Source organism: Prunus avium, chromosome 5 (assembly GCF_965620075.1).
Source record: "Prunus avium chromosome 5, drPruAviu1.hap1.1, whole genome shotgun sequence".
Classification (NCBI taxonomy): domain Eukaryota; kingdom Viridiplantae; phylum Streptophyta; class Magnoliopsida; order Rosales; family Rosaceae; genus Prunus; species Prunus avium.
In genome coordinates this window covers 26,021,930-26,267,855 of record NC_142288.1, presented here as the reverse complement: position 1 = coordinate 26,267,855, position 245,926 = coordinate 26,021,930, and the positions used below count along the sequence as shown (strand labels likewise).

The 245,926-nt window shown below is 38.2% G+C and overlaps 42 protein-coding genes, 3 long non-coding RNA genes and 4 pseudogenes across 66 annotated transcripts; 20 read left to right on the top strand and 29 right to left on the bottom strand.

The window, feature by feature from the left end:
* Nucleotides 1-11,942: 11,942 nt before the first annotated feature.
* LOC110745903 (F-box protein At4g35733-like) lies at nucleotides 11,943-13,205 on the top strand. Its single transcript, XM_021946061.2, has one exon. The coding sequence runs from the start codon at nucleotides 12,108-12,110 to the stop codon at nucleotides 13,203-13,205; it is 1,098 nt and encodes a 365-aa protein (XP_021801753.2). The 5' UTR covers nucleotides 11,943-12,107.
* A 901-nt stretch (nucleotides 13,206-14,106) lies between these two features.
* On the top strand, nucleotides 14,107-16,938 carry LOC110745898 (uncharacterized). Its single transcript, XM_021946057.2, has 3 exons — nucleotides 14,107-14,427; nucleotides 14,794-15,072; nucleotides 15,618-16,938. The coding sequence occupies exons 1-3, from the start codon at nucleotides 14,236-14,238 to the stop codon at nucleotides 16,731-16,733; spliced, it is 1,587 nt and encodes a 528-aa protein (XP_021801749.2). The 5' UTR covers nucleotides 14,107-14,235; the 3' UTR covers nucleotides 16,734-16,938.
* A 5,100-nt stretch (nucleotides 16,939-22,038) lies between these two features.
* On the top strand, nucleotides 22,039-26,330 carry TAR2 (tryptophan aminotransferase related 2). The gene is made up of 5 exons (XM_021946010.2): nucleotides 22,039-22,957; nucleotides 24,255-24,558; nucleotides 25,181-25,461; nucleotides 25,552-25,856; nucleotides 25,967-26,330. Exons 1-5 carry the CDS (start codon nucleotides 22,722-22,724, stop codon nucleotides 26,152-26,154), a joined length of 1,314 nt encoding a protein of 437 aa, XP_021801702.1. The 5' UTR covers nucleotides 22,039-22,721; the 3' UTR covers nucleotides 26,155-26,330.
* Nucleotides 26,331-28,361: 2,031 nt separating this feature from the next.
* Nucleotides 28,362-30,623, top strand: LOC110745891 (uncharacterized; annotated as a pseudogene). The gene is made up of 2 exons (XR_015835970.1): nucleotides 28,362-29,354; nucleotides 30,389-30,623. The product of XR_015835970.1 is annotated as an uncharacterized LOC110745891 (transcript).
* Nucleotides 30,624-30,745: 122 nt separating this feature from the next.
* Nucleotides 30,746-34,064, bottom strand: LOC110745890 (AP-1 complex subunit mu-2). Its single transcript, XM_021946046.2, has 11 exons — nucleotides 33,712-34,064; nucleotides 33,372-33,518; nucleotides 33,174-33,236; nucleotides 32,910-33,086; nucleotides 32,722-32,825; nucleotides 32,219-32,326; nucleotides 32,035-32,131; nucleotides 31,790-31,887; nucleotides 31,496-31,637; nucleotides 31,287-31,409; nucleotides 30,746-31,191 (listed from the first exon to the last, which is right to left on the bottom strand). Exons 1-11 carry the CDS (start codon nucleotides 33,838-33,840, stop codon nucleotides 31,093-31,095), a joined length of 1,287 nt encoding a protein of 428 aa, XP_021801738.1. The 5' UTR covers nucleotides 33,841-34,064; the 3' UTR covers nucleotides 30,746-31,092.
* Nucleotides 34,065-34,293: 229 nt separating this feature from the next.
* Nucleotides 34,294-37,469, bottom strand: LOC110745902 (lysM domain receptor-like kinase 3). Of its 2 annotated transcripts, none has more exons than XM_088253550.1 (10): nucleotides 36,720-37,469; nucleotides 36,424-36,621; nucleotides 36,184-36,317; nucleotides 35,987-36,076; nucleotides 35,792-35,897; nucleotides 35,523-35,674; nucleotides 35,327-35,424; nucleotides 35,059-35,197; nucleotides 34,869-34,967; nucleotides 34,294-34,777 (listed from the first exon to the last, which is right to left on the bottom strand). In XM_088253550.1, exons 1-10 carry the CDS (start codon nucleotides 37,423-37,425, stop codon nucleotides 34,610-34,612), a joined length of 1,890 nt encoding a protein of 629 aa, XP_088109676.1. In that variant the 5' UTR covers nucleotides 37,426-37,469; the 3' UTR covers nucleotides 34,294-34,609. The 2 variants fall into 2 exon arrangements, with proteins under 2 accessions (XP_088109676.1, XP_088109677.1); XM_088253551.1 differs by having other exon boundaries at nucleotides 34,620-34,787.
* A 650-nt stretch (nucleotides 37,470-38,119) lies between these two features.
* LOC110745906 (uncharacterized) lies at nucleotides 38,120-39,155 on the bottom strand (annotated as a pseudogene).
* Nucleotides 39,156-44,459: 5,304 nt separating this feature from the next.
* Nucleotides 44,460-46,839, bottom strand: LOB (Lateral organ boundaries (LOB) domain family protein). 3 transcript variants are annotated; one of them, XM_021946025.2, is made up of 2 exons: nucleotides 46,451-46,839; nucleotides 44,460-45,382 (listed from the first exon to the last, which is right to left on the bottom strand). In XM_021946025.2, exon 2 carries the CDS (start codon nucleotides 45,368-45,370, stop codon nucleotides 44,762-44,764), a length of 609 nt encoding a protein of 202 aa, XP_021801717.1. In that variant the 5' UTR covers nucleotides 45,371-45,382; nucleotides 46,451-46,839; the 3' UTR covers nucleotides 44,460-44,761. The 3 variants fall into 3 exon arrangements, with proteins under 3 accessions (XP_021801717.1, XP_021801715.1, XP_021801714.1); XM_021946023.2 differs by having other exon boundaries at nucleotides 44,460-45,395; nucleotides 46,500-46,839; XM_021946022.2 differs by having other exon boundaries at nucleotides 46,500-46,837.
* A 3,296-nt stretch (nucleotides 46,840-50,135) lies between these two features.
* On the top strand, nucleotides 50,136-51,985 carry LOC110745901 (putative disease resistance protein At1g58400). The gene has a single exon (XM_021946059.2). The coding sequence runs from the start codon at nucleotides 50,166-50,168 to the stop codon at nucleotides 51,747-51,749; it is 1,584 nt and encodes a 527-aa protein (XP_021801751.1). The 5' UTR covers nucleotides 50,136-50,165; the 3' UTR covers nucleotides 51,750-51,985.
* A 485-nt stretch (nucleotides 51,986-52,470) lies between these two features.
* On the bottom strand, nucleotides 52,471-57,030 carry LOC110745866 (Tetratricopeptide repeat (TPR)-like superfamily protein). Of its 2 annotated transcripts, XR_015835695.1 has the most exons (3): nucleotides 54,642-57,030; nucleotides 53,610-54,198; nucleotides 52,471-53,526 (listed from the first exon to the last, which is right to left on the bottom strand). XR_015835695.1 is itself a non-coding variant. In XM_021946014.2 (2 exons), the coding sequence occupies exons 1-2, from the start codon at nucleotides 56,290-56,292 to the stop codon at nucleotides 54,179-54,181; spliced, it is 1,671 nt and encodes a 556-aa protein (XP_021801706.1). In that variant the 5' UTR covers nucleotides 56,293-57,030; the 3' UTR covers nucleotides 52,471-54,178. The 2 variants fall into 2 exon arrangements, 1 of the variants encoding a protein (XP_021801706.1); XM_021946014.2 differs by having other exon boundaries at nucleotides 52,471-54,198.
* LOC110745867 (putative disease resistance protein At1g59780) lies at nucleotides 52,947-53,807 on the top strand. The gene has a single exon (XM_021946015.2). The coding sequence runs from the start codon at nucleotides 52,947-52,949 to the stop codon at nucleotides 53,805-53,807; it is 861 nt and encodes a 286-aa protein (XP_021801707.1).
* Nucleotides 57,031-65,615: 8,585 nt separating the features above from the next.
* On the bottom strand, nucleotides 65,616-67,299 carry LOC110745909 (uncharacterized). 2 transcript variants are annotated; one of them, XR_002524897.2, is made up of 3 exons: nucleotides 67,086-67,299; nucleotides 66,063-66,993; nucleotides 65,616-65,929 (listed from the first exon to the last, which is right to left on the bottom strand). It is a non-coding gene; the product is annotated as an uncharacterized LOC110745909 (long non-coding RNA). The 2 variants fall into 2 exon arrangements; XR_002524896.2 differs by having other exon boundaries at nucleotides 67,101-67,298.
* Nucleotides 67,300-68,680: 1,381 nt separating this feature from the next.
* Nucleotides 68,681-71,375, bottom strand: LOC110745889 (S-adenosyl-L-methionine-dependent methyltransferases superfamily protein). 4 transcript variants are annotated; one of them, XR_002524890.2, is made up of 4 exons: nucleotides 70,716-71,375; nucleotides 70,296-70,628; nucleotides 69,310-69,430; nucleotides 68,681-69,082 (listed from the first exon to the last, which is right to left on the bottom strand). XR_002524890.2 is itself a non-coding variant. In XM_021946045.2 (2 exons), the coding sequence occupies exon 1, from the start codon at nucleotides 71,296-71,298 to the stop codon at nucleotides 70,300-70,302; it is 999 nt and encodes a 332-aa protein (XP_021801737.1). In that variant the 5' UTR covers nucleotides 71,299-71,374; the 3' UTR covers nucleotides 68,681-69,082; nucleotides 70,296-70,299. The 4 variants fall into 4 exon arrangements, 1 of the variants encoding a protein (XP_021801737.1); XR_002524888.2 differs by having other exon boundaries at nucleotides 70,296-71,375; XR_002524889.2 differs by having other exon boundaries at nucleotides 69,310-69,420; nucleotides 70,296-71,375.
* A 159-nt stretch (nucleotides 71,376-71,534) lies between these two features.
* HDA6 (histone deacetylase 6) lies at nucleotides 71,535-74,842 on the bottom strand. The gene is made up of 6 exons (XM_021946043.2): nucleotides 74,181-74,842; nucleotides 73,266-73,706; nucleotides 72,984-73,126; nucleotides 72,432-72,522; nucleotides 72,193-72,329; nucleotides 71,535-72,020 (listed from the first exon to the last, which is right to left on the bottom strand). Exons 1-6 carry the CDS (start codon nucleotides 74,715-74,717, stop codon nucleotides 71,966-71,968), a joined length of 1,404 nt encoding a protein of 467 aa, XP_021801735.1. The 5' UTR covers nucleotides 74,718-74,842; the 3' UTR covers nucleotides 71,535-71,965.
* A 10,146-nt stretch (nucleotides 74,843-84,988) lies between these two features.
* On the top strand, nucleotides 84,989-87,073 carry LOC110745887 (uncharacterized). The gene is made up of 3 exons (XM_021946042.2): nucleotides 84,989-85,511; nucleotides 85,617-85,746; nucleotides 85,883-87,073. Exons 1-3 carry the CDS (start codon nucleotides 85,379-85,381, stop codon nucleotides 86,763-86,765), a joined length of 1,146 nt encoding a protein of 381 aa, XP_021801734.2. The 5' UTR covers nucleotides 84,989-85,378; the 3' UTR covers nucleotides 86,766-87,073.
* A 4,066-nt stretch (nucleotides 87,074-91,139) lies between these two features.
* Nucleotides 91,140-93,418, bottom strand: LOC110745886 (uncharacterized). Its single transcript, XM_021946041.2, has one exon. It carries the CDS (start codon nucleotides 93,197-93,199, stop codon nucleotides 91,364-91,366), a length of 1,836 nt encoding a protein of 611 aa, XP_021801733.1. The 5' UTR covers nucleotides 93,200-93,418; the 3' UTR covers nucleotides 91,140-91,363.
* A 2,884-nt stretch (nucleotides 93,419-96,302) lies between these two features.
* LOC110745884 (spermidine copper dependent amine oxidase 2-like) lies at nucleotides 96,303-101,926 on the bottom strand. Its single transcript, XM_021946040.2, has 12 exons — nucleotides 101,291-101,926; nucleotides 100,343-100,452; nucleotides 99,931-100,236; nucleotides 99,505-99,617; nucleotides 99,085-99,415; nucleotides 98,789-99,004; nucleotides 98,443-98,679; nucleotides 98,039-98,224; nucleotides 97,398-97,538; nucleotides 96,997-97,265; nucleotides 96,800-96,881; nucleotides 96,303-96,687 (listed from the first exon to the last, which is right to left on the bottom strand). The coding sequence occupies exons 1-12, from the start codon at nucleotides 101,514-101,516 to the stop codon at nucleotides 96,550-96,552; spliced, it is 2,355 nt and encodes a 784-aa protein (XP_021801732.1). The 5' UTR covers nucleotides 101,517-101,926; the 3' UTR covers nucleotides 96,303-96,549.
* Nucleotides 101,927-105,003: 3,077 nt separating this feature from the next.
* On the bottom strand, nucleotides 105,004-106,760 carry LOC148294579 (zinc finger BED domain-containing protein RICESLEEPER 2-like; annotated as a pseudogene).
* A 6,764-nt stretch (nucleotides 106,761-113,524) lies between these two features.
* Nucleotides 113,525-117,659, bottom strand: LOC110745883 (P-loop containing nucleoside triphosphate hydrolases superfamily protein). Of its 4 annotated transcripts, none has more exons than XM_021946037.2 (10): nucleotides 117,351-117,659; nucleotides 116,626-117,239; nucleotides 116,341-116,520; nucleotides 116,086-116,247; nucleotides 115,846-116,000; nucleotides 115,411-115,503; nucleotides 115,221-115,306; nucleotides 114,906-115,132; nucleotides 113,840-114,070; nucleotides 113,525-113,751 (listed from the first exon to the last, which is right to left on the bottom strand). In XM_021946037.2, the coding sequence occupies exons 1-10, from the start codon at nucleotides 117,404-117,406 to the stop codon at nucleotides 113,648-113,650; spliced, it is 1,908 nt and encodes a 635-aa protein (XP_021801729.1). In that variant the 5' UTR covers nucleotides 117,407-117,659; the 3' UTR covers nucleotides 113,525-113,647. The 4 variants fall into 4 exon arrangements, 2 of the variants coding, with proteins under 2 accessions (XP_021801729.1, XP_021801730.1); XM_021946038.2 differs by having other exon boundaries at nucleotides 113,525-113,748; nucleotides 117,351-117,658; XR_002524887.2 differs by lacking the exon at nucleotides 113,525-113,751 and having other exon boundaries at nucleotides 113,931-114,070; nucleotides 114,213-115,132.
* A 2,220-nt stretch (nucleotides 117,660-119,879) lies between these two features.
* On the bottom strand, nucleotides 119,880-122,239 carry LOC110745869 (U-box domain-containing protein 33). 2 transcript variants are annotated; one of them, XM_088252926.1, is made up of 5 exons: nucleotides 121,562-122,239; nucleotides 121,089-121,207; nucleotides 120,856-120,974; nucleotides 120,473-120,652; nucleotides 119,880-120,353 (listed from the first exon to the last, which is right to left on the bottom strand). In XM_088252926.1, the coding sequence occupies exons 1-5, from the start codon at nucleotides 122,007-122,009 to the stop codon at nucleotides 120,197-120,199; spliced, it is 1,023 nt and encodes a 340-aa protein (XP_088109052.1). In that variant the 5' UTR covers nucleotides 122,010-122,239; the 3' UTR covers nucleotides 119,880-120,196. The 2 variants fall into 2 exon arrangements, with proteins under 2 accessions (XP_088109052.1, XP_021801709.1); XM_021946017.2 differs by having other exon boundaries at nucleotides 120,477-120,652; nucleotides 121,562-122,234.
* A 3,266-nt stretch (nucleotides 122,240-125,505) lies between these two features.
* Nucleotides 125,506-130,941, top strand: FRO8 (ferric reduction oxidase 8). Of its 2 annotated transcripts, none has more exons than XM_021946030.2 (8): nucleotides 125,506-125,827; nucleotides 125,918-126,011; nucleotides 126,097-126,282; nucleotides 126,367-126,604; nucleotides 126,741-127,068; nucleotides 127,154-127,412; nucleotides 127,522-128,198; nucleotides 128,314-130,941. In XM_021946030.2, the coding sequence occupies exons 1-8, from the start codon at nucleotides 125,671-125,673 to the stop codon at nucleotides 128,478-128,480; spliced, it is 2,106 nt and encodes a 701-aa protein (XP_021801722.2). In that variant the 5' UTR covers nucleotides 125,506-125,670; the 3' UTR covers nucleotides 128,481-130,941. The 2 variants fall into 2 exon arrangements, with proteins under 2 accessions (XP_021801722.2, XP_021801721.2); XM_021946029.2 differs by having other exon boundaries at nucleotides 126,094-126,282.
* Nucleotides 129,877-132,017, bottom strand: LOC110745878 (Concanavalin A-like lectin protein kinase family protein). Its single transcript, XM_021946031.2, has one exon. The coding sequence runs from the start codon at nucleotides 132,015-132,017 to the stop codon at nucleotides 129,996-129,998; it is 2,022 nt and encodes a 673-aa protein (XP_021801723.2). The 3' UTR covers nucleotides 129,877-129,995.
* Nucleotides 132,018-136,701: 4,684 nt separating this feature from the next.
* LOC110745896 (Octicosapeptide/Phox/Bem1p family protein) lies at nucleotides 136,702-137,799 on the top strand. Its single transcript, XM_021946055.2, has 2 exons — nucleotides 136,702-136,953; nucleotides 137,079-137,799. Exons 1-2 carry the CDS (start codon nucleotides 136,809-136,811, stop codon nucleotides 137,591-137,593), a joined length of 660 nt encoding a protein of 219 aa, XP_021801747.2. The 5' UTR covers nucleotides 136,702-136,808; the 3' UTR covers nucleotides 137,594-137,799.
* A 953-nt stretch (nucleotides 137,800-138,752) lies between these two features.
* On the bottom strand, nucleotides 138,753-140,870 carry LOC110745897 (transcription termination factor). Its single transcript, XM_021946056.2, has 2 exons — nucleotides 140,590-140,870; nucleotides 138,753-139,102 (listed from the first exon to the last, which is right to left on the bottom strand). The coding sequence occupies exons 1-2, from the start codon at nucleotides 140,731-140,733 to the stop codon at nucleotides 138,947-138,949; spliced, it is 300 nt and encodes a 99-aa protein (XP_021801748.1). The 5' UTR covers nucleotides 140,734-140,870; the 3' UTR covers nucleotides 138,753-138,946.
* A 338-nt stretch (nucleotides 140,871-141,208) lies between these two features.
* Nucleotides 141,209-147,176, top strand: LOC110745864 (C2 calcium/lipid-binding and GRAM domain containing protein). 2 transcript variants are annotated; one of them, XM_088253196.1, is made up of 10 exons: nucleotides 141,953-142,075; nucleotides 142,397-142,588; nucleotides 142,928-144,124; nucleotides 144,251-144,433; nucleotides 144,509-144,792; nucleotides 145,000-145,116; nucleotides 145,449-145,711; nucleotides 145,833-146,007; nucleotides 146,431-146,706; nucleotides 146,794-147,176. In XM_088253196.1, the coding sequence occupies exons 2-10, from the start codon at nucleotides 142,516-142,518 to the stop codon at nucleotides 147,007-147,009; spliced, it is 2,784 nt and encodes a 927-aa protein (XP_088109322.1). In that variant the 5' UTR covers nucleotides 141,953-142,075; nucleotides 142,397-142,515; the 3' UTR covers nucleotides 147,010-147,176. The 2 variants fall into 2 exon arrangements, with proteins under 2 accessions (XP_021801704.2, XP_088109322.1); XM_021946012.2 differs by lacking the exon at nucleotides 142,397-142,588 and having other exon boundaries at nucleotides 141,209-142,075.
* Nucleotides 147,177-147,520: 344 nt separating this feature from the next.
* Nucleotides 147,521-149,350, top strand: LOC110745871 (protein NBR1 homolog). Of its 2 annotated transcripts, none has more exons than XM_021946020.2 (3): nucleotides 147,521-147,730; nucleotides 148,211-148,818; nucleotides 148,947-149,350. In XM_021946020.2, the coding sequence occupies exons 1-3, from the start codon at nucleotides 147,683-147,685 to the stop codon at nucleotides 149,047-149,049; spliced, it is 759 nt and encodes a 252-aa protein (XP_021801712.1). In that variant the 5' UTR covers nucleotides 147,521-147,682; the 3' UTR covers nucleotides 149,050-149,350. The 2 variants fall into 2 exon arrangements, with proteins under 2 accessions (XP_021801712.1, XP_021801713.1); XM_021946021.2 differs by having other exon boundaries at nucleotides 148,211-148,838.
* A 794-nt stretch (nucleotides 149,351-150,144) lies between these two features.
* Nucleotides 150,145-154,274, top strand: NBR1 (ubiquitin-associated (UBA)/TS-N domain-containing protein / octicosapeptide/Phox/Bemp1 (PB1) domain-containing protein). Its single transcript, XM_021946034.2, has 7 exons — nucleotides 150,145-150,426; nucleotides 151,137-152,263; nucleotides 152,362-152,485; nucleotides 152,578-152,829; nucleotides 152,993-153,142; nucleotides 153,292-153,852; nucleotides 153,970-154,274. The coding sequence occupies exons 1-7, from the start codon at nucleotides 150,403-150,405 to the stop codon at nucleotides 154,066-154,068; spliced, it is 2,337 nt and encodes a 778-aa protein (XP_021801726.1). The 5' UTR covers nucleotides 150,145-150,402; the 3' UTR covers nucleotides 154,069-154,274.
* An 878-nt stretch (nucleotides 154,275-155,152) lies between these two features.
* LOC110745882 (serine/threonine-protein kinase STY13) lies at nucleotides 155,153-158,865 on the top strand. Of its 2 annotated transcripts, XM_021946036.2 has the most exons (7): nucleotides 155,153-155,631; nucleotides 155,909-156,049; nucleotides 156,527-156,659; nucleotides 156,813-157,008; nucleotides 157,821-157,945; nucleotides 158,033-158,191; nucleotides 158,293-158,865. In XM_021946036.2, the coding sequence occupies exons 2-7, from the start codon at nucleotides 155,913-155,915 to the stop codon at nucleotides 158,605-158,607; spliced, it is 1,065 nt and encodes a 354-aa protein (XP_021801728.2). In that variant the 5' UTR covers nucleotides 155,153-155,631; nucleotides 155,909-155,912; the 3' UTR covers nucleotides 158,608-158,865. The 2 variants fall into 2 exon arrangements, with proteins under 2 accessions (XP_021801728.2, XP_088110028.1); XM_088253902.1 differs by lacking the exon at nucleotides 155,153-155,631 and having other exon boundaries at nucleotides 155,913-156,049; nucleotides 156,484-156,659.
* A 236-nt stretch (nucleotides 158,866-159,101) lies between these two features.
* Nucleotides 159,102-161,356, bottom strand: LOC110745881 (pentatricopeptide repeat-containing protein At1g08070, chloroplastic). Its single transcript, XM_021946035.2, has one exon. It carries the CDS (start codon nucleotides 161,222-161,224, stop codon nucleotides 159,125-159,127), a length of 2,100 nt encoding a protein of 699 aa, XP_021801727.2. The 5' UTR covers nucleotides 161,225-161,356; the 3' UTR covers nucleotides 159,102-159,124.
* A 1,742-nt stretch (nucleotides 161,357-163,098) lies between these two features.
* On the bottom strand, nucleotides 163,099-164,037 carry LOC110745904 (uncharacterized). The gene has a single exon (XM_021946062.2). It carries the CDS (start codon nucleotides 163,914-163,916, stop codon nucleotides 163,479-163,481), a length of 438 nt encoding a protein of 145 aa, XP_021801754.2. The 5' UTR covers nucleotides 163,917-164,037; the 3' UTR covers nucleotides 163,099-163,478.
* A 458-nt stretch (nucleotides 164,038-164,495) lies between these two features.
* LOC110745900 (pachytene checkpoint-like protein) lies at nucleotides 164,496-168,169 on the top strand. The gene is made up of 14 exons (XM_021946058.2): nucleotides 164,496-164,771; nucleotides 164,887-164,950; nucleotides 165,070-165,176; nucleotides 165,438-165,505; nucleotides 165,739-165,842; nucleotides 165,926-166,030; nucleotides 166,138-166,227; nucleotides 166,319-166,394; nucleotides 166,498-166,567; nucleotides 166,656-166,726; nucleotides 166,872-166,962; nucleotides 167,437-167,564; nucleotides 167,694-167,819; nucleotides 167,917-168,169. Exons 1-14 carry the CDS (start codon nucleotides 164,639-164,641, stop codon nucleotides 168,055-168,057), a joined length of 1,374 nt encoding a protein of 457 aa, XP_021801750.2. The 5' UTR covers nucleotides 164,496-164,638; the 3' UTR covers nucleotides 168,058-168,169.
* Nucleotides 168,170-168,348: 179 nt separating this feature from the next.
* BIR6 (Pentatricopeptide repeat (PPR) superfamily protein) lies at nucleotides 168,349-170,379 on the bottom strand. Its single transcript, XM_021946065.2, has one exon. The coding sequence runs from the start codon at nucleotides 170,342-170,344 to the stop codon at nucleotides 168,452-168,454; it is 1,893 nt and encodes a 630-aa protein (XP_021801757.1). The 5' UTR covers nucleotides 170,345-170,379; the 3' UTR covers nucleotides 168,349-168,451.
* Nucleotides 170,380-175,174: 4,795 nt separating this feature from the next.
* On the top strand, nucleotides 175,175-179,429 carry LOC110745874 (protein DEHYDRATION-INDUCED 19 homolog 5). 2 transcript variants are annotated; one of them, XM_021946027.2, is made up of 5 exons: nucleotides 175,175-175,393; nucleotides 176,894-177,036; nucleotides 177,364-177,441; nucleotides 177,545-177,759; nucleotides 179,040-179,429. In XM_021946027.2, exons 1-5 carry the CDS (start codon nucleotides 175,315-175,317, stop codon nucleotides 179,149-179,151), a joined length of 627 nt encoding a protein of 208 aa, XP_021801719.1. In that variant the 5' UTR covers nucleotides 175,175-175,314; the 3' UTR covers nucleotides 179,152-179,429. The 2 variants fall into 2 exon arrangements, with proteins under 2 accessions (XP_021801719.1, XP_088108986.1); XM_088252860.1 differs by lacking the exon at nucleotides 175,175-175,393 and adding an exon at nucleotides 175,499-176,441.
* Nucleotides 179,430-180,145: 716 nt separating this feature from the next.
* On the bottom strand, nucleotides 180,146-181,949 carry LOC110745873 (elongation factor Tu, chloroplastic). The gene has a single exon (XM_021946026.2). The coding sequence runs from the start codon at nucleotides 181,803-181,805 to the stop codon at nucleotides 180,351-180,353; it is 1,455 nt and encodes a 484-aa protein (XP_021801718.1). The 5' UTR covers nucleotides 181,806-181,949; the 3' UTR covers nucleotides 180,146-180,350.
* Nucleotides 181,950-183,049: 1,100 nt separating this feature from the next.
* Nucleotides 183,050-187,293, bottom strand: WNK3 (WNK family serine/threonine-protein kinase 3). Of its 2 annotated transcripts, none has more exons than XM_021946048.2 (8): nucleotides 186,870-187,293; nucleotides 186,597-186,634; nucleotides 186,203-186,430; nucleotides 185,888-186,111; nucleotides 185,623-185,780; nucleotides 184,723-184,906; nucleotides 184,514-184,654; nucleotides 183,050-184,409 (listed from the first exon to the last, which is right to left on the bottom strand). In XM_021946048.2, exons 1-8 carry the CDS (start codon nucleotides 186,954-186,956, stop codon nucleotides 183,568-183,570), a joined length of 1,902 nt encoding a protein of 633 aa, XP_021801740.2. In that variant the 5' UTR covers nucleotides 186,957-187,293; the 3' UTR covers nucleotides 183,050-183,567. The 2 variants fall into 2 exon arrangements, with proteins under 2 accessions (XP_021801740.2, XP_021801741.2); XM_021946049.2 differs by having other exon boundaries at nucleotides 184,514-184,648; nucleotides 186,870-187,292.
* Nucleotides 187,294-189,309: 2,016 nt separating this feature from the next.
* LOC110745860 (uncharacterized) lies at nucleotides 189,310-191,771 on the bottom strand. The gene is made up of 5 exons (XM_021946007.2): nucleotides 191,347-191,771; nucleotides 190,605-190,844; nucleotides 190,432-190,518; nucleotides 190,185-190,318; nucleotides 189,310-189,741 (listed from the first exon to the last, which is right to left on the bottom strand). The coding sequence occupies exons 1-5, from the start codon at nucleotides 191,584-191,586 to the stop codon at nucleotides 189,639-189,641; spliced, it is 804 nt and encodes a 267-aa protein (XP_021801699.2). The 5' UTR covers nucleotides 191,587-191,771; the 3' UTR covers nucleotides 189,310-189,638.
* An 885-nt stretch (nucleotides 191,772-192,656) lies between these two features.
* Nucleotides 192,657-194,672, top strand: LOC110745865 (uncharacterized). Its single transcript, XM_021946013.2, has one exon. It carries the CDS (start codon nucleotides 193,095-193,097, stop codon nucleotides 194,067-194,069), a length of 975 nt encoding a protein of 324 aa, XP_021801705.1. The 5' UTR covers nucleotides 192,657-193,094; the 3' UTR covers nucleotides 194,070-194,672.
* A 566-nt stretch (nucleotides 194,673-195,238) lies between these two features.
* Nucleotides 195,239-198,565, bottom strand: LOC110745879 (uncharacterized). The gene is made up of 9 exons (XM_021946033.2): nucleotides 197,982-198,565; nucleotides 197,311-197,909; nucleotides 196,895-197,106; nucleotides 196,659-196,739; nucleotides 196,462-196,548; nucleotides 196,230-196,362; nucleotides 196,058-196,129; nucleotides 195,746-195,889; nucleotides 195,239-195,625 (listed from the first exon to the last, which is right to left on the bottom strand). The coding sequence occupies exons 1-9, from the start codon at nucleotides 198,434-198,436 to the stop codon at nucleotides 195,531-195,533; spliced, it is 1,878 nt and encodes a 625-aa protein (XP_021801725.2). The 5' UTR covers nucleotides 198,437-198,565; the 3' UTR covers nucleotides 195,239-195,530.
* A 619-nt stretch (nucleotides 198,566-199,184) lies between these two features.
* LOC148294578 (uncharacterized) lies at nucleotides 199,185-199,722 on the bottom strand. Of its 2 annotated transcripts, XR_015835859.1 has the most exons (3): nucleotides 199,590-199,722; nucleotides 199,383-199,494; nucleotides 199,185-199,293 (listed from the first exon to the last, which is right to left on the bottom strand). It is a non-coding gene; the product is annotated as an uncharacterized LOC148294578 (long non-coding RNA). The 2 variants fall into 2 exon arrangements; XR_015835858.1 differs by having other exon boundaries at nucleotides 199,185-199,494.
* LOC110745895 (high-affinity nitrate transporter 3.1) lies at nucleotides 199,693-201,011 on the top strand. The gene is made up of 2 exons (XM_021946054.2): nucleotides 199,693-200,000; nucleotides 200,216-201,011. The coding sequence occupies exons 1-2, from the start codon at nucleotides 199,871-199,873 to the stop codon at nucleotides 200,698-200,700; spliced, it is 615 nt and encodes a 204-aa protein (XP_021801746.2). The 5' UTR covers nucleotides 199,693-199,870; the 3' UTR covers nucleotides 200,701-201,011.
* Nucleotides 201,012-201,240: 229 nt separating this feature from the next.
* Nucleotides 201,241-203,500, bottom strand: LOC110745894 (manganese-dependent ADP-ribose/CDP-alcohol diphosphatase-like protein). The gene is made up of 2 exons (XM_021946053.2): nucleotides 203,292-203,500; nucleotides 201,241-202,448 (listed from the first exon to the last, which is right to left on the bottom strand). The coding sequence occupies exon 2, from the start codon at nucleotides 202,422-202,424 to the stop codon at nucleotides 201,420-201,422; it is 1,005 nt and encodes a 334-aa protein (XP_021801745.1). The 5' UTR covers nucleotides 202,425-202,448; nucleotides 203,292-203,500; the 3' UTR covers nucleotides 201,241-201,419.
* Nucleotides 203,501-204,039: 539 nt separating this feature from the next.
* QS (quinolinate synthase) lies at nucleotides 204,040-208,032 on the bottom strand. The gene is made up of 7 exons (XM_021946052.2): nucleotides 207,021-208,032; nucleotides 206,639-206,923; nucleotides 206,166-206,384; nucleotides 205,863-206,042; nucleotides 205,198-205,701; nucleotides 204,470-204,634; nucleotides 204,040-204,382 (listed from the first exon to the last, which is right to left on the bottom strand). The coding sequence occupies exons 1-7, from the start codon at nucleotides 207,819-207,821 to the stop codon at nucleotides 204,302-204,304; spliced, it is 2,235 nt and encodes a 744-aa protein (XP_021801744.2). The 5' UTR covers nucleotides 207,822-208,032; the 3' UTR covers nucleotides 204,040-204,301.
* Nucleotides 208,033-212,568: 4,536 nt separating this feature from the next.
* LOC148294577 (protein FAR1-RELATED SEQUENCE 5-like) lies at nucleotides 212,569-213,844 on the top strand. Its single transcript, XM_088253807.1, has 2 exons — nucleotides 212,569-213,778; nucleotides 213,831-213,844. The coding sequence occupies exons 1-2, from the start codon at nucleotides 212,569-212,571 to the stop codon at nucleotides 213,842-213,844; spliced, it is 1,224 nt and encodes a 407-aa protein (XP_088109933.1).
* Nucleotides 213,784-215,018, top strand: LOC148294576 (protein FAR1-RELATED SEQUENCE 5-like). Its single transcript, XM_088253905.1, has 2 exons — nucleotides 213,784-214,682; nucleotides 214,773-215,018. The coding sequence occupies exons 1-2, from the start codon at nucleotides 213,844-213,846 to the stop codon at nucleotides 214,918-214,920; spliced, it is 987 nt and encodes a 328-aa protein (XP_088110031.1). The 5' UTR covers nucleotides 213,784-213,843; the 3' UTR covers nucleotides 214,921-215,018.
* Nucleotides 215,019-219,400: 4,382 nt separating this feature from the next.
* Nucleotides 219,401-222,067, bottom strand: LOC110759355 (uncharacterized). 2 transcript variants are annotated; one of them, XR_002527089.2, is made up of 4 exons: nucleotides 221,451-222,067; nucleotides 221,051-221,109; nucleotides 219,868-219,998; nucleotides 219,401-219,737 (listed from the first exon to the last, which is right to left on the bottom strand). It is a non-coding gene; the product is annotated as an uncharacterized LOC110759355 (long non-coding RNA). The 2 variants fall into 2 exon arrangements; XR_002527090.2 differs by lacking the exon at nucleotides 221,051-221,109 and having other exon boundaries at nucleotides 219,404-219,737; nucleotides 221,451-222,054.
* A 155-nt stretch (nucleotides 222,068-222,222) lies between these two features.
* On the bottom strand, nucleotides 222,223-223,772 carry LOC148294575 (phenylacetaldehyde oxime monooxygenase CYP71AN24 pseudogene; annotated as a pseudogene).
* A 1,593-nt stretch (nucleotides 223,773-225,365) lies between these two features.
* On the bottom strand, nucleotides 225,366-227,486 carry LOC110745870 (phenylacetaldehyde oxime monooxygenase CYP71AN24). Its single transcript, XM_021946018.2, has 2 exons — nucleotides 226,470-227,486; nucleotides 225,366-226,149 (listed from the first exon to the last, which is right to left on the bottom strand). Exons 1-2 carry the CDS (start codon nucleotides 227,430-227,432, stop codon nucleotides 225,532-225,534), a joined length of 1,581 nt encoding a protein of 526 aa, XP_021801710.2. The 5' UTR covers nucleotides 227,433-227,486; the 3' UTR covers nucleotides 225,366-225,531.
* Nucleotides 227,487-228,757: 1,271 nt separating this feature from the next.
* LOC110745863 (phenylacetaldehyde oxime monooxygenase CYP71AN24-like) lies at nucleotides 228,758-230,844 on the bottom strand. Its single transcript, XM_021946011.2, has 2 exons — nucleotides 229,714-230,844; nucleotides 228,758-229,579 (listed from the first exon to the last, which is right to left on the bottom strand). Exons 1-2 carry the CDS (start codon nucleotides 230,632-230,634, stop codon nucleotides 228,959-228,961), a joined length of 1,542 nt encoding a protein of 513 aa, XP_021801703.2. The 5' UTR covers nucleotides 230,635-230,844; the 3' UTR covers nucleotides 228,758-228,958.
* Nucleotides 230,845-243,458: 12,614 nt separating this feature from the next.
* Nucleotides 243,459-245,362, top strand: LOC110745861 (phenylacetaldehyde oxime monooxygenase CYP71AN24-like). The gene is made up of 2 exons (XM_021946009.2): nucleotides 243,459-244,483; nucleotides 244,576-245,362. The coding sequence occupies exons 1-2, from the start codon at nucleotides 243,551-243,553 to the stop codon at nucleotides 245,188-245,190; spliced, it is 1,548 nt and encodes a 515-aa protein (XP_021801701.2). The 5' UTR covers nucleotides 243,459-243,550; the 3' UTR covers nucleotides 245,191-245,362.
* The last annotated feature ends 564 nt before the right edge of the window (nucleotides 245,363-245,926 follow it).

Below are 245,926 nucleotides of genomic sequence, written 5' to 3'. Positions count from 1 at the left end.
TTGTTGATAAATAATTTGGGTAATCGGTACATTTTGATTTTACATATTAGATGTTTTCAAATCCCTAAATGGATAATGATTGATCGAGGATGTCACATGGTGTTGGATGTGCCACTGTCCCATGATGATATGAAGACAGAACATGTTGTAGTTTTGATTAAGCAGAAGCAGAATAGGCAGGAAGATGTGACAAAAGCAGAGCAAGAACTTGGAAAAAGGAAAGTAGTCGAATCTACTGGTTTGAATTCCGATGAGTCCTCTTGGTAATTCTTTTTTATTTCATTAATAATATATTAAGTCAGTTAATTTCAATCACTTTCATAGTGAACAATTTACTCTTAGGTAGGTCAATTTCTTTTTACAAATTCAGAAATGTATATCACTAATCTTTTTTACCCTATTTACCGATGGAAACAGAAGAGTAAGAGGAGAAGAAGAAGAAGAAGGAGGAGGAGGAAGAAGAAGAGGCAACCGAAGGAGAAAGAGAAGGAAGAAGAAGAGGCACCTAATGAGAAAGAGAAGAAATAAGAAGAGGCACCGAAGTAGAAAGAGAATGAAGAAGAGACATAATAGATATAGAGCCGAAATTGTTAGTAGTTGTTAATAAATAAGACATGTTCTCCAGGGGTTCAATTCTGATTTCTTTGAGACCACTGAGCAGCAAAGAATTTTGCAAAGAGGAATGGATGTAATGACTTTGCAAATATTTGCCCGAGTGTACATAAGCTACATATGATGGATGAGTACGAATGTCACATGACTTTGTGCATGCCACTAACCGAAGAAGCTATTAGCAAACTACTCATTGCTTCTCAATATAGATAATATAGAGCGAGAAATTTTACTTTGAAATTTTTAGTAGTTGTTGATAAATAATTTGGGTAATCGGTACATTTTAATTTTACATATTAGATGTTTCCAAATCCCTCAATGGATAATGATTGATCGAGGATGTCACATGGTGTTGGATGTGCCACTGTCCCATGATGATATGAAGACAACATATTTTGTAGTTTTGATTAAGTAGAGCAAGAACTTGGAAAAAGGAAAGTAGTCGAATCTACTGGTTAGAATTCCAATTAGTCCTCTTAGTAATTCTTTTTTATTTCATTAATAATATGTTAAGTCAGTCAATTTCAATCACTTTCATAGTGAACAATTTACTCTTAGGTAGGTCAATTTCTTTTTACAAATTCAGTAATGTATATCACTAATCTTTTTTACCCTATTTACCGGTGGAAACAGAAGAGTAAGAGGAGAAGAAGAAGAAGGAGGAGGAGGAAGAAGAAGAGGCAACCGAAGGAGAAAGAGAAGGAAGAAGAAGAGGCACCGAATGAGAAAGAGAAGAAATAAGAAGAGGCACCGAAGTAGAAAGAGAATTAAGAAGAGACATAATATATATAGAGCCGAAATTGTTAGTAGTTGTTAATAAATAAGACATGTTCTCCAGGGGTTCAATTTTGATTTCTTTGAGACCACTGAGCAGCAAAGAATTTTGCAAAGAGGAATGGATGCAATGACTTTACAAATATTTGCCCGAGTGTACATAAGCTACATATGATGGATGAGTATGGATGTCACATGACTTTGGGCATGCCACTAACCGAAGAAGCTATTAGCAAACTACTAATTGCTTCTCAATATAGATAATATAGAGAGCGAGAAATTTTACTTTGAAATTTTTAGTAGTTGTTGATAAATAATTTGGATAATCAGTACATTTTGATTTTACATATTAGATGTTTCCAAATCCCTCAATGGATAATGATTGATCGAGGATGTCACATGGTGTTGGATGTGCCACTGTCCCATGATGATATGAAGACAGCATATGTTGTAGTTTTGATTAAGCAGAGCAAGAACTTGGAAAAAGGAAAGTAGTCGAATCTACTGGTTAGAATTCCGATGAGTCCTCATAGTAATTCTTTTTTATTTCATTAATAATATGTTAAGTCAGTTAATTTCAATCACTTTCATAGTGAACAATTTACTCTTATGTAGGTAAATTTCTTTTTACAAATTCAGTAATGTATATCACTAATCTTTTTTACCCTATTTACCGGTGGAAACAGAAGAGTAAGAGGAGAAGAAGAAGGAGGAGGAGGAAGAAGAAGAAGAGGCACCGAATGAGAAAGAGAAGAAATAAGAAGAGGCACCGAAGTAGAAAGAGAATGAAGAAGAGACATAATATAGATATAGAGCCGAAATTGTTAGTAGTTGTTAATAAATAAAACATGTTCTCCAGGGGTTCAATTCTGATTTCTTTGAGACCACTGAGCAGCAAAGAATTTTGCAAAGAGGAATGTATATAATGACTTTGCAAATATTTGCCCGAGTGTACATAAGCTACATATGATGGATGAGTACGGATGTCACATGACTTTGGGCATGCCACTAACCGAAGAAGCTATTAGCAAACTACTCATTGCTTCTCAATATAGATAATATAGAGAGCGAGAAATTTTACTTTGAAATTTTTAGTGGTTGTTGATAAATAATTTGGGTAATCGGTACATTTTGATTTTACATATTAGATGTTTTCAAATCCCTCAATGGATAATGATTGATTGAGGATGTCACATGGTGTTGGATGTGCCACTGTCCCATGATGATATGAAGACAGCTTATGTTGTAGTTTTGATTAAGCAGAGCAAGAACTTGGAAAAAGGAAAGTAGTCGAATCTACCGGTTAGAATTCTGATGAGTCCTCTTAGTAATTTTTTTTTATTTCATTAATAATATGTTAAGTCAGTTAATTTCAATCACTTTCATAGTGAACAATTTACTCTTAGGTAGGTCAATTTCTTTTTACAAATTCAGTAATGTATATCACTAATCTTTTTTACCCTATTTACCGGTGGAAACAGAAGAGTAAGAGGAGAAGAAGAATGAGGAGGAGGAGGAAGAAGAAGAGGCAACCGAAGGAGAAAGAGAAGGAAGAAGAAGAGGCACCGAATGAGAAAGAGAAGAAAGAAGAAGAGGCACCGAAGTGGAAAGAGAATGAAGAAGAGACATAATATAGATATAGAGCCGAAATTGTTAGTAGTTGTTAATAAATAAGACATGTTCTCCAGGGGTTCAATTCTGATTTCTTTGAGATCACTGAGCAGCAAAGAATTTTGCAAAGAGGAATGGATGTAACGTGTTGAGAGATGTTGGCGAGGACGCCCTACGTCCGGGTGTGCTGGTGGGCACTCTCACCGACCCTTTCAAGTTTATTTGGCAACTCAGTAACTCTGCGGGTAAGAGAAGAAAAGAAAGATTTCTTTTGTAAATTTATTAACATATTATTATTATTTAATTGGCTTTTTCTGTCTTTTCTTCTTTTACTTTATTGGTGGTCTAGAGATAAATAAATATGGTTTTCTTTGCTTCCAGGGTTTTGAGATTGTAGTTATAGGTGGCGAAGCAGAAATGTTCGAAGTATTCGAAGAATTCACTGGGACTCCATTTGTTTTTCCCGAAGTCAAAACATAAATTTTATAAGCGGTTTGGCAAAGGACGCCGGAAAGACTTGGTTTGAACTAGGGCGATTGGATATAGGGTTTTCACTATGAGAGTATTTATTAGGTTCAGAACTTATTACCTTTGCCTAGAGATAGGTGAGGGGTATTTATAGGGGGAGAATGAGAGACCAAGATATTTATGGGAGATATCTTCTCTCCTGTCCCCCTGGCCTAAGTCACATTTAATGTTCCATTTTCAATCACCCTACTTCTTGACAGGGGTCAGGTGGTGAGGTGATAGGCAAGCAAGGATGGGAGGTGTATTAAATGATCTCTCTCTATCACCAACCTGTTCACCCAGAGAATGAAGGATAAGGCAACATCTGGCCAAGGACGGGACGAGCATACACCGACCTTTCCCTCTTGCCTCCAGGGTATTGAGATTGTAGTTATAGGTGGCGATGAAGAAATGTTCGAAGTATTCGAAGAATTCACTAAGACTCCGTTTGTTTTTCCCGAAGATATATCAAGACATGAATTTTATAAGCGGTTTGGCAAAGGATGCCGGGAAGACGTGGTTGTAGTAGTGGCCTATGAGTTGAGCAAGGTAAACATTGATTACAAATATTGTGGTGTCAATTTAATTTATTAATTGATTAAGAAATTGAAGAAGGAAATAAAAAACTTTTTTTTTATTTATTTTGTTTTGTTTTTGCGCTGCAGGAAATTGCCTCATATCTCAGGGACAAAGGGAAAGAGAAGACGGCGGAACAATTCAGACCCAGAGAAGGAAGAGCCAAAGAGAAAGAGAAGACGGTGGAACAAATTAAGGAACATGCCGAAGAGACACAGGCACTTATGTAGAAAGAAGAGGCTAAGAAGGACAAAGAGGCACAGACACATACAAACCGGAGGAACAAAAGCTGAGCAAGCCATTTAGTCTTTTTCATTATAATTTGCTAGACAGAATTGCGTTTTGGCTTTTGGATGAAGCAAACCATTTAGTCTTGTTCTCATAAAAAAATGAATATTGTTAACTTTTTTATGGTCCATCCGATTCCTAAGTTCCCAAAAATTTAATCTTAGATTTTTTTTTTAGCGTCGTAGGGAATAGGCAGCATTTGGTCGCCTCGTTCGTACCGCGTCCCTCCATGGCGTAGCGAAAGTTGTCCAGATGGTCGTACAGGTCGGTCATCCCATCATATAAGGGGATCTCTGGAGCCTTCGAATCTCCAACTACTCGAGCATCCAGTAGGTCTTGAGTATATGGTAGGGGAATTTCCTCCTCGGTGAATTTCGGTCCTCTGGGCATCTTGAATTTCTCTACTTGTCCGAGTCGATCCCAGACACTTCTCAACTCACCAGTAGCCAGATTTCTAAGTTTGGAGGTGATGCCATCATCTTCTTCCTCGGTGTCCTCGGGGTTGGCCTGAGTTTTTCCTTTACGGAGATTCCCTACCAGGCGCTCATTGTGTTCTCGCCAAGCCTTCTTCTCCTTCAGTATGTTCCTTGCGTCGATCGCTTTCCACCTTGGTATCTCAACCTCCGTTGATGTAGAGGAGGCTCTAGCAGTATCCATAGTGCCAGTTAGTTTTGGCAATTGTTGTGCATGCATCATGTTTGCCAGCTCGGCATGGTTTTTCTGCAATATCTCGTTTTGCGTGCGAAGGTTGTTGCTGAGATTTTGAACGTCCTTTACGCCTTTTAGAATCCGGCTAATCTTTTCTTCCAGGTTCCTCAGACGACCTGACCTCGGTCTTTCTTTCTTTCACCTCTCAACACCTCTTCCAACCGCGCTCGTGGAGGCCTTCTTTTTGAGGTGGTGATTTTTCAACATGGCTTGATTTCGCTCGCGTCCGTGCTCGGATGGATGAGGGGATGTAGCTTCTGTTCGTAAAGAAGTTATTCCCACATATGGCGCCAAATGTGTATCCTTCCTGTATAAGTGACGTGGATTTTAGGCATGGACCTAGGCTCATATCTGACCCCGTGGTTGAGCTATCTCCGAGGGTTAGATATGCACACTTAGAACAGTATCAGAACAAGTGCAAACTGGGTTTGATCCCAGTTGAGCCCTCTCCGATGGTTAAGTCAGAAACTTGTTTGAACTAGGGAGAATGGATATAGGGTTTTCACTATGAGAGTATTTATTAGGTTCAGAACTTATTACCTTTGTCTAGAGATAGGTGAGAGGTATTTATAATGGGAGAATGAGATACCAAGATATTTATGGGAGATATCTTCTCTCCTATCCCCTGGCCTGAGTCACATTTAATGTTCCACTTCCAATCACCCTACTTCTTGACAAGGGTCAGGTGGCGAAGTGACAGGCAAGCAAGAATGAGAGATGTATGAAATAATCCATCTCCATCACCAGCCTGTTCACCCAGAGAATGAAGAATAAGACAACATCTGGCCAAAGACGGGACACGCATCCACCGACCTTTCCCTTTTTCCAGGCTGTTTCATTAATGCTCATCTGGTTTGGGACATGGTGCACAGTGGTCGAGTCGATGACTAAAGACATCCGATCACTGGCCCAACCCCTGTTCTGTCCTAGTCTGCCTGAGGAGCCTACTGCCGAGGGTATCATATGTGGTCGGGTCGATATATAGGTGACCTGGTCCATTGGCCACGTGGTCTCCCCTGGTGGGCTCGGCTTACAGTGATTGTATGAGCCATTAACAGGATATAACGTGTTGAGAGATGTTGGCCATGACCCCCTGGGTCCGGGTGTGCTGGTGGCCATTGTCACCGACCCTTTCAAGTTTGTTTGGTAACTCAGTAACTCCGCAGGTAAGAGAAGAAAAGAAAGATTTCTTCTGTAAATTTATTAACATATTATTATTATTTAATTGACTTTTTCTATCTTTTCTTCTTTTTCTTTATAGGTGGTCTAGGGATAAATAAAGATGGTTTTATTTGCTTCTAGGGTATTGAGATTGTAGTTATAGGTGGCGATGCAGAAATGTTCGAAGTATTCAAAGAATTCACCAGGACTCCGTTTGTTTTTCCCGAAGATATATCAAGACATGAATTTTATAAGTGGTTGGCAAATGATGCCGGGAAGACGTGGTTGTAGTAGCGGCCTATGAGTTTAGCAAGGTAAACATTGATTCCAAATATTGTGGTGTCAATTTAATTTATTAATTGATTAAGAAAATGAAGAAGGAAATAAAAAACTTTTTGTTTTTGGTTTATTTTGTTTTTGCGTTGCAGGAAATTGCCTCATATCTCAGGGACAATATTGGATTTCGAGGTATGATTGCTGGGTTAGTCAGTGGCTTTGTAGACATTCACCAGAAGAAACAGATGATGTTGATGTATCAGTATGGATGTGACACAAGTTTGGGCATACCATTGACTCAAAAAGCAATTAGCAATCTCCTTATTGCTTATCTAGAGAAGGAGGAGAAAGCATAGGCTGCTGCTGGTTCTTCAAAATCATAAGGTGGAAAGCATTGATAGGGCAAGTGCCAAAAGATTGCTAAGAGAGCTGAGAACTGAGAAGCAAGAGCAAGAGCCGGAAGAGGAAGAGCCAGAGCCGAAGCCGGAGGAGGAAGAACCAGACCCAGAGAAGGAAGAGCCAAAGAGAAAGAGAAGACGGTGGAACAAATTAAGGAATAGGCCAAAGAGGCACAGACACTTATGGAGAAAGAAGAGGCTGAGAAGAAGGACAAAGAGGCACAGACACATACAAACCGGAGGAACAAAAGCTGAGCAAGGCTCCAAATTTCACAACAATAAATAAATAAGCTTTCATGCGAGACAAACTATCAACTCTTTTCCATTATAATCTGCTAGACAAAATTGCGTTTTGGATTTTGGATGATGCAAACCATTTAGTCTTGTTCTTATAAAAAAATGAATATTGTCAACTCTTTTTGTGGTCCATCCGATTCCCAAGTTCCCAAAAATTTAATCTCAGATTTTTTTGTTTTGGTTTTCGTTGTTTGCTATCTTTTTACACTTGCTTTGATAAAGAAAATTTGGATTTGTATAGTGGTGGATAAAGCCTTTGTGATTCTTGAGCCACCACCACTTGCCGTGTATGTGGCTTTGTACAAGGGAATTTTGTGTGCATGCGTTTTTTGTTTTCTTTGCATGAGTATATGCTCTTCTCATTCCAAAATTTTAGATTTTTGTGGTTCTAGAAAGAAAAGAATTTCTACAGCATCTGCTCTCTAAAATTTTATATTTATGCAGCAGAGTCAGGCAGATAGACAAAAAATCTTACATATTAAGTACATGCTACTTGCTAAAACAATAGTTGATATCTAACCTCAATAACTAGAAGCAAACATAGTGGCAAACCTTCATCAAAAACATTTGTACCTAATTTAACTGCAGCATCATGGTCACCCGAAACCAATTCTCCTTCATTGAGCTCACGACTATCATTGTTCCCTGCAAATCCACCAAACAAACCCATTTAAATCCTGCTCCAATCCAACCATACCAATCTTTTATCTAAAAATGCATATGAGAATCCAGAACATACCATCAGCTCCAAACTCAACACGTGTGTTTGGAAAACCCCTGTCATATGAATATCATCAGCATTGGCTTCTAAGTTGGAATAACCAAACAAATAAATATCAATAAGCATTGGCTTCTAAGGGAAAGCAATGTGAGAACGAGAAAACCATTTTGGGGTGGGAGGGGGATTTTCAGGCACATTATTGTTGCTGCAGCACTCCGTGTTGCCGGTTTACAAAAGAACCAGTTCACTGCTTTGAACTAAAGTACAAAACTAAGTGTCTAAAACTTTGAAATATCATCAATTTTGTAGTTCCAATCCAGAAGATGAGGATAATGGGCAGAACACTTGAAATGAAAGTGAGTTGCAGTTATATGCACACATAAAAATAATAATAGGAATTGCAATGTCACAGCTGAAACTGCAATGGGTTTCTGAGGAACGTCTTCTATTCTTTAGACTATCCATTCATTTTCATGTGCAAAAAGCTCTTCTTGAATGGGATTCTGAGAAGCACTCACTTGGGTTTCATATGTTTCCAAATTATCAGCCTGAAAATAATTTTTCCAACCAAACTTGAAATTACTCCACCCAATATCAAAGAGATAATAGATTTCAAAACACCAATTGTTAGCGAGATCCTAGTGTAATTAGGAGATTTACTTCCTAGTATATTAGGATTCTATTTATTTCCCTTTTGTATAGATTTTATGTAATTATGACTTTATCTTATTTCTTAGTATAACCCTGCTAGGGTTTGTAATCTTGTATTATAAATACCTCCTTTCGGAGAATGAAATACAACCTGAAAATATTCTACCCATATTGTTTGACTTGGCATCAGAGTCAACTTTTTTGGTGACCTGTGTTTTGTGCCCACCCGTGTTCTAGCCCTAAATATATGTATATTCCTACATGTGCCGTGTGTGCCCTCTTGGGTTTGTGTGTTGTGTTGTTGTGTTCGTGCCTGTCTTCGTGCATCTGCCGTAGTTGTGCCTTTGCTATGTTCCGATGTGTACTCTGTCGTGTTAGTGCCTCTACCCCCACGAACCACTCGTGGGAAACCTAAAGTACAATATTCTCTTGATATACATGCCAAGTCTAAATATCTCATTAGCCATTATGTGTCAACTCATCGTTTGTCTAAGTCATATGCATCATATTTGTGTCAATTATCTAGTGTATGTGTGCCAACCAAGTTGCAGGATGCTTTATCTAACCCCAAATGGATGGATGCCATGAATGTTGAAATGAATGCCTTGAACAAGAATAAAACATGAGATTTAGTTCCTTTGCCACGAGGGAAGAAAGCTATTGGATGCATATGGGTGTTTACTTTGAAGCATAAGGCTGATGGTTCCATTGACCGTTACAAGGCTAGATTGGTAGCAAAGGGTTATACTCAAAACTATGGAGTGGATTATTTGGAGACCTCTGCTCCAGTGGCAAAGCTCAATACTGTGCGTGTACTATTGTCCCTGGCTGCTAATTGTGACTAGTCCTTATTGCAATTTGATGTCAAAAATGTGTTTCTACATGGTGACCTCAAGGAGGAGATTTACATGGATCTCCCTCCTAGTATTCCTGTAACCTCTAAGGAGGGTGGTGTGTGTAAATTGCGGAAGTCCTTATATGGATTGAAGCAGTCTCCAAGAGTGTGGTTTGGGAGATTTGCAGCATCTATGAAGAAATTTGGGTATGTGCAGAGTAATTTAGACCATACTTTGTTTCTAAAGAGTCATAAATGTAAATTGAAAGCTTTAATTATTTATGTTGATGATATGATTATGACTGGAGATGATCAGGCAAAAATGCAAAATCTTCAGAAGTATCTGGCTTCCAAGTTTGAGATGAAGTCATTGAGTGATTTGAAGTACTTTCTTGGGATTGAAGTTGCTAGATCTAAACATGGTATCTTTCTGTCACAAAGAAAATATATTTTGGATTTATTTGCAGAGACTAGAATGTTGGATTGTAAACCAATTGATACTCCTAGTTAACAGAATCATAAGTTGGGGTTGTATCTTGATCAAGTCCCTACAAATAAAAAGCGTTATCAACGACTTGTGCGGAAATTGATTTATTTAGCTCATACACATCCTGATATTGCATATGGAGTGAGTGTAGTGAGTCAGTTTATGCATTCTCCTAGTGAAGATCATATGGGTGCTGTGATGCGCATTTTGAGATATCTGAAAGGGGTTAATGTTTTGCAAGTATGGTCATACAGATGTGGAAGGGTATACAGATGCTGATTGGGCTAGTTCAGCCACTCATAGACGTTCTACGTTTGGGTATTTCATGTTTGTAGGTGGTAATCTTGTTACTTGGAGAAGTAAGAAATAAAAGGTGGTGTCTCGATCTAGTGCTAAAGCCGAGTATCGTGGGATAGCTCAAGGCGTATGTGAGTTACTATGGTTGAGGACATTGTTGAGAGATCTTGGTTTTGGGCCACAGAAACCTATGGATTTATATTGTGATAATAAGGCTGCAATTGCAATTGCCCATAACCCGGTGCAACATGATCGTACAAAGCATGTGGAGGTTGATCGAAATTTCATTAAAGAGAAGTTTGATGCAAAGATTGTTTCCTTCCCGTTCGTCAGTTCTGAGTATCAATTAGCCGATGTCCTTACAAAAGTTGTTTCTTCCAGTATCTTTCTCAACTCGCTTGACAAGTTGGGTATGCGCGACATCTTTGCTTCAACTTGAGGGGGAGTGTTAGCGAGATCCTAGTGTAATTAGGAGATTTACTTCCTAGTATATTAGGATTCTATTTATTTCCCTTTTGTATAGATTTTATGTAATTAGGACTTTATCTTATTTCCTAGTATAACCCTGCTAGGGTTTGTAACCTTGTATTATAAATACCTCCTTTCGAAGAATGAAATACAACCTGAAAATATTCTACCCATATTGTTTGACTCCAATAACCACAACAATTTTAAATTTAATCAGCCCAAGACACAGACTAGAATGAAGAGAATGAAAGAGGTACCGGTGAGAGGGAAGAAAACCATCTCACGTGCTATAGTACCAACCAGCATTCAGGTCCTGGTAAAATCCACTACCGGCATGGAAATAAAGCTGAGAGCTTTCGTCCCAAACAAAAGCGTCGTGGGAGTTTAGGGCTCTGTGTCACTCAGACTTGAACTCGAACCGGGTTTTATTTAATTGGAGATTGCTCGAAAGAATAGAATTCAGGACCGTCTGCATAACGCGAGTATGAAGATAGACTTGGGCTTAATTTTGTGCCTTGTATTGGTGGGGCCATTCTTAAGCCCATTAAAATTATAGAAACTTTGACATGCACTTTTGAAAGGGTAATGCTAGGCTTACCACATTTTTCACACCACATTTATACCACCTCTCTAATAGAGGTGGAGCCCACCAATACAATGGGGCCCACCTCTATTAGAGAGGTGGTATGAATGTGGTATGAAAAAAGTGGTAGGTCTAGCATTTTCCCTTTTGAAAATCAAATTATATGGGCCATCCAATACTTGACCCAAAAATCAAATTATGAAATTCAAACTTTAACATGCACTTTTGAATATCAAATTATATCAAATCACCACAATTTAACGAGAATATAATATTTTATCACTTAATATTTGCCTTCCAAATAAAGCCAATATTTACCGTACTTGATTCTCTTGCCATTGAACGAGGAAATAAACAAACAGTATATTATAATAACAAGTAGGAAAAGAAAACGAAAATATTGCAATATTATATTATTATTGCCTAATTACTTACAATTTTGAGTTCTATACATACAAGAGGACTTGTGCTAATGTGTTATCTCTTCTCTATCCGCTTCATATATTTTATAAATAGCCAGGAATATCTTAGGGTTGGTTTCTTGGTACGTACAATATTTTGTTTCTTCTTCTTCTTAATTTGGAGTGCTTGTTCGTTTTGGTGTCATGTACCCTAATAATAAGAAGCGTCGTTGTGGGAACATGGCCGCTGGTGTTGCCTTCAAATACAGTTGCAGTAGGTACATATCATCATCAGAATGGGCAAGTCTTCCTCTGCTGCCCGTGTTTTTGATTCTAGATAATTTGTTTGAGCCCATTGACCATGTTTCTTTTGCTGCCGTCTGCAAGCAATGGCGTTCTCTTGCAAAAGACTATAATCAAGCAACACAGCGGTGGCGGCAAAACAACCTACTTCCCATGCTCTTGATCCCTAATGAATATGAACGCCAAGGCAGCGGCAGCGGCAGCAAGAATAGCCGCCACATAACGAAAACGAACCACCGAAAAGCATTATACAGCATTGCTGAAGGCAAAATCTACAACAATATTGGATTGGAAGTGCCTTTTAAAAAGAGGTCTTGTGGCTCTAGCCACGGTTGTTTTGCCACAATAGAATCCGTCACAGACCAAGGTCCGATTATAGCACTCCGGGACCCTTTCAGAAATCCGGCATCGCCCATTCTTCTCCCTCTCTTGGAAGTCCGACCCAGAAGACACGGCACATGTTTCTTCGAATTTTATATCAGAAAGGTTATACTCTCTGCTGACCCTGTTTTGAATCCAGATAACTATGCGGTTGTAGCAATGTTCCGTAAATCTAATCTTTTGGCTTTCATCCATATGAAAAGAGGTCAGGGCCAAAAAGATTGGACTTTGATTAGGACCCCATTTCCGGTCACTGATGTTATATCTTACAAAAACCAAGTCTACCTAGTTGGATATCAGGGAGATATTATGTCATTAGATGTTGATAACCAAGCTTGTTCACGAATACGAATAAAGCCACTTACACCTCTGTTCGAAAACTTCCGAACTCATAGATCTACAAGATATCTTGTAGAATCAACCAAGGGAGACTTAATGCATATCGAAAGAGTTTGTAAACAAACACAAGGGGCCTACAGGAATGTTATGACTGAAAGCTTTAGGGTTTATAAGGCGGTGTTCGACGACAAAGACGGATCTATTTTACAACAAGTTGAGGTGAAAAACATTGGAGATGATGCCTTTTTCATAGGTGATAATCATTCCGTCTCTGTTTTGGCTTCCAACTTTCATGGATGCCAGTCAAATTCCATATATTACACCCATGATTTCTCATCGTCGTATTTTGTTTACGGAGACTATATCCAATATGATGCGCTATACGACGATATGCCATGTCGCGATATGGGTATCTTTAATTTAGAGAGCGGAACCATCACACAACATTTCTCCTTAGATCCTTATTCTGATTTGCAGGGGTATATACCGCCTGCAGTCTGGGTTGTACACCAGTTTAATGGACTCTGCTAGCTAGCTTCTTACAATTAAATTAAATTTTCATGTGATTTCATCCACGTAATGCACTGCACCCTTTTTTTTTTCTTTTTCTTTGGGTTGATATGATTTACGAATTATTTTCAACTATATGTTTTTATAGTTGAAAATAATTCACAAAAAGAAAGTAGAAAACAGGAACTTACTTTCTATGACTGAATTGTAAGTCAAGGAACCTCAACTATATTGTTCTGCATGTTGAACGTGATCAGAGGCTTTACTACTTCTTCCAAATTTTCCGCTTCTTCTCCGATTACTTGTTCTCCTTCTCCACTCGCACTTTCTTTTTGCTTCTTATTCTTACCATTGATGGTCATCACTCTCTCAGCTTTTACATATGGCTGCAGATGGCACGAATGCTCAGTTTAAGTTATTCTTTTGCACCTCATCCGTGATTTACGAGTTTATATCAAAACGATCAATATTTTCAATTCTAATATAAACTCGTAAAACATGAATGGCGTGCAAGATAATAACCCAAACTTAAAACCATATGATTTAAACGGGTCAATGAACTCATCAAGAAAAACTTGATTCATTAATTTGTGTTTGTGCTGGCGGTAGTGACCAAAATCAATTAGGAAAGGACACAAAAGTAAAGTTCACAACAATGAAGCCAACAATAGAGAAAGTTAACAACTAATTAAGCATGCACGTGGGGGTGAGACCACAATATAATATTCTCTCTTCCTTCCCCTATCTAGAAGCGAATGGTGAAAAAAAATTAATTAAGCATTATATTTTTCCTTATTGGGCTTCAAAGGTGCATTTCCAATCTCATTTCCTTAATGACCTTTCCATTGTTCCAGCCCACATCTTTTGGGCCTGCTAACCCGTAAAGAAAAAGGAAAGGATATTATCAAGCAGCCTCTGGGGCTCTTCTTTAACAGCTGGTCAATTTTCCGTTGACAGTTCCGTCGGGCCAAACACAGCACAATCGTCTGCTTGGAATCTCAGAAAATATGAGCGAAAGTGCAGGAAAGGGGCAAAGGAAACTCCGAGCACCATGACGTCGTCGGAGTTCATGGATAAGCAGATCATGGAACTTTCTCGGTCCCACTCCGACGATTTCTCTCAACTTTCATATCCTCGTGACCTCCGAGACGATGAGGACAAGGACGACGACTCAGTTTCCAGCTTTCACTTCCGCCCCACGCGACATGTCTTCTCGCAGCAGTCACGCGTTTCCACTTTCGAGGTATGCATTTCAAGCTTCAACTAAATTTTCGAATTGATGGATTATTTATCTAAAGTTTGAATCTTTTTGTGTTTAGTAGAATAGAATTTGGGCACTAACTGGAATTGGTATAATGGTAGCATCAAAAGTTTCTGATGAGTTTTGTTTTAACTCTTCTTAATTTATGTCTATGTGGGTGTGCATAGAGATGCTTAAGCTTTTTTTTCCTTTATTTATTGTTAAATGAAATTGAATTAAGTTTGATGGTATAAGTGAGGAAGATAGAGAACTCAATCTACTGAATATCGGCTTGGGTGTACTATGTTGATTCCTGCTCATGACAGTTGTAGATTTTCAAGTGATTGCTTCTGTTATTATGACTCACAGAATTGCAGTTCTATGGACCACATTGACCTTGCAAAATCGGGTTGCAAGTATGCCGGGGCTTTTGATGACTCGGCATTGATCTCGGTGATTGGTCAGAAGATGAGCCATCATTTTGACAATCTGCTGCATGCGGTGGAGGGTCTCAGTGCGCGACTTTCCCAACTGGAGACTCGCTTACGCCGACTAGAGAACTCAGTTGACGACTTGAAGGATTCTACTGAAATTAACCATGGCAGGAATGATGGGAAACTTAGACAACTTGAGAATATTCTAAGAGAGGTATTGTAAACCATACATTTCTCGTTTAACCAGTCAATTAGGTTGCATTATTGTAAGTGCTAAACTTAGAGGATGGATAATTTTGATTGTACAAATTAGGTGCTAGAGGCAGATAAGTTGATAGAAAATTTGTTGGCTCGAAGCTCATATTTAACAGGTTTATAGTCAAATAGGCGTTTCACAGGAATTTATCTGATTTGATGTTGCATGCCATAACTTCTACTAGCATAACACAATAACATTCACAATATTGTAAGTGACCGTGATCATATTTGCTGAGCACTGAAGTTGAACCTAGTGTCTAACTAGTCTTCTGATTTTTAATTTGAGCAATGTCCCTTTTGAACTATGGGAGAAATGTTGAAGATGTCCTGTTAGCACAATGTGTTAAATAATACAATCATGTTGAAGCAGGTGAAAACTAGGTTTAAGCGTTGTTGTAAGCTGGAGAAAAAAAAAACAAGTAATAGTGGTGTACAGGAGATTCTGCGATTCCTGCCAACAGCTTCTTGATATGGTTCATGTTGTTTGTAAATAAATTGCAGGTTGAAGGTGGTATGCAGGATTTGAGAGATAAACAAGAGATATCAGAGGCTAAGCTGCAGCTTGCAACTCTTCAAATATTAAAGGGTCACCAGCAATTGGAAAACCAAGGGAGCAATGTACAAACAATTTCAACTCAGGGAGTATTGTCATCTGCCCCTCAACAAAGCCACCAACCACATTCAACTCCTGTTGCTTGTCTACAACTTTCTTCTTTTCCTCCTAATGTTCCCCCAACCCAACCCCATCAGAATTTGCCACCAGCACCTGCAGCACAAGTTCATACTCACTCACCTCAGAATCAAATCCCTTCTGTCCAACAGACAGGTTCTAACTACTTGCCACCTGTGTTGAATCCACAACCCGCACCTCAGATATACTATATGCCTCAAGTTCAACAGTCACAACCACCACCCACAGCACCATATCAATATTATCCACCAGCACCACATCTTTCACCAACTGCACAATTACAACGGCTACCTCAATTGCACCCGCCTCTCAATGCAGTTGATCCACAAGCCCAGTCTTCTTCGGTTCATAATCCTGGCGAAACCCCCTACATGTTATCTCAAAGATATCCTCCAAGCATGCACAAACCCTCTAATGCAACTGGCATGGCTCTCCCAACCCAACAACAGTACATGGGTTCTTTCCAGTATACGCATGATCAATCCACAAGAAATCATTGTTCAGATTTATCTGCAGGGCATATGCAACCAGTTCAACATTCAACTTTTGATGATTTTTATTCCCATGAAGGATCTCCATCTCACAACAGCGGTTCAAAAACAAAACACTCACAAATCTTGCCAGCCTCTTTAGACCGTTCTGGTGGAAGCAGCATTTCAAGACTGCCAACTGCCCAGGTGTTGCCATATGCAATACCTATGGCCTCGAGTATGGATAAGGAGTCAAGTTCTGGTGTGACTGGAAACAGAATACCAATCGATAATGTCATTGATGAGGTTGTAGCAATGGGATTCCGAAGGGACATAGTCAGAGCAACAGTGAAGAAAATGACCGAGAATGGGCAATCAGTGGACATTAATGTTGTGCTGGATAAGCTGATGAACAATGGAGAAGTTCAACCGAAAAGTGGTGGATTTGGCCGGTAATATGCTGATGTTGTTGATATGATTTATGAAGTATATTTATTTATATGTTTTTATTTTAATTCTTCTTTTTCTTTTTTACTCAGTTGTTTTGCAATGTGCTTCTAGATCTGGATCAATGTATAATTACCTCCATGTCTTTGCTTTCCTTTTCTTTATTTATTGATGTAAATAGTGTGTAAATATAAAGTGACTGGTGACTTCAAAATTTGTTGTGTGTTTCATGTGAATGTAAATTACTAGCTTTCACCAAACGGATCAATACTTGTTTAAATTTTCTGTGCCCTTGAACGAAATATTATAAGACCCGTTGCCATATCTAGATATTATTCATAAGGCAAAAAGTTACTTTTGGTCCATGTAGTTTGTCACTTTTATCATTTTGGTCCCTGTTGTTTCAATTTTGTCAATTTTGTCCCAGTAGTTTCAATTTGAAGCAATTCAAGGACAATTCTCAATTTCTGTCAATCTTTTAAAACTTTCTGTTAGTTGCTGGAGGGGCAATTTGGTAAAAAAAAATCATTTTAAAAATAATAATCTTTAAATTGAAAAAAAAAAAAAAAAAAAGAGTTCTCACCACACACACACTCTCTCTCTCTAGACTTGGTGGGGATGGATCTGTGGGTTGCGGCAATCGAAGAACTTGGCGACGAAGACTATGTTGTGGCCTTGGCGAAGATGGTGGTGTGGACTTGGCAACGAAGACGAAGATGACGATGACGAGAAGGAGGCATGGGTGCCTTGATAAAAAATTTGGAAGCGAGATGAGGGAATTTTCCCTCTTGTTTGGTCGGAGAAGAAAGTTTATGGATGGTGGGCGATGGCTAGGTGGTGGTCGGCAGACGATGGTTTTTGGGGATGGCTAGGTTGGGGTGGGGCTAGGAGGGGAGTGTGGTTAGCTTTTATTTTTAATTTTTTTAAAATTATTTTTAAAGAGAATAATAATTTGTGGACTGAATTGCCCTTATACAACTAACAGAAGTTTAAAAAAAGATGACATTAATTGAGGATTATCCTTGAATTACATTAGATGGAAACCACATGGACAAAATTGACCAAATTGAAACGATAGGGACCAAAATAATAAAAGTGACAAACTGTAGGGACTAAAAGTGACATTTTGCCTATTTATAATAATTGGTTTTGCTAAGGACACTCCGTGTTTGAATTTTCTATGCTGGGCTAGATGTAGCTTGGGGACAAAACTAATGGACCTCAACTGGAAAGGAACACTTTGAAGCATTGAAACAAGTGACAGCTTCAGCTTTTTACTTCACAGAGCTGTGCAGACTTTAGGGGCGTGATAGTTGGTTTGCAGTGACAGATATGCCCTGCCCTCCCTTAAACTTTGCTTTTGAGTTTTGGCCATCAGTTTTTACAGTTTGCTGCTAGGAGATATGCAATGTTCTTTTTTCTTATCGACCGAAATGATTACGGCTTTGGTTCCCCTACTAATTTTTTCAAGTCAATGCTCTTCTAACTCTTTTTTTAGTGTCAAATTGGTCTCACAAAAGAGAGAGTTGAAGGACCATTTGCGTGAAAAAAATAGTTAAAAGACTAAAATGAAACTCGGACATAAGTTCAAGGACGATTTCGGTTAGAAATTATGTATATTTCTGTCTTTAAGGACCATCTCCTTAATGAGTGCAGCTTTGAGAATGGAGAGGTTTTGATTGCTAGATGGACCACTTTTGGTAGGGGTAGAAAGTGACCAGACTTGAATTGCATCAGGCTGAGGAGAGGACAGGAGGGAGAGTTTTGTTTCCAATCTTTCATTCCTTGCTTTGGGTGGAGATTAGATTACCATGACTGAGCTCTCAATAACATTAACATTATGGTCCCAGGGCTTCAAGGTCCCCAAGTCCTCCTTATTTATTAATTCATTATTCACATTGCTGATTTTGTGGACCCTATAAATAATAAGCAGCGAAGAGAGAGAGAGAGGTCCAGCCCTTTTGAGCTCTAGGAGTATATGTGTCTCATCCCTTTCATCTCTATTTCATCTACTTTGTCCAAAACCAACATAAAAAATTTCTACAACCAGCCTTGTAACCAAGTTCAGTTAGCTTTATTTTCAAATACCAAAACCCTTCATCGGCCAAAGTGGTAAGGATATCACTTCGTTTGAGTGCATTTCAACTGAGAGAAACACCCACGAAAGCTTAGCTTTCTTAAACTTTGTTAATGCAAGTGGTGCCATGCCATGCCATGCCAGTGCCTTAGTGCCTTAGTGGAGACCTTAAACACTAATAAGAGTGTGCGCATGTGCTCACAGTACTTTACTAATACGACATCGTATTCATGGGGGCAATCATATCATCAGTGGGTTAGGTCTTGTGCATGCCTTGCAAGTTCATGATAAGCCTTTTTATTTTTATTTTTTTGGCTTCTTCTTCTAAGCTATTTTCTTCAAGTGAGTTCATGTCATTTCCTTATTGAGTTTCTCTTGCCATAATAATCATGATTCATGTGTGACGCCATTGCGCAAAGTTTGGTCAACCAACTTTCAGGTGAGTTTGTGTCATTTTCTTGCTTCTTTTTTTCAGTTTGGTATTATTTTTCTTCTAAGCTTGTTTATCCAATCTTTCTTCTTATAAACTTGTTTATGCTTTTTTCTTCCAATCTATTTTTCAGATGAGTTTGTGTTATTTTCTTGCAAACTTTTGTTAGTTTGGTACTATTCTTCTTTCTTCTTATAAGCTTGTTTATGCATTTTTCTTCCAATCTATTTTTCAGATGAGTTTGTGTCAATTTCTTGCAAACTTTGTCAGGTTGGTACTATTCTTCTTATGAGCTTGTTTATGCATTTTTCTTCTAATCTATTTTCAGGTGGGTTTGTGTATTGTTTAGTTTTTCTTAGTCAATTGTCTGCCATCATAATAACTTCCAATTTCTATTGCAACGTTATATTCCATGAAATCTGACAAAAACAAATATTTAATAATTTAACAAGATTGTTTGATTTCAATTCGTGTTCATTTTGAATTTGACTAGTAAGCATGTCATAAGGTTTTGCGGATACTTTTGACGCACAAACAAACATCTAAAAATCAGTTATGATTCATTACCCAAAAATATATATATATATATTTAGTCATATACCCGTTCTTAGAACTAATAATATAAATAAACCATACACTATTTAATTTCTATAAACAAACCCAAAAAATGACAGCTGGTCATATTGAATTTAATTTTGATTATTAAATTACTTTGATGCCCTATTGAGTGTTTTGAACTTTTTTATGAGGTTTTGGGGTTGGGTTTGTTTTAAGAAATCAATGGTAGTTTTATAATTTAAAAGCAGTTAAAAGTCTTTCGTTATGTTGTAAATGAGCTTTGGGTGTGTTTCTAAAGTTTATTTCATATATGGTTTTTTTATAATGTGGGCTCCTATATTGGGTATAATAGTGAATCTCCACCAAAAAAAAAAGAAGCCAAATACATTATATTGTAAATTTTATTTATATAATTTGGTTGTAGAGACAAAAAGAAAACCGTTAGGATTTGCTATAGTCCTTTATAGATAATGTCGTGACCAAACTTGAAACCATTAACGCTAATGACTGCGTTATATTGTTGTCCTTTATAAATTACGTATAGACAAATAAACGGTTAAAAATCATTATTAGCCGCCACACAAATACATCATCATTGATGAATAATTATTTTTTGTTATATTTAGAATACATCGATGATTAGAAAACATAATATGACCGAACAAACATCTATAAATCGGTTATGATTCATTACAAAAAGGCCAAATACATTAAGTTGTAATTTTTATTTATATAATTTGGTTGTAGACAAAGATAAAATAGTTAGGATTTGCTATAGTCCTTTATAGATAATGTCATGACCAAACTTGAAACCGTTAACGCTAATGACTGCGTTATATTGTTGTCGTTTATAAATTAGGTATAGACAAATAAACGGTTAAAAATCGTTATAAGCCGCCACACAAAGACATCATCATTGACGAATAATTATTTTTTTGTTAGATTTAGAATACATCAATGATTAGAAAACATAATATGACCGAACGAACATCTATAAATCGGTTATGATTCATTACAAAAAAGGCCAAATACATTAAGTTGTAATTTTTATTTATATAATTTGGTTGTAGACAATGAGAAAACCGTTAGGATTTACTATAGTCCTTTATAGATAATGTCATGACCGAACTTGAAACCATTAACGCTAATGATTGCGTTGTATTGTTGTCGTTTATAAATTAGGTATAGACAAATAACGGTTAAAAATCGTTATTAGCCGCCACACAAATACATCATCATTGACGAATAATAAATTTTGTTAGATTTAGAATACATCAATGATTAGAAAACATAATATGACCGAACAAACATCTATAAATCGGTTATGATTCATTACAAAAAAGGCCAAATACATTATTATGTTGTTATTTTTATTTATATAATTTGGTTGTAGACAAAGACAAAAAAGGCCAAATACATTATTTAGTCTGTTATAGATAATGTCGTGACCAAATCTGAATACAATCGTTAACGCTAAGGATTACGTTATATTCTTGTTGTTTATAAATTAGGTATAGACAAATAAAAGGTTAAAAATCGTTATTAGCCGCCACACAAATACATCATCATTGACGAATAAAATTTTTTAGTTAGATTTAGAATACATCAATGATTAGAAAACATAATACGACTATAAGATAACTTTTTCTTTTCATGTTTCGTAAAAAACGATGGACATGTGCATAGAAAATTCTCTTTATACTATAAATTTTGGGAGTACAATAATGTTTTAGTAAGGGTATGCTATATAATATACTAATAAAAGAGTTTTAACAGATAACTAATAATAGTTTATGCAGTCTGTTCATTGAGACATAGAGCTACCAAATTTTAATTAAAGCCTAAACTTTTTTTTTTAATGAAACATGGGGTTAGAGAAACAAGATCAATAGATACAAACATAACACCACACTTAAAAAGATAAAACCAAACCAAAAAAAAAAAAAACAAGAAAAAGAAGCAACCAAACAGAAAGTTTCACTTTCAAATGGGGATTAGCCAAAAACCCAAATGGACAAAAGTGTTACCAAATTTCCTCTGTCTCTAAGCAGTCACTATCTCTTCCTTCTCTCGTTCCCAGGCCAAGTCAAAACTCCAAATTGTTTACAACTCAAAAACACAATTTTTATTAACTAGAATAGATTCCAAAGCATCAAATTTTAAAATATATAAATAAAAATAGGAAATAGAAAACAGGGGCAAAAAAGCAAACAGAGGATGGAGACAGAGCATGTAGTAATCCGTGCATCTATATACCTGCCATATATTTATACTACTCTTATTAGGTTTTTATTCTTTTCGAGATCTAGCCATCGGAAAGCCGCGATTTTCTTGGAAAATCGTATTGGGATTTTTTTGTTTCCTGAGAAAATCTCCGGGCGGAAGTATTTTCAAGTGTGCTCACTTCATCAATTTTGCTTCATTTTCATTTTGGCGTTCCTCTCAATCCCAAAACAGAGGTTTGAAATTTCATAACAGAGCTCTAGGAACCCCGGGAATCTGAGAGTTCTCAGAGTCCTTCCAAATCTTCGAAACCGTCTCATTTGTTTTATCTATCTGCCAACCAACAGTTTCACAGCGTTTTGTCAGGATTGAATTTCCGTTTCAGTCAATTTGAACCGTAAGCCTTGCAATCCGGGATTGTATGCGTTAAACTCGCCTCTTTGCCGTCCATCTGTCGCATGAACTTTGTTTTCATCTTCTGGGTTTTGCTATAAAACCGGCCTCGAGTGTTTGAGTTCCTCACATTCACTCACTGAAGCAAAAGCACTAAGCACACTTGAGCTCACTCTCTTCTCTTCAGCACTCTGTTTTCAATACTCTCTTCTCTTCAGCGCTCTGTTTTCAATACTCTCTTCTCTTCAGCACTCTGTTTTCAATACTCTGTTTCCTTTTCGTTCTTGTTTTCAAACCAACAAAAAGAAAGAAAAGAATGGCCAACTTTCTGAGCATTTTCACAATGAGAAACTTGTTTGTTCTGTCTCTGGCTCTTAATCTGAGCTTAATTATGAGGGGATTTTATGAGGGCGAGAAGCATGCCCCTCATGGGTTCTCTGCGCAGAAGGCTGACAGTGGGCTTGAGAAGGAAGCTCACGCAACTCAGAGGACCCTTGTGTCGTTGTCTTCTTATGGTCAAGATGACGGGGAGAAGCTCATCAACCTCGACCAGTAAGTGTGCAAAGACTTGTTCTCTTCTTTTGGTCCTTTTCAATTATAATCATCCAACACTTCCACTGAGATTGCTTCAAGTTTCACTAACCTCCATTGAGTTGTCAGATTTCAGGCTGTTTTATTTGGGTTATAATGTTGAGCCATTAAAATTTTCTTTGAGCACATTCCAAGTTTTGGTCAAAGTGAATAGTTCAAAATCAGGGGTAAAATTGTCCTTTTAGAAATGCAAAAAAAAAAGGGGCATGGCGTGGGGAAGTGTCAGGCAATTAGTGCTGGCATATCAAATCTAAAGCGTCAGAAACCTACTTGACGTCAGTGATATTTGTTAAAAAAGACCTCTAAAGAGGAGAAGAGTTTTTTTTTCTTTTTTTTCTGTTTTTTTCTTTCACTAAAACATTTCTTGCTTTTCTTTCTGCATTTTCAGCTTAATTTGTTCACTGTTTACTGTGCTGGCTATGGCGGTAGCTACTAGCTAGGACAGAGAAAGGCAGGCCCCAAAGGCAGAGGAGGCCATCTTGTTTTTGGTTGAGATTTTCCATGGTGCATGTTAGAGTTGGGCAACCCATTTGTACTTGATGACTGTTTTTTGGTTTGGTTCCTGTTCTCAAGCAAGTCAGTCTAACGTGCACCGTGGGTGGTGCTATTTGACATTTGACCAACATCATTATGTCACACAAATTTGTGGACCTCAAACTGCTAAAAAAGAAAATTAAATTAAATTAAATTAGATTTACAGTAAAGTTGCTAAAGTTGGAGACCCCTATGTGCATGTTTTTTTCTTCTTTTTTGGCCTTTGGGGAAGTGTAAAAAGACTAAAGTGCGCCGTGGGTTGTCCCAGATCTTTTAACCTTTTGGCCGCCCAAGTTGTAAATTAGCTTTTTATGGCCTTTTTTTATCAGGGTCCCATGTCGAGATTGTCTGGATCTACTACTCTTGTGGGGTCCTCTGAAGGGTTAACCCATCTCACATTCTTAGGTTTCTTTCTACCAATTGACACATACTCAGGCAACTGATCTGATGTTAGATATGTGTCCATCTAATCATTGATCTGTTGATGGATGAGGCCCCACCCCCACCCCCCACCATTTTCTTCCTTCTCCATACCTACCTCCATGGCTCCATGCATTTTAGAATCTCCTTGCTGTGACAGTTTTCATTTTTTTTCATTTCACCTTCACTTTTTTCTCAGAATTGCTTTAGTATTTTTTTTACCCTTTTGAAAGCTTTCAAAGAATCATACATCTTCTTTCAACCATGTGTTTAACATGTAATTTGTTTGTTTTTTTCAATGCAGTGGAGACCCAACTATGTATGAAAGTTACTGGCAGCAGATGGGTGAAAAGACCACACTTGTGATCCCTGGATGGCAGTCAATGAGCTATTTCTCAGATGTGAAAAACCCTTGCTGGTTTTTGGAGCCAGAGTTTGCCAAGCAGGTTGTGAGGCTGCACAATCTGGTGGGCAATGCTGTCACAGAAGGTCGTCAAATTGTGGTTGGCACAGGCTCATCACAGCTCTTCTTAGCTGCCCTCTATGCTCTGGCTCCAAAAGATGCATCTGAGCCCATAAGTGTGATTTCTGCAGCTCCATTCTACTCTGTGAGTTTTATTTTATTTTAAAAAAATTTGTGTTTGATTCTGTTTCAAGTTTGATTTGTTTATTTGTTCAAGAATGTCACTAATGTACTTGTTACTTGCCAGCAAATCCAAACAAAGTCAAATGCATCAGTGTTTTTATTATTATTATAATTAACTTTTTTTAATGTGATCACTTTGCATGGTGCACTTGCTTTTTGTTAATGGCGCCCACTTCAATTAAAAAATTCGCTTGCCATAAGTAAAGATATTTGTGTGAAACAGTATCCTTTTCCCCAGAAGAACAAGGGTAAAATCATTTAATAATATGTCATTTAATTCGCCTGCCTTGACTCTGAAACTTTAATTTGGAATCTCAATTATTTTTTTCTCCCACTTCATCTTTTGCCCCTTCCCTGTTCATGCATGTGCCCTAATTGGACTAGAAAAATTTATATCAAACTGGAATAGCATTGTTTTGCTATTCCGATTAATTACAGAAATGTTATGTGAAAAAGTTATCACGCGTATGTCACAGATCAAATAAGTAAAAAATACATTGAATTTTCATTTGCTGCTAGCTTTGTAAACTTTTCTGAGATACTTTGATTAACAGTGGGTTTTTGTTTCGATGATCTCTTTGCAGTCTTACCCCTCTATGACTGACTACCTCAAGTCGGGCTTGTACAAATGGGCAGGGGATGCCCGGAGCTTCGACAAAGAGGGGCCGTACATAGAGCTAGTGACCTCCCCCAACAACCCTGATGGATTTGTCAGGCACTCCATGGTCAACCGAACTGGAGGTATATTGGTTCATGACTTGGCCTACTACTGGCCACAGTATACCCCCATTTCGTCGGCAGCTGACCATGATCTGACTCTGTTCACCGTCTCGAAAGCCACCGGGCATGCCGGGACACGCATTGGGTGAGCTCTCCAAGCTTTGATAATTTCTTTTACATGTTCTGGTCTTTTGTTTTGAGCACTCATTTGATACTTTCTCCTTCCGTGTTGCAGCTGGGCTCTTGTCAAAGATCCAGAAGTTGCCAAAAAGATGATTAAGTTCATAGAGCTCAGCACCATTGGCGTGTCCCGGGATTCGCAGCTCCGAGCTGCAAGGATTTTGGAGGTGATGACCAACTCCTCCCAAAACCCTGGCAGGCCGGAGTCCAGTGAATCCTTCTTTAAGATCAGCTATCACCTCATGGCAGAGAGGTGGCAACTTCTTAGAGAGGCGGTGAACGGGGGCAGATTTTTTAGTCTGCCTGACTTCCAGCAAGGGTTCTGCCAGTTCCTCAACCAGGTCTCGCAGCCTCAACCTGGTAAGCAAAAATTCACCGAACCATTAATTAAGAGTTGCCATTTATATAACTATCTAATGTAACGCATTTGAAGCAGTTGAAATTGACATTGCTGTTTACCTCTGTTGCAGCTTTCGCATGGCTCAAATGTGAAGACGATAGTGTGGAAGATTGCGAAAGCTTACTGAGAGGTCATAAGATTTTAACCCGAGGAGGGAGGAGCTTTGGAGTTGGTCCAAAGTACGTCCGTGTGAGCATGTTGGATCGGGACCATAACTTCAACTTGTTTTTGAAGCGACTGGCCTCGATCCAGACATGACACAGCGGATCGATCCTTCCTTCTCGGATTAAATCTTAGGGCCCGAGCTGGCTGTGGACCTGCAGCTGAGGAAGGAGAGGGGGAGTGTCATGTAGTGGTTCATATGTAGGAGTAGTAATGGAAAGTAGCGTAGTTTGTATTCATCTTCTTTATATGATATAAATTTTTCAATGAAATTTACGAGACTCCAAATCCAACCATCCCACTTTCTTTCTCACTGCACAACGAAAACTCATGAGGATGTGCTTATTTCTCTAGCAAACTAAAAAGACCAACTTGCATTTCATCAGAAAAATACACATCTAAGAAGGAAATAAATGTTTACCTTGCGTCCAATGGAGGAGGTCACAGCTCCTTATATGCTCTGCAATGGCAGAGCATTCCCCTTCCCCCCATTTCTCCCATGCCACACATTTCTACAACCGAATAAGTTTCTTCGGCTGACTCTCTCAAATTTTCCTTTCTCTTTTTGTTTTCCCCTCATCTTCCTCCCACTAAAACCCCAAAACTGACTCTCAAGTGCTGAAGTGGTAACCATGCCCAAAGGAAGAAAATATGATCAGTATACGAGTCACTTCATGTATTTGAACATGAGGTTAGAGAGGTATTTATAGAAAACTTGGCCCATAGAAACAATGGTGGAATCAAAGTTTGTTCAACTAAAGACAAATCCTTCCCCCGTTTTTATGTGAAATTGCAGAAATTGTTGATGTATAGACAAATCGATCGTCAGTTACATCTGAAATCACACAGGAGATGGCGCAATAAATTTAGAAAAATTAAAAGCTAATCGAAACGGCTTTGCAACGTGTATTTCTTTTCATGACATTTCACGTGACCGAATATTTCAACCTAATTTAAATATAAAAATGATAAATATAAAAGTACGGTGAAATTAAAGTTGAGGAATACAACCGATGAGAATATTAAAATTTGTTGAACTGAAGAAGAATCATTCCGTAATTTTATGTAAATGTGTCAAGAAAATGCATATATTAATTAAAAAAATTAAAAGATAATTGGACGGTATATGACACAGGTCTTATGATTTTATGGAATTTTATCCGAGATTCAAACTTATAAGTACATTTTTGAAAACAAAAAACAATAGTAAGAAACTTGGAGGGTAAAGTTAGATCATAAATAAAACGTATAACATAGTTAAAGTGTAGCGAAGAAACCAATGAGAAGTTAAAATTGGGCACCAAAATTGATGGTCGAATTAAACATTTGTTCAACTACAAACAAATGGTTCAATGGTTTATATGTGGAATTGTAGAAACCACAGGTGTATAGATAATTTGTTCATCGATTACTCCTGAAATTAGGAAGAGTAAACGTTACAGAAATTAAAAGCTAATTGAAACGGCTTATGAAACATGTATTTCTTTTCATGCCATTTCATGTGACTGAATATTCTAGCTAATTTAAGAAATGGATAAATAGATAATAATAATTAAATTAAAGTTGAGCGATAAAACCAATAAGGAGATTGAAATTTGTTAACGAAAGAAATATCCTAATTTTATGAAAATATACCAAGAAAATGCATGTATTAATTACAAATTTGAAAGATAATTGAATAGTAGATGACACAAGTGTTATGGTTTTATGGAATTTATGCCATTGAAACTTATAAATATAATTATTTACAGAAAAAACAATAGTAAGAAACTTGGATGGTAAAGTTAGATCATAAAACGTATAACATAGTTAAAGTTTGACGAAGATGAGAGGCTAAAGTAGAGCGACAAATTTGATGGTCGAATCAAAGTTTGTTCAACTACAGACAAATCGTTCACCAGTCTTCATTTGAAATTGCATAAATCACAGATATATAGACAATTCGTTCATCAGTTACCCCTAAAATTACAGAGATCACACAGTAAAAGTTAATTTATAGAAATGAGCTAATCGAAACGGCTTATGAAACGTATGTCATTTTGTGGGGCTTAATATTGTAGATAATTTCAAAGAGTGATAAATAGCAAAAGAAAAACCGGACTTGTTTATATACCATTTTAGCCATAAAACTCATGTAGAAAAACGGCTTTTCACTTGTTTCACGTTATATTCCCAAATCATCCCCCAAACTCATATTGGGCCCACAAAGCGTCATCTAGCCCAAATCATTCTCGAGCCCAATATAATATACGCACATCTATTTAGTTTTAGTTTTATTTTTTATATATTTTTATTTTTATGTGAAAAAATAGAACAGAGTTTACACAATCCCGAATTTGATTTGCGTCAATCCAAAACCCTAGGGTTTTCCATCGTCTCTTCTTCAGTGTCCAAAAACCCCCAAGCCTTGGGCGCGGAGGACTGCAGAGCCCATCACAATGTCGATGTCGAAGAGCTCCAAGATGCTGCAATTCATAAACTACCGAATGCGAGTGACGATCCAAGACGGTCGGCAGCTCGTCGGCAAGTTCATGGCCTTCGATCGCCACATGAACCTCGTCCTCGGCGACTGCGAGGAGTTTCGCAAGCTCCCGCCATTGAAGGGCAAGAAGAGCAACGAGGAACGCGACGACCGTCGAACCCTAGGCCTCGTCCTCCTCCGCGGCGAAGAGGTGATCTCCATGACCGTCGAGGGCCCACCTCCTCAGGAAGAGTCACGTGCCAAGGCCGCCAGCGCCGCCGCTTTGGCTGGCCCCGGTTTGGGCCGGGCCGCCGGTCGAGGTATCCCCACTGCTCCACTGGCCCAGGCACAGCCCGGTCTCTCCGGCCCGGTTCGAGGCGTGGGTGGGCCTGCCCCCGGCATGATGCAGCCGCAGATTTCACGCCCTCCTGTTCCGAACCTCTCTGCGCCGCCTATGTCGTACCCGGCTGCTCCGGTGATTCGTCCGCCTGGGCAGATGCCTGGATATCCCGGTCAGGGCCCACCACAGATGGCGCGGGGTCCACCGCCTGGTGTGCCGCCTCCACAGTTTCCGAGGCCTGGTGGCCCACCTCCGCAATTCCAGGGCCCACCTCAGATGCAGTTTGGGCAGAGGCCAATGGGTCCTCCGCCGCCTGGGCAGATGATGAGGGGCCCACCTCCTCCGCCTCGACCCGGCATGCCTGGTCCACCGCATCGTCCTGGGATGCCTCCTCCACCTGGTGGTCAAGTTCCTGTGTTTGGACCCCCTCGTCCTGGAATGCCACCTCCACCCAACCCTCAGAACCAGCAACAAAATCAGCAGCAGCAGTGATTGGTATGTTTTTCTTTACCGTATTTGTTTGAGTAAATTCTGAATGCTTTGCCTAGTCATATGTTTGCGGCAATGGTGCTTATAATTCAATGGTGTTTTGCCATTTCTCTAATTGAAATAGAATCTGTATATCCTTGGTTTTGTTGGAGATCTCTTCCTCTACAACCCCAATCATTAAAACTTAAAATTTTAAACCAAAAGCTCGTTGTAGATATGCAGGAAGGTATCTTGTATGAAAACCTCCTTCTTTACCATGTTTCTAACATTATTGAGTGAAACTGGTAGATTTTATTGTTTTTCAATGTTCTGATGGTTGACACTGAAATGGCGCTTTTGGCAAGAACTATATCATAAAGGGGTTGACAAGTGAACAATATCTGAACTTCAATTTTTTTGGTTTACTGAAAAAATTATCCTATCTGAGTTCAATGTTAGACCAGCAGTTCTATATTTAGTTTAAGGCTGCTTGATAAGTGATGTTTCCGAGGTTTTTGATTGAAATATTTGGGCTAACTTTTTCAGTAGGACTAATCATATTTGGGGTATGTCTATTAGTCTTCCATCTCGGTAGTGTGTCACAAGCCTTCCCATAGGCAGCCTTATGAATTCTTTCTATGATGAAGCTATACAATTCCAAAATTATGTCATTATCGAATTGCAGTTGCATCAGTCATTCAAACACAACAATTTTGGGATTCGCTTCGTTAGTCATTTAATCTTTGGGTTCTTGGAAAATTCTTGTTAAGCTTTATGGTTACATAGGAGTTGGAAGTTGGGGCGTTTTGCTTGTTTAGCTCTACAGTTTTTCCCGACATTTTATTTCTCAATCCAATTGGAAAAATTGATTGACATATATGCTTGTATTACTATCGATCTTGTTGTAAGATTATCTCGCAGTTTCTAGTATCAACTTTAAAGAATTTAAGTTGTTATCACTTCGATTCACCAAAATTACACCTTTTCTTTTTGCATTTTGATTGGTCATTCTCTTCTTCCTTGGAAGCTAACCTAATATTTTTCTTTCTATTTTTGAGCAGGCATGTCACAGGGTGTGCTCTTAATGTTTTCTTAGGGCTGGTGGTTGCATAGAGTATCAGTTTTCTGAACGGGTTTGAGCCTGCGCGAGATTTCCTCTTGTACCTTGGGAGTTCTGTAGCTGTTACTGTTATGATGTGCTAAAGCATTGACCTGGATATTTGTACAATCTGACTGCTACAATTCTATCAATTCGGTTTTGTCAATTACTAATTTACTATTGAAATTTGAAACGCAGACTCTCTCACTCAACTTAAAAACTTGGCTTATAAACTACGATGCACGTTTGTGCGATGGTGAAATTTCAGCAAATGCATATCCAACAGTACTAGTCATACGAAGATGCATACAGCTTCACATGAAAGTAAATAAAAAGATTTTCATTTATAATTAGAAAAGTGTTTATCATGTATAATTCAAGCATGACAACAATAAAGTACTGAGCCATACACTTGGTATTCACCATTACCTATAACCTACTTTCACAAACCAAGTTTGGGCCTGAAATAAAATCTCCTGCTGTTGATTATAACCAAAAAGAAAAAGTAAAACACACACAAAAATTGATTGAATAAACTTGTGTGGCAGCCATTGCAAAAGATCCCTGGAGACGAGTTTACTCGTAATGGCAGCAGTATAGAAAGAAAATTCCCCGAGCATGTATTCTATTTACTTGATTGAAAGCTGCAAGACATGTGAGTTGCCTTTACATTAGTCTCAGTTCATATTCGCCCGCCATTGTTATGTATCTCACCCATGGAAGAGCCTGGTATCCACTTTTCTCAATGATTTTTAGGTATCGGACCTACAAAATCCAAATACCCGATAGCCACATTAGTTTGAAGTTGAACCAATCACAGCATGAGCCCAATTGAGAAAATAATGATGCATGTAGCGTACCTGAATCCCGGAGACGGTAAAATACGGGATTTCAAACTTCACACGAATTGGAGCTTTTCTTTCAGGAACTGCTTCTTCAGAAGTTATACTAGGAAGCCTAAACTCAGCCCTCAACATGTACTCCTGTGCAATTTAATACAAGGTCAAAAATATCTTTGCGAGGTCTTTGCAATTGATAATATACTTAATGGCAAGAGAAAACTTCCTACCTTATTACCAGGAAAAGATTTAATTTTCCAGACTAAAGCATCACTCTCTGGAGCATATGCAGCAGATCCCATTGATGTCCGGACATTAGGATTTGTAGCATCGGCAGGCACAGGCAAATGAATTTCGACATTTGTAGCCGTGCTGTACCAAGTAACCGGAGCTTACAGTAAGAAATTCTGATAATGGAACTCACGAGTGACAAGTTGTAAACTGTTGCAGTAGGCAACTGTTGCAAGCTCTAGAAATCATTAAACTGACTTTTTACACTACAGAACATGCATCACTGCTATTACCTGCGCTCCTTATACTGGCTCCTTGCTTTTACCGTGATTTCAATACGACTTCTAGAATGCTTTTCAACCTGTGCTTCCACCCAGATAAGAGGCTTTACCTGAAACGATTGAGAAGACAAATTTAAATGCGAATCAAGGTTGGAGCTCACTTATGCTTCCGTTGGTTACCAAAGAATAAACAAAACAAGAATATATAAACATGGGTGACATAAGTAACTATTTACGGTGCATAAAACAAAATGAACCTGAGTACTGAGTCTGTATGTCATCAGATCAAATGCTCCATCAGGGGGTATGAAGGATATAGTTCGGTCATTCTCGAATCGAGCCAAACGTACACACCTACAGGGTGGGGAAAAATTAAAGTAAATCAAAAGGGTTATTAGCATATGAAGCATAGATTTGAATTAGCTATATGAGGCAACATACTGATGGAACTTGATATCATCCAGATCAATGGCTTTCCCTTTTGTCGTTCGACCTTGCGCCTCCAGCAGCACTCGATCATTCAGTCCAAGCTTACACTCGGGCATACCACTACAACAAATGAAGCAAGTTTACCAGGCCAGTGTCTAACATGAAGTTACTTATATCAATAAAAGAGTAAACTTCAAACCATCCAAGGGTGAAATCCAATTATATTTACAAATTTTAGGATACTCTTAATTTGTATTCATTTTCCAAAGCTCAAGTTATCATCACTAAAGCCTTATAATCAGGTGGGATGTAGGTTGATCAGTGTCAGGTGTGACTAACTCAAAGATGAACATGCTAATAATCATGCCGGAGTTGAATTTTCAAAATCCTAATCATTAACCGGCCAAACAAATTTTAATTTGGCGGGTAGTTTGGCTTCGTAACAAATGCAGTTGCTACTTTCTAAATTTTTTTTTGCCATAATACTAAACTAAAGAAGAAGAGAAGTTATGCACCTCAAATACGTTCTCATCTTTAGGGCCCCCACAACATCTGACCGTATTATTTGTCCATTGCTGTTGACAAGTATATTGACACTTTCCACCACATCCAAAAAGACCTGATATAAAATGAACAGAGTCAATAATGGTTCACACGTAGTTTAATTCATCCCCGATTAAACATGAAGACAGGATCAACCTACTTCATTCTTCTTGTATCGTATCCCTTCGCTGCGCCAAGACACTGCATTCGTGACAGCCATGGGAGGACGCTGTGTCACCTCCATCCTGTAGGCATCAGTCTTGATGAACTCACTAAGAATCTTTGCTTCAGTGAATTGCGGAAAACCAAAGTCCATAATTTCATCGAGTAACTCGTACTGCCGAAATCACAAAGCATTGTCAGTACAACCCCATCAAAACTTGGTTTCTAGTTCTATCTACAAAGGACCTTACAAGTCAATTACCACTACGACAAAGTTGTCTCTTAGTGATTCCTCTTCTAGCTCTTCAAAATAGTGCTTAAATACCTGAACACATAAACAAAACGTATTGAAATGTATGAAAACCTCACATGAGTAACAATGGATGATGAATGGCAATGCCATTATGCCATTTAAGACAAATACAAGTGGAAAAAATGGCCAGAGTTGATGAGTTCGTACATCAATTACACGATGCAGAAAGAGCAGCAAGCTAGCAGCATTGCAGTTCTGCCTCGAGGCAATCATCAAGTAGACATTGTTGTGCTGTATGAACATGTAGCTGACTCCATTGTCGTAAACCACTGGATCTTGGGAGTAAGGATCGACCTGAAGAAGAAGATCAAATTCCCACAAATGCAAAGCTTAAATTTTACCCAGAAATTTCCAAACTTGATCGTTCTCATTGAGAAATTGATGCAAGCTTCATTGTGATCAAAGCTGAATATATATATATATATTATCATATACTTTACGGTCTTCCTGTTGAGGCTGGCAAGCAAAAATTAGAAAGAAAGATTACCTCTTTTTCAATGAACTTGGTGAAGAAGCGCTCGGCCTGAGCAGCAGAGACATCGCCACGGTAGTCGCGCCAAATCAACACTCGCCCTTTGATGTCTAACAAAAAGAGCGCCGAGGCGGCGCCGGCCATCGGGATTGAAGATCGATAGATGTGGATCCGACCCAGCAGTCACCTCCCCACAAAGATCAAACCTTTTTCTCGCTCTGCTTTTGAATTTTATGTCATACTTTTATATCTTAAACCATATGAAATGGGCAAAAATGTTCAGGCAAATTTGTGCTGTTTTTGATGATGATGAAATTCAATGAATTGGAGGTGAAATTGATTTTGTCCTGGAGGAGGCAAGTGTCGTCAAATAATGGGTTGCTAAACTTGCCCAGTACTCATATTTTAGATTTCAGTCCTGTTAAACGACCACGTTTAGAGCCCAATAAAACTTGGGTTGGTTTCTCTTACCCAATTTAGCATTTTATGGGCTCCTTTAAGTGGGGCTTATATAGAACTTGTGAAATTCTGCGCATTTTTTATTTTTATAAGAATAAGTAACACCATTATAAAAAATAAATAAAAAGCCATGTCTATTGTTTAAATTATAACTGAAGTGGTTTGGAGTAATTGCTCCCCGAGACAAGGTTCTGAATTCGAGTCCTAACATTCATATTGTGTGTGTGAATTTAGTATATTATCGCTCATCTCAATAAAGGTTAGCATTTGAGTGGGTGGCAATAACACACCACTCTCTAACAAAAATTCTCTATGCTTGTTGGCGAATGTACATTTCTCGTTTTTTGACCCAAAAAAAAAGATAATTGCATACATCAGTACAAAGATATTGGGGATATTGAGCATGAGGGATTTTCACACATCTTGTTTGTTCTTCAATTTTTTTTCTTCTTTTTTATCTTCCACTCATAATTAACCCACTGAAGACTTGGCTCTTCCCTCCAAGTGATGCTTCCCATTCTATTGAGCACACCAATATTTGGGAGAGCGTTTGGACAATGTCTCTCATCTCTGGTCTATCTACTGGATCTTCACTCAAACACCGCCTTGCTATTTCTGCCATCTGCCAAGTGCTAAATAATTATTAACCATATATCATAATAATACTAATATACATAATGCCATGCCAAAACTAAAATTTGAGTTGAGCAAACCTTGTACACTTCTTCGATAGGGTAGCTTCCTTTCATGTTACCATCTACTTTAGCTTCCAATGCAGCTTCTGGATCTTTTTCTTGGAACACTGCATATAGCTGTATAACAACAATTCAGAGAAATAATGTTGCTTACTTTAGTCGCTTGCAACATAGCCAGGTTTGTTATTTAATTGAGAATTGGACTTACAACTGAGCTGAGTGACTTCATTCTTTTTGGTTCTCTGTTGTCACGAACAATCGCACGCTGACCGGTTATTAGCTCTGCTACCACCACTCCGAATGCATAAACATCAGTTTTCGATGTCATTTGTAGCTCACGAACAGATCTTGCAGAAGAAAACAAAAAGTAGTGGATTATGGTAAGTTCATAAGCTTAATCAAAACTAATCCAACTTTTATGTTGCTTGACAAGTACTCAAGAAAACTAATAATGCAATGCATAATGTTTTACTTACTCTGGAGGAATGTAACCGGGTGTTCCAACCACGCGTGTCGCTACCATATCTTCTTCACTTGACCGTTCTACTAACCTTGCTAGGCCAAAATCTGCAACCTGTGTGTGTAAACAGCAATCACCTAAGAAATATGAATGGTTTATTTGATTGACCACAGCAAAAATGCAAAATATGCATTGCAATTGTGAAAGTGTACCTTTGCTCTGAGTCCTTGATCAAGTAGAATGTTACTGGTTTTTATATCCCGGTGCACATAGCGCACCTTCGTGTGGTCATGAATGTATTCAATTCCTCTTGCTGTATCCAGTGCTATTTGTGCTCTGGCTGTCCATGAAAGAGGTTGGTTTCCTGCAGGCAACCACTAGTGTGTGAGAACCTAAAAGAAAAACAAACAAACCCAATTGTCTAAATGTTCAAATAAAGAGGGATGTGGATGTGGTATCCATGGCATGAGGAGGTACGTACCTCTCAGCAATGGGTCATGAAGATGGTCATTGAGGGAGCCATTCTGTAGAAACTCATAAACCAAACATAGATGGTCACTTCCACTAGCATATCCCAGCAGCTCCACCTGAGGATAAGAGTTGGTCACATACTTTTTCTTTTTATAAGATTTGGTCATTGAGAGTGATGCATTCTTGTAAACTTTTTTCTTCTTACCACATTGTTGTGATGTATCTTGCATAAAACCTTGAGCTCAGCAAAGAACTCCTTTGTTCTGCTAGATCTCATCTTCTTAATTGCAACTTCCTGCTTTTCAAAGAAGGCATCCATGGTTCTAGATTAAATTAAATATAAACCTTTTTGGGTATTTTATTGACATAAAAAAAATGAAAGGATGGTTTTGTGTATGATACCAGTTCTCCTAATATTCCGAAGTAAACGCTGCCATATCCACCCTCCCCAATCTTCCTGGTTTCATCAAAGTTACTTGTAGCCATTTCGATTTGCTCCATGCTATATATAACTGGTCTTTCATTCTCAAAATTTTCTGCATCAAGCAGAGTTGCATCACATTTCTGAGATGGTAAGGATTTCTAGAAACTGATATAAGCGCATTGAAATGGTTTAAGATCAAAGTTGAGATTTTATCTGACCTTCCATTTGCTTTTTGAAGAACTGTTGCTTCAGTGAGAAACCTTTCTTGGCACTTGGGTTTACAACAGATTTTTGATCTTCTTCTCTGTTCTTTCCTTTTCTGTATCTGATGAGAAGGAATATGATGAATGCGGCCACAAATAGAAAACCAACGGCTGACACTATGCCTATAATTGTAGGCAAACTGAGTCTCTTTCCTGGTTTGAACAAGAAATTTGGTTAGCTATATACTGCTTCAACTTCAGAAAATTTGCATTGATGATTTGAATTGCAAATAGTACAATAAAATCTCTACCTTTCCTTTTTGGTTGAAGTCCATTCAGCTCCATTGGCACAAACAAAACCCAACCAACATCTATAAAATTTGGGGTTTGAGTGAAGTTTATGTTCAGATTCTGAATTTCACTCTCATATGCAGATAGAAGTTGTTCAATTCCTATCAAAGTGTCATGGTCTTGAACTGTGTATGTCACAACCTCCTGTGAAGATTTCTCCACACACCCACAAACAAGGTGCATGGTTGTCATATTGCCAACACCAGCAAATGGCTTCTCCTCTGCTCCAACTATCATTGCCTGCCCACTGTAAAACTCACTAACAACATTCTCAAGGGTGTCTCCTTGTTTAACCAGGTAACTGGTGTCATAGAGGTAAGTTTTGGTGCCTTTGATGTCTTTGCAAGTGCAAGGCACGGATACAAGATAGTCTTGTTGGTGTTGGGTGCCATGAACAATAGGCTTGATGCTGGATGAATTGACAGAGTAAAAGGTGGCTATTTCCTCTATTTGATGGCCTTTTGAGATGTGATATAGGTAGGAATTGCAGCTCTGGATTTGATCAGAATCAGAGCAAGCAAAAGGGTACAGACGGGTTGAGTTTATGCCAACACTGTCTGAGAGAACATGAGTGGAGGAGACAGTGGTGAAGAGAACCAAGAAGAGGAGATGGTGTTTTTGGTTTAAACAAGCCATTTCCACGGTGAAATGATGATCATTTGGCATAGGAAATAAGATGGGCGAGAATGGCTTCTGCTTTTGGCATTATGTGTTTGTCGGTTTTGCTTTTGAAAAAATTGAAAAACAGAAATCATAATGTTGTTGGATTTTTGTAATTGGGCAAGAGGGGTCAAAGATTATAATGACATTATGGATCCAAGTGTATTTAAGTTAGGATTGGCAATGTCTTGTTGTCTGTTCGATATGTACATGTAGCTAAATTTTATTCACAAAAATATAACAGATATATGAAATCTGCAAGTAGTTGAAGAGTGAGAAAGTCTGAACACATGAGGTTTGTATAATCCGTTTTTAAAAACCGAAGGGTCATTATTCTTTGTGCTTTGTTTAATCCGTCTGAAAAGAACGAAACTGGCTGGTCCCAGATGGAGTTTTATTGGCGGATCATGTGCTGGCTCTCTTATGATTGTGAACATCCGTTGTCTCTTTCATTTTCTCTCCTTGTTTAGCCTCAAATTTCTTAATTTTGTGAGGGGTTGATGTTGAAACCTGATGATGAAGACTGAAGCTGCCTCTGTTGTGTTGTGTTTCTTAACCTAAACTATGAGTTACAAGGTCTTTATCTTAAGTCGGGGGGAAATTGAACGAAGACCTCAAATGCATTGCTAAATGCCAAAATTTGTGTGAATTTTTGGAAATTGAAAGGAAAAAGAAAAAGAAAAAAAAACAAACACAGAACAAAAAAAAATAGCACAACATTTTATTACATCATATACAAACGTAGAACTACCATTGACCAAACAGTAACATCTACTTTTTCTTTTGCTCAAAACGTTTATAAAGGTAACACAGAAGAAAGCAGAGAGAGAAACAAAGAGACCCCGAGAGAGAGAGAGAGACATTACTAGCCACCAAGGCCTACATATCATATATATCTATGAACCAGTTCATCTTCATGTCTTAACAGTAACACCAACACCAACACCTTAACGTCCCCTGCCACCTGCTTTGGTCTTACCACCCTCTTGGTCCCTACCAGCTTCCAGTGTCCTACCAGCATCCTGGGCCTTATCTTGGATATCTTTCCCCATTTCTCTAGTCTTCTGGCCCACCTGACCTCCAGTCTCCTGCAACAAGTGGCCCACCTGGCCTCCGCTCTCCTGCATCTTTTGGCCCAAATAGTCCGCCATCTCCTGCACCTTGAGGCCCAAATACCCCGTTGTCTCCTGCACCTTCTTGCCTATCTGCTCCGGCAGCCGACTCCGACTCAGAAAATGGGCCAACCAAGAGAAAGACGAGAGGGCCGTGATCCCAAAAGCCCCCGAGGTTAAGATCCCGACCACGGACAGGCCTATGACCAAAGCAGCCGGGACCAAAATGGGGCTGAAGATAACAAAAAGCGGGGTAGAAACAGCGAGCCCAAGGATCGTCCCAGCGAGCGTGAGCCCAGCAAGGAAGAGCAGAGTGCCGCCGATTGGAACAAGAGCGAGCATTGCTACAATATGCTTGGCAGAGGGACCATTTTGAGGAAGGAAGCCTTTTGGTTGCTGTTGGTCGTCGTACTGGAAACCTTGGTGCTGCTGTTGTTGGTCGTACTGGGGCTGAGTCTGGTAGCCTTGTTGTGGGCGGGGGTGTTGCTCAGCCATTGATGAAGAGGTTAATAGGGTTTTGCTTGGTTTGGTTTGATCGGTGAGGTTGAGGATGTGTGTGTGTGTGTGTGTGTGTGTGTGAGAGAGAGAGAGAGAGAGAGAGAGAGAGAGAGAGAGAGAGAGAGTTGGGGGAGAGAGGGGAAGAGGAGGGGGTGAGGGGTTTAAAGGAGAGGGTGGAGGGGACAAGTGGAGGGACGGGGACACTTGTTGGATGCATGGAGAGTGAGGGTTTGCGTGAGTGTTCAAGTGTTATCATCAAATTTGTGTTGGTTTTTGTGTCTTATTTTGGATTTGTGAACTGGGGATGGATTGTTTGGTGCAAATGCAAATGGCAGTGTGCGTTTCAGAATTTGCGTGTTCGTTTTTTGTTTTTCTGCTTAATCGGTGTGAAAATATTGCAATGAATATCCAGTATGATAAACCGACAAAAGAAAACAATGGTGAAGCCTAGTAACCAAGGTACAACGTTGTCATATTATATAACGTTTTATTAATTTATTCAGTAAACAATTTCATAAAAAGAATGGCATGAAGGCTTCATCCCGTTTGCAAACTCGATCGAGCCATTGTTATGACAGAGTTATTTGTGTTCATCATATAACCACTAGACCCAGAAGGCTCGCCGACTGAAAAACATGTATTATTTGGATCGCTTCCTTCCTAAAGCTTAGCCAGCCCATTATAGTAAAGGATTGACTGAGCCTATGTTTGGCAATATGCAAGCCCAACTTCAGCTGAAACCCAAACAGATATGGATTGAGCCTATGTTTTGCTTTTCTTTTCATATATGATGGAATGAACTATTATGTTCTCCTGACGATCACTCATTTTGTCAGTGGGTTTTAGTTTAATTGGTTGAGTTCTTTCACCTTCGGCCATGTGAGTAGATGTTCGAAAGTTCAAGACACTCAATGAATATTTCTGTAAGTCCCTCTACCTCAATCGCTTGTACTAAAAATCGATCACTTCCTTTTACTTCAAATCAATGTATAGCTGAGTAGGTGTTGGTAAGGATATTGTGTGTACATTTGGAAAACTTGTAGCACAAGGGGTATCTTCAGATTCTTGAAAATCTACACAAAATCTTTGCTTGAAGGAACCCAAATGGGTAAGTAACCAAAATCCTAACATAGTAAAGAACTCAAATTCTAACTAAGTAAGGACTCACCAACACGAACCACTATAGTGAAAATTGAACATTGTATTTGTCGTCATGCTTTTAACCCATTGAAATTTGAAGCTATAAATTCTCTATGCATTGAATATTATTAGAACCGTGCAACTTGATAGGCTCATCTCATTTCCCTCAAGTCAAAAATTGGGCCATATATATATTCGAAAGCAACACTTTGTGCACATATGGTTTAGAGATCGTATTCCTAATTCCCCCTCAAATAATAATATGTGAAAGGGGTCAGCACTACACAATATGTTATACTTTGGAAAAACGAAATATACTTATTCTTCTCAAAGTTTATATCGGCTAGGATTCTTGTGTAATATATACCTTGGTATAAGATATACAATTTGACTTGACAAATGATTGCTTAAAGGCAGAATGTAATTCTTTAACCCATAATCTTTTGTTTGTTTATAATCGCTGTAATGGCCACCATCATGGCTACCATCATTGGTAATCTGAAACAAGAACCACTTTTCATCATATAATATAAATATATCAAGGCCAAGCATTGTGGGGAATAATATAAAGATGTCGATCTAATTTATATACATATACGTTATTCAGTGGTTGTTAGCCACATACCACACCTTTTTTAGAATTCGTGCACGTGCCGTACGTCAAGTGATGACATATATTTATTCGCTCATTCGAATATCGGATGCTATTGTAAATAGAGAAGAAAGTATGGAGGGATAATATAACATACATCACGTTCGTAGGATAATAACGCCTCTGCATAGGAGAAAGTTAGCAACTTACTTTGATACTACTAATTATACATAGCCAATCTTAAAATTAGTGTTTCGTTAGATTCAGATCATGATGCACTAGCGGCGCTAAATCTGCCGAATGCATTATCATTGCCAATCAATTTGTGATATATATTCCATGTTCTTTGGATCTGACGTTTTCTCTTTCTCTAATTTTTATTTTTGGGTTTCTTTTTGTAATTTAAAACCATTTGATGCAGCCCCTGTCAGATATGTTGCGTTATCTTCAAAAGCAAAATTGGATATGGTTCTGACAGAAGCATTCAATAATTGCATTAGTGGAGAATTTAGAGAAAGCGATTCAACCAAGTTTGAATTTTGCTCATAAAAGTCTGCATAATTAGGTAAGACCATACAAGTTAATTTATTGTTTGGGGTCGAATGCTTTACTGAAAAGGGGATGAAAGGGAAGGAATGCAAATACAGTGGCATTGGGAAACAAAGAGAGATTTGTTTTCAGCTTCCACCATTTTCATAGACAGCCTGGTACACTGTTCTAGCTCAGATGATTGAGTGTTTATCAACTCCATGGGCCACTCTTTTTTAGATGTCCAAAACTATTCGACATCAAGTTTTTATAACAACTGCAATAGGGTACGTTGCACAAGTTGTAGCTGGAGTTTCTTTTGGGTGGTAATTTATACTGCTTACTTCCTTTCTATAAATAACAGTTTGACACGGTTGGACCGAGAAATAGGAGATAAAGAATGAAAACTTACCATTTTTGTGTAGAGGTCCAATACTTTTGTGTAGAATGTACAAGTTCAATTAATTCTCAGTAAATAAAATGTTTAATAATAAGAATTAATAGTTCATATATATTGATCAAAAGGTAATAACATTTTGTTTTGGAACCCTAGAAATATATATTATTGACAAACATTCAAGAAAGACGACCTTGGGTAAAACACTTGCAACTTGCTAAAAGATATATATGTACATATATGTTGTGTGTATATATATATATATATATATATATATATATATATATATATATAGCACTGTACTTTGGTAAGCCCCATGAATGAATTTAAGGTGGGAACATAAAGACTTTGAGGTGGGGGCAGAAAATAGGAGCCCCACGTCATGTTGTCTTTCTTGTCCTTTGAAATAGTAATAAACCTCTCCTGCCATATTTCACCAGCTCCAATTGCTTCTTTTCCACGTCTTTGCAGAGAAGAAGATTGATGGGTTGATGGATTCTGAATGAATAATTATTGCAAACCAAAACAAAAATAAACAAGAAAAACAACAACTGCAGAAAGCCATACTTGTTCCCCACCACAGCAGAGGCCCCCCTCAACCCACAGTTGACACAGTATCATACTTTTCCCTACACATATATATTTAACATTTGGAAGAGTATTTAAAAGGATAAAGATTGATTGACATTGAATATATCAATTGCTAGAACCTAGTATGTATTTGATTTAAGAGATATTGTAATATCATGATAGTGCGTTATAAGCGTTATAATATAAGTGGATTGATAATACTCATGTAGTGCCCGTGTACATATGTTAATATATATTAACATTTCTTGTAACGTAGATTTAACTGATTTGGTATCTGCATCAAGTAAAGTTGAAAATATAAGTTTTTTTGTTGTTGTTGGGTGGAGTGGGGAAGACTATAAGATATGATGTGGAATTGAGATGAGAAGATTGGATTTGGTTCCCCCCATCTTTCCAAGGAAGAAAAAGGTGAGGCTTTTGGGCTTTTTGCGATCTCGAGGAGGGTTTGGCTGAGAGGAGAGGAGAGGAGAGGACAGGAGAGGAGGCAACGATAGTAATAATTGGAGGACAATGGACTTGACTCTCACTAGAACCACTGCCTGACCCAGATCCAGATACGATTCTTTCAGACTCTGTACATATGTGTGTGTGTGAATTGTGTGTATGAGAGAGAAATAGAAGACAGGTTTAACTTTTATTGATTTGTATGAGTGTAATATCTTTCTGTGTGAGAGAGAGAAGAGAGAGAGAGGACTGACAAAAGTGAAGAGAGAAACAGAAAAGATGGTGTGCGTGTTTTTGAATGATGAAAGTTTGGTGCCGCTACAGTTCACGAAAAAAGAAGGAAAAAAACATATCAATGGAATGAATAGAATTAGACAGGGAAGTCGAAGAATATAAGGAAATTCAAATCAAGGTCACCCTCTCTCTCCCTCAGACACAATCTCACACAATGTTTTGTCTAATCTCAAACGCTTAATCTGCACAAGTTCAAGTCACCCCTTCTGACCTTGGGAAGCATATTACTGAAACCCTAACCCTAATTGCTTTGCTGGGTTTCATTACTTGTCTGGAATTAACCCTAATTACACATTTTTATAGCGTAACCTGACCTGAGCATCATAAAAAAGTTATATATTTATATCCAAGGTTTCACTGTGTTGTCCGGTAAGTTTTGGGTGCAGTACAAATACTTGGCTGTAGCTGGAGATGGAGCAACTACAGTTCTTTATGTATCGGATCCAATGAGGAAGGGACTGTAGATTGTACTGTTTCAGATATCTCTGTAACTATACTCCCACAAACATACATACATATATATATATATGAAATAATATTTATTAGGAGAAACAGATTCACACAATCAAGTACATGATAAACACTAGAATTCAAACAAGTTAGAATATATGCACGCACAAAAGGTTGAAACACGCACTGTTTCTCCTTCTACATACCTCTTCTTCTTTTTTTTCTTTTTCTTTTTTAAATTTTAAATATATTTATTTGAATGGGTTATTAATTTTTTGTTTTTCCAATATAAAGTAAAAAGGCTAATTGATGTTTAAGAGAAGTTTGAAGCTAGCTTCGCCACAGATACCATTAATGAAACTTGTAATCAAAAGATGAATAGGAGCATGATTAGCTAGCTAGGTTAACTTATTTTTATTTTATTTTATTAATTAATATTGCAAACCAGCGGCTATCAATGAGCTTCTGGAATTATTTAAATTGAATATATATATGTAAAGTGGTCCTCATCACAACATGCAATTAAAGCAGCAGAAGCAAAGGGTGAGAATATATAGGGTGAAAAGAGGACTAAGCCCCTATATATACTTAGCCACACCACAAAGAAAAAGAATCATCTTTAGTGTTTATGATCAAGTAATATTGTATGTTTTTATATAATTAAGATACAGATAAAGAATGTCAACTTCCGCATGGCGCATGCGCATGCCTTCATATATACTTCATATGTACAGTTGCATTATGACAAAATATTAAGAGAGATCTACTCCATCTCGATATGAGGAAAGGAAAGCCTTATTTAGGAGAAACACTTGCATGAAACAAGAATAACACTATTTTGCAATCCTCGACTAATAACGCTATGATACAAGTGATAATTTTCCACGTAACATAACGTTATTGGCCGAAAATAGTAAAATAGTGTTATTCCCGTTGCAACCTCTGCTTATTTAGGTTAACATAATTTAGGTATATTCATACATATAGCTAGCAATGAACCCACCAAATTATATACTTGGAAACAATGAGATTGCTAAAGCCATCTGGCTATATATAGACATATAAATACAGCTCGCACGAAATTATATAAAGAAGAGTAGTGTAACTACTACACGTGAGGCTAGAGACCCTGCTGACTGAGTACTTCTACAACTTAATAAGCATATATATATAACACCACATGACTTGCCTGACACCACCAATAGAGTGCTATCAGAAACCAAACCCTAGCTAAATTGGGTTTTATTTACCTTTGTCAATTATTGTGATGAGCTAGCTAGGGTCTCAAATCTCACTTCACATTCTGCCATCTCCTTCTCCTCCTCCTCCTCCTTCGTTAATGTCCCCGGACCGGTTATGAATATCATTCCATGGAAGATAGGGAACTGAGAAAGCTCCTCCAGTAGTACTAGTATTGTTTATTTGTTGGTAAAACTGGTGATGAGGATGATGATCAAACGACCTTCTCCGAGGAGCCATATTCGGCTGAATCACAGAATTTAGCCCTGTTGGTAAAGAAACAGGCGGAGGCAACACCGTTGCTGTTGTGATTTCGTTGCAGGCATAGCGGATGAGGTCAGCATTGGCAGAGTCCAGCTCCTTCTGGAGCCTCTGGACCTGCCTTTGGAGGAAAGAAATGGCTCCAACACACCCATACACCGGGTCCCTGACGCGTGCCTCCGCCTCATAGGCCAGGGAGTTCACGGCGTCCTCGCGCTGATGAGGCAGAAGCTCGTTGAGAAGCTTGGTCACATTGCTGGCCCCAAAGATCTTGTGCACATTGGCGAATTTCTGGGGCTCCTCCGGCGGGAAGTAAGGTGCGAAAATGCAGCCCGGCATGCATTTTCTCCTCAAAAACTTGCAGGCAGCGCAGGGAGAGTTATAGGAGGAGCTGGAAGATGCCATTTTGATTTTTCACTGCACACCAAAGCTAATCACTGAACAATTTAACACACTAGCACCACATCAAACATTTTTTGTAAGTCAATCCTTAATTTGTGTGTATTATAAAAATAGTGTACAATATATTTTACTGAAAATTTTCTTTTCTTTTCTTTTTTGAACATGTTGTCCAGAAAACTAGACTGCAAACAAAATTTAGTTGCAATTTTTTTCTTAGTTTGCAACTCTCTTTGTGTGTGTGTGTGTGTGTGTGTATTGTTGAAGGTATCAAGATAATTTTGATTAGTGCAGGAAGATCAGAACCACACACACACATATACTTAGCTACTGGAGTTTAATCAGACACTAATTTGGAAAAAAAATTACCACCACCCTCGTCACTGTACTCTCTCTCTCTCTCTCTCTCTCTCTCACACACACACACACACACACATATGTATGTATAAAACTCATAATTAACTCATGCATATCATGCTAGCTCTTGAATCTAAAAATTCTTCTCTTGATTGTTTTCTGGCTCTCATCATCTTGTCCTTTTCCATCTTTTTATATACAAAAGAAATTTAAATGAATTCTCACATGTGATGCTCTCATCACAGCTGCTATGCCTCGATCGCTCTCCCCTGCAGGGCCATCTGCATGTTTCCTTAATTTTGGTTTCCAATTTTGTCTTTTCTAATTATATAATTTTTCCACTCTATCTCTCTCTCTCTCTCTCTCTCTCTCTCTCTCTCTCTCTCCTCCCACAGCATCCCCAGCCACTTTGAAGAATTGATGCGTGAGCAAAATTATAGCAATTTTATGTATAAAAAGGTCATCATAGGCATCATATATACATCCTTCTCAAATAAATCAGTTAAACTTGGATCTGACTAGCTAGTGCAAGTCACCCATTATAGGTGTGTTTACACTATAAAGGTCCAAGAACATGGAAATTAAAGTCTAAGTCAAGCTAAGCTCAAGGATCTTGTTATATATCTTTTTCAGCCTTGTGCCCCTCCTCAAAAGAAAAAAGAAAGCAGCAGAGAGAATGGAATTAAGGAATAATTAACATAGAAAGGACAAGCTACATCACATGTTTACCTGGGATCTATGTCTCTCTGATGAAAGCTATGAAAAAAGGGAATTTTACCTTTTTCCCTTTGTGGAGGAGCTCTTGCGAGAAATTAAGAGCTGTAGCCTGTAGTTGTTCTTTGTTCCTTCCAAGATATATATAGATATATATATATCTATTAGCTAGCCTCTTGGCCAGTTCGCTAGCCTTAGCCAATTGAAGGAGTAACACAGATTTGTCTCTGGAAGGGAGATATGATGATCTCTCTCAAAGTGGAAACCCTAATTGGAGGGAGGAGGGAGAGAGAGAAGAGAGAAGTAGCTATATAGCAGCTGAAAGTTCTGTGACAAAAGGTTATGGTAGAGAGTAAGTGGCAAAGAGTAGAGTATTTAGTGGATGGGAGAAAGAATGAAGGCAAAAGACAAAGTAATAAATGGGAGAGGTACACTAAAAAGAATGACTATGACTCTGCATCTAACAATAATATCAAGGACGTGACCATGTCTCCCTTTTTTCATTCCACCCCCATCTTTTTTATCTCATGCATATTCAGGTAACATCTACATATATAGCTACACATTCAAAATTAAACATTGATGAATTATTTAATAAAGATACACTAAAATAGACCTTCTTGCTGCAACATGCATTTTCTCAAACTAATTAAGGAGGTATATTAGCAGACAGAGCTTAGCCAAATTAGCTAGAGCGGTTGTGCTCCCTACCATGCACCTGAGTTTGAATCCCTCCCTCCCCATGGTTTAGATTAAATTAAAGTAGAACATCGTTTGTATAAATAAAAAGGAGGTACATTCAATCTGAAATTATAATATCCCTAATCCTCACTCCACATTGAATTTCATAAACTAAAACGAAATGTAGTGTATGTGGGCAATTAAAAGAAGCCAAAGCAAGGTAACAAATAAAAATTCTTCATCAATCTCTCTTGATCTTCAAAATATCATCTGCTGATACTTAATTTGGAGATTAATTTTGGCTTAAAAGGGCATATATAGTCCACTACTGCAACTTGCGTTTTTGTTTGAAAATCCGATGTACCGAGCATCACAAAGCAAACAGTACAATAATGGAGCCCGACAAAATGGTTTTTACTCGCACTGCAATTTGTAAATATTGGTTGAATATCACATCTCCCACAATCCTATCAGAGTCATATCACAGCTGCCTCTCCATGATAATTCGATGCTTCAGTTGAGTTACTGTTATCAACTCACCAGAAAAAAGGAAGAAGAAGAAGAAGATCTATGAAACTAGGGTATTTTTTATATTCTCTATACCTTACTTGCTGCTCCTTTTGGCTGAAAGTGGATGAATGGCCTTACTTGTTTCAAATTCCTGTCGCATGAGATAGAACATATTTCATCAATTTCTTCTGCATGCTGAATTTTTTATTTATTTGATATGAACAAAAAGAAAAGGAAAACAGAAAAACAAAAAACTTGTCAACACCCAATGGACTAATTAGCGCCCTGTAATTTGATCTGGTACAGTCGACTCCATCACCACGCATGTCATGACTGATGATCATGAGTTAATGATATACAGCTCTAAGTGAAATAGGCTGGTCCAAGGTTTGCAGGGTTGCTTTCAGCCAATAGATCCTTCCAGATTTTTGTGACAAATGGACTTGACAACATGATTGTGACCAGCACAACCCAATTTGCTAATTAATCCGTAGGCTATATGTATACATATATCTATAATGCATGTATAGTTCAGCAATTAAGATCATTAAGAAATTAATGGTTCAAACTCTTACTAAATAAAAACATATTTGAAATACTTAAGCAATTACCATAAAAAGGAGGTATGCTATAAAGAAAACCTACATGTATAGCCTCCCCAAGTTGGCGGGGCCTTGAGAGTGAAATGTTTTCTTGGACTATTTTGTTGTTAGTCCCAATCCCTCCCAACCATTCCTCCTTGTAAGATAAGGTTCCAATTAATTTCCCGTTTCTGGTTATATATACATACAAATTTCCATATTCTTTTTTTCTTTTCAATTAATAAGCTCGTTTACGACTGCTTCTTTAGAAAACACTTCCGCTCATAAGTGCTTCTAGTAAAAGCACTTTTATTATAAATTTAGATGTTGAAATTTTCATAAGAAATCCAAGTGCTTCATGGGCAAACACTTGGGAATGCTCTCGGAAGAAGCACAAAGCAGATGCTTCTCTTGAAATCGCTTCTATGACCTAGAAGCACTTCTAAACTTTTCTACCAAACAATGTAAGAAATGCTTTTGATTGTCAAAAACACTTTTAGCCATTTCAGAAGCACTCACTTATCTTAACTTTTCTCGAGCTTCTTTTCTAAGGGAGACTAACGTTTTTGAAACCCTGCCGGGCTTCTCCACATACAAACCATGTGGCTTATGGGGCCAATGGAGGAGGTGCAATACCTAACTTGAATATATTTATATTTAGTTATGGAGCCATAATCATTAGAGCATTTCTTATTGGCCGATACTTAATTCGTTTTATCATTCATTGGATTATTCAATTAGGTTGAAATACTATGCATGCTTTTTAGGATGGGAAAACACTATTTTGGATGAGTGTCCATGAACCTTTTTCAAGTTTTTTAAGGGAGACGATGTTTTTGTTATATCATCAAAATCCATTTGGTCAAATGGGTAAAGTAGCTATCAGCCGAAAAATAAAAAGAACACACAAAGTTGTAGGGCTTGCTTGCATTCTGTTGACAAAGATAGAAGGATGGGATGGGTGTAATTTGAATGAAACATAATTTTAGTTAGGGTAATCAGGTGCGTGAACATGATCCTAATAATGGGCTTCAGTTGATAGAGCTGAAAAATGATGAACTTGAATCCTAAAGATCATCAATCAAATGAGCGATAAAACCTAAAGCAAATATGTTGGACTTTCTACTCAACCCTTTCTAATCAATCATTTTCCCGACAAATAGTTATGTTTGACTTTCTATCCAACCCTTATATAAATATATATATATATATGTTCATCCCTATACTCAGTTGTATGAGTTTTTTTTTTTTACAAACAATTTGGGGAGGGGAGTTTTATACAAATAGTCATTAGGTGTCTGATGTTTCGAACCTCTGCCCACTTGAGTGAAGATGAAAGAATTCAACAAACTGAGCTATACCCAACTTGCAAACTCAAATCAAAATAGTAGAATAAGGCCAGTTTTTACTCTCAAATGCAAGGGCCATACAGGCCCATGGCTGGAGCTTTCCTGAGTCTGGGTGTTGTGGCCTTTAAGAAGAACCGCCAGCTGGGCCTTGTGTTGCATGACAAGAAGGCAGGCCGGCAGGGAAGCCATTGAATGAAATAAAATGTTCATTCATCTTCTCTGTATTATTACATGGAAGTTCTTTATTAAATCTAATTTTACATATTATAACGAGTCTCTTGGCATTTTCTGGAGTGACAAGAGCTTGGCTGTCGTAGCAAGATGTGGGGATTTGTTTGTATATGTAGGCAAGAAAAGCAGGCTGCTTTCCAATTGGCATACAAAGCTCAACCATCACGAAGTCACAACACGCATCATTTGTTAAAACTCTTCATCGTTAAACAAGTTTGGAAATATATGCTTTGTGTTGTCCGCCACCTCTTGTTGCTGTCCTCGCAAACGGCAAAGCATATTAACTTGTATTCTTTAACTTAACCATACCCTATAACATTATATATTTCTGTCTTTCTCTTCTATGTATGCAGTGCAAAACACAGTGTGTAGAACTCTATGGCTAGTTCAAATGCCATAGAAGGAGAGATGGAAGAAACCGAAAATTCCCAAGAGAATGAAGAAGGGGAAACATCGGCTTGTTCTTCATCTCTTCCATTGCAATTATGCTACAGAGATTTGCCTGATTACCTTCAAAACTGCTTAATGTATTGTTGCATCCTCCCAGATGGCATTTCCAAAGGGAAACTTATTCGGTTGCTTGTGGCCCAAGGACTGATACAAGAAAAAGCAGGGCATGTTATGGAGGATGTAGCAGAAGAAAATATATCTGAATTGATCAGCCAGGGAATGCTTCAACTCAAGGAGCAACTTTCTAGTGTAAGGACTATATTGCAGGTCCCCTCTCCTGTTCGAAAATTCTGTGTTCAACAAATGGAGGAAGGAGATGTTGCAACCTTTCGGGCTTTCGTTTGTTCAGACATCACAGAACAGTTGGCCCACTTGAATAATCATCAACCTACTTCTTTATTCCTGCTCAGGAAAAATCTTTCTCAAGACGATGGTAACTGGCTCAAGTTTAATGGTGCAAACTCTTTAAGAGTGCTAGATCTTGAGCGTACCAAAATCAAAAGGTTACCAGATGAAGTGGGAGATCTGATAAGCCTCATCTATCTTGGCTTGAACCACACTGATATAGAAGAACTTCCAGAGGGACTTGGCAGATTAAAAGCCCTACAGACTTTCGATATCAGATGGTGTGGGCATTTAACAGCCTTGCCGGACCAGATACTCAATCTTGTCAGGTTGAGGCATCTCAAAATGTACAAGAACTGGTTCCAAAATGTTCAGGGGGTGAAGCTACCTGCAGGAATAGGAGGAAGCTTCACAAATCTTCTGACCCTTACAGGGGTACATGCTGGTGGTGGAATTGCAGAAGAATTAGGTAACCTGATACAGCTCAGAAGACTTGGAGTGATGGATGTGGCTGAAGAGAACATCAGTGAGCTACTTGCCTCCATAACTAAGATGCCTGGACTTCTTTCCTTGTCTCTAGAATCAATTCACACCTTCAACGAGGGAAAACTTGTCCTCCTGGATTCATTCTCACCCCCACCATTTCTTCAAAAGCTTCGCCTGGAAGGCGTCCTAGAAAAGCTACCTTCTTGGTTTGGTTCCTTGGAAAGGCTAACAAAATTGAGATTAGGATTCTCTCACATGCCCGAGAACCAGTTTTCGGTACTTCAACTGCTACCCAACTTGAAAAATCTATGCCTTTGGCATGCTTATGATGGAAAACAAATAGGAAAAGAGTTCTGTAGCGCTGGTGGGTTTGCCAAGCTCGAGGAACTCACCATTGCTTCTCGTGTTCTTGAGGAGTGGACGGAGCTTGAAGAGGGAGCACTACCTAGCTTGAAATACCTCTACGTGCGCAATTGTCTGAGGCTGAGGATGTTACCTGAAGGCTTGCAGTTCCTCACAACACTGCAGCGTATGGATTTGCTGCCTTTGCTGCATGATCATGCAGAGCGTCTGAAACCTGATGGTGGGGAGGAAAACTACAAAATTAGCCACATTCCAATGATTAGATTGATGACCACGTCTATGGTGGAAGAAGTCGTTAAAGCTCAGAGAGAGGTATGACAACGTCTATGGTGGAAGAAGTCGTTAAAGCTCAGGGAGAGGGATGCCCATGTGGGTGAAACGATAAAAGTTACAAGCTTTCTAAAATAATGTGTTTCTCCACACAATTTATCAAGCCATAAAAGGAGTTGGTATTTTCTATTATGTATGCAATTTTAAAACTTTTTTTCGTTTGCAATCATCAGTTAGATAAATGTTGAGGAAAACAGATTGATGTTTGTTAGCTGATTTGTTTTGTTAAACTTATGGAGTGATTACAATTTACAAGTTAGCTATCTCTGGGCTTCTTTATGCATCACCACAGAGCTGCTTACAAAACCAGAAGGTAGAACAAGCACTCAACAATCCAATATTGCAAAGCATTTCAATTATCTAAAAAACGAAGAAGATTTTGACCTTACAAGAGAAAATGAATCCTCAAATTTGTGGGTTTGAACGTGGGCTCCAATAATGGAATTCCAAAGGTAGAAGCTTTGGCGGGGACTTTACTCAAACAACTTACAAGCTGAGTGAGGGTCATCATTGACTGCATAAAATCCAACGATTCGTAAAACTGATAATTTCATAAATTTATGCACTCATCTTCTTCGATTTTTAATCACATGGAAAAGTTCATATTAAATCTAGTTTACAAGATCAGTGTGGAGGATTTTGTTCGTATAGCAAGAAAAGCAGACTGCTTGCCATACAAAGCTCAACCATCGCAAATTACAAGCATCTGTTACCATCACAAAGTCACATCATGTAGCATCGTTAGACTCTACATCGTAATTTTAGTTTGGATATATATGCTATGTTTTGTAGTATATGTCACCTTGTTTGCTCTCCTTGAAGCTTTCTTAGAAATTATTCTACAACACTACAACATGCTGGACTTTAACATACCCTATAACATAAGGTCCAACGACTCTAACCATTATAAATGCAAAACACAGTTTTTAGAACTCTATGGCTAGTTTAAATACGATTGAAGGAGGGGTGGAAGAAAACAAAGACTCTCAAGAGAGTAAAGAAGGTGAGACATCAGCTTCTTCTTCATCTGTTCCATTGCAATTATGCTACAGAGATTTACCCGATTATCTTCTCCAATGCTTAATGTAATGTTCCATCTACCCTGAGAACCACTGGATTCCGAAAGGGAAACTTATTCGGTTACTAGTGCCCCAAGGACTGGTACAAGCAATCGCAGGGCAGATCATGGAGGATGTAGCAGAAGAAAACATATATGAATTGATCAGCCGGGGAATGCTTCAATTTAAGGACGACCGCCCTTGCAGAGGGACTAGATTGCAGCTCCCATCTCCTCTTCGAGAATTCTGTCTTCACCAAATGGAAGAAGGAACCTTTCCAACTGTTCGGGCTTTAATTTGTTCGGAGTCTTCGGACATCACAAAACTCTCATCCCACTTGAACAATCTCCAACTTCAACCTACTTCTTTGTTCCTGCTTGGAAATCATAATCTTTTTCGCTATGGTGGTAATTGGTTACAGTTTAATGGTACAAACTATTTAAGGGTGCTAGATCTAGAAGGCACCAAAATTAAAAGGTTACCAGATGAAGTGCAAGACCTGATAAACCTCATGTATCTTGGCTTGATCCACACAGATATTATTGAGCTTCCAGAGGGAATCTGTAGATTAAAAGCACTACAAACTTTCAATATCAGATGGTGTGGGTGTTTAACAGCCTTGTCGGACGAGATACTCAATCTTGTAAGGTTGAGGCACCTCAAAATGTTCAAGAGCATGTTCCAAGATGTTCATGGGATGAAGCTACCTGCAGGAATAGGAAGCTTAAAAAATCTTCTGACCCTCACAGCTATACATGCTGGTGGTGGAATTGCTGAAGAATTAGGTAACCTGATACAGCTTAGAAGACTTGGAGTGATGGATGTGGCTGAAGAGAATATCAGTGAGCTATTTGCCTCCATAACGAAGATGCCAGGCCTTCTTTCCTTGTCTCTAGAAGCTAAACACGCCTTCGACAAGGGATTATCCTCCTGGATTCATTCTCACCGCCACCATTTCTTCAAAAGCTTCGCCTGGAAGGTGTCCTAGAAAAGCTACCTACTTCATTTGGTTCCTTGGAAAGGCTTACAACTTTAAGATTAGGCAACTCTCATATGTCTGAGAACTCGTAACTGGTAATTCATCTGCTGCCCAACTTGAAAAATCTGACCCTTTGGAACGCTTATGATGCAAAATGAATGGGGAAAGAGTTCTGTAGTGCTGGTGGGTTTCCCAAGCTCGAGGTTCTCAGCTTTGCTTCTCATATTCTTGAGGACTGGACGCAACTTGAAGAGGGAGCACTACCTAGCTTGAAATTCCTCCACTTGCACAGTTGTCTGCGTGTGGCCGAGGATCTTACCTGAAGGTTTGCAGTTTGTCACCACACTGCAGCAGTTAGACTTGTTGCCTTTACTGGATGATCATGCGGAACGGCTAAAACCTGATGGTGGAGAGGAGAATTACAAATTCAGGCACATGCCAAATATATCATTTATTACCATATCTATGGTGCAACAATTGGCTACAGGTAAAGAAATATAAAGATATGATAAAGTTTGGAGAAGCTCGGATGGAGGGGTGAGCCAATGCAGGTGAAAGGATAAAGTTATAAGCTTTCTGGTATATTTGTGTTTCTTCACACAATGGAGTCCGTATATGAAGCCATAAGAGGAGTTGATGTTATAGATGATAAAACATGAAGTTAAAACAAACAAAACCAATTCAAGATTCCAAACCATTTTGCTTATCTCAAAAAGTAAGGGCCTTTTCAAATTTCAGTACTTTAAAAAAAATCTATCATTCGTATTCGTAGCAAAGATAGCTTGTGAATTGATGTTTATAGCCCAATACAAGGAAGATTTTGATCAAACAATAATTCACTACCTTTAATCCAGCTAAGCCCCGTTATCTTCCTCAGTTTGCCTTCTGTTATGTGATCTCTCAACTTCTTTGCATCATCCCACCTCCCATCGCCAGCATATATATTAGAAAGCATGACTCTATAAGCACCTTTCTCAGAACTACTCTCAAAGAGCCTCTGGGCTACAATTTCTGCCAGCTCAGAATTTCCACAGACATCGCAGCACAATAACAGGGCTCCCCAAATGCCGCAGTCCACTGGTTCTGGCAAGGACAAGATTAGATTGTAAGCCTCTTCCAACCCTCCTTCCATCCCAAGAAGTTTTACCATATGAACATAATGCTCTGTTCTAGGTTGAATGCAAAACTCATCCTTCATTCTTCTGAAAATTTCACGGCCATCTTTGACAAGGCCAGCATGGCAGCATGCACCAAGGAGAGCAGTAAAAGTATATTCATCAGGTTTTAACCCGTTTCTCAGTATCTCATCAAACATTCTAAAGGCCTCAGAAGCAAGACCATGCAAACCAAGACCCAATATTAATGAATTGTAGGAAATAATATTCTTTTCTGGCATGATCTCAAACACACGAGTCCCCATGCCCAAGAAACCGCACTTTGAATACATGACTATGAGAGCAGAGGAAATCATGACATGAGATTCAAGTCCATGTCGAAGAACATAAGCGTGTATCTCACAGCCAGGCCCTACATTTGCTATCTGAGCAGCAGCAGCCAACACACTGGCAATCAAAATGGAATCAGCCTTCTTACCTTCCATGTTCAAATTCTTGAAGAAGAACAATGCCTTGCCATAATCCCCAGACTGTGAATACCCAGTTATCAAAGCAGACCATGTAACTAAATCTGGCTGGAACAAACCACTAAAAACTCTATGTGCAGAGTTCATACACATGCATCTTGAATACATGCTCACAAGTACACTGCTTACATGAGCATTAGAATCTAAATTACATTTCAAACAAAGACCATGTAGTCCTTGGCCAATAGTTATCAAGCTGGAATCCGATAAACCCGAAAGCAACCCAACAATTGTGTATCCATCCGGCATCATCTCTATGCTTCTCATCTCACTAAATAGTTGCAACCCTTTGTCCCAACGCCCACAGTTTCCATAACCTGAAATTATAGAATTCCACAAAACCAAATCCTGCTGTGGTGTCCCATAAAACACCCTACTTGCTTCATCAACAAGGCCGAGTTTTGAATAAGCTGTAACAAGTGCACTGCTACAGATAGAGTCCAATCCTAACCCTGAAACTGTTACTCCACAATGGACAAGCTTCAGTCCTTCCAAATAAAAGCTCTCAGAGCATGCACGTATAATGCAAGCATAAGTGAAGTTATCAGGTTTGATTTCGGTTCTAAGCATCTTAGTAAACAGAGAAAATGCTTCCTCAAATTTGTGGGCTTGAGCGTGGGCTCGAATAATGGAGTTCCAAAGGTAGACGCTTTGGCTGGGACTTTCATCGAACAGCTTACAAGCAGAGTGAAGGTCACCATTGACTGCATAGAATCTAACGATTCTAGTTGCATAAAATGGGTCGTGGGAGAGATGGGTCTTGAGAATCAAAGCATGCAACTGCTTGGTTCTTGATAAAGATAAATAAACCTTGGAGAGGTCCAAGTGAAGCAAATGGAAATGAAAGAACATAACTTTTAAGTTAGGACATCAATTTTGACACATGAGTTCTGATAGTTTTGTTGAAAATATAATTTGCCTACCCAGCTTTGTTTGGGCACGTCTTCTTTGGGAGACTCAACGTGGCCTATATATATATATATATAAATAAAAAATTTCTAATACAAGCGATAGTTTATGAGGATGGAGATTCGAACTTGGGTGGAATAGCAGGCTCACTGACTGGAACTTGCCCTGATGATGATTATGCCAGTTTGGTGAAACACCCTGATGATGATGCCAGTTTGGTGTTTGAGGTGAATGTACCTAATATGATAGCTTATATGGGAAGAACTCATATGTTCTTAACAGAAGAAGAGGAAGAGGCATTGACACTGGAACTTGCCCAGAATTCTCAAATGAGTAGTGATACTCACATTACCAGTTAGATTGCAGGTTTCAGAGCTAAGGCTTCAGCCCAAGCAGAAAAGAGATGAAAACAATCTAGGAGGAGACGAACAAAATACTTATGGACTGGGAAACAAAACTCAAGGGGGTGGTTACACAACTCGAGGAGATCAACAGAAAACACTCAATGAGAAAGTAACAAAACTTGAGGAGATATATGGATATACAGAACTCGAGAAGATGGATGCCCTGTTGCCATCTGCATGCTAATAGAAATTTGAGGAAACACAAAAGGGGAGGAGGGGAATGAGAACTGAACAAGTGTTTGAAGCACCAAATGAAGTGGAAATCAAGAGGATTTATTTAGAGGCTTTATTGGAGCAGTTGTTAAACGTGTGCTGAAGGAAATAACATATTCAGACGCAATAGAGCCGAGCGGCGTGTCAAAAACAGTATAGCCGGGCGGCTATACTATTTTTTAAAATAAAAACTCTTGTATAGCCGGGCGGCTATACTAGTTTTCATTTTTAAAAAGGGACCCACTGGGGTCTGCTCCGCTTCGCCACGTGTCAAAACAGTACAGCCGCGCGGCTATACTATTTTTATAAAAACCCAGCGTATAGCATGCTGTCTTTATAAATAAAGCCCCGGGTATAGCCGCCCGGGTATACTATTTTTAGAAAAGAACCCTCCTAGGGATTCGGAGCCGCGTGTCAAAGAGGTATAGCCGGTCGGCTATACTATTTTTTATTAAAAAAAAGGGCCTAGCGATCGGCGCCATATGTAAAAACAGTATACCCGCTCGGCTATACTATTTTTTATAATAAAAACTATAGTATAGCCGTGCGGCGATACTCTTCAAGTGAAGCAAATGGAACTGAAAGAACATAATTTGATACATGGGTTCTGATAATTTTATTTAAAAAATGGGATTTTCTTGCGTAGATTGATTTTTCAAATGAAAAAAGAAGCATGGCTAATCATGCAATTAGTGATGGAGGAGGAGCGGGGGGAGCAGCAGAGCCGGCCCTAGCCTAGGGCTACCAGGGCCAAAGCCCGGGGCACAAATTTTTCTTTGTCTATATATATATATATATATAGCTGTGTGACTTGGTGGATTGGTCATATAGCTGTGTGAGAAAGAGCCAACTGAATTGCAGTGGAGACACCTTTAAGAAGTACTATGGGGTGAAATTGCCAAGTACAGAACAATCCTGGTATAACACAAGTATGAACCTCAAGGAATGTGAGATGTTGTGCATGAACAACTGCTCCTGCACCGCTTTTTCAAATTTGGATATCCGAGATGGAGGAAGGGGGTGCTTGCTGTGGTTCAGCGATCTGATTGATATAAGATATTCCAATATAAATGGGCAAGATATTTACATAAGAATGGCTTCATCAGAACGAGGTATGGAATCATCTTGCTGTTTAAAACAAAGTTTGAATGAAAAATAAAAGCCACCAAGGAAAAAAGAAGAAAGAAATCTTCCAACAGTGACATGATTAGAAACATGATAGAGCCAGAAAACTTTTGACATTATTAGAAAAATATTTCTTTAGAATTTTCTCAGAAACTATCATTAATTGTTAGTTGGATGATAAAAAGTAAAGATTTTCTTCTTTACAAATTTCTGACTCCTCAATCTTCTGCTTTCAAATACTTCATTCCTAGATCGAGGACACAATACAAAGATCATAGTAACCAGTACTGTGTTGTCTACTGGACTGCTGATCCTGGGCCTAACCCTGCCTATTATATGTGAGGAAGAACCAGCAACAAAAATATGGTAAGCTATTTGATTTTGTACTCTTCTGCCCCTCCATTTTCTAAGATAGGTAGGTTCAGTTCTATAGAAATTTTTTGCTGTTTCCCCTCCATTTTCAGTCCACTGACTCAGATGAGCATCCTTAGCACAACCATTTTGTAAGATGGTTTTGTGTTCCTATGCAACAGGAGGAGGAGACAAATCTTTTTTTTTTTTTTAATATCAGCAAACAAGAGGGCATGATCAAATGTCAAAATCTATAACAGAAATGCAATATCCAAAAGAATGAAAAGCAGTCCAACCAAGAAGAACCATCAATGGATGAATATTGAATGCATAAAGATTTATCAAGTTTCAAGCAAGAAGTACCAAACCAATCAATCTATTGCTTAACCGAACCAGAAATAAATAGTCAGAATTTGAGATTGGGGCCTAAAAACCGAACCTTGTTATTGGCATGACCATAGAAACTCCATGAGAAGAGAATAAGGCAGGAAACAGGGAGAGGAATGGAATTAGATGAATTAAGAGTCTCATGATCTCTTCTTCTATGGACCTGACTTGTGCTTCACTGCTTCCGCTTCTCAATCTCAAGCTCAAATTTGCAGCTAAACTTTTTCAATTTCGGGTTTCAGACTTTCAGTCAATCGCAGTGTTCCAAAAATCGGCCTAGGCGGGCGGCTAGGCGGCTAGGCGGGTGCTAGGCGGCTGGGCGGGCCTCCTAGGCGGTTTGGGTCTTTTCTCGGTCCTGAAACCGAAGAAAACAAATCGAAGCTTGAGTTGATAGAGAAGCGACATGGCTGTCACTGCGTCTGTGAGCTCCGTCCTCTGCGAGTGCAAGCTTCGTGTTCGTCTTGAATATATTTCAAGAGTATAGCCGAACGGCTATACTCTTAAAATATTCGAATATATTAATAGTTAAAGAGTATAGCCAAACGGCTATACTTTTAAATTATTCGAATGTATTTAGAAAGTACAGCCGATCGGCTATACTGTTTAAATATAAAATTTTGTCATATCATTTTAGGGTTTAGGGCAAAAATACCACTTTAGCCCATTGGGCTAGAGTTATTTCTTCAATTATTTTATTTATACAAGCGATATTGGGGAATGAGAATTTAAATTCTTTCTGATACCTCCCATTCTAAAAACAAATACTAAAATGTACTAGTGGAAGTTGTTGCATTTTTATTTAACTCTGTGGTATATCCAACATATCGGTGTATTGTTTTATCAAGAAATTGTTAAATTTAAAAACAAAATAGATTATGATTCTTTTATTCATACTAGAAACCCAAAAATAGGAAATTAAACAAGGAGCTGCCGACCCTTTCTTGTCCCCGAGTTGAAGTTAATATAAACCTTCATAAAATTCAAGTGAACAGAATAATAATTTAAGAATTGATAACCTGTTGGGCAAAATCAATGTGATTGATTCATCAATATGTGGGTTCAACCAGCAGTCAAAGCCAAAGTAAAAAAATAATTTTAAAAAGGAACTGGTATTTCTTCTATCTCTTTTTTGGTCGAAATGGTATTTCTTATATGGGTCTTGGCCATCTTGAAGAGAGCACAATTGAATGAAGGGTGGTACTACTTGAAATTTTGCAATTTGGATTTTTGAAGAGGTTTCAAAACTTTCATTTGTTTTTTTTTCTCATTCTTTTCCTTTTTAGTTGGTTTGGTTGAGTGCCTTTTGTTTTTGGCTCAACAATTTTACTCACTCGCTATCTTCTTCATATTAATAAATTAACCACCATATTCTGTCAATATGTTTTGTTAGTTTTCTCAGCTTTTTTATATTTTAAGTTGATTTGAATGTTTTTTAAATTTTACACGAGCATTGAATGTTTAGAGGATGAGAATTGAATGTTTAGTTTAGTTTTATGTGATTATATTTGAAGGGAAAAATATGCTCAAAACCCAAATGTTATATTGTTCTCTGTTTATTAGTTAAATTATTAGAGTTGAACATTTCATGCTTGAGTGTGATTGATCATATTTTTAGTTTCTTTATTGCTATTGCCTCTAACTTGTTGTGGTGATTGTTTAGATTTTTATTGTCATTAGTTCTATTTAATATAAAATTTAAAACTCTGGAAATCTTAAAAAGACAAAAAAGAAAAATAAGACATAGCTCAAAGTCTAAAAAAGATCTTTAGAAAAATATTTTCTTTAAAAAAAATCAATGCTTAGTTTATTTTTTAAAAATAGAAAATTTGGCATAAGTCCAATTATGAGTCGAGATTTTGGGTGCAATCCATACAGAAATTGTTGTTGATCCAAGTCCTTTGACTTTTGCGACACATAAGATTACATGCCTATTTCAATTTATTGATATTTACTTTTTTATATTTTATATTTTTTGTTCCAATTATGCACCTAAAACATAAATAAGGTAAATTATGAATTCCTAAAACTGGTAAGTTATTGATTTGTAGGATATTAATTATCATATTTGATTTGAATTTAATTGCAAATTTATTTATTGAATTCTGAAATTTTCCCAAGATATACCGACATCAAAATTTGTAATAAGAGTTCATAAAAACTTCATACCTTAACAATAGGTAAGATACCTATGCATACACCTCGTATCCAGTATGCAAGTAATTAAACTCCTCGTATGCAGTATGCAGGTAATTAAACTCATAAATTACCTCTGGTCCAGGTAATTAAATCCATAAATTACCTCTAGTTTAGGTAGTTATACCCTCTAGCCCAGCTAATTGAACTCATATAATATCTTGGTATGGATCTTTAAATTCAACTGAGATAAAAATCCATACAAAATTTCTTTGGAAAAAAAAAAAACACTATTACATGGAAGACATGTACATATGTATATGAATATGAACCTCCAGAAAAAACTACTTAAGAAAACTCAAGAAAAAAACACTTACCTGTAAGGCAGGTACATATATACATGTATGTATTAACATTATTTACCTGTATGTCAGGTACATAATTTAATGTGGATGCTTGTCTGATCGATTGGTATAATATGTGAGTCTTTACTTTTTATTGATTAAATTGTATTTTATCTATATATTAGGAATATTATCAAGGAAAAAAATTCAAAATTCAAAATTTGGAATTCAATTTCAAGGAAATAATGCATTAAATTTAGATTTTCAATGTGTTTTCCTTATTTACCTTAAAGGGTAAAATCGCCACAACAAAAAAGTAATAAATGTCGAAGGACCTACATCTAAAACCAAAAACTCGAGGACTAGACCCAATGACAGCTAATCGTTTTGGACCTAGATCTAAGAACCCCTACAGTTTCAGTTATTAATGTGTGTACATGGGCACACTTTAGATTTTCGCCCTAGGCCCTTGAGAGCTCAGGACCAGCTCTGGGGAGCAGACCATATCCCAAAGGAATTTCTGATCGGTGGGGGTGGTGGCCTTGTAAATCTTCTTGTTTGTTGCAGCTTCCTCAATCTCAGCAGCGCTTGCCTGCCTTTGTTAAGGTTCATACTTTGACATCCAAAGCAACCTTCTCTCCTCGAAAATGTTCTTCTTCAGACATCTTTACTGTCGGCCACAAATGCTGAAGTGCTCTGCTTACCACCTTATTTCATGCCAAAAAAATATCAATTCATGCATACATCATACATGAACGCTAATATACGGATGAAATTCTCAAGCACAATAACTACTAACATGAAAAACCATTACCAACTGGAATCAAGGCAGAAGTTGCTGCAAAATCCCCCAAAACAAGCAACACAGCGGCTGCAAGTACCATAAATTTTGCTGGAAAACCATTCATTTTCTGAAACAGAACCAACAACTTATAGTTGTTGCGAACTGTAAATTATGTGACATGAAGAAGGCACGAGGAAGCAAGATTTATTGACTATACTTTTTATTACATGCTTTGGTTTAGATTTTCAAAAGGTTGACTTCAGTCTTAGACTTTTTTAGTCCCACAGCTTTCCTTCTCTTCCCCTCAATAACTGCGTTCATATTGAAATCTGCCTGCAGCTGCACACCAGGACTTAGCTTAATGCGAGTGGATAAGTGGAAACTGCACAAGTTAATGGAAGCAAAGTATCTTTCGTGCCATAATCACCTTATTTTAGTCCTTATTAGAATTTTCTTATTGTATTTTCCTTTCTTAGATTACAGATACTTGTATAAATTTGGTGCTAAATTAATGGACTTGCAGATGAGGCAACAAGTTAAAAGACAAATTACTTGCCTTGGGAATTATTGAAATCCATAGATTAATTAAGTACATATGATGAGTAATGCTAAACGCACTAAATTTATTCATCAAATTTTGTATACCAAATGATGTGGTACTGTGTAACATTACTTAGAATTTCTTGCAACTTCAATGAAGAACAAATGTTGGAGGAGATGGAAAGAAAAAATATCGAAACACTGTTGGAGGAGATGGAAAGAAAAAATGTGGAAACAATGGTGGAGAAGGTTGAAACAGAGTTGAAGGAAACAACACACTTAGAGTTTCTTGCAACTTCAATGAAGGAGTTAGATACAAAACTCAAGCAGTTGGAAAGGAAACAAATGGAACAGAACAAGTTAAGAGTGTGCGTAATTGGATTTCCAAGAGTGAACTTACCAAATATGGCAAATATGGGATTTCAAACCCATTCCCAAGTTCCTAAACCTTCAACTTAGCGGCTTTATTAGAGTGCAGTCTGTTGAAGGCATTACATCATTATCAGAATAAATGATCTTATGTGTTTCTATGTGTTCTATGGCATTATTCAGATTCTGTGTTTTTCTTATTATTTTGAGGCTGTTTCAATCCTCATGGAACATTGGAATAAAACAATGCAACTACCAAAAATTATTTTTGGAGACTGATTACCTTCCCAATGTGCTTAACACCTACAGAAACATGAATGAAGCCAAGAAGAGGGTCTCTATAAATTGCCATCTCAGAAACAAGTTGTCAAAAAGGAAAAAGAAAAAGACTCGGAACAAAAAAGGATGTCAAGAGCTAACAATGAACGAAATGGTCCCTGATGATGATGCCAGTTTGGTGTTTGAGGTGAATGAACCCAATATGATAGCTTATATGGGAAGAACTCATATGTTCTTAACAGAAGAAGAGGAAGGCATTGACACTGGAACTTGCCCAGAATTCTCAAATGAGTGATACTCACATTGCTATTTGGATTGCAGGTTTCAGAGCTAAGGCTTCAGCCCAAGCAGAAGAGATGAAACCAATCTTGGAGGAGATGATTACAAAAGTCATGGACTGGGAAACAAAACTCACGGAGTTCGTTACACAACTTGAGGAGATCAACAGAAAACTCAATGAGAAAGTGACAAAACTTGAGGAGATATATGGATATACAGAACTCGAGAAGATGGATGCCCTGTTGCCATATGCATGCTAATAGAACTTTGAGGAAACACAAAAGAGAAGGAGGGAATGAGAACTGAACAAGTTTTTGAAGCACAAAATGAAGTGGAAATCAAGAGGAGGATTTATTTAGAGGCTTAATTGGAGCAGTTTGTTAAAGGCCTGCCTATGTCACACATGTGGTGAAGAAAATGACATATTCAGACACAATTACATACTTTTAACTCAAGTGGCTTGTAGAAAGACCCCACAGCCAAATGGAAGGCAACAAGTTAAAGAACTAACTTCCTTAGGGAATGAATAGCATCCATAGAGCAAGTGAATATAGGCCAACTTCTATCAGTGATGACAGAACATATTTTCTAATTCAATTGAGATATGGTCTATCCATGCTACATTACTTAGGATCCCGGAGAATAAGAATCATTTGATGATGGGGGAGGTGGCGGATGTGGCGGGAGTGGCCGGCGTGGTGAAAGTGGTGGAAGGAACTGTTGCTTTCGTCCATTTTTAGTGGGTGAAGATGGCTTCTGCCCAGTAATTGGTCTTAGGCTGCGCCGGATGGGCATTATTTTCTTGCTAAAATTCTCACCTTGACAATGACATCCAAAGCTACCTTGTTTTCTTCCAATATGTATCTCTGCCAAGCCATCTCTACAGTCAACATGCCATAAACTACTCTTCCCACGACCTTCAGCCATACAAGAAAATCAAAGCAAGCAAGAAATTAATTATCAGATGATCAAGTTATCAATGTAATTAGCTAATCACAGGGAGATGTTATCAATTACCATGAGGAAGTAATGTTTCACAAGTTGCTTGGAAATCCCCCAAAAGAAGCAACACTAGTGCTGCAATTACCACCAACTTTGCTGGAAAGTCATCCATCTTCATCAGAAGCAGAAACAATAACTTAAGAAAACCTTATGGCCTCAACGATGAGAAGAAGGCAAGGAAAGCAAGATTTATAGACTTTGCCAGATTGTCAAAAGTTTGACTTCAACCTTGGACTGCTACCCTACCCCTCAAAATAACTGCTTTCACATTGAAATATGGAACTTTCAACAGAATCTGCTTACGGTTGCACCAGACCTTAAGCTTAATGGCAGTGGAACTGGAAACTGTAAAGTTTTTGGAAGCACCAAAACAAGTGGAGATGAAGAGGACTCAGAGCATATAAAAGACCCTTAATTACCTCCTCCATCATCCTTAATTTTAGTCCTTCAAATTTTATTCTTGTATTTTCCTTTCTCAGCTACTTATGCTTGTATAAATTTGGTCCTTGTAAAATGCATACAACAATCATTATAAAAATCTGTGAATTAACACCCAAAACTAAATGGACTTGCAAATGAGGCAACAAGTTAAAACTATAACTTGCCTAAGGAATTATTGACATCCATAGATTAAGTACATAAGAGAAATGTCAAACGCACCAAATTTATTCATCAATTTTTGTTCACCAAACGCACCAAATACTAACCACTACTTGTCCCATATACAGTAACCAACAACAAACACATCCTAAACCCCTTCACAATCTAGTTTGTAGCAAGGAATATGTGATCTGATGGAAGCTTATGCGATAAGAACCCAACTGTGGATCTTCTGTGAAAACTGATGAACAAGTTCAAGTGAAAAGACTGAGTTTATTTGTTTATTGGTATCTATCACATTTTTAGTGTAACCTTTCCAATTCTAGTAAGTGGGATTTAGCCTCTGTTTCCATCAATACTCAGATTGAGTTCCTTGTGTGAGAAATTGCTGAGATAAATGGATTTATGCTCAAAACATAGTCAGACACATTTACATTATGCTTTGACTCTAAGAGCTTGTAGAAAGAAAGACCTCAAAGCCAAATGGACTTGCAAATGAGGCATCAACATATTCATACACAAAGTAAACATACATATTCATCATAAAATAAGTGGAGGAGGTGCATAACCACCCTGTGATTTTGGTAAATTTTTAATGGGTGAAGGAGGCGACGACGTAAGAGTTATTCTTAGGCTACGGATGGGCACTATTTTCTTGCTAACAAAGTCACTTTGACATCCAAAGATACCTTCTTTTCTTCCAATTATCTTCCTCAAGCCATCTCTGCAGTCAACTTGAGATAAAGTACTACTCTTCTCACCACCTTCAGCTAAAATTAAAAAACACAGCAAGAAAGAAATGTTAATCGCAAGAAAGTTTCGATCCTCGAAAACTTTGATACGTAAATGCAGAATTGAATTCAATAGGTGAATACAGATCTCATCACAGGAAGATATTATTACCTTGAGGAAGTAATGTAGAAGTTGCAGGAAAAACACCAAGAAGAAGATATACTGCTACTAGAGCTAAAACCAACTTTGCCAGAAAATTTCTCATAATGGAAAGCTGGAACCAAGAACTTGTAGAGGCCTTTCAGTGTGAATGATTTGTCAAGATCCTAGGATATTGAAAACCCTGGACAGCAAGACTTTATAGTCTCTCTACTTGAGCTAAATTGTCTTTGAAATACATTATTATAAATAAAGTTTTTTGTTTTATTTAATGAGGATTTGGTAAAAGAAGTTCAGAAATTATGGAGTTGACTTCTATTTCACACGTTTGCTCCCCTTGCTTTCATGGAAGCCACTGTCCCCTTATTAAAACACAATTTAACGGGAGCTGATTTTCCCACTCCAAAACGACAAAAACCAGCTCATTGTGTGACAATTCTCTATACTGTAGGCTATATAGCTTTTGACTAAAAAGCCGCTAGTGGTTTTTCTTCTTGGAAGCTTCCTTGTTCAGTGCCTTTGGCATTTCACGTTTCTTTTGCATTCAATTATTGGCAAACCTTGGAGAGGTCCAATCCAAGTGAAGCAAATGGAACTGAAAGAACATAATTTGACACAAGGGTTCTGATAATTTTATTAAAAAAATATAATTTTCTTGCGTAGATTGATTTTCCAAATGAAAAAAGAAGCATGGCTAATCATGCAGTGAGTGGTGGAGGAGGAGCGGAGGGAGCAGAACATATCCCAAATGAACTTCTGATTGGTGGGGGTGGTGGCCTTGTAAATCTTCTTGTTTGTTGCAGCCTCCTCAATCTCAGCAGCACTTGCCTGCCTTTGTTAATGTTCATACTTTGACATCCAAAGCAACCGTCTCTCCTTGAAAATGTGTATCTTGAGCCATCTTTACTGTCAGACACAAATGCTGAAGTGCTCTGCTTACCACCTTATTTCATGCCAAAAATAATATCAATTCATGCATACATGAACGCTAATACATAGCGGATGAAATTCTCAGCAGACACAATAAATACTAACATGAAAAACCATTACCAACTGGAATCAAGGCAGAAGTTGCTGCAAAATCCCCCAAAACAAACAACACAGCGGCTGCAAGTACCGTAAATTTTGCTGGAAAACCATTCATTTTCTGAAACAGAACCAACAACTTATAGTTGTTGCGAACTGTAAATTCTGTGACATGAAGAAGGCTTGAGGAAGCGAGATTTATAGACGATACTTTTTATTACATGATTTGGTTTAGATTTTCAAAAGGTTGACTTCAACCTTAGACTTTTTTAGTCCCATAGCTTTCCTTCTCTTCACCTCAGTAAGTGCGTTCATATTGAAATCTGCCTGCAGCTGCACACCAGGCCTTAGCTTAATGCGAGTGGATAAGTGGAAACTGCACAAGTTAATGGAAGCAAGTAGCTTTCGTGCCATAATCACCTTATTTTAGTGCTTATTAGAATTTTATTATTGTATTTTCCTTTCTTAGATTACAGATGCTTGTATAAATTTGGTGCTAAATCAATGGACTTGCAGATGAGGCAACAAGTTAAAAGACAATTACTTGCCTAGGGAATAGATTAATTAAGTACATATGATGAGTAATGCTAAACGCACTAAATTTATTCATCAAATTTTGTATACCAAATGATGCGGTACTGTGTAACATTACTTTGGATTCCGGAGAGTAAGTATCATTGAATGATGGCGGAGGTGGTGACGGCCAATCCGGTCGTCTGTAGTGCGGAGGGAAGTTATGGGTGGGAGAAGGTGGCTTGGGCCCTGTCAATGGTTGTCTTAGGTTGCGTCGGATGGGCACTATTTTCTTGCTAAAAATGTGAGTTTGACATGATCCAAAGCTAGCTTCTTTTCTTCCAGTATTTATCTTTCTCAAGCCATCTCTTGTACAGTCAACATGCGACAAAGTACTCTTCACAATACCTTGATCAGCTTCAGCTAGCCATATAAAGAAAATCACAGCAAGCAAGCAAGAAATTAATTAATTTAATTACCAGATAAAGCATAAAGTCATTAATATGTAACTAGCTAATTACCTACCGTGACGAAGAAAAGCACATGTTGCTTGGAACTCCCCCATAAGAAGCAACACTAGTGCTGCAATAACCAGCATAAACTTTGCTGGAAAACCATTCATCGTCGGAGGTAGAAAGCAGAACCTCGCCTAGCAGCTTCAGGATATTGCCGTGTCCAATGAATGCTAGAAATATCCTAATAGTTGAATTTTGTGTAAACAAGTGCACAGCCAAGTCCTATACCCAGCTCTCATGCAGCCCAGCCGGTGTGGGGCTTAGCAATCGCGTCAACGTTGACTCTTTACGATGAAGACAAGAATTATAGGCATTGTGTAACTTGACTTTAACCTTAGAATTTTGATACAGCCCATTGTATGACAATTCTCCCAACTCTAGGCGGCTTTTGACCAAGAAGCCGTAGTTGGTTTTTCTTCCTGGAGGCTTCCCTGTCCAGTGCTTTTGGCATTTCACGTTTCTTTTGCACTCAATTAAATTGCTTTGTAATCTTAGATCAGAGCAACGACACATTAGGTTACTAAATATGTAGGTTAGAACTCGATGTTGTTGCTCAGGAAAACTTGATACGCGGTCTTTTGAGTTCCTTGTGAAAATTGAAGATATAATTATGGATTTGTATACTTGCAAACATATTCAAACACATATACATACTTTGACTCAAGTCGCTTGTACAAAGACCAAAAGGACTTGCAAATGAAGCAACAAGAATTTTCACTAGGAAACAATGGGAAAAGAAATAAACATAGGTGTCCGGCCATCATATAATAAGCGGAGGAGGTGCAGGAGCGCCCTGAGACTTTCGTGGATTTTTAGTCGGTGAAGGCGGAGAGGTTGTAACAATTATTCTTAGGCTGCGGATGGGCACTGTATTCTTGCTAACAATGTGACTTTGACATCCAAAGCTACCTCCTTTTCTTCCAATAATCTTTCTCATGCCATCTCTGCAGTCAATGTGCGACAAACTCTTCTCGCCACCTTCAGCCATAGAAGACCACAAGAAGCAAGAAATGTTAATAGTCACAAAGTTTGATATATTAAAGGGAAAATAGTACAACCTCATGATTCTCTACAACATACGTAAATGCAGAATGAAATGTTGATAAGTGGTAAATCATAAAACTAGATCAAGTCATGAGTGGGTCTTAGTCAACATGGTCAACTTCAATGGAACTGATACACAGATACAGGAAAGATATTATTACCATGACGAAGTAATGTAGAAGTTGCAGAAGAAACACCCACAAGAAGATATACTGCCACAACAGCTAAAACAAACTTTTCCATAAAACTGCTCATCTTGGAAGAACAAGAACCTGCAGAAGGCTTTCAATTTGAAACCAAGATTTATACTCTACTTGAGCTAATTGTCTTTATGAGAGACTATAGTGTGTTAATGAGGATTTGGTAGAAGAAGGATCGACTATGGTTAAATAGGCTAAGATATGACGGAGTTGACCTCGACGTTACATGTTACTTCCCTTGCTTTCATAGGAAGCACAGTCACCATATAGCGACACAGTTGACTTCGATTTACAAAGGCTAGGATATGATATATAATGCTTAAAAAACATGCTGACTGATAGTCTATAAACATCCTCAGTTTTGTAAATGTTAGTGGCACAATTTCAATGAAATTTATAGTATTGAATAAAAGCCAGAATATTTATATTGGATGGTATAGCATACAGCTGGCTTCTGTCACTGATATGAATTCAACCCTTCCAACAAGCTGCTCGAAAAACCCAAAAGTCACAAAAAAGAAAACCAAGTTGGGAATCTGGCTTAAAATGAAGGGTTTTTAGCAAGTGGGGGTGGGCAGAAATTGTAGTCTAAAGCCTTCTGATGAATAGAACAGCCGATTATGACAATTTTACTTCTCTCTGTTACTGTTTTAAGCACAAGTTGGGGACAAAACTATTGTTTAGTACAAGTTATATATTGAGCTGTATCCTTCAACTTGATTTATGAGGATGCACCAGGACTCAACCAAGAAGCTCAAAGAAAACTCAAATATTGACACATGCCAACAATACAATGTAATAATTAAATTTTTATCTATGCTGATTCAAACAGGAAAATTAATGCACAATTACATGGATTAGCATCAATAGATTGCCTAATGTCTAACGAATGCTTCAGTAATCAAAGTAATAGCTATCCTTAATCGAAGGAAGTAAAGAACGCCTACCCATTTAACCGCTAAATGGCTTCCACTTATCAACATAACGAGCTAAGGAACGGTGCAGCATCTTCTTCCAAGCTTCAAGATCAGGCAAATCACCAGTAAGAGCAAGGGAGCTATCTTCCTGTCGATTCCCAAGGCCCAATACGAAAAGCTTGTTGCCGAAAACCCGATGCATAGCCTTCAATGTGTCTTCCATAACTACTTTCCCATCTCTCGTTGAGTCCTCAGCCTCCACACAACTACCTCCTACATTGACCATTATTCTCCCGCCTTTTCTCAAACACTTTCTGAGCATCTCCCAAGTATTTGGGTCTTGCAGCTCAGGAACCAAACTGCCTTTACAAAACAAATCCACCAAAATCCCTGAAAACCCATCTCTAGTGCTAGCTTTGAATGCATCTCCAACATGAATTATAAGCCTACCTGGGTACTGTCTTTCCAGCTTTGAGAGACCAAAGTACTCTCTGCCCACAGCAATCACAGACGGGTCAAGCTCCCACCCATGAACCGCAACTTCTGGGTACAGCTCAAGAATGGACCTTGCGGCAGAACCCGCCCCGAACCCAAGAATTCCGACTGGTCCAGGAGGCAAAATCGGCGGCAAAGTGGCGAAGACGTCAAAGTAAGTGCTGGTGAGGGACTTGAAAATGAAGGAGATGCTGTGGATGTTTCCAGGGTTGTCAAGAAGGAGAAGCCTTGACCCAGCAAAGGGGTGGTCGGCTCTTCGAGAAACTTCGAGGACACGAATGTAATTGTACCTGGACTTGAATTTGGCGAGGATTTTGACATCCTCGGCGGGGATGCCGTCCTCTTGGGTTCTGGTTTGGGGGGCCGGATGGTGGGCGGGTTGGGATTTTGGCGTCAATGGGTGGAAGTGGATTGGCTTTGGAGGTGTTTTGGTGGAGAAATGGAGGGTTGGAGATGAGGTTTGGAAAGAGCTTGGGAAATTTTGAATTGGGTAGGAAATCAACGGTCGAATTTGGTGGGGGTTTTGCTGAAGCGACATTGCTTATTGTTCTCTGTAGTCTGTTTCACTTCACATATAGAAACCAGAGAAGAAGAAAAGGGAGCGTAATTCTCCATAATAGCGCCCATAAAATTTATATTATATTTAAGAAAATTGTTAAAATTTCTTTGAATTCTAGAACTGGATTGTGATAGGATTTACTTTTCTACTGTGCCGTTCAGCTTCACGGGTCACCTGGCAATGCTTCACGCAATGTAGATAGAATACCCTCCAAATTACAGAAAATTTTCCTTTTTTTCTTTTCTTCTTTTGAGAATAAGAGAATTTTCAAACGAACAAAATAACATATAATTGGTACATTCTGCATTCTGAGAGGCTACATAAACAATAAACTAGAAACACAGTAATCCTTTAGAACTAATCTTAGAAGCTTTCTATGCACAGTGTATTGATATTCGCCTGCTTTCAATGTAAGTTCGGTTTTACAAAGGGTGATTCTAAAACAAATGGCTTCCAATTAGCAAGGGCATCACCGACTTGACAATTAGGATGGTGCCTAGTAGCCTGCTCTAATTCCTCGCTAATTAATAGGATGCCTTTTCTAGAAATTATGCGGCTTGAACAAAGCTCTCTCTGCTTCAGTAAACATCTCATAGACAGGTGATACAGGGACATTACGACCAGAAGCTACAAAATTCCATCTGTGTCAGCAGCACGGAGGATGATTTGGTTTCTCGTCTTCCATCCCATCTGCATCATCCCTATATTAACAACCACAACTCTGAACATTAGAAGAGGGACAATAACTAAAATGCTCATTATCCAACAATTGAATCGCATTTTTATCAAGAGAAATATCCTTAATACACTTTGGATACAAGTCTCATTGATATATGATTATTTTACTATGATATAAAATATAAAAAGCCTTACCGCATCTCAGTTTTAACTGCATGCTGACTAACAGGGTTGGAGAATTTAGTCCAATGCTTGTCTTCTTCAGGATCAGAATCATAATCCGCGCCATCCCAAATGCGAGGCTTTGGCCTTTCTTCCATGTTCTCTTCCGCCTGCATCCATTGAAGCAAACAGTAAAGTTATAAGAATCAAGGAAAATGCTGAAACCATAAAACCCTGGAAAATCATCGAATCAATTCGTCACTAACACGAACCTCCTCTGGAACTTGTGTTGTTGGTGGTGTTGTCTGGAAAGGAACGCTGGGTGTATGAGGTATTCTAGAAAGTTGGTCTAGTAGTGTATTCCTGGGAAAGTAAACAAAAATCAAAACATGTATGAAGAGAGAGAGAGAGAGAGTGTGTGTGTGTGTTTACTGCAAATTAAACAAAACAGTCCAGCATTCTAACAAATGTTTCCTAGCTAGAGATTTTACTGCACCATGCAAAAAGTTCCAAAGATAAGCTTGACAATGTTCCATTATATTTGCAAAGATAAGCAAATTAAAGATGAGCTATTTCCTCTTTACATCATGATATGAGTTCTCTTAAGTTCAGAACCACTTCCTTTTACCAAAATTATACTAAAGCAATGCATATGGTTAGTAGATTTTTAAGTATTTTTCATAGTTCTAATCAATAGTTCAAGAATGCTTGGGGTAAGGTATAATAAATTTCACCTTATTGGTGTCAGTAATAATCACCAATTAAAAATTCAACTTAAAAGTAAACTGAATGATAATACAATCCACTAGCAGCAACTAACACACCTTATTGCCTCCATCTCTTTAGGTGAGTTTAGGTTCTCCATGTTGGATGGGGGAATATGAAGAGTATAATCTGGACCAAAATACTCATAGTATTCATTGTAAGGCAACTTATTATCAGGTTCCACCCCAACTGCCACTGCTGTCTGTGCAAAGTAATAGATGCAATAACAAGGACGTTACATTGCATAAGAGTTGTTGAAAAAAAGTTCAAAGAAATAGGAGACACAAGTAAAAGATGTTAATGTGATTGCCAAAAATGGGGAGAGAAGGCGAGAACGAAACCTCATAACACCAGCAACGGGCAACATTCCGGATCGTATAACCTCCCCCGCCCAAGACCATCAGAGGAACATTAAAAGATCTAAGGAAGCGAAGACAATCTGCATGGCCTTTGACAGACAAGTTGAAACACCCCAACCTATCACCAGACAACGAATCTGCACCACACTGTAGAACAACTGCATCAGGCTGATACATCTCCATGACTTTTTGGAGGATGGGCCGAAACAGACCACGAAAACTCTCGTCATCCATTCCATCGTTTAGCGGGACATTCAGCGCATAATTCTTCCCAGTCCCTGCCCCAACATCCTTAATGTGCCCAGTCCCAGGAAAGAAATCCCCAAATTTATGGAAGGACACAGTCATGACCCTGTCAGTGGTGTAAAATGCCTCCTCAACTCCATCTCCATGGTGCACATCAATATCTACATAAAGCACACGCTGCCCAGCGACAATGACCAGATTACATATGCAAATTATCAAACAATGAAAAGGTAATGATGGCATACAACAAATGAGCAGAACAAAGATTTGACACTTAAACCGCATGTATAATCAGAAAAATAAAAATGGATACTTTCACAGATAAATATCACCCTTAAATTTTTATCAGATTCAACTTTCCTAACCCCCAAACTACTTGTTACCAGTTAAGTGCAAGCAAGAATACAGCAAAACAAATATATCTCAGTAACTAAAAATCACTAAATATAACGTAGAGCACAAAACATATATAGCTCAGTTACTAAAAATAGCTCTAGTGTAAGTTAACAATGCCTCACAGAAACACCAATATCCTCAATGAGTAGCTAAGCTCGTTGAAATTAGAACCCAAAAAATCACAATTTCAATTTATAATAAAATAATTTAATAATTTAATAATCAAAAACAAACAAAAGTGTGGTTTATTATTACCTTGTGAACCTTGAGCAGCTCAAGAATGCCGAGGACGATATCATTGACATAACAGAAGCCGGAGGCCTCGGACTTCTTGGCGTGGTGGAGGCCGCCGGCCCAGTTGAGGGCGATATCGGCGTCCTGGCGGTTGAGCTTGACAGCAGCGCCGATGGAGCCGCCGGCGGAGGCCTGGCAGAAGCCGAAGAGGCCGTCGAAGACGGGGCAGTCCTCGCCGACGTTGAAGCGCTTGAGGTGGCGGGAGTAGGAGGACTCGGCGAGAGTCTCGGGGCTGACGGAGGCGAGGAAGTCGACATAGTCGTCGGAGTGAAAGCGGCGGATGTCGTTGGGGCCGGCGGGGAAGGGGCGGTTGATCTCCATCCGACGATGGAGGCCGTAGTGGACGATTAGGTTGTGGGCCATGCGGATGCGGTGGGGCTTCATCGGGTGGCCTTGGCCGTAGTAGTAGTCGCCGACGGTGGGCTCGTAGAAGTATGTCACTCGCCGCTTCTTCGCGTCTGGTCCTGACGGCAGTGACGCCCCGCCTTCCGACTCCATCTGATTCTCTCTCTCTCTCTCTGTCTTTCGCTCTCTCTCTCTCTCTCTCTCTCAGTCTTTCGCTCTTTCTATTTTTTTTGCTGTGAAAGTAAAATGGTTGCTGGGGGGGTGACCAGCTACGAAAGACGGGTCGTTTTATTCACAATAGAAAGCAAAGAAGAAGAATAATAAATAAAAAATTCGGGTAGCGAAGAGCCCAGCGAGGCCTGCAACCCAACTAACTCTGGGACCTGTCGTTTTGGTCGGCTTGCATTGGCAAAGCCTCTTACGTGGCTGGTTTTGGGCCAATATTGATACAACTCAAACCCATGAATTGTTTTTTGGGGTCGAAACTCAAACCCAAGAAATAAATAAGCAAAATGCAAATCTTATTGAAGCCCATAAATAAATTGCTATATGCTCATGCTATACAATGATGAATTTACTTTTTAAAAAAATATATAATCAATTATTTTCTTTTGAAAGAAAGTAACTGGAAGTATTGATTACCCCAAGGTTATCCATAATACAATTCATTAACCACTACGGGCCTTCTTCTAACCAATAATTAGGATCTTGTTCGTATAAAGCAAAGCAGACAAAAGCATGAGTCTGATGAATTAACATATTTGCATAATATTTTTGTAATAAGAAGTAAAATGTTTTCTCATTATAAATGTAATTTTATATAGTTATAAGGAGTTTTTAAAAGTTAAAATATTAATAAAACGAGGAGTGCCATTTTCTTGTATTTGTAAATAATTTGCAAGTGAATCAAAACCCCGAAAAGGAAAAAGATTTGATATGTCTTCCACTTGTGTGTGTTCGATTACATGACACGAATGATAAGGCAAATGTGGATCCTATGTAATAAGGGATGAATGAATGATCTTATATATAAGACGCCAAATTATGTCACATAAGAGTTGAAGTAAACCAAATGAAAGCCAACCCTATCGTGTTTTTGTACTAACAAAAATTAAAGTTTGATATTGAGATAGTTGAGGTACATCTATCCCCGAATTCTTTTAATCAATAGAAGAGCCGAGATTCGAATTTGAAACAACTGCCGACATTGAAAACAAGACAATCACCTCATGCGTAAAGGGGTTTTTGGCAAGCAATCAGTCATCTAATAAGAACGTAATTGATCTCAATGAGAGAAACTTCTATGCAAACAAAGCATTGTTAAAAGCATTGTCCTCGTCCATTGACCTTAAAATTAATTATAGATCACACTTTATATATGATTCTAAGTTCTAAACCATGAAAACTTAGTCCTATTTCGAATTATTATTATTACAGCTATAGCTAAAAAAAGATTTTTAGTTAGAGGGCAGAAGCATGTGGACACACAGACTAAAGGTGTTAATTAGAATATTTATTGGTGTCAAATCAAAAAATTTGGTTATCAATTGGGGACACGAAATTTTAATCAGAGGGTTATCTCCTCAGCTTGGTGATTAGACATGGATGGCTTTTCTTCTCAAGGCACCCTAATTACAACTTTTGACTTGATTTCTAGTGGATTGGGTGCATGGGTGGGACTGGCTCAAGCGGGACCAAGGAATCTTAAAACTAAACCCCTCATTAATAGAGGAGTTGAAACCACATTATTAACCCCAAATTGAAGTTAACTAGGGCAATTATTATTTATAAACCACTAAAACAACCTCGCTGGCACAAGAGGAAAGGACCATCATATCACTAAACTACCTCAATTATCTTTTTCTTTATTTTTTTTAAAAACAAAAACAAAAATCTCCCATTTTAACCCCAATTCTTCATGATCATGTTCATGAGTGTCGAAACTTCACAATCAGCCATCTATAAAGATGTGGAGATTCCTCACCAATCTTTTGTAAGGGGTGTGTTTTTGAGAGCTAGTGTTCTATAAAGAATTACATAGAGAAACAAGAATCATTAAAAATGCAAGTGCTTCATGCATACTTTAAAAAAAGCAAAATTAAGAAAATACATAAAAAGTGTGGCATGAAAGATTGATGCACTCGAAGGAGAGAGGAGTGATTCCTTGACGACAAGAAAATATTGTATAAATATTTTCTATGGGGACAAGAAAAAGTATGAGAGCCAGGCAAAGAACCTAATCATTTGGGGGAAGGATGAAGGGAAAGAAATGGGTTTCCATGGCTTTACTTTCACTATCATTTTGTGATCATCATCTCTTGAAAAGGAAGCTTTCTTGTTGGTCGATGAAGACTGTTTGAAAAGGACTCTACCTTTATAGCAAAATACAAGTAGTTTCCATGAAGCAGCTGATGATATGAGAGTGCTACAATTGCAATATTATTTCATATTATCTATTTTATACAATTATTATCTCATCTGGATATCCGCACGTTATTAATGTGCGAATATTATTGTAAATAAGAAGGAAAGCAATGAGGGGTAGTAAAAAATATATGACATTCTCATAATAAAAACGTGAATTTCTGCTATTTTATATAATTATCTATTTGTACCCCATTGCCAATGAGCCTTGTGGTCCTTATTTTGGTTGGGCTACTACCTATAACTAAGTGTACCCATCATCACGGGTTCATGGTTAATGCAAATGAAGTCCGCATCACAGATGTATATATACATAAACCATATAGACACGTGTGATACGCACAGTGCATAATGAATTAAGTATTCTAATAAATATGATTAATGCTCTAATTTATTGAAGACTTGAAGTGTTTTATTTTGGTAGTTAGATAGATGATGTCCAATTCAATTATTTTGAAGTGTATTAATGCTCTAATTCATCCAATTCAATTATTCAATTTTCTAATAATTTATTTAATTGATGAATCAACCCAATATATATAGAAAATAGGAATGAAACCTAAAGTATAAGGTAAGGCCAAAGTGATAGAGTAGTTAAATACACTAGAAAGAAGATCATGAGATAGAGATTGTAATAGTTGATGATTTGATGTGATTTCTTCATTTTATAGAGATGACATGTCGTCATTATTATAAGTATATATTTAATTTCAGGGCCCTATTTTTGACAATATAATTTCATTTCCAATGTAATATATAACGTGAAAGCATCATATAGTTGGTGTTACACGTGTACATGAGTTGGATTAGTCGGGCAGGGCAATGCTCTTTACACTCAAATTTAATTACATTAAAGTAGTTTAGACGATTATATCATAAATAAATAAAAATTGTTTAAAAAAATCATATGGATTGTATTTATTCATCCTAGCAAATTACGCTGTATATTATTAAGCTAGTTGTTCTTATATCAATATTAATTTGGCATATGAATAGAATATGTTGTCTTTAAAAAATGGGAGCATTTTTGCTCACCGCTTTAACCCAATGTGTATCTTCATCACCATTCTCAACATTTGACAGGTGTCTATTGACATAACCATGGTTCCATAAATACAAAGTAAAGAGTTAATTATGATTATGTCAATGAACACGTGTCAAGTGTTGGAATAATAGTAAAAGTACACCTTGAATTAAAATGGTGAGTAAAGATATTCCCTTAAAAAAACTATGTTCTACATCAAATGATTTTTATTTTCATTTCATCCTATTCAGAAATCATGGATGCACTTTTTCACCTCGATCATTGTCACCTATAAACTTTTATAGGCAAAAAAGCAGTCAACTAATTGAAGTTAATATACCATATACAACATTTATTTTCCTCGGCATTACTTACATTATTCTTAAGATCTGCTCACTTTAACTGTAATCGTTTGGGCAGCAACTAACTTATTACTTTATGATTGCATGACCATACATCCTCTCGGGCAGTAAATTAATGAAACAAAATGAAAACAAGACCACCACCCAAATTCTCTCAAAAAGAGCCATAGCGTCATACCGGTTAAATCCATAATGCCGTATTAGCTGAAATTTTTCCTTAGATTTTTCTCAGAAAGCGTATTGCTTGTGAAGGATATTAAATTCCCATATATTCTCTTATAATTTGATGTGATTTCTTCGTTTTTATAGAGATAACATGTTGTCATTATTATAAATATATATTTAATTTCTAGGCCCTAATTTTGACAATAAAAAATTCATTTCCAATCTAATAAATAATGTGAAAGAATCGGATTACGTGTTGAAAAACTCCAATAGCTACAGACCATTTTATGGTTAACCATAATTGATGCTTAACCAGAATTTTCCTCTCTTTCATAATTTCCTTCCAATTTTGAGCCACTTAATTTTAATTAATATTTCCCACCATAAATGATCTATATCTTGTCATACATCAACATAAGTTAGATCAGTTGGGTAAGACAATGCTCTTTAAACTCAAATTCGATTACATTGTTATATAAAGAAATTCTTTTAAAATCATATGGATTGTATTTATTCATCCTAGCAAATTACACTGTTTATTATAATTGTTGTTGTTATTAAGCTAACTATTCTTATCAATATAAAAAATAGATATTTATAAAAATACCCAATCCTAGACATGTATTTATAAAAATACCCAAGCACTATTTAAACATAGAAACATACCCAAAAGGGGTTTTGGGTATGTGTGTAATGATGGGTTTTGAGTATGTTTATAAGTGGGTTTTGAGTGTGTGTAATGATGAGTTTTGGGTATGTTTATAAAGTGTTTTGGGTGTTGGGTATTTTTATAATTTCAGCCCCCATTTTGGGTATTTAGTGAAACTCCCTATAAAAAAGCTATGTTCTACATGATTTTCATTCCATCATATTCAGTGTTGAGAATGTTTATCCCATATTGAAAAGTTAAGGGACCTAGCCTGAGTTTATATGGAGTTTGGCTACTCCCATTATTGCCAATTGATTTTGGGGTGAAACCTCAACTTTTTTCATGATATCAGAGCAAGGCTTCACCTGTTGAGCCCAACAGCCACACATTCTCCCACGTCACCCAATACATGTTGTCCACGTATTAGGCTTGAAAGTTCGCCATTATTATCTCCTATAAACTTTTTTAGGCAAAAATGTTGTTAGCTAGTATTTAAGTCAAGATTCTTTTGGTCCCGTTTGGTTCATGGGAAAGGAAACTTGGGGGTGGGAAATCAATTGCTTTTCCATGTTTGGTAAGTCAAGCATGGGAAATCGTTGCCTTGCACATGGGAAAATAGTGAGGAAAGTGAAGCTATCCTCCCTCCTTGAGTTTTACTTTCCCTTATCATGGGAAAGTAAGACTAGCATTAAATGCACCTTTTTATGACTAATTTGTCCTTACTAATAATTTATAATTATAGTTTTATCCAACAACTATTGGTATTCCTTTTTTATTTTTTAATTCATAACATATTTTTAATATGGGTAAAATTGGGGAACTAAACAAAATTAGTTTTCCATTCCTACTCAAAACAAACATGTGAAAGGAAATAAAGTAATATTTCCGGGTTACTTTCCCGGCATTACCAAACATGGAAAATGAATCACTATTTCCTATCCATTGGGAAATGACATGAGAAATGATTTCCCATCAAATCAATTCCGTAAACCAAACGGGGCCTTAAGGTAATATACCGTATACAACATTTTCTTTTCCTCGGCATTACTTACACAATTGTTAACCTCTGCTTACCTTAAGTGTAATTTCTTGAAAATAACATAATAATTTATGATTGCATGATCATATATGAAAATAATTCATTCTGTCTTAAGCATATAATAGAAATACCATACTCTCCCACATCCCGACTTAATAATTAGCTCAAATTTAAACGTCGTTTCTAGTCCACAGTATGGGGAAGAGAGAGAGAGAATAAGTTGCTTGTTTCGGATAGTACACATTATTTCTATCTTTCTCTCCGCGTGATAGTACGGAGAGTGAACCCATGATAGAGAAGTTTTTCTCCCAGAGAGAGAGAGAGAGAGAGAGAGAGAGGACGTGAAGTGGACCGGGAATATGAGGTGGAAGATCATGATGACGTAGCCACACGAGGAGCTGCCGACTTTTGTATAAGGTCAAGATGGTACAGTCTCTCCTCCTCTTCCAAATTCCAATACCGGCCAGCCGCCAAGAGAGAGAGAGAGAGCGCCACAAACCGCAAGAGATAGATATCATGTCGGTCGGAAGTATCAACATGACGAGGACTTGTGTGAATGACTATTTACACGCTTACATTATCTATGGCGTCCAACTGTCCATGAGAACATGACCATATATATATATATATGGCCAATTTATATAATTTATAAAAGTCGCTTGTATGTAGCACTACGTATTCACAAGTCCCTTTCTTCTCCTCTGAGTCTGACCAATGTATATAATTTCTAAGTCTTGTCATACATATGATTCCACAATCTATTATTGCCATGGCGGTGTTTGTTTCTTTCTTCTCATAACAATCGACATAATATCATCACTAATTACCTATTTATTTATTTTCTTATAACTCGTAAAGGATAAAACGTATGAGGTAAATTCAAGTATTTACTATCTCTCGAGGTGTTCATATAATTTCTTGGTTTTTAACATCTGAGTTTACATCTCATCTACTAATCTCGATCATCTCAAGCATAATAACATGGTTAGGCCATTACTCTGATGAATTCGACTGATTTTGACAAGTTAAGAGGGCCCTTCTCACAAAATGATTATCGCCGGCCCACCCCCATAATATCTTATTAATGTTGGTTTATTAGTTAGTTTGATGGATCAGCTTATAAGCTACACCATGTGCTTTGGATCACTAACTAATCTTTTGTCCCCTCTCTCTCGGGACTGATACTGGCCAGATTAAGTGATGAATTGGAACAACTTCAATTTAATTAAAATATTCCTTATCTATTTTATTTTATTTATTTTAAAAAAACACATTTAGTTAATAGCTAAGCTAATACTCTGATCAAAGTTACTAGATAATGAACCTGATTATATATGGGGAACAAGAGATGAATCTGACCCATCAAGAGGTTTTTCAAACAAGCTATCTATCGTTGTCCTCTTTAAAAATCTATCTGGGGCCCAAAACCTAGTGAGAAAGGGTTCATATATGGTATGGTATTTTCTAAATAGATTTTAAAGGAATGGCCTAATTAGAAAGTACTTGTCAATTAATATAGTGTTCCAATTTCCTCTTTTTGACTCTTCCATCGAACTTATGTGTTACTTTAATTAAACCACTAATTCGGTGCCTAGCCATTATTGTCTTGAAATGAAGGGCTCGTTTGAGGAGAAGCACTGAAAGTGATTTTAAGTGATTTTGGGGAGAAGCATCATAAAATCATTTAAAACAACTGAAAGTGATTATATGGAGAAGTACTTCTCCATAGAAGTTATTATTGATTTATCCAAAATTACTCCCAAACGAACTCTAAATATAGAATCAAAATCAAAACTTTTGCCGCCCCATAAAAGCAAAATTCCAATCAGTCTTGCACTCAAAATACAAGCATAATAGACCACTTTTTTCTTACACCTATATAAGAGTAATTTTCTTTCTTCCTTTCTTTTTTTTTTTTTAAAAAAAAAAATTAAAAATTAAACTCTTCCTTTTTTTTTGTGTGTGTGTGCATAATTAGGTACACATTTTTGATATAATAATTGCAGGATTCATGTTTGCTGTATGGTCATAATGATTCATCGACAGTGGAGAAAAAATAAAATAAAAAAGAATTGCATAACATTACAATATATATTTGTGTCTATGCATGCACCATAGGTGATAGGGCGACAACTTTTTCACCATGGATTTCGTTTTTCCAGATTTAGATTTTCCAAATGAATAGGATTGAAAAGAAAAGGGAAACTAAGGAGAAGTCAAACCCAAAAGCTACATTCACATCATTGGTGTCTCAAAAGCTATTTCACACGCGGGTTGCTACTAATTAATTAAATCATCTAAACTTGACTTAATCATGTATTTGTTTATGTTTAGTCTTTAAATAATTTAGTCAATAATCATGCACTCTTTTTTATAATCAGAAAGTTTAATTAATTAGTGTTTAACAATTAACCAAACCAATTATATGCTAACGTGATCGGCTAATTTATTTAGCGACGATACGATGTTTGCTTTCAAATCCCAACAAATTATTTTTCACGTGTGACCCATGCATAATTTTTCACTACTCTAACAAGCAATTTGCTCTTATTTTAAATCACATTATGCTCTTAATCTTGATTTGTTTAGGAGATTAAGAATAAGCATCCCGGATTGGAATTCAACGCAGTGTCGTACTGTAGAATGATGAGAGAGACCGACAAAACGACAAAGGATGGTAGGGCAATTAAGTGTACATATTGGTCGTATTTGGGCCTGTCGAGCTGGCTGCGTATTTTCCAAGACTTATATGGCATTTATATTATCATACGTGTAACTGTCGGTCATAGAAACGTCTTTCAGAGCCTCCAATCATTGATGGCTTCATCCCAGTTGGAGATTTAATACGGTGTGGTCACTCGGACGCTAATTGATTATGTGTTAATACATGGCTGCCATGTGGAGGATCGGGCCCCACCATTAGTTGATCATAAGCTTTCATTATGTTAATCCATGTTTTAGATCTTTGATTGTTCATTTTTTTTAAATATATTTTATTTTATTTTAAGCTAAGTTGGTACTAGGGTGGGGGCATTCTCTTCTTTCCAATTCATGAAAGCAAGGGGTGTTTATTTCTTGGGGGTTTCCCTTTTTGTTTGATTTTATTTACAAAAACATTGGTTATGCAAATTGATAAATACTTTTTTTATCCCCCACAAAAGCAAAATTATTAAAGCTTAGGAGGCAAGGAACTAAGAAACTAAGAAATAAAATAAAATAAAATGCGTTAACCTCTTACAAAAAGGAAAATACTTCCTTCATTCCCTTATAAGTAGGAACTCCTCCATTCATGCTAATAACAGTATGACATATGTATAGAAGTTTTTCTTTTCGTGTTTTTTATGAAATTATTTTTGCATATGTGTCAAACCGTGATTTGCATAAATGAGGAGTATCTTCTTCTAGGGTAGCTTATACAACATCATTACAAAAATAACAGGATAGCTCAAGCAGTATCATTACAAAAATAACAGGATAGCTCAAGCAGTATCATTACAAAAATAATGGACGTACAAATATGAGCGATGCTCACACCTCACTATGTCAAAACTACATTGATTTTTAAGAACAAGATATATAGGGTAAATTAATCTCATCCAATTTAAGTATGTTAGTATATTAATACATATTAAATTAATAAATTAGTTTGTTAATGGCGGCAGGCCAAAAGGGAGGGGAAACTATAAAGAAGAAGAAGAAAGTGTAAAGGGGAAAAAGGGGAAAAAGGGGAGTTGTCTGTTCTTTTGTTTTTTCTTTTATGTTTTGTTATGTAGTTTCTCATGGAATCTTTGGGTTTTTATTTTATTTATTATTTATGGTGTGTAGGAAAATACATAGGTACCGTCAAGATTTTTCTAGCATGACTTTTGTAATAATTTTCTCTTTTTTGTATAGTCACATATACAAATGGAACCCACACTTGATGCTCTGCTACTGTCGGCTGATGGCTTTATATTTATCCTGTAAATATTTATACAAAGTAATATATATATATATATATATAATTTTTGAGTGTATAATGCTACATGTTGGTAGTTCGATAAGATTAATTATTTTGATTTATAATTTAATTCTTTTGTCCTCAAACGCAGTGTTCTGTGTACAGTAGCTGGCAAAGCATGGCTGAAATACTATTTTATACAAATTCATCAATATGTGTTATGTTCCAACTTGAGCAACAACTGAAAGAGCCAACGGGATGTAGTCTAGTCCAGTGGAAAAAGGGTCTTGATTTACATATCAGAGGTCTCAAGTTTAAACCCTCGTGACGTCTTAATTGTGTAGTTTAGACTATCGTTTGTATTTAAAGCAACAAGTGTAAGAAGAAAGTAAACTAATTTCGTTCCGTATATTTCTTTATAAAACTATACAAAATATTATTCTTTTGATTGAAATGGTTCAAAGTCACAACAAATACACAATAGTAGGTGAGGCTAATTAAGTGCAAATATTATGGATGGTTAATTATGGTGAACACATGCTCAATTAAATCAAAGCTCTCTATTTGTGCAAGCAACACAAAATTAAAATCAAGGGACACCCCTGCTTTTGGATTGATGAGGTTTTAAACATAAGCAGCTTTTCTTTTATGATAATTAATTTCCCAAGTCCCCTCAACCGATTAAATATTTTTATGAACCCTAAACATATACTGTATTTTTCACTAATAAGTTAAACTAAAGTACACGTTTATAGAGCTGTTCTCATTTATATCACCTTTTTTTTTTCTTCCCACAATTTCTAGAGATGGAGAGATATCTTAAAAACCAATCCAGTCCAATGCAAAAAGCAGCCAGCAGCACCAGATTTGCGTAAAACCCACTTGATTGCTTCAACTCTCTCTCTCTCTCTCTCTCTCCCTCTTTCCTTCTCTCTCTATCTCTCTCTATGACTTGAATTCTAAGTATGATTTATGCCAGTTTTCTTTAAATCATAACAAATTATTCTTAATATTTTCCACTCTTACAACATATGAAGAGATAGATAGAGAGAGAGAGAGAGAGAGAGAGAGAGAGAGAGAGTCATAGAAACAGACATAAATTCTCAACCCCCATGTCCGGATTTTTGCTGTGATCAGCAACAGCTACCTGCTAGCGGCTACTATATCATTTTCCATTTCTCATCAGCACACAGAAAAAGAAACGAAAAGAAATGGGACGCCATTCGTGTTGTTTGAAGCAGAAGTTAAGGAAAGGTCTGTGGTCACCAGAAGAAGATGAGAAGCTCTTCAATTACATCACTAGGTTTGGTGTTGGTTGCTGGAGTTCAGTCCCAAAGCTTGCTGGTACTTAATTGCATAACTTATTCAACTTTGCATTATTCAAATTTGGTGTTTGAAACATTTTATCAAATGTTTAATATTTTTGTTTCTGGTTTTGTTTGTCATCAGGTTTGCAGAGGTGTGGAAAGAGTTGCAGGTTGAGATGGATAAACTATTTGAGGCCTGATTTGAAGAGAGGGATGTTCTCACAACAAGAAGAGGATCTCATTATCAGTCTCCATGAAGTTCTTGGCAACAGGTAATTAATTTAAAACCAATTAACCAAAAGATTCTTTTGCAATAACAGGCTTGAACTTATCAACTCTGATATGAAAACAGAAATGGGCAATCCTTGTTTTGGCATTTGAATGTATCTGTTTTTGAAATTTCATCAGGTGGGCTCAAATTGCAGCACAATTACCAGGCAGAACAGACAATGAGATAAAGAACTTCTGGAATTCATGCTTGAAGAAGAAGCTAATGAAGCAAGGAATTGACCCAACTACCCACAAGCCACTAAGTGAAGAAGAAATGAAAGAGAAGAAGAGTATGGATTGTTCAGAATTAAAAGAGTGTTTGCCAATGCCAGAGCATGAACAAGGGCTTCTAACTATACCAGCCATGTCTTCCTCCCAAGGTCCAACATTTCTTGTCAATGATTCAAATTACTTTGATGGAGCTGGAGTTTTAACACAAGCCTCAAGAGCCTTTGATTCTCTCCCTTACTTTGAGTTCCAAACAGGTATTGAGCCATCTGGCTACAATTCAGATCTTGTTTCCAATCAATACCACCCTACCAATGTTAGACCCCATTTCAATCAACCCCACAATACTACTTATGAGACAAGCTCAAATTTTGGGTTCACTTCAATGCCAAGCTTAGCGAATTCGGACCACGGGAGCATGTCAGGGACAGATTTTTCTGATAATTCAGCTTCAAGACTGAGCTCATTTTTCATGAATGAGGTGAAGGAATGTTCAAGCAATAGCTCCAATGTGAGCAGCTATGCAGCAGGGTTCCATATGAACAACAGCAACAACAACAACAACGTAGTCGAAAATGCAGCTTTTTCATGGGACACAGATAACAAATTAGACTCCTTGTTTCAATTCCATGCCAATGGGATAAAATCAGAGGAGCTTATCAAACCCGATTCATGGCAACAAGGGCAGCAGCTTCTTCATGCTCAAAATTCTGTAGATTTCAATAGCTATCCGTTAACGTCGCTGTCAGAAGATCTAACAGGTGCAAATTTTGATGTCTTCCAGCATATCTGAGATTGTAAATTCAATTTTTAATTTTTAATTTTTTGGTTTCTTCTTGGGTTTTTAAACAAATACACATAGATGTTGATAGTAACAGGGGAATTCCTACTGATGCAAAAAAAAAAAAAAAAAGGTTTGGGATATTGGGGATTTTCTTTTTCCACTTTTTTTTTTTGACCAGGTGTAATAAATATTTTAGTTGATTTTACCAAGTTGTTAAACTGTAATTTGCAGCATATTCTGTATTCTGTTCTTTTCAGAAGAAAAAAAAAAGGTTGAAATAATATGATGGGTGTAATTAGTTGTTTTTGTGGTCCTAATCTTGCGGTGTTGGTAAACTAATTATCATTATAACATTGCTGTTTTCATGTCTGTCATTTTCCTGCTTAAGTGCTTTTGCAGAGGCCAAAGCTGCTCTGCACCAAACAGCTAGCAGCTACAAACTAATTCTTGATTTGCATTATTAACCCCATGACCAAACAAAACTCATTATTGATGTTTAATCTGTATTAACAAGTATGCATTGAACGTATACATACATACATATACATTAAATTATATGGAAATTCATAATTATGTGTATGTTTGTAAATTAATTACAATATAGTTAGGGCCCTGTGTGGGGTTGGGTTGAGATTGTGATATTTCTTGAACCGCTGGCAGAGTTTTGAGAAGATTATTCTGGGGCCTCTCTCTCTCTCTCTCTCATACATATATATATATATATATATATATGTGAGAGAGAGAGAGAGAGAGAGTACGTCAGAGATGCTGATTTTCTAGCAAATATATATGGCGGGCTCCAGACCCTTCATGTATTCAGTCGCATCCCTCCAAAAGGCTAATCTTGGCTGGCCTCTCTTGCATTATTGGAGAGACATCTAGAGAAAGAGAGTTAGGGGTCTTCCAAAGTAAACAAAAAAAACTCAAAATTGCTCGTAGCAATGCTATTCTCACACCCAGAGTTTGTCATTCCGCGCTCTCTTTCTTTGCGTGGTTTCGAATAATAGAGTATTGACGTTGAATTGCAGAACGACAAACTGCGAGTGCAATTAACATGTAGTGTCGGATGTACTAGTGGGAGGCTCTCACAAAGGGAACTATGTCACTTTAGGAAGATGCTAGTCAGCGCCGGCCATGGCTTCAAGGTCGTGCATATGCATGGAGCCCATGCATGGGCTAATTTTGACTTTGAAACATATATGCCTGCAGGTACATTATACTTTAAGGCAGTCGCCAAAACAATGTAGAGCTCAAGAGCCCTTCTCACATAATTATATGTAGTCTTTTTTCCTATCATTTTTGTGGGTACGAAAGATACCTTGACCCTAAAATTCTTATCCATACACCACACCGAATGACTAGTACTCAATCATATACCCTTTGGTGGGTCACTGAAAATGATCACCATATAGATTGAGTACAAATAGCTTAGTGATCGATTCACCAAATCGGAACTAAATTTAGTGTTTAATTACTTAAAATGCATGTTAATTAAGCTCATTTTCATTTCGCTTTATAGAGAGGTAAGATCGTTTTATAGGAAATGAAACCCACTTTGAGAGTACCTATTTATAGCATACCGTGTTCAAAGTCTTCACGCCAACAGACTCTGGACCTTCCCTTAATTCAAAACGTGGAAAAAAAGAAATAAAGATCACCCTCATACTCATTGGTGACAGTTAATAAATTTGATACAAACTAAACATCAGTTATCATAAAAAATTCATGGCTTTGAGTTGCTTGCTTCAGACTTCTGATTTCAACATCTGTGATTAATGAATTTTTACGTCTGTGATTAACTAATCAAAGCAAATGACTTAAGAGAAGAAGTCAATTAAATTAAATTACAATTAACCTCTGCCTGGTTTTTATTACAATTATATGTATCTGCATGCAAAAAACACAAAGCTCAAGTGAACCGACAAGAGGGGGGGTCAAAAGCAAATACATTTGAATGCATGAACCAAAAATTTAAAAAAAAAGATGGTCTTCCCAAGTAAAGATGAAAAGGGTTTATTTTGGTCAAACAAAACAAGGGTGTTGGAAAAGTTGGACTGGTCTTGGTAAGCCTTTTAGCTAATGAGCTCTTTGAGACAGAACAAAAATACAAAGCGGCACCGACAACGGAGCTTTTCTTTCAACAAGTTTTGTTTTTGAGTCAATATCACATGGAACATGTTAACATTCAGATGGTTTGATTTCTGCAGAGCAAAAACAAAAAAATAAAGGCAGAGAGCAAAGTGTGCACCAGCCATCTCTTTTGAGCTTCTACTACTTGATTGGCCTGTTTTGGCACAAATTATGGCGCCTAGCTAGCCACTTAAGATTTTGAAGGACCAATATTTGAATTTTGATGCACAAAATATTTTAAAAGTTTGAAAATGTAGTCTGCTGACCAAGCCAGTCTGGCCAGTTTTGCATACAGCAATACATTACTAATTGGACATTGATTGATCTTTAAAATGAAGTTACAAATTAACCCAGCAGACGTCATGTCCCTCCTTGCTTTCCTCCCTATTACGTCCCGTTTATGTATGTATGTAATACATATACTGCATAATTTGTAGTTTGGCTCTAAGTACTAATAATGACATTTAAACATTGACAGCAAACAGAGCTAAGAAACTTAGAGAAGATAATAAAGTGTTTTTGGTTGCTTAATTTGAAAGCTTCATGAATGATACATAGCTTGTGATCAAAGATAATTAAGCTGCAATTATTTATATATCTGACTGAGGCTGAGAAAGTGGTCTCATGTCTCTATTGGTTGCCTCTTTCGTGGTTTGAATCAAAGGAGCAACTGAGGTCATGCTTGATGATTGTTTGCTCTTGCATTAGAGGTTGGTTAGAATAGCTGTCCCTCTCAGTTAGAATTTGGGTTTTGTGGAATTGGCATGGCTTAGTTTAGACTTTAGACAAAGTCGGTAGGTACAAGTCTGGAACAGCTGCAACTAGAATTCATGTCCTTTTCGTTATTTTTAATTAAACTGCTGCCTGCTAGATAGCCATTGCTGGGGGAAGAGTTCTGAAACGATGCGTCGTTGAGATGCAGTTTTGAGCAATCTTATGGACATTATATGCTGTTATACTAATGTTGTTGATTAAAAACGACATGTCTTGTTTATAATGGTAGGCTAATGGCTTTGACACTCATTGTTTTACCTTCCTGCTCTCCTGCAAGTGTAGAAAGTTGAAAAAAATTCAGTTTGAAGCGTGCATGGCTTTTCTCATACCGCGGAACTGACATGTCGCTTGGTCAGGAAGTAACAGGAGACAATTGATCTAATCTTGTTCCGTTTCCTTTTATCAAGCCTTATGGATTATGGATCTTAGAAAGCAAGCCAATTGGCCAAAAAAAAAAAACAGTTCTATACACTCATGACGAAGTTCTAAGATCATTCACTCGATTCATGACATATTCGAGCATAGAAGAATTATGCAGATTCCTCACTGGGAGATATACAATCTACAAATAGAACATTGAAAAACGTTAAAAGTTGAGGAGCAGCACAATTTGTAAATGAAATATGCAGATTCTTGACAAGAGTATTGATGTTCTCTCCCATCCTTGAAAACCCAATATCCTCCACTCTTGTGACTTACAGAAACATCCTTTGATTCATTCAAGTTAAAGCTCCACATTGATATGTGTGTGGTTGTGTTTTCAGTTTGCAGCATCAAACCAATTGTAATCAACAGTCTGCTCTGCCTGCCTGAAAAAAGCCAGCTGCCGGCCTCAGATGGAAGACAATACTAGCATCGAAACTAACTGCAGACATGAAGTCCAGACATGAAGCCCAGACAATACCATCATCTCTTCCTATTCTTAAAGTTCCCTACTAGCCCTTGACAAAGGAGGCACCTTTAGTTATCTCAAACAAGTTGTCCCTTAGGCAGTTAAATCAGGTTCCTTCCAAGGATGATCAGAAAGAGGAGGTCCTATTGGATGAAAAATCCAATAATTGAAAATAACAAATCAAGGCAGAAAAATTTGACAAATACTCGTGAAAACTGAGATATGACGCAACAAAATGAAACAAAAAATTAGTGATTTCAGAGCAAGAAAATAGGACGGTCCTCACCCTAAGTGAAATCCAATGAAAGCAATACATTATACACCAATAACTAAAGCAAACATAGATGATGTCTGGAATATAGATTAACATAGCACAATGGTATAGGAAAATTGCACGGACAACAGAGCATAAAACATGTTGAACATAAACGAGGGCCTACCTATGTATATGACTTACTGAGAAGCTCCACATAAACGAGGGCCTACCTGAGTATATCAGATTATGTTACTGCAAGGGGATTTTCTATTGTGCTGAATGTTAGAGATATCAGAAATGAACATGCATTCAAAGGGCTAGAAGACAGGGAGAGACAAAAATTCACTGCTTTATTAAAACATGAAGATACCTTTAACATCCACTCATCTAGTCAAAGACAACAGCTGACACAGTGCAATGACGATCAATCTATATTACAAAACAACTATTTCCGACACCATTGAATTTTGGGTTTCATTAGTTGGCAAGGAACCAATTTGTTGTTCTCTATGTTACAAATACAGGATAAACTCACATGACTAAAACTACGGCAATCTAGGGTATGTAGGTTTGCCTGTGGGGATGAGCTCCAGCCTGATAAAGAGTGAGATTGTGCATGGATTTGGCAAACAAATCCCTCAAATCAGGATTCTGAGCTACAACTGAACGAGCTCCCCCCTCAAGTGTATTCAATGCTCGTGCTTGTTCAAGAGCCTTGCTATTGCCAACATGCAATGCTAGATAACATAGTAGTACTAAGCAGTTGACGTGACCCCGTTCGTTGATTCGATCAGTGGTCCGCAACAATCTCATCAAAGAAGGAACCCCATCAAACTCAATAATCGTCTTCGAATGCTCCACACAATTGAAATTGTCCGTACTCACAAACTTCCCTAATGCAATAGCAGCCTCAGTTGCCACATCCACATCCCCATTGCCAAGCCGGGCAACCAAGGGACCAACGATTCGGGTTTCCCTAGCAGGAAATGTTCTTGCCAATGATCCAATTGCCTTAATGGCAGGAATTTGCAATTCTTGACTACTCTCTTCTTGAATCACTCTCAAAAGCTGATCCAAAACCGCCTTTGCAGCCGGAGAGGTAGGCTTAAAGGCCGCTCTTCTAAGGTCGGGATTGGACTCAGCCACTGCGGCTATTTCCATCACAGTCATCAAGCAGTTCAGCTGCAACTCCCCTACTTCCGTCTCAATAATCTTTGCCAAACAAATCAACCCTTTAGTCTCAGTAACTTTTCTACTATTCAACAAGCACTCTTTACACAATTTCCACAAAGCCTCGGCACAACCAACCTTGAGCTCAAGCTTCACCTCAGGGGACTCAGCCTCTCTGTCCCTCTCTTTCCTATAATGCGCCCCTCTACTACTACCATCTGAGTGATAATGACTCGAAAATGACGACGAACGACTATTGGGATTTGAACCCTTTACAGCTAACTCTTTGTTAATCTGCACAAGATTATGAATGCTAGGCTTACCCGTTTGCACCTTCGGATCATCCAGAACCGTATCCATGGACAACAAAGACACCAAAGGCCTCGTCACATTCTCCCTACCAAACTCCTCCTGCGCAACCGGGTCAAGCCCCGCCATTTCCGACACCAATTTCACCACGGAAGCCTGAACCCGCATCGGCGAATCACCCAAAACCGAAACAACAACCGAAATTCCCATTAAATCGATGATAATCCGGACCCTTTCTAGATCAGTAGCGATATGAAACAGAGCATTGGCCGCCGCAACTTGGGCGTCAGGGGAAGACCCTTCTTTCAAAAGCTTTAGCAGCGGCGTCAGGCCACCTTCATCGACGATTATCTTCTTGTTTCGGTCGTTGTCCCGAGCCAGGGAAGCGAGCGAGTTAGCCGCGTCGACTCGGTCTCTGAGTTGACCCATTTGGATAGTAGCTATGTAAGACCAGACCCAGCTGAGAATTGGGTCGTTGCTGGCAATCGGAGGCAGGGAGAGGTTGGCGCCGTCGGACTCGAACACGGAGAGAAGCCACTTCATGTCTCCAATGGAAGATTCCAGAAGGTTCGAAACTTTCCTGAAATCCGCGGTGGTGGTTATGGAGAAGACTTGTCTGAGGACCCCACTGTGCTTGCATTTCCGGACCAGAGTCAAAGCCCGGTCGAGGTTCTTCGCCACGTCAGCGACAATTCGGCGGACGGGTCGCTCGTAGAGGGACTGAGTGGTGGCGGCGATTCGGACGGTGGATCGGAGCATCTGGGAGAGGCGGTCGACTTGCTTAGCGAGGTCGGCGCAGTCCAGCTTGGAGGACTCGGCCTCTTGGGCCGATTTGATGACCCGATCGGCGAGTAGGATGGGAAGCGAGAGCTCCTGGTGGAGGCTCTTTTCGTCATTTTCCGAGGCAGCCATGAAAGTGGAAGACTGACTTGTTTTTGCAGACGGAGGAGACACGACGACGACCAGAAGAAAAGCAGAAAATCTAGGATGACAAGAAACTGCAGTCTTTGCTGGGTCTCAGGATCTGTGCCGGCCACGCCCACGCGGCTACAATTTCAGAAAAAGAATAATCGACGAGACCCCATGCCGCCATGGATGCTTGCGAATGTGAATCTATTTTTGCCTTTTAAAATTGGGGTAAAATTTCCTCTTTCTTTAAAAAAAATTTAAAAAAAATCTTTTATTTTATTTATTATTTATGGGAGAATATAATATGTTGATGTGGATAAGGAATCGAAATTGAATGAAAGAAATAATAATTTTTGGGGTTTTTGATTATTTATTGGTCGTTTGTTTGATGACTCATATTTCCACATTTCTAGCCACAAAATGTAGTGTGGCATGTGATTGTGCAGCATTTCGGCTTAGTTTGGTATTGCTGTGCTTTTTAAAAAAACTGCTTCTGCTGTGCTGCGAGAATAAACAGCTGTGAAGTGAAGCAGCTAGGTGTTTGGTAATTCGTATTTGTAAAAGTGCTGTGAGTAAAAAAAGCAGTGTCATAGCGTTTGGTAAAGTTTTTTTTAGAAGTGCTGTGAGAGTGTATAATGACCAAAAAGGGCATAATACAAAAGTGTTATTTATTTATTTATTTATGTTTTAAAACACAAGGAAGTTCAATACACTTACAATTTTTTTTTAAAGAATCTTAATTATAATTTACACTTTTCCCACACAAAAACAAAAACAAATTATTAAAAATAATAAATAAAAAAAAATTAAAAACTCAAAACCAGCCGACACCTTTCTTTTTGCCTTTTTCTCATTTTTATTTGTTTCTTCCTCTTCACTTCCTTTCTTTATTCTTCTTCCCTTCCTGTTTTCTTTTCTTCCTCTTTTCCTCTTCCTTCCCAGGCCCCCCCCCCTCTCGCCCTTTTTTCCTTTCCTCTTCTCCTCCTTTCTCTTTTCTTCTTCCTTCCAAGACTTCTTCCCTTCCCATGTTTTTTTTTTAATTCTTCCTCTTTTCTTCTACCTTCCCAGGCCTCTTTTCTTCCTCTCTGGTTCTTTCTTCCCAGCCTCCCCCGCCACTCCATCGCCATCTATCTTCACTCTTTTTTTCCCCTTTCTTTCTTCCTCTTCCTCTTCTTCTTCTCTCCCTCCCCATCCGCCACTGCCAGGCCCCCTCCCCCCCCCCCCCCTTTTTTTTTTCCTCTGTTTCTTCCTTTCTTCTTCCTTTCCAGGCTCCATTCCCCTTTTTTTTCTTCTTTCTCCCTCCTCTGCTTTCTCTTTTCTTCTTCCTTCACGGGCCCCAATTTTTTTTTCCTCTGTTTCTTCCTTTCTTCTTCCTTTCCAGGCTCCATTCCCCTTTTTTTAGCTTTGAGGGATTGAGGAAGGGAAAAAGTTGCAGAGAGAGGATGAGGTGAGCAAGTTGCAGAGAGAAAACAAAACAACTACAAAAAATCCAAGAGGAACAACTACTGGGAGGCTCGAACCGGGATAACGAGGATAAAAGTCTGTAATTGTTTGAAACAAATAAGGGCAATATGGGTAATATGAAAATTTCATTAAACCTTCCGCATGCTTCTCCTCGCAGCAGTTTTCAGAAGCAGCTCCCCACCTGCTTCTGTTTTTCAGCTTTGAATGACAGCAACTTATTAAATAAGCAGCTTATTTTTGTTTTACCAAACACCCAAATCTTCAAAACTTTTTTTTAAAGCTGCTTATTTTTTAAGTTAAGCAACCCCAAACCAGCCCTTCGTTTGTTCAAAATAAGTAAGGTTTGGAATGGGAGTTATTATTCATAATTTAAAAGTAGTTATATAGTGCAAATAACAATTTCATTTAAATTGACATTAGAAAACATCAATAACCTCTTTTTTTTTTTTTTTTAATTTTAACAAAACGATATCGATATTTGAAACTACTCTATTACACGGAAATGAGAATCCAATTTGGACGCAAAGAGACAGACATACGGCCTTTACCCAGCTATCCTAACCCACATCTAACAAACTCATTTGATCGCACCTCTTCAAAGCTTTGGTAACAACCCGCTCTGAGTTGGCTTGGCATTCAATGATTCACAAGGACTAGGTGGAACATCCACCGCAGTTAGAGCATAGGCGGAAGCTTCTGGAATAATAATAAAAACACCATATATAGTGTTAACTAATAACGTGTTAAGGAGAGAGTTGGGAGAGGGAGTGTTGTATATAAGTAGCCATCACATAGTAGGGAAGGGATCAACATGAGAGAGGATCGAGATCGAAATTCAAACTTGAAATCTCTTCCACGTTTGGGAAATGAAATATACATATCATATATATTTCGACATTTCGTGAGAGAAGGCCAGACAAAATTTGCACGTAACGTTATAGGAATGAGGAGTTTTCACGACTTTGGCTTAGACTGTTACGAGTGCCAAAAATAAGAAGGTCATCCCTTTTTGAGTGTTTCTATTGGCAACAATGCAAAAATATTGCGCAGGCCAAAATCAATTTGCAGGACAACATTGCATAAAAACAGAAAACAAAGATAAATCTCTTAGAGCTGTGGCCAGCCATTTAAAATCTGGCACAGCTGCACATTGAATGACATGACAGTAACAAGGCTATATCCATCATCGGAGAAAAACTTGTATGCAATGGGGAGCACTATTTTACTATCTCTGGTCAATCACGCTATATAGTGATTGGCCGGGATCCCAAAACAGTGTTATCCCCATTTTTCACTTCAATCATTTTGACTCATGGGCAAAATCTCATACTTTTGATTCTTTAGGTTTTATTGTTTTTGTTTTGGGCTATTAGGAAATTTACTTATTTTTCTTTTCATATTCCTTGATAACATATGCATCTTTCAGAACCATGACGAGACCCAGGTCTCGTGGTCAGACTTCTCCCAAAAACAGAACAGAATAAAATGAGAAGAAGAGTTGTCATGAACGATGGAGAAGAGTTGTCAGGGGCAGCCATGAATCTCATGAGTTTGATCAATGATTGTGAATGTGAAGTGGAATTGTCGTATATGAAGAAGATGGAGCCTTCTTTCTTTTATGTTTCGTGTTAGAAGCTTAATGTGAGTTGCCGCGAAACCGTTGCAAAGCATAAAGGAGGGGTCTCATTAAAAAGTATGAAATCGAAAAACAATTTTAAAAATGAACAAAAAAAACAAGAAGAAATCTAGCTCGATTCACAGAAAGCGTGTCTGAATAGCAAAAAAAGACCAAACAAAGGCTACGTGTTTTCTGCGCGCCCAGTTGAAATTGGAAGTGGGAATATTGAAATGTATTGGAAGAGACAGATGACAGTATTTTTTTTTTGGCTTCAAAGCTTTGCTGCTAGCAAGCCATTCGGAATTGGCTTGGCTACCCCATTGTCTTTTACATCATTGTCTTTGGCCTCCAATTCACATGCACTAGGTGGAACATCCACCGCTGGAGAGCAGTTGAAGAATCCATGAGGCTGCAACCACAAACATCAAACAAACCAAAAATCACAAACTGATGGCCAGCTTCAAATCATACGCTAAAATTGAACTGCTTAGCAAGGGTTAATAGGTTAACCCGATGAATACCATGAGCATAAACCCAATGCGCTCCACCGGCATGACAGGCCAGTCTTCCAATCGTGGTACATGTGTTATTCCAAAAACATACCTGCGATCATCATCACGGTTACTTGTTATCCTCTACCATATTAAACCGTTACATATACAAAGGCAAACTATTGATATCGACATGGGAAAACCAAGAGAGAAGGAATTACACCGACCAAAGAACAATATCAGTTTCTTCCAGAGATCGGTTCTTCTTAACCCATGTGGCCAATCCTTCACCAACACGTGGATTTTGGTTTGGAAACTCTCCTCCAGGAAACATCTCATCTTGGGCATATGGTGTAACCCAAAGGTTATGTTTCAAGAATGCTGCTCTTCGCAAAAACTTGGCCTCAGAACCGGCTAATGGCAAACAGTTTGAACCAGGTACGAGCTTGTAGCCTGTTAACTGTCCAGTCCTGTTAACAGTTCGCGTGTTCCTTACCTGGACCACAAACAAATTTCAATCAGCATGAGCATGACTGGACACAAGAATCACACCACACATTCATGTCTTAAACAAGGAAGAAAATCATTAAGCAGGACCAGTTGCAAAATCATGGTAAGGATGCCTTACAATCCAATGGCGAGCAGTCAAAGGATTACAGTCACGCATTGCTTGCAATTCAGTCCTGAGAAGTGTCTCTTCAGCATAAAATGCATTGCTGTGGACATTATTCTCCCCAGGTTTCTCAACCTTTACGTCCAGCTCCACAACCTACAATAAATAATAAGGAAAAAGAAGTTATATGGAAGAAAAAACATGTTGGTTCTATCAGTAATGATTAAGTCTACATATAATAATAACTTAACTTGGGTTGAGTAAGAAAATGTTATGACCAGGAGCCAAAACGAGGAAAGAAGTTCTTATTCATTCTCCATTCCTATAAATAAGAATCTCCAAATGTTCTTGAGAGTAGTTCTAGACATTAAGCAGTCAATAAGAGCAGGAGATGGATCATATCTTCCTACTTCACATCCTAGACTTTCAGGTTTGGAGGAGGGATACAGAGTTTCGACAGAATAAGATGCTTTACAATAAAACATAAATTCAAACATCCATGTGTTGGACTGAAAATCAGAGTTGTAATGTGCTTTTCCATGCACTTGGCCAAAGCGCATTTGCCAAAGAAAACAAAAGACCAAAAAATAATAAATTAAAAAAAGACTAAAGCCTAAAGCAGAAAACTTGATTGTAAGACTTTTTAAGTAGCATACCTGATTGTAAGTTTCCCCAGGTTTGCAATCAACAGCCATATCCATACGAGCAACAAAAAAATGTTGATGAACTGGTGCGTATAACCCTGGTGCAATAACAGTACCATATTTTCGAACTTCTCCAGGTTGCAGTGCTCCTAAACTGAGTATTCCTGTAAGTTTAACTTCAGCTTCAATCTTCCCATCCTGTGAACAGCATGATATTGGCATCCAGTTGACAAAGATTCATAAAATAAGTAAAGGGAATCTAATTAATTATTCAATAGAGATTTTCTTCAGTCTTCCAGTTGAAAATGGATATTTGGCAAGTTCAATGAAACTCAAAAGGACAAGACACTAACTTGATCTTATCCAAAAGGACAAGAAAGGTATTATTCGAACAAATAATATGGTGTGAAACTTGCCTGATAAAAGTGCCAGAAGAATCCATACTCATAATTAGCCACAGTACATATAAATGACACTGTTAGCCGCCTTGACCTGCGCACTTCTGCTAAGCCTGTTCTCCAGTCCTGATGCTTCCACAGAATTCCATGATCTTCTTCGTGCAAGCATACACAATTTTCAATAGTTTCAATACCTCCGGTGAAATTTGTAAAATGTGCATCAAAGTATTTGATATACCCCAAACAATCACACCCCTGCAATGGAGTTCAATTTCAGCCAGCAAGGAGTATTAAATACAGGAAAATGGAAGACACTAAGAAAACATTTATATAGCAAAACTGAGCCAAGAATTAGTCCTCAAACCTTCTTGAGAGAATGTGCGTTTTTACCCAGGCCATCTTCCCCAGCATCAAAAGCATTTTTTCTGTAATGCGGATCATTTGGATCGCCATATGGCACCACCATTTCCACAAAACTCAACCTATGGGCTACAGGCCTTCGTCCTCTACTGCCATCAACATATGCCACCGAATATATAACCAATCCCTCCCTAGGAGTGAATCCGATACGAAAATTCCACTGCCAACCAGAATATTTAGTTGACATTCTGAATTTAATAAAAAAAAATAAAGAGTTAAGAAAAACAACTTAAAATTTACCTTCTGCCACTCCACAAAGTACCCATTAACACGAAAGCTTGGACCTTCAGGCTGAAGAATTTGTAAAGGCTTCACATCACTTCGATCAACACCACCTCTTGTTTCACCAGGAGTATAGTTCCTCAATGGATCAGCTGGAGGTAGAGGAACAAGCTTACGGTCTTCAAACTCTACCACCACCATGTTTTGCATATCAACAAGTACATAGATGCCCTCAACTGGGCGTGCATAACCATTTTCCATTGGGCAGTCACTCTCAGTTCTACAGAATATAAGTGGTTTAGCAAGTCTTTGACTGGGAGCATCAGCATCACTATGGTAACCAACGCACCTGCAGCATATATGTACACCAAATTATAACTCACTGATTAACCAGATGACTTTCTACCTGTACTGGAGCACTAAATGTATATTACATACCAGGCATCAACCATCACGAGGTCCATATCTTCAATACCCCTCTTCTTCATAGCCTCTCTAAATGGAGGAAAGTCTTTCACAACAGCTTCACATTCAGCATACTCCACAGCATCCTGAAGTTCCAGAAAACAAGATATTACTTAATGCCAAAACATCATAGAACTATTCAACTACATGAAATTTAGCATACATGTGAGTCTTTTAGCAAATTCCAGTTACCGAAACTCAAACAATGCTTGTATCAATAATAAAAAAAATCTACAAATTTGACATCTATTCTTTCATTCCCGGTATTTTTCTATAGCTGAGAATCCAAAAAATCAAATTAAAAAACATCAAGTAGTAATCTTTAATTAACAAAAGAACTCAGGTCATACAAAGGTACAAACAAGTTTATATATAAAAAGAAACACAGAAAAGGCATACCATGGGAGGCTGAACATCTGGAACAACTTGTGAGGATATTACTTTTCCTCTGTGATGTCCACCTCGAGTGGCTGCATGCACTTCTGACAGCTCAACAACCCATGTGCTTGTCTCATTAGACTTTTTGTTGTACACAACAAGTCTAGCTCGCCTTGGGGGAAGCTTAGTCGGGATTATAGGTCCACCTTTGGTTCTGGGAAGCAATGATGGTTGGAAAGGGGGGAAGAAGTACGCATCTGCTAAACCTACAACGTGTTTATCTGGTTCCAGTAGAACAACTTCAACAAAACGCATACTATCTCTAACCTGGCATGCCGAAAATATTACTTAGCCAACCACTTCAACCAAATAAGAATTTTATTTATCTTTTTAAAAATGCAAAAAGAAACAAGTCAACAGTGAAAATAACAACCTCAGGTGTGGCTCCAGCAGCCCTGACAGTTGCCACAGCCACAGAGATTTCGGCAGCAGATAAAGGGTCCAGTGGATGCCTTGTTTGAGGCCTAAGCATGATCGGGATGCCTACACCACATTAGTTGACCAACCAAGTGAAACAGAAACTGTCAGTATAAAAAAGAACTTCAAAAAACCAGGCAGCATACGATTTATTCTTTGAAGAGGAAAATTATTGCAATAAGATGCTACAGTCCTCAGGTTTACATTAGAAATTCTATGAAGTTATATCTGTGTGTGAAAAGTGTGTAGGAAAATTTTATTTTAGTAAATAAAAGTTAAGGCTGTGCTTAGAGATTATAGAAAAACAAAGGAGCTCATCAAAATCAAACATTTTCTATCACATCCAGATATTCTTGTGGTCTGATTTATTTTCCTTCTTTTCCCAATTGATTATGGTCTGCAATTTAAATAAAGATATCCAGCATTCAAGAAATTAACGATCTTGAAACAAGTTCCTACTTTACTGATTTATTTTCTGTAAAGAGTACTCAAATTTAGACTACTTCGTATTAATCTACTAAAACTTTAAAAAGAAATTAGATTGTTCTCCACTTTAGATTCGGTTGTCTTACTCTATCTTTCTCTAGCATTGATTCCCTGTATTTTCATATAAATTTCACTTTTTCTCTTGTAGTTTTATTTCCAGCATTCTTAGCTCCAAGCAGCACACGACAAATTAATAAAAAGGATACCACAAAGACGAGTCTCACCAAATTTAGAAACGAAAAGGACATATCAACAGCCTTGCAAACATTAAAGAAAAAAATAAATAAAACAGAAAACCACTTATATAAGCGAATATCAATCACACTGATCACTAGAAATTCAAAATTTTCAAATATCATGGGTATGTTAAGCAATTAGCTAAAGAATCATTACTACGAAATAAGAAATGTAAACATACCAGTGGTGGATGCATTGGCGGAAGATTCGGGAATCAAGGACGCCATCGCGATCTTCTTGGGGCGCTGATCATCGCGCCTATCCTCGGAACCCGCGATGGCGGTCCAATCTTGAACCACGGAGGCCGAAACAACGGCGTTCGGAGCCGGCGCCGCCTCGCGTGGAATGGGAGCCGAATCGGAGTGGAAGCAACAAGAAGACGACGTTTTTTTCGAAGCTGAGGCCATTGCAAGGGGTTCGCGAGCTCACCAATTCCACCACAGTAAGTCTCTACACAGTCTACTGACATACAGCACAAGTCTCTACGGTGCTGAAATGCTCGACGCCTCTCCCCTCTCTCTCGCGCGCTCTGTAACCGCACACCGCGAGAAGCTCGGAGAAAGTTCGAGAAACCCGGAGAAAGTACGAGAAACAGAGAGAAAACGATCGAGCGCGGCGCGAGAGTGAGAAGAAATGAATTAGACTATTTTTTTTCTTTTTTTCTATAATTCAAATCTTATATTTCTTCACACTTGCTGGAAACTAGGGTTTAAATGCGAGCTTTTGACCATGGATTTTCAGGGAGCGAGAGAGACACAGGAAGAGAGAGGGAGTGTGATCTGAGCGAAACAAGAAACAGAGCCAGCTCACGAAGGAGTGAGGGGGGTAGAGGAAGGGTATATATAGGAAGCCACCACGTGCTTTGTTTTCTCTCTCTCTCTCTCTTTCGTTTATTTCTTTTTATTTTCCAATTTTATGTATTTCCGTAATTAATTTTATTTATTTATTTTTATGGATAAGATATGAGTAAATGGCAGTAAAGTTGAACGGCTTATCAAAAGCGAAAGGGCCAATCAGATAAGTAGTCGGTGCGGTTGATAGGGGGATCTGCTGTTAAAGCACAATTGGACAATCGATTAGGGGCCAACAGTATATTTTGATATTTAGCATGATAAGGCCAAAAGGATTAGTATCTTTTAGGATAAGGACTTCTACTTTTAGAATATTTCCAAGTCGACCCCACTAACTTTTTTTTTTTTTTTTTTTTTTTTTTTGGGTGTGGTCTGAGAGCCCACTAACTTTTCATACATTGCTCTAAAGAGTATTATGATGGGGGTCATACTTATTTTTGGAGGGTTTTTTTGACACCTACCTATATCCTTAGGGCTGTCAATGGGTCGTGTCGTGTCGGGTTCGTGTCGTGTCAAACTTTTAAACGTGTCAAGAAACCCCAACCCAAACACGACCCATTTATTAATCGTGTTAGGAAATGCAAACCCAAACCCAACCTATTTATAAACGGGTTGACACGACACGACCTGTTTATGACCTGTTTACTAAACAGGTTGGGTTAGGTCATAAACAGGTAACCTACCTGTTTAATAACCTGTTTACTAACTTGCTTGGGTTAGGTCATAAACAGGTAACCTACCTGTTTAATGACCTGTTTAATAACCTGTTTGCTTCAAATTTAAATTCTAACAACCATCTCAAATATTCTGCCAAATCAAACATTCCAAAATGACAATAAAATTAAAAACTTCAAAATCCCTCTAAAATCCAAATCAAACATAAACAAAAAAAACTTTGATTAAATTACAACATCACATTCCCAACTCAAATATTCAGCCACCATTGTTAATGATGGTACTAGAGCACTCGCCAGATTGTGAGGGATTTATGTCCAACCGACTAATATCCTCAGTCAGTTCTTCCAAGTTGGGTTCTAAAGTGGAATTTTCTGCAATTCAAACCATAAGACTTTAGATGATGATAAAAAGAAACAAATACAATGAATAAGATTATGGGAAATATACCTTGGTCACCAAATAACCAATCTCGTGTACAAATTAGTGCCTCAACATTTTCAGGTTTGAGAGCACTACGATACTGATCAAGCACTCTACCACCAACACTAAATGATGCCTCGGATGCGACTGTAGATATTGGAATAGATAGTACATCACGAGCCAAAATAGATAGTTCAGGATATCGGAATTGGTTTGCTTTCCAAAAATCTAGAACATTCAAATTTATCTTCCTGTCTACTTTAGGCTCATTGTTGCGTAGATACAGCTGCACCAAAATGGATTAAGCTGCATCCTCAACTTGTGATACTCGCAAGTGCACGAGCCGTTCGGTAGTATAGCGTATGTAAGTGCGAGGTCGATCCCACGAGGATTGGTGATTGAATGATCCCATTCATTTCTCCTACACAAAACAAAAATGAAAAAAGGAAATAAATAAAACAAGAAAAAGGAAATACCTCAAGCAAATAAGTTCCCAAGTTCAATTAGATTAATGGATTGATTCTAGCTAAAGTATGATTAAGCCATGGTGTGTGGTCATAACCTTGTGTTCCTAATTCCCTAATTTGATCATTTGTTGTCTAACCTAAAATTAAGCATTAGGAACCCATTAAGCATAGAAGAACAATTTAAACAACCAAGCATGTATCTAATCCCTGTTGTCGAATGTCCATACATACTCTTCCTATTCATAGTTCAATTCGAATTAAAGCATGGTGTCTACTCTTAATTCAAACCAAGATAGCTAACATGCAAGCCTAAATGGTGATCAATCATTCAAACTAGCATATTAACTTATAAGCATAATGAATAAGAACAAAAATCATAATTGAAACTTGGAAACTAATTAAACTTGAAAACTTAAGAAAAGAATTTACATTACAAAGAAAAATAAATTACAACTAAGAAGCAAAAGGAAAGCTAGAATTGAGAACTAGAAAGCAAAACTAAGAGAATTTGAGGGAGAGAAGGGAAGGGAGCTCTAGAGAAGTGTTTGAGAGCTCCCCCCCTTGGGGTGTGTTTACAAGCTTAGAGAACTTCCCTATTTATAGGCCTAGGGGAAGTGAAAATCTGAATTCAATATGGCTAATGCATACAACACTTGTTTTATAAAATCTGAAATGGTTGATGCACTTGTATTAGAAAATCTAAATTGGGTGATGCACTTGTATTAGAAAATCTTGAATTGGTTGATGCACTTCACCAATAGATCCCACCAGCAGCCCTAGCTCATCTTCATGTCACCATGACCAAGCTTCCAACCAGAAATGATAGCTCATACCTAGCTCACCATGACCAAGCATCCAACCAGCACATGCTGAGGTCAGCATGACCAGCAACTTCAAGGGCTTACAACTTGGGTTTCTCTTAATCAAATTAGGACTTTAAGCACTCTAAATTGAAGTTCAGAATGTCTTCTTTCCAGCCATATGTTATTTGGGCCAATCCAAGGTCGGAGGAAGAAGTTAAGGCCAAAACAAATTGCTAACTCATTTTCCGCGCTGATAAGATCCATCCTGAGCATGGTTCTGTGTTTGCTAGGTAACGGACTCCAGATTTATCCAATGGGGCTGAATTTTGGATATGTTATAGTACACACCAATTTGAACAACTTTCATGAAGAATGTGGCCTCATTCGAGCTATGTAGGTTGTTGAAACAAAGCTTGCAATATGACCTACGAAACTGGGCTGGCAGGGGACTGTAGCCAAAATTGAGTTTGTCTTTAAGCTCTTCATCCATTCATCCAAATTAGGCCTTAACATGCTTGAATTGCATGAATTATGCTCTCTAAAGCCATCATTATTACCTAAAGCTCAATGAACTGAAAGATAAACACAAAAAGGATTAAAAGCACAAGTTTAACTCAAAAACATAACCAAATCATAAGCTAGAAGGGTACAAAATGATATACAATTATGAACCGATCACTCATCCAAATACAATTGCAACTGTGACTTTTGGGAAGAAATGGTAAACTCCTCACTTTCAAATGTATCAAATTCCTAACAATATGGCAACATTATCAATATCAGCCCATAGTGAAATGTAAACTGAAATTTTATGTATTATGAACAAAATAAATAGCTTTTTTACCTTCATAACATCCATGCATTCCTTAGAAATCATGTCATCAACATGAGAAGGAACACCATTTGAGGTATTTGATGTACCAGCAACTGATTCAGACGTAGAATGTGTTTGCATGTATAAATCAAAGAGTGTATACAACATATCACGAACTTTGGCCATTTCTTGGGAATTTGAACCATACAACCTTTTATAACAAAATTCCACAAATTGCATTTTATATCTAGGATCCAATATTACAGCAATTGCAAGGATCAAACTATACTCTTTCCAATACTTATCAAACTTTTCCATCATTTGAGTTGCCATAGATCTCATGAAATTATCTGAATCAATCTTAGCCTTTCTCAAAGTATCTTCCACCACAAACACTTGAGGAAAATACAAATTTGCAGTAGTGTATTTAGTCCCAGAAAACAAGCAAGTCACATCATAAAACACCTTAAGAAACTTGTTAAGTTTTTCTAATTTTTGCCACTCATCTTCAGAGAGAGAATGCTTGTAATTAGAATCACTTAATTGCAAATGCAGAAATGCCCGTTGATAGTAAAGTGCACTATCAATCATAAGAAATGTGGAGTTCCATCTAGTGGGTACATCTTGACTACATCTTGACACAAGCCTTTTTTACAATCTAAAGAAACTTGGGCAGCACAATCTAAGAATTTCGTTTTCCTCCCTTGTGAACCTCTAACATACTTGATACTTTCCCTAATTTTCCCCACAGAATCATGAATGTGTTTCAAGCCATCTTGCACTATCAAATTCAGGATGTGAGCACAACATCGAACATGAAAAAATATACCATTCATTAATAGTGCATTCTTCAAGTTAAGCTGCCCCTTTAACAACATAACAAAACTATCATTTGAAGATGCATTGTCCAAAGTCATAGAAAAAAGTTTCTTTTCCACCCCCAATAAGTCAACAACGTATAGATTTTCTCACACAATGCAACACCACTATGAGGAGGAGGCATAAACCTTATTATTTGGATCGATAGGAAGAATTTCAAACTTAGTCCATACATGTGATGTGAGTTTACGCCTCTTACCAAACTGATTTATTTCGCTGGCACTGTTATTGTTAGCTGGATCTGATTCTTGCACATCACTTGTAGCTGCTCCATCGTTAACACTGTCACTCCCATCTTCAAAAATATTCATCTGTATAAAACATAATAAGTTTATGTTAATCAAAACAAAAACAAAAAAATATAGTTTATGTATAAATCATGTTTCCATCTTTTGTATTGTGATATACAATTTTGTCGTTGAAGATGTATCATCACATACATCCTAATAATTAATCAGATACATTGAGTGCAAGAAAAACTTTTAGTAAATTTTACACTTCAGAAATTACACCAAGTTTACTGCCTAAGAGATAATTAAGGCTCCAGCTGAACCTCTGATTCAACCTGAATCTGGGAAGGTTCTGGCGCAGAGCTTTCTAGTAACTAAGTGATGGCCCAGAATTCTACCTTCTGCACCGGAGTTGGGTTCTTACCTACTTGGAGGAGTATTGATGAAGCTGCAGCAACAGAGATGAGTGCAAGCCCAGCAGCGATGGTGGTGAGGGATGCAGACAGAGGGAGAGAGAAAAGAAGGAGATGACGGCAAATGGGTTTAATCAAAGTGATAGAGTCTTTGTCCTTTTACTTTAATTTATTTTTATATTACTCCATTTACTTAAGTTTACAATGTAAATAAGGAAGTACCCCCCATTTGGATTCAAATAAAAATACTAGAAAATCAAATTCCCACCAAATCAAAATATGAAAAATCAGTTTTAGTGCAAAATACGATTTAGGCTAAAAATGATGGCTCATTAAGTCAATATATACTTCATACTAAAATCCCATTAAATCAAGTTTTCTTATTTGATATCTAAGGAATAAAAACCGCCAAAAATTATCTTGAGAAAATGATTATTCCGAAAAACCATTTTGCATACTTAGTCAATATTGCACATCCGCTAAAAAAGTGACATGATACAAATTTTATAAGTTATACGAAATTTCTTTTGGGATTAGAGTTTAGGGTTTAGGGATTAGAGTTTAGGGATTATGGTTTAGAGTTTAGGGGTTAGAGTTTAGGGTTTAGAGTTTAGGGTTTAGAGTTTAGGGTTTAGGTTTAGGGATTATAGTTTAGTGTTTAGTGTTTAGAGTTTAGGGTTTAGGGTTTAGGGATTAGAGTTTAGGGATTAGGGTTTAGAGTTTAGGGATTAGGGTTTAGGGTTTAGAGTTTAGGGATTAGGGATTAAAACGTTAAACCATAAACCCTAGATACATAATTAACTCAAATAATAAGGAATAATTACTAACAAATATAATTTAGGGAAAAAAATATAATAATTAAGTGCTCATCAGTTTATAAAGACATTATAAATATCAAATGTTGTAACATATAATCACAAAGTTATCAACACCAAGATGGATAAGGAGCAAGGAGAGGGGTGAAATTGGCTGGGTGAAAAACCCATTGGGTGTGCTGAAGGTTTAATTTCTTTAATTTTTTTCGCGGGTTGGCAGGTATTAAACGGGTTGACACGACCCATGACACGACCCGTTTAATAAACGGGTTAAATAGGTAATTAAATGGGTTGGCGGGTTGACCCGAAACCCACCCGTTTATAAATGGGTCAGTGGTGGGTTGACCCGAAAATTACCCGTTTATAATCGTGCCGTGTTCGGGTCGTGTTTTTCCCGTGCGGGTTTCGAGTCGTGTAACGGGTCGAGTCGGATGACCATGATCCAACTCGGCAAGTTACCTAATCAATCACAAAATCGAATTTATTGTACTTTTTTTAATTCCTAAAATACCCCCAACTAAACCATTATTGCATTTTGTATATTAATGTAGGAACCAATATAGAAACATTTTTAATTGGATTGTAACTAATGACATGCATTGAATTTAGAAAGATCTTCAAATGAATGTAGGAATTAATTTAGTTTTTTTTATAAAAAAAAATTAACAATAAAGTCAGACTTAACATACATAATTGGTTTATTTAATAATAAAAAATGTTTTTATTTATTTATTTATGAAGTATACGTGATTAATTATCTATTATATTATTGTTTTATAAATATAATGGTGTACAAATAATTTTATGTTGAAAAAATGACGTAACTATTATTTCTTTTATGAAAAATAATGTTAACCGGTATGATTTTACTAATTATTCAAATAATATACCCAGCTTTTATAAATTCATTTTGGATATAATTTACCTAATAATTTCCTATTATGCAATAATATAATTTGTAATTTACCTATTGTAGGTATATTAAAGCTGTCACATTTTATAGGTATATTGTGAAAATAATTTACCTACCCATATTGGATATATACAAGATATATAAGTAAATTTGTAGGTACATTATATTGTATTGATAAAAATTTACCTATTATATTTTATTTGGACGAAGGTTGAGGGATTTTTTATTATTTGAAAATTTAAGAATTTTCTTTATTGGTCGAAATTTTAGGGATTAGAGGGAATGCCCAAAAAAAATGGGAGTTATTGATATGCTATAAATGAGGAAGTATTAATTTGAATTTGGGTGGACTTATATGAAGTTTGGTGGCAAACAATATAAATATATAGAAGTACTATGACCTTTTATATCTTACGAGGCATTTTAATTTGAATTTCGATTTTATACATGGATTTCAAAATTAATAGATTGATGTCTGAAAAATAGAAATTGTAGGGACCTATATTAGACCAGCCATTTATACTCTTATATCAACTAAAAGGCACATTGAATTATATAAATCCTTTGAGTTGGTGACAAACCCTTTTGGATTTGCACGTAGTATATATATACCTCACTCCTCCTCTCTCTAAGATTAGTGGTTTTTATTTTCATAACTATCAAAAATATAATAACCAGTATTGATTGTTCGGTGAACCGACTATGATTAGTAAATGAATGTGACAGATTGTTCGGTGAACCGAAATTATTACTAGCGATTTAATCAGCTCCGTAAGCAAACTATACTTAGACCAAACAATAGGAAATAGGGTCAATTTCTAGAAAACTAATGATAAAAATGTTGAACAATAAAGTTTGTCTTTGTCACGGGGAGGACAACTAAAACTCGTGACTTAATCAGTGCACGTGCTTCATGTGTGCACTGCGCACCTGGCAATTTTGCCTTCTATGAACTTTATTTTTTATTTTTTCAGGATCTCAACCAGATAATTTTAAACTAATCTTCAACCCTTTTTTCATGGAGAAGAAAACAGATAAAGAGAAAAAAGGGTTGAAGATTAGTTTACAACTTGAAACTTCGATTCATATGAAAATCAAAAGTTATTTATGTCCACGGCAATGTATCTTTTTCTTGATCGAATCGTTGGTTTACAAAATGTTGAATACCAAAATTGGAATTGGTAGAGTTGGATCAGAATCTACTAACTTAAGAAGACCTAATCAAAACATAAATTAAAATTTTACACATTATTAGTTTTGTTGAAGTATTCATGTAATTGTAAAGTAATGTCGTGACATTTAATGACATCGAGTGTAGAGGTTAACTCAAACGACAATCCTTACCATACAATTATTTTCACAATATACCTATAAAATGTGTTAACTCGAACCACAAGTCCTTTGCTATACGATTGTTTTGAATCAATGGTGAGGGATGGAAGGCCAGACAGCCGTCCAATTTTCTTGTTTTGTATAAGTGCTTCCCTTTAAGGCTGCACATCGTGTTATATATATATGGTACAAAGTGAAAGAAGGACATGATTCATGAGTTGATGATATATGGGATTTTGAGTGAGTTGAGAATGGCCCAAGTTCTACTCTGGACGGAGGAGAGGAGGGAGAGGACCCAGTTACCCGTCCTAAATTATTATTATTTTCCTTTAGTTTTTGGCCAATATTTATCTTCCTTTTTGTTGACTGACTCAAAAATCCAAAAACTAAATTATTCTTTTTACGAAAATACTTCATTTTTTCCTCATAAGTAAGAACTTCTACATTTCTGCTCATTAATTATTTTTGCATTTGTGTCAAACTAGTTTACAAGAAGAAGATATGTTCTTTAGGTTTTACGACAATCGATCCAAGAAGAAGATGATCCTATTTATTATTTTATATTATAAATTAGTGCTGGTCTTGTGGAATGCATGCATGAAATGAAAGTGAAGGTGAGAAAGATTGTCAAACGTATCTAATCATCCGTTTACTTGTCTAATCAAATACTAATTAATTCAATAATATGGTCAACTTTATTAATTTAGGACGTATATTCTTGATTAGGTGGTGCTTAGTAGACATCCACTTGAGATATATGCTCACCTGAGTCAGCTTCCCCACCTACCTCCACCTCCACCTCCACCTCCACCCCCACAAAGTACAAACACCCATATTACATATATTATTCAATAACTAAATGCTATTATTATACATGTTTTAATTATTTATTTTAACTTTTTATAGATCTTCCCGAAGCAAAATTTGTTTTAAGCCCCTGATATTGCAGTCACACGTATTTTCAATTCTATTATTTGAACCACTAATCAAAGATCGATGATGTTTGTGAGTTGAGTCTCGTGCATTATATTAATTTATTGTTTTAATTTTGTATTTGGTTTTCGTTGTTTATCAAATTGATATAGGGGAAAAACCAGAGTCGTATAACAAAGAAGTGGAGAACGAGAATCGAACACACTTATAAAAGAAAGCTCGGATATCATATTAAGCAAATCCTTGCACATGCATCCGTGTTCAAGATTAACAATAAGTTATGAAGAAATTAAATTACCCCAACATTTGTCCTAAACCCATGTGTTTGGGAGCATCACATCACCTCCCTTGACAGAAAGAAGAGGTAGATGCGTTCCAGATAAAGACATTACTTTTCGTTTTCAAATATAGGAAGGAATAGGAGGGGAAAGAGGGTAGCACTCCAGAGTGGAATTGTGGAAACAAACAAAATGAAGACTGAAACTGGGGTCTCTCCCACTTTCCTTTTACAGTGTTTTTTTGCTTCCACTCTCCACTAAAGATGGTCATGTCATGTTTTCTTTTTTTGCTTTTTATTTAATTTATGATTAGATGGTCACAGTTTGATGATGCGATGGACAAAATTACATTGCCGCTGGTTTCTTCTGCAACCAAATGACTCCAAAATGAGCAACTTGGCTTATCAGGGCAATGATCCAAAGGAGCAGAAAACCACCTTTCCATCTATTTTTCTGATTTTATTATTGAATAATAATAATAATCTCACCACCACACACTGGTAATATGAAAAGTTGTCCAGCTCATAATTATCCATGGTGGACCCTACCAATACCATTATACCATTAGGGTTTGAGTTGGAAAAAGAAACCCACTATAGATGATGGATAGATATATGGAGATGTATATATGTATATATGGCTTTCCACTTATATTGCATTGCATGAGCATATATACCATGGATGGACCTTTCCACCTACCACTGAGAGGAAAAACACAGAATCTATATAAGCAAGCACTTGGGAGACAGGGGCCCTCAGCATTAGGAAGGAACTAGCAGCAGCTGCGTGGACTCTACAAAAGCATAATAAGTTGACGTGCGAGCAGCAACCCAGCATAGGCATATACAAATTAGTTTTCCTCTTTTACTCTAAAAATTAGCCATTAATTCACTCTTATCTTACACAATTTTTCTTTAATACAAACCCTATATTAAGAAGACGAAATCGCTTAATGCGATATTTGAATCGCGAAGATTATAGCTATAAAGTGAAGCTACTGTTTGGTACTCTGGCTGGGGAAATGCTTTATTAAATATTTTATGTTAATGATTTATTACGGATTTCTAATCTCAGTCGTTGGATTGCATGTAACACATTTAATCAATGGTTGAGATTAGAAATCCTTAACCAATCGTTGACTTCAAATTCTAAATGAAGAAGCTCCCTGATTTATAGGGTATATATATGACATACGTATAAATTTGAGGTGCAATTTGTGAAGAAAACAAGGAATTATTAGAAATATTTGGAAGGCTTTTTATCACAAATGGTCTTTGATGTTTACGAAATTATCACGAATGGTCCTTGAGGTTTTTTTGTGACACTAATAATCCTTAACGTTTGGACTTTTTATCACAAATGGTCTTTGCCGTCAAAAATTCTATTAAGTGTATGATGTGGAAGATAAGTGGAGCCCACATGTACAATCACATCGTGACATGTGGATTAAATAAATATATATATATTTTTAATGAAAATCCATTAAAAAACCATTTAGCCTCTCTCTCTCTCTCTCTCTCTCTCTCTCTCTCTACTCTCTAAATGGTTTTTTAATGGATTTTCATAAAAAAAAAAAAATTATTTATTTATTTAATCCACATGTCACGATGTGATTGTACATGTGGGCTCCACTTATCTTCCACATCATACACTTAACAGAATTTTTGACGGCAAATACTATTTGTGATAAAAAGTCCAAACGTTAAGGACTATTAGTGTCACAAAAAAACCTCAAGGACCATTCGTGATAATTTCGTAAACATCAAGGATCATTTGTGATAAAAAGCCTATTTGGAATACAAACACAAAACCTACCTACCTACCTACCTATCTCTTTCTGAACTCTCAAGGAAGTGGCACCATGTTTGGATGGAGACATATTGGTCCAGCCAGTGCCAGGCTCTAAAGTCCACAGGAGAGTTGGTGTGCTCTTTTATTTTCTGCCACAAAGCTTAAGCCAAAAGGCATTGTTGTCGTTGTCATTGCTTTTTAACCATTTCCAAACGTTGAAAATTCAAATAGACCAGACCCCATCCCACCATATCCATCTACTATTAGAGGACAATGCGCTAGTAATATCCAATTAAAGTCATTGTTCTCCTTTCAACTTCAATAATTGAACACAAAGCTCCATTCATATTCATTCACTCAGTCACTCGCCCACGTACGTGAACAATGCTACATCAGTCACTCGCCCACGTACGTGATACACAAGAACAATGTTACTTCAGCCACTCGGCCACGTCCGTGTGATACACGTATTGGGAGTGCATGAGCTACTGACGCTAGCAAAATTCTCAAATTCAAACCCTAAATGCCTTTTCCAGGCCTGAGTATTGTTCAGAAATTTGGGTTTTAGGGGATATTATCAGGGAGCTGAATTGGGCTGGCTGTTATAGTTTAAAGAGTTTGCTCATAACAACGGAGAACCTTTTCGTTTTGGGCTATGAAGGCCCATTGGACAAAAATACAACTTAATTGTGAACTTTAATTCTTTGCTGACATGATTGAGTTTGCTCATAACTCGTCTCATGTTATCTTAGAAGAACTGACAAGAAAACTAATTGGTATAGCGAAACAAATTTCCAATGTATAAAATTAAATCATATCATTAGGATAACTCTAAAAATAGCATGTTTCCAATACACTCTTGTCTTTCTTGTTTCAAACCGAAGTAAATACGTTAGCCAGCTGAGCTGCAATACAGAGACTCTACCAAGGTCTCTTGTAACCAATAGGAACAGTATTTGAACCCGAAATCCGGTTCCCAAATCCTCCTCCTCGCCCTCTATTCCGGAAGTTCCCTCCAGAGCCTGCTTGAAAACAAAAAACAAAAAACAAAATTATTCACCAACACAACAAATTGGCACATATATGCCACCATATCCAGAAGAGTGGAACTACCTCCGAAACTACCACTTGACCGGGACATTGCAGCCAATGCGGGGCTCACCACCTGACCTGCTTCTTGCAGGATCTTGATTAGTTCCCTAGCAAATTTCGCATTTGCGTGTGTGAAAAAGGTTAAAGCAGTTCCTGTTGCCCCTGCACGACCAGTTCGTCCAATTCTGTGGACATAATCCTCTAGGCTTGATGGAAAATCATAATTGATCACACATTTTATGTCCTTCACATCTACAACAAACAAAACAGAAGTTAGGCCAAATGATGTGCAAGGGAAAAAACATGGAGAAAACTGCAAACAACCTTATCCCTGCACCCCTGAGATCTGAAGATCAAATTAAAGACAACACATTCATCACGTAAATGTGCCCACCTTAACCTAGCAGGGATAAGGAGCAGCTTCACTACCATCACTTCCCATATCCAATCAAATGAACAAGCATGTGTGAGTCAACCGGGCTGCGAGGATAACCAGCTCCATAACTGTGGATGGGGGCCAATAAACTTCAACCATGTTACTTAGACACTTGAAAGGAGGAGCCAAGCCATTTTAGGAACCTCTAGTGCAAACAATTGACAACTATCCTTTTAGAGATAGCCATACGAATATCAACTGCCCCATGTATACAAAACAATATGCACGACTTTCCGGACCAATAAAAACAGAATGGCTTGCATACAATAATATGGCATACCACCCAAACAATATTAGGAAGTTACCCGAGCCATTCCAGTGAAACCTAGCTCCTGGTGTCCATGTAACATGAGCTTTCAGAATAAGGTAGTATCCAAAGAGTTTTCTATCACAGGGGACATTGTACAAGTAGGAGATACCAATATTGCCCCTCAATCCAACTTCCCTTGGTGAAGCAGAAAGTATGATGCTTAGAGAAGGATAGGAAAAGATAAACAGTCCCAATCATCACAAATGATGGCACCTGCCTTCATACCCAAACCACAAATTATATTCTCAGGAACTGGACAGCAGCCGGCCGACTCGCCATCTTTGAAATTCAAGACCTAAATTTATATGACACCTAAGAATCCTAGCACACAGTTATCCTACCAAGACCCCGCGCAGCCACATCAGTGGCAGTCATTATAGGATTCCTTCCACTTTTAAACTCAGCCAAGACCCAGTCCCTTTCGGCCTGGTTTTTATCACCGTGAATGGATAGAGCTGGCCATCCATCCATCCTCAATTGCTTAGTAACTTGGTCACATCCTTTTTTCGTCTCGACAAATATCAGAATTCGGCTCCCAACGATTGCTTCTTTGAGCAGTTTGATCAGCCTGCCAACAAAACAATTTGAAGCATTTAACCACAAATCAAAAACATCAACCTTTTCCTGTATTCAGAAGTCGAGCTCAAGAGACAGACCTATTATATTTCTCCCCATCTGACACAACTTCAATAACTTGTTTTATAGATTGATTTGCTTTAAGACTTGCTGATCCAATGATTACCTAAAAATAAAACAATTCATATCAGATCGTTATGTCTCAATTCAAATAGACGTATATCTGCACAAGCAAGCTAAAATATCATATTAATATGGGGTAAAAGAAACCTTATATGGGTTACGTAAAAACTGCCTTGCTAAAGTTTCAACCTCCCTTGGCCACGTGGCACTCCAATACAATGTCTGCCGATCTGGTCGGGTCTGTAAGAAAATTAACCTTGATTAAATACACTTCCTAAGCTATACTTTAGAACACTGAAATGTGTCAACATTGGCGGCCTAATTTGTATTTACATCAAAAACTTGTTAGCAGAGAGATACACATCAAATGAAGAACAGATGTATAAAGTCTCTCAAGTAACAACAATCACTGGTCAAGCACATCAGGTAAGTCCATCATATAATATTTATAAAATTCCATACAAACCATTCTGAAGCAGTTAACGGTTGTATTTATTATTTTGTTAGATCTTTGAACAAAAAGAAAATATCATTTTTAGCAGTTATCAGCGAAGCAGAATAAATGATGTAAAAGTAACGTACTTGTGATACAATTTTCCTTATCTGAGGCTCAAATCCCATGTCCAACATCCTGTCAGCCTCATCCAAAACTAGGTAGGTCACTCTTCGCAAATTTGTGTGCTGTGCTTCCAACATATCTATCAGTCGGCCAGGTGTAGCTATGACAATCTCAACCCCTGCCACATGGTAGAAGTTAGGCCGTTACCATATCTAGGCTGCCATTTATTAACTGACAAAAGGAACTGAATAATTAACAAGTACCTCTTTTAAGATCCCGTATCTGGGGTCCTTTTGGAGCACCACCATAAATGCAAGTACTCCTAATATTAGAACGTGAGCCAAATTTTGAAGATTCTTCTTGAATTTGAACTGCCAATTCTCGAGTAGGTGCTAATACTAGCACAATAGGACCTTCACCTGGCACTGAATGTTTTTAACAAAAGAATAACCAAACTCAGTGTCGATTGCAGGGAGACAGAGAGTGGGACCTGAACAGAAAGGGTAAGTAATACTGACCTAACCGAGGCTGTGCGCTAATATGCACCAAAGCTGGCAGCAGATAGGACAAAGTCTTACCAGAACCAGTCTCGGCAATTCCAACTAAATCTCTACCCTTTAATGCCATTGGCCATCCTTGGGCCTGAATTGGTGTTGGTTCAACAAAACCCAATTTTGCAATAGCATCAAGGCAGTAATCTAGCACATCAAATTACACCAAAATTAGCTACTAGCACAAACAAAAAAATACCTCTACATTAGCAACAACAAAATACTCAACAGCATTTATCAGCAAGGCAATACCAGGGAAATTCGCATCCTCAAACATCTGAATCGGCTTTGGGATATCATGCCCTTCGACAGTAATCTCCCGCCTGTTGCGATACACCATAACCTCCTGCTCTGACATTGCCCTCACCGAAGAGCTCTCAACATAGAAATTCTTCTCAAAAGGTACCAATCTCCCAAAATCTTGCTTGGGAAGCACAATGTTATCCAAGTCTCCTCTTGATGACCCACCATGTCTACCTCCTCCTCTTCCACCAAATCCACGCCCACCGCTAAAACCCGCACTTCCACCGCGGCTAAAACCAGAGCTCCTACCGCCACCGCCACCGCCACGGCCTCGATCAAAATCCCTACCACCGCCACGGCCCCTTCCACCACCAATATGACCATTGGAGGCTCTGCCACCAAAACTCCCATTACCACCACCTCGCCCAATATTGAACCGACCCGAAGGGGGCTGGAACGGCGGGTACCCATTAAAATCTCCTGGACCGGTTACCGGTCCAGCTACTTGTCCCGAATACGGGGCGACCGGAGGCGTTGGGCCCGCATACGGGGCTGCCCCACCGCCGCGGCCATAGGCGGGGCCCGCTGGCGGAGCCACCGCAGGCGCTGGACCCATTAGGTCACTGCAAAATAGACAATTACATAATCGAACATAAATTACGAAAATTCTAAAAGAAAAAGAAATGAACCAAAACAGGGATATGAAAAACAATGGAATTGAGTTAGGGTAGTACCTTCGGCGCTCACGGTAGGAGTTGACGTCGGTGTATCTGTTGTCGTAGGCGTACATCAATGATGGAATTACAATGGTTCTGCTACTGTTCTAGGGTTTGCGATCTGTTAGGGTTTCGAAGAAGAAAACCAAACGAAGAAGAAAAAGAAAACCCTAAAAAGGGATCAAATTGGAATTTGATTAGATTTGAGTTTCGGTTTGCGTTTGCAGTGGTGTTTTTTTGTTTTGCCGGAGATCTAGTTTTTGTTTAAGTATGGAAAAAACGCGGTCTGGGAGGATGGAAGTATTCCCATCTCATCTATTTATGGGTTGTTGTTTTGACGGAGGGAAATTATACTTTGTGAAGATATTTTTTCAAGTGTCGGTCTAAAAATTGATACTTTCTTAGAGTTGGAGATGTCAAATACCAAACATCAAATTTAAATTTGATGGTTGATGTGGCAATTTCACATCTTAGAGCATCTCCAACCGATATGTCAAAAGTGCCACATAGATATGTAACGGCTAGAAATAACATCTCACATCACTCCAACCGAATTGTCAAAGCTGATGTGGAATGAAGGCTGGAGGTTCAGCTGTTATTTTTGACAGCCCAAAAGCAAGATGTCAAATAAATATTTTATTATTTTTTAAAGACAACTGGCTGTAACTTTCATTTATTATTTTCCTTTTTTATTTTTTTTCTTTTTCCTCTTTCCAGTTTATTTCCTACCGTTGAACAATTGTTTTTAAAAGCACAACCATTTCCTCCTATCGTACATGTAATTTTTGTTTATCACCTCTTTCATTTAATTTTCGTCAAAAAGCTATATATATATATATATATATATATAAGAACTTGTGCTCAAACACAGTTCTTCTTTTATACCAAAAAAAATTCTTTTCCTTTACAGTGAATTGAGCTACCAACCAAAGTGGTTACAAACGCAAGAATCAGTGAGTAAGAAGCGTGAAAACCAATCTAACTTCACTAGTTTCTCATCATCTTCTACTCAAAGAACTCCCATAGATATTATTCTCAACTTAGAATGAAAATTCTTCGAGGTGGTGAATTGTGAATTATATTTCAATGAATTGATTTTCTTGTAGTATTTTCTTTTTCAATTAATTGATTGTCTTTTAGTATTTTCTTTTCTTTTTAATTAAAAATATAAAAATTATATTCTAAGAAGTAGTAAATAAATCAACACTGAAATGTAATAAAATAATAATTTAATTTGACATATCGGGTGGAGTGTAAAACTGTGTAAGATGTCAAATTTCCACATCAGCCATCAAATTTAAATTTGATGTTTGGTATTTGACATCTCCCTTGGAGATGCTCTTATACAGCTTTACACTCCACCGATATGTCAAATTAAATTATTATTTTATTATATTTTAGTGTCGATTTATTTTTAATTAAAAAGAAAAGAAAAGAAAAAATAATAAAATATTTATTTGAAATCTTGATTTTGGGATGTCAAAAATAACATCTCAACCTCCAGCCTTCATTCCACATAAGCTTTGACACATCGGTTGGAGTCATGTGAGATGTTATTTCTAGCCGTTAAATGTCTATGTGGCACTTTTGACACATCTAGAGCTATGTCAAAAGTGCCACATAGACATTTAACGACTAGAAATAACATCTCACACTCTCCAACCGATGTGTCAAAGCTAATGTGGAATGAAGACTGGAGGTTGAGATGTTATTTTTGACATCCCAAAAGCAAGATGTCAAATGAATATTTTATTATTTTTTCTTTTCTATTCTTTTTAATTAAAAATAAATTAACACTAAAATGTAATAAAATAATAATTTAATTTGACATATCGGGTTGAGTGTAAAGTTGTGTAAGATGTCAAATTGCCACATCAGCCATCAAATTTAAATTTGATGTTTGGTATTTGACATCTCCCTTAGCGCATCTTCAAGAGATGTCAAATGGAAAATGTTAAAAATGCCAAATGCCAAATGCCAAATATCATATTATTTTATTATATTTTAAAAAATAAATAGGTCTTATACGATGCATAAAGTTTTAAAAGAGAGTAAATGATAGTGGGGTTCATGAATAAAAAAATATTAACATAATATTTGACATCAAGCTTTTTGATATGTTATTTTTGACATATCTCTTCCAGCCTTCAAATCCATATAGGATTTAACTACTCGTTTGGAGATGCTCTTAGGTGAATATCTCAATTTTATTCAAGGACTCGTGGCATTTTGGGAACCGTAGACTTGAGGCGCACATCTCTCAGGATTTCTAGGGTTCACATGCAATTCATATGATTTAGCCATTAATATTGGCTATATTCCTCTACTCATTCTGCAATTCCCAATTGATAAAAGGTATTCAACTATAGTTGATCGTTTCTGAGAATTTCACCCTTCTAGAGAATTCATCCCCTTCAACCTCATTTGTATGTATTTAATTTAATTTCAATTTCAAAAATTATTTACAGAAATACATACAAGTGAGGATGAAGGTGAAGAATTTTCTAGAATTGTGAATTTCTTAAAACCAATCGATTATATATATACTTAGGAGAAGATAGAAATGATTGTCTCATAATAAATATCCAACATGAAAAAAAATATGAACTCATTTCATTCCTACATAATTTCTTTTATGTTTGTTATAATTAGACCCTCTTCGACTCTTTCCCCATAAAAATACTGTCCCCCCCACATTGAGTTGTTGGGACTTGGGATTGTTTCATAAACTTGAAACCCTCCCTTGCTTTTCCTTCCATCTTCAATCTTCCGTCTTCTGCATTATTAATTCTAATTCTTCATCTAATTAACAACCAAATATGGGGTTATAATTATTGTTAACTAACAGGTCCTGTTCTGCATCTTCAGCTTGCCAGTCTTCTACCTTCCCATTTCATCTCTGTCATAAACTTGAGTCTTTGGCCCTCCCATTTTACACAGTGCATAACTGAGTTAGTTTGATCATCTCTGTCACCGCTTTTGCTGTTGCTGCTGCTTAAGAAATCTTGGTCTTCCAGCGCACTGTCTATCAAAATGTTTCTGAGTAATGTACGTAATCTGTATATATAAATCCCTTTAAAAGAAAAAAGAACTGCATATTAAAAAAAAAAGTAGAGAGTGTTTATGCATCTGAATTGAACTTGCCTGGAAAGCATGCGAAGAAGCTTCTTTCAGGGTGGCGAGTATTTGCCGGCGTGATCTGGCCATTTACATGCTGATCGGCCTCCACCTTCTTGCCTTCATGAACAATGCTAACCTCACAAAAGTCCGGCGCATTCTTCCTAACAAACTCTCCTAATGACAATTTTTTCCGCACTAGCCTGAACAACATGAATTTGACCATGTTAGTTAAATGCCAAGTTCACTGCTGTGCATGTAACAGACTTATCGAACACATTGTGAATCGCATCTCTTGTGAAACGTGAGATCTACTTAATGTGATTAACAATGTATGTCGTCAGTAAATGTGGTACAAATGGCCGAATTTCATGTTGGTGGAACAAAAGAAAACAGGCAAACATACCTTGAGTGAGGTGGTCTTTTGGTTCCTATGACAAGGTGGATGATGCAAAGAACAGGTATGAGATCAAGAATTGCTTTTGCTGTGTCCTTGCTATCAAGGAGCATTGTCTCCACTGTTACCTGCAGTCACATGAAAACCACAAGTTTTCATTCATCATTAGACAAATTGAAATTATATATTGGTTTTTGGCAACATATGCTCTGGTGGGTGGGGGGGAAGAGTAAAATGCACACCTTAGCATCATTGCACAAGCTCACATATTTCTGCAACAGGTTCCTCCTCTTGTTACTCTCTTCATTAATGTATAATCTCACTTGATCGTCAGTCAATTGGCTCTTTGCTAATCTCCCAACTACTCAGCATTTCACAAAGAGAAAAAAGAAAAGAAAATTGCTTAGGATTTGATACTTCAACATACAAAAGTTGCAAAATATTAAAGTAAACCCCTTTCATATCTTTGTGATACCAATTCAATTCTTATAAGCTTATAACAGAGCACATGTGAAGCAAACACAACCATCCAGTCTGATACAGATTAGACTAGACTGCAGAAACAAGAACTTGGTCAAAAAAACAATTTGTAAACATGATGTGTTTGATCACTGATCAAAACCCTCAAAATCAATTTGATGTGTCTGACTCTGATCTGATCAGAATCCCATATATATAACACACAAAGAAACATGAACAAGTACATTGGTGTTACCAGGTGTAGGGATGTAGGTGATTGGAGGGAAGACATGGACTAGAAAAACCCGAGTGCCAGGGGAAACAGCATTATCAAGCGTCCATTTCAGAACATCTGTGTCATCTTTACCAACAGCAACATATACATCCTTGAAAACTCTATCTATGCTAGTGCCGCCCGCAGCGGTACTACAACTCTTGCTCTCCTCTTCTATCTCCTCTTCTATCTCCCCTTCTATCTCCTCTTCTTTGCTCTCCTCCTCTATCTCCTCTTCTATCTCCTCTTCTTTGCTCTCCTCTTTTACCTCCTCTTCTATCTCCCCTTCTATCTCCTCTTCTTTGCTCTCCTCTTCTATCTCCTCTTCTATCTCCTCTTTTACCTCCACAATCTCTGGTGACAACGCTCGTGCACTATATCGCTTATAAAAATCCTTGGCTTCCACCGGAACATACTCATCGTCTTCCATAGAGGCGTAACGAATCAGAAGTAGGGTGACAAAAAGAAAATTGACAGAAAGAGATGACAGGAAGCGAAGGTAACAAGACTGGATGCTAGTCACTTGGCAGTTTTATAGTGAACGAGTCGTTGCTCTCAAAGCCACCAAGAGAAAAGAGAAGAGAGAAAAAAAAGAAGGGGAGAGATTCTCTTTTGCCAATGCGTAGGCTCTTTCATATGTCATGTAGCCCCATCTCTTCTGCATAGGTGCCTTTTGGTCTAAAAGAAATTCAACTTTCATGGTTTTTTTCTCCTCCATAGATTCTAGTTTCGCTAGGCCTTAGGAATTGACCTTGCATTTTGGGAATAGATGTATGGATGGTGTTTAAAAACAAGATGGGTTGAATTCGATGACCCTACAAAGTTAGGCAAAACACATGAGCGCTTGTAGAATGTGGTCTTTATTACTAGAACAACACAAAGAAAAGCAGGCCATATATTCCGTTCCATGCATAGTGCCAAAGTGGTAGGAATTTCTTGCAGAGAACTCAAAGCCTATGTTTTACCGACGCCTTGTCGTGTCACAAGACTTTTCACATATATTTGGCATGCATACAAACAGGTTTCCAAATTACATGTGACACATATATTGTCCACACAAAAAAAAAAAAAAAAAAAAAAAGCCAAAGTGTGCACCTTTCCAACAATATATACTTTTTTCTTACCCTCAACTGTCCAACGTTATTGACATTGTGGTGCCATCTTAATCATAGAATGATCCACAAGCAATCAAATTTAAGCTCTTGTTTTTTCTTTGGGCTTGATCCCCTTGTTTGTTCGGGCTTGGGCACCCGTTTCGGGCCTATTTTAACTCCATGCTCACTCTTTTCAAAAAGGGCAAAAAAATATATATAAATATGACCCGTGTAACACTACTTTCTTAGCTCTAAAAGTTTTTACTCAATTAAAAGTTAACTGTTCATCCATTTGAACTTGGTATTTCTAATCCTGGCGTCAAAACAGGCTAGCTTAAAGCAAAGAAAATGATATCGTTTTCACTTCATTAATTAAGCGAGATTAAACAATATGGTCGGTTACCATTAGCTGCATTACAAAATGAAGTTGAAAAAAAAACATAATGAATTACACTTTTCCTAGTCATAGGATGCCACCAAGGAGTTTAGATACGGACCAGACAAGAGACAGCTGCAGCAACAAATGGATTCTGTTCTTTTGCTGCTCCGCTATGAAGGATTTAAATAAAGCTTACATTGGGATTTCCTAAGTAGACAAATCTTTTATTCAAAAAGTTCAAAACCATGGACTTTAGATGAAGGTAATTTGTGGCTCTTTTAAAATAAATAGAATAAGTAAATATAAATATTATTTACTTTTTCTTGGGCCCAGATTGGGCATAGTTTCATCTTTTAGGCATTACATCTTAATTAAGGTTACTCTTTAATTATTAATGTTGTCTAGTCTAATAGAAAAGGGCTGTGATTTACAAATTAGTGCTTTTAGGTTCGAATTCTAACATCACTATTGTAGTGCGTGTGTGAGAAATCCCCCTTGTCATAAAGTTCGCATTTACTAAGAGTCTTAACCCTATTAAATTGTTATGGTTCATCCTTATTAGTAGACTCTCATTGACCTGCATCAACGTCCACTTTGTTATATTTTAAAGTCTACTTTGATCAAGGTATTTGTAGTTTAAGTAGTTATAAGAGTATTTACCCTGTGACTTGAGGTCATAAGTTCGATCCCATCTCCCCCAATATACCTAGTATCAAAAAGGTCTACTTTGATATGCCATAAAGTTTATGTTCACTTATTATCCCCGCCATGGACGTGATCTCTAAAACTTTCTAATAAAATTGTTGCTAATAATGAAGGTATACAAGTAGAATGGAATAGATAGGAAAACAGTTCCAAACTCTTAGACATGGGTTAATTAAAGTTCGTCTTAGAATTCTCGTCGACATGTCTTAAGCTCTGCTACTTTTTATGAACTGATCATTACATCAACTTAGTTGATATAACTCTTACGGCCAAACCATTCTCCACATGTCAAATTGATACGAACATATGGTGCAAATGCTGTGCTCTGTCATGATTTCATTTTGTGCACTGTTTGGTAAGCCTGCACTGATCATGGCCATACGTATCTACTGGAGGATTTGCTATGTATATCATATAAAAATATCATATAAAGTCTGAATAAGAGTAGTTCCATCGGGAGGCCCAGTTCGGGCAAGAAGCTTCTTATTTACATGAATAGTACTTGCCCTAGCAATTTTTTGGTGGTTTTCCACCTATTGTCATGGCAACCCAAAGGCAACCACTATTCACATAAGACATGAGGAGAGAAATTTGTATAGAGTTTTGGTATGAGAAGTGAAGAATATGGCTAGGTATTTATTTTAAAAAAAATTCTGAAAATTCTAGTTTTTTCCCCCTTTTTTTTCAATTTTTTTTGTTATTTAAATTAGCTACTAACGTCACAATGACGTTAGCATTAGGCTAGCTTGCCCAAGCAAGTCTTGCCTTTGGGTTTGCCCAGGTTGGTGAAACCCACTGGAACCTCCCGCTGGAAGTGCTCTTATATACCATATTGTGTGGTGGGAGAATTAGATAATGACCACAAACAGTGATGCTATATGGAAATTGTGTTTGTGTCAAACAAATCAAAGTGTCCACAGTGGGAGCTTGTATATATATATATATGAAGAAATAATTATGTGCCAAATTAGTTAGAAATTATGCAGAATAAGAAGCTAAACTGCTTAATGCAAAATCATCCTATTTTAGCCTTTGGGAGATTTGGAACTCGGTGACTTCTCACACAACTAGTTGGCTAGTTGGCATGTTTTTCATTCAATGCAGAAACTTTCACCTTCCAAGTTCCTTTCATCAAATTTGACATTGGCCTCAGCAAAATGAACCGAATCTTATCAACCAAGAGTAATAAGACAGAGAACTTGGTGGATCAAAATTCCAATATATAATAAAGGGGACCAAGAGTAATAAGACAAAGAGAACTGGGTGGATCAAAATTCCAATATATAATAAAGGGGACCATTTTCGTAAACGAGTCCAGTGAAAAAAGAGTCTCAATTTACAGACTAGTGGTCTCAAGTTTAATTACCTATGAGTCATGACACCGTGGTAATGTGTGTGTAAGAAACCCCCCTGTAGTTTAGACTATCATTTGTACCAAAAAAAAGGATATTTTCAGAAAAAAAGATGATCATAACAGAAAACCAAAAGCTCCAATTAATAAAAAAAAACAGATTGTGGCCCTTTAATGTCATATGCATGACATATAAGATGTCTCATTTTCAATTCACAAAGCCATCGTGTCACACCTTCTTATTGTGGTCAAAGGAGAAAAAATACCAAAATTTTTGTTATAATTAATTCGAAAATTTATTAATTATAATGCATGTCTTTTTCATATCTTGCAGCTCAAATTACGGAGAGGTCATATATTCATTGGGATTTCCAACTATAAGTACCTCTATTGTGATATGTAAGTGACAGGCACTCCTGGGAGGTGGTGCCATGGAGGGCTACTTTTGAAGCTCCTATTGGCTAGTGGAGACAAGCTTTTTCTTAGCGCTTTACATAGAAGTCCTTTTAGTGCTTGTTGTGGTGAATTCAAAAACTTGTTCTGCCTCTGGAAAGAAACTGACATGGCAAATTCTACTCTTCTGGTTACTCTTAAGATACTTTTGATTTTAATATTTGCTGCTTGGGTTTCTCTTTGGCTTCTGAAGCCAACACAGCTATGGACAAGAAAATGGAAGGCAGCTGAAGATAAAGCAAGGGCTACAGTGTTTGGATATTATGGTACATAATTCAGATTTCTTTTGAATTAACTGGTTTTGCTTTCTGCTATCCAATGGGGGAAAGATAAACACTATACTGAATATTTTGCAGGTCTTAATTTTGCTGTGTATACATTTCCTCCTATTGCTTTGGCTATTATTGGATCATTCTACTTGAATTTGAAGCCAAGGGAGTCAATAAGAAGGTAGTGCATGTTATTATGTCATTGGGTTATGATCACTCAAGATGCCAATTTAACTTTTAGTTGTGTGCTTTAATTTTGATAGCAGAAAAGGGAGGAAATTGACTGCTGGCTTCTCAAATCCATTGGTAGTGAACACCCTTCTGGGTGTTTTGTCCACTCTAGAAATACTAGCAGTCTTCCTCTTTATCCTCTTCTTAGCTTGGAATTTTTATGCACGCATCTCAAATGATTTCAAGAACTTGAAGCCTGCTAAATCACTAATGCTGAATTCGTGAGTTCTAAATCCGAAAATTTTCTATTTCGAACACTTAGAAACAAGAACTTCATTATGATTGATGCTTAAACTGTATCTCAGATGGCAACTCAAGTACCTAAAGGTGGCAACTCGGTTTGGTTTGTTAGCAGAAGTCTGCCTGGCTTTTCTTCTTTTCCCTATATTAAGAGGACTTGCCTTATTTCGGTTGCTTGGCATCCAGTTTGAAGCTTCTGTAAGATACCATATATGGCTTGGGACTGCAATGATATTTTTTGCCACTTTCCATGGTGCAAGCACTTTGTTCGTTTGGGGGGTCAGCCACTATATCCAGGAGGAGGTAAATCCTAGTCCTTTTTTCATTTGGAACATTTCCATCATTTGGTTTTCTGTTCAGTGTAAACTCTGCTGTATTATTTTGGTATTGGCATTATTTAGTTTTGCTGATCTTTTTGGTGCAATTCATTCAATCACAGATATGGGAATGGCAGAAAACCGGGCGGATATACCTTGCTGGGGAGATCTGTCTGGTCACAGGGTTAGTGATTTGGATCACATCACTTCCTCAACTAAGGAGAAAACAGTTTGAAATATTTTACTACACACACCATCTCTACATGGTTTTTCTGGTATTCTTCTTGTTTCATGCTGGAGACCGTCACTTCTACATGGTTTTCCCTGGAATTTTTCTGTTTGGCCTTGACAAGCTCCTTCGGATCATACAATCTAGACCCGAAACATGCATTCTTTCAGCACGAATCTTCCCCTCCAAAGCTATAGAGCTTATTCTACCAAAAGATCCAGGTAATTTTTCTAGACCTTGTTTTCTAACCAGAAGTTTTCTAAAATTGGAGAAATCATATGAAACATCACTTTCCACAAATTGCAGGGCTCAAGTATACACCAACAAGCATTATATTTGTGAAGGTACCAAGTATATCCAAATATGAGTGGCACTCATTTAGCATTACTTCCAGCTCTAGGGTAGATGAGAACACAATGTCTATAATGATCAAAACCGAAGGATCGTGGACAAGTTCTCTCTCCCATATGATCCAAACTAGGCCAGAGTCGGATGGCGATCAGATGAAGTACATACCTATTGCAGTAGAAGGCCCTTATGGACCTGTCTCTATGGACTTCCTAAGGTGGATAAAAAATTAACTTTTCATTATAGAATATATATTGTTAAACTGCTCAGTGATCATCATTTAGCATCTCAAAATCTGGTGAACACGAATTTGAAATCTTGTGCAGATATGACAGTCTACTTCTTGTTTCTGGAGGAATTGGAATAACCCCATTTCTGAGCATCATACAGGAACTTGCTTCGTCCCAAAACAGCGGCATAAACAAATTCCTACCAAGAATGCAGCTTATATATGTTGTGAAGAAGTCCCAAGACATTTGTCTGTTGAACTCAATCTCACCTCTAATATTTGGCCAGCCAGCAGAAAAATGCCTTCTGAAAGTTAAAGTCTTTGTGACCCAAGAAGAGCAGTCTGATGCAACAGTAAGAGAACTACTAAACGAGTTTTCTCAAGTGCAAACAGTGAACTTTGGTACAAAGTTCTTGAATTTTTCAATCAGTGGACTCGAAAACTCGCTTTGGATGGCTGCCATAGCTGGAATTTCCTCTATCCTGTTTCTCATCTTTCTCATTATGTTCAACCACATTTTTGTTCCCTCCCAGAAAAATCCCGCCAAAGAAAAGACCCCATCTTGGGTTGCAGATCTTCTTATCATATCTTCCTTTGTTCTGGCATTAATATGCAGCATCTTTGTAGCACTTGTTATAAGATGGAGAAGGCTAAAGAAACAGATTCCTCCTACCCTCCAAAATCAAAGCCAAGCTTTAGAAAAAGGGTCAACACAAGCTAGTGATGCTCTTGAGGAACATGAAATCCATTTTGGAGGCAGGCCTAACTTTGAAGGTACCTCGATTCTTTTTTTATCCATGAAATCTTTTCCAAGTTCCAAACCTTTTAAAATTCCTTGTTCTGGCATACAAGACTAGGATATGTTTCTAACATTTGTTGAATTGAGCAGATATCATTGCAAAGTTTCCAGATGAGAAAGGTGGATCTGATATTGGAGTGTTGGTCTGTGGACCTGAGACTATGAAAGAATCAGTGGCATCAATTTGCCAGAAAAAATGTGGAGCTAAGAAGCAGAAACCCAATTTCAGCTTCCACTCCCTCAATTTCACACTCTAGTCTCACACCAGAAACCATAATAAAAAGTGAAGTTAATAACAGTTAGATTTCCATCCAAAATAGTATGCAAATCAATCAACTCTAGATATTTGGTATTTTAATCAACAGGTTTGTGTCTATCTAGATTGATCAGTTGTTGTAATTGTTTCTTAGGCTTCCAAGATAATGAATTTGAGCAATGTATACACATATATATATATATATATAAATGTCTCTTCGCAGTTTAAATATGAACTTTACTGATTGGAACTTTGCTTTTTCTCAGTTGCTCTTCCACTGCAGATAGTTTACTTTTTTATGGTGTGGAATAATGGGGAGCACTCACCCAGATTGGGAAAATGTGGTAATGTCTATCTAGATTAAAATTCAAGTTGTCAAAAGGCAATCAAATAATTATATCATAATCTAGTTGGTTAATGGTTACAGGAAGATCCATGAGGAGTCAAATCTTTCATTCAAAAAAAGAAAAGATAAAGGAGGAGCCAAGTCTAATTTAATTGATTTTACTTCTTCTTCTTTTTTGGCAAAAAAAAGGATAATTCATTCATACCCAGAACAGTTTACAGAGAACTAAAGAACAATACAGCTCCAAATCCAGCAGGATCCTAGCCTAACTAAAGATTACATAGTAAGCACAAAGGTCATACATCAGCGAGCCAAAAAACACACGAACATTTTACAAATATTTTGAGTGGTTGGACCACGTATATCTTAATTTTTTCTATTGAGAGAGGCGATAACATACTAAACTCACACACACTATACGAATATTAGGACTCAAACTCATAATATTCCCTTGAGTACATGACTATCTTAAAAGTGGCAAGAAAAATACATAAATATTGCTCACTCTGACCCTTTGGATATAGCTTCTATCCAGTCCAAATAAGAAATAGTTTCTTTTATTGTTTATTATTTTTTTCTTGCTAATTTATTTGCTAAGATCAAATAAAAGTAGTTTTTTTTTTGGTCTGAACCATGAGGTGGTCCTGGATGGGCCCCAACTATGGGTGGCACCTTTAAGCCTTAACCACAACCCAGACTAATCCCCACTCACACCGGGTCGGCCCGTAAGGGGTAAAGTGTTGGCCAAAGTGGTGACTCCGTACGAGAGCAGGGATCGAACCCCTAACCTCTCTTAAGGAATGAGAGTGCTGAACCACTCACACCAACCACCTTGGTTAAAAAGAAGATTTTGTGTCATTAAAGGGACTCGAACCTTGACCCTCAAAGGAAGAGGGCTCACTCACAAACCACTACACCAAATAAAAGTAGTTGACATAAAAGAAAAAGAACATCAGAAAAGACGGTAGCCAGCCATAGACCACCACCCACCCACCCACTCACCCACCAGCCTTTTGTCACCTTGAAAATCTTATGATTTTGTCAGCCATACTTATATCATCACTATCAAAATTTAATACATTTGAAAAATCAAATGTCAATTAATTACACTGTATAATTCACAAATTTTTTATTTTACAGAAAAAATATTAAAAACAAAAACAACTCTATTCACACTGACGGCGGCTGGGGTTGGAGCGGCGCCACCTCCTCAGACTCTTCCTCGCTGCCGCCGCCTCCGCCGCTAAAAACATTACTATCACCCCTTGCCAATTCAGACAACAATGCGGCAGGGGCGGCGGCAGCCGCTGCCTCGCCAACCAAAACCGCCACAATTTCCTTCATGCTAGGCCTTCTCTGGGGATCAGGATGGCAACAAGCCAATCCAAGCTTCAAAGCAACCTCCATCTCCTCTTGCTCATACTGTCCTTCTAATCTACGGTCCGCAGCCTCCCCCACCCTCCCTCTTGCATACAATTCTCTCACCCATTCAATCAGCACCACCTCATCCTCCGCAGCCTCCATCTCAATAGGCTTCCTTCCGCAAGCCACCTCCAACAGCACCACACCAAAACTGTACACGTCGCTCGCCGCCGTCGGCGACGCCATAGTCGCCAGCTCCGGCGCCAAGTAACCCAACGTGCCGACCACACGTGTCGTGTTGGGCACTTCTCCGTGCTGGTACAGCTTGGCCAGCCCGAAATCACCGAGCCTCCCTCTCATCTCCGCGTCCAGCAAAATGTTGCTCGACTTGATGTCTCTGTGAACCACCATCTGGTCCCAGCCATGGTGGAGATAGGTCAGGCCCTCCGCCACGTCGGCCAGCACACGACATCGTTGCTCCCACCCCAGAACCGTCTTGGGCTTGTCGAAGATCCACCTGTTAAGGCTTCCGTTGGGCATGTAATCGTACACGAGCATGAGCTCGTTCCTCTTTCTGCACCATCCTCGCATTTGGACCAAGTTCTTGTGTTGCAGCCTGCCCATGCTTGCGATCTCCGCCATGAACTCTCTCAGTCCTTGCTTCGAATCGTGGTTGACGCATTTGACTGCAATTTCTGTGGCGTTTGATAAAGTCCCTTTGTAAACTTTTCCGAACCCACCAAAACCCAGAAGCTGATCTTTTGAAAAACCATCGGTGGCCTGGCTGAGCTCTTCGTTTGAAAATCTATGCGGCCAATACTCGAGCTCCCAATCTTCAATTTCATCCTTCTCTTCACGTTCCAGCTTGTTCTTTCGCCAATACAAGTAAAACCCAGATGGTATTACCAACACCACAACCACACAACCGATTGCGATCCCTGCAATTGCCCCACTAGACAACGAAGACGAAGAAGAAGAACTCAGCTGAAACACAGGCAAATTGGTGGTGTTAATCTCTCTAGCAACCCCGGTGTCGCTAAAACTCCAAGCTAAAACTCTCTGCGCCTCAATCCATTGCGTTTTGGAAGCCGAAAACCCAACAAACATCTCGGCCGAAACGTAATTCGCTATCTTGGGGTCTCTGTAAGTAAGCGTGGGCAGAGAAGGGCGTGAAACATTAGCAGGAGCAACAGTGACATTGAATTCGAAATTAGTCCCGTTGAATTCAATCCAAGCCCGAACGTTCTGGCCGGTACGCATCTGAACCGGGACGAGGCCTCCACTTGAATCGTAGTATCTGGCCGGCGTTGTGATAGCAGACTCGATGTTGTTGAGGTCAATGCCGATGTGGTTTCCATCTGGGTCGTTGAACTCTGGGTTTTGCCCGGTATCGAACTCGACGGCGAGCAGCGGAGCGACGAAGGGGGCAGTGGCGTTGGTGAAGAGGCCGAAGTATTGGCTGGCGAGGGCGTCAGGGGGCGAGGTGGAGTTGGAGAGGACGAAGCAGAGGCCGAAGCCTGGGCTGGAAGCGATCTCGGGGAGGACAGAGAAGACGAAGGAGGTGGAGAAGGAGGTGAGGGAGGAGGAATTGGAAGTAGGTCTCATGGCGAGCTTTGTTGGGTAGAACACGCGGCCGACGGAGTACTGAACGGTGTCGTTTGTGAGGCGGATGACGGTGGCGTCGAGCATAGCGTCGTCGATGAGAGTGAGGTCGGTGGCATTGGTGATGTTGGAGAAGGAGTTGAAGAGAAATTCGAGAGCCGAAGTGGGAGAGAAGAAGATGGGGTGGAGAAGGAGGAGGAGGGGGAGGAGAAGTGAGAAGGGTCTCATCCGTACAGATTCCAGTGACCGCCGGCGATACTGAAATTAGTGAAAAAAAAATTTGAAGGCTGGTGGGATTAAAATAGGTGGTTATGTTACTTTCTTTAGTGAAGATTACTCAGTATTGTACGTGTGGACAGCTCAGTCAGTCCTAAACCCTAATCATTCATTATTTCATATTGAAGAAGAACCTCATGCAAGAAATGAAATATTATTATTACAAATCTAGTTGTTGCTTTTATATATACTGAATAGGAGAAAGCATTCGATTATTTTTCGTCTGTTCACTGTCACGTAATGTTATCAATTTATTTATATTATATCATATGTAAATACTGACGGAGAAAATACATGTATAGGTATAAGTTGGTGATGGGTAAATGTATTTTATAGCTTCTATCAAGTGTGGGGAGAATGAAAGCGAAAATAATTTCGTCCTTGCATTCACATAATTCAATTTCCAAAGCACAAGGTTTAAGATAAGGCATTCACACACCCGACTTTCGGTACCAATATATTAGTCAATTCAAGCTTTCGAGGTTTTGAATGTAAACAGGTCAATGGGTTGTTTGGTATATTTCCACAAGCTTCTAGATTACATCAAAGACCTAGAAAAGTTATCACGCGTACTATACTGCAATCGATCGGGATAACAAAATAGTGCTATCTCCATTTCATGCAAGTGTTTCTTCCAAAAAACACCAAGCAACAAATTACCACCCACACTAAAAAAAACGAAAATAAAAAAATAAAAAATCTAAGCAGCAATAAGTCCTGCTCAGGTCCAATGCCAAAAATAAGGCCTAAATTAAATTCAAGAAGGCCCTTCCCCAATTTTGATCCTTAAGTTTGGACTAGGATTTGGGCCTTCTAAATGCACCCAAGCATTTGATCAGCGCACCTAGTACCCAAATACGTTCCAAAACTTAAAATTTCTGAATTTCACTCAGAGATGCATTGATGGAATGATTCAAAAACAATTCACAAGAGAAAAACTTAAAAATATAATAGAAAACCCACTCATTGTAGGGTTCTAGAGACGGCATCGATGCCCCGATCCCATAATCTCGACACTAATTAGAGTCTAATCAGTCATGATTGGTTCCTTAATAATTTTTTTTTAAAGTATCATCTGATTATTCATTTAGGAATATTTCTCTTTATTTTGTTGAAATATATTTCAAATTTGAAACTTATTCTCTTCAAATAATTATGTAAATAAATCATTGTAAGGGGTTGAGATGGCATTGCTCCTTGTATGATTCATGAACCATTTATGTGGGCCATGACCATCACCTTATTGGCCATACACAAAGAATCTTGCCTGCCTGTGGCCTTTTTATTTGGCCACCACAATAATCAAGTGGATGATGCTTGCTAGCTCCTCTCCACAAACGCCAGCTGCTATGGATGCCACGTGCCCTCGTATTAGGTATTTCCTTCCGCGTGTCTACATCTCTGTAAACATAACTTAACGAGTTAACTACCGCCCCAGTATACGTTCTTGTCGGGAATGGTCCGTCCTTGATTTTCTTTCTGAATTAGACAAGGACCTCGATTTGTGAATTAGTTTTCTTTTTGAATTTCGATGACATTTGGTAGTGTATTTGAGAAAATCCCAAATTAATCAAACTGAAAAATTACATGACGAACCACAAGAAGAAGTAACAAATATTGAATTTTTGTGCATCGCCAGCGATTAAATATTTGGCTGAAATTAGAGAAGATAACATCTTTGGTCGTGCCATAACTGAAATGATGTTGGCGCCCATGCTTATCCTTTTTCTCATTCTTGTTACCAAATTCATGTACCAACATGTCATGTCTCTAAGGCAATGGACAATGATGTTCAATGGAACTTTTTTCTTTTGGCCTCATTCGGACTTCTCCAATCGTCTTATACACTCTTATATCATAGTTCGAATAGCACAAAAAAGTCCTTGTTTTTTTTTTATAAGCGATATTAGAGGAGGAGATTTTTTCATGCACTGCCGAAGTGTCTAGAGGTTCAAATATGAAACTATTAGTCTACAAGTGAATATCCTTTTCCACTAGCTAAACCCCATTGGCACAAAAAAAAAATCTTTGGGGGCCGTTTGGTTCAAGATTTCGGAGCTTGGAAATTAGTATGAAATTGCATTCTTATATTTGGTAAATGCATCCTTAGGAATGCAATACTCATGGGAAGTCCTTCCATGTAAGAGGAATTTCATACCTATAGCTTGTCTCTGGAAACTAACCACTTTTGACATTTCAAACTATTTGTATTAAAAACTTTTAATAATAAAAAATCAAGGATATTGTTGGAGAATTAAACAACTTTTCATTCCTTATACTACATAGACCAAATATGAGAATGAGATAAAATGACATTTTCTAGTCCTTATTTCCGAAACATGAGAATGAACATCATCCACTCTCATCTCATAGAATTAAACGTGGAAGTTTAATTCAAGAACCAAACATACTATTAATATACTAATCGATATATCACGTGACGAGAAAGATACACAACTATCACCATAAATTTTCGATAGAAATACACGATGGTTAGTAAGACGTTTGATATTTTGAACTGAAATGATCTCTTTTAGTTTGCAGATGTTATAATTGCAAACTCCAAATAATTGTACAGTCAAAAGAAAAGTTATTTGGACATTTCACCTAAATTTCTATGCATGTATGGAAAGCGAATCCAAATAAAAACATCTGTGTCCATAAATGGGACCTTTCGTGGAGTATTCAAAGATCACCGGCTGCATTTTGCAATTATTGGAACAAATTCTTTAAGTTTATAATTAATTAATTAATTATTATATATGGTATGACAATTTTTGTATGCATATTTGGAAGGAAAACTAATGGAATCTTAGAGTTTGTATGCATGGAACAAAATCAATTTACAGGAGTCGTTGGAATTCTTGTGAGGTTGAGCCGTGAAATTGTGGTCTAGAACCGACCAAAATAAATAAATTTGAGGTCTAGAACCTTAACTTGGCAATTTGGTTTCCCAAATAGATGAGGATTCCCTAAAAAAGTTTTAAATATTTTGTTATCGACATTTGTTCCCTTAAGGGAGATGTCAAATACCAAACATCAAACTTAAATTTGATGGTTGATGTGGCAATTTGACATCTTACACAGCTTTACACTTCACCCAATATGTCAAATTAAATTATTATTTTATTACATTTTAGTGTTGATTTATTTTTAATTAAAAAGAAAAGAAAAGAAAAAATAATAAAATATTAATTTAACATCTTGCTTTTGAGATGTCAAAAATAACATCTCAACCTCCAGCCTTCATTTCATATAAGTTTTGACACATCGGTTGGAGTGATGTGATATGTTATTTCTAGCCGTTAAATGTCTATGTGACATTTTTGACACATCGGTTGGAGATGCTCTAAGACAGCTTAAAAACAAGGGTAGATCATAGATGACATGTTATTTCTAGCCATTAAATGTCTATGTGTATTGCTAAAAATTATTCACTAAGATTCATTATTGTCACGTGTGAAGATACTCTCAAATATTCTTAAAATACGTTATAATTTAGCAAAATTAGGTTGGATATGAGCTGTAATGATAATGAAAAATAAAACTTTTTTTTTAGGACCTTTGTTATTGAAAGGGGTGTTATTAGACCGCTCCGTTATTGTAATCGCCCTTTGTGGCTAGTTTGTTTTGGCCCCTTGTGGCTAATGGCTTTTTTGGCTGAATTATAAATGCAATCCTAAAATTTCTTTAAAAATAAAAAAAACTCATACACACTACATGAATGTTGGGACTCAAACCTAGGACCTTTCATAGAGGAGCAATTACTCCAAACCACACTAATAGATCATTTGCTGAAACAAAACATTTGAATTTAACTATTTACATAAATACCAACCCACAAAATTACAATTAAGATATTTTTAATCCCATTATGATTCGATTCATAATAACTTTTTCGGGTTACAAAGATGGGATTTATGAGATGCTTTTTTGGTGTAAATTCTCATTTGATCATAACATAACTCAATGTGTTGTGATTAACCGATTTATCGGCTATAAACACAATAAACACAAATTCCCATCATCAAGAAGTCTAGGCAGCCTAGAATTGTACTCCTAATCTAAGTCAACATCGAAAGTGAAAAAGGTAAAAAAAAATTCCCTAGAATTTAGACACAAAGTCCATAATTCTCTAAATTAGTGGGAGTCTTTCACTAGAAAAGAGTGAAACCCAACCCGCCTAAACACACCAGCTGTAAGCAGGTGAACCAAAGTTACCCAATTGATTATGATTCCATTTCGACTTTGGATTGGAGTGACCTCGTGAATAAATTCAGTTTCAATGAGAAAAAGAAAAGGAAAATTAAAAAAAAAAGTAAATAGTTTTGTGTTTTTTATTTACAAAAATGATGACTCGCCACCTAAATATGGGGCCCACTTCGTTGCGTTGAGTATTTTCAGGCACTCTTTTGTTTACAACGAGAAAAGAAAAAGGAATATCCGAATAAAATTAACGAATGGTTTTCAAATTATTATTCAACAATAATACTAATTCCTATTAGGAATAGTAATTAGAGGAAGCAACCCCGTAATTAGTCATTCTTTCCTTTGCGTGTGGGTCTCTCGCTGACGTCACCCCCACTCCTCCCTCTCCTCCTCCCCCTCCTATAAATATTCGACAAAACCACTCCCTGAGGTTTGAAGCCTCAAGCCCCTCTCCTCCTTCAAACCCTCTTCTTCTCTCTTTTCTCTCTTCTTCTTCCCTCTCTCTGCCTTGAAAGTAAAAAAAGTCTCAGAGCCATGGACCAACACAAGACCAAAGAAACTTTAAAACTCCTCTGTAGCTATGGCGGGAAAATCCTCCCACGTCACACCGACGGTAATCTCCGTTACGTCGGTGGCCTCACTCGTGTTCTCGCCGTAGATGCCTCCATTTCCTTTGCAGGTTTGTTCAATCTGCTTCAATTCGTTATTTTCCTTTTGATTTTGGCTTAATTTACTTGAATTTCGACTCGATTTCAGTTGCTTCGTTGAATTTGGTGCTAATTTCCATTTTTTCGATATGTACAGAGCTAATGGTGAAGCTCGCGGAGTTCTGTGGCTACTCTGTGGATTTGAGGTGTCAATTGCCGGGTGGAGACTTGGAGACCTTGATTTCGGTCAAGTCCGAAGAGGAGTTAGCTAATATCATCGAAGAGTACGATCGAGCTTCTTCTTCGTCTCGTCCTCTAAAGATCAGAGCCATTCTCTCGCCGTCGAAATCGCTGAAGCAAATCTCGCCTCCTATGTCTATGGCTACGAGCGGCGGCGATTCGTCCCCTTCGAAATCGCTCTTATCGTTCACCGATTCGCCTCCGAAACGGTATGTTTCGCCTCTGAAAGGGTATGTTTCGCCTCCGAAACGGTACGCTTCGCCGCCGATTGTACATCCCGGGCCAGTCAGGTTTCAGAAAGGGTCCGGACGTGTTTGCTACTATCCTTGCCATGTCCAGAGCAACCCCAGCGACATGTCGTATCTTCCTCCTCATCATCATCAACATCACCATCGTCATCAACACGTTCCTCACTGCAATGACTGGCGTTGAGATTCGAAGCCCTAACTTCTAGGAGCTTCACACAAAGAATATCGCTGATGACGGAAAAAATTTAATCAAAAACTTAAAAAACAAAATAGAAAACAAATATAAGGGTGAAATTTTGTGATTGGTTGTGAAATGAAGGATTTTCCTTTTTTCCTTTTATTTTTTCATTTTTTTCGAGGTGGTATAATGACAAAAATTCATTGCTTGAATTTGTGTCGCCGTGAATTCTGGTACAACTTTTATCGTTCGGGATTCCGTTAGTCGCCGTTAAGCCAGCGCTGTACACTGTCCAGCATGCGTGCCACGTAGCGTAAATAGGTCTGTCACTGCTCACTATTGGACAAAATATTCCAACTGCAGTCGGTTCGTCGTTGACACGTACCGTTTCTGTTACACCTGTGTCATTAACTATTGTTGGTCGTATTATTATTAGTAATTTTGTGCTAATGATTTTTTTAATTTTCTTATGTTTGGCAGGTGGTGGTTGCATTTGGCATCAGAATTAGATGCCGTTTCGGATGGGGCCCGCGAGGAATATTATAAAATAAAACGCTTATGCGTTGAACTTTTGGACCTTCTCCCGTAAGACTAAAAAAAAGTCTTAAAAGGCCGCCAGCTTGGTCTGAAATTAAGTAAAAAAAAATTAAAGACGAATTATTATGGCCTTAAAAATAGAATTAATAATTAATTATGAGATGTGACCTTCCTAGTGGCTACCTACTAGGCCACTGGTAAACAAAGAATAGACCAGAAGAAGGACGAATATTTTCTAACTTGCCTTACCCTCAGGGTTGGCCAGTTGGTGCCTGATGGATCATCCTAGGAAGTAAGGAGGAATGACTTTTATAAAGGGCAAACTTTGAATGCTTCTTAGACAAGTCTCGAGTCTAAACCAATAAATTTATTATTTGAATTGAAGCAACCTTTGGAGGGCTTCTAGAGCCGAAGCTTACTTAGCTTCTTAATCACTAAATTAAGACAAGTTGATCTTTTTTAACTTGATACAACGTTTAAGAAGTAATTTATTATTTTCTAATAAAATTCTACTTATTATATTGCAAACTGAATATGAATGCAACATATCAAACTTTATCCCACAAGGATGACCGAAATCGAATTTTCCGGCGTGACAAATCTACCTATTGCAAGTACGTGAAGACGCATAAAATCAACATCTTTTGTACATATCTCCAACAGAAGGATATATAGAAACAAAAAGGCACAAGCTCTATCCATAACGAAGTGAGGCAATTCAACAGAACTGTCTAGGATAATATGAGAAGCATACAAGGTTCAACACTTAATGCAGGTTTATTTGACCGTCCAAACACAAACAGAACTGAAGTGTCAGCAATTTCAGCCAGTTTCCTGCTCAAACTCTTCGCCCTCTGAGTCCTCTGCATTGTCAATGTCATCGTCATCTGGATCATGCTCGTAGTCGTCTTTATCATTGTCGACGGTGGTTTTACCAATCACAATTAGGCTGCTACTGCTCTTTCTGATTTCATTACACTGTTAAAAATGGTCACAACAACAAGCCGACTTAAATAGGAGAAGGAAAATGAAATGCTAAAACATAACAGTATAATCCCCTACAATTGTAATTTCAAGACACTTAAAAACAGACACACACAGATCCAACAATATTGCAAAAATGTGTCTAAATATATCATCTTTTCGAAGCAACTTAAGGGACATCATCCCGGCCTTAATCCTGCTCTGAAAAGAAGAACTAGGCTGTCCTAGTGAGACATGTGCCTTCACTCATTTAGCTATCTTGAGATTTAAGCAAAATCTTTCTTCAAATATATCTTGATAAGGAGCAATGCTTTTGTCATTTACAATTATGTTTTCATATGACTTTTGAGGCACCACCTCTATCCAAAAGGAACAAAGCTATCCGTTTAATATATATTTGTAACTTTTCTATTGGCAACCAGGGTGAGTATACCCCACCTGGCCTTGTGGAACTGATAGCCTAAGCCATCAAGGTGTCCTGTCCTACAGGGTACACACTTGAAACTATTTGACTAATAGAGTCTTTCTCCTTGAGGTTTTGGTTCTCTCATAGGCCTCTACATACGTGATAAGACCAAATGCTAAACTTGGATGAACTCAAAAATGTCGATAGCATAACTCCATCCTTTAGCTTGTTACACTCTTCAAACCCCAATCATTGAGGCTCTAACTCACAAGAAATCCGAAAACAGCACCTCATGACGAAAAACCACCCGTATATGAATGAACCTAAATTATCTGTGAATTCCTAAGATCAGACATGCATGTAACTCATGATATGCGCATGTGTTAAACAAAATCCAATTCCCATTACTGGATATCCTGAAACCATGATCTCTTTCTTACCATCTAAGATATTGGTCCCTATATCCAAGAATTTAAATTTGAATGACCTAGAACTTTGACTCCCTTTCAGAGTGAGTGCAACGATCATGGACCTTTTTGGTTCTTTCCAAAAGGAGTTATGCAATTACCATTAATATATGAGGTTTCAGAATCAAAATGAAGAACTATTCACTCCTAAAGAGATTCACAGAGCAATCAAAATTTAAATCCAGTACACTGGTGTTAAACCAACACATAGAAACAAATATGGCTGAATAAGTATTTCATGATACAAATTTGAGCATCAGAAGAGCTCTCAAGCTTATAGGATCAAGGAGAATAAGAAGAAGGAACTCCAACAAGATGCAGGCCTACAGAGAACAAAGCTTTAAAAGTTTCACTAGCATATTCTTACCCTACAGAGAACAAAAATTCCTACTTTATTAACAACGCTACAGATACCAAACCACATGCAAGAATTAGATCTAATTAGGCTTCAAATTAGGTTCCTTTTTTCAACAACACTTTCAGCCATTGGCTCATTTCACTTTCGTTCTTTGGATTGAAACCTCAATTAGCTACAAAAACTGGGGCCTTCCGTATAATTGTAGATGAGTTGATGAGAAATTGGGGCAAAGTGAAATATCTAAAAGTACCTTCTCTTCGAAATCGGACTCCTCCATAGCGAGGAGGAGCTCTTCGCTGTGGGGTTGGGGCCATTGGGTTGGCAGCAAAAACGACGACGGAATGGTCCTTGTTGACCATGGGTACTGTTTCATGAACCCCGGGAACTGTAACATTGCTCTCTCTCTCTCTCTCTCTCTCTCTCTCGCTGAACAGAGTCCGTACAAAGCTCTAAGGCCCGTGGCTAGACCTGGTCGACTGGGTCTGTTTGCCGAGTGAGAGCGAGTCACTGTATTCCAATCGTCGGTTAATTAATATACAAGGAAACGAATAGAATAAAGTAGAATTATTATGTGGAATCCACGTCACACCTAGCTTTTGTGGACTCAAAATTATATTTCATTCTTCATTCAATTGTAAAAAATTTAAGAATTAGATTATATATTTTTGATGAGTTGGATGGCCAATTATATATGGTATATTGTGTCCAAAAAAAAAAAATTATGATTAGAATTGGATTACTAGAAGGATCAAGATGCAGAAAACCAAAGCTTCGATACTAAACTACATGTTGACAGTGACCATAAGCAAGTAATAAAAGGCATTTGATTCCTCAAGAAAATTGGTCTCCTGCACTGTCCTTTTTCTATTTAGTTATACAATCGATCTTGAGGGAAGGAGAATCGAACTTAAGATCTCGTAAACAGATACCCTTAATCACTTGAGTTACAAGCCTCTCTCACCTTTCTTTAGTAATTCTTAGTGTGATCCTAATATTTCAAAAGCCTCAAAAACAGCATCAATGTATTATGGGGAAGCATAGTCTCACTAAACACAAGGAGAGTACGGAGAATACAAAAGTCACAAAAGCTGATAAGGCAAACCGTTTTGAAGAAAGAAAAATTTAATGAGGCTCCCTCCATTTCATTGACCTGAAAACCGACTCACCCCATTTCCCATTTTCTTCTCACATCCTTCGTGTCCATTTTCTGTTGCCTCCACGTTTTCTAATGGCCTCTTACTCACACGTCCTTTTGGTTAGACATCAACAACACCAACCCTTTTCTCCAACTTTCAAACGCACCCAAACCCACCTCTGCTTAAGCCCCTTCTCTGTCCTTTTGCTCACAAATTGTACAAGAGAAGTTCTCTAAAGCTGTTGTTGCACCATGAGGCTTTACGGGTATGTAATGGAAGCTCAAGACTTGCATGTGAAGGAGTCTTATGTGAAGCTTCAGGTTCGGAGGCACAAGTCCAAGACCAGGATTTTGAGAAATACCACCAACCCAGTTTGGAATGAAGAGTTTGTTTTCAGGGTTCATGACATGAATGAGGAGGAGCTTCTTGTGTCTGTGTTTCACCATGACGACGAGTCTGGCTTGTTCAATGGCGATGACTTAGTGGGTCGGGTTCGGATTCCGGTCTGCTCTGTTGCTGCTGAGACTAATTGCACCCTGCCGCCAGCTTGGTATTCTCTTGAAAGTCCCAAGACTGGGAAATTTATCAATAAAGACTGTGGTTAGTATACTTCTATGTCTGTTTGCCTTGTTTTCTTTCAATGGTGGCTTTCAAGATTGTGTTTTTGTAGATTAGTACTGCATATGGTTGGTGATTCTTAAAAAGTTCAGACTTTCAAGTAGAACTTGGATTTACATTGATCTTACCGCATTCTATCTACTTTCTCATACGATAAAGATATTGTATATCCAATGAGGAGGAGTTGCTATGAAGATGATGAGAAATGCTGGTTCGCTTGCCAATAACTGTTTTGATTGTTGTAGTGGATAATGGATTCGGAAAATTTAAGCACAATGAGTTATGGTGAATTCATTTGTGCAGGTGCATTTGAAATCGAATGAAAATAGCGCGTGTTTGACCCTTTTAATGGGTTGTTGTCTTGTCATAGCTTTTAAACAAGATTATTGATGTCCTGATGTATATTAGTTTCGTCAAGGGTGATGATGATTGTTCATTCTCCACGTGAATTTCTTGCCTCACATCTTAAGGAAATAAAAATATGCAATGTTCAAGGTACGAGTTATCTATTTAAAAGACAAAAGTTAGGGTGTGTTTTTCTCAGTAGCCCTAGTAGTCAGTAGTTCTGCAGTAAGTATATTTTTCTTCCTCTTAAATGTTGGGAGCAGTTTGCAGTTTATCACCTTGTTATGTGATCATGGGAAATATTCGGGTAAGAAGTAATCTTTGTTTACTAAATTGACTAGATTGTCTTCCTGTTAGGCCTAACGTTTAGTTTGTCAAATGAAGTTGCTGACTCGGGCATTGATGTGGTGCATTATTGTCCTACTAGCATTTTCGCATCAACCGAGATCTCTATATTAATTGTGTAGAATTTTTGTACTACAAATGCAGGGAAAATTCTTCTTACTCTTTCTCTGCATGAAAAAGGCCATGATAACCTCCTTTGTGCGCAGTCAAATATAAGCATTGAGGAACCTAAAGAGTTGGACTGTCCATTTATGTCATCTCACGGTGTATTTGGTTCCAAATCTCCATGTGCGAAGATACTAGGAGGGAAACAGTTAATGAAGGCTATTATAAGACATGCGGACAAGCTTTTGCATAAGAACGATGAAGCTTTGAAAACAGATGATTCTTCAGAGTTTTCTAGTTCAGTATCTGACTATGAAGATTGTGTGGAGGAACATCATACTATTTGTAGCTTTGAAGAGTCTCTTGAGCTGATGCAGTCGAGAGTAAGCAAACAACAAATGCCAGAGAATCTGCAGGGGGGAATTCTTAATGATCAGGCATACTTTGTCTCACAACATGATCTTAATGCATCTCTTTTCACCCCAAATTCACAGTTCAGGAGAGAGCTGGCGGAACTTCAGAGGACAACAGATGTACATGAGGGGCCTTGGACATGGACATCCGGAGAGATCCCATGTTTGACACGATTTGTTACCTACACAAAAGCTGCCTCAAAGTTAGTTAAGGCTGTTAAAGCCACAGAGGAGCAAACATACATGACAGCCGATGGAAAGGAATTTGCTGTATTGGTCGGTGTGAGTACACCTGATGTTCCATATGGAAATTCATTCAAGGTTGAGTTGCTTTACAAGATAATGCCTGGACCAGAGCTACCTTCAGGAGAAGAATCCTCCCGTCTTGTGGTATCCTGGGGCGTTAACTTTCTCCAGAACACATTGATGAGAGGCATGATTGAAGGAGGAGTTAAGCAGGGACTTGAGGAGAGTTTTGATCAGTTTTCCAGCTTGCTGGCTCAGAATTTTAAAACGCTGGATTCCACAGACTTGTCTGACAAGGATCATATCTTGGCAAGTACGCAGGCAGGACATCAATCAGATTGGGAGTTGGCAAGAAAATACTTCTGGAATCTCACTCTAGTTACCACTACTTTTATGGTTCTGTATGTCCTGGTTCATATTCTGCTTTGTGAGCCCAGTAAACTCCAAGGATTGGAATTTAATGGACTTGATTTGCCAGACACTGTCGGAGAGCTCATCACATGTGGAATTCTAGTCCTTCAATTGGAGCGCGTCTATAACACGGTTTTACACTTTGTACAAGCTAAGTTGGAGAAAGGTAAGCACATTATCTTGCATGACATGAATTTTACTAAAATATTCGAGCCTACAGCACCTTCGCATTTGAGGTTGCATCTTTAACATTGTCCTGGGATTTACACAAGCTGGCCATCTATTACAACAGGAAGTGATAATGGAGTCAAAGCCCATGGTGATGGATGGGTTCTTACCGTTGCTTTGATTGAAGGGAACAACTTAGCATCCTTGGATTCATCAGGGTTCTCTGATCCCTATGTGGTTTTCACCTGCAATGGTAAAACAAGAACAAGTTCTGTCAAGCTTCAAACTAATGATCCTCAATGGAATGGTGAGGACTTTTTTATTCTTTTTCAATTTCTTTTCACCCATATATTGACTTATGGCTCATGGAAAAATGATGCAGAGATACTCGAGTTTGATGCTATGGAAGAACCTCCATCAGTTTTGGACGTTGAAGTTTTTGATTTTGATGGTCCTTTTGACCAAGCTATGTCACTTGGGCATGCTGAGATCAATTTTCTTAAACACTCAGCTACGGAACTCGCAGACATGTGGGTCTCCCTTGAGGGAAAGCTTGCTCAGTCTTCTCAGTCAAAGTTGCACTTAAGAATCTTTTTGGACAATAACAAAGGAGTTGAAACAATCAGGGAGTATATGACCAAAATGGAGAAGGAAGTTGGAAAGAAGGTGAGGACTTTGTATCATAATTTCTTCTTTCTTGAGTTTCCCACTTAGCATCACAAATTCTACATGATAGTACAGAACTCTCCTGTACCTGAGTTTCCCACTCATAGGTTATATTTTTGTATGTTTAAAATGCTTCTGTTAAACCTACAATTGAGCCTCGTTTCTACTGTAGAAGTTGATCTAACTCCTTCCTTGGTTTTTTGACAGTTGAATCTACGATCGCCTCATAGAAATTCAACATTTCAGAAATTGTTTGGGTTGCCGCCAGAAGAATTTCTTATCAGTGATTTTACATGCTCCCTGAAGAGGAAAATGCCTTTACAGGTGCCAGCTTTAGTTTCTAGGATGCTATTCTACTACTTGAAAAGAATAAATTACAGTCAGAATTCATAGTTCTTGACTCTCAACTAAAGATTTTCTAGATCTTCTAGCAACTCTATTAAATCTGGTATTTTTTGACCTCAATTTTACATTATAAGAATGATATGATTGCTTCTATGTGTGAGAGTTTGTCAGTTGCTTGAGGAATGAAAATGTATTGTACTCAGCTTTATAAGTGATCAGTGGCTTAAGACGAAACCTGTGTGCGTGGCGTGTGTGTGTGTGCATATCTGCTTTATACTTTTAGTGTCTCTTATGATGACTTTTTGTTGCAGGGCCGACTCTATCTTTCTGCGAGGATAGTTGGGTTTTACGCAAACTTGTTCGGACACAAAACAAAATTTTTCTTTCTTTGGGAGGATATTGAAGATATCCAAGAGCTTCCCCCATCCTTATCATCTGTAGGTAGCCCTTTGCTGGTCATTGTTCTGAAAAAGGATCGAGGTCTTGATGCAAGGCATGGTGCGAAGTGTCAAGATGAAGAAGGCAGGCTTAGATTTCATTTTCAATCATTTGTGTCATTCAATTCAGTCATCAGGTAGTGGTGTTGGGAAACTACATAGTCAAGCAATCACATTCAAGACAAAGATGATTTCCTTTTGTCCAAAGTATTTGTACATATAGAAGGCTTTCGATGACTGATTAAGTTTTCCTGGCAGGACAATAATGGTTTTGTGGAGAACAAGAACACTGAGTCCTGATCAGAAAGCACAAATTTCTGAAGAACATAATAATCAAGAAGACAGGTCCACAATGCTTGAAGACACTGAATCCATACTTAATCTTGAGGATGTAAAGATGTCCAAAGTTTATACTGCAGAACTACCTATTAACGTAAGTCGTCAGTTCGTTCTTTACCCCTTGTTTATTGCTTTGTTAAGTGTTAGTGTAGGCTTCTGCACGATTTGTTATTCAGCTTTGAACTTTGTTTCATTAGTAAAAACAAGGGATTAGACTCAAAGAATAATGCTCTTTTGGTCAATCAAGACTGTTGCTCAAAACATGTGAGACTAACAATATCAAAACTATATATAAGCATTCATTGAAGATAAGCATTCTTGAATGAATGGTTCAGTGATTGGAGTTGTTTTTCTTAACAATTATATGTTAGAAGAGGCCTTTTGAACTTGTAGTTGGATCTGAACTATAAGTTAAGCAAATATCTGAAAATTACAGATTGATCTAGACGTCATAAACTTACATATACCCATTAGATTTGTTGTACTAGTACTGAGACTCTGCTGGACAATGGTGCAGACAAGATCTCTGATGGAAATGTTCGAAGGAGGAATGTTGGAGCACAAAATCAGGGAGAAATCGGGTTGTCTTAACTACACAACTACTGCATGGGAACCTACAAAAAAGCCGGATGTGTTTGAGCGTCATCTGTCATACAGATTCAACCGCCAAGTTTCGATCTTTGGAGGAGAGGTCACATGCAGACAACAAAAAACTCCCATTGAAGATGGTCAAGGATGGGTTGTGGACGAAGTTATGGCCCTGCACGGCGTTCCATTTGAGGATCACTTTCGTGTATGTGACATGAAATTCAAAATTGCTAGCTTTTTGTATCACTTATCATCTCTTGAAAATTAAGATAGATTTTCTTTCTTCATGCAGGTTCAGTTTAGGTACCAGATTGAGAATTCTACCCTAGCTCATAATGCATGTAAATGCAATGTTCATGTCAGGGTCACCTGGCTTAAAAGTACAAAGTTTCAGGAGAGGATCACACACAACATTACAGGGAAGTTTGCCCATCGACTGAAGGAAATATTCGAATTCGTAGAGAGGGAGATTCTCTTGGCACCAAGACAAGAAGACACTTCCCTTTGACATATACTTTATCATTCACATTCGGATAGAACATAAATTCTTTTTGTGCTCAAGTCCTGAAGCTGATAGCACATTAGCAATGTAGTTGAAAACAGGACATTCTCTTTAAAAGAAACTTTTCTTTTCCTACTTTCTTCACTTTCATTATAGTTATTTTGGGACTCAATTGTTAATATATTTTTTTTATTGAACAAAAGTTTAGGGGGAGGGGAGGCTATTCCATCCAAGGGCCGGGCATACCAAGGCCTCTTTGAAGACTTACAAAGGGGGTCTTTGCCCCTTTTTGAGTTTTTATGAGACTCGAACTTAGGCTTGGATAGTGAATAAAACGATCCTTACCAATTCAATCAACCCTCATCGGAGACCCAATTGTTAATTTAGATTCAGTAATTAAAGGTAAAATAATAGAAAGTGTTACCAATAATCCATGGTATGTTACATCTTTTTTGCCGCCAATTGTATACAAAAAGAGAAAAGGTTGACGCCAATGATGTCCCATATATTTTCTCATAATATTCTTTTGCCGCCCTATGTGAACAATCCACGAAAGGTAAAGTTTTTAAAAGTCAAGGGCTCAAGGACTTGGAAATCTTTATAGTCTCTGATTTATTTTCTCCAACTTCAATGTTTTCGTTTCTTCATTATCCATCTGTTACCTTGTTTTGGTGGAGCTATGGCGTCCACCACAGTTATCAAGGTGCGATATTTTGGAACTTCCAAGGTAAGAATTTAATTTAATTTATTTAGTTTCAAGTAGGGTTTGTTATGCTCTATCTGATTGTTGAGAAAAGTTTGGGGAAGAGATGAGAATTTGTAAAATTCCACATAGAATTGAGTTTATAGATTGATAAATTGGAATATGGAATTTTGATCCTTGGCATCCCAGATTGATAATTTTGATAATATCTGGGAAAGACTTCATCTTTTTGAAAGTTTGATCGTTACTGGCCTTACATGAGGTTCAATGGTGAAAAGGGTTGATCTGACTAAATCTGATTAGTTTTTGGTTAGAGGTGGGTGAAATTTGGAAAAGAAATTGTTTGCACTTATAGAATTTGGGGACAGATTTGATTTTGTTTTCCATTTGTACAAGTTTTGTTGGTCATATTGAATCAGTCAGAAGTTTTGATCTTTCAAATTGTGTTATGTATTTATTTGGTTGCTTTTGAATGTTTCTAACAAGTTGCTGGTTGTGCTAAAGGTTAAACTTGGGGACAAACTGAGGTATTTCAAAGCTTGTGTTGATAAGAATGGTGAACTTGATCTTAACATGGCTGGATTGAGGGAAAAAATTTGCGGTCTTTTTCACCTCCCACCTGGTGCTGACATTACTCTAACATATATCGATGAAGACAAGGATGTAGTAACTCTCGTGGACGATGATGATCTGCGAGATGCAATGAGGCAGCATCTTAAGTCATTTAGAATTGATGTACTGATGAATGATGACAAAGATGTTGGTAAATATTCAAGCTCCAAAAGAAGTAAAAGTCAAGGGAAGGATGCTGCTAATGTGACAAGTGATATGGAGATGGTGGTTCAACCTTACCCTGATTATTTTGATGATCTTGATTTCCTCGCTGATTCTGGGGAGACCAACAAGGCTTCTAGCACAAGTTCTGCTTCTCCTCCATGTCATAATGAAGATATGAGCAGAAGCAATGCTCCTCCACATTATAATCACCCTGTTTTTCCAACTGTGGCATGTCTTGAATCTGGAGCCGTAGGTGGTATGATGTGTCACACGGGTTTTCGGTGCAGCATCTGTGGTTGCAATCCAATACTTGGATCCCGGTTCAAGTCGATAGTGTAAGGAAGGAACTTATTGTGTATGTCTCTGATCAAATTGTCAATAAGCTGCTGATGGAACATGGTTACATGGTTGAACTCTTTTACTGATGCCTTTTATTTTTATTTCTCTGGTTTGTTTTCTGCAGGATTGAAGATTATAGCCTCTGTCGAATCTGTGTTACGAGTTGGGGTAATGTGACTGATTACATTAGGATTGACCTCCCTGTGTCTCCAAAAGGGGATGTTTGAGCAAATTGACCACATTGTGCTTGGTCAGGGTTGTGCTCATAGAAAGAGGCCTTGTTGCTTTGGCTAGTGCAGCAATTTTGAGTCTGATGGCCAAAGGTTCACAAGGTTTCAAGGAAGCTGATTGGTTGGAATATGATAGCTTTTTTTCTTTTCTTTCTCTCTGATATGAGTTGATTTTCTTTTTCTCTGTGGAGTTGCCCTTGCAAATTTTTGTGCATTGTGTGGCTTTGAAATTACATGCTGGCTTCCAATTAGATGTTCTGTAACCATTGGAATAAATTTGTGGTCGAGGTTTGTTACAGTTTTGTAAAATACAAAAAAGAAGTGTGCTCAAATCAAACTTTGATGAGGATTTACCCTACCACTTTTACATCAAACTCCCAAATTATCCAAAAAGGAGAAATATATACAAAGTCAACATCATTATTCTCTCATCCCATTTTCATTAGCTCGTGCTTGATAATTCTATATTTATGTGTGGAACATCTGATCGTTATATGGTGTTACAGTTCACTTACATTATAACACGTATTTTATATATCAATATTATACCTTGATATGAGATATATAAATACATTATCAACCCATATTTATCACTTAAATTAGTAACACTACACAACAATTAAACCTCACACCCAAGAATTTTCCCGACAATAGAATTACACGCATGGGTGAAATTTAAGGAGAAAAAGAAAAGCTATATTCCAAGTCCAACAAAGAAGAAAAAAGAAAAGAACCATAAGGTGTGGTGCGGTTGGTAAACTATTACCTCAAGTTGGCGAGCTACCCGGTGCCTCAATAACATGGGTTTAAAATCTGTTGGAAGCACTTTGTGACTAGGGGCAAGCCGAACATCGAGCGGAGATTAATCCTACCCTTCGGGTGTGGGGACACCTTCTGTTATTTACCAAAAAAAAAAAGAAAAAGAAAAAAGAAAGCCACATCAATAGCGTACATGTGGCGTCTGTAAAAACAAATTAAACAGCAACTAGTGCTATAAATCCACGTATGAGATTCCAAATATTTACGATGGTCTCTAAACCAGCAGAGTATTTCCACGCCTTAATAAATCCGCAACTATCTTTGGCGAGAAGAAAGCCAAAAGTCGGTCTAATTTTCTTATTCGCTAAGCTAAAGTGATTTATAAATACACAGCGTATCAATGCTTTCGTTTTGCAGAGGAGGTAGAGAGAGAAAGAGAGGCGATAATAGCGGCTGACGGGTACGCTTGGGCTCCGATATAACCTACGATTTTCTCGTTCTGAACGGTACTGTATCATCTAGGGTTAGGGCTAGGGTTTTACTTTTAGATTGGATTTGTAGAACACTTGTTCTCTGCTTGTTTCTGGAGCCATGGCGTCAACCATGGTTATCAAGGTACAATTTTTAGTAACTTTTATGATAGAATTTGATTTTTTGCCTATTGGGTTTATTTATGCTCTTTTTCGTTGACATGAAATGTCTGGGGGAAGACGGGAATTTAAATTTGACATGGAACTGAACTAGGGGATGGAACGGGGCTATAGATTGAAGAATCTATGTTTGTTTTTCCTAATTGGAGAGGGTGGATGAAATTATGATTTCGAATATTGAGTTTTCTGAATCTTGGTAGCTTTATTAGATTGACTGTTTTCTTCATTTCTGGGAAAATTGTACGTTCTCTGAATGATCGGACCGCTAACTGGCCAACCATAGATGGGGCTCTATGGTGGCAGTTTTTGTTAAGCTTACCTCGATTGGTTTGATTGTAGATGGTTTGAATTTGGGAAAGTTTGTTTGGGTTTTCACTTCAGAGTCTATGGTCAATTTTGATTTCTTTTTGTGTCATCATGGAAATAGCTAAGCATCGAGTCTTTTTCCACGCCAGATGATGACATCATGTTATACAATTACCAAACGCCCTTAATGGGTGATTAATGTTTTGTTTTCAAATTGTTTTAAATGTTCTAGCCTAATATCGGGATGTTGTATAGCTAACTGTTTGTTACTGTCGTAAATGAGTTGAAAGCATATGATGCCATCAAATTACATTTTGTGGTTATTTGGTTACTTTTGAATGTACTAACATGTCACTGGATGTTTTGAAGGTTAAGTATGGGGATACACTGAGGCGTTTCAATGCTCTAGTCGATGAGAAAGATCAACTGGATCTTGACATGAGTGGACTGCGAGCGAAAATCTTCAGTCTTTTCAATTTCCATCCTGATGCTGACATCGCTATGACGTACATTGATGAAGATGGAGATACAGTAACTCTTGTTGATGATGATGATCTGCGTGATGCAATGAGGCAGCAGTTGAAGTTCTTGAGAATTGATGTACATATGAACAATGACAAAGCTGGCAAGTCATATGCCAAATCAAGTGGAAGTTCTACTCCATTAAGGTCTCCCAAAGGCACATCTCCAATCCTAAACTTCAAAACTGGCGCTGCTGAAGTTTTGAAGTCCTTGCCAGAGCCGCTTCGTGAATTTGTTTCTAAGTTGCACCTTGAGTTGGCTTCAAAGGCTGAATCCTCTAGTCCAGTGCTTGCAGACCTTGTTGACCTTTTTTCAAACATGGGGATATCCTACTTGATTCCAGATTCCCAGGTTCCGGTCGGTGGAGATTCAGCCACACAGAGTGGTTTCTCGAAGATCCCTATGGCTCCATCAGCTGCCGCTAATTTAAATGATGCGAAGGATGATGGCAAGTCAGGACCCATCCCGAAGTCAGCATTTGAGGAATCAAGCTCCAAAAAAGGTCAGGCAATGGGCGCTGTGAATGTCACTATGGATGTGGGGTTGTCGGTTCCACCTTGCCATGCTACTGTTGATCTCAATTCACTTCCTACTGATTTTAATCCATCCGGACCCGCACCAGTGAATTGTGCACCAGTGGGATCAAGTCTTCACACTAGTGATGAGAGGAAGGAGACTAAGGAGTTTAACAGTCCTTTTTATCTTCCACAGAAAAATTTCGAGAAGTCTCTTGGTTGTGGAGCGTCTACAAGTTCTGCTATCCCTGTGATTAATGATATGAGCAGTAATCATTTCAACGAATGTCCATTTTCAGGGACTGCAATTGCAAACCCGTCAGCCACTCCTGTTGCATGTCGACGAATTCCTTTTAAAAGGAATCACTCTGAAGCAATGGGTGGCATGTTCCACACAGGAGTTCGCTGTGATGGCTGTGGTTGTCATCCAATAATTGGTCCTCGGTTCAAGTCCGTAGTGTAAGGATGAAAAACTAATTATATCTCTGATGCTAAGATGGTAACGAAACATTATTGATTTATCATAGTTGATGTTATTTGTGGTTTGCTTTCTGCAGGAAAGAAGATTATGACCTCTGCCGTATCTGTTATTCAAGTATGGGTAATGCGAGTGATTACATTAGAATTGACCACCCTGTGTCGTATCGGCATCCACGGCCCTTCAAGGGGATGTATGAGCAAGTGTGTACATTCCTAAGATGTTATCTTCTGCTTTTTATACCATTGTTATTTTTATCATGAATTTGACCTTTTCTTTTTATCTTCAATGACAGCCTCCATGGGTTGGTCCTCCAGTATTGCCAAAAATCTTGAGAGGTTGTAGTATGAAATCAGGCCGTCCTAAGCTTGACAGCCGCTTCGTATTGGATGTCAATGTGATGGATGGTACCTTAATAGCCCCATCTACTCCATTTACCAAAATATGGCGGATGCGCAACACTGGTGGTTTGATCTGGCCTCAAGGAACACAACTCATGTGGATTGGAGGAGACAGATTTAGCAAATCAGATTCAGTTGAGATAGAGGTAGCATAACTTTGACAGTTTTCTGGAATTCCTCGAGTAATGTTTATTAGTTTCTTATTTATTTCCTTTCCATATTTCTTGAGTTTTACATGCCAATTTTCGTCCACTTCCATTTCAATTCTTTTATTTGTGTTTTTTGTAAAAATATCTTGATTCTTTTCAGATTCCTTCTCATGGTGTGTCTGCTGACTATGAACTTGACGTTGCTGTTGATTTTACTGCACCTGAGTCACCTGGTAGATACATCTCGTATTGGAGGATGGCATCTCCATCTGGACAAAAGTTTGGGCAACGTGTTTGGGTTCTTATCCAGGTATTTTCCTCATTACAAGTCAGATATGATTGTGATCCTTTTGATGACTTTCACTTTAATTATCCTTTCTGGCGGATGCTTCCCAGAGTAACTTTACGTCTGAGGCCCGTAGTTAGACAAATTTACTTATCTTTTGGCCTCCTGTGCAGGTTGATGCTTCCTTGAAGGATTCATTCTTTGGGAGCTTTCAAGGTTTAAACCTGAATCTTCCCCCTGAGATTTGTGGTTCTAAAGAACCTGAAAAAATAGATGTCAACCTTGAACCAGCTGCTGGAAATGACTTTATCGAGCCCTCTGGCTCCAGCTCAGTTAAGGAGCCAGTGAAGCTCATGCCTCATGAACAGCCAGAAAATGACCAGGAGCTCCACTTCCCTATAAATGATAACTTGCTGGTTGGCCACCGTGGTTCAGCACCTACTGAGCCGCAGAATTCTTCAACTGTGTCGTATCCAACTGTTGATATCTTTGAATCAGCACCACCCTCCCCCAAATCGGCACCTGTTGTCAATGCACCAACATCAGCTAAAGGGACCAGTTCAAATAATGGCGTGGAAGACACCCTCCTTAAGGAGCTTGAGGAGATGGGGTTTAAGCAGGTCAATTTGAACAAGGAGATTCTGCGTAGGAATGAGTACAACCTGGAGCAGTCTGTGGATGACCTCTGTGACGTTGCTGACTGGGATCCTATCCTTGAAGAGCTGCAGGAAATGGTAAGTTGTCCAAGCCAAGCATGATGAAGTATTGGACGTTTTGTCTCTCTTTATAGTTTTTGGTATATGTGAGACTTTCAGAGCCATAAGTTCTGAATAGTGATCGCTTTTGTGCAGGGCTTTTGTGATGCGGAAATGAACAAGAAGCTGCTTGTGAAGAACAATGGGAGCATCAAGCGTGTGGTTATGGATCTCATCAATGGGGAGAAGCTTTAGATGAAAGACAACTACTACTAATAATAATAAGTCTTGTTATTATAAATGGTACATATATATATATATATATATATCAGAAATAATGGACTGGCATTTGCCATGCGATGTGATGCTTTGCTTTGGACCATGTGCACCTTTTGCTTAGTATGTAATTATGTATTTAGTATTTATACTGATATCTAAGTTATGGATTTAAATTTACTATATTTATGGATTTGCCTATCATTTTTATTTATTTATTTATAGTTTGGTTGGGCAATTAAGGGGTCTCGTCACTGAGCCATCTCGTGTGCATTTGGAACTTACCAGTCTTGCACGGCAATTTGAAAGGTTGAAGCAACATTTCTCTTTTTATAGTCGATGTTTCAACATGTCTCTCTCCTCTTCTTTACCACCGATTGCCTCTCATCTTTTTAACTGCCCCCACCCCTCAGCAGCATTAGCTGCCACAGTTTCCCTCCTTTGTGAGGTGGAAGACATATGATTTGTCCAATAGTGAAATGCATCAACACTGAAATGCCTGCCAACGGTCTAGCATAGTGAAAAGTGAAAAAGGGCAGGGCATTAGCTTATAAATAAGAGGTCTCATATTGTAATTCCCATGGCATTTTAGTCATGTGTGTGAAATCCTCCCTTCTTGTAGTTCAGACTATTGCTTGTAGTAAAAAAACATTGAAATGCCTTTGCCAATCAGGTCTAGTCCAATGGAAAAGGGCCCTGGCTTGCAGATTAGTGGTCTCAAATTCAAACTTACATGACACTTTGATAGTTTGAAAAATCCCCTCTCTTTTGTAGTTTAAACTCTCACTTGTATTAAAAAACACTGAAATGCCTTCAATCTTCTGAGTAACAGTTGATGGTGGATTTTGGGTTTGATGTGCCAAACTTGTAAATGCATCATAATTAGACCATGTTCAAAGTTAAAGGCATATGCAACTCCCAATTATGGTTTTGTTCTTCTTAGATTTCCATCACAATTTGGTACCAAAATAGTTGGTGTCAAAGCCTAATGAATTCCTATATCATCTTTGTTTCAGTCAAAGCCTAGCTTCCATTGAAGTGAAGTACACGTAGACCAAAGGTAGTCCAGTCCAGGCTCTTATAGTCTTCTTATTCAGTGGCTTTACTAGTTTACCCCCCATGTTGGCAAGATCAGTTTCCATGTGCTCTTGATTTGTTTATTGGATGATTCCCAGAGGCTTAAACTACAATATTCATTACTCTCTCTCTCTCTCTCTCCCTCTCTCTCTCACCAAATTCTTAAAAGTTGAAACATAGACTCAATCCCCTTCCATGATTCCGTCTGCAGATCAAACCCATTTAATTAATCTCAATGGTGGCCATGGAATTTTAATGAAACTACTCTAGTTCTTCTCACTGGGAAGAGCTTGCTTATTGGTTCCCTTTCCTGGTTTGCCTTTCTGAGGGATCTTTCTCTTTTCCCCATAAAAGTTTTCAAGAAAAATCTCTTTGGGCATTGAGCTTTTGTTTTGGGGTCTGCTGTCACAATCTCTCTCTGGTAGAACATGTGGGGTTCCATGCTTTTGCCTCCTCTAAGGGCATGTAAGTTTATCCAGTACCTCCTGTGAGTTTTAAGCTCTGGGCCTTTTATTCTTGAGATGTGTTTAGCAGGCACAACACACACTGCAACCCGCTCTGCTGCACAACATGTCTTGTTTAGTTTCTCTTTCATGTCAGCTTATCCATCCACAGCTTTAATCAATGATCTTTTCAAAGCTTTCCCTTTTGGGTTCTGAACATATATGATTTTGCTATGACATGGATGATGGGTGCTAGAGTTCATTCCTAGATTTTGATGTTGAATTATTTCCTTGTATAGAAAGATGGAATCTGGGAGTAGGTTTTACTCAGCTGATGGTGATGAGTTCAGATTGGATGCAAAATGGCTGATTGATCCTAAGCATCTGTTCGTTGGGCCAAGAATTGGAGAGGGAGCTCATGCCAAAGTGTATGAGGGCAAGTAAGTTATGTAGCTTTACTCAAGTTTCAATTTTTCTCACTTCAATAGTTTGGTTTGCATAAGTGAATACCTTGTGTGTCTTGATTTTGGGCAATGCCATTTCCGCGGCTTGCCATTTCAATTAGTTGAGAAAAATACTGTTTAGATTTGCAAGTTTTTGGGCCATCTTTCTTTAGATTCGACAAACCATTAAGTTCTTTGCTGGGAATAGTCATATCTTTTCTGCATTTCTTTTTTGTGTTTGCATTCTCAGCTATATTTGGGGTTCTGCTGAACATGTAATCTATTCCGGTAGGATCCTAGAAATGGTTAAGTTTTCACTGAATTGTACCTCAGTAGTTGCCGATGAATTTGGTTTGAGCACAAAAATTGAGTTTTTAAGCTATTAGACTGCAAGTAATTATAGTTCAATTTTGCGTCCTGTTATGCTGCAGTTATCTCACTCCATTATATTTCGGCTTTTTGGATTCCAATCAGATACAAAAACCAGACTGTTGCAATTAAAGTTGTTCATAGAGGAGAAACTCCGGAGGAGATCGCCAAGAGAGAAGGACGGTTTGCCAGAGAGGTTGCAATGTTGTCTAGAGTTCAACATAAAAATTTAGTGAAGGTTGGATTTAATTTGAAAATTATGGTGGTCATTTGCCTAAGTTCTATAGTTTGTAAATCATTGTGGTGACTGGTGACAATAGTCAGATTATGTAGTCATAAATATCAAATTGTTGTGTGTCAACATAAATAAAACTACCTTGCCTCTATACAGTTTATTGGTGCCTGCAAGGAGCCAGTAATGGTGATCGTTACTGAGCTTTTACTGGGAGGTACATTGCGTAAATATTGTCTGAACATGCGGCCAAGGTGCTTGGACATACGCATTGCTGTTGGTTTTGCACTCGATATTGCTCGTGCAATGGAGTGCTTGCACTCTCATGGGATCATACACCGTGATTTGAAGCCTGGTAACTTTTCCTTCCCCAGTTTTAACCCCTTTGAATTCAATAGGTGTGATTAGGTTTCAGAAGGTTTAGATTCACAAACTGTATCAGAATTGGATCACATTCTATAGATAAGTTCTTTATTCTCAATGTAGTTCTCTGTTTACATTTTTCTTTTTCTTGTCTTGTATTTTTCTCTAATAATGACTAACCAATTCTGATGACTCTGTATTGTCATATTTATTTTGTATGTAATCAATATCTTCTGACTTTTGTCTGCCATAACTGCTCAATCACCCAACTTTCTTTTGGTATTAAATTATTAATAACTCTTGTCCTTGTTTGCATTACCACGAAAAATTTCGTCACTGCTGGTGATACCTTCAGCTGGGTTTTCCTTTCTGAAATGTTATAGTCTTATATTTAAGTTGCCAAATTTTGACTGCATTATACTTTAGGAAGATGGCCCTTCAAACAAGATAGTTTCTGTTTGTTGAATGATTTCTTTGTATATAGCATGATTTAATGCATTGATGTGGATGGGTGAACCATTTGTTACATTTCTAAGTGTGCATTTGTGCATTATTTGTATTTATTGGGAAAATATATATAGTTAGCTACTTAATGAAGATGGGTTCGGTGAGTTAGTTGCTGTGTTTTGAAAGTGTAAAGTTTGTTTTCTTTTTTTCGAAGTAATGACTGGTCTGCCATTGGTATTAGTTAATGCATTGATGAGGTTGGCTGAATTAGTTGCTGTGTTTTGAAAGTGTGAAGTTTCCTATGTGATATCTTTGTACTCATTTGCTTATTTATTCTTTACATTTTTTATGGTGCAGAGAACCTACTCTTGACGGCAGACCACAAAACAGTTAAATTAGCAGATTTTGGGTTAGCAAGAGAAGAGTCATTAACAGAGATGATGACTGCAGAAACTGGGACATACCGTTGGATGGCTCCAGAGGTACTGCACTCCTTCCCCAGCTCTCTTGTGTATTGTCATGCATAAAATTACTGGCTTATTTGAGTTGCTTTACGTATTTGTTTGCAGCTGTACAGTACTGTTACATTAAGGCAGGGAGAGGGAAAGCATTACAACCATAAAGTGGATGCCTATAGCTTCGCAATCGTTTTGTGGGAACTCTTACACAACAAGTTGCCTTTTGAAGGCATGTCAAATCTCCAGGCAGCATATGCAGCTGCATTTAAAGTAAACATATCTTCCCCATCTTAATTATTTTAGTTACTTTCCAAAATGCTTGTGGTACTCCTAAGTTTTACTGATGATGTAAGGGTTATTTTGCATTTCAGAATGTGAGGCCTAGTGCTGATGAGAACCTCCCAGAGGAATTGAATATCATCCTAACTTCCTGCTGGCAGGAGGACCCAAATGCTCGACCTAATTTCATTCAAATAATTCAAATGCTACTTGATTATCTTTACACCATATCTCCTCCTGAACCTGCAATTCCATCTCGAATTTTCACTGAGAACACTGTCTTGCCACCGGAGTCTCCTGGCACAAGCTCCTTGATGGCAGCACGCGATGGCTCAGGGGAGACACCCAAAGGAGAAATGGAAGACAAGCCAAAAGGATTTTTCTTCTGCTTTAACCAGTGTTATTGAGTGCTGATTAGTTGATGAGAAGATCTATAACCTCTGCCCTTCCTTCGGGTCAATAATGTTCGGAGGGCTCCTAAACAATAGAATCTAGTCCGATTAAGTACATTTTGTTAACATGGTAAATGTTTAAGCTGATCAAAATCAATGTTCATCAAGTTCAATTGTCAGATGAATTCACCACTTTGTATCTATTGAATGTTCCACTGGATCTAGTCAACATGTAGGATCTTACTTGCGATTCAATATCTTTAACATCTAGTAGCTAATAGTTTGGAGCTGGGTTTCATTGTGAAGCTTGAATTTAAATTTTTGGACGTAATTTTATCCCAACTGACAATTTGAATTGCATCCCAAGAATTGGCTCAATCAATATCATGAACATGAATTACATGATACTAACTGGAAAATTTGCTTTAATTCAAAAATATCTTTTAACATTTTAGGAATTGCATGGCTGGGACTAAGGATGCACTAGAAACGCCTGTAGACAACATCTCAAATACAAGACAGGTTGTAGAATTCACCAATAGTCATTGCAGGAACATGACCCTTCTTTGAAATGATGGAAGCGGTTCCAGTCCCTAACAATAATTTGTCTGTTAAATACCTTTGATATCATCTTTGTTGCATTGTGGCAGTCCGTACAAACTCTAAGATTTTTAGATATTCTAAGTGTAGTTCCAGGAAGTGTTCTGATAAGACCAAAGGCAATGGCCAACTTCTCACTGTGGTGGGATACTGAAGCTTCCTTATCATCTTCCTCTGCATCTAGTCTTGCATCTGCTGTGTAGGGCACATAACCAGCTTCCTTAATCCGTTTCATCATGTCATGAGTTGCATTGTAAACCTCCTCCAAGTGTGGACATGCTTTGTCCTCAGCAAAGAACTCATAAATCACTCCTTCCAACTCAATCAAGCTACATCCCGGAGCCTTCTCTATTCCCTTTTCTCTCATTTGATTTCTCACCCGAATAGCATCCTCGTGCCTATCTACTGATGCGTAAATATTTGATAGCAGAATGTAGTCTCCACTATGAGGGGTCTCCAAACTGATTATGTATTTTAATGATTCTTCACCAATTTCAACATTTTTATGTGCTCTGCATGAAGCCAATAATGTCCTCCAAACAACTGCATTGGGTTGGATAGGCATGTTCTTGATGAACTGATATGCCTCTTCTATCAACCCAGCTCGACCCAATATATCAACCATAGAACCATAGTGCTCAATCCTTGGTTCAATTCCGAAATCTTTAATCATGCTGGTAAAAAGGTTTCGACCCTCATTAACCAGACCTGCATGACTACAAGCAGAAAGAACTGCGATGAAAGTCACATTATTTGGTTTTATATTCTTCTCCTGCATCAATTGAAAGTATTCAAGAGCCCCTTTTCCCTGTCCATTACTAGCAAGACCTTGAATTAGTGCTGTCCAGGAGAAGACATTTGTTGAAGGCATCCTATTAAATACTTCAATTGAACTATCTATACACCCACATTTTGCATAGAAATCAATTAGTGCAGTTCCAAGATTAACAGTGAGCTTCAGTTTCTTCTTCTTTATATAAAACTCAACCCATTTACCAGTTTTCAAAGCTCCAAGGACAGCGCATGAATAAAGAACACTAACCATGGTAACCTCATTGGGATCCACATTTGCCTTTTGCATGTCATGAAACAGATCAAGCGCCTCCCTGCATCTATTTGCTTGGCTATAACCAGAAATCATTGCACTCCACGCAACAACATCTCTTCGATCCATTCGATCAAAGAATCGTCTTGCAATCTCTACCTGACCGCATTTTGCATACATATCAACCAGCGAAGTGACTAAAGCAATGTTACCCTTGAGTCTATTTGCCTCTATATAGTCACCAATCCACCCTCCCAGTTCCAAATTGGCCAGTCTTCCACATGCTGTCAAAACACTAATCAATGTAACCTCGTCAAACCCAACACCCAGTTTCAACATTTCATGGAATAGCTTCACCACCTCGTCCCAACACTTGTTCTTCATGTAACCCGCTAACATCGAATTCCATGTCATACGAGCCCTTTCTGGCAATCCATCAAACACACGGCGGGCAACCTCAAGTTTCCCACAAGTTGCATACATATAAATCAAAGTGTTCTCAACGAACCCATTTGACTTAAACCCACATTTCACAATGTGGGCATGAATCTGTTCTCCTTCTCGCAATGCTCTTAGTTTAGAACAAGCCTTCAATATACTAGAAAGAGTGAATTCATCGGGTTCAGCCGAGCTTTCCTGCATTTGCTTGAACAAAAGAAAGGCTTCAAGAGGGGACTGCTTGTATGTGAGGCTCCTTATCATAACGTTATAAGCCAAAGTATCGGGTTCGTCGAGGTTGTGAAAAATGGAGAGAGCATAGTCCATGGTATTGGGGAGAAGTATGGCGGCAGATTCCAGGAGGTTTTCGGTGATGGCGGGGTTGAGGAGAAGGCGGGTTTTGATCAGGTGGGCATGCACTTGGTTGAGGTCTCTGGTGGTTTTGCATTGTTGGAGAATTAGGGTTTTAGGATTGTGTGGGAATTGGGGAATGGTCGTTATGGCAGTTAAGGGTTTGGCGGGAGAGATAGGAAGGGCTGTCAATGCCATTTTGTTCAATATTGGCTCTTTGTCAAGCTCTTAAATGTTACCCTGTCACTATAATAGTGTGGCTATAATAGTAGTATATGCAAAAAATGTGATGTTGCAGCTTATTTGGTATGTTATGTTTTTCGACTGAATTCAGACCACACATTCAAACAAGAATTCACTAAACGAACATTTTCATTAGAAAAAATTGCTCATTTTTCAAGATTCTAATGTGAAAATCTAGTGTGGTATTGAAGGCCAGCTAAGGTTTAAGAAAGTTTGGGAATGTAACATCATGATGGAGACTGATCTTGATATCCATTAATATATTATGCCTTTGGAGGATGTAAGGTTGAAAAAGAAGAAAAAATATCAAATTTTAGGCTCACCTCCTTCCAGCATTATTAGATTCATATGCTTGAATCAACTGTTTGATATAGACAAAAAGATAGAGAATTAGATGCCACACTTATCATCTTAGAATAAAGGCAAAACATTTCTGTCTATAAATTGAAGCTTAATGCTTCTAATACTTACAACTTGTGATTGCAGAACAATGAGCAGAAACTACGTGTACCCAACCAACCGCCAAAATGGCTCAGATTATTATTCTCATGTTCAAAGGATGGCAAGAGCCCCTAGTGTTCTCACTGATGTCCCTCACTATGGCCAGACCCTTTTCAACAACCAGGCCAGTGTAAGAGAGGACTATGGCGGTTACCAGCAAAAGCAGCGCCGCCCTGAGGTTCACAAGTCAGTTGAAGTGACTGAGAGAGTCACAGAGTGTGACAAGAATGGGAACTGCGTTGTTTTTGAGGAAACCGTCGATGTTGAAGCTGACGACTTCATCGAGGGCAAGCGCAAGGGATTTGAATTGTGCAAGTGGAAGACCTTCGAAGGCCGTTAAGGCTTTTGGAGAGCGTTGGTCATGGATGACCGGCATGCGTATCTCATAAACTAGTGTGCTACCCTACACCACCAGTTACATAAATAAAATGCCTGTCTTTTATAAATGCTGAAGTTCCTTGGCTCTTAGTAGGATGCCATTGTTAAGTTTCACTTATTAAATAAACAAGTTAAAGTTATAGTTATATTTGCTGTTATTGCTGTTCTTGTTCATAGTTTTGATGGGTTGCCCCTCTGCTAGTATACTGCTCTTGTTATTAATGCAGCAAAGCAATGGTCGTATGAACATCAGAGATGTGGCCTCCCATTTGCTTTAACTTTTTCTGTTGAAGTTGAAGGAATGGACGACTATACATATACTAATACTACTAGAGGTACAAGTTATGCAGAAAAATGGCCTCGAAGAGCCCTTCCAAAGCGTTTTCTTTGATAGGTCTTAGGTACCAAAAATTAACTGGCTTGCTTGAGCCCTGCCTCAACCAAGTGCTGCAATATTGATATGTATGGCTAGCATAGGGCTTGAGCCACCAACCTAAAGTAGTTAAGTTCAGCCAATTCATTGGAAAATCAGATGACAAGAGGACCGTGATGTGGGCGAAAATATGTTTATATCGAATCGAATCGTGCTTAGCACATGTCTTATGCCATCTTTGTTTTGAGCACCTGATCTGAAGCCCATGGCAGGGTATCTACCAGGTTCCAGGACCAGCACCACAATAATGTGGGGAATAACTTATCATTTTCAAGATCAAATTGGACTATGCATCTGAAGAGATTCTAGAGCAAAGGTATCAACTTGTAGGGTATTTGATCCCCAAAAGAAAGCATTGATCCAAGCCTTATTTAGGTAATGATAAAAGGTGGTAGAACTGAATATAGTTTTGCATATCTTGTCACTTCAAAATCAATCATCTACAGATCTCACCAAACCACCAGCAGCATCAAAACACAAAACATAGATAAGAAGCCATAAAGAATACATGGAGGAATTCGGAAAAAAGCAAAAGAGGATTATTTTTAAGCATAGGTACACTGGCACATAACAAATTAAGCGCATAATAACACAAGTATGCTTGTCCAGGATTTTGATCTTGAACAAATTAAGCACATAACAACACAAACAAACAAACACACCCAAAAAAAAAAAGTGCCTTCAGGCTCTTCTCTTTTTTATGTACTTCTGGTGTCAAAAGTTATATGCACAATGACCCAAGTATAAGCTCTCCCCACCCCATTCCCCTGTTTGCTATATTAGAAGAAAATTGCGATGGTAAGGCAAGCTTGAGCTGCAATTCACATTAACAAGAACAAAAATGCTGCCAAGAAAAAAAAAAGAAAAAAAAAAAAGAACCTCACAGAAGGACCAGAATTACGTATCATTATCAGGTGGAACATCAGCCTCATAAAATCTCCTTGAAGACATTTTATCAAACAAACTTCTGAGGCTGTGCTTGCTCTCCCTACGCCTCCTAACGACTCGGGTCGGACTATCCAGCTCATTAAATGGATTGTCATCAACGAATAACCCAGTCTCTAAACTTTTGGACACGGCCACAATCTCATAAGCATCCCAGAGTGACTGCCCAAAGTCCCATGCTGTATAACCACTAGCCTGATTACTAGCTGATGTAGATTTTCTCATCGCTTCGAGCTTGAACCGAGACGGTAATCTGCCTCTGAAATTTCTCCGGTGAGCGTCAAATTCGGACGTGGGCCTAGAGCCGCTGGAGTGGCTGTACCAAGCCTGTGCCACAGCCTTGAGAATTTCAAGTTCTCTGTCATCCTCAGGCTGTAACTTTTTCTTCATGGTTGTTTTTCTTCTCTAACAAAGTCTTGTATGGGCCATGTTATCTTGGGAAAGTTAGAGCCTCACATCGCTACCATTAGAAAAGAGTGAGATAAGTTGGCAAATCATATCCTTATGGTGACAGGATGATTTTATCTTTCATGGGCATGTGAGGTGAACACATACCAAATGGAAAATAAGCATACAAAGTGGGCTGGGCAAGGCCCCATTTCCATTCATGGTGCTACCAAAGAAAGGACATCTTTCTTATATTTTTTAAAATTTATATTTTGAAAACAAATGTAACTAGTTAAGAACAATTAATAATTTAATTAGGTAAAGGTTAACTTTGTAATAAACCTATGGTAACAAAGAAAGTAATGTTGCAGATATGGACTTAGTCAAGTTGGTTAGAGCGGATGTGATCCCCACCCTGCACCCGAGTTCGTTTATATTAAAAAAGAAGAAGAAGGTAATGTGATTATGAAATTTTAACTTGTGCTTATAGATAATAAAAAATCAAATCTTACAAAACTAATAGAAAAAGATATAATTTATTTGAAAAAGAAAATGTATATTATAAATTGCTGGACACGAAGTTTCAAAATATTCCCGCCCATTTTGAAGAACAATTTACCGGATTTCTCTTTGGGCTCTAGGGTTTGGCTCATCCCCTCCAAGCTGGTCTCGCTTCTCTGTGTGATGCTTTCCGCTTCATAGTCTCTCAAACCCTAAACCCGAAAATGAGTGCTCCCAGTCCCATGGAGATCTCTCTGCAAAACCCCCAAGACACCGAGATTCCGGACCAAAACGGCGTCATCGCGGTAGACTCAGCTCCTTCTCCTAGTCTTCCCCAAGACAAAGTACCTGTTTCAGGTCCGTTCGACTTCGTATTCATCATTTTGAGTTTCAAATTGTTCCAATTTGAGGTTGTGTTGATGATTTAGTTGTAAATTTACTTTCTTTAAAGAAAATTGATTGTCGGTTTCAGTTGAAGTCTCCCTCAAGCCCTCAAGCACAGCTCCGATTGACGATGTACGGTCATCCGTTGAGAGGTGTGCTGTTAAATTCCATTAATCTTAACTTTCGAGTAATGATTCTGAGTTGTATCTTAATTGGGTCTTATATGTTTGTTTTAACGTCTCTTTTGGTTTCCTTTTTGTTAAATGCTTAGAATGCTTGAAAAGAGGAGTTTAAGCTATACTGATGGACCTGTGCCCGTGCCGCCCGACGATCAGTTCCTGACGGAAAATGTGCAAAGAATCTGTATTTGTGACACGGGTATTATTTTTTTCTTTATCTTTGAATTTGATCACTGAGGTTAATAAAATATTGAAGGAAAAGAGAAGAAGTTTTTTAAACTTGATGATCAGCTGTGCTCAATATTGCGACTTTTTGTCAGCTGAACTTTTTCATCTTATAAAATGGAAAGTTGACGGCAGCACTATTTTTATTTCTTTTCTAACCATATAAAGGAGGAGGAGGAGGATGCAGTTTTCAGATATTCACCAGTTCTGATTACTGAACTGTTTATTTTTGTAGATGAGTGGGTGCAGAACCATGAGATCCTTTTGTTCTGGCAAGTAAAGCCTGTTGTGCATGTTTTTCAGGTGAGTTGCAGTGCTCATGAATAGCATAGGCAGTAGGTGTATCAGTTTACTTTGCTTTTGTTTATTTATCTTTAACTAGCAACAGTCTGTTACCATTGCCTTTTAGAATTCTGCTTTATTTGGTGCCTGGTGGTAAGGGTTGTCTGAGTTGGTACTGCCTGTGACATCTGAACTACTTTGGGACTCAATATCTGTTTCGAGTATTGATCTTTTTCTCGTATTTGCTTTGTCAGCTTAGTGAAGAGGGAGCATGTGAGGACGTAAGTGGTGATGGACAACCTTCTACCTTTAATGAATGGATTCTTCCTGCAAAGGAATTTGATGGGATGTGGGAAAGGTTAATTTGCTACTTCTTTACTTTTTCCCCCATTAGTAGGTTGCGATCAACTGATGTTGTGACATGGTCTTCTACCTTTCCAGCTTAATTTATGAATCTGGTCTCAAGCAAAGGTTGCTGCAGTATGCGGCTAGTGCATTGCTTTTTACTGAGAAGGGTGTCAATCCTTTCCTTGTGTCATGGAATCGGTAAGGACTTGTTTGTTGATTTCATCTGTATTCACATATGCCTGTATTTTATGATTATTGAGGAATTGCTCTTTAGCACCGATATGATTGTTTCTATCCCTTTGCAGCATTGTTCTCTTACATGGACCTCCAGGCACTGGAAAAACCTCTTTATGTAAAGCACTGGCTCAAAAACTATCTATTCGATTTAACTCCAGGTTTGTTGATGTATTGTTTTGTTCAGACGAATATATATTACTAAAATGGAAGCGTGTGAGCATTCCAGACTCATTACTATATGCTTTGCAGATACCCACAGTGCCAATTGATTGAAGTTAATGCACATTCTTTATTCAGTAAATGGTTCTCCGAGAGTGGCAAATTGGTACGTAGTTGATATTATAATTCTCGAAAGATGCTTCTGCTCTTTGTAAACAAGAGTTGGGATTTTGTATATGCAGTTTGTATAAAATATTTTTCAATCTTAGGTTGCAAAGCTTTTCCAAAAAATTCAAGAGATGGTAGAAGAGGAAAACAATCTGGTATTTGTTTTGATTGGTGAGATTTAATTTTACTGTGATTTCTGATTTCATGGTCATCTTTCTTCCATCTGGGTTGTGATTGTATATATGCGGTGATGCTGCAGATGAAGTTGAAAGCCTCGCTGCTGCTAGAAAAGCTGCTCTATCTGGTTCTGAACCTTCAGATTCTATTCGGGTACCATGCTTTCTCATTTCTCATATTCTAGAATACTTTCTAAGCTTTTTGATTGAACATATTGTGAATATAGAGAAATTTTTTGGATACGGTTCACACTAGCTCATTTTCCAGTCCAAATAGCACCTAAAAAATGACATGCCAGGTAGTGAATGCCCTGCTAACTCAGCTGGACAAGTTGAAATCAGCACCGAATGTGATAATTCTAACAACATCCAACATAACGGCTGCTATTGGTAAGCCTGTAATCAATTTCCTAACATGGTAAATGAAATTCCCTGGGTTTGCTTGCTATTTTTCATCTTTAACTTGGAGTGGAAAGTTGTAGCTTGGAAAGAGTTTATGTACGTTTCTCACTGTATATAACAGTTTAGTCTATTTGTGGTTTGCCTATGATAGTATTCTCATCAGTCTCCAATCCACTGTGGTTCTGAGGAGCTATGAAAAGTAGATAAGCATTGCTGTATATTAATATGCTACAGAAGCAGATTCCCGCATTCCCTAATTTCCAACCTATTTGCTGGGATCAAAGTTTTTAGCTGAATGTTATTCTCATTTTTTCTTATTGTTGGTGTTCTTTCTTTTTGTTTGCTGGGAGCATTTTTTTATCTTCGCTCTTTCCCTAATGATATGTTTTATTTTCTGTGTCGAAGGAGGAAAAAACTCTAAGAATCTGAGTATTTATGTATTTACCATTTATTGGGTTGCAGATATTGCGTTTGTTGATCGAGCTGATATAAAAGCATATGTCGGTCCCCCAACTCTGCAAGCGCGTTATGAAATCCTAAGGTCCTGCTTGCAGGAACTTATACGAACAGGAATTTTATCAAATTTTGAGGTACGTATCTGTCTTAACTTGTTCAGATACCATATTTGTTAAAGCTTTATTATATTACCTTCTCCATTAAGTGCTAATGTGGGGAAGTTTCAAATTGAAGCCATGTCTAATGAACATTGTAAATTTTAGGATTGTGAAAGCCCCATGCTTCCTAACTACGGTAGCTTGAAAGAGAAATTGAATATGCCTGAGGTTCAAGATGCCCGAACACTACACATGTGTAAACAATTGCTTGAAACAGCAGAAGCATGTGAGGTGAGGAACTGATTCTTCAATGCCTTCTAAATTAGCCCCTTTTTATCTATTTTATAAAGCTATTTGATTGTTGATTTTGCTTCTTTACTTTGGTTAGGGATTGAGTGGACGATCTTTAAGAAAGCTTCCATTTCTAGGGCATGCGGCTCTTGCAAGTCCTTATGGTTGTGACCCTAGCAAGTTCTTGAGTACAATGATATATACAGCTAGGAGGGAGCGTTCTGAGCTACCTGACTGAATCGACTAATTTTCACATCTTGTGAACAATGTATTTTTATGCTTACTGCAAACTGTGACTTATAATCTAATTCATTTTAAAGCATTAGCAGCTTCCCTTTGTTTGTGATGAAGATTATAGTTAAAATTATCATATAATCTGTACCCAAAAAAGAAAAAAAGAAGAAAAACGAAAGCCATAAAAAACAGCGAAGTGGCTATATTCTATTGAAGCATCACGGCCTTCCTGAAATCTCATAAATGGTAGGCTATATGCATCAATAGACAGAAATAACTTCAAAACGGACTAACATTGAAGAAAACAAGAAGCAGAGGCTAATTTCCCATTGTGTTTAAAAATGGGCAGACGTTACAGTTCAGTAGTTGACCATGAACATTACTGCAACAAATACATGTCAAGCAGCAGTCTGCTTGCTTTCTGTAGAACCAAAAAGTTTGGAAATTTCACCAAGCTTTCGAATATGATGAGGGCATTTATAAAGCAGTTCTTTGGCCTCAGAGTCTCTACCTTCCTTAAAGAATGATTTAAAAACATGGACATAAGCTGCAGACGAGGGATATTCCTTCACAGACAATGCCTTCAAAAATTCTGCAGCATCCTCCACTGAGCCAAATTTTGATATATATTGGACAAAAGGTTCTGGATAAGGTGGGTAGCTCTGTTTCTTCATTAAATGAAGAAGTGCGAATGCTTCGTCGAGTTTTCTAACTTCTAACAGGTTTTCGATAAGATTTTTGTATGTGGCTTGCCAGGGTCTTAAACGAGTCATATTCACCATTTCTATAAGCAATTTGTATGCACCCTCTATCTTCCTCTGCTTAAGGAATCCGTTTATCAAGACATCCAGTAGATCGGCATCAGCATCACAGCCTTTTTCGATCATCTTTGCAAAACAAACCAGCGCCGTGTCAACTTCATTAGCAGTACAGTGTCCTTGAATCAAAATGGTCCAAGTCTTGATATCAGGAACACACCCATTTGCTTCCATCTCATCCAGCACGTTGCAGGCTTCTTCAAGTCTCTTGGCCTTACAAAGTCCAAAGACCAATTGACTGTATGTAATGTTGTCTGGCTCATACCCTGCATTTCTCATAACCTTCGTAATTTTCTCTGCTTCATCAAAACTGCCAGCACTTGTCAAAGACCTATGAATTCCATCATAAAGAGCCTTAGAGAGTGTATTCCCTGCAGACTCGAATTTCTTAGCAACTCTAAACGCCATATCCAAATCTGGTTTATCACTTGCTGAGATGCTCCGTAAAAGCAGGCTGCAATCCTGAGCAGAAGGCTTATAAGGGCCATCCATCATGAGCTCATATAGCTTCACCGCGTCCTCCATCATCTTGCTCTTCTGAAACTGCCTCGTAATCTTTATATAAGTGTCCAAATCCAGTTCATGACCTGCACCCTTCATTTCCTCAATCACACTCCAAAACTCCCCAATTGAGTCAGCCTGTGCAAGAATCCTTGCAACTGCATTATATGTGATAGTATTGTGTTCATAACCGGAACTTTGACCGACCCAATGGAAAAAGCTCAAAGCTTTCGATGGGCAAATTCTAAGTTCCTTCAATACCCTTATGACAAAATTATCTGATAACGTAATTTTGAGCTCCCCCAACTCTTTCTCAATTCCAGCACTCCACTCTGACCCCGAAACAACATCGGCCACCTTCTTCGCAACCTCATCCGTCGCATTATCTTGCATCATCCTTTCAAAAAAATGATTGAAAGCCACAACATCATTATCCATCTTCCCCTTTTTAAGCTGTTCTACGATTTGCCTATACGTTTGCACTTCAATGTAAAAGCCTTGCTCTTTCATTTGCCTCAGAGTGATCCAAAACTGTTTCATTGAATCCTTGTGCCCTAAAACCCCAAGCATCAAGCTAAACACCGAAGAGCTTGGCCTAAAACCATTTTTCTCACAGACCCAGTTGAAAAAATCCCAAGCCTTTGTTGGGTCTTTATCCAGTTTCTTCAAAACATAGATAACTGCATCGTGGGTCAGTGATGGGTAGGACTCAGATAACTCGTTCTCCAACTCAGCGGACCACTGGTTAGCCAAAACCAGTTGCAGAACCGAGTTGGGGGCCGAGGAAAAGAACAGGCTTTGATGGGTATTGAGGAAATGAAAACCGCATGATTGATCAGAATGAAAGTGTGAGAGGTGAGAGAATTGAGTCACCTGAGAACAAATCGGCCGAGTTGTGACGTAGGACCTGGTCAACACGAGCGAGTTGGCGAAGCCAAGGGTTTTGAGCAATGCTGCCTTTGCTCGATTCATGGCTGCTAAACTTTTTCACTAAGAGTCAGACTACACCACAGAAGAAGCCACTGATATCAATTAGGGGATTTCCAGGGTTTAAGCCTTTTCGGGTCAACCCGAATAGAGTTGCGTCCAAATTGGAGCCCATGGGCTTGTCGAAACCAAATGGGGGCCCATGTGTTTTTAAGACTTTCACAAGGAGGGGCCCACCAATGCTGTAGGAACGGTTTCATATGGGCCCCACCCACCTTGAGTATCTTTCACGCGAAGTTGGGTTCGGTTATTAAAGTGAAACCCGGAACCCGCCCTTTTTTTTTTTTCTCAACGGGCGTGCGAGGCTCCCTGCAAGTCTAAATACACGTGGCAGTTGGTTATAGGAGAGGAGGCAGGTGGGGTCATGTGTGCTGTGGGTCCAGAAGTTTGCGAGTGCTGTGGAAAGGTTTGGGTAGAGAACTTACGCAACATAACAACGGTGGTCCTTTATTCCTTTTTCAATCGGGAAGCTTACACAAAAATGGCCGTTGTGAGATTGAAAGAGATTAGCCCTTTGATAGAGACATACGTTGCTCTCTTATCTTGAGCCCTTTAGGTGGAGAGTGTCAATCAATTGTCAAGACAAATGGAAATCCCAACTAAATACGAGAAATTTACATGCGAAATATTGTGTCTTAAAAAGCATTATGTTTATAACATACGCTAAACGAATCAAAGTTAAAAATTCAATAAAGACAAATGACGTAAAATCCGAATGACCTAGATATGCAGTAGCATTAGCTGACAAAATAATTCATAGACTAGTACATATTTTGGCATATCATGAGCATAAGCTTAGGTAGGAATAAATTATGATACATATTTTTATCTTTCGTAAAGCAAATCATGGTCTTAACTGTGTCATTATGAAGTTTAGATGGTCAACCACAAGACATAAGTACAATTTCGAGTCTTGACCCAGCTAATATACATGTCTGATATTTATAATTTGATCTCATAAGATTCTGAAAATAACAGAGTGACCCCAAATCAAACACCGAACATATCAAAAGCAACACAAAAAGAAAATTATAATCCTCTTTTGACATGAACCGACCAAAAGAGAAAAGAGAGAAGAGCCAAAAATTCAAAGACCAACATAGATAAAGATCCTTTTTGATGAAGGGGTTGGCTTTACAAAGAGCTGGGGCACCATGTATGCTTTGCTAGTTTGCTTTGCCTTGAAAAATTTGTTACCCTTCAAATGAATCCCACCTCCAAAACGAAAAATTCCTCCACTGTGCTGTATCTTTTGTTTCTTGGCTTTCCTTTTCCTGTGGAAACGTGCCCCTGGGACTGTTCATTAAAGAGAAAAAACGTGCATGCGGGAATATAAGATTAGGTCTCCACAGTATGCGTGCATCACAATATTTCACCTGTCTCTGCAAATAAAGCCAATTTCCTTGCCACTTCTATATCTATATATATGTATATATCAATGTTTATATGTTCTGTGAGTTCCTCATATCATGCCCTAGCTAGCTACTTCTCTTGCTCTTTTCTTCTCCCTCCCATGACAACCATGGTGGCTGCTTTTGAATTTGTCACATTAAGCATGAAAGTTTTGGTTTTGGAAGTTCAATATTGGAAGCAATTTAAGCTTCTGTCTCAACTTCAAGAGATGAGTGTTTGTTCTTGGAGCTGCCATTTAAAGAAGTTTGAGGTCTCTCCTCCTCCTCCTCCTCCAAGGCCAAGCATAGTGATGTAGGTGTCGATAGCATCGATCCATAATCACGGGGGAATGAAGCTCTCCTGGTCCGATCACCTTCTTTGTTCTGGGTTCCTTTCAGTTTTAGTTCTTCTTTTATATCTTTTTGGCTTTTGAGTATGTGCAGCAAATACCATGTTGCTGTCCTGCATGTTCTCATATTACCTTGTTCCTTGTAAGACTTTTTTTAATTTTTTGAGTACTTTTCCTATTGAGATGGGCGATATTGTAATATGTGTACTAAAACATCCAATATATATATGCTTTCATAGTATGCAGTCGATACATAGCTAGCTTTAATGTATCGGATTTGGATTTGTTGTTATTATTATTTACTTCTGATGTTCATAATTCTTGGTAAAAATACAAAGTCTTTGAAGTCCAGAAGCCATTGAGTATGAAACTGTCAGGTTCTGAATGGGCTTATGCATTCTGCAATTCTGACTTATTAATTAGATAGACTTTAAAATCAACAAGTTGGATTTTTTTTTTGGTTAGACAAATAAACATGCCTTATAGTTCTCCTTCTTGTTCTTCTTAATGGTTTTATCATCATTCTGTTGAGCTAGTGGTTCAGGAGATATCATTCAAATTATTACAAAGCCTGCTTAAAGGGAAGGGCAACTGAGCTGTGGTTTTGTCATTTTTGTCACTGCTACTCTAATTTGGGTGACACTGTAGATGCATATGAAAATCGCATCTAAGCTTTGCCATCTTGAATTTTTTTCATCCAATTTGGGGCAATTTGTCTGCTGTTATGCAGCATATATGTGCTGATTTACCACAATGGTTGGTGCTGCTGGCTCTCTCTTTTTTCTCTGAAAGTTTGACCAACTGTTAGAATCTTTTTCCTTTTACACCCAACACACAAATTGAGCACAACTCAAAGACTGTTTAGCAGCAGTGGCTGGCATATCCCAATAATGAGTACATTTTTCTTTTCTTTCAAATTCTTAAATAATCATGAAAAGCATAGGTTGACTATGAGTTTGTTTTATGGTACTGGTCCCTGGGCAGATATAATTTCCAGCTATGAGATCTCATCTGTTAAAAACATGATAAAGCTTTCTTGAGTACCATAATCATTCATCTTTCTCTACTTTTTTTTTATAAAAAAAAAAATCAACAGAATGATGGTAAATGATATCATGAAATGTGGCAGAAATGTTGTGGCCTTCCTATTTCCCCACCAATGTTAAATATGGGGCAAACTTTCACTTTGGCTGCAACCTTAGTTTCAAGCCTTACATGGATACCAAGTACCATATGGTGCTCTAAACTCATAAAAGTTAAATAGTTATAATGACTTTAGCTTAGCCTTCTCAGCCCCACTCTCTCTCTCTCTGTGTTAAAGTATGAACATGGAGGCAGAGCAAAGGAAAATTAACATAATATCTTTATTGGTGACAGTGTAAAAAACAAAACAAAATCTCTTTATGAAAGCTTAGTGTTAACAAATTAACAGACACAATTGCCAAAAGGCTATGACTTCTCCCTCATGATTGTTGTCCAGTTGTTCCTGAATTCTACCTTAAAACAATAGTATCTGTCAAAAACTGTCCAAAGTTCTCACTCATAGATCTCCATTGATTTTGACTCCAAAGATTTCCTTTAGCTTCTTTTTCTGTCAAGCTACTGATAGCCCATACCATGAACACCTTTAGCCCAGTCTAAGATTGGACCTCTTCATGGTTTCCCAGTGTTTCGGCCCAAACATTCCCTTGGACTAGTTGTGAAGACCTCCAAATGGTAAGGGCTCATCCCAAATAACCCAGAAACCCAAATGGGATCTCCACTCATATTCTGATGCCATTAGTTCCTTTTTAGCTTTTGGGAAGTTCCTTTCCTGCCAAGCAAGCAAAACAGCCCCCTATTTATCACTAAACTAATGAGACACTAGTCTCTAATAATAATGATTTAAAAAAACAAAAAAACCCCTTTGATGGGTTTCAATCTTTTAGAACTTAGAGAACAAGTAAATAGATATATGATATTGAGCTGTCTTTATAAGAAAATGCCCCACCACAATCTTTTCAGCTTTGTTGTTTGGCCCTTTTTCTAGGTGTAATGCACCGTCCTGGTCCAAGTCGATGCACTACTCCACCATCCTCCCACACTAAAGCAACTTTTTGTCCAACTTGTTATCGCATGCCTGCCTATCTCCTTCCTGGTTAGGTTGTCTGCTCTGGAAACTGATTCTTTCTTGTCACTCCCTTTTGTTTTCCTAGCTTTTGCCTAAATCTTTGTCATTAAATTTAATCATGTCATTAGTTTCTGTTTCTAGTCAGCCCACGAGTTCGAAAAACCCCAACAAACTTGAATGTAAGAAAATAATAATAATAGTCCGAAGTGTTATTTTCAAGACGAACACGTGTTTGTAATTTGAGTGAGAAGCATTATTAGACAGCTCCTAATGTAAAAGCGAAATGCTTACAAAGAAAGTAAAGTTGTTATCTTAATGGAAGTTCTTTTCATGAACATTTTCTAAATCATAGGTGGCATAATTAGTGTCTAAAATAAGAGGGCACATTTGAAGCTAATATCTTACATTGGATTTGCTAACAGTCAACATACTTGTTTCTTTCCTTCTTTAATATTTCTTCCTCTGAAAAAACAACCAAAACTCAAATCTGACCAAATTTCCGCACGTCATTGACAGTCAGATAAAGTAGCCAAAGTTTAACATCAACATCTTTAGCTTCTTTCAAGACAGCCAAAAGCTTCCATGTGATGCGAAGAAAGGTATTTCACACGAGTCATATAAACCAAGTCCTTTTTTTCCCTTTTCTCTTCTCTTTTCTTTTGTAGTCATTAATTATTTAATTAATTATATTCATGCTGCAAATACATGTCAATGCTCCATGGAAAACAAATATATCATTTTATATAAATAACACTGAAAATAGAATAAAATCATGGTGTTCTCTGTACTTTGGCAAAAGATGACAATTGACAAGTAGTTCTGCAATTAACATGTACAATTATTTAATTGAAATATAAAAAAAGCAATGATGAAATTAAATGGAAAAATTCCACGTGTCAGCTATCCATCAAAAATATTTTGTGTGTCAGGAAAGCTTTCAGTATCAGAGCAGTATATGAGTGAGTAAGCAAAACATCACCACACCCCTTCTCAATCTGAAAGATAGAAACTTTAAGCCTTTGATCCAAACCCATTTACCGTACGGACGGTTTCTAACACTTCTCGCCGGAAAAAGCTGACTTGGGTCGCCGGAGAGTTGATTCCATGGACGTTGACTCGTGGGCTTCCAGGGTTCAAGCAGCCAAGAGCCTCTCTGCTGCCCATGCTGCTCGGCTTCACTATGGTACTTAGATTTTCTTCTTTTTTCAATTTTTACCTCTCATGTGTGCTTCAACATTCCTATTAAAAAAAAATTTGTTTCCTTTTCAGTTTGTCAAGTTCTCTCTTTGTCTGGGTAGAATTTTGGGAATTGAAGTAAGGGTATTTTACTAGCTGATATCAGTTTCGTTTCGTTGATGTTTAAGTAAAGCAATGGCTTTTGTGAGAGTTGTCAAGAACTGAGTTGGGCTTAAAGCTGAAAACTTGGTCATTAGTTTCTTGTCAAAGCAACACGCACATTGTCTTGAACTAATTGTTTTGTCAAACCGTAGAGTGTTTTAAATGAACTACTTTACTTGAATTTTCAAATGGGGAGCCTTCTCCTTGGAATTTATGGGTAATTTTGTTGTGGGCATTATCGGAAAATATCATCTTTTAATTAATAAATAAAAGTCCGAAAATTTTGGGATTTCATATCCTTCATGCTAGATAAGGCAATTTTAGAAAGTTGCTAGATTCGTTTATAAAAGCTTTCCATGTGTGTAATATTACAGTAAAGATTTCCTATAAGAAGCAGGGCCATGGAGGAAGATTTTAGTGATAATTCGGGCCCTAATTTTCTTAGAATTAGGGTTGCCTAGAGACCATAGAAAGAAGAAACTCCTTTGATTAATAAGGTGGGGAAGTTATAATTATATTTGAGGCTAATCAACGCCCAAAAAAGAGATTAAGAGGATCTGTCCGCATGACAAATTATACTGAAGATGAAGAAGATACAGAGGATGAAAATTATGAAGAGTTAGTGGATCAAGAGTCGGATCAGCTTAGTAGTTTAAATATAAAAATGTCAGAATATGAGGATTATCTGGATTATCTGGAGAACCTGAGAGAAAAGATATTGAAGGAAACAGAAGGCATTTCATCTGCGTCATTAGGTACTGGTTCCTTCACGCTTGAGAGTAAGTGGGAGCGTGATGCTTCTAGTGTTGTCATTCATGAAGGTGAAGGTGAAGGTGAAGATGATGTTGATGATGATGATGAGGAACCAGCTTACAGAATTAGTTGGAATGAAGGTAAGAAAATTAAGGTTTGATAGAAAAACATATGGAGACAAATTACAATTCCATCTTCAGATGGTTGCTGAGCCTGGTTAATTCCTTTGCAGCTTATGCAGTTCATTGATAAGAAGATGAATGTATATTTGTTTAGGCTCTGCCTATTGTCTTCTTGGGCAAGAGTCAAGTGGTGTTGGTCCATATTTAGTCACTAAACACGGCAAAGAGTTCATTTTAGTAGTTTCTTGTGGCCAGAGTAAGATCTGCATGTTGGAGATAGCCTGGGGTGTCTCACTCTGATATATTTATTTACGTGTCTGTGTGTGTGTGCATGCGCCCTTATTTGCATGTGTTTGATCCTGTGATTTGGATATATTAATCGACGTGTCTCTATGAATGTGTGTACATTTATGTCCATACATGTCATATATCTATGTATCGATATTTTTTTTTCTATATATGTTAAACAGATAATCATATGGCTTCGGAAGATTCCGAAGGAGATGACGATGCAAAATCTTGTTTTCCATGTCCTTTCTGTTATGTGGATATTGAAGTCCCAATGCTCTGCAACCACTTGGAGGAAGAACACTGCTTTGACTTTAAAAATGCAGTACGTGCTTTTCTTTACCAGACATTTTGTTGTGTGCGATTTAAATGAGATTAGCGTTATCAAAATCATATTCTTGAGTCAATAATGAAACATCTAATCAAGATGGTTCCCATTTTGATTACAAAAAGGATGCTGCTTGAAATTGATAGATTTACTTGGTAAAGTGCATTGAATCATTTAGGGTAATGGTAAATGGGAAGGCCTTCCAGAATTTATACTATTATAAATAAGGGAAGATGCAATTGGAAAATATAAATTATTGCCACCAGTTTATGATGTTTCAGTTAGAATTTGAACCTGATGGCTGCTCTAATCCCGTTATTCCAGGTTTGTCCTATGTGTGCAGCGAATCTAGGGAAAGATGTAATTGGACATTTTATGGTGCACCATGCAAGCTCCTTCAAGGTATTATTGCCTATATTGGATCATAGATTTACAATATAGTTAATATAGTTGAAAAGTTTGTTGATCATGTTGGAACCTTAAAGGAGTCATCTATGCTTTTCAGCACAGGAGAAAATCTCAAAAAGCGGGTATGTGGACTGGTAGTTCAGCAATGCTTGGAAAGGCGCTGCTGAAGAATGGAAGGGCATCTGCACATGAATCTGCACCTGATCCTCTCCTCTCACCATTTATCTGCAATATATCTTTTTCAGACCCTACTGGTATTCAGGAAGATGTTTGTTCCGATATCAATGCCCCTATCACTTCCAGCTTGAAAAGGTATACTCTTGTTCTTTTATGAAAGTACAACTATAAGGTACTAGTGGTCGTGACTCGTGAGTGGGAGATAAAGACAGGGATTGTAAACTTAAGATATCTTAGTTTAACATGCATCAATGTATTATGGACCACCAGAGATGTAAATGCAAATGGGTCTTGCGAAAACCCAGGAATTTCATGATTTTATAAGGTAGAAAATAATTGTTGAAACATCATATATCCCAAATCTATGTTTCAATATATGAAAGATTTGTTGTTTATATGCTTACCAAAGAAACAATTTTTTTTTTCCTAACCCTATGATGTTTGGTATTTAAGCAAGCCTTACATTGCATCTAAATCTGCTCTTCATTGAAAGTTTCAAATTCTTGAAGATATCTTGATTTTGGGAATCCCTTGAACTATTTATTTATTTAGGCCTAAGTTATCCAAATGATAATTGCATCATCTTTTCTCTTGTTGTCTGTGTTTGTGTCGTAACCACTTATATAATCTTTTGCTTTCACTGATTCTAAAACCAATGAATACTATATAGCTTCGTTTTGTTTGTTCGTATTGGAACTTTTACTTATGAGTTTGTTATCATTCCAGATGTTTGGTTGATGCCTTAACTGCATATATTTGAAAAGTTGCCTAATCATCTGAGAATTATGGGATAGTGCTTTTTATGTTATCTGGGTTCTGTACTTTGTGCTTTTGAAATGTGATGCTATCTTCTTTTCCAACCAACTTCCTTTTTCCCTAAAAGTTAAAGACAATTAATTGCCATCACACCAGTTAAGCAGTTTTCAGTGGGATAGATGAAGATAAATAGGAAACAGGAAACCCTTCCAATATCTGTATAGTTTTATCTTTTCACTGATATGACATGCAAAATCGGTGTTGTTATCCAATAGATTGAACCGCGCTGTTTCCCACCTGTTTCAACAAGATGGAGTAATAGATTGTTTCATTTAAGCTTCAGAGTTTTTCACTTAGTTTTACCTCCATGTTTGCCATTGAGTGGCCAAGTTACTACTTGTTATTGGTGCTCCGTCGGGTAAACCAGGAATGTGAATGAACCATCTATGTGTTATTCATTCCCTTTATTACTCTTGCATTGCCCTCCATTTTTGCTTTGTTGGGTAGAGTCCTCACTTGCATGAATCAGCTGCAAGTTCTACTGGTTTCAGTGACTGGTCTTTAGATATGTGATATGTCAAATAATGTATCTTGGTGAGGGTTTTGCAATGTGAATAGGCCTTTTTATACCCTGTTGCTGATACATTTTGTCTATGCAGTGCTAAGTCATCTTCACCAGATGAAGGCTGTGAAAAGGATAAAGAAGAGCGAAGGCAGAGAGCAGCTTTCGTGCAACAGTTGATTACATCAACCGTATTCTTGGATCTATGAATTCTTCAGAGAACAAAATTTTCCGGAAAAAGCAGAAGACTGATCTTATCTTAGTCACCAAGATCATGCAGTATACACAGTGGGGAATGGTTTTAGGAAGTCATATAGTTTATATATTAGGTAAGATAGAGTAGTTGTCTTTGGATGGGGACAATTAAGGAAATATGTATACACTGTGTACAATCTATCCTTATGTCTATTTATATAAACAGCCTGTTTCAAAGGCTGACTTTCCATAATGAGTAAGGCTTAGCAGATAAAGTATCCATTTATCTATACATGACTACCGAAATTTTGTTGACTACTTTTCAGGCAATGTCGTGAACATACTTTCCAAAGTTATTCACAAATTGTGTCAATTAACATACTATAATATGAATAGGAATACATTCTTAGTTTAGGGTGTAGTATTAATATTCAACATTAATTAGTTATATCGCGTTGGTATATTTGGATTGGAAATGCCCAAATCAGTTGATGCATTGATTGTTGGAGTATTAACCAGACCGAATTGGGATCAAATATAGAGTGCAAATTCTTTTTTCATTTTGTGCTACTAAGTCAAACTGGGAGTCGTAATTTATTTTATTTATTGTTCTTCGTGCAACAAAAGATCAAATATTAAAAATTAAAAAGAGCTCTTTCACAAAAATAAAAAAGAGTTTCATATGGAAGCTTAGAATTAGAGCTGGAAATCAGTAGAGACGAGGATATATACAAGTTTCAATATCTTGATTTCACAAGAAATGCCTTGTGTAAACAAAGAGCATGTCCAGAGAATTGTATCTGTGCTGAATAATAACACTCTCAAGTTCACCAAATTCAAGAATTAGGAGCTAGGAAACCAGAGGCAAAAACATGGCAAACAAGCAAATTCCACAGGTTCAATTTGAACAAATCATATGAAGCATCAAGGAGAATTCACGTCAACAGGGAGTGCCCGATCTCATTTTTATGCCAATGAAAAAGTTTCTGATAATAGGTTCAACCAAAGTCATATTGAATCATCACAAACTTATCATTCAACTAGGCTAGAAACAAGAGCAGAGCACATGGTGATGAACCTACAAAATATATAACATTTGATTGTGGAAATTGCTTAAAATGTCAAAACTAAATAAAATCAAATTGAGTTCAAGTTTGACACCACCAAAAAAAAGAGTGAAGAGCATTTACTGACAAGAAAGCCCTTCTTTCTATCACTCAATTATGGATTGAATAACACCAGCTCCAACAGTCTTCCCTCCTTCTCTGATAGCAAACCTCATTCCTTGCTCACAAGCCACGGGAACTATCAGCTCGACAACAATCTTGACACGGTCGCCAGGCATGACCATCTTGGACTCTTCATCTTTATCATTCATTATGGAAGTCACCTTTCCTGTGACATCAGTAGTCCTCATGTAAAACTGTGGCCTATAACCTGAGAAAAACGGTGAATGCCTGCCACCCTCTTCCTTCTTCAACACATACACAATTGCTTCAAACTTGGTATGTGGGGTAATCGTCCCGGGCTTAGCCAAAACCATCCCTCTCTGAATATCAATCTTCTGTATCCCTCTAAGCAACAACCCCACATTGTCACCAGCCATAGCATCATCAAGAATTTTCTGAAACATTTCAACACCAGTCACAGTGGTGCTCCTTGTGTCCTTCAAACCAACAATGTCCACTGTATCTCCAACCTTAATAGTACCCCTCTCAACACGGCCAGTGGCCACAGTCCCACGACCGGTAATCGAAAACACATCTTCGATTGCTAACAAAAATGGTAACTCAGTCTGGCGCTGAGGAATTGGAATATAGCTATCGACAGAATCCATAAGTTCATAAATCTTATCAACCCATTCATTCTCACCACGAGTGATGGTAGGCTTGGCCATCAAAGCCTCCAAAGCTAACAAAGCAGACCCAGAAATAATAGGAACTTCATCACCAGGAAACTCATAAGAAGAAAGTAACTCACGCACCTCCAATTCCACAAGCTGCAGAAGCTCCTCATCATCAACCTGGTCTTGTTTGTTCAAGAACACAACCATGTTAGGCACACCCACTTGCTTGGCCAGCAAGATGTGTTCTTTGGTTTGTGGCATTGGCCCATCAGCACCAGAAACCACAAGAATCGCACCGTCCATCTGAGCAGCTCCAGTGATCATGTTCTTGACATAATCAGCGTGGCCGGGGCAGTCAACGTGGGCGTAGTGCCGGTTCTCAGTCTCGTACTCGACTGTGGCAGTGTTAATGGTGATTCCACGAGCTCGCTCTTCCGGGGCGGCGTCGATTTCGTCGTACTTCTTGGAAGCGCTGCCTCCAATGGAGGCCAAGGCCATGGTAAGAGCTGCAGTGAGGGTGGTCTTGCCGTGGTCGACGTGGCCGATTGTACCGATGTTTACATGGGGCTTCTTGCGCTCGAACTTACCTCGAGCAGCTTTGACTGTGAAACTGCGGTGGTGGTGGTGGTGGAGGGGGAGAGTGGTGGTGGGCGTGAGGTGGAGGATGGTAGAGGGGTTGAGGAAGGAAGAGGAGAGATGGGTTAGCTTGGAAGAGGGTCTAATGGAGAAAGAGGAGGCCGGTGAGGGCTGAGAGAGCTGAGAGGCATATGGGTAAGTGAGCTTTGAGGAAGCTGAGGCTGCTGCTGCTGTTGAAATTGCCATGGAAGATTCAAGATTGAATCTTTAGAGAGGGAGAAGATAGAAATGGGGATTGGGTGTTGGGGTTTTGGGATAATGAAGGAGGAGGAGAGGACTGAAGAGGGGGAGTGGTGAGAGGGGGAGTGATATGTATGTTATCCTTTTGAAGACAAAACAGGGCCTCATATGGGTGGTCTATCCATTTCTCTGCCTCAGAGTTTTGGAGGGATTAGTCTCGTCGATTACCGGTGGAAATTTGAGAGTTTATGTGCAACCTGTGTTATATGCTCACACGTGTATAGCCCTTCTTCCTCTGATTTAGGACCAAAAAGGTTGGTGGGTTTTACTAACCTATTCTTGGCCCAATTAACATGTTACAAGTTACAACTTATCCATGTACTTAGTTGCCATTTTAACACTCATTTAAACTCACATAATCACAGTCAATGAGTCTAGCTTAGTGGAAAAGGCCTAACTTGCATACCAGTGATCTTAGATTCAAATTCTCATAACACCTTGGTAGTGTATGTGAGAAAACCTCCCTCTTCCTTCCTAACTTTGACAAAAAATAAAATAAAAATCACATTGTTCGTATATAAAAGTTATAAAAACACTCGAATTTAAGTGTCAAAAGTTAAATCGTGAGTGCAAAATCGTTACTACTTATGTCTACTGAACTTCGGAAACACTATTTTTGACTTCAGTAGTAGATTACTTATTGATTCCAACACTTATCGAGTTATACTCATGGAAAGAATTTAAACCTTTCTTTAATTGTAAAGAATTTGTACCTCAAGTAGTGCTTGAATTGAAACTTCAAATGGTTTTCAAATGGTTTTCAGGATTCAATGGAGTGCTATTTTTGGTTGTTGGTGAGAGTCGGTCTAGTCAACAGAGTTATAGAACCCAATTGGGAGCACTTAAACTCATGAACCTGGTTAGTTGTGGCTCAAAAGTATGAAATCGACTGATTGTGATTTGTGTTGATGGTGGCAACCCAGAAAGCCAGACTCACTTTGTGACACGTAATTGATTCAAATACCTTAATTTTTGTGAAACACCGTGGAGTCAACATCTACCATACAAAAATGTTTTCATGAGCGAAGTACCTCAAATTTGGTTGGTGAAAACATTTTGGAACGCAGGAGAACTAGGTTCAATTATCAATGTCATGATGAGATTATCACCCAATGCAACAATAACCCCAAGCACGCCACAACAATAACTTAACCACCAGTTAACCGTCCCTTTTCAAGAGAACAAATAAGTAAAACCCACAAAAAAAAAATTATAATTAATTTTCACAATTGCTCAACATACACTGATGTGCTCAGATGCAAGAAAGTAAAAGAATTATCTGTACAGGTATAAACTCCATATTTTGTTGACCCCGTATTCTGTAAGTAGGTGGTACGTTGATCTTTAGGCATCATTTCGACTTGTCAGACCGATGTCTTACCTCGGCAGAATCAAATCATTCGTGGGAGTTCATGTACCGGATCATCAGGGCTTCAGGGGTCACTCTAAAAGCTGATCTAGATGACAAGCATGATTGTCCTCCAGGCTATGACTTGCAGCATCTATATTACAAATCTCTCTCTCAATATCCATCCAGCTGCATAAAATACAGCTACTAGTTCAGGCTCCCCAACTTTACCTAAGTATAAAACATCTCTGTGATTTCTATTATCTGTCACCCGCACAACTAGTGCATAATCTATATATCAAGCACTGGAATTGGAGACATGACAGGGCCAAGAAAAGCTGAATTTGCAAATTGCTTGGTTTAGCAGTCTGCCTCATAAAGCATTTTGTAGTCTGGAATCTTCATCTTACATATATCTAAAACCTTTTGACAGAAAACCGGGGGTATTTCCTTCAATACGTCTGATATTGTTAATTCATGTTTCCTCTTGAGCTTGTCTAACTCCTTTTTCTGTTCTACCAATAGATTCTCAAGTTTCTCAGCAATGATCTTGACTTCTTCTGATTCAAATGGATGAGCTCCATTAATAATATGTAGATCAGTAGCTGCACTATGACCACCACCATTTGGTGAATCAGAGGCAACAGCACAAGTTGGATCATCTTCCTCTCTAAGGCTACCAGGAGATTTTTCATCATCCTCAGGACCACTATTTGGTGAATCAGAGGCACCTGTGCCGTTTGGATCGTCTTCCTCTCTATGGCTACCAGGAGAATTTTCATTGTCTTCAGTACCTCCTGCAATGACCGAATCTGCTGGAGAATGCAAGTTAGAAAACCCATGCTTCCCTGGAGAATTTCCACTACCTTCCTTGGGTGAGTCAGACCAGTACTTGCGACCTGAAGGCAATCTTTCTAGTGCAAGATTACTAGAAAGGATGGCCTCATGTACCAAGGCAGAAGCATCATCCTTAGACTCAGAAACTGGGCTATATGGAGTTGAGACCTCAGCATCAATGTTATCTCCAGAAATTTCACTGGATGTCCAATCTGGAATGTGGGATTGGATTTCAGCATCAATAATTTCAGCAATTGTTGTGACATCTTGATCTGTTAGGTCCAACTCTTGAACCATTTCACTAGCAACAGCAATTGCAGTATCTGCCCCAATGTCAAATGGGAAGTGGATATTTCGAAAGTGACCTGGGGCCAGGTGGAAAATATCTCAATTTAAGAGCAGGAACTGGAATTAAAAAATACTTCTTTGACTGAAAATTAAATAAAATGGAAAAGAAAGAAAAGGTAACCTGTCGAATCTGCGATTCGTAGTTTCAGAAATATTGTGTCATCTTTCCTCTGGCCTTGCACAGTGAAGTCTTTATTCGTCTCAGGAGAAGGGTCCATATCCTTTGTTCCATTATCAATCTGATCAGAACTGCCTTCTGCATCTAACATGTCACAATGTGAGGAGAATAAGACAAAAAGCCTTTGAGCTCTGGAGAAACAACTTGCTCACCTGAATAATGAGTTTCGGGTCGTAGAGAACGAGATACACTTTCACGATCCTGATCAGATTGGAGAAAAGGATCCATTAGAAGTTCCTTGGCAGGCAAACGATCAGAGACTTTCGTGATGCACTTTTCTATAAATGCTTTAACTCCAGGATCTGTCACTTTCGCCAATGATGCTGGCTTTATTCCCTACCCAAACGGAAAATGAAATGATATAAGGACCATGTTAGAATATAAAATAAGCATTGGCCACAATCCTAACAACTTAAGCCTTGGGAACAGTGGCAAACTAACAAAACTTATGCTGGTCCCAGAATAAGCGATGTTGAGTTCGAATTCGTATAATTGCAACCTTTCAGGGTTGTTTGTATAATTATCCCTAGAATTTCAAGCATTAACTCATATCAAAAAGCCAAATGGGAAATAACATACATTTTCAACATCTGAAATTTTGCTGAAATTTGACAAACTAGTGTAGAAAAATTTGCAGACTGAATGTACATGTATAAAACTACCCCAACACTTTAAATATGTAGAAATTCACAATACCGATTGAATTTTCAATCCCAGCGCTTCAAAATCCACTACAATTTAAGCCAAATAGTAGGTCTAGTGAGACTAGCAAAACAACTGAACCATGCATCACAAAATCAAAAGAGACGAATCATTCATCACAATCAAAAGAAATGAATGATGCATCACATATGGAAAAATTACATTATCTACAACAATCGAGAGTCTGACAGATCCTGTGATTGCACATGTTGAAACTTTCAAAATGATATAAGTTTCAAGTACGAGAAATGCCCTCAATTATGATAGCAAAAACAAACAACCAACAAATTTAATGGAACAATACAAACTGTGTATCAATTTAAACGGGGTAATGGTCATGAAGCCCTTACTGATGTCACTTTCTTGAATATTTGAGCAGCATTGGTACATTCAACATATGGATACTCAAAGGTCACCAATTCTAACAAGCACATGCCAAAGGCATAAATGTCTACTAGCTCATTGTATTCCTCTTCATAAAGCTCTGGCGCCATAAACTCCGGAGTACCTAAAGTGACAGAAACAGTTACATTGTCAGCTCTGAATCCAAATATTCTGCACTAGCACCATTGCAGAAGGAAAACATAGATGACAATTTTATTTATAAATCCTCACCGATAACACTATGAGCTGAGCGAGCCTGGCGAAGAATAGCAGCCAGCCCTAAGTCACCAATTTTCACCTCACCTTGGTTCCCATTGACAAAAATGTTGTCACACTTCAAATCTCGATGGATAACAGGGGGGTCGTGATTATGAAGATACCAAAGGCCTTCTAAAATCTGCCTAGACCATTTCTTCAACGCCCTCAAATCAACATGCTTATGCTTTCTCCGGTATCTACATTATAACAGACACTAAAACACTAAACAAAAGCATAAATAAATTACAAATATTGAATGTTACAGACAATAGATCATTGAAAACTCACTGCCGCAATGTTCCTGAAGTGAAGATCTCCGTAATAAAGTTGATATTCTCATGCTTGGCATCGACCCACGAATTGTAAAACTTAATTATGTTCTTGTGCTTTAAAGTCTTAAGCAAATGAACTTCTGAATAAAGCCGCTCTAAATCTTCAGAGTTGCGTAATAGATCTGCCACTTTAACCTGATTCCAAGCTACTTCTATTCCTTCCAATTCATCAAAAGCTCGATATCTAAGTTTCCACATATCGATCAAAGACACACAAAAAAGATCTACAACACACTTGGACCTCAACAGAATATTAACTAACAATGGTTCAAACAGCATTTAGCATCCAACTAAAAATCTAAACTTAACATTCAAAAACTGAAAAATAAAAAAGAAGAGGGAAAGGATACACTTTCTTGAAAGCCCCTTTTCCTAGAATCTCTTTATACTGCAAATGACCAAAAACAAAGAGAATTGATTACTGATACACAGAACCAATACAAATCAACCCAAATGACAACTTGATGAACAAAAGCTTAAGACTTGAGAGCATTGAGTAATTTCCAAACATATGAGAAGTGGAGCAGCTAAATCAAATCAATGAACACCATACCAAACAAATAAAAAGAAGGAAACAAATGGAAAAAGAAAAAAGGAGAGTAATTTAAGTAACGACTACTGACCCGACCGTATCGACCAGTGGGATCAACCTCCACGAACTCGGCATCAGCATCGTCCGTGTCTTGGTCCGACGACAAATCCTGTGGCATTCTCGAGACTCGTTCGTCTTCCAATCAAATCGAACTCAGAAATGCAAAATGATCGTATTCGGATCGACCCAAAACCTCAATTTCGTCGTTAGGGGCCGAATCAAATATTGAACCGACCCAAATTCAAACCCGCGAAAAAGGAACCCGAAGTTGGAGGTTTCAAGTATGAAGAAGAAGAAGAAGAAGACAGAGAAGCGTGCGTTTGCGGAAGTGAGGAAGGAGGAGAGAAGAAACGTGGGAGAGAAGCCGTTGGATTGGCAGAGACAGAGCAAATGAACCAACAAACAACTGAGCGTCCTCTCTCTCGGCTTTAAATTTATTTATTTAATTCTGATTTTCTTTTTCTTCTTCTGAATTTTGGGTTTAAAAGGTCGGCTTTGGGGTCATGTGAGAGTAATGTGCTACGCGCGTTTCTTCAGCTTACTTTCGCACCTTAAATTGCTATTAGGGATCTTTGGATCTTCCAACGTAGATTCTTCCTAATCACGATCCAACGGCTGAAAAACTTTAGAATATGATCGGAGTAAATTCTACAATTTTCCTACCAACAATTAAATTCTATTGATAGAAATTTTTTTTTTTGGGTTAATATTTAGTTTCATTAACATAAAAAAAAAATATTTTTTTATTTTATTAAGGAAATAGACATATCGTATATGTCATTTAAAATTAAAAATTGAAGGAATATAAAGTACTTTGCTTATAAAAGAGGTTTTATAGTAAGCTTACAAAATACTACATAAAAGAAAAAAAGTACACATATTAATTTTATTTAAAAAAATCGTTATCTCTATCGCTCATGTGGATAAGTTGACCGAGACAATTAACCCGCCCCTTACACCAATAAATAAATAAATATCATTCTATCGGCCACACAAATCCAAAGTTGAAATATGTACAAATTTTTTAAATCTATATATATAAAAGCAAAAGGCAGAGAATGGTGAAACATTCAAAATACCAGAAAATGCCCTTAGTTAATGCAAATATTAAGAATTGAAATTATTAATTAAATGAGGATAATATGGTAAATTCACACTTTTTCATATTTAAAAAAAATAAAAAATAAAAAATAAGATAATGGATCCTATTTTTATGGAATACAACTACCCATTATCTTTTTTAATTCTAAAATAAATTTAATTTTTTTTAAAAAAAGCCTCTCGCAGGCGCGGAAGCGCATGCAAAGAGGCTAGTATATATATATATGTATTTGCATATATATAGTAATTGTAATTTACAAATAGAGTAATGCTATTTGGACACACAACATTGACACACTTAGTTATACCCTCAACAAATGATATATTGACACATCAGCGGGTGTCAATTAAGTGCGTCAATGTTGTGTGTCTAAATAGCATTTCTCTTACAAATAAAGAAACTACGTAATCATTAATCCAGTGTATTGTTGTGAGTCAACACCAAAAAAGATCTACCGTTCATAATGATGTGACACATCTAGATAGACTACTATTTGGGGTTGTTGAACTTTTATTCCACGATATTTCAGTGGGCAATTAATTATACTATAATTTATTAATAATTCTCGTCATGTTAGATTATAAAATAATTTTCATGAAAAATCTTTTGACCAGCAACATTTTTTTTCTTTCTTTCTAATTTCACCACGAAATAAGCTTTTAAATAGGAGAAAAACTGATTGCGACGAGGATAGCTCTATTTTGATATATCTAACTAATAATACTATGATACGTGAAAGTTTGAATAAAAAAATAGTTATATTCCCGTTTCATAGAAGTCTTTCTCAACCAAATTGGCACTTGGTTTTAGAGACGTGTCATGCAACAGCAGTATATATTCTTATCCATAATTGTAAGAAAATACATAAAGAAAACATGCACAATTTGACCAAGGAAGGAATTAGAATAATAAACTCTTAAAAGTGTTATTAAATATATTAATATAGCATACCTCCCCACGAGAACTCTTGCAGTAGTTGACAACTTGACATATTTTTACATGAACCATCAAACCAGATTGTAAGAAAACAGAAAAGAGAAACAAAAAACAGATTATTGGTATTTGCTATTTCAGAAAGGTTGGTGCTTGGTGTCTTAGTGCTGCTGTCCATTATGGAAAGCATTTTAGTTGTACATCCACAACCAACCACTATGTCTGCCATAATATTATTCATTAATTATAAAAAAAATAATGCAATCATACAAAGTAAAATAATATTACACTGCTGGCACATTTAATCTTCCATGGCCAGACTTATTGTATGCAAACCCAGCAATCTGGACAACATATAATCCAAACATGTGCGAGGAAGTAATAGGGTTCATGTTGAAGAAAATAGTATACTTGAGTACCAATCACAGGGTTCATGTTGAAGAAAATAGTATACTTGAGTACCAATCACATTTATGCCAACTTGATAGCATTCTTCAACCTGAGTGCATAATTTTAACATTGTAAAGTAGCAATTCCGGTAAATTTCCCGGTATTCAGTTGAACCCTAACATCTACCAGGCATCTCAGATTCTCAAAGACTTGCTGAAGACTCACAAACTAATAACATGATCAAAGAAAGCAAAAAATGAGGAAAAGAAATCACCAAAATTTTGCTAGATTTCTGAACTAAGTCATACATGGACACCATCTTTGTCAGGGAAACATCTTTTTTATCTCACTAGCCAGCCATATAGATTACTACTATTACTTCTTAAGTGCATTCATTTTGTCCCTGATATAGTACAGCTTGGCCCTCCGCACTCTCTTCTTGTCCAGCACCTTTATCTCCTTTATGTTAGGGGAATACCTGCCATACATTATCCGCTTCTTTAGTCATTGTGTAGAGATTAGTTCTTGGCTTTAGAGTAAATTCATCAGTGGGAAAATAATCCTAAGTAACTGATACATAATTTTAATCATATCATTCTGTAACTTTCTACACTCCAACATTTTCAATAACCATTTTATTACACAATCAACAAATAACTATTCTTTATTTGAGCCAAATCTACAAAGAGTGTAAAAGAGAATAATTTCAACAAATTTAGTGAAAACCGTACGTACAATGTTGTACAAAATACCCATATAATTAGAGTTGAGAATTAACAACCTATTAGGGTAACAATTTAATACACCCTGCGTCCTGGGCATCCAGCTAAAGATGGTTTTCTTTCCAACTTAAAGCAGTGAGTCAAAGATAATACAGACTAGGGCCATATACAATTATGAGAAATGAACAGAACTTCTTACAGTGGAAGGAGAGATTCAACCCCAACCCCAGACATGAGCCTCCTGATTCTAATTGTAGTGTTCAGACCAGCATTGCGTCTTGCTATCACAGTGCCTTTCAAGATTGAAACACGTCGCTTATTGTCGGGTACTTCCTGTTTACGTATGGAGAATTATTGAGAAAGAATATATAGCCTTAATCTCCTAAAATTCCTCCGTAACACAAAGAAAATTATAACACCATCTTCTAAATGAGAACATATCATACCACTCTGAGTTGCACAATATAACCAGGCTTTATTTCTGGTATTTCTCTCTGCACCCTCACTTCCTCTAGAGCTTCCTTGTCTAGAATCTGTGAAATACAAAATCAACAAATATAATAACAGGAAGACTACATACACTATTTCTTGTCATGAATACCAACAGATAGATGCATACCTGCATTATGTGCTTGGCAGTTTTATCAAGCCTCTTGAATTTGATGCGGGGAGCTACATCAGACCCAGACATCATTGAATCTTGAGTAGCCGATTCAACAGGATTTACCCCTGTTGTAATGCACCTGCTGGGGAAAGGAGGTGAAACTGTCTCCCGTGGAAGGAAGCCTGGTCGAGGACTCTTGAATAACATGGACTTACTCGAGGATGTTGATGTCTCAGTTTGAAAGCCCCTTGTAGTCTGGTAGAATAATGCTACAAGTGTCATAAAAGTGTCTATATTTGGAAAGAGAGACAATGAATTGCTCTTCAGATGAATTCTACACTATATAACATAAAAAGGTTATGACTTAAGACCTTGGTGAACACTGCCAATTGACATTCCAAATTATGAAAAGTAAAATGCAGAATGACCTCTCAGCTTCAATTGCTTCAGTGCATCAAGTACCATTAAAAAAAAACTTCTATTTTTTTACTGAATCAACAGCAAACCATTCATTTATATAAAATGCTCTATCCAAATGTAGCCAGCTATAAAAATGTTCAACAGAAAACAAAGAATATATTTTTTCTAAAGGGCTAAACTCACAATTAAATACACATTCAAAGTAAAATTGACAAGTACAAACATATTCAAACTAAAATTCGCAGCTACAAACATGTTCAAAGTATATTCTTTAAAGTAAGAACTAATAAACATGTTTAAAATGCTATCAGAGAGAGTATAACGAGTCGAAACATACGAATGATGCCGAAGATCGATAAGGGAACTTGGAGAGAGACTGAAATAAGGAACCTTTGGAAGACCCAAACCCCAATGAACTCTCAAATATCTTGGCAGAGGCCGAGCCATCCGAAGCCAACGAGCTGAATCCAGAGCCAATGCTTAATGGGTAAGCTCCAATTGATCTGAAATGAGCAATTTTTGAGCTGTCGATTCTTTGCCTTTGGACCAATCGGATGCTCGCACTTAAAGATTGCATTTTTACAAAGCGAGTCTGCAATCAAATGTTCTGTTTGGTTACTGAGAAAATGAAGTGGGGCACAAGAAAATATAGTGAATTTTCTTTTGGGTTTCTAGGGAACTAAACGGAAAGAGAGGATCGGTGAGTTCCAGGTCTTCCTCAGTGACAATACCAAAAACCCGCGATCGTTTGGGAATTGGGGTTTATGCTTAGGAGAGATGGACGAAAATGACCTCAATTTCTTCAATGCATTAGGGCTCCCATTTGGGCCAAATGCTTGTATTAAATTTGTATCTAACAACTTGGTTTGGCCCAATACTAAACTTTGCCCATAACGAGGACTAACCCTTTTCATTAACGTACCAAATCAAAAGTTAATTGTAATGTTTCATCTTATATCCATTTCTTTAATTCCATTTTCATTTTATATCTCATACTTACAACAAATATCGATCCGTATAAGAAAAAAAAACCAAATATTGATTGTCTAGGAAAGAGACAATTAGCAGATGTGAATTAGGCCAGTGGGCCCGAAAGTAAACTCATATCATAGCACTCAAGTTTGAATCTCTATACCCGTAAACTAGATTAATTCAAAGAAGTTTAGAGTATTACACCGTCTAAATTATTGCCCCATATAACTACTACGTTTTGTTTCATCTTATTTCCTAATTAAAGAGATAGAGGAATATTATCAAGCATTCTGCAACCAATAGTGAGCACCTATGGTGCTGCATTACAAGGAGGAGGGGCTGGACCAGATCTGCAACAGCTACAAACAATAGATTCCTCGAGACTTTTTTTTTCCCTTCTCAGCAATTGTCGCCTCCCCTAGATTCCTCTCCTACACATCTTTGAACATAAAGTTGAAAAGTTGCATCACCCACATAGAAAACTTTATGTACATGATATTCAAATAATAAACAGTCAACAAAACCCACATTGGAAAACCAAACCCAACACCAAACTCTTCCACCTTCACGTTTATTATAGACTTATAGTTTTTGACTGGTCTGGTCATCTTTTGAACAAATCTGGTGAACAAATGGCCTTGTATAAGTATTTTAAAGTGTAGCAGAAGCAAAACCACCTCGGATTCAATCAAGTTGTCCTTGTTAAAAGGGATATTAAAAAAAATATTATGTGATAAAAATAAAATAAAGTGAAGCAAAGGAGGAAAAAAAAAAATTGACAAACAAATAAAATAGAATCCAGGTAAGAGAGGTTAGCAGTGGTGCAGATATAATTTAATATAAAAGGGTGGTTCTACGCTCACTCTCACTCAATGCCAGTCTATCTGCCAGTTTGGAAATCAATATTTTAATTCCATCAATGCTGCCAAACACACCTCTGGCAGCATCTGGTGACCCAACAACACATCTTGAGACTAAGATCTCTCACTCTCCCCATGTTAAAAATTCCCTCTTCTCAATCCAACTTCTCTCCAATTTGTTCCTCATCTTGCAAGTATTGTTTTTGCAAACTGGGTTTTGCCCATTAACAAGTTTTTGATCACTAACAAAAGTATGCAAGACCATATTGGCATCCCTGCTTGCTTTTCATCAAGCGAGAAGCTGAGTGATGATGCTTCAGCTGTAACCAGGTCAGGCCATAGTGTTTACATGTCTGTTTACAGAGCCAAGATTGCTGATCAGTGCCGCTTGATCACGATCACATGGTGCAAGAACTTGTTGCTCCATGGCCTATCTGTTTCTCTTGAAGGCCCAGATGGAGAAAACCAGCAGACCTGCAAAGTTGAGCTCAAGCCATGGTACTTTTGGAGAAAACAAGGCTCCAAGCGCTTTACAGTTGATGGCAAAGCAGTTGACATCTTCTGGGACCTCAAGTCTGCAAAATTCAATGGTGGGACAGAGCCCAAGTCAGAGTATTATGTAGCAGTTGTTTGTGATGAAGAGGTTGTGTTACTTCTTGGTGATCTCAAGAAAGATGCTTATAGGAAGACAGGGTACAGGCCTGCTCTGATTGATCCCACTTTGGTTTCTAAAAAAGAACACATCTTTGGCAAGAAAAAGTTCTCCACAAAAGCCAAGTTTTATGAGAGAGGCAGGCTTCATGAAATTGCAATTGAGTGCAAGAACAGAGCTGGGAGCATCAGCAATGGCAATTCATTAAATGGGGTTGAGCCAGAATTGGAGATTAGGGTAGATGGGCATTTGGTGGTTCATGTTAAGCACCTTCAGTGGAAATTCAGAGGTAATGAGTCCATTCATATCAACAAGTTAAGAATTGAGGTTTATTGGGATGTCCATGACTGGCTTTTTAGTCCTGGTTTGAGGCATGCATTGTTTATTTTCAAGCCAGTTTTGCCTTCCAGTACATCTCTCTCACCACTGTCCAGGTCATCATCCTCATCACCACCATTTTCTTCCCTGTCATCAACTCCATTGTCATCCCAGACCAGTTTAGGGTCAGTAGAAGGGCTTAACGCAAGTGGGTCATCTGAGTTTTGCTTGTTTCTCTATGCCTGGAAGGTTGAATGAGAACAACATATCAAATATGGTAGACTGGTAGTTTCATCATCATTTTTCATCATCATCATCATCGGCAGCAGAAGAATGAGGCTGGCAGATGAAATGGGGCCCGAGCAAGGAATGGGGACAGCATGGAATGATGTAGATGCAGATTGGATTTGTGAGTGAGAGGTTTGGATTGAGAAGGGAAGAGGTGGGGCCCAAGAGAGAGGTTGGATGGAAGAAGTTAGTTACAGCTGGGGTTGAACAAATGGGCACAATTGGACAAGACAGATGGTATCACTTACATGCCCAATAATTCCCCATCTAGAGGCATCTCCACCTATTTTTATACAAATTCTCTTTCCTCTTTCTTGATCTGATCTTGATAATTGAGCAATATTTCAAACTCTTCCTCTTTTTTTTCTTTTTCTACCAACATGTATGTGATGTCTCCAAAGTTTTATATAAAAGAAATATAGACCAATATGTTCAAAGGGTACTGAATGTTTGTATCTGGCATAAAATGTTGTTGCATGTGACAGAGAGGAGGAGCTGTTGATGATGATTGAATCACTAATGCAAGACTATGTGCACCGCATATGAATATATAATTGGGCAATTTTCACTTTACTACTATGAAGTTTAGCGAATTTCAGCCGTTTGTGCATAAATTTTCATTTTTCTGTGTCCTTACTTTTCATGGTTTTTGACCTCAACTATGAAAGGGGAAAAAAATGGAAAATTAGATTGAAGAGGAAAAATAAGGTTGAAAGGCAAAAACTTTCTTTCCACTTTTGGAAAAAGATTTGATTGGATGGCTTCAACTATTCACGTTATTCCAATTTGACTGCCAACTCAGGTCTTTCTGTTGCAGTTCATAATGAATTTTCTGCTTTATATCCAAGAGCTTATCATTTCATTGCTTTGGATTAGCATATGAAGGAGCATATTCAAAACTTTCAAATGGCATTATCACAAACCAAGAATGACAGCAAATAAATTTTAGCTTTTACCTGGAGATTTTTAAATGACAGTATGGATTGAACTCAACATCAGCATCCACTTTTACCACACATTTACAGCAGGCAGACAGTTCTTGTGAAGGGACACAAACAAAGAAATTTGGTCGTAGAAAATAAGATACTCAAAATGCATGTCAGCATCATCATCATGTACAAGAACAACAATGACATCTCAAAAACACTGTCATATAAGCAAAAGCTAAAACTTTTTGCAACTTGAACCATTATTGTCTGAGACAAAAGTAATAATACAAGAGGCCACAAAGGCATTTTACATTCCCTCTTCTTACTAAATTATGTGTCGTAGTTTCAAATCTTTCCTCTTCCAAGCACAAACAGAAATAGTTTACCGGAACCAATCTCGCCCGTCTGATGAAACTGGCAGATATCTAAAAGACGGTTTCAGTTTTTTCTTAGGTTCTTCTATATGAATTTACAATGAACAAAATGCCACAGATTTTTGTCCTCATTTAAAACCAAACCACTTTGCCAGGAAGAACTTATTCTTTCCGCGGGAGGCATCAGGTGAAGGGGCTTGGACAGCTGGAGAACTCGGTTTAGCTACAAGGGAAAAGATGTCAAAGCTTTAGGCAACAAGGGAAAAGTAAGAGTTTAAAACTTTATAAGAGTAATAAATAAGTGAATGTGTAAAAAGCCGAAGGGAATGTAGTGCAGTCTAACCTGATTTTGGTGAAGCCTTTTTTGCATTTCTTGCATCATTAGAATTCTTGTCTGGATTTTGGATGATGGCTTCGTGGCGAGAAATAGAGGTTGATTTCCTTTCTGAAACCTTCTGCTCATCATGTCCTCTGTTATCACCACCACCTGAAATCATCACAAGAAGTGTTAAAGGCTGTCAAGGATCATAACCCTAATCTGAAACCATTGAGAAAGTCATTAACAACTTTCATGGTTCTAAAAGCCAACAGAGCAATAGAACAACAACCAAGGGGTTTCAATGACAATGCTCATTTTTCATGCTTAGTAACTTACTTTCATTAGGAGGCTTCCCATAACTTTGCCGCAAAGCTTCAAGAAAGGAATTGTCTCTTTGATCTTGTGTCACTGATAGAGAACCGAAAAAAATGGATTGTTACAATTTACTAGACGTATACAAGAAATACAATGTCATTGAAGATCAAGAGACTAAAAAAGAAGCACGTACGTTGATCGAAAAGGGCATTCCTGTAATTGGAGGGTAAGCCAACTAATAGCAACTGGACTGCCTCTGCATCTCTTGTCATAGACAATTGAGGAGATGCTTTCAAATTTTGAGTGTCTAACAATATACCTGCAAGCTGCAACGCAGGAAGTCACTCAAAATCCTAATCAAACAAGGAAAAAGAATGCTGCTTCTTGTTCTTTTTTATTTTTCCTGAAAGAGCTATGTAAGTTACCAAAAGTTTCTTGAGCAAAGGGTTTTCAAGTAGATCATAGGCATCTTCACAGTAATTATCTGTAAGAATGGTGCACTGTGATCCAACCTATAAAAGACAGGTAAACAACACACTTCAATCAGCTAAGTTATGTCTATGCATACTTGTTATAACTGTTCTTGTACTTCCAAAATTTACTGCATATCTGCACCAATTACCTCCCCATTATTCGTCAAAACGTCTTGCCCGATGACAAGGATGTTTAATTTCCCAGCCATCATGAGACTCTCCAAGTCCACCTAACACCAGATTGCATCAACAAAACCAACCAACTTATAGCATTTGGCTACAATGCCGAAGGATGATAAAATATAGACAGGAACCCCAAAACACTACGCAAAATATTTGTTACCAGCTATAGCATTGCAGAGAAAGCATATGGGATTTGAAGTACCTCATCAGCAAAGAGCAATGAAGTGGCATCAAGGCCAACATGGTGAAATAGCCAAGCAGCCTCTCTTTGCTTCCACATCCTCCCTCTCTTCACATTCATCACAGGAACCACCACATACTCCTCCTCCCCATTCCCTTTGCTCTTGTTTTCCTTCCTCACCCTGTTCTCAAGTAACCATGCATAACATATTGCTGCTGCCATTGTACTTGTGCCTACATTTCCAATAGAATATGGCTTACACATTACTTGTTTTTATAAAGAATTGTGATAATCAATTTGTGAACTAAACCCTAGTGAACCATTTTATGCGCTTCACAAGTAAGATTCACTTATTACATCAATTATTGATAATTAACACATCACATGTCACATTATGCGGTTCACTAATGTCCACGAATATGACAAGGCGTACTTACTATTGGAAGGGTCGGAAAGTACTATTTTAGCCTTGGCATTAACTTGACCATCCAAGACTTTCTCAAACTTCGTCCTTTGCTCTTTGAGAAACCTATTAAGATCAAGGTCTTGGTTTGGGGTTTGGACTTGGGCTTCATCTTTGGGCCACCCAATTACACTGGCCTTCGGCTCACCCTTCCCATTGGAGCAAGTGGACGACGATATGGACCGACGATGGGCTGACGGGACAAGGTTTTTGGGCGGAGACAGCGGCTGGGCATCCGGCAAAAGTGTCGGGCTTTGGAAACTCCGCCGAGAAGGGATTGGAATCCCCTGTGGGCGAGGTGAGGAGGGGTCATTTTGGAACCGCGACCTACGGTTGACAGGCTGGAGGGGAGAGACAGTTTGGGCCGTGGGCTCGGGATTGGGCTGCTGGGCCGTAGAGGGATTGGAGTTGGGCTTGAGGATGTTGGAAAACCATTTGTGGACTGCCGATGCAGGCGATGATTCCGCTGGCGAAGTAGGCCCCTCCAACAACAACACGTCAGATTTGTTTCTGGTGTGCTTGCTGGCTGACTTGGATAGGATCTCGCCACTAAAACTCTCCGCCGCTCGGTTCCTGTACGATGGGCAATTTCGGGATTTCACATTTGATTAAATCTAGTTAATTGAATTGGGCATGTTATTATACCTTCTGGCGGACCTAGAGAGTGGGTCCCGGCGATCAAGGGCGGAAGAAAATGACAATCTTGGCGCCTGCGGGGGAGCTGCGAAGCGCGGTGAGCCAGCAGCGAGTCGAGAGGGTGAGTCACACCGAGTTGGGGACGAGGCAACAATGCGCCGGGCCTCTTCTAGCCACTCCTGAGTCATTTTGCTGTTAGTAGTAGTGGCGGATGTGGGTCTTGGGCTGTCGCAGTCGTCCTCGTAGTTTACGTCGTCTACGTCGTCTCCGGTCAAGTTATAGGACTTGGTCTCGGCTTTTACGGTGCCGAAAAACATGTCGTTCATGAAGTCAGTGAGGTCCGCTACTTGCTGGGGTTTGTTACGACGTTGAACCTCTGCCGTAAGTGGCTGCGGCTGCTTGTTGTGCTGCATGGTTAGCATGGGGCCGCTTCTGCTTTCTCTGCTGAATACTCTCTTCTCCATGGCTACGTACGTTCTCAGTCTCCCAAGACTTCTCTCGTCTCTTGGGTGTATGTATGTGGACTGTAAATAAAACGTGGATTGAATACGGAGAGAGAGAGAGGGAGAGAGAACCTAGGAAAAGAGGAAATTTGGCCGGCATTTTTTCGGTCGCTGTCTTTTGCTCTGTGTATTTCTGAGTGAGTGTACATCTATATTTGTCTTCACTTCGCTTTTGATACATGCTACATGATATTTAATAGTTAATTATTCATGGGGCTTTGAATGTTTTAGCCCATGAAACTCACTCATGGGTAGTACCAATACATAAGCACCTGCTTGATTTGGGCTGTAGGCCTCAACCCTCAAGGCTCAATCCCTAATATATGTTCATCTTTTATGGAGATGCCCTTGAACATCACCATTACTTTACTATACTCTTCAAATAGCATTATCATGGTAGAAAATCGGCAATATCGATCGTATCACTGGAACTTTGATACTTTGTTTATGTCATATTGACACTATTTGAACTGTTTGCTGTCAAAATAATGCAATCTATATAATGAAACTACTTACTGCAGAAATGAATAATGTCATTTGAGAACTTTGCTACCGTAATATTGGTATTTGAGAGCAATTTCCAATCCTTTTATATGAAAACGCTATAGTAGTGTAGCTTGATCGAAGATATTTTTTTTCCTATTTTACTTTGGGCAATTGTGAAGCATTTTGCGTCGACTTTCTATTTAGAGAGCTACTTCGTTGACTCTTCTCAACAATTGTGTATAACTTGCTTGCACAGTTCTAGTGTAAAATACTTGTTTTGAATATGATGGAGTTGGAGATTGGACGCACGCCTCCTCTCCCATTTGACAGCTCTGTTCAGTATGAAGTTTGAATTTAGATAGATTCATAAAAAATAAAAAAATAAAAAAAGAATCGTAAAGCTTGATTGCATCCCAATTACTTGGTGTCTCGTTTGTTTGCCCTTCACAGGACATTAAAGGACAAAAAGAGAATGAACTTCGCGCCACCATACCATCCATATCTCCATCTTGTCTTGTCCACCACAACTTGAACTGCATTAAAAAATTGAAACTGCATTAAAAAATTGAAACTGCTCAAAGTCAATCCATAAACAAAACCCCAAACACATAAGGGTCATAAATCTTACCCCTTCAGTGTACTTTAGGGCCATTTTGCCATTCTCATCGTATAATTACACGGTTTTTCAGAAATATCTGCATGTTTTCGATCGCTAATCTCACATAAGCCAGCGTACACTTTGGGCCTTTTGACCTTTTCTGCATACGTCTAATATTTTGGTTTTCAACATTGTGCCTTGTATATAAAGAGAACCCAGGTGCCTGTTAATATCATCACCTTCAGAATCAAATCCTGTACTCTCTCTCTCTCTGGCTTTGGTGATTTGCAATTAAGAAGTCTCAGTCTCAGATGGCATCTACTGGGATTCTTTTGGCTTCTCTTCTTCTCCTCTCTTGCTTAGCAGAAACCTCCCATGGTGTCCTCTTTTCGTCTCTGAAACAAACTCTCATAGTCACTGCTTCACCCAAAGAAGGACAGGGTATATATATAGAAACATTTCCCATTAAAATTTTCCAACTTTCTAGCCCAAAATCTTGTTTTTAAAACTGGGTTTCCTTTACTTTTCATTGTAATTCACGCAAAGTCTCCAACTTTCTTGTTCAAAATCCTAACTCTTCAACTGGGTTTCTTTAATTTTTCATTTTCTTTACCAGATTGATGCAAAACTAATCAAAATTCATGAAATTTCTGCAGTTTACAAAGCAGGGGTAGACAAACTCACCGTCTCGTGGGGTCTGAACCAGAGCTTCCCAGCTGGATCAGACTCAACCTACAAGACCATCAAGGTGAAATTCTGCTACGCGCCGGTGAGCCAGGTGGACCGCGGGTGGAGGAAGACGGTGGACAGCCTCTCCAAGGACAAGACATGCCAGTTCAAGGTTGTTGCTAGGCCCTACAGCAGCTCGAACCAGAGCTTCGAGTGGACCATCGAGCGCGACGTGCCTTCCGCCACGTACTTTCTACGCGCCTACGCTTACGACGCCGCGGATGTTGAGGTGGCTTACGGTCAAACCACAAACGCTCACAAGGCAACCAACTTGTTTGTGGTCCAGGGAATCACTGGACGCCACGCGTCCCTTGATATTGCGTCCATTTGCTTCAGTGCTTTCTCGGTTTTGTCCTTGGCTGGTTTCTTTATTGCTGAGAAGAGAAAGGCAAAGTCGTCCCACGAGAAGTGAAGGAAAAATATGAACTGTCAATCTCAGACTTTAGTAGTTTCCTTGCGTTGACCAAACGAAAAAGTTAAAAAAAAGAGTGTAGTAGTTTGCATGATTTAGTTTTTGGTATTTTATTTTCATCGTACTGTTTTATATAATACTGAGAGGTAATAAAATGGTGGGGCTTAATGTGGTTTGAAAGGTAGAAATGACAAATTGGCAATGTGGAAAGGGTTACATGGGTAGGGTGAAATTGGTTTTCAGAAAATTGGAAGCATTGTCTATGTGGGAAAAGAAAAAAGAAAAATCTATAATAATAGCATTTTGTAAAAGTTGATATGCAATGTTTAGTGAATGTTAATGGTGCAGACAGATGAGAAGCAGAAACCAAAGTACTTTCCTGAACCGGTACGCAAATTGGAGTTATCACACACACTACCAAAGTGCCATAAGTTTGAATCTGAAATCATTAATCTGCAAGTCAATGCTATTTTTCACTGGGCTACTAGACCCCGTTTCGCAAAAGTAGCAAATTTTTAGAGTCAATATTAACACCAAAAGGAAGAATATAATAGCACTCTGAGTTATTTTGTATATATCGTTCTCATGGGAGTACAAAACATGAGAAGTTTCTGGTCTCCCCAATATATATGCAGGGAACTATTTCGAGCCAAGCCCTTTCAAGACTTATGCATAATCACACATCTCCAAATAACATACACCAAATTCAAAAGAATTTGTTAACGAACTTCTTGATGCCAGTTATCTTGTAAGTCTGCTTGAGGATTGTATCCCATGTCAGTGCTCTTCATTCGGTCAGTACCAGTAAGTTCAAGCTTATCATCATAAACGTCGATATATCCATATGCATCTGTCCCAGGAGGGCACTCAAGGGCAGCTTCAAGAGCTCTATGGTGGATTCCATGGGAATCAACAGAGTGGCCGCCTCTGTGATCATGCCCGGCAAGGCAAACTTTCACGCAATCATACTGGTGTACAACACTCATGACTTCGTCATAGTTCCACAAAAGTGCTTCTTTGGATGATGCCCCAGGATCTAAAGGCAGATGGCAACAAATCACTACTTTCTGTTTCAACTTTGTTGCTTCCTTAAGGACGTCGTCTAACCATTCCAATTGTTCCTTTCCAACTGCTCCATTGAACATAAGGAACCTTCTCTCGAGGCCTACAAGGCCAGCTGGACTGTTCTTGTCTGTATTTGGATTCCTCTCCTCAAGGAATTTCAAAGCCTCTATTGTATTTGGATGTTCTTGAGGCCAACCAAAGGCACTGATATCATAGCCATCCAAAACAACGAATCTGAATTCTGGTGTTGGTGAAAAGTCATAGTATGCACGACCATCAACACTTGGAATCTTCAACAACGGAAGTAATTTGGTGCGGGGAAGATTATAGAGGCAGTGATTACCAAGCATATGATAGACAGGACCATTAAAATCCTCAAATTTGTCAGCAACTCTTCTTACAGCATCCAGGGATTGGTCTTTTGGGCAAAGTCCATCAACAATATCCCCAAAATTGATCACAAATTTATGCTTCTTCTGATCATTCCATCTTTTGACAGCCCTTTGCAGTACAACAATGCTATGCCTATAATATCGTGGAACGCCAAGGAAAGAACGGCCATCAGGAATATCAGCATACTGGACGTCAGATATCACCCCAAACGAAAATAGAGGTTGCTTCCCCTGTGCACTGGCTAAGCCATTTGTGGATCCCATCATGTAGCTTGCAGGTGCAGCAGAATCCTGTGAGACAGAATAATAAAAAATCGTTCAATTTCATTGCAGCATGAGTACTTTTGAAGTGCAGTCAAAATACCACACTTAGATTAGCTGTTATCCTGCCACTGATGAGACTAAATCCAGCATCAACAATCATTCATTCAATTCATTTTACGGTTCCTCACTCTGCTAAAGGTGGAACCACAATCACCAGCAGAAGCAATGTATAAAGGGAAACATCTACCAGGCAAGTTTTAAGTCCAAAGAATGGATCTGAAAAATTCTCGAACATATATAGAAACAATTTTCGGGGCCGTTTAGTTGCATACAGACTCGCTCAAAAGAAATTCATCAAACAATTTTCCAATAAGACCATGGTGTTCCCTTCTCGAATTTGTAAGTTGCAAGTAAGTAACTTTGAACATTAAAAGACCAATAACATACTGAATTACAATTAGAATTCTACCAGACTATGGAAACCAGATTTTCTCTCTCCAAAAATCAAGCATACGAGTACAACCTTACTACATTTAACCTCAGTTTTTGTTTCAAATGCAAAATCCACGTTCTGGGTTGTTAAATTTCCAGAATTTGAATGTTCCCATGACAAAGTTCATAGCTTCAGAACAAACCAAGCATAATTCAAGCCCGAATTAACATACACATTGTCAACAACTACAACCCGAAACAAACCAATCCTCAATTCTGGGAAAGAAAAAAAAAGCGTAATTGGGTAAAAAATAAATCAACTGTAATTGCATAGATCCCAGAAGAGATTTTGGATTGCATTAAGAACTGGAACAATGGGTTTTGTAATTAGAACCGAAAATCTTTATAAAAAAATTAAAATAATGAAGATGAACGTACCAGGTGGGAGTTTTTGCAGTGAGAGAAACTGGGGGCTATCTTCTCCGTTTAGGGACGAGACGAGGAAGCGATTATCGTAATATAAACGACAACCCAGTACGACACCGTCTTCAACCAGAGGAGGGAGTTGAGTTCCAAAGGGAATCGAATTTCGGTTTGGTTGCCTTACGCAATGTGCACCCCACTATTTCCTCTTCACACTCAATTAAATATTCAACGGGAATTGTTTTTTTTTTAAATTTATTAAAATAATAGTGTTGATCAAAATTATATATATAAAGACCCAACCCAATAATTAGTTTTCTTTACAGGCTTCATTTGGTGGCAGAATTACCAGATTGCCATTTCCAAACTGTGGTTTGGTTGTTGAGAGACGTGGGGTAAATATGAGCGCCAAAATTCACTGCTCTTGTTCTTGTGAGCCAAAATCCAAGAGTGATCGGGTAATTTTGCCAATAAAATAACCAATTATTTCCAACAGTAAAAATTAAATAAAAAACAAAATAAAATAAACCAATTCCAATTCTTATTTGAATTGGTTGTTCGTTGGTGAGGTCTTGTATCAGTGATTATTCACTGTTTTTTTGCTTATTAGATTCTTTAATGTGGCTCACTAATTTAGTGGAGAACGGCCTGAATTCGAATATCATAGGTGACAATTGTTAGCTGCCTAGCATTGCTCCGGACCAGGGGAATCTAAATTCTATGTCAACCAATCAAGAATGTCACTGTTCTGACAACTATACAGTTTAAATATAACAATCACTGTTATTATAACTTTTTCTTTTTGGGGTTACAATTTTATTATAACTTTCATTCCTATAGATCTAAACACTGAACTATGCTGTGAGCAATCAAACTAGATAAACCGCACGACCCGTATATGAAAAAGAAATTGAAGAAAAGGCACAACAAAGTTCTGGCAATGAAAGCTTTGCTTCAAGGAAGCCTTCCTCAGGATTCAGAATCTGCTTGCTAATCCAGACTGATTTCATGTGGCTAAGCTTAACTCAATTTAATACTGATGAGCTCCCATTACCAGACGGATGAAGAATATGGGAAATAAGCTTCTCTGGCAGTTTTTTAGAGGCCTGCAAAAGATATCCGCAAAGAGGTGAGTCTAAAAACTCAAGAAGCTCCTTGTGTATACAGATAATTTACTCTTCTCAGTAACTAACCTGGAAGTGCCTCATGTGCAAAATCGGTTCGCACCCAACATCTGCAACTGATTTTCCATTGGGGGTTTGCAGTTTGAATCGGCCAGCTTCATATGTGGAAAGAGCAAAATTCGTCTCATCAGGCAGGTGGTGGCAAACTTTCAGGAGGGAGCTGAGAGAATTCATCTGGCATTTTACATTACATACTATGTGAGAAACCTTAGCTTAGTCAAACACATGTGAGAGGAAAATATAACTTCAGGGAAAATGAAAAATAACTAATCATCAACTTCTATTTATTCAACTTCTACTAAGGCTTGCCAAGACCAACTGTTACATCAGAAAACCCAAGGACGTCTGGCATTAGCTATTCTTGCAAACTTTGAGGGTTAAACTAAAGATGAGAGGTACTTTTTATAGAACATCCTACCAATATTACTAATAGAATACTTAGGGGATATCTTCCAGAGTTTTCTCATCCATTTTCATGGTCGCGTCACTCTACGACATACAAATCATGTATCACAAGAAAGATAGATCATGTGTAGAAATGTCCCTGTTATGCGGGACCTGAATGCTACGCTAGGCCAGGTGTTAGTTTGAGATGTATTACAGTCTGCAGATACTACAACCAATTTAACATACATGCATGCAGAAAAATACTGAAACATGCATAGACTGGTTATTTTCATAAAAGTCTAGTTATCTCCGTGAACTTATCAAAACCAATCATGAAAAAGGCCACTAACCTTCATGTATGGACAGGATGCACAGCCGCCGTTAATGGAGCATCCCTCCCCACTGGCAACTCCAGGTATAACAGGAAGTATGACATCGCCCACTTTAACATAGTTAAGGCCTGGGGAAGCATTTGATGATGTTGTCACCGATTCAGATGAAACTGGAAATACAATTTCTACATTAATCTCTGCTCCCCCAGACCTTGCAGAACCTAACAAACCACGAACTGCTGCAACAATTGAAGTCACCATTCCAGATTCCGTTCCTAACACAAACTGAAGGTGTTCATTGACATTTCTATCCAAAGCCTCCTGAATCCTCTGTTTTATGAAATCTAGTATGTTCTGGGTAGAGCCCACAACCCCCATTCCTCTTCTCTTTGCTTCCATTGCCAAAGAAAACATTTCTCCAGGGACCTCGAAATGAGCAGTTAGATACGCATCACAGTACATTTCTTTTATCCTGTCCACAACTTCATTTCCAAATAAATGATGTACTATGCATGTCCCATCCTGATGCCAGAAATTTGCATAATCATCAATAAATAAGCAGTATGACGACCAAAATCAGAAAATGCAAAGAAAACTAAAGGAATAAAAATTGTTATGCTATCCTTATCTCCAATTGAAAGGAATTATGCATAACTCTAGACAGTACATGAAAATACACATACCTGAAAATAATGCAGGCGAGGTAGCAAAGATCTGATTGAGTCTCTATTATGTTCTGAATGTATCTCAGCAATTTCTTCATCAGTCATCTTAGTCATCTGCTGGAGTAATTCTCTAATATTTGCACCCATGTAAGAATCAGGCCCGTACCATATGTTTGCATCAGGCACTTGAACAAAAGCCTGCAGATATAAGGGACTTGGCATTAATAAAAGTACAATAGCAAGAATAAAAATCCAATACTGTTTGATCTTTTATCAAGAAACATTGAAGAATTTTGAGAGAAAGGTTGTAATCCCACCAACCTGCAAAATGGTTTGTACAACATTTGAAGAAGTACACGTAATTGTTGGCACAAGCTCATGAGCATATGCTTTTGTCTCTAGAGAAGTGTTTATGTAGACAACATGCAACGAATTAGGAGACCTAGAAGCTGCCTCAAGATAACTCATATAAGAAGGGCTAGATGCAGCATCTGCCAAAGAACAACCAATACGTTCATTTGACATCCTGTAGACGCCAACCTGCAATCAAAGATCATGGAAAAGGAATAAATCCATTAACTGCTTCACCAGTATCTGGCACCAAACCAAAAATTCAGTTAACTCTACTACAAATAAAGCACACTACATTTAACTCATGCACTAAGATAGATTCAGAGCAGTGCATTTGAAGAATCTGCATTGCATTGAACCTTTGAGACATCAAAGCCTTAACAAGTACAGAACACTTTTTGCATTTCTTAGGGACAAATCCAAGAACAGAGTCAAGGAACTACCTTTTCAAAGCCAGCCTGATCAAGAATAGCCCGGACATTTTCGGACATAAAATCAACACCCAAAACTGTAATGAATTCGCAACCAGCTTTTGCCATATTCACAGCTGAATCCGCCATGACTAAAGAATCAGATATATGGATGTGAGGCCAATGCTTCTGTGCAGCAGTTAATATACCTTGGACCTCCGGGTCCATGTAAAAATGTGCAACAATGCCAATTTTCTTTTCTTTTAACACATTAACAAGTTCCTCAACCTTAGACTCATCTGGGAACAAGTACCTCGCCTGCAATTCAATAAAAAATCCAACTTAGAATATAAATAACAAAACTCTTACTTCTGTATTACTTAAATCAACAAGAACCACATGCTATTATGCTAACCTGGGCTTCAGCGAAGCTACCCTTTGCGTGAATCCCATCGGCGGTGATGACGAGCGAAGGGAACGGCTCGAACGGCGGCCTACCCTGTTGCTCGGCGACCAAAGCCTTGGTCTTTTTCTGCATACTGACCAACACATTATGCCAAGTATTAACCCTAGATCTCTGTGCAGCCGGCAAGCCCACATTCAGCGACGACAAGTCGTCAGTCTTGACCGTCAAGACCTCATCGGGCGACGCGCCGTCGAGCACCGAGACCAAGCACGAGCAGAACCCTTTGGTAATCTCCGAATCGCTGTCCGCCGAGAATCTCATCTTGCCCTCCTTGTCCATCTTGGCCTCCAGCCACACCTGGGCCGTGCAGCCCATGACCCGGTTCGAGTCGACCCGGTCCGAATCGTCGAACGGAGGGAGGAGAGTGGCGTAGTGCAATAAGCGCTTAACTCTATCGATCGGCTCAGATAAAGCTTGGAACTCAGATATCAAAGTTTGGAGCTTGCTGGGGACGAGCTCGGTGGTTTCGGGGGGAGAGAGGGTAAGGGCAGAGCAGGAGAAGGGGGAGGCAGTGCTAGGGTTTTTGGGAGGCTGCTTCAATGGGTTCGAATTGGAAGGCGGGGTTTGGATGCATTTGAGGGATTTTAGGAGGGTTGGTTGAGGAGGTCTGAAAGTGCTGAACTTGAAAGGGAGTGAGTTGGGCTTGTGGTTTGGGGAGATGGAGAAGAAGGAAGAAGACGAAGAAGAAGAAGAAGAAGAGGAGGAGGAGGAGACTCTCAAAGCCATGGTTGTTGCAGAAGAAGCCTCCATTGGAGAGTGAGAGGTAGAGAGAGAGAGAGCTTGGAATTGAGTTTAGGGGGAGGAGGAGGCTTAAAAAGTTGGAGGCTTTTGAGTGGTAGGGGCAGCAGGGCAGAAAGCAGAGGCTTCAAATGGATTTGCTTCTACGAGGTTGAAATAAAATTGAAACTTGGCTCTCCCAAAGGGCGTCTGGATTTTGAGCCAACCAAGAACCAACCATTTACAAGAAAATACGCGCCAATTCATTAACAAAATAAACGAAACAGCCCATCCCTTGGCCCACAATATCAACTTGGGGCAACAATTAGAAATTGGAACTGACCAATTAGGGGGAAAATTACCGTGAGGTGAGTCCCACACAAGTGGAATGTGGTTTTATGAGCAATGTTTGGGTCAGTCGTGACGGAGGTCCTTGTTCTTGAATATGACATTTAATGAACAAATGTCGAGTGTTGAGTAACAAAAATCATATTTTTATTAGAAAGATGGTTCGTTAAGAGAAGAGTTTGGGTAGCGTAAAATTAGTCTCGGCCAAAAGTCGATTGCGTGGAACCTAGTGCTGAGTCCATGGCACCAATTAATGGTTGGGAATCACTAACATGTGTATGTTTGGGGGACACTAACTCTTCTCTTCAAGGGAAATCTACAACCATATAAAATGAGAAATTTGAAAATTGAAAGAAATAAGGATGGGGGTAGTTTTCTTTTCACAATTGTCGTTGTGTAAATGATGCAACTCTTGCTATCATTGACCACCAAATCTTGAATCATTTCCACCAAACATTTTAGACTTCAAATGTTCTTTATGACAATATTCTTCTTTCCACTAGAGATAAGATTGTGTGGCTTCTATGCGATTTCTAGGCTCATGCGCATATAAGACAAGGAAAGTGCAGTGTATTGGCAGCCTATAAAGGTCGAAGAAGAAAAGTTGATGATGTGGTACTGAAAGTCTCCTCATGACCCACATGAATTCAATTTCCTCTTCTTTTCTTACCCCTTCCATTTAAATAATGAGGTCATGGCTGCACTACAAGTTTGAACATGCATGAGATAATTTTGTGTGCGATTTCAACAGTGTTAAGTGGTTTTATCAATTCATATACACGTATTATAATGAATAAATAATCATGGTGCAGTATTAGAGCTACCATAGGAAAATTTGACTTTGCAAAAGTATTGGAGATAATTTCACTCAAATTATAATACGTTGTCACGATAAATATTTTTATAAATAATCAGGTGGCAATGTTACACTTACATTAGAAAGATTAACATTACAAAAGTAGTGGAGGTAGGTAGATTTGGGTTTTTCTTCCCTCTTATGGTATGTTTACTAATCCGTAATCGGATTATGAGGAATTGAATTGAGGAGAATTAAGGTTCGAATTTCTATTGAAGTTGTTTACTAAACCATATATAATTGGGGTAACAGTGGTGCTAATTACTAAAATATCATTGTTGTTGGGTTAAAGTAGATGGTAAATTTGGAAATTTGAAAATTGTGTGTAAAAAAGATGAATTCCTAACGGGTTAGTTGTTCGGGAATTAGAATACCATCTCCTAGTCAAGAATTGATGTTGACGAAGTGGTTGCCAATTATTTGACTCAATCTGGTTTGAATATTCCCAAACTCCTAGAACTCTTACATGTTGATGTTGTCCAGAAAATTATTAGCACTACTGCTGACTTTGATGGTTCATAACCGGACTCACTTGTTTGGGGTCCTAGTTCCAAGGGGGAGTTCACAGTTAAATCTATGTATAAACTTTGTTGCAGCTTGTCTCAAGGGGTTGATCATAGCGGAAATTTTATTTGGAAGCATAAGATTCCTCCCAAATTAAAAGTGTTTCTGGCTGTTAACCCAAAATAAATTTTTGACCAATGTGCAGAGAACAAGAAGGAAAATGACAAATAATTCAGCTTGTCCGACTTGTCACTGTCATCTGGAATCTCTTCAGCATGTGTTCATCCTTTGTCCTAGAGCTCAAGCAATATGGAACTCCTTCTCCTTATTTTGCTAAACAAGTGCAGACCCTAAACCCTAGACTACTTTGATTTTCAATTTTATTTATATATATATATATATTTTATTTCAGTCAGAATCTTCTTGATTTTTTTTTTTAAAGCAAATGTGTAACAATGGTCCCTAGACTAAGACCAAACTTTATTTTTCGTCCTTCATATTGCTAAATTATTATAATGGTACTTTAATTATGCATTTACTTTCAAAAATCGTCCTTTTCGTCATCTCGATCAACTTTTCCGTTAAAAATGATGATCTGGCATGAACAAGTCCTACTTGACATGGGCAAAAATATATTTTCACACAAAAAATTTAAAAAATAAATCTCCTCTCTCTCTCTCTCCAATTTCTTCTTTCCCCATTCTTCCCAGGGGAAATTTCTTCCCCCGACACCACCCCTCAACCCCCCAACACCCAATTTGTATATTATTTTTTAAGATTTGAGAAATCAAAGCGTCATTCCATTTGTTTAAAATTGGGCGTCGTTTTCATGCCTGGAATTGGAGGATTAATAGGACCCATTTTCCTCACAAGATTTAATTGACCCAACAAAATCAATGGGACTACGGACAATATTAATGTTCAAATATGGATATCCGATCTCTCCTCCCCCATACCCAGATTTGTTCTTCCCCCTCCCGCCCGATAACACACATTAGACCCGACCCGACACTCAGATTTGTTCCCCCCAACCGATTTCTCTCCCCCACACACACATCAGACCCCAAATCCTTCAACAAAATAAAAAAAAAAAAAAGCCTCAGAAAAAAAAAAAAAAAAAAAGCAAAAAAGGAAAGAGAAAAAAAAAAAATTGTCAATGGCGTCTCTGTTCAATCCAGCACATGAAAAGACAAATATGCCCTAATTTTTAACGGAAAAGTAGACTGAGATGACAGAAATGACGATTTCTGAAAGTGGAGGCATAATTAAAGTACCACCGTAACAATTTAGCAATATAAATGACGAAAAGTAAAGTTTGGTCTTAGTCCAGGGACCATTGCTACAATTTAACCTTTCTTTTAAATACAAGTGACAATGTAAATTGCGGAGGGGTTTCTTGATTAATCTGCGGCAATATCCTTGATCTGGTGGACTGGTGGATGCTGAATACAATCAGTTTCCTTCCCAATAAATCATAGAAAGTAGAAGTTCCTGGTGAGGCTTTTGCTTGGTTCAATATATTTGATATACCAAATCAGGATTAAAAACCTTACATGGTAATTTATATATGCATATATGCAGAACCTGCAACTCTCTTTAGTTTCTTTAACATTGCTTGCTCAATGCCTAACCAATAATCTGTTAAGAAAATTAGAGTACACAATTCTAATATAGAATTGGTACACAATTCTAATATAGAATTGTTTGAGACAAAATAAGTAAACAAATTACTTGTATTAAACTCACAAAATATTACAATAAGACAACTCTTAAAGGAAAGACCAACTCTTACAATGCCTCTTTCTCACTTCTAGAGATAAACTCTAGAAGACTCAATTACACAATGCATGGCTTCATGCCTATTTATAGAAATTCCTAGCCAACGTAGCTCTCCATCCCACCGCCTTAGCTATTATACAATAGCCACATATTTGTTTATCTTCCAGAAAATTCCCCAAGCTTCAATTTGCCGACTTGCTTAACCGACTTTGGCTTTTTTCTTCTATATATTTCTTACTACAATAATATAGGATATTTAACTTTTCTAGACTATACTAACCGACATGCAACTCTAAAATGGGTCGTTCTCTAGCAAGTATCTTTAAGTGAGGACCTAATATGAGAACACCGTTGGATATATCCAACGGCTTCCTGAAAAAGCAATTGTAATTGAAACAATTGCACTGGAACTTGCCCTCAACTTGCGCGTGTTCTCTCCTCCCTCCCTCCAAAACATCTGTCTCTTTCTTGAAGACCACAGTATATGTTTTTTTTTTCTTTCTGGATATTCTCTTTCAAGAAGACCACAATATCTCCTCTTCCTTGTCCTCCCTCCCTGTTATTCGTTTTTTTTGTCATTTCATTTTTCTGGTTTGGTTATTCAGACCATACAAAACAAGCTATTATCTTGAAGAGCACATTTAATCCTATAATTCGTTTTTCTCTTTTCTTATTTCTGGTTTGGTGATTATGGTGTGAGCATTCGTCAAGCCTTGAGGACCCATCTGGTGACCGCAAAACTGTTGAGCGCGACGCATCTTGTTCTATACTAGTGGTGTTGACATCCTTGAGCACGCTCGAAAGTGGCCTTGAGTTCGATTACTTGAGGATTTGAGACTACAAAGCGAGCACTCGCCTCTGGTTCTATACTCTTGGTTTTAAAATCTTTGATCAAATGTGAAACTGGCATTGAGTTCGAATCCTTGAGGAGAGGAAGGTCGAAAACTTTTGGCGTTGGCGTCGAGGTCTAAATCTGCGACATTCTCATATTTGTAAAAATTTGGAAGCTCGAAATTATGAGGTAAGTGATATTCTGTATTAGTGAATTTGAGTATTGGTGGAAAATGTTTGACCAAGTATATGGGCATGAGTTACGCTAGTTTGGATGTAGGTTTTGTAATGTTTCACTAGAGGCTGACAATGGCTTCCTATGTGGAGAATAATGTTTCAGAGTCTATTTCGTTTAAATATCTTGTTTCTTATATATATATATTTGAATGCTCATTAAAAGCATGTTCCAATATTATTATGATAGTGATGTGATATTCAGGGTTAAATTGCAAGAATTGTGAAATGGAGTCTGAAACCGAGGTGACACCGGAAGTAAGTGCGAAGTTCAAACCACAAGTGGGACTTGAATTTGATTCTCTTGAGGATGTGTTCAAAATGTATAATTTATATGCACAAAAAGCAGGATTTGGAGTTCGGTGTTATACAACCAAAACTTCCAGAGTGACAGGGGAGGTAGTAAGGAAAGAATTTGTCTGTTGCAAACAAGGGCATATGGAGATCAAGGTTAGTTGTAAGAAAAGAAGGCGAGGATGTGCTCGAACTGGTTGCATGGCTAAACTTGTGGTTTTGAAGCCATATGAAAAGAATAAATACATTGTTCAAACCTTCAGGGAGGAACACAACCATGAAATGACAACACAAGATAAAGTCCATTTGTTGAGATCTCATCGTAAAGTTACAGAGTCTACAAAGGTGTATAATGCACATCTTTCCAAAGTTAATATCCCTGTACATCAACAAGTAAGCCTTCTTGAGGTGCTAGCAGGGGGATTGGAAAATATTGGGTTTTTAAGGAAAGATATGTATAATTACCAAAGGGACATGCGAGAGGAGGTGACTGGCCATGATGCAGAGCTGCTTAAGGAGCTTTTTTTGCTTGAGCAAGAAAAAAATGAATCATTTTATTTCAAGATGGAGGTAGATTCGGAAGGAAGGATGGGTAATGTTTTCTGGGCAGATGGAAGGTCAAGACGTGCTTATGGGTTTTTTGGAGACGTGGTGGTATTTGATACGATATTCAACACCAACCGCTATGGCATGGTCTTTGCCCCTTTGTTAGGTGTTAATAACCATCGACAGACAATATTGTTTGCTTGTGCATTCCTAACCAGTGAAACCACAGAATCATTTGTTTGGTTGTTTGAGCAATTTAAGAAAGCCATGTCATGTGGTGCACCGAAAATAATCATTACTGATCAAGATGCAGCCATGGCAAAGGCGATTGCGGCAAGTCTCCCGACAACGTTCCATAGATATTGCATATGGCATATAATGAATAAGTTCACCGAGAAACCCGGCATTAGAAAAAGCTTTTCGGAACTGTGCAATTGCATATGGGATATGGACAGCAAAGAAGAATTTGATGCGAAATGGGAAGAAGTTATCACAAAGAATAGTCTGAAAGACCATCTATGGCTTAGCTCAATTCATGCCTTGCGGGAGAATTGGGTTCCATCATATGTAAAACATGTGTTTTCAGCTGGGATGTCAAGTAGTCAACGAGCTGAAAGCTGTCATTCATTTTTCAAAAAATATATTAACAGGAAAAACACATTGATGGAATTTATAGTACGTTTTGAAAGAGCTCTTGCATCACAGAGGCACAAGGAGTTATTGGCTGATCATGTTGATCAACATGAAAAACCTCCAACTCCATTTCTCACACCAATGCAACATCAAATGGCAGACATTTACACAAAGGGAATTTTTGAAATGTTTGAGCGCGAGGATTTCCAAAGCCTTTTATGCTTCTTAGAACTTGTAAAGGAAGATGATACTCACTGCAGGTACAAAGTAAATGAGAGGGTAGAGCCGGGAGTTACACGTATAAAGGAGCTTGTGCATGATAAAGATGCTGATCAAGCTTACTGCAGTTGCCAAGGATTCGAATTTCGTGGTATTCCATGCCGACACATCATATCATTTTTAAGAATGAAGCAGGTTCAATATTTGCCAGAGAAGTACATATTGAAAAGATGGATGAAAAGTGCGAAGTCCGGTGTAGTTTTTGAGAATGATGGCAAAGAAGTTAAAGATTGCGTTGATGGTTGTATTTTGGTTAAGAGATCGACCATGTGCAAAGTTGCAGCCAATTTGATTGATTCTGCGTTGTTGTCCGCTGAAGGTTCTGAGCTGCTCCAAAAAACATTTGATGGAATTCGTGGTAAGCTGATTAGGTTGGCATCTTCAGGAGCTCATGTTGAAGAATCCAATGAAGAAGGGGGAACTAGTTCACCCCAAGTAAGAATCAAAGATCCACACCAAGTAAAATCAAAAGGTTGTTCAAAAAGAGTTAAAGGACGGCATGAGAAGGAAGCAGAACGACGTAAACGTCGGTGCACTGTGTTTATGAAGATTGATCATAATAGATGGAGATGTCCAAGACTTGCAAGCCCGTAAGCAAATATATCGTATATTATAGTTGAAGATGTACGCCTTTAACAAGTTTTCGATATTGTTTTATGGATTTTTTGGCTTTCTTGCAGCTCTTCATCTTCTGATGTAGACGTTTCTGCTCCAGTTCCTGAGAATATGCAGCATACTCAGAGCACACAGAATGATGAAGGTGCTCAACCAAGTATGATAGAGTCATTTATGAAAGAGTTTGATTTAATGCACCGACCAAGCCTTTGAGTAGTTGTTGTTACCTATTTGCGCCATTTCGGAATGTTTTGGGAATCATTTGTGACACCTAAGCAATTGGTTCATGTATGATATTTGTTGAAAGTTAAACCAAGCCAAAGGAATCCAAAGCTACTTTATCCATTTTTGTAAAAGCATGAGAGCATGCTATTGGGTGGTATACTTTGTTCATTGGCTCAAGGAGATACTTTTGTATTACTATAGGAGACATGCTTTCCGTAGAGTGCTCTCTTGTCTATAGGATGTTTTATTGTTTCTGCTGAAATGTCTCTCTCTAAAAGAGGCGTGGCCTCTACTTGTATTTTGGGGCTGTTGCTGTTTTAACTATTGAACGAAGCTTTTAGCTTCAGTCTTCTTCCTTCTATTTTTCCTCTGTGTCTGTGTAAGAATATTTTGCTGCTTGAGCATTGAGAATCTGCATGCTTGCTGTGTTGTTTGGCTTGTTTGTCTATGAATTTGCTGGTGTTGGTTTCTAGTTCTCTACAATATTGAAGGGTTCCTTACTCTAAAATCGACATAAACATAAGTTGATGCCATAGTGAATCAATGTGAAAACAAAAACCAGTCTTTGTGAAATAATAATAATATTTATGAAGCTTTAATGAACAGTAAATGATGCGACGTTGAAGCTCTAGTGAATGCTTTTGAAACATTTACGAAACATATTTTGGCAACACACAAATGATGTTGTAGCATTGGGATTCCGACTTGAGTCATTTCTCTAATATACAAAAAAATTACAAGTTCCTTGCAACGACTTGAGGTGTCAACCAGTGCTTGTAAATGCAAGCCATAAAAAAAAAGGGCTTGGATACCTTTTAGGATGCTTATCAATGCTATCAATAATATATCAAGAACCTGTCAATAATTTGTCAATAACCGGTGCATAAATTGTCAATAATCTCTCAATTCTTTTTTCAATTGAGTAAATGTTCACTAGGATGTTGCGGCTCTTGAATATAAAAACAAGAATTAACCACCCAAGCTAAGAATTTGAAATGAAACCCAATTATTGGACAACAAACTTCAACAATATGAACATGAGAGTTCAATCAAAGACCCAAAACAAGAATATCAAAATGAACCCATAGCAAATCCAAGCAGCACTAAACCTTTCCTCTTCCTGAAAAAAAAACTTCAAGTGATCATTCAACATAGAATTGTTGTTAGTATAGAAACAAACTTGACTTTGAGAAAAAGAGCAGAAAATACATACAAAAGTTTCTACAGACTTCTTGTAACACTTTCTACATCTAAGACTTCTTAGTCAACAAATATTATAATATTTATGAAGCTTTAGTGAAAAGTAAATCATGCAATGTTGAAGCTCTAGTGAATCCTTTTGAAGCATTTACGAAACATATTTTGGTGATAGTTACAATAAATTTCAACTTTGAATGGAATATCCTGATAGAAGACATAATGATTCCCAGACATAATGATTCTCTAGATGCCACTAGTTAACATATAATAGTCAACTAAAGTTGCTAACATTCTTTCCTCCAAATCAGGCTTGAAAACATCTGCCCACAATTTGAATATTCTATTACTAGCTAGAGCATCCAATGTAACTTTCTATATTTGCTGTGTCTACATATCCCATGCGGATGCATCATTGTAAATCAACAAGTTCCATAACAACTATTCATTATAATATCAAGTTCTGTCATATCCTCCAGGCCAACTTCGAATGGAATTTCCAACCTTTACTACCATGTCGTATACTTATTTACAAGCAAAAAGAATTAGTTACAAAGCAAGCTTTCTGATTCTACCAAAGAGAAGGAAATTGCATTGAAAAGGAAAAACTTCAAACTTTTAAGGCAAGGAAATATGCTGAAAGAGTTGTGAGCATTGAAACAGATGATGTAACATAAACATTGGTCATCTCTGCCAAACCAAAAGGCAAGCTAAAAACCTATGTACCTGACCATCATACCATCCAGCATCTTCATCTGCAAACAGAAAGAAGAGCAGAAAATTAATGACATGTATATGATAACCATTACTTTGTTCTAACAAATTAACAATTACCCTTTGTCCTATATGACATGTATCTTAGAAAATTAGTCTAGGATTGGGAAACAAGATGAGAGGCAGTACCTTTACTTCAGTGTATCCAAGAAAGCAAATATGATGAGAGTTAAACAACAGAAATATGAAAAAACAAAGCCAAATTTTAGCTAGCAACATATCACAAGCAAATGAAACAATGAGTTGGAATAAAATTGAACAATTAAATTATATTAATTTCTGAAAGTGGTTACTAAGCTCAGATGTCCCAACATCAACAAAAAACACCCAATAATTGGTGAGAACTCCTTACCATCAGTGTGAACCCGGAAAGGCCAAAATAAAGTTTGGGAATTTACAGAACTTACAAAATAGAAACACCCATAAACTACTTAAAATTGAATAATTAATAAAGAGCAAGTACTCATTCTATTCTCTGCCATTATCACCATCACTTGAGTAAAAATCTAATAAGCCAGAAAAAATCACAAATTCAGAACCAAAACACACCAAGATCCAAACTTTTGAACCCAAAACTCGAAACCCAAATACGAAATAAGAGATTGAGTTCTTAAAATGGATACTTACAAAGCAATAATACTTCTTCTTGGAGACCATGTAGCCATATATATATATATATAGAGAGAGAGAGAGAGAGAGAGAGAGAGAGAGAGATAGATGAGGAAATGGAGAGGTAGATCAGAGAGAGAGACAGACAGACAAAGCTGATGAGATTGTTGGCTAATCTTCTAGTGAAGGATGAAGAGAGGCCGAAAGAGATAGAACAAGAGAGAGCTAAAGTGAGAGAGAGGCAGATGGAGAGTGGGTGTGGGAGTTTTAGGGTTTGGTTCTGAAGGAGGAAAAGGGAGTGTTGTTTCGATTTGGGGCTGAGAAAGAAGCGCGAAACTTTTGTTAAGACGAGAGCGGGAGATGGTTCTACTAGAGGGAATAAAGCACGAAATTAGAATTTCCGTGAAAAAGAAGCGCGGGGAAAACATTGGGAGAAATCACTATCTATGATATCTTTTTTTAATTTCTCAAAATCAATATCTATGATGCACATTTATGACGTGTATTTTTATAAAATTACATTTTAATTTTTAATAATTAAACAAATTTTAGAGGTTATTATATTTTCTTGAATGGTAAGGGATTATGTTAAGCTCATAATTTCATACATATACATGCCCAAATTTACTTACTTCTTTTGCTTAGTTTCCTAGATTTCTATGTTATTTGCCTCTCTTTGTGTGTTTTGTAGGCAAAAAGAGCAAGAGAGCATAATTGAACTTGGGAACTTATCTGCTTGAGTTAGTTATTTTCTTTCTTCCTTGTTTTATTTATTTCCCTTCTTTTTCATTTCTGTTTTGTGTAGGGAAAATGAATTGAATCATTCAATCACCAATCCTCGTGGGATCGACCTCGCACTTACATACGCTATACTACCGAACGGCTCGTGCACTTGCGAGTATCACAAGTTGAGGATGCAGCTGAATCCATTTTGGTGCAGCTGTATCTACACAACAGATTACTACATAATTAAATTGTGTAATTTGATTGTCAGTTTGATATTCCAAACAAAACTATACTATACTATACTATGTAAAACTTATATATATATATATATATATAAAAATCTTTATACAAAAACAAACTATACTATGTGAAATTGATATCTATATATAAAGTAATGTTATATTTTCATGTTGTGACATATTATATGACCTTATATAACACAAACTAACTCTTTGTTGTTGAATCTCCACTGTTAAAACAGAGCCAAACTTTGAAACCCTTTGTTAATAAAAAGACATATAACACTTTTAATGACTTTTAATGTGTTTAAAAGTCTGAAGGTATTCAATTGTGACTTTTAAATAGTCTTTAAAAGTTTAGTTATATTCAATTGGGAGTTTTAAAGAGTATTTAAAAGTTTTGAGGTATCCAAAATGTTAATGACTTTTAAAACTATAATTGTACTTTGTGTTGTAAAACTAGGAAATTTGTAGGGAGAAATAAGAGGATGGGTATGTTTTTATGCTATCAACAAATAATAACTTGGGATGGGTACTAAATAATATTATGCATGTGCCGTCTTCAAAAACCAAGTTAATGCTAATACTATATGTGGTTAAACCAAAGCAACAAGAGGACAAAACTAGTCAAACAGCAAGGACAAGAAAATAAACCAAAGCAACAAGAAGATATGTTGAAATCAACCATGTCGTCTTGAGTCTCACGATTAAAGGATAAAGAAACCGAAACCAAGGACAAAGAAACCGAAACCAACCCCAAACCCACCACTGGGATACATGGGGAATCACTTTCAATATTCTATTTGTAAACTGATCAAGAAACCGAAACCAAGGACAAAGAAACCGAAACCAACCCCAAACCCACCACTGGGATACATGGGGAATCACTTTCAATATTCTGTTTGTAAACTGATCAACTGAATTGCTAATATATTCACATCACCGTAATCAAAACAAAACAGTGTTGCATGTGTGTTCACACGATTGGTAATACCTCTCAAGTTCAAAACTGAGGCAGTTAAACATTCAGCCATAATCATACATCTATATATTGTAGCATTGATGTAAACACATTATGATACAAAACCACATTACAATAAACAGATTATGATACTCATATAGATATGTGTTTATTGTATCATAATGTGATGTAACTCTCGACAAATAGCCACAAGACACCAATTAAAGCACTCAAGCACTCATTCCATCTTTGGCTCTGATTTGACCAGAAAATTCCTAGCTTCATCATCCCTAACTTCACTGCATTGGGAACATATAGGAACAAAAATTCAAATAAATGACTGCTGAAAGAAATGAGAAAGATACAAAAACTGTAATTGACTTGAAAACAAGCACTTGAATAACCGGAAAGAGCATAAGAGCACGAAACCTGTCTATAGCTTCTGTCTTTGAATTCAAGGTGAGCTCTTTGGATGCAAGAAATTCACAGAAACTGCTGAGGGCTTTCTCCTGGCAGAATATACATAGAGTGCGCAGAAAATCATTGAACTTTTTCGATTCCTGCAGAGGACAAATTTTCTGAGGTTAATATGCAATTGTCAGGTAAGCCACAGCTGTCAAAGCACACCAGTACAACTAAACTAAAATGACACTAAGTACGATATCCACCTCATTATGAAGCTTTAGTGAATAGTAAATCAAGCGATGTTGAAGCTCTATTGAATCGTTTAGGAAACATACTTTGAGTTTATCTAAAAAAATTCATAAAAATACTAATGAAGACTTCTCAGTCAAAAAATAAAAATAATATTTGCGAAGCTTTAGTGAATAGCAAATCAAGTGATGTTGAAGCCCTAGTGAATCATTTTGATGCGTTTATGAGAAACACATTTAAGCAAGACAAAAAAAAAAGGGTGAAGTTTATGAACTCAAAACACATAATCAACTGTTAAATCTTTGTGAGCACATGCATCAAAGGCAGCTGAACTAAATGGAATGTTTGAAATTGGATAACTTGCCTGCATAAAAAAGATAAAGCAAAGAAAAGTACAACATATTAATCAAACTTCCAAATAAGTATAACAACATGAAAGACAAGAGTAACAATAAAGACATACAAATTTAGCAATGCAGAATATGCAGAACAAAGCTACGATCCATGGTCTTATTTAGGCACTATTTAAAACTAAAGTATGAACTCCTGATATCCATCAGATGCTTGGAGAAAGACTTGCAAGAGAAACGTCCTGAAGGTTCCAATCTCCAACTCCTGATATCCCTTCTATTTGGACTCAAAACAATAGCTTCCAACCTTGAAGATCATCTATTTAACTTTTCAATTAACAACAAAGTGGTAACCATTTAGGTTGTAACATGAATTATTTCTGTTTTTCCTTTTCAATTTTAGGAATTCTGTATCCGCTTAACAAAGAACCTAATCTGGAGAATACAATTCCTTCACATCTCTGCTTGAAACAAAAGGGAAAAACATATGCCCACAGAGTCGACACAAAATATTCCCAAAGTCGAAATCATGAAATCTTAACAGCAAATAAAAAGGAAACTGGACATTTAATGAAAACAACGGGGAAATAGAAATTTTCTTCACTCACTTCATCGGCTCGAAGACCAAACAACAGGCAATACTGTCACTCTTCAATGATTCCACAAACTATAACATTAAAGGAAATAAATCAAATAATAATCACAAGTTTCCTCAGTTCATACTAGAAATCATTTCTCTAGGAAACCCAATATAATTTTTTTATTTTCTTTACAAATAAACCAAATATGACGTTGCCTTGCCTTTGGAGCTAGTAACCAAGAGAGGTAAGACCCAGAAAGAGCAGTTTCTTGAACTTTTGGGTTTCAGAGAAACATCAATTTTAAAAAATTCAACCCCAAGCAGAATCATAATGCCTACCCACCAACAAATTAAACCAGAAAATTAAGCAATTGAAGCCAATTTATATTTTTGCAAACACAACTAGTACGGAGAAAGAGTAATCTTACCTACACAGAGAGGGAGGAGGAGCCCATATGTGTAAACCCAGAAAATCAAAGCCCTAAAATCCTAAACAGAAATTAAACATTAAGGAATGCAATAGAAAATGCAAAACATAATATCAAAGTTTGAAAATATAGACTCTCAAATAGATCTCGATTTTTGAATTGTGATATGGAGAGAGAGAGAGAGAGAGAGAGAGAGAGAGAGAGAGAGAGAGAGAGAGAGAGAGAGAGAGAGAGAGAGAGAGGACGACGGTGAGGGAGATTGAGGCAGAGAAACTGAGAGAGCAAGACAGAGATGGAGAGAGAGAGAGAGAGAGGAGGAGGGAAACAGAGGGGGCAGGGAAAGAGAGAGGGAGTTCCAGAGAAAGGTATCGATTCTGACCAAAGAAACTAGGAGATGGTACTAAGAGGAGAATATGTTTGAGATGAACAAGAGGGAGTCTGAAAAAAATGAAATCAATAAAAAAACAAAAGGCGCGACTGGAAGGAAGAAAGGCGGGACTGGAAAAGGCGCGCCAGGGCATGTGGGGCTAAGGGGAACTGCAGCGTACCCAATTCTATTGTAAGCTTGTTTCTTTCTCTCTAGCCGTTCAGATCAGATCGGTGGCTGAGATTAATTCCTCACATAAAGTTCTCACTTAGTGGTATCAATAGAGCCCAGCGCACTCTAAAATTGTGTAGATATTTTTTCTTCAACATTGGGCTAAGGCATGGGTTGTTTATCTTCCTTGGGCTGTTCAATTATTGGGCTGGTGTTGATACTTTAACATAATCATCAACAATCTCTCAAGTGATGAATCGAGGAGTATGGTACCGGAACAAGATGAAGAGGGATTTTCTTATGAACAGTTAGGCCATTGACTTCACTCATATCCAAGTCTCTCCCCATGGCATCCTCACCAGGGAGCTTCCAATCAAACCAGTACAATAGGTTAGCAATCACAAACTCCACAGTCACAATCCCAAATGTCAATCCAGGACAAGCCCTTCTTCCCCCACCAAATGGAACATATTGAAAGTGTTGGCCTCTGAAATCAATCAGGCTGTCCACAAACCTCTCTGGTAAAAACTCTTCTGGTCTCTCCCAGAACTTGGGGTCCCTGTGGATTGCCCAGGCATTCACATGCACTCTTGTTTTCGGAAGAATGTCGTAGCCTCGCAGTTTTACTGAGGTAGATGATTGTCTAGGAAGAGGAGCTGGTGGATGTAGTCTTAGAGTTTCTTTAATGACACATTTCAAGTACTCCATTTGATTCATGTCATTCATATTTATCTTTAACTTCTTTCCAGCCACTCTTCTTACCTCTTCTCTGGCTTTCTTCATCACACTAGGATTTCTCACTAGCTCTGCCATTAACCATTCTGATAATGTTGAAGTTGTATCAGTTCCACCCACCACCAAGTCCTGCATGCATGCAAAAAAGAAAAGCTTAGAGATAGAAAAATAGATAGAAATGTTTTTTTTTGGTCAATGTATTATTGTGTTGTTAGACTGTAAATGTGGATTATTGATTGTGGAGAACATTGTCTAATAAATGTATACAGAGAGAGAGGGAGAGAAAGAGAGAGACCATTAGAATTGCTTTGAGGTTTTCTTGAGTGAGTTCAAGACCATCCATGCCATATTTTTGGAATTGGAGGAGAATATCCACAAAGTCTTTCTTGAAAGACTGGTGCTGATGACTTTCTATTTCGACTGCCTTATGTTCTTCAACCACCTGATCCAACAAAGTATCTAATGCTCTGAAGGTTGCTTTAAGGAGCAAAATCAATACGGTAAAGAGGTCAATCCATCCCAGATAAGTTGCTTTGCGAATCTTACTGACCAAAATTGCAACTTCTTCTTCCCTCACAAACTGAAATGTTTGTACTCTCTTATGGCTCAAAAGTTCAAGAACACATAGTTTCCTAACTTGTCTCCAGTAGTCACCACAGGGAGCAAAACCTATGTCTTTGCATCCAAAGTACAAAATATCTTCAGCTATATGGTTTGATCCGGTTGGAGAAAACAATGTCATGAGTCCTCATAATTTCTTTGGCAAATTCTGCAGATGAAACCACAGGAGTTGGAGCATGGCCTAAGTGCATGAGCAGCAGAGGACCATATTTTTCGGAGACAGCTCGAAGAGAGCGGTGTGGTAGTGTGCCTACCTGGTGAAGATTCCCAATTATCGGAAGCCTTGGTGGGGATGGTGGTAAGTTAAGTTTGCCCCTTGATTTAGTGAATGTGAGCAAAACCAAAAATGAAAAGAGAAGAGCAAGGAAGAGGAAGGTGTTGATGGTTAAGTTTCTGTGTAGCTCTAGCCAGACTTGGTGCAAATGTGGTACTAATACACCCATTTCCTCTACTTGTGATTAAGAACATGAAATTAACCACACAGCTCTGCTCCTCAGTCATTTATAGCAGCAGCCTTTGATGTATAAAGTAAATAATTTTAACGTTTAAACAGCTATTAGAGGTACTTGTACTGTTTATATTGAATATAAAAATGCTTAAAACGCCTGCATAGAATTAATTAAACTCATGGGACCAATGGATCACTGTCAATCACAAAACTGACATCATGTCCAAGTTAAAATGTCCAGAAAGAACAATTCAGTCCAAGAATAATAACCATTGGCAGTGAATTCCATTTTGACTGTCTGATATTATGTAAAAACTATGCCTCCGGTAATCGGTGTATAGAAGCAAGAATGATGTAGAATTAAGGAACATAAAAGCCTATAATATTCTCTTGAATGGGTCATTCAACTGAAGTTTATTTTGATCCTTAATGATTTTTGTGGGAGCAAATTTCCTTCCACGAGAATATTCGCCTAAAGATTCCTTCGTCTTCTTCGCACCTCTCTCTTCCTGCAAAACAGATCGGAGTAAAAGGACTACACCCGGGGGGTGTTGGCCAAAGGCCCTCCGATGCCTAAGTTAGGATGGGTATTTCAAGGAAAACCGGGTGGCCGGAGCCGTGTGTGGAGGCCGGAGCCTTGTGTGAGGAAGAGAAAGAATATGGTGGCTAGGGTTTGTGAAAGATAATTTCTACAGAGTTTCAGTAGGAATTTAGACGTACCTGAACCCTTGTGTGTAGCTAGGTATTTATAGGAGCCTCGGAGGCTAGGGTTTCAGAGGAATAATTCCATAGATGGAAAGGAATTATTCCTCCCGTATTAGGCGAGATTTGATTAATTAGGGATTTGATTTATCTGATTTAAATCAAATCCCTAATTAGGGTAGGAATCAAATCAATCCCCATTTTAATTAGGTAATTGACAATTTAATTGGGTAACTCCCAATTAGGTCAAATAATCCCCAAATGGAAGGAATTATTTGACCTAGGGTGATTTAATTCGGTTCCCACAATTTTGACTTGGGCTAACAAAGGTTCAAGGAAAGTTAATAAGCAGCTCCTTTGCTGATGGCCATAAGACAAAGAATTGACATCAGACAATACTAAATTACTATAGAAGTATCGGCCAAGAAAATTAATTATCTTATTAGGAGAGTCTCAAGAGCTACTACTTTGGACCCGAAAAAGAAAAGAAAAGAAAAGAAAAGAAATGAAATGAAATTAAAGGTTTTTAATTAAAGATTACCAGAAGATATGACCATTGTTCTCTAAAACTCCCAACAAAACTACTAGCAATTAAATATCAAAATAAACTTTTGGAACAGCTTATGGATCATTCATAACCTGCTGAAGCATGTACTAATTGCTATGCTTATTCTGCTAATTGAAACTTACCTTAGCTTAGCCATATCTGCTACCAGTTAATTGGGTTTTTAGTTAGGTGTGGTGGGTTGGTACTTTTCTTGAACTACTTTTGGTACTGCTTCATCTCTCCTTCCAATTCACCATATCCATTTTATCTTGAGATGTTCAAGAGATACTATAATTAAATGCATTTCATAATTGCCAAAGAAGATTAAAACATCTCAGAGAGGCATTACATATACCACTCTGTATCTGTTATTATAAAAATTTACGTTGCTGCAGGTATTGCAGATACAACCTTGATCATCAAAAATATAAATAAAAACCAGATTTAAGAGCTTAAGTAAAAGCCATGAAAACTCTGGATGATAGAGGGATCAAGGGGAGTATGGTGTTGGAACAAGATAAAGAGGACTTTTCTTATGGACTGTGAGACCGTAAACTTCTGACATGTCCAAGGTCTCAGCCAATTTACTGCCACCACTAGGCAACTTCCAGTCGAACCAATATAGCATATTGGCAAGCACATATTGCGCTGAAGCAACCCCAAAGGCAAGTCCAGGGCACACCCTTCTCCCAGCACCAAATGGGATGAGTTCAAAGTCCTGACCCACGAAACCAACGTTGTTCTCCTCAAACCTCTCTGGCATAAACTCATCTGGCTTGTCCCAGACTTTGGGGTCTCTTTGTACTGCGTATGCATTCACAAACACTTGTGTCTTCGCAGGGATGTCGAAACCTCCCAATTTTACATCAGACATTGTTTCACGAGGAAGTAAAAGAGGAGCTGGAGGGTGAAGTCTCAAATTTTCTTTGATCACACATGTCAGGTATTTCATTTCGTTGATGTCACTCTCCTCTACGTATCCCCTTTTGCCCGCCACTCTTCTTACCTCTTCTTGGACTTTCTTCATCACCCGTGGATTTTGCAAAAGCTCAGACATTAACCAGATCGCTGCTGTCCAACTAGTATCACTTCCACCCACAAACATGTCCTAAAATCATAAAAGTAACAAGCCAAATCAATCTCGAGCTATATATATATTTATTTATTTATTTATCAAGAGTATTGTTATTAGGACCACATTTACTAATCACAGTGCTGACCACCTCTCTAATACAAGTGGATCTCATATGCATTCGTGGGGCTCACCTCTATTAGAAAGGTTGTCGGTAACGTAGTCAATAAATGTGCTACAAATCACATTATTGATTTATTGATGTGCACGTGTGTGTGCACGTGCTTGTTTGAAAGAAAGTGAGTGAGTGAGTGAGTATGTGAATAGAGTAAGCTAGGGAGGGGGGATATGCAGACCTGCAGAATTGCTTTGACATTGGAGGTAGTGAGCTCAAAGTCGAGTGAGCCGTCCTTTTGAACGTCGAGGAGAATATCCACAATATCCTTCTTACGAGGCTTACCTTCTTTTTGTGCTGCCTTATGTTCGTCAATCAACTTATCGAAAAATTTATCAAATTCTAACCAAATTGATTTCAAATATCCAAGGTAGCCTCTGGCACGGTCAATCCATTTCAAAGAAGGGAAGAAATCTCCAAAGCTGAAACTCATCACCTGAGTCATCAACTCCTTTGTGGTCTCTCCAAACCAATTGTCTTCTTTGTCCTCAAACTTCTGTCCAAGAATGCACCTGCAGATAATGTTGTTGGAGGTTGACACCAGCAGCTCCCCAAGATTAATGGGAGCACCGTTCGCGCTGGCGGAGGCTTTGCGAATCTTGCTGACCAACTCTGCAACTTCCTCCACCCTTGCGTACTGAAACTGGTGCACTCTTTTGAGGCTCAGAAGCTCAAGAACACAAATTCTTCGAACTTGTCTCCAGTACTCCCCGTAAGGAGCAAACGCAATGTCATGGCCGTCGTAAAACAATATGCTTGGAGCAGTAGTTTGAGGCCTGCTGCAGAACACAATGTCTTGGGTCTTCATCACGTCCTTGGCCATCTCTGCAGATGAAACTATCAGAGTTGGAACTTTGCCAAAGTGCATGAACATTACATCGCCATACTTCTTCGACAGAGCTCGAAGAGAGCGGTGTGGGAATGAGCCTAGCTGGTGAAGGTTTCCAATCCAAGGAAGCCTTGGCGGGGAAGGTGGCAATTTGAGTTTCCGGTTTTTCTCACTTGGTGAGGATGATCTAGTAAGTGAAAACAAGATGAATATTGAAAGGAAGAGAATAGGAACCAGGAAAATGTTGAAGGAACTGGTGCTGCTCTGCAGCTGCCCTTCTTGCCAAATTTGATTGAGAAGTGTTAGAAGAGCCATTGCTGCTGCTGCTGCAATGTTGTGTTGTTTGTTGGGTTTGGCTGGACACTTGGAAATCTCACTTCTTTTTATAGAACAGTTCCCCAGATTCTGCCAGCCGAAAAAATTAATAAGTCATGCATGTAGCAGTTGGCTCTGATTTGGACCACAATTTTAGTCTTTTTCATGAATCATATGATTAAAAAATCCATTAAATTACGGCCACATATGATTCACACCTAAGCCCCCTACAAAACATGCTGCACTTAGAGCAATCTCATGTGCACAACTTGCCTGCTTTGCCTGCAACAGAAGCAAAAAGGCAAGGGAGGCTAAAACTTCTGAGAAAAGTTCTCAATCTCCATATCTAAAGCATGCAAGAAGCAGATCAAAAGCACCTCCTGCACATGTTTTTCATGTTTTAGGCATGCTTTTATGATGTTTTCCTGCATGATTGCACGTGGGTTCGTCCGTGCTTCCTAGTATATTATAATATATCTTTTAATATTTGAATTGTTGTAGTAGGTGGGAAAGCACGATCAGATGCTCCTCTCCCTCCCCTAAACTTTTTCTATAAAAAAGAAAAAAAGAAAAAAAGAAAAGCATGATCAGAAGCTCAACGAACGTTCCACGCTTTGACTTCGTAAATATGGAGTTGTCCGTTTGCATAGATTGGCTTGTAGGTTAGAACAAAAAGAAAATACATTCTTCTGAAAAGAGCAAAAATCCAAAAACAAAAGCGACCGCACGTAATTCTAAAACAAAGTAGAAGAGAAGAAGGAACATAGGAAAACGAAAAGAATAAAAAACCCTTCATATAATCAGGGGCTTTAATGTAATTCTGGGAAACAAGGAGTAGATTGTCTGGCTTCAAATATGAATAGGTTTGTCCTAATGGGGCATGCGCATGACAAAGAAGGTCCCACAGTGAAAACCTCTGTGAGGCATTTCATCAAACTTGGTTGGTATAGATTATTTACAAGGGAAAAATTACAGAGCATATCAATAGGTACATATGCTACACATTCCCCATAGGTACGTATCAATAGCCTCTCTCTCACAATGGGTGGTGAACTCCATGTAGGCTGCCGCAACCGCAGTCTTTGCCGGTCATTTTTTCGTTAGAGAATCATACAAGTGATTTTGGCACCATGCAAATTCTCATTTAATGGGAACACATTTGTAGGGGTTAGATAGACGGGTTCACCCTTTTTCTATTTGGCTATTTGCATATAAATCATTCGCAATAAGTTCACATTAACTGGGAATTTGAAGCTATACAATGCAATGGAGAATGGGAGTAGTCTTTGTTAAAATGCCTCAAAAAGTCTAGGAGAGAAAGCAGCTGGTATAATTTCTAGAGTTTATTCCCTCTATCATTATCAATCAAAATGTTACAGATACAATTGATACTTGACCATATTATTAATCCAGTACAACTTCTTCTACAACAAAAACAAAGAACTGTTTGACCAACAAAAAAAACCCAACAAAACGAAGAAGAACTAGGATTAAGAGCAAAGCATGAAAGCTCCTAGATGGAGGGATCAGGGGAAGTAGGGCACTGGCACAAGATTAAGAGGAGCTTTCTTTCGGACTGTGAGCCTGTAAACTTCACTCATGTCCAAGGCCTCAGGCAATGCATTGCCACTAGTTTCAGGCACTTTCCAATCAAACCAGTAGAGAATGTTGGCAAGCACTTGCTCAGCTGAAACAATCCCAAAGGCAATTCCAGGGCACCCCCTTCTCCCAGCACCAAATGGGAGGAGCTCAAAGTCCTGGCCTTTGAAATCAATGGAGCTGTCCTCGAACCTCTCCGGGATAAACTCCTCTGGCTTGTCCCAGATTTTGGGGTCCCTTTGTATGGCAAATGCACTGACGAACACTCTTGTTTTCGCAGGGATGTCGTAGCCTCCCAATTTCACATCTGCAGTTGCTTCACGAGGAATTAAAAGAGGAGCTGGAGGATGCAGTCTGAAACTTTCTTTGATGACACATTTCATGTACTTCATTTGGTTGAGGTCGCTCTCTTCTACCTTTCCCTTTTCCCCCACAACTCTTCTTACTTCTTCTTGGACTTTCTTCATCACTCTTGGGTTTCTCACAAGCTCTGCCACTAGCCATACCATCGACGTCGAACTAGTATCGCTTCCACCCACAAACATGTCCTGAATCATAAAAACCAAAAAACCAAATTGATTGTCAGCCATATACATTTACATATATATATGTATATGTATATACACACACACACACACACACACACATATATATATATATATATATATAGATTTATACAGACCTGCAGAAGTGCTTTGAGGTCCTCTTTTGTGAAATCAAAGTCAAGCGAGCCATCATTTTGAACTTGTAGGAGAATATCCACAAAATCCTTCTTATTAGCCTTCCCTTCCCCATTTGCTGTCTTGTGTTCATCAATCAACTGATCATAGAACCTATCGAATCGAGAAAAAATCGCTTTCAAACCTGCAATGTAGCCTCTAACATGGTCAAGCCATCTCAAAGCAGGGAAGAAATCTCCAAAGCTGAAGCTCATTACTTTCACCATCAAATCTTTCGCCGTGTCCCCAAACCAACTATCATCTGCATCATCAAACTTCCGTCCGAGAATAGACCTACAAACAATGTTGTTGGAGGTGGAGATCAGCGTGTCACTGAGATTAATGGGAGACTCCGCGCCGCACGCTTTTCGAATCTTGGCAACCATCTCTGCAACTTCTTCCACCCTAGCATACTGAAACTGCTGCACTCTTTTAAGACTCAGCAGCTCAAGAACACAAATCTTCCTAACTTTCCTCCAGTAATCTCCATAAGGTGCAAAGGCCACGTCATGGCCTTCATAGAACAAGATACCAGGAGCAGTGGTTTGTGGTCGGCTAGAAAAGACAGTGTCATGAGTCTTCATGACCTCCCTGGCCATGTCTGCAGATGAAACAACCAGAGCAGGGACATTGCCTAAGTTCAGAAACATCAGTGGGCCATACTTCTTCGACAGAGCACGAAGGGAGCGGTGAGGGAAGGCGCCTAGCTGGTGGAGGTTTCCGATTATAGGCAGCTTTGGCGGGGAAGGTGGTAGGTTGAGTGGTTTCCCACTTGATCTAGCAAGTGAAAGCAAAATGTAGAGAGAAAGGAAGAGAATGGGAACCAGGAAAAGATTGCTCTGGAGCTGTTGCCATGTTTGATTCAAAAGTGATAACAGAGCCATTGCTCTGCTTTTTGGCTTCTGGTTTTGGTTGCCCACTTGAAATCCGAGTCCTTGTTTAATCTTATAGAGAAATTGTCTATGTTGTGAGGCCACAATTATTGAAGCTTCCGATATAAAAATTGTGGCGGAGGTACAAAATATTCAAGTTTTGGATGCACAAGCGATTTCCTCTTGTAACCGACTTAATTAAATAATACACAACTATACGACATGAAAAAGATTTGATTTGATTTGAGTATGCGAAGCAATGACAATAATTTATGCGTCTGCCATGCTTTTGGACCACCAAATATTGTGGGAGAGGCTACCCCATCCTCCATATCGCTGTTAAGGCCCTTGATCCCCGGGAGCTCAGCCTTGTCCTGTCACATCCAATACATTTTTTTATAGGTAAATAATGCATAGTGTCGATGGGACTTAGCTTAGTGAAAATGATCTTGACTTGCATATTAGGGATTTTATGTTTAATAATCAAAGCATTTTGGTAGTGTGTGTGAAACCATCGCTTATTAATATATAAAAAATAAATGCATAGAATTGTGTGAAGTTAGATTACCTTCAATATTTTACTAAATGGGAAATTGGAGTTTTTTTAAAAAATCTTATTTTTTAATGGTTAAACAAATTTATTATTATTCTTGCACACATGGCACTTACGTGAAATGTATTTTAGCAAAAAAATGGGTCCTTCTCATATTATGTCAACATTTTTAACGTATGTTTTGATAAACTTGATGGTGAGGAGTAAAGTGTGATGCAAAATATTGGTTAAAGGGGCGAAGTGAGTCATTTTAACTTCCCGGAGATAATATAAATTTGACCATACTTTAAGGGGCACTTGTCTATTTAAGCCAAAAAAAAACTTGCAACACGGGGCAATAGAAAATGAGCTTAATTGTTTTTGTTCAAAATCGTGTAAGCTTGTTTTTGTGGTCCAAGATTCTCAAACAACCCATTTAAGTTGAGCTACTAGTTTTAAGTTTTGACCCCTCAAATTATTTGTGAATGGGTTGAAATGAAATCTACCCCGCCCGTTGTTGCAGCACTTAATTTATGTCATTGCTGCTTCACAAGTATATGCTTAATTGCATGCACACAACACAACTTCAAGGGCTGACTTGCACTTTATTTTCAATTGTTGCTGCTTCGCGATATTCCTTTATCCCACAAACAATTTTTCATGGCCACCATTTTATTGTTCTTTTTTTTTTCTCTGTCTCACCATTCCGAAAGCTGACCACAAATACATCACAATATAATGACACATTATTTCATCGTTATGACGGGTTCAGTTATGGTACATTATTCACATGAAAATATCACACTTGTTGGGTCATCATGATTCATTGATCGGTACATTTAAATGGATCATGATGACTCAACAAGTATTGTATTTCTATTTTCTATGTATTTGTATTGCATACGTGAATGAATGGTAGAAAATTTGCATCATGACGGTTGAGGCCTTAGATCGTGTTTGTTTTAAATCAACTGTGGGTGACGATAATCCTTTACACATGCTTCCATTGATTTCATTTTTCACATTGGCAGTCAATGTGATTAGGCCTGGACCAAAATACAAGGAATTGTCTTCATGCATGGAAAAATCAGATTTTTGTTTATCTTATTTTGGTAAGAAGCATGAAAAAGTTAGATTTTGTCTTCACGTGACAACCGTCGTCGGCCATTTCAAAGCCGGACGACATCAGAATTTGGTCCACAACCTCATGGCAGGCAAAAAACATGTTTATTTGAGTTTAAAAGCATGGCATGGCATGGCATGCATGGCTCAGACTCTGAGCTCACTCAAGACAACCTGGAAAGCGATCCTACACCTCTCTCTCTTGATACCACGGCAACATATTCCCTTGTCTCGAATTTAAATTCTATGTTTATTTTCCAGAAATCTGTAAATATACGAATTATCATTACTTTTATCGACATTACCTATAAGTTCAAAATCTAAGATCAATGGCAAATTATAGATTTGCAGCAGATTTTGATCAAAGAAGAGTAGGCTTGGTTCTTAATGAGGTGGTGGATATTACGGCTACATATACATCGGCCCGAAGACTATTTGTCACTAGTAAATACGTGAAGACAAATCTAAAATTTGTCATGCATACCAAAATAATTGAAATTAAATTACAAGTCCTTGAAATGATCATACTATCATAATATTCTGTAGTTTCTCAATACGCGCAACAGTTTGGTGAAGGTGAAGAAGATAAAAGCGGCAACTGGGGCGAGTAGTTGCGTGCATGCAATGCAATTACGACCAAACTGGATTGATAGCTGAAAACCAGCATGTCATTGTTATCTAAAATGGGTTGAAAATCCTGGACCTCCAAAATTGCAATGTCAAAATCTCTCCCAAAACATCGACTGGACCAAAAAGTTTTGCCATGTCGTATGGTTGTGTATTATTAATTAGGTCGGTGGAAGAAGACATCCTGGTGGATCCGACTTATTGTCAGTAAGCTTGGCTGAAAACTTATAACAGTTTCACTATTACAACCAAAACCTCTGGCGCAGGCTTAATTGCAAGCTTCAATAATTGTGGAAGACGACATCTGGGTAAAAATAATTCTTCTGCAACTTCAAAAGAATGCACGGCATGCATGGCTCTAGTGAATACGTGAATGCAAGGATAGGGCCGAGGACGGTTGTCACTAGTGAATACGTGAAGACGAATCTAACCTTTCATGCTTACCAAAATAAGAGAAACAAAAATCTGATTTAATTCCATGCAGGAAAGGAAGACAAGCTGAGAAAAGACTAATCTGATTTAATTCCTATGAAAATTGAATTCCAGTATTATAATACCAAGACTTATATATAGACTATTGACCTTAAAGATATATATATGTACTAGCTAGAAACCATGAATAACAACAACCCACCATTCAAAATAAAACAAAAAAGAAAAAGAAAAAAGAAACCACAAATAACTTATCCGCTCGCAAATAGATGCTATGGAGACCCTCAAAGTCTCCGCTGCATATGTATTAATTCTCAAAGCTACCCGTCACCAAAGACTTATATTTGGATATCCAAGATTTCCACATCTAAAAGAGTAGCGCGGTGAATGTAAGTCGTTGTCTAGAGAAGGAGCCACTGGATGAGAGCAGGCTTTGGCCACAACGGTCGTAATTGATGCAAGAAAAAAACCAAAAATTGTGAGACTCTTGATTGATATATAGGCCAAGGTCTTGCCAAATATAGTGTAATTGAGAGAGTTGAGAATGTATAACAAGAAGAACAAGATAGGTTTTGCAGAAAATTCAAATCTGCCAATTGAATTTCTTACTAGGTGAAGTGTGTTAGATATACAAGTATACAAGGTGATTATTAGTTACAAACAATGCACAAGACATGGAGGGAAACATGGAGAGTTTCCATCCCTAAAACAAGGAATATGAAAACAAGGAAAAGTAACAAGGTGGTAGACAAGCCATTTAGGGATGTCTATGTTTTGTCTTTGTCTTTACTAACACTCCCCCTCAAGTTGGTGCAAAGATATCACGCATGCCCAACTTGTCCAGTGAGTCATGGAAAACTTTACTTGATACGGCCTTCGTCAGGATGTCAGCAAGTTGGTTTTCCGAGTTTACAAATGGAAACTTGATTATACCCCTTTCTAGTTTCTCTTTGATGAAGTGTCGGTCGACTTCCACATGTTTGGTACGGTCGTGTTGTACTGGGTTATGTGCTATCTCGATAGCTGATTTATTGTCGCAGTACAAGTTTGTAGCTTTCAATGGTTTAATTCCCAGATCCTTCAGTAATCTCCGTAACCAGAGCAATTCACAAACTCCTTGAGCCATTCCCCTAAATTCTGCTTCAGCACTTGATCTAGCCACAACTTTTTTGCTTCTTACTTATCCAAGTGACTAAGTTGCCCCCCACAAATGTAAAGTATCCAGAAGTAGAACGTCTATCTATGATGGATCCTGCCCAATCCGCATCTGTGTATCCTTCTGGGTTCATATGTGTATGTTTGGAGAATATCAACCCTTTGGCAGGGGCAGCCTTCAAGTACCTCATGATTCGAGTTACTGCATTCATGTGTGCCTCACTTGGTTGATGCATAAACTGACTCACCATACTCACAGCATAAGCTATGTCGGGGCGTGTGTGTGATAGATAAATCAGTCGCCCAACCAATCTTTGATACCTTTCTTTATCAGTGGGTACTTGGTCTGGATACATCCCTAACTTGTGGTTCTGCTCAATAGGTGTGTCAGCTGGCTTACAATCAAGCATTCCAGTTTCTGTTAACAAGTCTAACACATATTTTCGTTGGGATAGAAATATGCCATGTGTTGATCTAGCAACTTCTATGCCAAGAAAATATTGTAACTCACCTAATTCCTTCATCTCAAATTTACTAGCAGGGAGCTTCTGCAGATTCTTCATTTCTTCATTGTCATTACCGGTAACCACCATATCATCAACATAGATGATAAGGGCCGTAAGTTTGTCACCACGACGCTTTAAGAATAAAGTGTGATCCGAGTGGCTCTGAGTGTACCCAAAGCGCTTCATAGAATCTGTGAATTTTCCAAACCAGGCTCGTGGTGACTGCTTTAGCCCGTATAATGATTTTCTCAGCTTGCACACGGTGTTGGGACCAAGTGCCATGGAGGTCCCTGGTGGTGGTTCCATATACACTTCTTCTTGCAATTCCCCGTGAAGAAATGCATTCTTTACATCATACTGCAATAGTGGCCAATCAAGGTTTGCAGCCAATGACATGAGAACACGTACGGTATTGATCTTGGCAACAGGTGCAAATGTCTCTTGGTAGTCAATTCCATATGTTTGTGTATACCCTTTGGCCACTAATCGAGCTTTGTATCGATCTATGGATCCATCAGCTTTGTATTTAATGGTGTATATCCACCGACATCCAACTAGTTTCTTCCCTTGTGGCAACTGGACCATTTCCCATGTAGAATTCTTTTCCAGAGCTTCCATTTCAATTGCCATTGCTTCAGCCCATCTGGAATCTGTTATAGCATCCTGCCACTTATTTGGAACACATACAGTAGATAATTGATTGACAAATGATGCATATGACTTTGACAATCTATGAGTTGAAACATGGTTATTAATGGGATATTTAGATTTGGCAGTAAGGTCAGGACAATATTGAGGCTTGGGTTTTCCTCTAGTGGTCCTAGGTGGGAGAGTGTATGGTATAGCATTAGGTGCTTCGGGAATTACCTCAAGTGTTTCCTCATCACGAGACGACTGGTCCGATGGTTGAGAAGAAGGGGTTGTATTTTGTTGTTGATCGCAGCAACCATTTGAATTGTCTCCTCCGGGATCTTCACCAAATAAGAACGACAATTTTCCAATACCTTCATCGCTGTCCAAATTTTGACGTTCACTGGTGCTTGGCGACCGGTCGCTGGGTTCTGTGCGACTGGTCGTTTTGTCACAGAGTCGATTTTCCTCCCTGGAGTCTGGACGACCGGTCGTTTTGTCACAGAGTCGATCTTCATCATCGCTGGAGCAAGGCGACCGGTCGCTGGGGTCAGTGCGACCGGTCGTTTCTGGATTACGACCGGTCGTTTTGTCACAGACTCGATTTTCATCACCGCTGGAGCAAGGCGACCGGTCGCTGTGGTCAGTGCGACCGGTCGTTTCAGGAAAGCGACCGGTCGCTTCTGGGTTGCGACCGGTCGTTTTGTCATAGACTTGGATTTTTTCTTCCTTCTCTTCATTCCTTCTCTCCCCCTGAAGAGAAGGGGGCATAGCAGCTTCAAAGTAGGATAAATCTTCATGAAATGTGGCATCCATAGTGACAAAGAGCTTACGAGTAGGAGGATGGTAACACTTGTATCCTTTTTGAGTTGATCCATACCCAACGAACACACATCGAATGGCACAAGGGTCCAGCTTACTTCTTTGATGAGATGGAACATGAGCATATACAACACAACCAAATATGCGAGGAGGCAGCTTGAGGACTGTAGGAAGAGAGACATGACGAGCCAAGATGTTCAGTGGAGTTTCAAACTTCAAAACACTACTCGGCACTCGATTAATTACATATACTGCAGAAAGAAGGGCATGTCCCCATAAGTAGTGAGGGACCGATTTATCCAGCATGTAAGCACGAGTAACCTCAAGTAATTGTCGATTCTTTCGCTCTGCGACACCATTTTGTTGCGGAGTGAAAGATGTGGAGGTTTGATGAATGATGCCTTGGTCTCGAAAGAAATGTGCCATGACATTGTTCACATATTCCCCACCATTATCAGACCGGAATACTTTGATGGAAGCTTGGAACTGTGTGGTAATCATAGCATGAAATTCATGGATTGCAGCGGAAACGTCACTTTTATGAGCTAGTAAATATACCCAAGTCATGCGAGTACAATCATCAATAAATGTAATAAACCATCTTTTGCCATTGGAAGAAACTTTAGCAGGACCCCAAACATCAGAGTGAACCAAATCAAAAGGGAATTCCATTTTATTATCACTTAAGGGAAAAACAGTTCGATGGCTTTTGGCCAATACACAGGTTTCACACTGAAACTGAGAATGATCTAGGCCACGAAACAAAGACGGAAACAAACGTTGAAGATAGCCAAAGGATGGATGTCCTAGACGACGATGCCAAAGCCAAATCTGATGTTGATTGCGAGCTTGTGAGCTGGAACCTTGAGTATGAGCTGCCCTTGGTGGTGAAGAGACCGTCAAGGAATACAACCCCCCTCTTCGTTTACCATGCCCAATCGTCGCGTGAGTCGTGAGGTCCTGAAAAAGACAATGGGAAGGATAGAATGTGGCATAACAGTTATGTGAGTCAAGTAATTTTCCAACAGACAGCAAATTGCAATTGATGGAGGGAACAAGTAGTGTATGAGATAAAGATAAGGAAGGGGAAAGTGATATAGTTCCTTCACCAGCAACATTAGAGGGGACTCCATTGGCACTAGTGATGTAAGGATGACGAGACTTAGAAGATATTGTGGAAAACATAGTAGAGTCAAAAGTCATATGATCAGTGGCACCTGTGTCAATTATCCATGTAGTGGGTCGTGTACCTGATTCAGAGTCGGAGAGTAGGGTGGAAGATGGAGAGGCATCGGTAGTTATAACACATGCTGCCTTGGGTGTTTTGTTGCGGGATTTGAAAGCATCCCACCACTCAGGATAACCATGAAGCTTAAAGCACTTCTCAACAAGATGATCACCACCACAATGAGTGCACTTCTCAGTTCCCTTTGCATTGTCAGTTTTGGGACCCCGGGGGGGAAGTCCGGAGGACGTACGGTGTGGTGGCCGATATGGCTTGACCGCCATTGCACTCCCACCGCCAAGCATGGAAGATTGGCGATTATCTTCTTCTACCACTAGTGCATAAGCTTCAATGACTGCTGGAAGCGGATTCATGGCAAGAATCCGACTACGAACGGAATCAAAGTTGGGATCGAGTCCTCCCAAAAAATCGTACACACGTTCCACCTCAAGTGCTTGTTGGTGAAGAGCCACATCATCGGGATTGGTATGTTTGCAGGGACGGAGGCTGTCAATTTCCTGCCATATTATGTGTAATTTTTCGTAGAATACATTCACAGGTTCACCACTTTGAGAGGTGGTGACTGACTGACGACGGAGTTGGTACAACTTGGAGCTATTCTGTGTGACAGTATATGTCTTCCGAGCTGCGTCCCACACCGCATAAGCCGTTGAGCAGTGATCAAATAAGGCACGTACATTTTTGGTCATGGAGTTGAGGAGCCATGACTGCACCAAACAGTTGTCTTCATCCCAAGCTTCATAGCTAGGATCATCAATGGCAGGGGCAATCTTTTTACCATTAATGAAACCAGCCATACGACGAGCAGTGATGGCCAAGCGAACACTACGAGACCATGCAGGATAGTTGGACCCATCCAACTTATCAGGAGTAATTGGAGAGTAGTCATGAGAGGACCGGGGTGGTGGTGGTGTTGTGGAGTCGATCTTGGTGGAGTCGATTTTAGAGGAGTCGCCCGTGGAGTCGTTGATGGAGTCGTTGGTGTCACCCATGCGGTAAATATATAAAAGGATGTAGAGGAAGAAATAGCTTAAAACTTCAGCAAACAAGAGCACAAAAAAAAAGGGCTTGTGATCAAGACCAATTTTGAGGCAAGGCAAAGTATGAGGTAGGAATAATATAACAGCAAATTATGGGCAAGGATAGGTAGAGATTTAGGCAAGAACAAGGTTATGCAGAGGCAACCAAAATCGATTGCTCTGATACCATGCCAAATATAGTGTAATTGAGAGAGTTGAGAATGTATAACAAGAAGAACAAGATAGGTTTTGCAGAGAATTCAAATCTGCCAATTGAATTTCTTACTAGGTGAAGTGTGTTAGATATACAAGTATACAAGGTGATTATTAGTTACAAACAATGCACAAGACATGGAGGGAAACATGGAGAGTTTCCATCCCTAAAACAAGGAATATGAAAACAAGGAAAAGTAACAAGGTGGTAGACAAGCCATTTAGGGATGTCTATGTTTTGTCTTTGTCTTTACTAACAGGTCTAGGGTGTAGGAGCTTTTATGTGCTTAAACTCGTCACGTCATATATGGAGACTAGACTAGAGAACCCCATATCTCATGTTGTTTGAAAACTAGGGTAGGACAACATATTTTTTGTCTACAAGGAGGGCCCAAGCCCAAGAAAAACCAGAAAAACAAATCACACTGGGACAAGCCTAGCAGTGGTCATCCTAACAGAATCATTTGCCAAGAGGCTTACAATATAAGGAGGGGGAAGATCAACAACATGATAACCCATATTGGAATTTTGACTCATATGTGCCATATGGTCAATAGCATTGTTTTGTTCTCTATAAATATGAGAAATGGAACAGTCCCAGTCACGCAAAAGTGAGTCTTTGCAATCATGGATGAAGCTAGAAAGAGGGTGACTAGGCCTAGTCTCTACACTAATTAAAGAGACAACAATAAAAGAGTCACACTCCACTTTAATTCTCCAGATACCTTCATTCCATGTAAGGAGTAAACTCCTGAAAACACCCCATAATTCAGCTTCAAGGATTTTACCACACCCCAAATTTGTAAGCCATTAATCCATCCATCCGTAGAGTCCCTTATGATGCCTCCAGCACTAATAGTTCCCATCTCACCCATACAACTGCCATCCACATTTATTTTAAAACAGCCAACACAAGGAGGAGACCAATGTAACTTGAGAATTTGTTTAGAAGCCTTAGTATTCCTGGAGCGGTTAGCCACAAGCCCTTTCCTAGTAAATTGAATGATTGGAATGTGGGGCCAATGAGGAGGAGTAAAGTTGTCATCAAACACCTTTTTACATCGCCATTTCCAACAAAATCACAGAGAGGCTAAGAACAGAGAGGATCAAGAGATACCTTGCATGCAGCTGAAACTAGCCTTAATATTGATGACCAGTCCTTAAAATCCATAGTTAAAGAGTGAGCAATTTGATTAGGAATTCCAAATTCTAGCTGCATGACTACACCTGCGAAAAAGATGGTCCAAAGACTCCATGGAAATGTTGCAACAAGGGCAATTAGGATCGGAAGCTAAGTTCCTTCTGACACGTTGGACATTGGTTAGGAGTTTACCTTGAAACAGCAGCCAAACAAACGTTTTTATCTTAGGTGGAACATGCAACTTCCAAATAGTATCCCAATTCTAAGTATGATTAGTCTCCTCAATAAACAAAGAGGGATAAGCAGGTTTTAACTAAAAACTCACCATTAGAGGTATAAGCTGCCATATACAAGAGTCCACATCACTATGATTAAAACCAGCATGAATATAATGAATTTTCTGCACCACATCCAAGGGGAGACAAAAAAGAAGCCATTTAGTGTTCCAACCTTGCTCCGTGAGGAAATCACTCACAGTCTACTCAAGCAAATCATTAGAAAGGGAAATGGTGGCGAACTTCTCAAGAGGCCCACAACCTGCCCAATTATCTTTCCAAAACAAGATATTGTTACCATTTTCAACTCTCCATTGAAGCCCTTTAGAGACAATTTGAGAACCGAATAGAATACCTCCTCAAGTACTAGAGCAATTAAGGAATTTGAGATTTGGGGTAGCAAGCGGACTTTGATATTTTGGATACTTTCCATTAAGAACTTGAGACCGAAGACCCTGCTCATTTTGGACAATTTTCCAACCGGGCTTTGCTTGCCAAGACCACCAAAACTCTTGGGCTGGCAAACAATGTTCCAATTAACAAGGTGCATTTTAGTTTGATCACCATTATAACCCCATTTGGGTAGGACAACATTTGATGTAAACACCATTTGGCATTTGGTATTTGATTTATTTTTTCTACTACATGTTTCACTTACCATTAAAAAATGAAATAAAATACTAAAAACCCATTTGTGTTGAAATAAAAGTGAATATTTGGGCATAATATAGTAACAGCATATCATTCATGAGTAATGTATTAACGAAAACACTGTGGCTCTGTCAAGGAGAAATGAAGAATATAATCATGATACAATATCAACCATAAAAAAGTGGTAAAAGCGATTTTTGATTCTTCTATTGTAACTTATGGAAATTGTGCCATGTCAGGTTTCATGGAAAAAATAAGAAAACCGCCAACCATGCATTTTCTTGACTAAGCTGTAGTCTTTGGCTGCTCAAATTGTAATTCCATTTCGGAGAAAGTCAACTATTAGAAGAAGTACCTTATATAAATGATGTGTAATATGATAACAGAGAGAGTGGCAGATACCCAAATTCTGAGGGAACAAATGGTGTTCCCTAGACCTAACCCAACTATATATTTGTTCCCTCAGAATTTGGGTATCTGCCACTCTCTCTGTTATCATATTACACATCATTTATATAAGGTACTTCTTCTAATAGTTGAGTTAAGTCCAAAATGATCTACTTCATGAAGACTACAACTTAGGGTAGGGAAACCTACTACACTCTCATCTTCTCTTCACAAACTCTAAATACGGCAAATCATAATCAAACAAACAAATTAGAAATAATCAAAAGAATAATAATAATAATTAAAGAAACAAAACTGGAGGGAAAAAAACAGACCTTGACTGCGAAGCAAGGAAACAATGTCTGCCTAAGCCTTTGATTGATACATAATATGGAAATTGCCACATGGGTTTGCTTTGTTGAACAAGAAAATAAAAATTTTAAAAAAATTAATAATAAAATAATGATGCTACACATTTGACAAAAGTGTTTTTATCTCTTTTAAGTAATGTGATGTTGAGGTGAACTTAGAGTGGTGAGGGGCCAGATAGCTGGGTGTCGAGTGTGAGGTTGATGAGTTTTTTATTTATTTTTTATACTGGGTGTGTATTTAGGGGTAGTTTGGGAAGATAGTGGGATTTTCTTAGAAATTTGGAATTAGAAATTGGGGTAAACAAAGAGAAGTGCGGGGTTTAAATAGAAAAACTCTATAAAAAAAATTGTAATTGATTATAAAATTTTAAATTAAAAGTGGTTATAAAAAAATTTCACCTTCCCCAATTTCACGCTCACACCTCAACTACCTCCCAAACCCAGCCACCCTCACCACTACCCCTAAGCAACATTACTAACATCACAGTTGGAATTAAAGCCAACAGAAACTAAACACATAACTCATCAAATGTATCACTCCATAGACAATAGTTATTGTCTCAACGAGTGTGATAATTGTAGCGTAACCGAAACTCGTCATCATGTCACTTTTGGTCCCTATGTAGTTTATCAATATTTTCACTTTATTCTCTGTAGTTTTAGTTTGAGTTAATTGCTGAAATACCCCCTGAATTAGGATCCTAATCAAACTTAACCTCCTAAACAAAAAAAATCAACCAATTTAGCAACCGAATTAATTGAAATTGCCAATTTTGGGGAGGAAGAAGGGAATAGATGGGGTGGCGGCTGGGGTTGGGTGGGGATGGTAGTGGTTCCTTTTATTTTATTTTATTTTTCCTTTTATATTTTCTAAATATTTTAGTTTTTAATAATAATAAAAAAATCAAATAGTAAGTCACAATTATTTTTTTTTGTTTCACTTATGTGCTAGAATCAATAATTAAAAATTAACATGTTCAAGTTAAATAAAAACTTATCACTCAAAATAAATAAATGATATCAATTCAAATTTTAATATAAAAAATTGAAAATCTAAGGCTAAGGCTATTACATTCATGATTCTAATGAAAAACTCAAAATCCTAAGAATTAGAGTTTCACATTTTCCAATTATCTTAAGAAACCCAAAGTTATCTAAATAATTTTTTAAAAAGAATATTAAATGAATATACAATAAACATATAATATATCAAATGAAAATTAATTTTTTAGGAAAAAAAGAAGAGAATATGTCTGCTCTTCCTCCACGTTTTGTCTGTGTTGTGTTGTGTCATATCAAAAACTTCCGTGCTTGCATGAAAGACAAAGACCCACATGAAGGTGGACTCCTCTTGTCATATCAGAAACTCAAACTACAGAGATCAAATTACCAGAAATGAAAAACACATGAACGAAAGTACAAGGGCGAAAAGTGACTTTTGCCATTCATTATGCTATGTAAGGTTAGGTTTTGGAATGGTGGGACAGAGAATGCAAAAATAAGAAGGCTGTCGACATAAAGTTGTTTGTCGGATCAAGAAATATACCCGTTTGTGCAATAGGATTTTATTTCAATCATGTCCTCAAATAATTCGAGTGGTCGAAAATTAGCACTTGAATTTGTTGATTTGAAAAGGTGTTTGAAAATATCTCAAATATTTATCTCGACATTGAAATAACTTATTGTCCCTAGCTCTCAGTAAAAATTTACAACCAACCTCTGGCGCAGGCTGGACAACTTCTCTATAAAGATGAAGAAGGCGGCCCTCAGATTTCAACTGGCAACCCAAAATTAAAGCAATGGCTGTATTTTCATTTTTCAATCAAATGTGGCAGCACCTACTTTTCCTGCTTCCTCTTCTCTTCCTTTCAATATTCATTTTGTTTGCACTTACAAGATCATCCTCATCGAGTGGGAAAAACCAGAAACTCAAACTGCCACCATCCCCACCAAGGTTGCCTTGGATTGGGAACCTTCACCAGCTAGGATCATTCCCACACCGCTCTCTTCAAGCTCTCTCGAAGAAGTATGGGGATGTTATGCTTCTGCACTTTGGCAAAGTTCCAACGCTGATTGTTTCATCTGCAGAGATGGCCAAGGACGTGATGAAGACCCAAGACATTGTGTTCTGCAGCCGGCCTCAAACCACGGCTCCAAGTATATTGTTCTATGACGGCCATGACATTACTTTTTCCCCATACGGGGAGTACTGGAAACAAGTTCGCAGAATTTGTGTTCTTGAGCTTCTGAGCCTCAAAAGAGTGCACCAGTTTCAGTACGCAAGGGTGGAGGAAGTTGCAGAGTTGGTCAGCAAGATTCGCGAAGCCTCTGCCAGCGCAAACGGAGCTCCCATTAATATTGGGGAGCTGCTGGTGTCAACCTCCAACAACATCATCTGCAGGTGCATTCTTGGAAAGAAGTTTGAGGACAAAGAAGACAATTGGTTTGGAGAGACCACAAAGGAGTTGATGACTCAGCTGATGAGTTTCAGCTTTGGAGATTTCTTCCCTTCTTTGAAATGGATTGACCGTGCCAGAGGCTACCTTGCACATTTGAAATCAATTTGGTTAGAATTTGATAAATTTTTCGATAAGTTGATTGACGAACATAAGGCAGCAAAGAAAGAAGGTAAGCCTCGTGAGAAGGATATTGTGGATATTCTCCTCGACGTTCAAAAGGACGGCTCACTTGACATTGAGCTCACTACCTCCAATGTCAAAGCAATTCTGCAGGTATGTATATTCCCCCCTCCCTAGCTTTAGTCACATTGATAAATATATATGTGGCTGAAGATTGATTTGGCTTGTTGATTTTATGATTATAGGACATGTTTGTGGGTGGAAGTGATACTAGTTGGACAGCAGCGATATGGTTAATGTCAGAGCTTTTGCAAAATCCACGGGTGATGAAGAAAGTCCAAGAAGAGGTAAGAAGAGTGGCGGGGAGAAGGGGATATGTAGAGGAGAGTGACATCAAGGAAATGAAATACATGACATGTGTGATCAAAGAAAATTTAAGACTTCACCCTCCAGCGCCTCTTTTACTTCCTCGGGAAGCAATGTCAGATGTAAAATTGGGAGGTTACGATATACCTGCGAAAACACAAGTGTTTGTGAATGCATACGCTATACAAAGAGACCCCAAATGGGACAAGCCAGATGAGTTTATGCCAGAGAGGTTCGAGGAGAACTCCGTTGGTTTTGTAGGTCAGGAGTTTGAGCTCATCCCATTTGGCGCTGGGAGAAGGGTGTGTCCTGGACTCGCCTTTGGGGTTGCTTCAGCTGAATATGTGCTTGCCAACATCTTGTTTTGGTTCGACTGGAAGTTGCCTAGTGGTGGCAGTAAATTGGCTGAGACATTGGACATGTCCGAAGTTTACGGTCTCACAGTCTATAAGAAAACTCCTCTGTATCTTATTCCAACACCATACTCACCTTAATCCCTCCATCATCATCGAGTTTTCATGGCCTCTTTATTTTATTTATGCTCTAAATCTAGTTTTTTGTTTGTTTTCTGTTGAGCAAGAAGTTGTATCTGCAATGCCTGCCGCAACATAAATATTTATAATAATAATAATTACAGAGTGATATATCTCTGAGATGTTGTAATAATCTTTGGCTATTTGAAAATGCATTTAATGGTAGTTTCTTGTGAACATCTCAACATAAAATGGTTTATTTCACTGAAGAGTTGTCACTAAAACATACAGTAGTATGAAAAGATGACTTACTACCACACATGATTGTTGCAGCATGTATCTAGATACAATGTGTTTGCTTCAGGTTCCTCCTTGACATGTTGGTACGCCATCAAGAGTGTTTATCTTCCCTTTTCTCTGCAAAGTTAGGCAAGTTAGGCAACTCGATATTGAATTTGTCAAAGTTTTAGCCTAAAATAAACCAGAGATTTGCCTTCTCAGCTTGTCCTCATGCATGGAAAATAAGATTTTTGTTTCTCTTATTTGGCTATTTGAAAAAGCATTTAATTGTAGTTTCTCCTGAAGATCTCTAGATGAAGATCTCTAGATAAAATGGATATGGTGAAATGAAAGGAGAGATAAACGAGTACCAACTAAAGACCTAATTGATTGGTATAATGGCCTGACTGATACCCTGAAAATAATTTGGTATAAGTTGTGTATGGAAGAACCATGTGTATATATAGCAGAGCTTGCA

Bases quoted from the DNA above. Each gene is read 5' to 3' on its own strand.
- LOC110745903 (XM_021946061.2), top strand. From the start codon at position 12,108: ATGCTCTTGATCCCTAATGAATATGAACGCCAAGGCAGCGGCAGCGGC.
- LOC110745898 (XM_021946057.2), top strand. From the start codon at position 14,236: ATGACGTCGTCGGAGTTCATGGATAAGCAGATCATGGAACTTTCTCGG. The intron at 14,428-14,793 runs GTATGCATTTCA...TATGACTCACAG, and splicing joins CACGCGTTTCCACTTTCGAG to AATTGCAGTTCTATGGACCA. The intron at 15,073-15,617 runs GTATTGTAAACC...AATAAATTGCAG, and splicing joins TTGAGAATATTCTAAGAGAG to GTTGAAGGTGGTATGCAGGA.
- TAR2 (XM_021946010.2), top strand. From the start codon at position 22,722: ATGGCCAACTTTCTGAGCATTTTCACAATGAGAAACTTGTTTGTTCTG. The intron at 24,559-25,180 runs GTGAGTTTTATT...ATCTCTTTGCAG, and splicing joins CTGCAGCTCCATTCTACTCT to TCTTACCCCTCTATGACTGA. The intron at 25,857-25,966 runs GTAAGCAAAAAT...CCTCTGTTGCAG, and splicing joins GGTCTCGCAGCCTCAACCTG to CTTTCGCATGGCTCAAATGT.
- LOC110745890 (XM_021946046.2), bottom strand. From the start codon at position 33,840: ATGGCCGGCGCCGCCTCGGCGCTCTTTTTGTTAGACATCAAAGGGCGA. The intron at 33,519-33,711 runs GTAATCTTTCTT...CTTCTTCTTCAG, and splicing joins CCAAGTTCATTGAAAAAGAG to GTCGATCCTTACTCCCAAGA. The intron at 32,132-32,218 runs GTATGTTGCCTC...CCCACCCTGTAG, and splicing joins GATGATATCAAGTTCCATCA to GTGTGTACGTTTGGCTCGAT.
- LOC110745902 (XM_088253550.1), bottom strand. From the start codon at position 37,425: ATGCCAAATGATCATCATTTCACCGTGGAAATGGCTTGTTTAAACCAA. The intron at 34,968-35,058 runs GTAAGTCCAATT...GTTGTTATACAG, and splicing joins TGAAGTCACTCAGCTCAGTT to CTATATGCAGTGTTCCAAGA. The intron at 34,778-34,868 runs GTTTGCTCAACT...AGCACTTGGCAG, and splicing joins CTATCGAAGAAGTGTACAAG to ATGGCAGAAATAGCAAGGCG.
- LOB (XM_021946025.2), bottom strand. From the start codon at position 45,370: ATGGCATCTTCCAGCTCCTCCTATAACTCTCCCTGCGCTGCCTGCAAG.
- LOC110745901 (XM_021946059.2), top strand. From the start codon at position 50,166: ATGGCTAGTTCAAATGCCATAGAAGGAGAGATGGAAGAAACCGAAAAT.
- LOC110745867 (XM_021946015.2), top strand. From the start codon at position 52,947: ATGGAGGATGTAGCAGAAGAAAACATATATGAATTGATCAGCCGGGGA.
- LOC110745866 (XM_021946014.2), bottom strand. From the start codon at position 56,292: ATGTTCTTTCATTTCCATTTGCTTCACTTGGACCTCTCCAAGGTTTAT. The intron at 54,199-54,641 runs GTAGTGAATTAT...CTCCACCATCAG, and splicing joins GGGGCTTAGCTGGATTAAAG to GTTTTAGCCGTTCCGCATGA.
- LOC110745889 (XM_021946045.2), bottom strand. From the start codon at position 71,298: ATGTCGCTTCAGCAAAACCCCCACCAAATTCGACCGTTGATTTCCTAC.
- HDA6 (XM_021946043.2), bottom strand. From the start codon at position 74,717: ATGGAGTCGGAAGGCGGGGCGTCACTGCCGTCAGGACCAGACGCGAAG. The intron at 72,523-72,983 runs GTGTGTTAGTTG...TTACTTTCCCAG, and splicing joins AAAGAGATGGAGGCAATAAG to GAATACACTACTAGACCAAC. The intron at 72,330-72,431 runs GTTCGTGTTAGT...CAATGGATGCAG, and splicing joins CAACACAAGTTCCAGAGGAG to GCGGAAGAGAACATGGAAGA.
- LOC110745887 (XM_021946042.2), top strand. From the start codon at position 85,379: ATGGGACGCCATTCGTGTTGTTTGAAGCAGAAGTTAAGGAAAGGTCTG. The intron at 85,512-85,616 runs GTACTTAATTGC...GTTTGTCATCAG, and splicing joins TTCAGTCCCAAAGCTTGCTG to GTTTGCAGAGGTGTGGAAAG. The intron at 85,747-85,882 runs GTAATTAATTTA...AAATTTCATCAG, and splicing joins CATGAAGTTCTTGGCAACAG to GTGGGCTCAAATTGCAGCAC.
- LOC110745886 (XM_021946041.2), bottom strand. From the start codon at position 93,199: ATGGCTGCCTCGGAAAATGACGAAAAGAGCCTCCACCAGGAGCTCTCG.
- LOC110745884 (XM_021946040.2), bottom strand. From the start codon at position 101,516: ATGGCCTCAGCTTCGAAAAAAACGTCGTCTTCTTGTTGCTTCCACTCC. The intron at 99,618-99,930 runs GTATGCCTTTTC...CTGGAACTTCAG, and splicing joins CAGATGTTCAGCCTCCCATG to GATGCTGTGGAGTATGCTGA. The intron at 96,882-96,996 runs GTCGGTGTAATT...TGATGATCGCAG, and splicing joins GAAACTGATATTGTTCTTTG to GTATGTTTTTGGAATAACAC.
- LOC110745883 (XM_021946037.2), bottom strand. From the start codon at position 117,406: ATGTACGCCTACGACAACAGATACACCGACGTCAACTCCTACCGTGAG. The intron at 117,240-117,350 runs GTACTACCCTAA...TCTATTTTGCAG, and splicing joins TCCTACCGTGAGCGCCGAAG to TGACCTAATGGGTCCAGCGC. The intron at 116,521-116,625 runs GTATTGCCTTGC...TTGATGTGCTAG, and splicing joins TGAGGATGCGAATTTCCCTG to ATTACTGCCTTGATGCTATT.
- LOC110745869 (XM_088252926.1), bottom strand. From the start codon at position 122,009: ATGGAAGACGATGAGTATGTTCCGGTGGAAGCCAAGGATTTTTATAAG. The intron at 121,208-121,561 runs GTAACACCAATG...AATGCTGAGTAG, and splicing joins CACCTACATCCCTACACCTG to TTGGGAGATTAGCAAAGAGC. The intron at 120,354-120,472 runs GTTCAATTCAGA...TTTGATAGACAG, and splicing joins TTCGCATGCTTTCCAGGCAA to TGCGCTGGAAGACCAAGATT.
- FRO8 (XM_021946029.2), top strand. From the start codon at position 125,671: ATGGCAAATTCTACTCTTCTGGTTACTCTTAAGATACTTTTGATTTTA. The intron at 126,605-126,740 runs GTAAATCCTAGT...ATTCAATCACAG, and splicing joins GCCACTATATCCAGGAGGAG to ATATGGGAATGGCAGAAAAC. The intron at 127,413-127,521 runs GTGGATAAAAAA...AATCTTGTGCAG, and splicing joins GTCTCTATGGACTTCCTAAG to ATATGACAGTCTACTTCTTG.
- LOC110745878 (XM_021946031.2), bottom strand. From the start codon at position 132,017: ATGAGACCCTTCTCACTTCTCCTCCCCCTCCTCCTCCTTCTCCACCCC.
- LOC110745896 (XM_021946055.2), top strand. From the start codon at position 136,809: ATGGACCAACACAAGACCAAAGAAACTTTAAAACTCCTCTGTAGCTAT. The intron at 136,954-137,078 runs GTTTGTTCAATC...CGATATGTACAG, and splicing joins TGCCTCCATTTCCTTTGCAG to AGCTAATGGTGAAGCTCGCG.
- LOC110745897 (XM_021946056.2), bottom strand. From the start codon at position 140,733: ATGTTACAGTTCCCGGGGTTCATGAAACAGTACCCATGGTCAACAAGG. The intron at 139,103-140,589 runs GTACTTTTAGAT...CATTTTTAACAG, and splicing joins AGTCCGATTTCGAAGAGAAG to TGTAATGAAATCAGAAAGAG.
- LOC110745864 (XM_021946012.2), top strand. From the start codon at position 141,727: ATGAGGCTTTACGGGTATGTAATGGAAGCTCAAGACTTGCATGTGAAG. The intron at 144,434-144,508 runs GTGAGGACTTTT...AAAATGATGCAG, and splicing joins TAATGATCCTCAATGGAATG to AGATACTCGAGTTTGATGCT. The intron at 145,712-145,832 runs GTAGTGGTGTTG...TTTTCCTGGCAG, and splicing joins TCATTCAATTCAGTCATCAG to GACAATAATGGTTTTGTGGA.
- LOC110745871 (XM_021946020.2), top strand. From the start codon at position 147,683: ATGGCGTCCACCACAGTTATCAAGGTGCGATATTTTGGAACTTCCAAG. The intron at 147,731-148,210 runs GTAAGAATTTAA...GTTGTGCTAAAG, and splicing joins GATATTTTGGAACTTCCAAG to GTTAAACTTGGGGACAAACT. The intron at 148,819-148,946 runs GTAAGGAAGGAA...TGTTTTCTGCAG, and splicing joins TCCCGGTTCAAGTCGATAGT to GATTGAAGATTATAGCCTCT.
- NBR1 (XM_021946034.2), top strand. From the start codon at position 150,403: ATGGCGTCAACCATGGTTATCAAG. The intron at 152,486-152,577 runs GTGTGTACATTC...CTTCAATGACAG, and splicing joins TCAAGGGGATGTATGAGCAA to CCTCCATGGGTTGGTCCTCC. The intron at 153,853-153,969 runs GTAAGTTGTCCA...GCTTTTGTGCAG, and splicing joins TTGAAGAGCTGCAGGAAATG to GGCTTTTGTGATGCGGAAAT.
- LOC110745882 (XM_021946036.2), top strand. From the start codon at position 155,913: ATGGAATCTGGGAGTAGGTTTTACTCAGCTGATGGTGATGAGTTCAGA. The intron at 156,660-156,812 runs GTTGGATTTAAT...GCCTCTATACAG, and splicing joins AACATAAAAATTTAGTGAAG to TTTATTGGTGCCTGCAAGGA. The intron at 157,946-158,032 runs GTACTGCACTCC...ATTTGTTTGCAG, and splicing joins ACCGTTGGATGGCTCCAGAG to CTGTACAGTACTGTTACATT.
- LOC110745881 (XM_021946035.2), bottom strand. From the start codon at position 161,224: ATGGCATTGACAGCCCTTCCTATCTCTCCCGCCAAACCCTTAACTGCC.
- LOC110745904 (XM_021946062.2), bottom strand. From the start codon at position 163,916: ATGAAGAAAAAGTTACAGCCTGAGGATGACAGAGAACTTGAAATTCTC.
- LOC110745900 (XM_021946058.2), top strand. From the start codon at position 164,639: ATGAGTGCTCCCAGTCCCATGGAGATCTCTCTGCAAAACCCCCAAGAC. The intron at 165,843-165,925 runs GTTAATTTGCTA...CTACCTTTCCAG, and splicing joins TTTGATGGGATGTGGGAAAG to CTTAATTTATGAATCTGGTC. The intron at 166,727-166,871 runs GTACCATGCTTT...ATGACATGCCAG, and splicing joins AACCTTCAGATTCTATTCGG to GTAGTGAATGCCCTGCTAAC.
- BIR6 (XM_021946065.2), bottom strand. From the start codon at position 170,344: ATGAATCGAGCAAAGGCAGCATTGCTCAAAACCCTTGGCTTCGCCAAC.
- LOC110745874 (XM_088252860.1), top strand. From the start codon at position 176,114: ATGACAAATTATACTGAAGATGAAGAAGATACAGAGGATGAAAATTAT. The intron at 177,442-177,544 runs GTATTATTGCCT...TATGCTTTTCAG, and splicing joins ACCATGCAAGCTCCTTCAAG to CACAGGAGAAAATCTCAAAA. The intron at 177,760-179,039 runs GTATACTCTTGT...TTGTCTATGCAG, and splicing joins ATCACTTCCAGCTTGAAAAG to TGCTAAGTCATCTTCACCAG.
- LOC110745873 (XM_021946026.2), bottom strand. From the start codon at position 181,805: ATGGCAATTTCAACAGCAGCAGCAGCCTCAGCTTCCTCAAAGCTCACT.
- WNK3 (XM_021946048.2), bottom strand. From the start codon at position 186,956: ATGCCACAGGATTTGTCGTCGGACCAAGACACGGACGATGCTGATGCC. The intron at 184,655-184,722 runs GTGAGCAAGTTG...GTGACATGTTAG, and splicing joins ACCCGAAACTCATTATTCAG to ATGCAGAAGGCAGTTCTGAT. The intron at 184,410-184,513 runs GTTACCTTTTCT...ACCTGGCCCCAG, and splicing joins ACGAATCGCAGATTCGACAG to GTCACTTTCGAAATATCCAC.
- LOC110745860 (XM_021946007.2), bottom strand. From the start codon at position 191,586: ATGCAATCTTTAAGTGCGAGCATCCGATTGGTCCAAAGGCAAAGAATC. The intron at 190,319-190,431 runs GTATGATATGTT...ATACGTAAACAG, and splicing joins ATATTGTGCAACTCAGAGTG to GAAGTACCCGACAATAAGCG. The intron at 189,742-190,184 runs GTAAGAAGTTCT...AATGTATGGCAG, and splicing joins GTTGAATCTCTCCTTCCACT to GTATTCCCCTAACATAAAGG.
- LOC110745865 (XM_021946013.2), top strand. From the start codon at position 193,095: ATGCAAGACCATATTGGCATCCCTGCTTGCTTTTCATCAAGCGAGAAG.
- LOC110745879 (XM_021946033.2), bottom strand. From the start codon at position 198,436: ATGGAGAAGAGAGTATTCAGCAGAGAAAGCAGAAGCGGCCCCATGCTA. The intron at 197,910-197,981 runs GTATAATAACAT...CCCATCGTACAG, and splicing joins CTCTCTAGGTCCGCCAGAAG to GAACCGAGCGGCGGAGAGTT. The intron at 196,549-196,658 runs GTAATTGGTGCA...TGTCTTTTATAG, and splicing joins TTTTGACGAATAATGGGGAG to GTTGGATCACAGTGCACCAT.
- LOC110745895 (XM_021946054.2), top strand. From the start codon at position 199,871: ATGGCATCTACTGGGATTCTTTTGGCTTCTCTTCTTCTCCTCTCTTGC. The intron at 200,001-200,215 runs GTATATATATAG...AAATTTCTGCAG, and splicing joins TTCACCCAAAGAAGGACAGG to TTTACAAAGCAGGGGTAGAC.
- LOC110745894 (XM_021946053.2), bottom strand. From the start codon at position 202,424: ATGATGGGATCCACAAATGGCTTAGCCAGTGCACAGGGGAAGCAACCT.
- QS (XM_021946052.2), bottom strand. From the start codon at position 207,821: ATGGAGGCTTCTTCTGCAACAACCATGGCTTTGAGAGTCTCCTCCTCC. The intron at 206,924-207,020 runs GTTAGCATAATA...ATTGAATTGCAG, and splicing joins GTAGCTTCGCTGAAGCCCAG to GCGAGGTACTTGTTCCCAGA. The intron at 204,635-205,197 runs GTTAGTGGCCTT...GTAAAATGCCAG, and splicing joins CATCCTGTCCATACATGAAG to ATGAATTCTCTCAGCTCCCT.
- LOC148294577 (XM_088253807.1), top strand. From the start codon at position 212,569: ATGGAGTCTGAAACCGAGGTGACACCGGAAGTAAGTGCGAAGTTCAAA.
- LOC148294576 (XM_088253905.1), top strand. From the start codon at position 213,844: ATGGAATTTATAGTACGTTTTGAAAGAGCTCTTGCATCACAGAGGCAC. The intron at 214,683-214,772 runs GTAAGCAAATAT...GCTTTCTTGCAG, and splicing joins TGTCCAAGACTTGCAAGCCC to CTCTTCATCTTCTGATGTAG.
- LOC110745870 (XM_021946018.2), bottom strand. From the start codon at position 227,432: ATGGCTCTTCTAACACTTCTCAATCAAATTTGGCAAGAAGGGCAGCTG. The intron at 226,150-226,469 runs GTCTGCATATCC...TTATGATTTTAG, and splicing joins ATGTCAAAGCAATTCTGCAG to GACATGTTTGTGGGTGGAAG.
- LOC110745863 (XM_021946011.2), bottom strand. From the start codon at position 230,634: ATGGCTCTGTTATCACTTTTGAATCAAACATGGCAACAGCTCCAGAGC. The intron at 229,580-229,713 runs GTCTGTATAAAT...TTTATGATTCAG, and splicing joins ACCTCAAAGCACTTCTGCAG to GACATGTTTGTGGGTGGAAG.
- LOC110745861 (XM_021946009.2), top strand. From the start codon at position 243,551: ATGGCTGTATTTTCATTTTTCAATCAAATGTGGCAGCACCTACTTTTC. The intron at 244,484-244,575 runs GTATGTATATTC...TTATGATTATAG, and splicing joins ATGTCAAAGCAATTCTGCAG to GACATGTTTGTGGGTGGAAG.